At 34.1% G+C, this 288,358-nt stretch overlaps 11 protein-coding genes and 1 long non-coding RNA gene across 14 annotated transcripts in view; 6 read left to right on the forward strand and 6 right to left on the reverse strand.

Moving 5' to 3' along the window:
• LOC128995259 (GTP-binding protein Rhes-like) overlaps positions 1-30 on the forward strand; it is a 4,693-nt gene extending 4,663 nt beyond the window's left edge. The window contains exon 4 of the mRNA XM_054420214.1: positions 1-30. This exon is cut by the window's left edge and continues 915 nt beyond it. The gene's annotated coding sequence lies outside the window, so the exon portion shown is untranslated.
• A 34,420-nt stretch (positions 31-34,450) lies between these two features.
• On the forward strand, positions 34,451-36,698 carry LOC128994975 (putative leucine-rich repeat-containing protein DDB_G0290503). Its single transcript, XM_054419836.1, has one exon. It carries the CDS (start codon positions 34,549-34,551, stop codon positions 36,496-36,498), a length of 1,950 nt encoding a protein of 649 aa, XP_054275811.1. The 5' UTR covers positions 34,451-34,548; the 3' UTR covers positions 36,499-36,698.
• Positions 36,699-38,212: 1,514 nt separating this feature from the next.
• On the reverse strand, positions 38,213-68,108 carry LOC128994170 (uncharacterized). 3 transcript variants are annotated; one of them, XM_054418530.1, is made up of 8 exons: positions 68,092-68,108; positions 64,463-64,664; positions 61,280-61,429; positions 60,263-60,481; positions 57,712-57,931; positions 57,224-57,326; positions 50,758-50,909; positions 38,213-41,976 (listed from the first exon to the last, which is right to left on the reverse strand). In XM_054418530.1, exons 2-8 carry the CDS (start codon positions 64,535-64,537, stop codon positions 41,885-41,887), a joined length of 1,011 nt encoding a protein of 336 aa, XP_054274505.1. In that variant the 5' UTR covers positions 64,538-64,664; positions 68,092-68,108; the 3' UTR covers positions 38,213-41,884. The 3 variants fall into 3 exon arrangements, with proteins under 3 accessions (XP_054274505.1, XP_054274503.1, XP_054274504.1); XM_054418528.1 differs by lacking the exon at positions 68,092-68,108 and adding an exon at positions 67,935-68,083; XM_054418529.1 differs by lacking the exon at positions 68,092-68,108 and adding an exon at positions 67,607-67,922.
• Positions 68,109-72,205: 4,097 nt separating this feature from the next.
• On the forward strand, positions 72,206-79,261 carry LOC128994461 (uncharacterized). Its single transcript, XR_008490896.1, has 4 exons — positions 72,206-72,491; positions 74,942-75,011; positions 76,336-76,557; positions 79,135-79,261. It is a non-coding gene; the product is annotated as an uncharacterized LOC128994461 (long non-coding RNA).
• On the forward strand, positions 76,640-78,894 carry LOC128994460 (zinc finger protein 665-like). Its single transcript, XM_054419036.1, has one exon. The coding sequence runs from the start codon at positions 76,711-76,713 to the stop codon at positions 78,232-78,234; it is 1,524 nt and encodes a 507-aa protein (XP_054275011.1). The 5' UTR covers positions 76,640-76,710; the 3' UTR covers positions 78,235-78,894.
• A 6,851-nt stretch (positions 79,262-86,112) lies between the features above and the next one.
• On the reverse strand, positions 86,113-97,744 carry LOC128994126 (calreticulin-like). Its single transcript, XM_054418417.1, has 8 exons — positions 97,577-97,744; positions 93,552-93,656; positions 92,514-92,717; positions 91,141-91,292; positions 90,183-90,491; positions 89,410-89,604; positions 88,041-88,187; positions 86,113-86,716 (listed from the first exon to the last, which is right to left on the reverse strand). Exons 1-8 carry the CDS (start codon positions 97,656-97,658, stop codon positions 86,687-86,689), a joined length of 1,224 nt encoding a protein of 407 aa, XP_054274392.1. The 5' UTR covers positions 97,659-97,744; the 3' UTR covers positions 86,113-86,686.
• Positions 97,745-99,404: 1,660 nt separating this feature from the next.
• On the forward strand, positions 99,405-103,546 carry LOC128995160 (uncharacterized). Its single transcript, XM_054420078.1, has 3 exons — positions 99,405-99,426; positions 101,514-102,930; positions 103,298-103,546. The coding sequence occupies exons 2-3, from the start codon at positions 101,547-101,549 to the stop codon at positions 103,438-103,440; spliced, it is 1,527 nt and encodes a 508-aa protein (XP_054276053.1). The 5' UTR covers positions 99,405-99,426; positions 101,514-101,546; the 3' UTR covers positions 103,441-103,546.
• Positions 103,547-111,651: 8,105 nt separating this feature from the next.
• LOC128995942 (NADH dehydrogenase [ubiquinone] 1 beta subcomplex subunit 7) lies at positions 111,652-118,869 on the forward strand. The gene is made up of 4 exons (XM_054421008.1): positions 111,652-111,905; positions 115,175-115,343; positions 117,663-117,757; positions 118,764-118,869. Exons 1-3 carry the CDS (start codon positions 111,785-111,787, stop codon positions 117,748-117,750), a joined length of 378 nt encoding a protein of 125 aa, XP_054276983.1. The 5' UTR covers positions 111,652-111,784; the 3' UTR covers positions 117,751-117,757; positions 118,764-118,869.
• Positions 118,870-119,892: 1,023 nt separating this feature from the next.
• On the reverse strand, positions 119,893-130,695 carry LOC128995941 (zinc finger protein 665-like). Its single transcript, XM_054421007.1, has 3 exons — positions 130,522-130,695; positions 126,282-126,360; positions 119,893-122,669 (listed from the first exon to the last, which is right to left on the reverse strand). Exon 3 carries the CDS (start codon positions 122,340-122,342, stop codon positions 120,981-120,983), a length of 1,362 nt encoding a protein of 453 aa, XP_054276982.1. The 5' UTR covers positions 122,343-122,669; positions 126,282-126,360; positions 130,522-130,695; the 3' UTR covers positions 119,893-120,980.
• A 2,536-nt stretch (positions 130,696-133,231) lies between these two features.
• LOC128994691 (methionine aminopeptidase 2-like) lies at positions 133,232-155,470 on the reverse strand. The gene is made up of 9 exons (XM_054419414.1): positions 155,193-155,470; positions 149,764-149,988; positions 148,638-148,774; positions 143,427-143,664; positions 141,682-141,776; positions 141,087-141,228; positions 138,885-139,059; positions 136,090-136,220; positions 133,232-133,857 (listed from the first exon to the last, which is right to left on the reverse strand). The coding sequence occupies exons 1-9, from the start codon at positions 155,335-155,337 to the stop codon at positions 133,736-133,738; spliced, it is 1,410 nt and encodes a 469-aa protein (XP_054275389.1). The 5' UTR covers positions 155,338-155,470; the 3' UTR covers positions 133,232-133,735.
• Positions 155,471-185,009: 29,539 nt separating this feature from the next.
• LOC128995736 (zinc finger protein 658B-like) lies at positions 185,010-227,239 on the reverse strand. Its single transcript, XM_054420754.1, has 3 exons — positions 227,228-227,239; positions 223,623-225,141; positions 185,010-185,227 (listed from the first exon to the last, which is right to left on the reverse strand). Exons 1-3 carry the CDS (start codon positions 227,237-227,239, stop codon positions 185,010-185,012), a joined length of 1,749 nt encoding a protein of 582 aa, XP_054276729.1.
• A 1,890-nt stretch (positions 227,240-229,129) lies between these two features.
• On the reverse strand, positions 229,130-284,562 carry LOC128995737 (zinc finger protein 710-like). Its single transcript, XM_054420755.1, has 8 exons — positions 284,150-284,562; positions 272,957-273,094; positions 272,397-272,504; positions 271,759-271,818; positions 270,753-270,812; positions 267,517-267,591; positions 265,237-265,317; positions 229,130-230,620 (listed from the first exon to the last, which is right to left on the reverse strand). The coding sequence occupies exons 1-8, from the start codon at positions 284,267-284,269 to the stop codon at positions 229,130-229,132; spliced, it is 2,133 nt and encodes a 710-aa protein (XP_054276730.1). The 5' UTR covers positions 284,270-284,562.
• Between the last annotated feature and the right edge of the window lie 3,796 nt (positions 284,563-288,358).

Consider the following 288,358-nt stretch of genomic DNA (forward strand, 5'->3'; position numbering starts at 1 on the left):
ATTATACGGTGCAATGAAAAGCACTGTAATTAAAGGGGTTTTTAAACAATGAGCTTGAAATGAATTCATAACTACCCAAATTGTTTCATTTAGTTAATTAACCATTATACAGTAGATACGAAAGCGTGATGTTTTAGAAGTTTGACTATGATCCTTCAATTTTTAAATAAATTTAAAAAAAAATTAAAAAGCATGGATTCGGTTCCGAAATCAGAGATTCTATGTCTATCTGTTAGATTTAAAAAGATTTTTTTAATATAGCCCACGAGTTCGTTTGGTTTGGAATTAAAAGATTCTGTATGGACGATGAAATACTTTAATTTCTCCATACAATTGCTCAAAAACCTTTAAAAGTTTCTTGTTAAGTCAATTCTAAAGGAAAACTTTGGAACCTTTCACTATGTATTCTAGAACATATTATTTTTCATGTTTTACCTAAATAGTTGAGAAGTTAAAACTATTAAACAATATATAAATATGCAAAACCCTAAATTTATGGCTCTATCAATTCAACAAAATATTACGAAAAAACAAAAAGATGTACTTTTATAAATATTTATGCTGTCATACAAATGCCAAATAACTAAACACATTAATCCGAATTAATTTGGCATGGGGAGTCAAGCAACCCACTTAAGAAAGGATATTTACAAACAAATTTGAATTTGAATGAATGTTAGGATTCTAACAAACGCAAAACTTGTAATCAATTTTACTGTTAACTGCAAAATCAATCGTAATTTATTACAAATGTAGCTATAAATGTAAAGTTTCTTTCTCAATGTACAACGTAGACACCAATGATGTTGATAATATATTTAATGTAACAACCATAATTTAGTATCAATGTGTTACCTAAGAGTGGACTATTTGACGATGACTCGTTTTGTCATTAAACTTAATGATAAAATAAGTTGTCTTCAAATAATCCATACACTATTCTGTTTCACGTTCATTTTCGCCAGCTCTGTATCCAGCTGTTATCTTCTGGGCTTAAGACAATCTACTGCAGCTAATTATTTTGGTCTTTCTCTGGTGATTTATCACTAATTTTATACTTTAAGCGAATTGTCCAATGCCCATACGGTATAAGTAATAAGCTATTACCTTAGGTATCAAGGCAAGACCTGGGCCCGAAACCGATTTACTTTTTATCGTTTAGAGGTCCCTAGAAGCAAAAAAAACATTCAATCAAATTTATATTCATTATTTACACGCGTATGCTTGAGTTTGAAGTTTGCAAGTGATCTTAGGTGTTGCTAAGCCGCAATACCATACCATTAATAAAATATTTTTCTTAAATAATCTCTGGTTTGCCTATAACCCTTGACTATTCATATAATAGTCAATGTCATTGACTATTGGAACCCAACAAAATCATATTTATTTTTATTAATTGCTTACAATACTGGAAAATGAATGTGAAACAGAAACGAGTACCAATATATGTACACAACTATTATGTATACCTTACTATTGTTACAGTTTAAATAAATTTATATTTATACGTTAATCAATGTGTTGTTTATTAACCCAGCACCCTCATAAAACTTAGTTAATTTTATACGACATTGAAACAGCTGTTTGAAATACATGTTGGAATGGTAAAGTATTTACTGTATTTTCATTCCTAAGGTAATTAGCATAAGCTGGGGTTGATTACCTAAGCAATATTTCTTATTACAAACTGATAGTTGAAAATAGTTCCAAATAAAAATATATAATTAAAAAAAATATCACTAAGGCGTAAATTGACATGTTTCGAAATGAGCTCTAGTTTATCAACCGAGGCAAAATAGAGGACTAAAAATGAGCTCGTGTCGAAAAGATTCTTATTGTCCGTGTGGTGAAAAACTATATTTTTCTTCATATTGCAACAATATTTAAAAACTAAGTTATAAAATGAAAATACTCATCATGTAAAGATAAACTCTCAAAACGATTTCCAATTTGTTTTCAATTTTGCTCATCCAAATAAGCAGCCGGTTTGTACGTGATTCGATTATGTAATCTATGTTGATTGTGTTAGTGTATAAAATTATCACTACAATCTATTAAATCATGATATTATTTATAGTGTATAAATTATTACTATCGATAGATCAAACTATTGACGAGAATACAAACAATAAGCTACAACCGAATAAGTAAATCAATACATAATTTCATTACGATTGCTTGCAATCAAAGTTTACAACTGTGCCTACAGCTTAACTCCCTAGGGACTAATAAGGCTTGTTACAGGGAGCAAAAGAGCTACTTTAGACCCGAAACGCATGTATTTAAAACAGCTTTTTATGTTATAAATTCTAAACATGGAACAAGTAATTTAAACTTTCATTTCAGATCACAGTGTGTATTAATACACAGGCCCAATAATTGAAACGTGGGTAAGGTATGTTTGTTTATTCAAACAACAAAATATGGAAGCAGTTTAGGAAGCTAACTTAATATAAACAATATCCGATTTTTGTTTAATTCGTTGGCTTAAAGAATGAAAACACCTTGATGAAAATATAACATGGGCCGAAGTGTGACGAACACTAACAGATCTTGTTATTCACAAACCTGGGCTTTTCTTTGGTGGTTATACTTTCACTCATTCACAAAGAAGATTCTCTTTAACCCCTAGTGATGAAATTTAATACTAATTCAATAATTATTATATTTGTAATGTATTTGCAAAATTGATTGATAACGCTTTCATTATTCACTTCAAAATACGCGGGGATTAAATATAAAATATTCGGGGAAAACAAATCTTCTTATAATACACGTGGCAAATGTAATTTTTCAAAACACACTAATGAACACGAATGTTTACATGGCTTTAAAACCACTTCAACGTTCTGCTTATTGTCTGGTGTGTTTATTTTGATGAAACAGTATTTATTTTTCAATTTGGACAATTATTGTAAATTGTTATTTGACGTTAACAAATTCAACTTAGATTATAGGATTTTCTGATAACAGGTTGACTACCGTTAAAAAAAATCAATTTATCATCTTACTCAATCCAATATATTTTAAGTAACTTAAAAACTCATATTTCAAATATTTTGTAGTGGAAATATTCTGCCAAAAATATTTTAAGTGAAATTGTTTAAAGCTTTACCACGTTTTAAAGGTTCTAACAAAGCACACCTATAGTGTTATTATTTTAAACCTCAGAGAAAAAAAATGTATTTCAATTTTTAAGGTATAAAATGCTTAACTCATTGGCGCTTGAAATATGGATCGCATAGCACTCAAAAGCTAGATTTGATTCTGTTAGCTTCGTTCAAAGATAACTTATCTGTTGTACTAGAGTGAGTAAGTTTTTAAGTAAGATTTTGAGGTCAGGCGAGTAAAAATATATTCTTCCCTACTACAAGGCCTTGACCAACATTGGGAAAACGCCACACTTGCCTATTGGCAAAATACATTAATAACAATAATAACAAAACGTGTAAACCTTAGCTTTGCGCAGACGCTCCATATGAACTAATGCGACAGCTGTCTCGGTAGGCCGGGACTGCGGTGTTGCCACTTTTCTCTCACTGCGGCCTTCTGTTACAGGAGGCTATAGTGAAGGATCAAGGCCCTACCAGAAAAACAATCCATGCTGCAGGACCCATGACGTCACACTAGTGGATAGATTCGTTGATAATTCATTGCCATATCCCATAATGTTTTAGTTAAATAAGCTGGATGTTTGTCAGATTTTAATGGTAAGATTTTAGTACAACCATTCACCACTGTGACGTAGTGTTGCGCTGCAGCATGGCCTGTTTTTCTAGTGGGGCCTTGTAAGGATGTTGAATGATAACTCTCATCATGATCAGCTGATAATTTTTCCAAAGCCCTATTGGTTGAAAACCCAATGATCTAGGAGAGCTGTGCCTCATTTCATACAGGTAAGAACTTATGACTTTTCTCAGGATAAATTTCAGTGACCCACTACTACTATGCTCAACTACCTAGAGCATTTTATGCAACACTTCCAAGTAAATGTCAAATTTACAACTTACAAATTAAAATAGGTTTCAGCAAACCAGGAAGATGAATCGTGATGATCTTTGGAAAAGATGAAACTACACAAAATGACAAAATGACATCAGTGTTATTAAACATAATTTTGTAAAAAATAAATCCATTGGTATCAGATCGCATGATCGTGGAGGCTAGTTCACAGGTACATTACACGAAATGATGCGATCACCGAATGTTTCTTGCAATGAGGCTATTGTTTCAATCGCTGAATGGTACACGAAATGATGCGATCACCGAATGTTTCTTGCAATGAGGCTATTGTTTCAATCGCTGAATGGTACACGAAATGATGCATTTACCGAATTTTTCTTGCAATGAGGCTATTATTTCAATCGCTGAATGGTACACGAAATGATGCGATCACCGAATGTTTCTTGCATCGAGGCTATCGTTTCAATCGCTGAACGGTAAGTATCGACATCATGGAGAAACCTAATATTGTTCACATCGTAATTTAATCGAGGAAGGAAGAAGTTGTTAATAGCTCTATAGTGATCTCCATTCACAGTAATATTATGGCAATTTGAAAAAAAAATTCTGTCAATCAGTCAACCCACCGTAATGCACATCAAACTGTAAATTTTCATGGATGCAACGGATTTTCAACCAAAAGTTCTTTTATTTCCTTCACTCCAAATCTAGCAGTTTTGTGGGGATGCGTTCATTACTATGGTCTCGATAATGTCCATGATTATTATAAGCTTTTTGTTTGTATATTTAAAACAGCAACTTTTCACACTTATTTAGAATCATGTATTTCCTTCAACTACATGATAATGATGGAACCCTTTGCAGACACTGCAAGGAGCCTGAAACCCTTCCGCATGTCCTTGGCTCTTGTCCCTTTGGTGCCTTACTGCGTAATGCAAGGCACCATACTGTAAGAGCAATGATCGCAGAAGAACTACGAAAAAAGGCTGGCAAGTAGTAGAAGAAATTGGCGTTGCATTGAAGATGGTGGATCGAACAGAGGATTGGACATTTTAATATATGATACCAAATCTAAAAGTGGAATTGTAATTGATCCAACTGTAAGGTTTGAAACATCAACAAATCAACCCCTAGAAGAAGATGAAGAAAAGAAGAAAATTTATAGTAAATGTGAAACTTAATATTTAAGAAACAAATATAATCAAAATGTTATATCAGTAATTGGCATAATGATTGGTGCAAGAGGGACTATTACAAAATCATTTTACGAATTTAAAAAAAATATAAAATAATCTTCCATCAAAATTAAAAAATGAAATATTAAAGTGTTAAAAGGATCATTTAAAATCCTTCAAAATAATTTATATGGACAACGTTTTTAATCTAAGTTACATATTATTTATATCATAAATTTAAGTTTTTGTTACTGTGTCTAATAGGCAAAGTTTATTATAATAAACTCAGTTTTCAAAATAAATAAAAAATATAAGTTATGTTTAAAAGTGATTAACCCAAAAGTAGGTGCAAATCATTAGGACTTACGACCACAAAACTATCTTAACAAAAAAAATTAACAATTCTAAATTTTTCAACAGTTTATGAACTACAAAGATAATATTAAAAAAAAAATATTCGAACGAATTATTATTCACAAATAGTTGTATAAATAACTTCACAATTTTGTTTAAATGCTTTGTATCTTAAGCTAAGTTTACCTGTGGCTTGTACTCATTTTCCTAATATGAAATTGTAGTTTTAATACAAAGATAAAGCGAAGGTAAAAAGAAATAACGGATCCTGTTCTGTAAAATAAACTTGGCGAGCTCATTATCTCAGGAGTTCCTAACCTTGGAAACTAAACACCAGACTATGCCCTTGTCGAGCACGTTTAATTATTAGAGGTGTTTGAATTCCTTGACTAAAGAAGGAAAACTTTATCAAATCACCGCTGCATAATTATTTGATAATATTTACGAGTCAAGAAAATAATACTGAATTATATCTTGAGTTGTTTTCAGAAAAATATCTTTCGAAATTAAATGAGCTAGTTTGCATTTCCATTTGTTGTATTTTTATTGTTTGTGTTTTGGTTTATTAAGGAGAAATCTCTACAAAAATACATTTGTTGATAATCAACATTGTTGGTTTGTTTGCAAATTTTAAAAGTTACTTACCTGAAAGTTACCTGAAGCTATTACCTGAAAATAATCTATTCTAAAATAAAATTGGATTTGTTTATAAGCTTGGGCTTCTCTTTTATAATTTACGACAGAGCTAAGTTAAAAACATATGAAGTAGACTCAAAGTGTAACTAGTGTAAAAAATATAATAATAATTTGTTTGGATTTAGATATTCGAACCGATCTAGAACTTGGCACATTTCCAACAACTAAGGTATTGATACTACTTTAAAATCAATGACTGCCCCATTGAAAAAATCTTTAAAAAAATACAAATGACATTAAAATACACCAAATAAAAAAGTTAAACTACTCTCATTATTTTTAATTTTGAGGTATTTTTAACCACGGTAAGGATAGTAAAATTCGCCCCAAAACTATGAAATAAATTGCAATTCTTATGGATCATCTGGCAATTTTAAGGAATACTTTCGTCCAGTTTAAAAGTAAATGTTTAACACAAAAAAGTATTCTTTTTGTGATTTACCCATAAATAATAGGAAAAAAACTGATTTTCACGAAAATGCCTCGAACGCCAACTTAACATTATAACAACTATAATATTATAGTCCGCTTGATTCCTAACAAAATTACAACCCCCAACGCTGTAAAAATTACGGTTCAACACTCGTTGCAACTTTTGTGATTTTCCCTTTAAAATATCATAGTTTTAACCCGTTCACTCATGATAAAGGTTGTTGACAAGCTAATGAGAGAAAGTATGTGTCAGATTACTGATACCGTTTATTGTGTTACAGAGAGTAAGGGAAACACACGTTAGGGTTGAAATATTAAATAAATGTTCGACGAACAATAATAAGTTATTCGCAGCACACGAGGAAATTCAACAAAACCAATTTGTTACACATCCTTTGATCTAAGAGATAAAATAGTTCCAAGAAGACCCACTTTAACAAAATTCAATCTAAGCCTAGGTCTTTTATCATAGTAAGTAAATCAAATTACGTATAAGGAAACTAGGATTCCATTTAAATCGCGCTCACATAGAAGGTTTCCAAATATCAGTAAAATATTTTAAAATATGCTGTAAAATACGAAATAAGGTTATTTATACAAAATTATAAAATTATATTTATATATTATAGCCAACTTTAGATCTATTTGGTAATCCTAACCCTGTACTGTAACTGACAAGAGTATGAGTTTTAACGTACTAGCCTTGGGTACGAGTGTCTTTTTTGGGTACAGCTAAATTGGCCTTAATAGCTGGTAAGTTGATGTTCGAGGCATTACAATTTTACTTCTTTTCTCTCCTTGAACCTCATTGGTCCAAACTTGTACTGTAATAAAACAATACTGTTAAGTGAATCTTTGCAATTCTAAGAACCGAACTGAAACGGCTAGATTACAAAACGGTCGTAAATAAAAGTGGCATTGTTGATTTTTTCACAGTCACTAGTTTGACTCAGGTATTATCCTGTTTTCCCTAGATGCGACTACACAGGTCACCCACGTGTCTAGGTTATCTCATTGTCAATGGAAGCTTCAATAACACTTTATGATGTTTTACGGCAGAGCGTTAACAATAACGACTGCGCGTTATTTCTCATTTCGCTTTCAATCTGAATAAAAGAGGCAACGAAACGTTCTGTTAAAATAACAGTTTCAGAAGATTAGTAGATTATTAAGCCGAATATAGTTTAATATTGAGTTTCTTTTGGTATTTGTAATTGCTATATAACATCGATATTTCTCATTGATTCAATAATGTCCTCCTCTAATATAATCAAACTGGTGGAGGGATTGGAGAGGTCAATTAAATTACGGATTATAATTAAACGTGATGAGTTTAGATTGAAAAGTTTGTTTTGACAGTGTTTTACGTAATTACTAGTTTCTAACAAAACTAAAAAAATGTTTTTAAATGTATTTTTGTCTGGCTTCAAATTCTCAGTTTAATAAATTAGCTATATAAATTAATAATAATAATATACATTTATTTTATACATAAATTAATAGCTATATAAACCTAACCTAACCTATCCTAACCTACCTGTAAGCTAACTGTTATAAATTATCAAATCCACCAGGTTGTAGTTGTCAAGTAAAATTTACTGAGGTATTTTTTTAGAAATTTGTCATGTGACTGGACTGTTCCAAAACAAGTCAATTGGTCTTATAATTTATAATGATCGACACTACTTTATAAATGTTTAATATTGTTATATTATTAATCTAATTATAAAATTGATTTAAAAATCAGGGGTATTTGAATAATATTTAATTCAAACATATTCCTTGCATGAATTTAGACACAGTTGTATTTACAATTTTAAATACTAGGTAATAATAATATCCTTATCGCCAAACTTCTCCACTATAACAACACCTTCAGTTCTTAAAGAATGATACACTTTCACACACTGAATACTAATAATATTTATCACCTACATACAAAATCTTATGATATGGCACGTGGTGAAAACACTTTCTAAACAAGACTATCATCCAGTTTTTGGGAGTACATTTTGATGTTCCGTTTCCAATCTTAAATAGTTATTTGTGCAACTAGTGAGAAAAGTGAGCAATTGACTCACTCGAGAGAAATCCTTACTCACGAGCCGTAGGCGAGTGAGGAATGGTTTCTCGAGTGAGGCAATTGTACTTTGAACTCGAGTTGCACATTATACTTTTCCTACAGTTACCATAAAACAAATAAATTGGTGAAGAAACATAACCTATTTTTACACAGAAGTGAACTTTTAACATAACATTTAATGCGAAGTGACAAATACAACAGTACAACAGCTGACCAGCTGATTTACAGCCAGTGCTGCCAACGTATTTCGCGCGCATACGACGTTGACTGCATGTTACGCGCTCACTATTTCGTGCCTTCACGTTGCAAATCTGGAGTGAGACAAAGTAATTAGAGTGAGACAATGTTAACATTGTCTCACTGATGAGCGAATTGGCCACTTTGCTTTCTCAAATCAGTGAGAGAACATGTACATTGTTAGGTAACTGTAGGAAAAATATATTATTTGAGATTCACTTTCAAAATATTTTCTCAACTTCCTTTCTAAGGCCAACCTTCGTGTATTTTAAATGTAAATACCTGTAGAAAATAGTTCCTTATCCACAGATCCAGAGGTATAGGTTGACTTGGGAATTGAAACACGTTCTATTAAAATAAAATTGCAGTTTGACAATCTTTAGGGCATTTTTTTTTATTTTAAGTAACAATTTAAAGTTTTTTTTTTTTTAAATTATATTATTTGATGTAATATCAATCTAAACAGATTAGTAAATACTAAAACACATTTCCAACTACGTTTTCATTTATTGAACAACTTGTTTCTGTATTTTTTATTAATAGGCTACACAATATTGTTTACACTGTTTTTACTTTACTTTTCAACGGCCAAATAGCGGAAACATATTTATTTTTAATCAACACAAATTTTTAATTCGTCTACCAGAAAGTTTTGAGTGATGGAGTGTTTATTGTTTATTTTCGTCTAACTAATTTTCACTTGAAGTATTGCTTTTCTCAAGGATTGATGCATGTTTTGTTTACTCGACCGTGAACGAAATAGAAATTCTTCGGCATCTTTCCTGAATAATAATGTCTAACAGTGTTTCCGTGTTGAATCAGAACCATCTAATTAAATATAGGATAAAATGACTATCCTTGCCATTGTAAACGTTCAATAATGGATATCTGTATATTAATTGTTTGTCTTAAAGAAATTGTATTCTTGTGCTGTCATTTTATTTTGCTTATTCCACGATACCATTGCCCATGCCTCACCTTATAAACCTAACCTAACCTAACCTAACCTTCCTAACCTAATCTTATCTAACCTAACCTACCCAAACCTTCCTAACATAACCAATCCAACCTAACCTTCCTAATCTAACCTAACTTCAAAACCCTCAATACAGTCAAGAATCCCCATAAAGCCCAACCTTTGTTTACAAATTACATTAAATAGATACAAACACAACACACAAAAACAAGCAGACAAAAATTACAACAAAATAATAAAATTCAAACTTTTGTAGTTTATTTTGTTGTTATTTCCGCAGAAAACGTTTGCACCATTTTCTTCAGGTAAAAATCTAGTTTCTTGTGATATATATATTACTGAAATAATTTGTATGTATGCCTACCCATGGGACTTAAATACACCCAGTTAAGTTACACCACCCTCTAATTGAAAACATAATAAAATCTTCACAATCATATTTCCTGCCAATTTCGGATCTTTAAATTTCAATCACTTTTTGTGTAGCCACATACTAAAAAACTGTTCTAAACCTGTTCGACAAACCTTGAGTCTAAACCCAAATTCCAAAACCATATAATCTTCGCTTTAGTATAGCTTAAAAGGAATAAACTCATACTTTACGATTCATACAAAACAAGACGACTTCCTCAACCAATATTGCTTCCAAGGGATGTTTTTATCCTAAGTTAATACTGTTCCGACACAAATGAGAGTTAAAGAGCATTTCGCTGCGCCAAGGATTACATAGGACTTCACTTAACTTGCTCTGTTGGCTTCCTTTTTATTACTCCACAACACATTAAGGGGTCACTGACCTCTATGTCGTTGCGTAATGTATTTCCGCGTGTGCAATCACATTTTGACGAGTGCTTCAAACCAGATAACAATCTTGGTTATATTCGGTGTTTCAAAGATGGAACAAAACCACGAATATCAGAACAGAAACTGTAGGGATCGTAAACATGAGAAAATGTCGTCACTGGTCCGAATGTATAGCCTACTAATAATCGTTGACAGCTGGTTTGGAAGTTTTTTGACAGTTTTTAATTGGAGTTGAATTATGTTTACTTTTGGGCCAGGAACACTGTTTTTTAATGTTGATGATTTATACAGGGTGACAAAAAAGTCTGGAAACGGCTTGATATCTTTTTAACTAAAATTGTTAGAAAATTAAAACTTTTCACATCATCTTATATGTATGAGAACTACTTTTTGCAAGCATTACCATTTTTTGACCTTCACCAGGGGACGGCCCATGAGGAGTAGGTACATAATCTTTAATGTAAGCATAGATTGATATGCACGTCATTTTAAAGATCTGGTCAAGTGGAGTTCATTGCCGGAAACCGCGTCAAAAAAGGTTCATCCGTTACAAAATGGCGGCAGTCCAATGTTCTTGCGGAATATACCTGCAGAGGCCTTAGAATTGGTAAATACTCATATTCAACATTAGCCGGGAAATCTGAAACCCATTTAAATTCGTTTTGAAGATTGAATAATATTAGTCTATGGGCTAGTTGACTTTAAAATACAGTTTCAGCTCTCAAGCTAATGTTTAATACGAGTATATACCAATAGTAAGGCCTGTGCAGGTATATTCAACAAGAACTTTGGACAGCCGCCATTTTGTAACGGATCAACCTTTTTTGACGCAGTTTCCGGCAATGAACTCCACTTGACCAGACCTTTAAAATGATGTGCATATCAACCTATGCTTACATTAAAGATTATGTACCTACTCCTCATAGGTCGTCCCCTGGTAGAGGTAAAAAAATAATAATTCTTGGAAAAAGTAGTTTTTATACATGTAAGTTGATGTGGAAGGTTTGAATTTTCTAACGAATTTAGTTAGAAAGATATTAAACCGTTTCCAGACTTTTTTGTCACCCTGTATATTTTCTGTTCTAGTAATCGTAAGCAAAACTAAACGGGTGTGTTTTCTGTTTACTAAAATAGCTGTAAATGCCAACATAGAAATACATGTTTATAAGTTTGCTTTGATATAACAATTTTTTTCTTAGGTACTGAGTTAACTGTAATGGACTTTTTTATTAAATGGATACTAAAAAGAAATAAAAGAGGTTTTGTAAATCTGAGTTTGTACGAACTGGAGTTGTTTGACTGTTCACCGAATATTCCTCGCCCAACTATGACAAGGATTCTTTCCTGAATCTTTTTCGGAAGTTTTGTGTAATCAGTCATAACTCTAGTCCGACTAAATTTTGACTTACAAGTCACCTTTTACAGCTTTCTAGTAGCTCTCGTAACAAAGTCCGTCAAAGTTCATCAAGTAGCTGAGAAGCATTTAACCATACAAAATAAACGGCATCGGCAAACTGACACATTCTTTATCCTGTTTGCATGTGAACAACCCATATAAGGGTAGTGGGAGTAAAAAAATTAAATGTCATGGCTAAAATCACAAAAATAGTAATAACTTTTGAAAGTAAATTCTACACTGCTGGGATTGTAGTATTTTCTTAAAAGTTAAAAGGATGTATGACTTCGTATAACCTTACATTATGTGGTTTAATTTTGTAACGATTAGATGGTTATTTCACAATATGATGAAAATATTTGTTCATCACACAGAGTGAAAGTGTCTTTGTGGTACTAATCGTATTGATGCACTTTCGCTCCTAGTAATTGGAGCGAATTGGATTCAAATGGAGTAATTGGAGTCAAATTGTTATTGACGTTTCCAAAAACTTACGAAATAAGCACGATAAAATACTACATTCCTTGCATATTGGAATACATTAAATTGTAATCCTCTTTTGAAATGTAAGAAAAGATAATCATTATGATTTTAGATTTGATCATTACTTTATATAAATCCAAGAAAAGAGGAAAACGTGCATACGACGGTAAAATCATTCAATGTTATTTGCTGTTTCAATACTTCCTCGAGGGTAATATAACATTTCTTGGAATTTAAAAGATATTACATTCATATCTTCTGCAACTTTGTAATAATATCTGTTCTCACGAGTACACTTATTTACCTTTAACAAGCAAACAAAAGCTTTATTTTACTCCAAAAATTAATTTGATGGATAGACCCCTCTTCATTCTTATGGTTTCCAGTTTTATTGATATTGTAATTAAGATATAATTTAATAAACTCTATTCTTAGCATTAAGTAGCTTTTTTTAGACTTTCTCAAATAGTAAATAAGCTAACCATAAATGGCAAGGGGAGACCTAAGCCCGGGACTAACTTACTTTTTCGTTTTGATATCCCCAGTAGCCAAGATACCATTCGTTCAACTATTCTATATGTATTACTAAACTAACTATTCTAATGGGATCGGTGTGTTATGGATTTTTTAAATTGTTCTCAAATTCTTTTTTTCAATTTTTTACCCTTAAAACATAAAAAGTAAAAACGCACATTTTTATGACAGCCAACGTCTTGAGCTAAAAACCCGTAATCTGAATGTTAGTGTTGCTAAACAACCAATTAAAGGCTGTTAAACACAATTAATTCAAATGGAACTGTCATAAAGACAATCAGCAAAACTGGACCTTTGAAAGCCTTCTCTATAAATAAACAAAAAACTAGGGGGATGAAGGCCTAAAGGACTACCATTCACCACTCCGTTGGGTCATAAGCTTTAAAATGACACCTCAATCGTATAAATCGGTTAAGTAGGACGGATGAAAAATGAATATACAAAAAAAAAACTCTTATTAAGTATAAAGATTAAATGCAATTTCTTGTTTTATACTTGTCATCTCAGTGTAGAAAAATAAATGGACAAGTGGTAGAAATACGTTAAGGGTGTCAAGTAGACTAATGTACTTGCACTTAGCAACCTTTGAGCGGGGCGCTGCCATCTTGAGTGGGTGTAATAGGGACTTAAAGGACATTGTTGGCGTTGACTTTCTGTCATCGTGTTGTCGATGCAACATGATATTTGTATATTTACTTCCCCTGCCGTCCCTTATTGTATATATTCAAGCTTGACATATATAAAAAATTTAGCCGCTGATATTTATAGTGAGGGAGGTACTGGATGACAAATTCATGTTGTTCACGAAGAAATTATTACATAGCTAGTATTCTACAGTTTGTGGCTAAACTGAATGGAGAACTAGTAAACTATTTATTTAACGACATTCTATTTATCTAAGTATTAAAAAAGTCATTAGAGTTTTGATAGTATCTCATTATTTTTTTTTTTTTTATTAAACTTCAGGTCGTCAATTTTAAATTTTACTGCGGTTCAGGATGCATTATATCCAGGATACAAAGTTGTACAAAGTTACAATGAGTCAAATTTTCTGTTAAATATTATTTCAATCATGGTTTAACTAACTTAAACCTACCAGAGTTAATACATTAATATATATGAACAAATAACACTAACTTGTTACCGATTAAGGACATCCATAAATATAATACGTGAAGGCGATTTCTATGAAACACTACTCCTCCGTTAATGATGGACGGATTTTTACAAACGATGTGTCAAAATTAAATATTTTTTGTGTAGACGCCCCCTTTCACCAATTCCTGTAATAAAGGTCCTCGGGCTTTGCCCCACAGGCCATGAAAATCCCAATGTATTTCTTATGATGAAAAGATGTTTACAGACGAATAATTTGTATTAATTACAGCTGTCCATAGTAAACACATGATACACACAAGAGTGTTCGTTTTCAGTTACGATAACTGGAGTAGAGTGATTGATTACATTATCTTTGAGTTGACTCTTTTAAGTCATCGAAAGTTATGACTGTTATACGTTTTGAAATAACGCCTGTAATACTTTGCAATTGCTCGAATTCGAGCAACAGTTGCACTAGTAACAATATAATAGCTGATATTACATAAGTTAGAGATCAACACGACTTGAATTGAATGCCAATCAAAATCCAATCACATGTATTGAGATCATGTCGGGCTCAATTGGAATCACGGGAAATGAAACATTCCCTCTATCTCTTAACTTCCGGTATTGGTCATTGACAGTGACGTAGACCTTTTGTTTATTTAGGCCGACTAATTAAATTGTTTTAGTCCGAAAATGTGTATGAAGTTAAAGAAGTTTAGGTAAAGTTTTATAGATTGTCGGTAAAGGTTTGTTACAATTTACAATTTTTTTTAAATTTTAATATGGAAAGTTCGTGCATTAATTGCGTCCAAGACTTCCTTAAGAGTCTTCCTTAGTGGTAGCCATGTTGGATTTCTTCCCCATAAGAACAATGTTAAACATTACATCATTTGTGGACACGTAACGGCGTTATTTGTTAAGATATAGCTTTGAAATTTATAATTTGTATTTTTAACATAATAGACTCGTGACTGAGGTTTTTGAATTTCGAAAATCCATTTTCATTTCCTTTCAATAATTAGCTTAATTTTAAGCTAATTAATAATCAATTATTCATTATAAAAATTAAAACTTGTGAAATAAAAAACGTCAATCTCTAGAGGACCGCAATTCCTTAAATTTAACTCCTTATCCATAATTATATGACAATTTGCTGATGAGATATTTGGACCCAAAGTTAACATTGTTCTTATGGGGAAGAAATCCAACATGGCTTCCACTAAGGAAGACTCTTAATTGCGCTAAGCCCTCAAAGGGTCCCAAAAATGTTCCTAGTTGCGCCCAAGTCCAAGCCAGGTAAGGGTGAGTTGCCGGCAGAAGGAATGTCCTTGTTTACATGTCATCCTAACATATCCTAACCTAACCTGATCCAACCTAACTTAACTTAACCTAACCTAACCAAACCAAGTCCAAAGGTTATTGCAACCTTTATGATTTTCCCTATAAAATATAGTTACTCCCACCGCCTAACACAGGTTGTTGTTTGAAGTTCATTGTTGGTGATGGTGAGTTAATGTTGTTCAAAGGTTTATTGCGGACATTTTCCATCACGAAAGTAAAAAACAATACCTTTTTTTACTTTCGTGATGGAAAATGTCCGCAATAAACCTTTGAACAACAGGTTGTTGACTTGAATGGGAGAAAGTATGACTTAGATTGCTGATACCGTTTATTCTGAAATCCCCTGGGATAAATAACTCAGCAAATTTCCAAGCCAAATATGCAGCCCTAGTTTCAGGCTAAAGTGCAAGGACGTTAATGCTATTATTCAGACCAGACTAATGTGCCAGCTTATGAGACAGTTTGACGATGGTGGCGATAACTCTCTGGAGAGAAATGCAATTTGGAACTTACACCTCCACTCGACCCTGAGTCTGAGGTTGTGTTAAATCATATCCAAAAACGTTTTCTTACTGTTGTCTGGAATAAATGAGAGATTGAGAAGGGAAAATATATTTCAAAAATGTTGTAATGTGGTATTATCAAACTCAAATTGAACCATGACAATATTTTTGAGAATAGTGGGTAAATTTTAATAGTAATCCCACTATAGTAGAAAATATTGCACTTTTCAATAGGGTCCAAAACTTAATTCCAATGTCAAAATAACAATCGATAACTTTATACATTTCAAATATCTAGTACACCATGGAGACTAAATGGTGATTTAGTTTCCTCAAACAGGTTGCAATTATCAAAAAAGTATAAATTAAAATCCATTTTATCTGTCTCTTGTTTACAATCTGACCGTGGTTAAACATTCAATTGAAGGATCAGCTGTTAGATTACAATTAATTTTTAAACAGCTGTAAAGGAAGTTATTCAGCTTTGAAAGCGAACTTTGGAAATAACAGAAACGGAAGGGGCCAACCCTTAAGGATATAACCTTTTTCGTTACCGTTCGCAGGTCTGCTGGATCATAAGCTTTAAAATGACACCTCAATCGTGAAAAATCAGTTAAGACAGTTGAAAAAGGGATGAAACAGAAAACCCCCTTAAGTATATAGATTATTTCCTTTATGAATTTCCAAATTGTCTATTCAATAACATTGTAAGTTTTCCCACTACCGTCAAAAATGTCGTGAAATTGTCCAATTCATAACACAACAACAAATCTTGTCACTAAAATGCTAACCTCAAATGTTTACAATACTCGTTGATCTGTTGTCAACTTCTTGTCAAAAACAAATTCATGCTGTAAACACTGAATAAATGTTTACACCATCGGAGTAATTGTCAACATAAATAAGCGTTCTTTAGACTGTAGTAAACATTGGTCTTAAATATTTGTTATAAACTTCTGTGTAAACAATACTAAATCAACGACATCTGCATTACCAAAATGTTACTATTGGATTGTCAAAAATATTGTGAAGTAGTTTAATTCAAATTTATTATCTACCAATTGTGTTTCCAAACTGTCTGTTAGAACGTCATTAAAAGTGAAACAAAATTCGACTAATATACTATGAAATTAATGTATAACATAGCTATTGTATTTTTATCTTTAAGTCGCTTTAAGGAAACCATTGACTAATCAAGTTGAAATTGCACGGAAAATGGCTAAATATTGAGGATTGGTATTTGCTAATTTTCGTTTTGTAGACCCAGAGCTCTGTCCCATGGGCTTTCAAAGTACTGAGGTAGGGGTTAAGTTAAATTGATTGGTATCCATGGCAACGAAAGGAATAACTACAATGATTAAATTTGCTTTGACAGCCACGGCGAGTTTCATAATAAACTACAAGTTACAAGCTGTAATTTCTAACTTGTAATTTCCATTAGATTTGCATTGGGTGATCAGCTGATTTACTAATAATATTAGTTTAGTTCATCATAAAACAGCTGATGGAAACAAATAAACAGAATATCATGTGATAGTAAGGTCTAGTGTAAAATGATGTGGTTTTAGTCAACGATTATAGGGAATACGGAAAGTTCTATCATAAAACTCCCTTAGTAGATTTGTCATCTTTATCAGCTGAAGACAATTTTATTGTTAGTTCCGTCCGACTGCTCGCCCCCTAGTTATATAACCAAACAGTAAAGCACAAATCATTAAATTAACCCTAAAATAGAATCCAAATTTCGACACTATCCCCCAGTGTCACCAACATGAACTATTTTTTTTTAATATATAACATTGTTATAATAAAGTTTTCTAAACCATGGTAACTTATTCTCAACTAAATTTTACTATTCCCGTCATTTTGTTCGGACAATAGAATATTTCATTTTCTTTTCAAATGAACTGTAACAAGGGGTTAAAAGAAGACTCGTAAAAAATTAAGGGCAAAAGTTGAAAAGTTGTTTTATGTAGTAATAATTGTCACTAAACTTTCCCCAGTTGTGAACGTAGTAACTTTGTTCAGAAAGTTCAGAATTCAGAAAGAGTTAACAGTCAGATATTGTGTTTGTGGAGGTAGTACTCCCATGATAGTTTTGCCTGAATTTCTTGAAAATGCAAACTTAATATGCAATCCAACTGCTGGTCTGAATATAATAAGGTTTTAACTGACCAAAAGATCCCCGTCCATAGAACGAGCACACAGCTAGTAAATAATAAATACAACCTAATTAACAAGTTGGCAGCTTTGTGAAATATAAAATAAATACCAATTTGAGAGAAATAAAACTCTAAAATAAATACAGCTTAGACAAGATTAAAGGGTTAAAACATGTTACATTTGTAATTTTGAATCTATATATTAATAGGCAAGCATGTTTCTTTAAAACCTTTTTTCTAACTCGTGTGCATCGCAGTGAAAATCTTCGCATACTGTTAGAAAGATACTTTCCTGTAGATGTTCAGAATCTCTTTATAAATTAAAATAGGCTCACATATAAGCACAACAAATGAATTTGAAAACTTACAAAATTAACATAGGCCTTATGGGTTGTCATGATGGTGACGAAATGTCAAAGAAATATAAACAGAAAATCAAAACATATGGAAGAAATTCCAGTCACATGTTTTATTTACAGTGTGGGGTTTACACTGTACATTACATAGAGTAAGAAACAGCCATGTGTCCCTAACTTTGCTTGAATAGATAACGAATTTTTCATTTCATTTACATATTTTTGGTCGAGTTTTCGACCACGAGGACCACTAGTAAAGAATATATACAAAATAGTGAACCTATGCTTAGTAAGAAGGATTAACACCTGTGTGATATTTCACAAGGTAACAGAAGTAAAGTCTGAATTACATTTTGAAGTACAACCTAAAGTGAAATCAATTATATATTGTTTGAAAACTCAATGCTAAATATTTGCTCCTTAAATATTAGTTAACACTATACACATGTTTATTTATAAATACTACTAGCTGTAACCCGCGGGCTTTGCCCCGTTTAACTTCTTAATTTTCAAGATGATCTCGTTCGCATGGCTCAATCACGTCCTGGTTGAAGTTCGTTCGCTACGCTCACTCACCTTTAGGTTGGAGCTCGTTCGCTACGCTCACTCACCTTTAGGTTGGAGCTCGTTCGCTGCGCTCACTTGCCTTCAGGTTAGCTCGTTCGCTACGCTCACTTGCCTTCAGGTTAGCTCGTTCGCTACGCTCACTCACCTTTTTGGTTGCAAATTAGCTGTTGTCATAAATGTAAAAGAAATAATAGTGCTGCACCCTGTTGGTAATCCTTGTAACTTTAATGCTATTGAACATCATAGAACAGAACCAACTTGTTTAATTGAAACAGCTGTTAAGATTCAATAATTCCATTTCTCATAAGGTTAACATGGGAAACTCCAGAGCCACTGGGGCGGAGCCTATTGGACGGATCACGAAATTGATGGTGTATAAACCTATTCCATGACATTCTACACGTATGTACCAAGTTTCGTGGCAATCGGTTCAGCGGTGTCCGAGTTTATCACCCCCAAACAAACAAACAAACAAATATATATACAAACATCCTCTTTTATAGATATAGATTAGCCTTGGGTTTCTTTATAAAACTAAAACCAATATCATAAAACGCGATACAACCTCACTCTACAACTTCAGCTACTGTCTTGAGCTTTAATTGTTAATTAATTATCACTGCTTTGAGAAAGCTTCGCTAATAAACGTTTGGCATTGGTATGGTTTCATTAGCATTCTATCTGCGATTCTCACTGTTGCATCAATTAATTAGTACATTTGTGATATTGTTAATCAATAGATGAGAGCATTAACCCTTGAGATTGGCTAATTGATTAATGATGTTGAGACGAACAATTAATTATAACAAATACGTGTGCCTTTCAGATAGAGAGGAAGGGGTCTATTAAAGGAAATACGTCTTCAGGCCTTCTCAAAGGAGACTTCAATTTTTTTCGTTTTGGACGAAACTATTCCAAAATCAAAACTAAATAAGGAATGTGTATCACCAAGTAGCATGTAGCGAAGATTTTATTGATGATTTGCTATAGTCTATATGAATTCCCTTGTACACCAGCTACGCCCCTAAACAGAAAAATTTACCTTAATCTAAATTTGGAATAAATGTGTGGGCCATAAAAAATCATTAAGCTATTTGGACTATTTATAATTACCAGAGGTTGTCCAATGGTCGATAACTCGACCAAAAATATGTAATGTACAGACTTCTCTATTTTCAAGCTATTCTACGCTCTATTCCACACTGAAAATAAAACATGTGATTGGAATCTCTTCCATTTGTTTTGATTTTCTGTTTATATTTCGTCACCAGCATAGCAACCCATAAGGCCCATGTTAATTTTTTAAATTTTGAATTAATTGTTTGTGTTTATTTTTGAGTCTATAAGTTATTAAGGGATTCTGCACATTTACATGAAAATATCTTTCTAACAGTATGCGTAGATTTTCCCTGCGATGTACACGAGCTGAGAAAAAAGCGCGAATAATCACTATTGCAGTAGCCCGATTACCTTCGAAACACTACAATCAATACTTTCTACCTATGTTTTTTTTAGAAAACGAGTGTTAATTAAAAATATAGGTTAAACTATTTCAATCTTGGGCTATGATTTTTTTATAGCAATCGAATCTAGTACTTGCCTAATTATTGGGATGGTGACACTGAAAAAAATCGAATCAAATCTAGCACAAACACATAAATATGATAGTTAATTCCACCTTTGAAGGGGGAGCGAGCTGGTGTAGTGGTTAGAGCGCGGGACTTCGGTTCCTGAGGTCCCGGGTTTGGGTTCAAATTCCGCCAAATCACTAATGTATTTATTAAAGTGATAATGCCACAACCCATAGATCTAGCATGAAGTAATGTGAAAAACAATCCCGGGCTCGTGCTTAGCGGCCGTAGGACAAAACAAAATCCACCTTTGAAGATAAAAGAATTTTTTTGTAAACGTACATGATTGGAATTCTAAATGATCTATTAGTCGACTACGATGTACAATAATTAACCCGCGTGGATGTTCAACTGTTATTTTGCTGTAACTAGAAACTCATTACAACTGTGATTTACACGTGCCAACAACATTACTGTGACTTATAATTGATTGGACGAATTTGGACATCATCATTGGACATCATCACATTCATTGGACAATGAATCAAGGAGTGTCAAATCATTTCTGCTCCGGTTTGAGTTTCAAAGAGGTATGTTTTTAGCTTCCAAACTTCTTAAATAGCATTGGTGCTGCTAATTTGATTAATAGGTATATACATAGATCAATTGATTCAATGTGGTTACTATGATTAATATTAACCAATGTTTCCACAATAAACTAGGAGTACGCTCCGAAGTCGCGTATGAGAATGAACGAAGACAATTCCATGTAGGTGCTCCTTAACCCTGCCTCTGCGGCCCGCCGCAAGTTCGTGTGGCGATAGTGGCAGTGATGACCAGCGTTGCCAACACAATTTGCTCATTTTACCCGCAAAATCCGGTGGTAATCCCCGGAATTAGCCGGAATCAAGTCTTGATTACCCACCAAATCCCTGAATTCAAATTTTAAAGATTTCGGCAAACTCTTTGTTAAAAACCTCGTTGTAACCACGTTGTTACGGTGCATTGGGAGAATTATTAATATTTATACCATTCTTTCTTATATTCAGCAAACCGTTCATCATTCATTTCAAGTTTTTTTAAGGCTACCTTTTTTAACTGAAGTCAAATGAAATGTAATGAAATATCTATTTATGTAGGTAACTATTTATGCAAATATTTTTATCTTTCTGAAAGAGAGGTACCGGAACTCCGTTCCACTGCATTCCCCCCAAATCGAGCACTGAATAACAGTAAGACTCTATCCCCTATATCAACCATAAAAGTTTAAAAAAAAACATAACATTTACAAGATTTTAAACCTTATGTGATGGCCCCTGGCCCTATCATAAATTGAAGAAATAATGTTAATTATAAAAGCTAGAGCAAGTAATGCAAGAGTACCCTAGGTCTATCGCAAATGGCAATTTGAGTACTGTGGTTAATTCGGAATTCTTATGAATAATATTCAATAGTTTGATGCCATAAAATTTTAAGAGATTTAAGAGACAAACTAACATTTTATGTTATCCACACTTTATTCTCATAAAATCCAAGCCTAAAAAAGATAGTAACCATTGACAGAGAGGACCATGTTACCAGAAGAATAGAAGCCTGTATATAGAAACAAATCAAGTACTGTAGGCCTACCTATGGAAATTGAATTTAAGGTAAAAATAACAAGATAAATAGCCTATTTCAATTTGTTTTATTTGCAAGCATTTTTTATATTGTTATTTCATTGTGTTTCAACCACTATTTCAATTGTGCAAAGACAGTCTGGAGGTAGCATAAATTAATGAGCCGGTTCGTTATAGCCTAAACTTTACCTTCCTAATCGAACCTAACTTCAAAACACTTAATACAGTCACAAATTCACATAAAACCCAACCTACCTTCCCCACATGCCTAACTAAGAGCTGATTATTTAGTTTCAAAACAATTTGATTTAATTCCGCATTGAGTCAAGTATAAACAGCTGTTTGCTTTGTTCACACAGTCCTCAGCCCACATTCGGACCCGTCCAGACCACGCCATATTACCATCCGAACCGCGAAATGAACCTTAGATTCGTAATTTTAGCCTTCGTTTTACATCCACTTAGGAATCTTTCCGACAAAAACGGATTGCATTTTTGGAATCAGCGTGAAAAATACTGTAAGGAAACATCTAAAAATTACATCATTTCTCAATGTAGACATACTAAATAATTGCCAAATATTTTATCGGATGAGTAAGTTAAATACATTTAATCTTAACAATGCATATCAATATTTATCCGATTCAATTTTTCGATTAAAAAAAATTCTTTTTTTCCAATGTATGTCGCTAAACATCAAATTGATTTATGGTTGGTACGGTTTTTGTTCATACCTATTTAAGAAATTAGGCTAAACTACTGTCTAGGACTAACTTACAATTTGACCAATAATAAATAATAAGTTAGGCCTATTAAAAAGAAGGGGTACAGTTTCATATCTTTGGCACAAACAACCGAATGAGTAATATTAATTATTCGATTGTTTAATTCGATATATCGATTTATATTACTCATTCGGTTGTTTGTGCCAACAGATATGGAAGTGTACCCAAAAGAAACAAAACAAATAGGCCTAGGCCTACCTAATATCAAAACAACCAAGGATAAAACAATAAAATGCTTCTTTAATGTTTGGTTACCTCGGTAGGTGTACCTATGGCTCTGGGAAGTGGGATTTTTTAAACGTTATTTTTTTTATTTATAACTTATCATAGCCTATGGTAAATGTATGATGAACTTAAATTCAATAGGCCTAGGCCTACGATATTAAGTTAAGTTAAAATCAAACCGATAAGTAGTTATTCATCTGATAAAATAATTAAGTTATTGTTGGTTCTCTGCGAAACTGTAACTTACCGTACCCAGTAGGTAACATAGGTAAGGAAAATAGCCTACATTTTTATAAACTCATGAAAAAGATCAAAGTTAACTTACCGTAGCCTAACTTGTGTATTTAAAAATTTATCTCTTTAACAAAACATACACAAAAGATTCATGTTGATTTTTAGAAATGTTACCTTTGTTATTAGGCCTATTATAAACTAAAAAGTAGGCTACACAGTGTAAAGAGTCTCCTTAAAAAAAGATCTTAGGCATAAATTGTTCAATATTGAAATAGGCCTTGGCCTACATGATAAATAGGTACGGTAAGTTGTATCGCCTAAAAGTGAACCGATTACGATAAGTTATCGCATATAGGTATTAAGTTAAACAAAAATATTTCATCTGATCTGGGTTATATTAAGGCCTACCTTTCTTAGTTTAAACTTTCTACCGTAGGCCTACATTCTTTGACGGTGAAAAACACAGTAAACACAGATTGTTGTATGAACAAATAAACATAGTACTGTGACATCATTAGACACAGATTTTTAACAAAACACTTGACAGGCCATACCTAGGCTAGGCAACACGGCCGTCTAGGCAATTAATGTAACAGACACACTTCACACAAAACAACGTTACATGACACAGCACTTCCTCGCTTCACCGCCTTCCTTCAAAAGTTTATACTGTTTAGGCTATATTTTGAAGTTAAGATTATCTACCTCAGCATTCTGATTGTCTGTCTCACCACCATTCTTCCACTGCCTTGGTACAATCGATGAAGACCTGTGAACCCAATTTCATGTCTGCTCGTACCGTAGGCTACGTCTTGATCTTCACTTCTTGGTTATCTGCGTAGTCCTTTTGTTATGGGCCCTTAGCAGCATTATTTTATGTGGGCTAAGTTAGCTCTTTGACGTAGGTTCCCACTTATTGACCTACAGTATTTAGTGTTCAATACTTGATGAAGGGTCCATAAGCTCAGTTTACACATAGTCGACTGAGAGTTCAATATTAAACTCACTAAAATTTGTCACTTGTTCAGACCAAAGTCAAAGTCGGGAAAGCTCCTTCCTATTCCCTATTCTTGTGTCCATTGGCTGAGTTTCATCCACTCTTCATCAGAACTGAGTCTACTTGTTTTAGGTTAACCTTAACTTAATGAATGAGGTTTGAGTTGAATCTAAAATGCAGTTTGATTGCATTACTTACCTACGTAATTTAAATGGATAGGATTTTATTCACAAACTTTTGAAACCTACTTAGGTTGCCGTCTTATTATCAATTAGCAGAATGCACTAAACCTTGAGGAGTATGTTCTAAGACTAAACTTAACTTAAGAGTAAGAAGGCAGCATTTCTGATTCTGTCTTAGTTAGCGAGTGAACTGCAGACGACCCAGTGTTTCCATCCGCAAGAAAAAAATATCCCTGAGCCAACGTCAAAAAATCCCTAGTTATCCCTAGTCCGTGTTCTAATAATCCCTCCAATTATCCCTCTTCATCAAATCTAGATAACTTTATTTTTGCAGCAATACCAATGGATATCATGCATAGCCACCTAAAATATGGTAACTGGTGATAGTATTCTTCAATATCCCATATTATTTATAAAGTAATACTATATAAAAAACATTTTTGTACCATTAAAACCACAGCCATCTTTAACTCCAGGCAGGCCGCGGCCCAGTAGAATTGGCAACGCTGCAAGTACCGTAGTATTGTTAAGCGCAAGACGCCCTATAAGTTAACATGGAAATAAAACATAATATTATAGAATCGAAAACCAAAGCAATATAACAACGTTGCCACTTCGAAGGCCGCGGCCTCCAGCCTGGAATTAAAGGTAGCCATGATTTAAAACTGTCTATGTTGTACAAATAGTGATGTGGGCCGGGTAAATACCCAGTGGGTAGGTAAATATAAATTGGGTTTTTACCCGGGTATTTACCCCAGGCCCGGGTAGATACCCAAAAACTGGGTATTTATAATTTTTATTAAAGTTAGAGAAGATTGAGATGTTTTATTGCAATTATTACCCTGTGAGAATAGTAAAATGATGATAAAATGTGTTAAACAAAATTTCATATGGTCACTACTAGTATTTTACTTCTCGCCATAAATACCCAGGTCTGAGCATAAAGCATAAATCGGCATAAATACCCTGGTCGCATGGTTGCACTGGTCCTGACTACTTATGATTTTTTTTTATTTCAATGATAGATGAATTTATTTTATTGAAAGTGAAGAAAAATAACTTGTAAAGCAATAATTATTATTTAGAAAGACAGGGAAATTTTACCTAGTAGTGGCCTATGTATAAACAACTTAAGAAAATAATTATTAAGGAAATTGACAGGAAAGCAGGCTTACCTTTAAATAAGTCCATAGAGACACATAACACATCACAAAATTAAAAGTAGAATTTTGCTACTTTTAATTTTGTGATGTGTTATGTGTCTCTATGGACTTATTTAAAGGTAAGCCTGCTTTCCTGTCAATTTCCTTAATAATTCCTGGCAAATGCCCTATCTTTTTATAAGATAAGAAAATAATTAAAATTCAATCTGTAGGATGGCAGGGTTTAGTAATATTTTTGTTCTAGATCTTTTGTTGGTATCAATACTATCAATGGTATAAAAAAAAACTAATTTCATAATCTTGTGATACAAAACATTTGAATCTATAGCACAATAAATCTTTCAAAACTATATTAAGTTAGACCAAAAAACAGGAGATACATTTTTTTAGTAGGTTTACCCAAATATATTATTGTTTCTAACCAAACGGTAACACAGAAAAGTTTAATTACTTTATTATTCTGCCTTTACTTTCTCTTATAAGCCATGTTCTTCTTTATAGTTTTTCAGCACAGTGGTTGTAACTTGTAACAAGTTTTTTTTACAACTTTGTACATAATAACATTTTAAGGTAATTTGAAAAACATTTATTAACAATAACATTATAAAGTGTTTTAACTCTTTTGGAGTATTCTAAAATGTTATACACAATCATTTATTGCTAATAAAACTATTCATGGCAAGTTCAACTGTTTTTATTGCAACATAAATACCCAACAATTCCTGGATATTTATAAATTATAAATTAAAATATTTTTTTATTTAATTGGTTATAAATTAAAATAATTTTTTATTTAATTGGTTATAAATTAAAATAATTTTTTATTTAATTGGTTATAAATTAAAATAATTTTTTATTTAATTGGTTATAAATTAAAATAGCCACAGCCTTTATTAATATACTATTTTTTTGTATTATAGTAGGCCTAAGTTAAATTTAACTGATGTTACTTGATTTAAGACACGAAACCCCATGCTTATTTAGAAACTTTATGTAGGCCTATTATTTTTTTAAAGTGCTAAATCATTAAATAAAAGGTACTAGCAAAGCTTCAAGTTACTGTAAAAGGTGTTACAGACCATCCTAATTTATCATGTAATGATAACAATAACATTAGGGGTAAATATAAATGAATTTCATAAATACCCAAAATACCTGGGTATTTATGGATTTTGGGTATTTACCCGGGTAAATACCCAGGGTATTTACCCCGAGTTTTAAATACCCGGGTATTTTACATCACTATGTACAAAACAAGATTAATTAACTAAAAAAATGAAACAAATAGTTATTTTTAAAATGTTATAAACTAATAATTTTTATTTATAAGTATTTACAATTGTTTCAAAAATATTACTCAAGTGTCCAAATTTCAAACTTAATTGTCTTTTTCAAACATGGCCACCATGCCTTGGTGAAAAGGTTACACCTACACCAAGTTACTTACTAACCAAAAAACACCACAGAAATCACCGGCAAACAAAATCAAAACGAAAACAAACATTCGACATTGACACAGGGCACAGGGCTACTAAGAAAGTAACAAATTACAGTAATCTAGATCCGCCATTCCATTCCACCGGCCGACTCCAGCACTTTGCTTGTTTCTTGCAGTGTTGGCTGTTACCCTTCCCCTTGTGTGTTCGTGTTCCGACTTTGAAACACTACGTCACTACCACTACCTACAACCATAGATAAAACATACTCCTTGAGGAGTATCTTTTATCTATGCTACAATCGATTTGTTACCAAAACCTAGGGAAAAAGTAGTATGATCAATGTGTTATCAATACCTTGCAAAATTAGCCAAAATAGGTCCTTAACGTTGTTGAAATACAGCCATAATGTATTATTTTATCAATATTTCAATTTTATAATGTCAAAGGCCTGAAATCCCTAGAAAATCTAAAAAAAATCCTTCAATTTCGCTGATTATCCCTAGTTATCCCTCAATCCCTTTTCAATCCCTCGAAGGCCCTAAATATCCCTAGAAAGGGATTTTTATCCCTCAAATGGAAACACTGAGACGACCGATGAAAAAAAAGATATATTAAATGAAAAAAACCTTATTTGATAAAAAAAGTCTTAGTACTTATGTTATATCACTATACAGTAATATGAAAGTACAGTAACTTATCTAAATATTTTGGGGCAACATTTGAATGACTGACTGAATAGATAAAGCCACCGACGCGAGAACTGAAATTTAATTTAGAACAACCAGAACGAAAATAACTAAAACCATTGATTATTATATAGTGAAATCTTATCTAATATTAATTAGTCAAAGATAACACTTAACTTTTAGCAAGTTAGGAAACAATAAGTTAGTAGACTTTCACCCACGGCATCGTTTACCGTCGCGTCGTACTTATTATATAGCATTGCCTACTGAAGAAACGTAACTTGTAGAATAAACATGTAAATATTTATTTTTCAATCAATTGCGATACATTTTAGTAGATAATTTGTTAACTGCTGCCAGTATTTTCGTAAATACATTATTATCCTAGAAATTGTAGAGTTATAATGTGAATACGGTTTGACTGTTACTCTATGGATGAAAGAGTAGTCGTTCTCTTTGTCTCAAGTAAACGACAAAATTGTAGGTCGTAAAATGTAAACAAATAAAAAGAAGAAGAAGGTAGCTTATAATGTTAATCTTATGGGACAAAATTAAAAATGTTTTTTTAAGATTTTATAATAATTACGGAACAAATATTTTTCAACAACTAATGGTCGCAAGATAAAGTGGTATAGAATCTTTGTGCAACACATCAAGTTTATAACTTCAGGCATTATCGAGATTTCGATCAACATAAAGATGCATTTCACCCCAGTATGAGAATTCACTTCGTTCATTCAATTAAGACTAAGTGATATGTAATTGTAATGTTTTTTTGGACTAAATAGTGTTTGGGGAAATGACAACGGCCAAAAATTAAGCGTTTTAAGACTACAATCTTAGTTTAAAAAAGTCTAACCGTAAACAGAATTTATACGGTTATAAAAGTAAAAATTACACATATTTCCACACTAATCCTTTATTTTAGTTTGCATTAATTTACTATGTTTAACAACTTAATTAAACGTTCTTCGAAATTTATAAATACATAAATATTATGAAATAAAGACGAGAATTTTTGCGATAATAATTGAGTTAAGGAGTAAGAACGTTTTTTTACTATAGTATCTGATTCAAAGTTTTAAACAACAATGCAACATTTGTTTCAAGAGAATAATTGTTAACTTAAAAAAGGGACGTATATTTTTCTTTTAAATTAATCTTTGACAGAAAAAAATCAGCAATCTTGGACAAAAGACGTCTCCAGTTGGGCTGCCAATATAAATATGTTAACTAATTCAAAAAATTGGAGTAACTAATATAGTTAATTTTAATAAAAAGGTAGCTTTAAGACAAAACATTTATAACTTCGCTAAACAAAATAGTGAGATAACTTATAAATGTACTATACTAATTTATAACCTTATATTGGCTTAACTGAGACATCGGTTGAAATTTGTACTTTGACACAAAGCCTTGCTTAAAATAAAGTAACCTTTAGAATCTAAGGCAGAGTTGAAACCAATAATCAAATCATACTGTCAGATATATTTAACAAATCTTATTTGTTACACAAAGTGAAATATCTTTGCAATATCTTTAAAAGGAAGCAGGAGTTGCACAGTAATAAAGTGTGGGTGAAGCACGGGCCAATATCCTTTTAATGCTCCGGATATTCACCTTCGAAGAACTGTATTTTTATAAGACAAGCATTTATGAAATAGGTTTTTTTAGAGTACCAATAAAATAAATGTATCATCCCAAAAAGTCAATTACATGAATAGCTACTTTTATAAAACATTAACTGATTAGTTATTCAATTTGTTGGGAAATTTCATAAAAAATGCATAAACTTATGTAATAGAAGCTTTTTTTTCTCAAATATTTCCTCAGTTTTCTGCATAAGGTAGGCTTTAATAGTTTATATACATTTTAAATCATATCTGGCTGAAATATAAAATTATAAGAAAGAGTACTGTATTTTAGTGTATGAATAGAATCTTAGCATCTAAAGTCTTTCAACACTATTCTATATTTCCACATATACTGTAGGCCTACAACAATCAGGTAAGCATAATATATGAAAAGTTTTACAAGGGAGATCTATTTCGACTCACTATTAGGCACAAAAAAAATCAATGTTCGTTTTTCTGTAAAAGAATTGATGAAGAGTAGATAGAATTGACTTGGCTAAGAAAATGTGCCTATACCTATGCTCTGAGGTGAGGTCTGCAGTTTTGTACCTTTAAACAACTAATTAATAGGCAATATTGCATAAACAAAAATTTAACTGAAACAAACAAATCCATATTACTATTTTACAAACATTAATTGGCTTAATCTAAATGTTATTATTGTAAAAGTGTTATCTACTTTTGATATAAATTAACTTAAGGTTACTTGATTTTGTTACTAAACACTTCACTGCATAAACTAATTTATTCTGAAGATGCAAGTCCCAATCATATTACAAGGGCTCAACTTAGGACTGTACACTTTATTGAATAATTTATATTTCAATATAAATTCAAAAGGAAACCTTTAGCCAATTTGTAAAGGTAGTTTTTGATATTTTGTCATGTTCTTATGAGGCCTCCCTATCTAAAATTATTTGTATAATAATTTAATAATTTTGATAAGGAAATATTAAACAGGCTATTTTTTAGAGATTGTCAACTTCTTTAAGGTAAGAATTGTTTAAATAATTTTAAAACGTTTCTTAGGTAATTAAACTACAGTATTAGCGAATTTTCCTATAGGGAAGTAGTTTTTAGCGTAGGCCTCATGGTTAAGACCTAGACTGACTTACTTTTTAATTTTGATGTCCACAGAGGTCAAAAACACTATTCGCTAAAATGTTTATAATAAAAGACCAAAGACAGCAAACAGAAATATTCCTTAAGTTTTTCTATGTTTTATACATATACACTGCTCATACCAAGGCCCCACTAGAAAAACACACTTCTGTGAATGCTACTTAATAATCAGCTGTGATAGCCACAAACAGCTAATATAACCTCAAGGCTAGCTCAGTGTCCAATCATAAGGCACAAACAAAGAATATTACTTTTGGTCTTTTGTCTAGCCGTACAAAGACCTTTGTTGCTTGCTTTTTACAATCTTTTGGGTACTTTTCAATAATGCAAAATGAAATTTGGCTATTGATGGTCTAAAATATACAGTTTTGGCAAATAGTTAGGTTTAGGTAAAAAATATGTTAACCAATTTAGCAAAAGTTATAAGGTATTTTGTTTTATGGATTTAATAATGCCATAGCTGATAGTATATCAAAGTTGGAGGTGGATTACTATCAACATCAACATGTATTTACATAGAAGGGTCAAGGGTACATCAAAAAACAGAATTATATTAACTTCCCAGCCATAGCATAAAAAAACGCAATGTACCTTTTAGTATATGCAAAAGGAAAGACAATATATTTCAGTATTTCCATTTTACCTTGCTCGAAAAGAAGAAAAAAGTTTTTACCTGGTAAAGGTGTATTAATTTTTACATCTGTCTATTTTTGTGTATTTCTAAATATATATTCTGGTCATAAATAAACTAAATCAAGATATGATGAAATAGTTTCAAATATACTAGGCTATAGTAGTCAAAGTTCAGACGGGCAGATTTTTAATTACTGTAGATGATATAAACTTATGTTATGAGATACAGTATATCTCCTAAAAACTTAAGAATACTACCCATAGCTGAACTGTAACATACACTAAAACTGTTTCAGTTAACCAAGTTTTACAATTTTATAATTACTAGTGTACCTGTTGCTCGAATTCGAGCAATTGCGAAGCATTACAGGCGACTCAAAGATTATGGAAATACTCACGATCTACACAACAGTTAGATATAATCAAAATCCTTTGTAAATATCTTGTCTTTTTTCAAAAAGCTGATCTTGTTTTTTTAGTGTTTTTAGCGTAAAAAAAAACATTATTTCTATTTCTTCTACTTGGCTGTGTTCTATGACTTTTTCTATGTTTCCATTGTTTGCAAATCGGTTATTTCAATGATTGCTCAAGAAATGTAGCACAGTGTTCAATTCAGTTTTATTCAGTTTTATTTTTAGCCTATATCAAATTGTCCAGGATTTCTCGCTCTTTTCCATTGTAATAATTACACCAACCCAAGTTTCGTCTACAGATGCAATATGCCAAAGAATATCACCTACCGGTACGTACAATCTCCAAGAAGTGGTAAAAAAAGGCAGAAACCAACCCATACAATAACTCCATAAAAAATAATTTTAAAAGTTACTGTGATATTAGGATTTTCCACTGATTTGGTAATAGAACATTATATTGCAAAACATGACACGATGCAGAAGAAAATCAATTTTAAAATCAGAAAAATCCATTGCAAATACTGTACTTTATTTTGACAAATTCAATAAATCACAATTTAAATATTAACAGCTGTTGCATTAAAAAGTAGTGTAGAATTATGCATATGGTCGTAATGTTAACAAATCTGAAGAGGCAAATTTAATGGCTTCTGGGACAGAGCTCCAAGGGAATTTACCTCTTTCCTCTTTTGATGGTTCATCTACAGACCAAGACCTTTCTTTAGAGACCCCTACCAAGTTTCTACGCCCAGCCGTTCTCTCAAATTAGCTGTGACAAAAACCCCGTTTTCCTCCATAAGAATAACATGGGATGGGAATTTAAAGGCCACGGGGGCAGAGCCCCAAGGGAATTCACCATGTTTTTCTTTTGATGGCTCATATACAGACCAAGACCTTTCTTTAGACACCTCTACCGAGTTTCTACGCCCAGCCGTTCTCTCAAAATAGCTGTGACAAAGAAAAACAGTTTCAAATTAATATATAGATTATCAACTACAATTATATTTAGGAGGTTTTCGCCTTGTCCTTTTAGAGAAATTGTTGAACCTAAACAATAATATCATAAATAGTAACAAAAATTTAAAACATTGCCACCGTATTTAGATAGGTACATACAAATTTACCAAAATTAATATTTAACCATAATACATTTTTTTTTACTATTTTCCAATTTAAAACTTGGTTTTGCCTGTATCATATAAATTACAAAACTTTACCAACCAAAAGAGAGAAATAAGGAAAGAGAATTTCATAATATTCTTTGTTACTAGTCTTGCCTTCAAGCAAGTACCTATATTGATACGTTAATAGAAATTCTCAACATAAAAGGCAGCATTGATACGAGCCATATATTTTAACAGATTAAAATCTTGCGATTTAGTGTTCATAGGAATTCATGCTGTCCTCTTAACACGCTTTACTAAATTAATTGCTAAAGAATGCCTTGTGTGATTTTGTGATAGCGTTATTATGCCTTTTAATTAATTTTTAGGAAAAAAATGTATTGAAGATTGTTGAAGAAATAAAAAAATATTTAGGAATTTTGAAATTATATTTTTGCTATTGTGACTATACTACGCCAGTGACATTTATTAACGTTTTTGTAAGGCAATTCTCCAAATGTTGGTCTTGTTACTTACTATCTAACTTCAACCTTTTAATAAATTGAAAGAATTAGAAACTAATAAGTAGTACAGCTGAGGTATTTTTAACATTATATAGGTAGGTAGTATATATGGAAAGTTCCCTTTAGAAAGGAATTAGGACCTTAATGAGTATTTTATGAAATAATGGATGGTTTTGCGCAAGATTTCTCTCATGATGAACATTTTAAGTACTGTATATGGTTTATGGGGGTGTGATTTGTAGTTTTCTCAAAAGTTCATGGGTACTTTGGGATTTATATATGGATACTCCCTATAGTTCGGCCACTTAGAAAGCGACCTCCTCCAGCATTGGTTTAGCATTAGCGCGCAGGTCGTTTTCTAAGCGGCCGAACTATAATAGATTTATCATGTTTTGGGATCAGCTGAAGTCAACTTTAAGGTAAGTTTATGGTCAGTGAAATGTCCTCCTCTAATACAAAACAGGTCAGGTCGGATTACATGTGTTTCCAAAGATTAATAAATAATCCACCTAAAATGATGGTAGAATAGAAATTAACGTATTTAAGGTTTATCAAAGCACATTATTTGAAATGTATTTAATCTTTTAACATACTAGGTACTACGCAATATGAAAGCAATTGATATTTTGATCTTTAGCAAGATCAAGTCTACTTGAATAGCACTTACATGAAAGATTTTAGAAAAGTTAATGTGAAGCCTAGGTATTTCAATATCTTCAATATCTCATTTAAAATAAATCATAATTGGTTCAAAATGAGCCAACTTTTATCACTCTTTTGGCTAACTTGTCTTACCTCCTGTTTTCTGGGTTGACAACCATGCTGAATTTGACATGCAGCTGATTGAAACCATATCTCTTTTGTTTATTTTCAAGTAACATAACCTATTTATATGATTACACAAACAACAACAAATAATGTGTAAACTAATTTCAAATTCTATTAAAATGTGTTTATCTTTAGTAAACCCTTCTTAAATGACTTGTTTGATGATAAATATCATATTACAGAGTATAAGCTAAAAACTTAAAAGTGCAAACAAATTATTATGTCATGAATGACAGCCCTGATGAATCTGTACCAAGTCTGTCTTCGTATCCTCCGGCTTTTGTCTCTTTGATAACAACATTCATCAAGAGGGCGGAGGAGGCTGAGACTAGAGCGCACAAATCGTTGGTCATACTCAAATCCAAAGACAACCAAGTGAACCAGCTTCAACAAAGGATGGAGGTCCTTGAAAACATTGCTTGCAGACTGGAAGAAGTCGTTCCTCCATTGAATCTGCCAAAGTCGCCACAGTCTGAACTATATAGTCCAAGAGACGTCAGTAAATGTGCAAGTGGTAACCCTCCATTGGAAACCCTGTACGAACGATGCACTAGCATTTACAATAAAGAATCGAAAAATAAAAATGGGCACAACTGTTATGAAAAGTGTCAGAATTTAATAGACGGTCTCGAACGGTCCAATTGTCAACTGAGAGAGGCTCTGATAAAGGAGAGACAAGAAAGAGTGAAAGATCATGAACGATACATGGCAAGTAATCTTGATAAGAACTCTCAGACTTGCGAGGATCTACAAAATAAACACACTGAAGAGCAGCTAAGCTCTGAAAATAAAATCTTTGGTAAAACACAATTCGTTAGTAGAGCTGCTGGAGATTGTAACAGTACAGGAATCAAAAGTGAATGCATCAGAATTAATTGTCCAGAAAGAGAAAAAAATATGGCTGTAGTTGACAAACATGACTTAAAAAACAAAGTTGATTTAGCAGAAAGCATTATTTCAGTTTTAAAACACAGGCTAGAAGACAAACGTGGTAAGAGGCTCAAAAATTCAAAAAGGAAAAATGAAAAGTCTGCATACAAAGTATTTTCAAAAGCATCATCAATATCTTTCCATTCTCCTAATTCATCTAGCACCTCTAGATCAAACCGATTTTCTTCTCGGTGTTTTTTAAATGTGTTAAGAAAGCAAAATAAAAAATTGAAAAGTAAATACAACATCTTGTGTGAGAAATACACTGAATGCTTGTCGCTTTGTGAGAAACTACAAAAGGAACTTATTTGTTTTAAAAACAAAAATAAAACAATAGGGCAGACCGGATTAAAATTTGATCTGACTACAGAGTCTACTCAAACTGAAGATCTTTTCTTTCTTCCGATACAGAACAGTCAAGATAAACAACAGTCAACCAGATCCGTAAACATCTTACAAGGCCGTTTGGAAGCAGCAGCCAAGGTAATGGCAAAACAGTGCAAGCAAATTCAAAATCTACAGAAACAATTAGGAGAAAGCTTTACACAAGTGGAATGTCTCAAAAAGAGATTAGCCAGAGCTGAATCTACAGCTACAGCAAAGAAAGTCTTAGGAGAAACCACTCAAAAGCAACTTCAAGACATAGAACAAAGAAATTCAGCACTAACCCAAGAAAGACAAATGGTTAAAGACTCTTGTCACCAACTCAGACAAGAATTAGCAATTCAAGTAGAGGAAAGCAATAAAATAAAGAGAGAAAAAGAAATATGCGAACATCAATTCAAAGAAATGAAATTATCATTGGAAACAAAACTAGTCTCTCTTAGCTCTGCTTTGCAGCAAAAAGAACAACTCAATTGTCAAATGACAAATGAGCTGCAGAACAAGCTGAGTTTACTTAGAGAACAATTCATCGCTCAGGTGACAGAAGCGAGTGACCGTTTGGTGGCGGCTGACTTCAAGATACAAGAACTTTACTTGGGTATCGAGACGTTCTTGAAGCTCTTGTTTTCTCTCAACTCACCCGAGCTTTCTCCATCTTCCCAAGCCCAAGCCGTGCAAGTAGCCAGCGACATCCTCCAACTACCAACATCTGAGGTGCAGACGATTCTACACACCTCGAGGTATGACCTACGAGTTGGTAAATGGATCAGGGAGTGCAACAGAATTGTACATGAAAAGGTTTTTGCCAAAACATTGGGTAACCTTCTACTTGATGCGGTTTTAGAATCAAAGATCACTTGATGGAATCTTGTTGGAAATTATTTTTTGAAGATCCAAAGGTCTATAATTTTAATTGGGTCAAAGTTTACCATCAGTTTTACTAATGTAAAATTTTCCAGTTAGACAATGAAAAATAGGTACAGTACGAAGTAGTAGACAAAGAAAGCATATAAAGTATAAGGCATTAAAAGATTAAATTCAGTAAATGTCATTAAAATTTACATGATTTTTTTTAATTTACATCTCAAGTTAGAGAAAACTGTTCCTAAGTTTAGAGGAACAAACTGGCAGAGTTTTAAAACACGCTATTAAGATGTAGCAATTTTTTTACTTGAAAATGTGAAGCAGAATTAGTCAGTTTAAATAGTTTGGAATATTGAATTGTTTTTCCATCTTCTTTCAATTTACAGTGTAAAAAATATGCTGCTTTTTACTGAGCAATTTAAAAAAGTAATAGCCGTGATGGTTGTGTGTACTCCTCATGTCCATATATAAAACTAATGTCCTTGATGATGGATAGTAGTTATCAAGGTCATGTTTATCTAGCACTTCAGGTAACACATTCACTTTAATTATGTTTTTACATTGCCACACATATAAAAAGTACGCAAAATAGCTCATTTCCGCTCGTAAAATCAGCTGATTTCACAGTAGGCTTTTCTATAATAACACTTACAACCGGTAAGCAACTAACATTACCTGAAAAAGCAAACTTAACCTAAATGACATATTATATAGGTACAACCAAAGATTACACATGCTACGCAAATTTTGCATACAACTAAAAAGTTAATCTTTGTGTTACTGGTATAAGTTAATTATGGTGGTAGGAAAAATTTGGGAGGATAACAAGCAAAAACAGTCATTGCCCCTCTCAAAAAGGCTATATACAGTTTTTTTTTATGCTCTTAATACACAAATGGCTATTCATAGCTGAACCTTCTTCTTTATACTTTTTTTAGCCCTTGTGGATATGCTAAAAGACAGTTTTAAGGCTTTTCCGGTTTCCATAGAGGTTGCTTTGTTTGTTAATATTTATTTCTTTTCAAAAACCATAACACAAATTTGAAACCTTGTCAATGCGTAGTGTTATAAATACGGGTAATTAAGTATTATTTGCACCTTGGCCCTAAGCGTTTTTCCTGTTCTGGATATTTTCAAAGGGTTTTTGTGTCTTTAAGTCTTACATTGGTGTCTTTGATTTTAAAACACGATCGGTGACACAAGGAGTTTTTTTCCGAGCATTGAAACATTTGACAAGCAATCTAATCTTATACATTAGCTATTGCCCGTCGGCTTCGCCCGACATACTTTTCAGTTTTATTAAATATATTTTTAAAAACTAACTTTACATACAAGTATTTATAAAAAATACATAGCAAACTAAAACAACAAGATAAGTGATACACGGAACTACGCCTTGGGAACCTAGTAGCACAAGTGGTGACATGGAAATGGCTCCGTCCTACATGATTCTTCAGTCTTAATAGGGGTAGTATAGGGGAGGGGGAAAGCATAATATTAACGACTCCCCAAAAGCGACCGTGTTCCATTTCGAGTGCAAACACTAAAAGTATCTCACACATGTCCAAAATCTATATAACAATGATATTAAATGAACAGCAAGAGCAAAAGGAAAGGACGACTAGCACAATTCCTCAAACTTATCTATCTGACAACCATTTTACCAAATAAAACAGCAAGAGCAAAAGGAAAGGATAACTCCATGTTTTAACTTTACAAATGTTTAATATAAATTTGAGATGCACATCACTACAAATGTCAATCAAACTGTTAATCCTTATAAAATATTATAAAGCACATTTATCGATTGATAAAACTATAAAATACTCTACACTATATTGCACGATTTCTACATATTACCACAGTATGTTTATGTTATTGATAAAATAATTTACATTTAAACTTATTTCATGCTAAAAATAATCGACATTAGTACGTAGGGTGAGAGAACCAATCAATAACCGTTTTGTACTTTAAAAAGCCCTCATATCAAGCGTTTTGTTTTTCCTAGTATATCATAAACGGTCTTAAAAGTAACTTTTGAGCCTGATTGGAATCTATCCCGTCACTGGTCAAAAAAAAGCGGCAATCATCCTTTTGTAACACAAAAAAATAAGTGTTCCAACCAGTTTGTCTTCAAGGTTGCTATTACAAAGTCTTATACAAACGAGGCTGGTTGTGTTTGTCACGGTTCTTTGATTATTGGTGGAAACTGTAAAATATTATTGGTAATTACAACAACAAAAAATAGGGTACAATTCTGTACTCATTTTGAGATCATAATCCAAACCAACAATTGTTTAAACAGTCTCTCATTTACTGGATCACAACTTAAGAGTATAGCCAGTGAATGACTGCTTGGGTCTTTAATTAGATTTGGATAACATTTTTTTCAAATAATTAGAAACAAAGTTTTCTTCAGGATTAAGTGCTTGCTAGGAAACACAAAATCTCAGGAGGCAATCTCAGAAGGAATCTCATCAGAAATCATGTGAATACGCTGTAACCAAAATTTGACATGAATTCAATGTTACAGTAATTTAATAGATGAAAAGTAGCCTTTCACTAGAATCTATATTTCAACGATCCTGCAATGGTTATCATTTTATACAGGGTCTCCAGCTTCGGCATGAGAATCTTGAACGGGTTATTTGATGAAAAGGAGTTTAGTTTATACAATTTCAAAAGGTCAAATAATATGCGGTCATTAAATGGTGCAATAACTTAGGTGCCATAAATTGTATTTTCAACATTCTAGAACATAATACGCTAAGCTTTAACATTGGAGGAGAATACATACAAGACATTAAAGCTAATCTTTAAACTGTCGCTTAATAGCCTTTTTTCATGTCATAGTGAAAACTCAAGCTTAAATGGTCATTCCCTGGTGCACTCACCCTACCACACGTTTGAAATACCAAATTTATCTTGATTAAAATGGCAGTGGTGTTTGAAAAGGGACCACGATATAGTAATGGACTTCTTTCTGCTTAGTATCCCTTACATTTATCTAGTAGTTTAGTTACAGCCCTTCACATATAATTTTTACAACATAGATAATAAAAACTACAATTAAACATTTACTACTTTATTTACCATCGATATAAGCTTTAGTAGTTATTGATAAAACAAACTTAAATTCAAAATTTGAAACATCTATACAATAATTTACAATTTAAGAAGTTAAAAATCTTTTGTACAAGTAAATGCGTTTGTAAACAAAGAACTTTATTTCCTTGGAAAGATTTTTGATTAGGTTGGACCAATTATGAACATCTGTTGAAAAATAATATTAACTCTCCAGCAACAAGATAATTGAATTAAATGTAGGAATATAATAAATTAACACAGTTGTTTTGTATTACGGTATTTTCCCTAGAAAGAGCAGATTTTTATTTAATTTAAGCTTTTAAACCCTGTCATATATTCCAATAGTAGACCTAAAAATATACCACTTTAATTGGTGATAAGATTATAAAAGCTGTCCAGTTAAGTAAAGTATCTCAATATATCCAAAAAATTTTAAAGTAATCAACCATTTCCATTATTGCAGTGTCTACCCATAAAAAAAAATTGAAAATATTGAGGTTTGGTACCTTTGCCAACATAGCTGAGCCAACGTGATAAGTTTTTGGCGCTATAAAAATCTGAAAGCTTAACTCCAAGTATGTTGAAATAATTGACAAATAGACGGTAACAAAAAAAAAAATTCTAGTTATTGGTATCTGTATTGATTGAAGCTCATCCTCTTCAAACTTAAACATTTTCTCAAAAACATAATTTTAAACCGAGATAATTTTGAATAGCTTCTTTAGCGATTTACGTGTTGGCACTGTTATATGAATTTAAAAAAATATATCTTCTAGCACATTCTAAACAATTATTCTTGTAACATACTGTATTTAAACAATATTACAATTGTGATAGATATAGACTTGTTACACCTCTCACACCATAATCAGAGTCCAATTGTAGCCTTAATTTTGAAAATAGTTCAGCAAAAGGTTGGCATGTGTAATAGATTACAGAATATCAAACATAGATAAAAGTTGGGCTATGATCACGATGTTACCCTGATGGTGGAATTACTATTATACCTTGCTATTATAAGGTACTATTGTAACTTTCACATAAAAATACATGAATTATTCCATACAATTTTATTGCATTTCAGACTAATTAAGAATCTCATCCCAATTAGTAGATTTATATATATAGATTCTGTAGTAGTTTAAACTTCACATAGTTATGATATTCTCTTAAAGAATAATAAAACTTCATCTTCCATTTCTTCATACATGTATACTTTGATAAAACATTAGTTTGTGTTTGTGATAAAATAGCAGGGTTTACCATGCTCAGCAAATCTGGGTGTTTATGGAAAACAAAACATCAATGCAATTCTCAATGGTTCTCAATCTTGCACGTAGTTTTTCTTCAAATAATAATTGAAAATTTCTGAGTACACAGGTTTGCTGTAACAAGTGTATTATATTAGTGATGGGCTGATTCCAAAATTGCTCGATTCAGGTTCTTGTACTAAAATGTTAACCTCAATTTTGATTCCAGACCATATTAAGGAATACAAACTGGAAGAATATTACCAATATATTACTTATAATATATCAACCATGCAAAAGATCTGATAAATGATTTTTTCAAAAATAATCACAATAATAATTTCATTCTGGAAATTTCTTCTCATGTTTATCCAGCAGGATACAGATAACATCAATTTTTTTTAACAGGAATTTTTTGATGTTATTTAATTGCAAAACACATCTGCCAAGTTTAAAATTTGCACAATTGAAAATTTAATATGTCGTCACAATTGTGACAAATTTAAGAAGTTCCAAAATCCTAACCAAAGTGGTAGAAGATTACAAATATACATGATTCTGGAATTGATATGAAATCAAGTCACAATGTATCGAGTCTAATGTTTTACGGAATAAAATAATCAGAATCAGCCCACTCATAGTGTTAAACTAATAGTTTCTGTTATCACATCACAGCCAGCTCTGCAGACTGCCACAGCCAGATAAAATTGTTATGTTTGAATCTTTCCATGAACAAAAATATAGACTTAGGAAAAATTCACATTTGAGGCATTCTGAAATAAATAGATTTAAAATAAAGATTAAAATTCATTAAACTATACAATATTCTACAAGAAATTAAAGCATCGTAATTAAGTATATTTGGAAATCATCACTAACTAGTTTACATCATTCAACGATGTGTAGATAGTCTTTGGTGAACTGAGAATTGTAAAGAAAGAGTTTGATAGCGCGTTTAAACGTTGCTGTATGTAGACTTAACAATAGAATGAATAGTTTTGTACACAATTTACACAGCTGAGAAGAAGAACACATGTTATGTATCATGTGAGTTCACAGTACTCGGTCCAACCGTGGTTCGGTGCTCCCAGCCTCAGTACACCCACGGATTTGTCCTTGGATGCCGTGATGATGTCTGGTCAACGGTTAAGGAATTGAATAGTGAAATCTGCTGAAAATGAAAATAAATATACACACAATAGATTCCTGTGTGGATATGTTCATTTCAGACTTTAGAAGGCCGTTTGTGGTTATGCAATGGTACTGGCTTTTGCCTTAGTCGTATTAATATGTTCACGGCGGTTGCGCGATCGCCAGCCTCTGCCGGAGCAGGGACAGCTAGTACGCTGTGTGGATGAGACCCCACCCAATAGATAGCAGCAATGAACAAAACAGGCTGGCCTTCAGTATTGCCAAATGGAGGGAAATAACAGGGCCGAAGTACTCGGATACATCATGAAAAATACAACAAAAAAGGGGTCAAGCACAATAATTATGAGGTTAGGTTCCTTTCACAATGCCACAGTACATGTATTATCGTTATTCTATTCCATGTCATTAAATCCAAGCCTTAATACAACACTACAGGTAAATTTGTAATAGTCCCTACCACCAATAAAATAGTCAGATCTGAAAACAAATTATACCAGACTGAAGTATAAAACTGGCACAATAAGCGGCAAGCGAAACAACGTCTCACGGCAGTGGCTAAACTCTCAATTGAATAATAGTTAATTCAATACTAAGCCGATGTTTCTTCTGTATCTGAATGTTTATCAACTATCAATTCTTTAAGACTGTGACACACACTCGGCTGTATATTTCAAGCTGAATGTGAATGTAGGTGAGTGGAAATTGAGTGAGATGATCTTTGTAGCTTTGTTACTGACTAGGGTCGGCTGTTTCGTTAATCAGAATCTATATATATACAGTAGAACGTCGATTATCCGAAGCCCGGTCATCCGAAACGTCGGTTAACCGAAAGGAAGAAAGAAGCAAAAATCAATAAAATCACGCGCCAATCACGACTGGCCGTAGCGCTACGCCACCGCAACCCGCACGGCTGCTAAGTGGTGAAAGTCTAAATATAGCTCAAAGGTCTGACTCTCCCCCTTCCCCCCAAACCCCTACTTCATTCAGTGTTACGCCCGCTCACTTCGAGGTCATTGCACAACCCCTCCCTCCCTTCTATTGTTTTTCATTGCCAGTCACTAGTCAGTCGCCGGCGACTGCTTTGAGTTGACTTATTCTGTTGTAGCAGCTAAAAAAATAGGTTAGGACAACTACCTCTTGCTTATTTCTACAATGTAAAAATATTTGTATTACTGTAGAATCTACAGTAGTAAATATATCCAGTATTTCACGTAAACACAAGTTACATTTTAACAAATATTGATTTTTTACTAATTTAAACCAAAATCGACTCGAAACTGCAGAGTTAAAAAATAAGCTCGAGTTTCAAGGCCGTACTCGACTCGAATTTGAAATCTCAAGTACTCGCACATCTCTATAATTAATCAAATTTATATTATTGTACAGTATCCACGGACGCGAAATCGGCAAATCGCCGCCGGCCGCTATCCCTTCACGTCATTTCCCGTTCCCTGTATTTTTCCCGTCAATGACCAATTATCCGAAAAATCAGTTATCCGAACAACCCCAATCCCCAATTAATTCGGATAATCGACGTTCTACTGTATATATATATATTAATAGGCAAGCATGTTTCTTTAAAACCTTTTTTCTCAGCTTGTGTGCATGGCAGGGAAAGTCTACGCATACTGTAAGAAAGACACTTTTCTGTAGATGTGCAGAATAAATTAAAATACTGTAGGCTCAAAAATAAGCACGAAAAATGAATTTGAATTTTAAACAAATTTAACATGGGCTTTATGGGCTGCCATGCTGGTGACAAAATAACAACGAAATAAACAGAAAACCAAAACAAATGTAACAAATTACAATCACATGTTTTATTTACGGTATGGGGGTGAGAAATAGAGAAGTCTAATTAAAAATAGATAAGTGCAATTGGATTTTTTTTGCTAGAAGCGGTTAAGCTGTGGTCGAATATCTTTGAAGATAAACCTTTTTAGCGCGACCATGTGTTCTTATGTGTAAAATTTTGAGGTTAAATCAAAACAAACAAACTGGAATACTGTACTAAATTTATTAATTGACAATAGTTAAATATAATTACTTACTCTAATTTAATAAAATCACTTGGCCATTAGAGAATATTTACTGCAAAAAAAGACGTGATTCCTAATTCCAAATCAACTAATGAATACATTTTTGTTTAATTATTTTCTTCAAATTAAGTGATGGTTGCTTTGTAAATAATTATTTTAACAATAGCAAATATTAAAATACTGAATCGTCTTGCAAAATTAATGTCGATCATTATATTAATAGAATAATGTAGTTGCTGTGACTGGGATACACATGAAAACTGTCGACACATAATGATGATTTACGATTCGTTTGGAAATATCTTAAGATCCAGGCCCACCTTTTAAGGAATTCAAGTTATGTGTCAGAATTATATACTATCGAGATGACTAGATAAACCTTTATAAACTTACGTTTTTGTTTTGACCCATTTAAATTGTAATTAACAGCTATATTGTATTGCTAATAATTCACTCATGCAATCTGATAAGTTTACCATGTTATAAAATACTATTGTTACAAGTTAAATAGAATGAAATGAAAAGAATACTTTACTGGAAGAAACTTTTATGATGTACTAAATTGGTCAAACTTATTTACAGAATAATTAATGAACAACAGAAAACCATATGTAAAACAAAAACATTTGAATTCTCATAAGGAAGTCAAAGAGTACTAAATATAATAAACATAGTCCAATAGTTATTATATGCAACACTCCCCCTACTCAAGGCTTCCTTAGAGACTTCATGGGAACGTTAAGCCAGTCCAATTTTCTGTCTTAAAACCTTCAACCTTGGTCCAAGAAGAGGTTTTGTAAACAAATCAGCTAGTTGTTCACTTGTGTCAATTTTCTTCACTTCCAGGTTTCCTGCTGTCACTTGTTCTCGAATGAAAAAGTGTTTTATTTCAATGTGTTTGGTTCTTCTGTGATGCTCTGGATTCTGTGCTAGACATATAGCAGCTTCATTGTCTACGAAGATCACAGGTGTACTTTTAAGTTCAGTTAATGAGCTTAGTAATCGCTTTAACCAAATTGCATCCCTGGCCGCCTCACTCGCAGCTACTATCTCTGCTCCCGTAGTGGAAAGTTGAACAGAAGGCTGTCGTTGGCTGATCCATGATATCGCTCCACCTGCGTACAGAGTCAGTAGTCCTGTTGTCGATCTCCTGGTTTCATGGTCACCACCAAAGTCTGAATCACTGTAGCAATTAAGAACGCCACTTCCAATGTGCTTCTTGTACACGATTCCACAATCTTTAGTACCCTGAAGATATCTGAGTATTCTCTTCACTCGACACCAATCATTTATTGTAGGATTTTCTAGGCTTCTGGAGACGACACTCACTGCGTACGCTATGTCCGGTCTGGTACTAACCATGAGGTACATAAGAGCTCCGACAGCTTCTCGATACGGAAAAGACGTCTCATCTGTTCTTTTGTCTTCCTGTTCAGATTTTACTATAGGTGTTGGTGCTGATCTGCAGTTTTCCATGTTGAATCTTTCCAAAATTCTTGAAACATATCCTCCTTGACTTAATTTGATATTTTCACCAGATTTGGAAATCTCCAATCCTAAAAAATAATCTGCTGGTTTTGACTTGATTTTAAATTCTTTTTTCAATTCTACTAGGAATGAATTTAAGTCTTCATCATGAGTTGAAGCAATGAGTCCATCATCAACATATAGAACAACGATTAACTTATGTCCATTGTTGTTACGGATAAAAAGACATGGATCATCATCACTCTTTTTCAGTCCCAGTTTTGTTAGGACCATTCCAACTCTCTCGTTCCAGCATCTTGGTGCTTGTTTCAAACCATACAAACTTCTATTAAGCTTGCAGACGTGATTACTGTTATCACTGAATCCTTCCGGTTGATGCAAATAAATTTCTTCATTTATTTTGCCGTACAAAAAGGCAGTAGACACATCAAATTGTGTAAGTTTCATGCCTTCATTAGCAGCTACTGCGATAACACTTCTGATTGTTGGCATTTTTGCTACTGGACTAAAGGTTTGATTATAATCAATTCCTTTCTTCTGTACAAATCCCTTTACTACTAGACGGGCTTTGTATCTCTCTATGGATCCATCGGCATTTGTTTTTACTTTGTATACCCATTTACAAGGTATGGCTTTGTGACCTTTGGGTAGTTCAGTAAGTGTCCACACTTCATTCATGTGAAGTGAGTTAATCTCATCTTCCATTGCTTTTTGCCATTGCAGATGATCTTCACAGTTCGATGCCTCCATGTATGTATTAGGTTCATAGTGTGTGTTCCCCATAACAGCACTCATCACAAAATCTTCAAAACGAATGGGCTGCCTTACCATAGCTCTATCTCGGAGTTGGCGAGTTTGCACAACGTTTTCTTCCTGTTGTTCTGCTTCCTCGTCTGTCAATTTATCTTCTTCCGATTCATCTTCAGGAAAGAGAATGGGGACATTTTCTACTACAGGGGCTGAACAGTTCTCATCTTTTGCTTCATCGGGGACTTTTTCTTCTGAAGATATAGGCCTATTTACTATGGATTCACTAATAGGCTCTTTCAAAAATTTTACATCCCTGGACCGAATGACAGTACATTTCCATGAATTCCAGAGACGATATCCATCATTACCATCATATCCAATAAGTTTGCATTTCATCGCTTTCTTGTCAAACTTACGTCTTCTCTGCTTTGGAATATGGACAAAACAATCTGTCCCGATAACCCGTAAATGTTTTATCGTAGGTCTTTTTCCAAACCATGATTCATATGGAGTCTTTCCGGCAACTGATGACTTAGCAGTTCTGTTCAAAATATAGGCTGCAGTGTTTATCAATTCAGCCCACAAGCCTTGAGGCAGATCACCGTGAGCATGCATCATTGACCTTGCACATTCAACTATGGTCCGATTTTCTCTCTCTGCAGATCCATTCTGTTGTGGTGTGTATGGCATTGTGATCAACTGTTGTATTCCATTCACTTGAAGGACTCGTCTAATACTTTCATTGTCAAATTCACCTCCTCCATCACATCTCAACTTACATATTACATGGCCTGTGACTTTGACTTCTGCAAGAAACTGCTTCAGCTTCTCTACAACTTGAGATTTTGTCTTCATAAAATAAACACTGCGGTAGCGAGTAAAGTCATCCTTGAACAATACAAAGTACTTTGAACCTCCAATCGACTCAAAGAAAGGTCCACAAACATCAGAGTGAATGATTTCACCAGGTACTGAAGCTCTGTGTTCATCTCTGCTTCTGAATTGTGTCCTGTGCATTTTCCCATAAGCACATCCTTCACATACCTCATTGTCAAGCTTGAGATTAAGGTTCAGTTCTCTTCTTGCAAACTCTTGTACATGAGTTTTGCTTTGATGTCCTAGTCGTTCATGAAGTAACTGCAACTGATTAACAGCTGGAACTCCTTCCATAACAGCCATGAGGTCTACTGATTTTCTTACTGCTAATTTAAACAAGCCTCCACCTTGACTTCTATGTCCTTTGATGAGTGGTTTACCATTTCTATCAAACAAAGTGCAATCCTTGGATGTCGATACAAATTTACTATTTACATTTAAATCTTGAGCAGCTGTTACTGAAAATAGGTTTGCGAAGATACCAGGTACATACCATACATTGGTTAGTTTTACTGAATTCCAAATACCATCCAAATTTGCTTCCATGCAAATTGTTCCTCTACCAATAGCACTTGTCTGTTGTCCATTTGCCATTGTAACTGCATGAGGTAACACAAATTGTTCAAAGTCAGTAAACATTTCCCTACAATGTGTAACATGGTTGGTAGCACCACTGTCCACGTACCAATCATGTGATGCGGTAGTATTCTGGGTTTGAAAAACACAATTGCTTAATATGGTTAGTGCTGCTTGTTTGGATTCTTTTTCCAAGCTTTTCTTTTCATGTTTTCTTTCAGGTTTTCCATCGGCTATCCATTTCTGACACTCTTGCAACCAATGTCCTTTCTTGTGACAATAGTGACATGGAAACTTTTTCTTTTTATCATTGTTCTTGCTGTTTTTCTGTAGACCTACTAAGTTACCTTTGGCTTCATTAGATCTATTGACTGCCATTAAAGCTGTATCTTCTTTCTCTTTTTCCTTTGAAGTAAACTTTCTTGCTTCTGTACACAGCCAATTTGTAAGATTGTCAAGGTTTCTTGCTTTATCCTTGTGAATCATTAACCATGTTGTCTGAAAGTTGGAATATTCTGCTGGTAGGATTTCAAAAATCTTGCAAATCAACAATATCTGAGGTAAACTATCTTCTTTCTTGTCTTGAATTTTCTTAATTTCTTCTTGAAGCTTTACCCATAATGACTTGATTGCAGATAGGTTCCCAGCCATATCCAAGTGTTGATCCCATTTGTAGGTGAAGAACAGAGAGCATATATCATAGGCTTTATTTTCCTCTATTTCCGCAAATAGATTATGCAGCTCCTTCCAAACCTCATCTGGTTTTTCTAGGTTTCTTACCTGAGCTCTTACTTCCTTACTTAATGAAGATGCTAACATAAACATTACTTCTGACTGTGTTTTGTTATACTTATCCATCTTCATTTTGTATTCTTTCATTTCTGCAGCTTGTGTTTCATCTTTAGGTTTCTCTGGCAATTCCATTTTACCAGAAATGGCTTCGTATGCATCTGGGATTCCTTTAAGCCTAATTTGCATGAGATATTTCCAATCATCCCAGTTGTCCTTTCCATGCAGCAATTCCATTTTCTGCATAACAAATTCCATACTAAAGATTTTATCTCAAGCAATAAATTATTCTATTTAAAACCTGTAACACACAATATAAGGGTGTCTGGGCCCATAACCTGTTATAAAATACTATTGTTACAAGTTAAATAGAATGAAATGAAAAGAATACTTTACTGGAAGAAACTTTTATGATGTACTAAATTGGTCAAACTTATTTACAGAATAATTAATGAACAACAGAAAACCATATGTAAAACAAAAACATTTGAATTCTCATAAGGAAGTCAAAGAGTACTAAATATAATAAACATAGTCCAATAGTTATTATATGCAACATACCAGATACCAAACAGGAAAACGATATACGATAGGCCAAGGAAGCAAGATTCGAGTTTGGTTTATAAAATGCAATAGGTAACCTAAATACTGAACGTTTTTTAATAAATCAGACAATGACATATAGCCTACTAAATTTATTTATGCAACAACATGCCAGTTTGTTTGTTTTCATTTAACCTCAAACATTGACATGTGAAAATTGAACACATGATCACACTCACTACAACCAAAAAGGTTCATCCTCAAATATATTCCAACATATCTCAACCGCTTCTAACTAAAAAAATCCAACTGTACGCCTACATATTTTTGGTCGAGTTTCGACCACTGGACGACCTCTAGTTTTGTATAAAAGCCCAAAGATCAAGGACAGTTGGGTGGAGTCACGAATACTAGAAAAGACCCAGCATGGGTCATTAACTTAACAAATGACGTTTTGACCCGAAAATAAACAAAACCATATGTTAATTAATGCTATTAGTATAGGGGTTTTGTTTACTTTTGGGCCAAAAACGTCATTTGATTATGTTTATGAGCCATATTGGTATTTTTCTAGTATTCGTGGGTGCAGTTTAGAACCATCAAAAAGCAACTGACTTTTTTCAGGATGGAACTGTTAACTATTAGGGATGGTCAAGTCTCCAAATTTCGGGAAATTTTAAATCTCGTTACACGAGACGAGATTTCTTTTTGGCCGAGATTTTTATCGAGACGAGAATAAAAAAAAAAAAAAAAAAAAAAAAAAAAATTAAAAACGCCTGCAAAAAGTCAATGCAATACCCGCAATACAGGAGCGTGTTGTAGTTGCGTTTCCTTTGCGAAGGCGTTCTTATTTAATTAATTCTTCAAATGTAAATATTACTTTAATTATTTTAATAACATTTGAGAAGTTTTGTTAAGTGTTAGCAGTGTGAGGAATGTTTTATTACTATAAAAAAAGTCAAAACAAGTAACTATTTTATAAAAATTAATATTTTATTTTATGATTTATTTTATTTTAGGATAAGTTGAACTCTATCCTAACTGATATCACTATGTTTCCTAATCGTAGGCATTTTTAATAATTTAGGCGTGATTAATAAAAAAATGTTATGCTGATGTTTTTTAATAAAAGATTGTAAATAGCCTATTATCATTATTTTTGTATTTAAACAGTCATCTAACAATGTTACAAAATCAGGTAAAAATTTTTGTACGTGCATTTCCTGTTGTGTATGAGAAGGGAAATCCCGTCTCGAAATTTTATGAGAAATAAAAAATCTCGTCTCGTCTCGTCTCGAACTAAAAATCCAATCTCGTCCATCCCTATTAACTATGAAACTGTATCCATTCATTTTATATTTATTAAGCACAGTTCATACCGGTAATTTCTTATGGAACTTTTTGTTTGGATTTTTTTTTTTGTCATGTGGTGTCCAAACAAGAATAAATCTACCGTAAATTATATTTTTGATCAAAATTACCACCATTTCAGTTTCCATAAATAAAAATATGATCCTTTTCGGGAAATTTTGCAATAAAAATAACTTTGAAACTACAGTTAAAATAAGAGCATATTGGTATGCCACTGGTTTTTCTATTTCAACAAAACAATGTTAAAGTCTGCAAGTAACAGGCCTTAGACAATGTTACTATGTGTTCACTTTCTGGGAAAGAATCATTTGAGCTGATATGTCAAAGGATACATTCATCGTAGGGTGAGATGTCCAAGTCCTGGATGTCTCCTTTGTGTTTGTACACTTCTCCCAAGTACTGGTGATGGTCTGGATATCTGCGATATCTCCTCAAAACTCCTCCATCACACGCTGAGTACAATATACTGCCTTGTGACGTGTATCTGCAATCAAACCACATTATTGTTCAGCTTCTTAGCACTGCGGAAAATTATGAAACAATTCCCTTCATTGAGAGATTCCTCTTTTGGTGAATTTCCCATGTAGTGAATAAGCTATTGAAGGACTTGTGGTAAGACCTACACTGTGGACCGATTTACTTTTTTGTTTTGAGGTCCCCAAAGACCAAAAGCACCATACATTCAAATTCACGTCAGCACGATAACTCAAGTAAAAATAATCCAATTTTAACCCTCGAGCTGGCATGCGCCCGATATCGGGCGATTTACCCCGCGGCCGAAACGGCAGCGCCCGATATCGGGCGCATTTACAACGTAACGGAAATCGCCGATTTTTGCACGAAAATGAAAAAAAATTCACTTAATATAGTATTTATTCGGTTCAGAAATGAATAATCTGTCAATTGATGTGCATTTCAACTATTTATACGCCTTTGGGAAAACTTAAAACTCTATGAAAATAAAGCATCAGCTGACGACATTGTCATGGTGACGCAATCGCATATTACCAGCGTCTGTTGTTGTTTATTTTGTGTTGTGTTCGGTTAGTTTCGGTGTTTTTTCGTTATAAGTTTGATTTTTTATTGAAATGTGAGTTGATTTCACTTCAAGATGAATGATTGTAACTACTGTGAGCGATCTAGTGAGTTCCAATGCTAAGTAGCGAGGAGGAGACATGCAATTCAAGTACTAGGCCTAGTGTAGGTTGTACTCCGAATATGTATATGGTAATAAAAACTGTTATATGTATTTTTTTTTTTTTAACAAGGTACATGTATTATATATCATTCTTTTCCTCATGGAATTCTGCACAATTTGTATATTTTGAAAAATTTTCTTGAGTTCATTGATTTGTGTTATATTACGGAATTATATATGCATATAAATTTAAAAAAAAGTTTACGCTTAGTAAATATACTAAAAAATCTTTTTTGTAAATTAAAATTTCATATCTAAAATTTATATAATATTATTCCTTGTTTTTTGCTGAAAAAAATTATATATAGGCCTAATATAATGTGTTTTCTGGGTTATTTATATATTTTTTTAAGTGTTTTAAAAAATGGTTGCGCGGCGCCTAAAAAACCCTTGCCACTACAGAGTAAAAATGACTGCCAGCTCTAGGGTTAATGAGTTTTTTTTAGAAATCCACATTCATTCAAATGAGTTTGCAATACAGCATGATCAGACAATGGGAACGAAGGTTTATGGGGTAAAAAATGGGTTTTCAAATTTTCACCCCCAAAACATAAAATTGTTTAATTTCTTTCTTAACTATTTTGTGATGCCTACAGAAGAAATTCAAGTAGAGATGGACGGTAATCTGATTAAAGATCCACAAAGCGTACAACACAGTTAATTATCTCAAAATTCCTAAAGTTTTGGTGACAGACACTAATGTAGCTTGTAATACATCTCTTAAAACATTAACATTAACTGAATTCAAACCTACAGACACATTAGAAATCATTAAAATAATACAAGGTCCAAACAATTCCCATGCTGTTGGATGGGATGAAATCCCAATAAAACTCATTACATTGTCAGAACACATCATAGCCCCAGTTTCAAGCAAAATAGTTAATCAAAGTTTTTTAAATGAAGAATTTCCCGATAAGCTCAAATTTTCAGAAGTGAAACCTATTTTTAAAAAAGGATCAAAAACAAACAAAATTATAGACCTATTTCTCTACTTAGTATCTTTCTAAAATATTTGAAAAATAGATTCACCATCGCATAACTGATTTTTGGAAAATAATAATTTAATGTCGCCATCTCAATTTGGCTTGAGAAGAAATCATTCAACAACCTTTGTTCTCACTAAATTTGTCAACTCAGTTTCGGAGGCTCTGGATGGATCGCAAAGTGTTGTGGGGGTTTTCTGCGATTTGTCCAGGGCTTTTGATTGTATGGACCATCAACTTTTAATCCACAAACTAAAAAACATTGGTATAAGAGAAAAGGTCTTAGGTCTTCTCTCAAACTACTTACTAAATAGAAAACAGCGCATAGTAGTTTACAAATAGAACAAACGGTTTCCGTCTAGATGGGATAGTGTCCATTATGGTGTACCTAAAGGTTCTATTCTGGGACCATTGCTATTTATGATTTTCATTAATGACCTTGATTCAAATATAATCGGTGGTTTATTTTTGTATGCTGATGATACTAATGTCGTGGTAAAAAACAATGATTTTCGGCAATTAGAAAAATCAATTAAAACAACTGTGGATGAACTAAAAAATTGGCTTTACAAAAATGGTCTTTTAATGAATGATTCAAAAACCCACTTAATGTACTTTAAAATTAGAAATTGTGAGAAAAACAAGTTGGAGAATTTATCCTGTGGAGAGCTAAAATCAGTCAAGTCAAATCAGTCAGTGTGGGTACAAGGTTCTAGGAATACACTTTGATTATAAACTAAAATGGGAAAATCATATTCAATACCTGTCAAAAAAGTTAAATTCGTTTAGGTTTGCACTAATTAAGTGTAGTAAACAATGGATGTTTGTAAAATGGTATACCATGCCTACATTGAATCAATAATCAGGTATGGAATAGTACTTTGGGTATGTCAGCCCCAAACTAAAATTCTTTCTAATGCTCAAAAATCAATAGTGAGGACTATGGCTCGAGTAAAAAGAAGAAAAAGCTGCAGATCTTTATTTTAAAACATTGGTATCTTAACACTTACAAATCTTTACATAATTGAAATTGGATAAGGTCTTTTCTGGTAATTTATGAGATATTTTACTTCTGTCAACTTTATTAATTTTAGTTTAGTTTTATTTTTAGTTTTAATTTATATTGTGACGACACTCAATCTTTTGTACCTTGTGCATTATAAGATGTGATGAGTTAATAAAGAATTTTAATTTGAATTTGAATTGAAGCTTAAAAAGACAAATAATTTTAATAGTGTGTTGATGTACGGTATGCCCAATGGTTATGAAGAAAATTAAAAAAAACTGTAAATTTAAAATTTCCTTGATATTCTTATAGACAACTAGCTGCTGTACCCGTGCTTAGCAACGGTAAGAAAAATTAGTTTCATAATCATTAACATAAATTGAGAATAAATAATCTATGATAATGTTTTAGATTAAATAATCCTACCACATAGTTGCTGTGTTAAATATATTTAAAAATATTTCTTTGGATCAGCTGTCTGAAATTGTGAAATGAGCATTTTGGCAGTTCTTCCTATTTAAATTGAAGGTTCAAAGCAAAGATAAACATGAGTTTTCTCATCCTGCCATGGAGGCTAATCAATATTTACTTTTGAAAACCTCACTTCAAAACTTTAGACATCCACGGGGCAAAGCCAGATGGAACTCGAGGAAGTGAATAGGCCTATGTCGTTACTAGATATATGGACCATCTTTGTAGTAAATGTTTACTATATTGGTTTAGTATTTTAGTCGCGACAGCCTCCCAGATAGACAGACAGACAGATACCACCTTTTATAATTATAGAGAATGAATATAAACTGTTGTAGATTGCTTGATAAAGGAAAATAGTTTGATTTAATTAGGCAAATTTTTTTACTTCATATTAACACGTTCGCTGCTACGGACGTTCCGGAACGTCAGCAAGGCCACGGCGCCCGGAGCTAGGAACGTTCCGGAACGTCACCATTCATTGTTGTTTAACGATTCCATGGATCAGCCAGCTTGTCACGAGCGTTGTATATTTCTTTACAGCTCGTGGGGACGTACTTTTCTGTCAATAAAAACTTTAGTTTCCCAAAATCACCACCAGGGTCGCATAGTACAGGTCTTTGTCCCACCTCTTTTCTGCTAGATAGCGACACTACTTTACCGACTGCAACCTGTGTAGTACTGATATCTATCAGAATCGCTTGGTACTTTGTCCAAATCCAGTTTGAGTTTTATTTCAGAACTTTGCTATCCAGGATAACTACTGTTGTTTTTACTGCAATTCAGTGTATCAGCGGCAATGTTACGCAGCTACGAGCGCTAGTTCAGCTCCTGGCGCCGTCCCGGCATCTAGCGCTCAGCAGCAAACGTGTTAAGCAATTAAAATTTCAATAAAAGTAACACACCCTGCCACAGCAAACCTAAGTACTCATTAAAATTAATGTTATTCAAATAGGAAATAAATATGCTGATTTTGAGGGAATATTTTTGTAAAAAATCCAGGGCTGTGCGAATAGTTCGAAAAACGAATCGAATCCGAATCTTTTTAGAGATTCGATTCGGATTCGAGAACGAATCTACTGTTTCTAACTGGATTCGGATTCGGAATCGATATTCGAATTTACTGGTAAGAGATCCGGGTTCGGATTCGATATTCGAATTTCTTGGAAATAGATCCGAGTTGGGATTCGATATTCAAATTTACTAGATTCTGATTGAATATAATTCTCAATATAATTTTTTAGACACTAAAAAACTACTTGTGCACTCCGATTTGCTGTTGACTGGTTCATGTTAGGAACCTGACCAACTTGGTGTTAGGCTTTAGGCACATTAGTGTAGGTCGCATTTGAACCCTATCTTGGCTATCAGTAAACTTAACCTCACAGTGTTAGTTGTTACTTGTAATAGTAATGCAGACATAGGCTTGTGTGGAGGATTAACACCGAGGTGTATAATAGGCTGGGCCTATGTTTTAGACTACACAAATTGGTAGTCCATCACTTTTAGCGAGAAACTTAGGCCTAGGTGGTATGCCTAACTTATGCCCAATTTTTTAGTTTCAAAACTTCAAAAAGGTAGGCCTAAATTTCATAACTTTTTTATTTGGCCCACTTCAAGAATTTTTTTAAGCAATTCCCTAAGTTATTTCAGCCCCAGAAAATGTGGTCTAAAAATGTGAAAATTGGTACTGCTGACTTTCCTCGGATTTGGATTCGACTCTGAACAGGTTTAAATATTCGGATTCGATAACAGCTTTAAATTTCAGATTCGGATTCGATCCAGGTTCGATAATGGCTGTAAATTTGAGATTCGGATTCGACCCAGATTCGACTCGGGATTAATTAAAATATTCGGATTCGATCCGGATTCGATAAAATCTGTACAGCTATGATTCGGATTCGGATTCGAACCAAAATTTCTGGATTCGCACAGCCCTGAAAAAATCAACCAGGTATATGGAAATTTGCTTAGTCTGCAGGTCCGCTGCCGCACAGTATTTGAATTTTGATGAGTGGAAGTTCAATTTAAGGGTGACTGTAAACTACCGCGTTAGTGTGTTATGACATCAACAGTAAGATTGGTGAAAGCCTCCAGGGAAGAAGTCCTGTGCTTTAACCACTATGTCAGCCAAAAATTCTTCTTAAATCACACCAAGAGTAGTTGTAATAGTGTTTAATATTTGGTAAGCTTATTTGTACAACTTAATTATAAGCCATGAAAATAACATTTTTAGGTATACTGAGATTAGTTAGTAATAATACCTATGGCATGTATAAATAATGTTGATCGCCTTAACTTAAAACTTAAGTTCTTTGATTCCAAATCAAACTTTGAATCAGCAAATTATAATTCTCATTGAAATAATCAATCCTTTGGTTACCTACTGTAGGCTTAGTTGAAATGTCTTAGGCCTAAATGTCTTCTTAATGAAAATCCTAATGTCTTCATACAAACAGAATAAATGAATAACCGTAATTTAAAAAATACCCCGCCGCAACAAACCTGCAGACTAAGCGAATTTCAATTTACCTACCTAGGTACAAGATTTCCACTTAAATATTATCCTTAAACATGTTCAGATCTATTTCATAGGTGTATTTTTTTATTGAAATGTTGATACTGTTGATAGCTTAGTATGAAATACACAAAATTGCCAAATTTAAAAAAATATATGTATGAGAAACAAAACAAGCATACTGTTACAGACAACAATGCTTCCTACTTATCTATTTCTTTTTTAAGCTCTAGGACTTTATAAAAGTGAATAAATAAATTTCAAAATTTTATGTACATAGGGTCAAACACTGAAAAACTCAATTTTTTACCCCCCATAAACCCCTGTTTCCATAGTCCGATCATGATGGTTAGCAAACTTGTTACAAGAAACGTAGGTTTAATTGTTTGTACCAAATTTCATCAAGATCGGATCTATTTTGCTCGATATATATAAATCTGAACGGAGGGCGTTTTCAGGACTTTGAGGACTCAAAACCAAAAGAAAAAGAAAAAAAGAAAAAAGGACAGAGACCCAGGTTTTATCGTGAGACCTACGGTAATAACTTATTCTCTATGGGAAGTTCGCTGAGAATTAAACCCTGCAATAGGATAGTTTACGAGTCAATAAAATCACTTACTTGAGTTTCCAGATGGGCATCTCCTTGTGTTCCTTGAGATGTTCTTGGATTCCAGAATCAGGTACATACGAAGACACCAACTCTCCACCACTGAGGATCAAACCTAAACAGAAACAAAAAATATATATATATACTGTAAATCGATCCCAGGTCCAGGGCTTACCATGAGACCTACGGTAATAGCTTATTCCCTATATGGGAAATTCGCTTAAACCAAGCAATCAGAGAATATCAAGTTTGAATTTCTTATTGAAATTCTTTTTAAAAACCTGGGTAGCTGGGTGGGTAGGCATACACAGCCCATCTAGTAGGCCTAATCGTAAAGTTACCAAAAAAGAAAAAAATTTATCCTGAAAAAAGTCAGAAACTTTTCCACTTTTTTTTAAAAGTCAGAACTATCATCTCATTCATGTAACAGTCGGCTTTTGTTTTAAAATACAGACCTTTCTGTGTCAGAATTGTAATCTAATCAACATTACTTTACTCACTGGTGAATCCGTCGTCTGCGCAGTGGTTGAACGCCTCGGGAGTTGGACAGACGGTGTTGACAGAGTGGCCAGTTGTGAAACTGTGAAGCACTCGACCGTCCAGCGTGCAAATCTTGACTGTACCCTCCAACCCCGCGGTCAAGATGGACGACTGGTGACCTCTCGCCCACGGCCACGACCCGTGGAGGAAACAAACGTCTCTGATTTGACTCTCATGCAACTGGAATTGTCAAGTTTAAGTTAAGCAATCGGATACTAGTTTGGTTTTTTAGTTTGACCTACTTTATATGTACCTGATAGGATCAGAGGACCTTTTCCATTACCTAATTCACAACCACTATGGTGTATAGTTTGAAGTAAGCCTATTATAATTTACAACTATAATTCTTGCTCGGGGTTAGGTAGAAATACATTGGGTTAGGTTTGTCCTTAGGGTGGTGCGGCCGCTCCAGGCCTCGCGCCGGAGAAGGCCTCGCTACCCGGCGAGGCCTTACTATCGCTAGAAATAAGTTAATGTTTTGGAATTAAAATAAAAAAAGTAAAGTACAGACAGTCACAGATACATGTGCCTAAAATATGTCTTATTTATTATGAATTAGCCTATATCAATTGTTGTATCGATTAAAAACCTACGAACGACATTTAAAACACAAAAGAATATCAAACAACGTTTGACAGCTCGGCGGCGATGACGGAACCCGAGCCTCGCGGCAGCCCCCGAGCCACCCCGGTGAATGTGAGTGAGTCATACGCTTACTCTTACTGGTGCCATTAAAGTTCTTTTGTATGATTAATTAACTTCAATTTATTTACAGATGTAAATGTTTACTGGATTGAATGGATAATCAGCGTGGATAAGACTGACTGTAAACTACTCGCATTTCGCAATAAGCATAAACCTATAACAATATTTGTCATTAAAGTAAAAAGTAATACTGTGAATCAATTACACTGTAATGATACTACCTCTTTTAATTTATTATTAAAAACTCATTGACAATTATAGGTAATATTTTTTTTACCTTTAAACCCCCCATTACAGACCAACTGCCGAAAACACAATAAACCTATCTTGACAAAAAGTACATAAACAAGTTAGCCTATGAGCATTTATTATTTACAAAGTGACGGGACGACAATCCACAGTGAAGAGAAGTGTTCATTTTTTTATTAATTATTCTAAAGAACTTCGTGGACAATATTTATGATATCCACTTTGGAATTGGAACAATAATATGTGCAATTAGCTATAATATTAACGGCCATTTACAGAGTGTAAAAGAAATGACGAATTTGCAAGTATCTCATTGACAATTATTTATGTAATATTTTTACCTTTAAAACACCCTTCACAGACCAACTGCCGAAAACACAATAAACCTAACTTGACAAAAAATAAATAAACAAGAAAGCCTATGAGCATTTACTATTAATTGTCGTCCCGCCACTTTGTTTAATTTACAAAGTGTTAATTCAATTCACAATCCACAGTAAAGGAGAAGTGTTAATTTTTTTTATTAATGATTGTAAAGAATTTCGTGTGCAATATTTATGATATCCACTTTGGAATTGGAACAATAATATGTGTAATTAGCAATAATATTCACGCCCATTTTCAGAGTGTAAAATATTTATTTTTTTCGTCAAAGTGCTTAAAAATGACAACTTTACAAGTATAATTTTACAAATATTTTCCGGGGGGGGACCCCCAGACCCCCCTATCAGCTGGGGGGTAATCCGTACGCCCCAGACCCCCCGGTGAGCTTGGTTAAACAAGGCCTCACAATTATGTATTGCCCCAGGCCTCGCATTTTATAAAGACGGCTCTGTTTACTTCTTACAAGGTGTACCTTTGAAAGTGTATCACATGATTCAATTCTTGAAAAACTTAAATGTACACTGTGTAAGGGAGATCTTGGTGTTAGTTAGAATCATATTTTACTCGCAGGCCGCAGTATGTTAATTGATCACATAAATGACCAGAACATAGTAATTAAGAACTTATATTTACCCGACAAAAACCGTCAAAAATAGTGTCCCTCAAGGGTCAATATTGAGACCATTAACTTGACTGACTTTCCTTATCAACAGAATATATCCCAATTGTGTTTGTTTATTAACCGATGACATCAATATAAAAATACAGTATCTGGTAATTCAAAATCTGATGTGGTTAACAGAATGCCTAGTAATCAGAAGGTTTAGTTTTGAGAAGTCACTACGTTAACTCTGTGATTTTTTTCAAACTGTACTCAGCAGTTGTTGAACAATGGGATTTTTATAAATTGTCCTTGCTTAAATGTCTGTGTATTTTTATGTATAAGCCTAGTATAGGCCTACCTGACAACTCCCACTTGGATGAGTAAATAATTTTTGGTTTAGTAATTTAAATTCTAATGAAGCTGCAGCAGTTGTTTGTTTCTGTTAGCAGTGAAACAATTTCTACATAATCTCACAAAAAAACATTAGAGCTTTTCAAAAAGATAGCTAGTCTTATCGAACTAAAAACAAAACCTAGCCGAAAATTATTGGAGAAAACGTTTCCACTCACATCATAGACAAAGTCGAGTGGCAGAGGCATCCGCAGGTCCAGCAGTGTGAGGCCTTTACCGTTCACTGCCACGGAGACGGCCATGTTGGGACACACAGGATCGGTAGCGAGGCCGGAGCGCTCTCTTCCTCCATACGCGCAGTTGTCGTACGCCAACAGCTGCTCCCCTCGCTCCACATCCACCACTGCCAACCGCCGTGCCGTCGTTGCCGCCAGAATCTGACAAACAATTTATTAACTTAGTGATTAAAATTACTGGTTTAGATGTTTGCTACTACTAACTTTATATCCATTTCAATTTATTATTCTGTAGTAAGTAAAGACTGCATTTTTGCAAACATGGTATTTATTGAGTGTAAGTACAGAATCTGTTCATTGTAGGAACATTTAGGACTTAACTAAAATACCGTAAGCGTAGAGCCTAATTAAAAGGAGAATGGTATTGTTATTGAAAAATGCACATACCCTGAACAATTACCGGTACCGGTACAAGGAAAAATAAAGATATCTTTTACTAAAAATGCTGTGTCCATGAGTTGATGATTTATTTTCTCATTAAGTTTCTCTGCCAGCATACATTTAGTTTGCAGGTATAATTATAATGCCTTAGTTTAGTTCCAGTGAATCTTCAAGAGAGGACTAAAAGCCCTCTATCTTATTTGCTTATAGGTAACAATGTGGCAAAAGTAGGCCTTCAAAAAAGATGCCAAACAATTTGTCATTTAAAGAGGAAAACCTATTTTGATTTTTTTTATTATTTAGGCTATGAGAAAATTTAGCTTATTCCTGAAGATTAACAGAAAGATTAAAGCAAAACATCTTCAAGAGGATTAAGTTAATCCTTACATCTTGTTGAAAAGGGTAAGATTTACATACTTTTTAGTTGCGTTGTGTTTTGGGTACCGTATTCAGAAAAATACTAACTCTCGCCTTTGATTTTTACCAGGCTATTGAAAAATAAGCACACAAAAAACTAGGCTGGAAGTTCTGTTCCAAAGGAAATAAACAATCACTTACTCTCGATCCATCAGAAGTAAACCGTACGGCATTGACGTTTCTCGCTAAAGTCATGGTGGTGATCTGGTAGCACATGAGTAGTTCCATGCGTAAAGCAGAATACAGGTTGACTTTTCCATCGTAAGCACCGGAGCAAAACAGGTACCGATCCTGGATCATGTTGATAGTATTCAAATTCAATAAAGAATCAAACATTTAGCTGAGGCAAAGTTAGTTAGGATACTGTATGTTACCTATAATAGGCCTAATTCATATGGATTCGTGTTGATTTAGTCTTAACAGGCTTAAATAAAAGTTTGAACATAGAACTCTATTATTAAATTATCAACCATATGGATCAGCTGAAGACAGTTTTGTAGGTTGTTTATGTCCAATATCGATTGAGCACAATGTATGTACAAATATTTTCTTTTTAAAGTTTAATTTACAAACTTAAAAATTATTAAATAAGGCTAAAATACGGCTAAATAGGGCAATCCTCTGGTGATGATGACAGCAAGTAAAGCGCACAATGAAAAGATTACCTTAAAATACGAAGAAAACATTTAGTTAATGTCAAAAACTGAGCGTTACCGGGCAAGAACCACCTAGGCCTATATTATAAAATCTCAAGATTTCCATCGGACAGTTATAAAAAGTATTTAAAAAACAACATTAAAAGCTCGAGACTAATTACATTAGCCTAGATGAATTTTTGTTTGTTTGTTTTGATTAGGAATGCCTATTGATAGCTCATGCTTTCTTTAGCCTACATCAATGTTTTTCTCTCAATGTCCCAAGTTCAATGTTTTTCACATCGGTGGTAGGTTACCAATGTTTGTTACGGTACATCAATTTTTTTACCTACTATCGAAATATTAAATTTTTTTAAACTGGATTGTTTATTGGTTTTAATGCAAATTTTAATGTTGGTCTTGATAAAAATTGAATTTTTGCAGTTATTGTATAGAAAGGCTAAAGAAACATAGAATACTGTGCAAAAGTAACACAAACTGGACTAGACTTTGATAGCCTAAGACAAGAGAAGAGTGAGATTGATACAACTACCTACATGGGTGGTGGAAGTGCTTATTCTATATGACTTATATAGGCTTACCTCCGTCAGTAGTCCAAAATTGTGTCTTTTTCAACTAATGTTGTTCAAAGCTTACATGTTTCGTTGCATTGCAACATCGTCAGAGCTTTTTGTCAAAAACATCAAATAATTTACACATATGACAAAACACGGAACACGAAACATTTAAACACGAAATAACACGATAGCGCTATCGACACGGCACGGCAGCGGTTGTAGGTAGACTGGACACGGGTTAAGTAACTTCGTCCCGTCCTTCTCTGTTATCAGCTCGGTGGTCAGCTGTTCCAGATGAGATAACGGTGTTGAAGAGGGAGTGGGACTTGAATTGTAGTTTATCATTGAGGATGTATTCCTTGTGTTCTTCGTTTACGTTCATTTTATATATCTCATACTCCTCAAGTGTGTCCAACTTATTACCTTTCCCGCAAAAATGTAGAACTTCCAAGCCGTTCTTAATATCACTCATTGAGTGATTACAATCTACAAGATGTTGAGCAAACGCAGATTTTTGTTTATGGTGTTTAGGATCTGGTCGGTGTTCTTTATATCGTGTTTGAAAGGCACGACCTGTTTGCCCTATGTATTTGCTAGGACAATCCGGACAAGATATCCTATACACGCCGGTCTTATCTACTTTGTCACCTATCTCAACCTTATTTGCCAACACGTTCCTGGTACGGTTTGTGGTTCTGAAGGCTAGTTCAATACCTTGTTTAGCGAGTTCTTTCTTTAATGCGTGTTGGATTGTGTGACTATATTCCACACAGACAGCTCAGAGAAGAAAAAATATGTCTGTGTGGAATATAGTCACACTATCCAACACGCATTAAAGAAAGAACTCGCTAAACAAGGTATTGAACTAGCCTTCAGAACCACAAACCGTACCAGGAACGTGTTGGCAAATAAGGTTGAGATAGGTGACAAAGTAGATAAGACCGGCGTGTATAGGATATCTTGTCCGGATTGTCCTAGCAAATACATAGGGCAAACAGGTCGTGCCTTTCAAACACGATATAAAGAACACCGACCAGATCCTAAACACCATAAACAAAAATCTGCGTTTGCTCAACATCTTGTAGATTGTAATCACTCAATGAGTGATATTAAGAACGGCTTGGAAGTTCTACATTTTTGCGGGAAAGGTAATAAGTTGGACACACTTGAGGAGTATGAGATATATAAAATGAACGTAAACGAAGAACACAAGGAATACATCCTCAATGATAAACTACAATTCAAGTCCCACTCCCTCTTCAACACCGTTATCTCATCTGGAACAGCTGACCACCGAGCTGATAACAGAGAAGGACGGGACGAAGTTACTTAACCCGTGTCCAGTCTACCTACAACCGCTGCCGTGCCGTGTCGATAGCGCTATCGTGTTATTTCGTGTTTAAATGTTTCGTGTTCCGTGTTTTGTCATATGTGTAAATTATTTGATGTTTTTGACAAAAAGCTCTGACAATGTTGCAATGCAACGAAACATGTAAGCTTTGAACAACATTAGTTGAAAAAGACACAATTTTGGACTACTGACGGAGGTAAGCCTATATAAGTCATTATTCGTAGTCCAGGGGCTATCAAAATGAATAATATTCTATATGCTCCGAAAAATCATTTGTAATAGCCTAAATATCAGCGGCAGCACTCCTTCTCCAGCATTAGCAATTAAGACCGGTAAACTTTGTCTTAAAATCGTAAAATAGAAACTGCCAAACATCTAACTAGGTAGGAGCTAGTTTAACAAGCTCAGGCAGAAAGCAGACAAAAAAGTTAAAATTTTAAAAAAACATCAATCATTGATGTTTTCACAACAATCCGTGATGGTTGATACCGATGTTACAATCGATGATTGACCTATCACTGCTCATTCCTATTTTAAATTCAGCCAAGTCAGTTTTCTTCTGAAATAGCATTTAATATGTACAAAATTTAGGCTACCAACTTCTACAGAAATTGAGTGCTTTACCCAAAAACGGTAGGTCTATAACTTTTTTGATCAATCAAACAAGTTATTACATTTTTTACTAATTGAATGGGGCACATTATTACTTAGAAACTTTTACTTAATTAGGCTATGTTAAAAACATTTATGTTATTCCTACCCTTGGACTGAAGGCGACTCCCCGTACACTACCCTGATGGAATCTAAGGAACTTTGGTTTGCCTTCTTGTTGCATTTTATAACTACAAGTATAGGACTCAGCATAGATATGAAGTTGACATAATGATAGTCGGAGGATCAGAGGGAAGACTACCAAAGACCATTATCAAAGGCTTGAGCAGCTGTTGTTATAAGCATCATCCCTGAAACAAATGATGATGAGAGACTACGGAATAACAATTGTTAGGAATGTTTCCTTTTTCAGCAGATTTCATTGGCAAAAAGACCATCATGATTATCGAACAATAAAAGTATTGATTTGATGGATAACCAAACTTATAGCTGTCCAACCAGCGTTCGATATCGATAACATAATGGAGAGGTATACAAAAGTTTGCCGGGGCTCTGTTTTGTGTTGATTAGGATTTTTCAAACGTTCCAGTAGACAGTTATTTTTTCAGCTTAGAAAGTAGTTACAGCAGTAGACAGGTTAGTCTCCAGTTATTTCTGCTCAAATTTGAAGATTAGCGTAACAAGCCTACATTCTCGTATTTATCTTCATGTAGAATACATTCATCTGCAGTTTGCTTGTCTCTATGGTATTTTCATAAACTTTGGCAAATTGCTTAATCTACACTTATAAAAGGCAAAAATACCACTCACTCACTGACTTAAGTACGGTAGGTATATATCTTTAAATTGCAAGTTATAACTTAACATCTCAGAATTGGAATGGAGGTTCCAATTATAAGGTCTTGGTGTGCAATAAGAAACGTTTTCAAGAAATTCCATCAGGGCTCTGTCTCAGAGGCCTTTAAAGTTCCAATGTTATCCTTATGGAGAAGAGATTTGTTTACATTTGAACAGATACTTTTGAATTTTACATTTTTCACTAAACTTAATTATTAACAGTAACTTAGTTGGTTGGATTTGAGTTAATTGGTTAAATGAAAAATTTGCATTTTTTGAGGCTTGAATATTTTGTGTTTTAATGCATAGCAATCGTTTTATATTTTTGAATAAATTTAAAAATCAAGATATTTTAAGCCATGTTATTTGAAGCTTACTGAGCGTGAATCTAAGTGAAAATAGCCTAGACTAGATTATAAGTTAGATACCTTAGGTATTAAAAAGCACGGTAACCCAAATGTATAAAAATGCAAAAGTAACCAAGTTTATTAATTATAACAGGTTGCATACCTTGCCGTCCAAGGTACGTAACCTGCTATACAGTAATTGATTACCAATTCCGTCAGGGATACCCCTATCGGGAGGTGCCAACGGATGTTCTGGCTGAGGAGCTGAAAATCCGGCCATTACACATGAGGCGCAGCGTTGCTGATGTTGGTCTCTTATACAAGCTGCTAAGGGGCCATATATGCTGTCCAGAGCTGCTATTAGAAATAGACATCAGAATCCCTACCATAACAAGATCCAGAGACCTATTCGGCCGTCGCTTCAGAGGCACCACTTATGACTTTCACAGTCCTCTGGCAAGAATCCTCAGGCTGGGCAACAGAGTTGCTCGTGATGTCGACTTCTTCGCCGACAGCTACACCTCCATAAAGAGGACAACCAAAGCAATCCTGGTGGAGATGTTGGACTAGCCTCAACGCCTCTATCTAATATATAAAATTCTCGTGTCACAGTGTTTGTCTGCAAACTCCTCCGGAACGACTTCACCGATCGTTATGAAATTTGGTGTGTAAATTCTGTAGGTATGCGAATCGGACGTAAACTATTTCCCGTTTCGAAATTCTTAAAAGGGCTCCGCCCCAGTGGCTCTGGCGTTTCCCATGTTAACCTTATGAGAAATGGAATTAATGAATCTTAACAGCTGTTTCAATTAAACAAGTTGGTTCTGTTCTATGATGTTCAATAATAGCATTAAAGTTACAAGGATTACCAACAGGGTGCAGCACTATTATTTCTTTTACATTTATGACAACAGCTAATTTGCAACCAAAAGGTGAGTGAGTGTAGCGAACGAACTTCAACCTGGAGGCGAGTGAGCGTAGCGAACGAGCCAACCTGAAGGCAAGTGAGCGCAGCGAACGAGCTCCAACCTAAAGGTGAGTGAGCGTAGCGAACGAGCTCCAACCCAAAGGTGAGTGAGCGTAGCGAACGAACTTCAACCAGGACGTGATTGAGCGATGCGAACGAGATCATCTTGAAAATTAAACGTAACGGTACTTTCTTTCCATCGGTCTGTCTTAGGGGAAACCTATAACTTAGGCGATACGAAGTTCGCCGGGTCAGCTAGTTGTTATATATATTCTTGTTAAAAAATTCTATTGTTGTATTTGCTCTTTGTTATATTTATTATTGTTATATCTTTAGTCTTTGTTAACTTATTCATTGTCAGATTATTTATTATTGTATTCTATTGAGTATTGTATTGTTCAGCTTGTTTTTTTTTTTTTTTTCATCTATGTATTTAGTATTCTATTGAGTATTGAATATTGTTCAGTTTTTGTTTACATCTATGTATTGGCTTAGCCGTTGGCATGTATAAATAAAATAAAATAAAATAAATTCCGGAAGGCTTCAACATGAAAAAGTTTATTAATTTATTTGCTTAATGTGCAAGGGGGTGATATTAGACAGTTAGTGTTATTTTCTTTGATAACTTGGCTCCTTATTATTATTAGGCTATTGCCTGGACAGGGCTGCTTTTTCTTATCGTAGTCTATTATGGAATATCCAAATACAAATAAAGGAACTTAGCTTTGCTAATAATTAGTAAGCCGAGGTTCAGTCGCTTCATGATTGGGTCTATATATGTGTTTAACATCCCTTATTGGGGCCTAACTTATTTGGTTTTAGGCCTCTATATTTCGAGGGTTGTATGGCAAAATAAATTACCTCTTTATTTTGAGGGACGTAGAATACCGCAAAATAAATTATTATTGTGACAAGCCAAAAAAATGTTATATATCTTTAGCTATTTTCTTTGAAACCAATCAAAAATTCAAAGACTGGCAAAAAAGAATAGGCCCCTAGGCCTAAGTTAATAGGTTAGACTCTCAAGTAAATATTAGGGGTTGCAAAATCATAAGAACAAATGGTTTTCTTGTAAATTTAAACATGAAGATGAAATGAAAAATTAATGGCCACATAAGATTTAAGCCTAGCCTAGGCCTACCTCTATTTTAAGGTTTCGAATAATAAGTCAGTGTTCAAAAGTATAGAAATAATTAACTATGCTGCACTCTCCATCTGGGCTCCACATTTACTTATTTAAATACCTATGTCATGATTGGCTTAAAGCATAAATAACTTAATGTTTAAAAAATGTTAACTCAAATAATATGATGTAAAACTGCATTAGCGTGTTCTTACTACATCGGTTTTGGCTACTAACTAACACCAGAAACCCAAAACCAACACGGCCATAGCGAGAGGAACTGAAACAGGTTTACATTGATCTCTCCAAAATTAGAATATTAGGCCTACACTTATGATTGTTATACCTATTATTAGGTGTAAAAGTTCTAATTGCTAACTGTTGAGTCATTTTTTTATCTTTCAAACAAACGTGTTTAACACAAATGATGGTTTTTTGCTAACATATAAATATGTAAATAATCTTCAATCCATTACACTAACACCTAAAACTTGCAGACGCACAGATTCAGCTTCTGTCAGTCAGAAACAGAAACCAGAAGCAGAACGCAGAACAGAACGAACAGAACAGCAACGACAGCCCTCCCTTGGATTGGTTATTGGTTGGACTCTAGTCTCCAACCAATAATGAAACAGCTGACTTGCACTTACAACAGCTGCATCTCTCTTGTCATATTTCGCCCACTGCCTTTATTATCATGACTATTATACAGAGTTAGGCATAAGCATTGACTATATAACCACAACGTTGTGGCTATATACCGTAGTCAATGACATAAGTCAGGGACCCCCCAGTTAACTTTTTAACGAGTTGCAGTAGGAAAACCAAACTCGGTACATGTTTACAACATAAGAAATAGCCCTTTTCCATAAAAGTTACAACTTTGCCCCAGCCACCAAAATGGGGTATTATGGGGGCACTTGGCATTTATTTATTGAGTCGAAATTAATTTACTTGATTATACTTTAAAAGCAAACACTACCAGCTCCAAACACACTCCGCAAATATTTTCCATCAAGATTCAACCACTCCCCCAACAGCACCAGGTATCCAATGAATATTCAAAGTGGTTGAAATATGTCTAAAGACATGTAATTAAATATATTTTAAAAATATCTTATCTAAGAAATCTGAGAAATATCTGTTTAGATATTATTTAGATATTTAATAGATAAAGTCATCCAACAAATAAACAAACACTAATCAAACTAAAACTTTGTGGTTTTATGTAGTTATTTTGGTAGGATGAATTATAGTATGTTGTCTCCGTTACCCTAATCCGTGCTACGCGTTAAAAAATCAAATCATTTTAACAGCCCAAAGTGGACAAAACCATTGCATTTGCGATTTTTACGAGAATGACTACACTTTTCCAAAGGGAGTGTTTCATTAAAGTCAAACTATTTTAGTCAGAAGAGAAGAATGTGCATTACACCAGGGGCCCTATTTTTGAAATGGTTGACAGTTGACTCTACAGTCAACACTCAACTCAACCAACAACAGGTTTTGGTATTTTTGAAATCCAACAGTTTGGAAGTGAGTTGGAAATCACTAGTTGAGTGACTCGTTTTGGAAATGTAGAGCATACGACCGCCGAAGTTCAGATGACGTCATTTTAAACCAATCACAATGCAGAGTTTTTGTGATCTTCGATTTTACCTCTTCTTACTCTAAAATCTAGATCAGCTAATCTCAATCTAGGCTACCATATTTCGAGATACTGAGGTAAACTGTCAACTCCGTTCTTGAGAGATTGAGGTTATGTCTTGCTTAATCTTAGTGATTGCAAAAGTACCTTATATAAACTTATAAGTGTTAACAATAAAATTTACTATGGGTGTTTGTTTGTTTTTTTGTGTAGCTCATTATAAGTTTAGGCATATCCTAAATACATTATTATTTGCTTTCTTCGTATCTTTTTCAGAACACATCACCTTATTTTAGTTTTCGTCATCGTTTTGTTTCATGTTATTTTTGATTGTGTTTTTATTTAGGTTAAAGCTTATATGGCTATTTGCCATTGCACTGAAAGCTTATCGTAACTTAAATTAATTTGATCCTTTATTAGGTGAATGGTATTGAAACAAACTATGATATTGTTTCTCTCTACCACAATCTTTAATACCTTAATCATAGGTCTAATAACAATAATTATCTTTTAATAAGTTCAATTAGTATGCCTAGTGTATTTCAAACAAATTAAATAGTCTTATAACAAAGTAAATTGATTAAATAGTCTAGTATTGACACAGTAAATAAAATTAACAATCGCATAAAGTATTGTTTGCTAAGACATTGACAACAAATTCATAACCTCTAAATCGCAATTAGTAAATTAAAGCAATAACAAAACAATATGGCGTCGACTCAAAAAGGAGTTAATATTTTGCCGAAAGAGAGGAAGAAGAAAGTGCAGTCAACCTCCACTCAACAGCTCGATAGGTGTTGAGTAGTTTTGGTTGTATAAGTCCACCGTCAATCGTTTCAAAAATACGAAACGATTGGAAATAGAATGACTCGACACTCAACTCAACAGTCAACCATTTCAAAAATAGGGCCCCAGGTATTATACAATAACACAAGTCTCGCACGATCCAGCAGTTGTAACAAACCCTCAAAAAAACTGTCAAGCCGTTCCGTAAACACATTATACCATTGACTTTGAATGTATGATTAAACACCTTTTTATAATAATAATACATCTGCTTATAATATGCTTATAAAATAATAATAATAATGCAAATATTTCTTTTGAATTAAAATTCTTTAACTTATTTCAGGAAATTTTATTGGTTGAAAAATTTAAGGGGAAATATTAATTAATCATATAACAATTATAATAAAATTTCTAATGGTAATTAATTGATCTATTTTTCGATATCAGTATTCTCTCCAACTCCCAGAAAAACAATTAATTTAACAACTTGATGCCTAAACAGAATCATAGTATCAAAAATATTTAAGTATTGCGACCATTACAGCTGTTGGCTCCTCCGCTTGAAAACTTTTAAATTTAAAATTTGTGAGTGTCCCCCCAAAAGGGGGATTTGGGGGGGGGCAAATAAAAATTGTTCAATGTAAGCTCCCATAAAGTGCCACCTTATTTTGAAGTGTTTACAAAAACTTAAAGAATGGTGAAAACCAGAGTTCGCTATCTCTTCTCTATCCAAAATGGTAGCCAATATTACCATTACGAACAAATATTACCATTTATTATCCACAGCACTTGAGGATAGAGAAGAGATAGCGACATGTAGTTTTCACCATTCTTTAAATTTGTGTAAACACTTCAAAATGAGGTGTCACTTGAAGGGGGTTTACATTAAAAATATTTGAGTTGCCTCCCAAACCCCCCTTTTTGGGGAGACACTAAAATATTAAATTTCAAAATCATAAAATGAAACTTCCTGCTAAGATTGCACGACCACCAAAAGGATCGATATCTCTGTATATTTACTTAGAAAAATATTAGAGAGGGGGGGGTCTTGACTTTTTATTCATCCTGTAGATAACTCTGTGCTGTGTGGCTGTATGCGTCATTTTACGAGGGTCTCCGTAAATTAAAGATTCTCCATCTCCTGCTTGACTGTGCGTAATAGAGATGGGAATTATCGTTGTTTTCCAGCAACGGTTATAACGATAACGCAGCTGCCCAATGCTGAATTTTTATTTCAGGATTAGTGTTGCCTACAGTATTATTTTGAGGCTTCTGATTGGCTGAGGGAACATCATTACCGCGACGATACGGTTGCTGACATAGGCCTCGGTGGTGAAGTGGATAGAGTGCTGGGCTGATGATCCGAAGGACTCGGGTTCGAATCCCACCCGTAGCACTTTCTTTTTGTATTGGATTTTTTTCATTATCAACAAGTTTGGTTGGTTTGGTTAGGTTATGACGGTTTAATATTATAATTAAAACATTATGAAGTTGAATTTGACCCATTTATAGTTTTATTTTATGAACAGAAATATTTTTTTCGGTTAAACCTTCATTTGATTTTTCATTATTAGCAAGTCTGGTTAGTTTGGTTAGGTTATGATAGTTTAATTTTAGAATAAAAAAATTATAAAATAGGATTTGAGGCATTAATAATTTTATTTTATGAACAGAACTATTTGTTCGATTAATAAACCTTCATTAGATTTTTTCATTGTCAGCACGTTTGGTTGGTTAGGTTAGGTTATGACGGTTTAATTTCATAATAAAAATATAAAATTGAATTTGAGGCATTTATAATTTTATTCTATGAACAAAAATAATTTTCAATTACTAAACCATCGTTATAGTCAATCAGAAGAAGCTTCTAAGTATGTTTTATCTATGGTAGCACTGAATGTCAAAGATGCGTGTCCGTGTCGCCAGCCGCCATATCTGTGTGGGGCGGGAGTTATGAGAAGCCATGTTATTGCTGTGATAAGAAAACCCACTGCTATACCAACCTAGTTAATAAGAAGCCATGTTATTGCTATGATAAAAAAAACCCACTGCTTTACCAACCTAACAAAATCAGCGACACGCTTTTGACAGACTTCTGCCATGGCAGTGTTACCTCCGGTTATAATTTTAGCTCAGTCAGTCAGTGAGTGGCCTCTGGCCTCACCCCGCCGGCTGTCAAAGTCAACCGAATCCGAACCGTCAAAATTTCCATTATTTGATATTGTAAATTGTTGTAATGTAGGCCTTGAGTAGAAAGAACTGTTTCCAACATCAAAATATTCAAAATGTTTCTGTTCCTAAAGTAAGCCTATTTTATTTTAGTGTTTCTTGGTTTTTAGAAACATTTGTACACACGTGTTCCTATGTTTTAACTAGGCCTACGGTGTAAATGCAGCTTTACAGCAGTTGTGAAGAGCGACCAAGCCTTTTGTATGGTAAATATGCCTTCTACAAGCTTCTACTTAAGTAAGTACCCTACTTTTATTTCGGGGATCTAGTAACATAGGCCTAAGTAACTGTTATAGCTAGGGTTAAATGTTCACACTCTACTAATGTAATTCTTTAATGGACATGTAGGCCTAACTTACTCAAATGTAATAGACTTGCTTAACCTAGATCTTTTAAGAAGTAAGCTGGTCTAGTACGATATGCAAGTTAGTGAACTAGATTAACCCTTGCCGACAGACCGCCACCGCCCACCTGGTCCACCACTGCTCGAGCGAACACCATTACCGCAACAATACTTTGATTAGCCGAAGGTCTCGGTGGTGTATTGGATAGCGCACCGGGCTAATAATACGGAGGTAGCCGGATCGAAACCCACTGGAGGCTATATAGGCCTAGTGGTTTAAATTACCTTGTTGCTGTCAAAACGATCCTTTGTAGTTAGTAAGACTACAGCTGTTTCATGCTTCGAATTGAGCACATCATCAGGTCAGAAGAATGTCAAGTAGTCTTCATATTCCTTGCAGTGGAGTTCGTCAAAAGTTTTCATTCATTGATAAACTTAGTTAGTGCTACATTATAATGGAGAAATTCCTTAGACAAGACAAATTGAAAATTAACCCGGAATCTCCAACTGCCTCAGAGGAATGGACGCTCTCATTTGGTTACAAACATTCAAAGATTTTCTTACCATGACAGAATTTGCTGAAGACAAGGACAAACAGAAACTGGTAACTAATCATTTATCTTTTTCGATTTATAGATTTATCAAGGAATCTGAAACTTACAAAGACGCTTTGAGAGTTCTTAACTCAATTTACATCAAACAAAAGAATGAAATTATACAAGATATTTAGTAATAACTAGAAAACAGCAACAAGGACAAAAATATAAGTCGGAACTGAAACTTTTGAGCCAAGATTGTGTTTTTGTTGCTGTAAATGCAATTCAATACAGGGATCACCACATTCAAGACGTTTTTATCAATGGTTTAGCCTCATACATACGTCAGAGACTATTTGAAAATAAAACTTTAGACTTAGTTAAAGCAGTGAAACAGTCTAGAGGTCTTGAGATTTCTCAAGCTCAACTCGAGAGCTTTCCAAAATCTATGTACAGAATGCACTCTCTTGAAGTGCAATGAATGAATTGGGAAAGCAAGCTAGTCAGTACGAATTCCAACAACACCAATAGGAAGAAGCGACTGTGTCCGCTATTGAAAATGTTGATGGAAAGTGTTATTTTTGTGGACATGACAGGGATTCTTGGGATCGCTGTCCAGCCAGAGAAGCCACTTGTGGTCCGAAAGACAGGACATAATGTGACAGTCTGTAAAAGTAATCCTACTCAACATTTTAAAGCAAAACGGAAGACGTCTAGTATATCAGCTGCACTAATATCAACAACACATAATACATCTGTATTGAAAGACTCTTCAGTTGAAGCTAGAGTGAATGAACAAAAATCAAATTGCTTAATAGACACCGGGAGTACATCAAGCTTTACCAACTTGAATTTTGTCCAGTTGAACAAAATAAAAAATTTATAAAGAAAGTGGACAAGTATCGCTGGCGGCTTCTAATATGAAAATGTCTACCTGTTTGTTAAAATCAACCTAAATCTATTGAGTCACAATTACAACAATTTTAAGTTGACTGTTCTTGAAGATCTTTGTATCGAAGTGCTCATCGGACATGATGTCATGAAACTCCACTCTAATATACAGGCTTGGTTTGGAGGTGAGAAACCTCCTTTGTTGGTGTGCTCCTGTGCCAAAGTTGAACCACCCAAACTATACTGCAATTTAACTCCAGGTTGTAAGCCGATAGACACAAATCTTGGCGTTACTTGAAGGAGACATGCAATTTATAAAACAAGAAAGAGAAAGGCTACATACAATATGGCGACTAGAGCTAACACCTTATCAATATGAAATAGTGTACCGACCTGGTAGGGGGAATGTAAAAGCAGATAAGCTCTCTCTGGCATGTGCGGTTTGCTGGGACAATGCTAAGTTGTATGATTTACACAAATCTCTCTGCCATCCGAGTGTCACTTGAATTTTTGATTGGAATAGAACTAAAAATCTAAACTACACTATGGATGATGTAAAAAGGATGACGGTAGCTTGTCAAACATGTGCAGAAGTGAAGCCAAGGTTTCACCAATTTCAAAGAAAATTGATAAAGAAAATAAAAAATAGGCATATATTATTTGTATTGTCATATATATAGGACACAGTGATTGAAAGGGTTAAAACTCCAACTGTAAGTAACATAATATGTCGGAGTTTAAACTGCTACTTAGCATAGGCTATTATGCTAGCCTAGTTCTGTAACATGATTTACAGAGAAAAGTGTTAGTCACTTTATCTATCATTCAGCTTTGTAATCTATTGGCAAAAGCTATATGGCTTGTGATAAGTCTTTGCTATTATAATTTTAAAAGCTATAACATAATTGTGTTTACAGGTCACAAGTTCCAATACCTATTGAGTGCATCTCGGTGCTACGTTTTATGTTGATTACGAGCCAAAAACAGGTAAAATTAGTATATTATTTGGGTAATTCCATGTCAAATCAACACAATCAATTTACCTGACCATCTCAGATTTTTATGACATTTGATATCCTGGTAGGCCCTACACCCCACAGAGACTTAGTAAAACACAAAATGTCAACTTGATATCTGAAATAGTTTTAAAATTAAACCTCGTAAAATACTACACAATAAAAAACTCAAAAACGAATGAAATTTTAAAATACTTTAGTATCTCTCAAAATCGTGCAAGAAAGATGGGAGAGGTGTAATTTTTTAGCATTTTATAAGCCCTTTCAATTTTTCAAAATGTGACGCTTGAAAAATGTTGGATAAATTCTCATTTAATCTTTGTAAAAGTCATATTGTATTCTCTCTGACAATCAATAAAGAGGATAGGATGCAACTGCTACTTGTCTGTTTTGTTCACCAAAAATACAAGCTTTAAATACGGATTGAGACTTTGAAATTTTTCTTTTCTTGTTCATAACAAATCAATCAACTTATGATCATATTCCACATGCTTTGTAGATAAATGTCTTTCTAGTTTTGATGGTTTCATGTTTTTGTTTAGCAAGATCTTCAAAATATATAACACATTGAGTCAGCTGGTCCTCATCCGTAGACACATAAATTCATTATTAATTATCAAATATGTAGGCTACTTACGGTTACTAGAATTTAACTTATTCAATATTCACTCTCTTGCTAGCACTTACGAAGACTAGTCACTTCAGGTTTTATTACTATGTTTGCGTTGTTATTTCTTGATTCACTACGGTCACTACACGAAATATTGGACTTGAAGGTGTAGGAGTGTCGACACTGGTAACTGATATTTTACTGATTATTCAGTTTTAATTCAGGTGTGCATAGTGAAAAAGTAAAAACCAAGAGGTGTACAACAATTTAGAGTAGAATAAATATTAATAGTTGTTTAAATACCTGATTCTGGCAATCCAATTGTATTCCACAACTAGTTTCAACCCGCTAAGAGGTCATCATCATGTGTGTACAAGAATGATTACTTCACATAAAGGTCGTTAGAATTAAAAGTTGTTTGACACATACACATACAAAAACCTGTCACAAAATAATTTTCGCTAAACCTTCCCAGTTCCCCCGTTCACACCAGTGGCCACATTAACAACTGTGTTTATTTTTCAGCCGTTTCAATTGCCTTTGTGTTCCAATTTACCTGGGTAGCATCCGCAATTCACCACTTTATGCGACCTATAGTTTAAGAACCACTGCCCTACACAAATTAAATTTCAGTAATTCCTTTTGTTAACTAGAATTTAAATTATATGGAACATTTTTGTTTTAGGTTAACACAGAAAGTAAAAGGAATTAAATCAAGAGATTATACAGATTTAAGAATTTATATAATACAATAGAAGAACACAGAAAAAGAAGATAAAAAAATCCCTCAAGTATACTGAAGAATACATAATGTGCATAGCATGATTTTAATACCAGAAGATTCAATATTAAATGAGAGAGATAGCCTATCATATAACTGCTGTACACTTAAGAAGTACTACAAAAGGTTACTATTTTAATACATACTAATTCCTTTGATTAGTTATTAAATTTATGTGTTAAGATTCACAAAGTTAATAAGTGCAAGATGTTAACTCACACTAATGTTTTTCCTATCAAGTGTCCGATATGTGAGCAAAGACGTTCAACTCGATTTGCAATGAAGATTCATATATTATATCACACAGGAGAGCGTCCCTTTAAATGTTTGTCGTGTGAAAAAACCTTTTTCCAACTCAAACAAGTAAAGAAGCATTTGTTAAATCACTTTGGGACAAATTCTTACAAGTGTACTACATGTGGCAAATTTTTTGCTTCTAACAGCTATTTGGAGACGCATATTGCAACAGTTCATTCCAGTACAGGAAAAATACCTTTTAAGTGTACCACATGTGGAAAATCCTTTACTAGTAGCAGCAATATGAAGAGACATTTTGCAATTGTTCATTTAGGAGAGACACCTTACAAGTGCAATATATGTGGAAAATCCTTTGCTTCTAACAGCTATATTAAGAGACATATTGCAAGTGTTCATACAGGAGAGACACCTTATAAGTGCACTACATGTGGAAAATCCTTTGCTTTAAACATTGGTATGAAGACACATATTGCAAGTGTTCATGGAGGAGAGAGACCTTTTAAGTGCAAAACATGTGGAAAATCCTTCGCTTCTAACGGCAATATGAAGAAACATGTTGCAAGTGTTCATGCAGGAGAGAAACCTTATAAGTGCACTACATGCGGAAAATCCTTTCCTTCTAACGGCAATATGAAGAAACATGTTGCAAGTTTTCATGCAGGAGAGACACCTTATAAGTGCAAAACATGTGGAAAATACTTTGCTTTTAACAGCAATATGAAGAAACATATTGCATGTGTTCATATAGGAGAGACACCTTTTAAGTGCACTACATGTGGAAACTCCTTTGCTTTTAACAGCTATATGAAGAGACATATTGCAAGTGTTCATACAGGAGAGACACCTTATAAGTGCACTACATGTGGAAAATCCTTTGCTTCTAAGGGCAATATGAAGAGTCATATTGCAAGTGTTCATTTAGGAAAGACACCTTTTAAGTGCACTACATGTGGAAAATCCTTTGCTTCTAACAGCTATATGAAGAGACATATTGCAAGTGTTCATACAGGAGAGACACCTTATAAGTGCACTACATGTGGAAAATCCTTTGCTTCTAAGGGCAATATGAAGAGTCATATTGCAAGTGTTCATTTAGGAAAGACACCTTTTAAGTGCACTACATGTGGAAAATCCTTTGCTTCTAACAGCTATATGAAGAGACATATTGCAAGTGTTCATACAGGAGAGACACCTTATAAGTGCACTACATGTGGAAAATCCTTTGCTTCTAACAGCTATATGAAGAGTCATATTGCAAGTGTTCATTTAGGAGAGTCACCTTATAAGTGCACCACATGTGGAAAATCCTTTGCTTCTAACAGCTATATGAAGAGACATATTGCAAGTGTTCATACAGGAGAGTCACCTTATAAGTGCACCACATGTGGAAAATCCTTTGCTTCTAACAGCTATATGAATAGTCATATTGCAAGTGTTCATACAGGAGAGACACCTTATAAGTGCACTACATGTGGAAAATCCTTTGCTTTAAACAGTAATATGAAAAGACATTGCAAGTGTTCATACAGGAGAGACACCTTATAAGTGCACTACATGTGGAAAATCCTTTGTTTGTTACCGCTATATGAAAATACATATCGATGGTTATATGCACAAACATTGTATGTCCAATTTTTTCACTTTTGAGACCTATTATGTGCACTACATGCGGAAAATCCTTTACTTCTAACAGCGAGAGACATATTGCAAGTGTTCATACAGGAGAGAGACCTTATAAGTGCAAAAAATTCTTTAAAACCAATGACAACATAAAGAGACATTCATTTATTCATACAAGAGTAAAAGTGCACTTTATGTAAAACATTCTTTAAGTTGATTATTGTTTTTTTGAGGAGACATGCGCGAACTGTTCATACAGAGAGATCATAGTGCACTACATAAAAGTCCAACTAGATATAAACTCATATATTGCAAGTGTTCATACAAGAGAGATACATTATAAGTGCATTTTATGTGGAAACCACTTTGCCTGTTATAGTTGTTTGAAGAGACATTTTCTGACTGGTTCAGACAGGAGATAAACCTTACATGTGCATTTCATGTGGAAAATCGTTTTCATTTATAATCTGCATGAATTAAATATAATATATTACTTTATTGTCACATACACAAGAATACATTCCAAGTTTCTAGCGCACCTAGAGGAACAGGTGACATTGTCAAATATGCATAATATAAAACAAAGAAAACATTCCATAAATTAAAATAGTATTAAAGTAAAATTAACTATAAACTGATTTATTGTCCAAAGTGTGCACCAATATTATTGTCATCCAGAAATTCAGATACAGAATAGAAGGTTTTTTCTATTAAATACAGTTTAAGGTTATTTTTGAATTTAGTTATGCAGCTAATATTTTTGAATTTATTTGGTAGACTATTGTAAAGCCTCAAACTCATATAGTAGGGTGACTTTTCGTACAGACAAAGCCGATGCCTTGGATACTGCAGGTTATCTTTGAAACGTGTGGGGTAGTGATGAACAAACTGCTTACTTACATATTTGTGAAAATTACTTTTTAAATTTACTAGAGTTTTGAAAATAAACAGTGAAGGCATTGTCAAGACTTTTTTTTTAAATAGTGGCTTACATGATGTTCTTTTAGATTTAAAAGATAGAATTTTTAAAAAACGTTTTTGGATTTTATCCCTCCGAGTGTCATGCTTCGCTGCAGCGACGCGTAACGCACTTTGTATAGTGTCGTGCGTCGCTGCAGCGACTCGCGAACACTGTTTACGGCGAAGGCTCTATGACTAACTGAATCGGACTGTACTGCATTGAGTTAGGTATCGTTCTTTCCATTATATTCTAAGCTTTCTCCAAATGTCTGTCTCAGCGCTGTAGGTTATCTGAGCCGATCCTAAAATGTAGTAGACAGCTGACGTTCGTGTTGTAGACATCTTGGATATTTCGCATCGGTGACTTGTGTGTTTTTGTACGTTTATCGTCGTTTTTAGTGGTGAAAATGGACAGTAGTGATATACGTAATGCACTACAAGATGAAATTAGTGATGGTGAAGGACTTATTGACGATCCGGATGAAGTTAGTAGTGACATAGAAGTTAATTATCATTCAGATTCTGAACTATCTTTGCTAGACTTTTCGTCAGGGAGTGGAGAGGAATATGTGCCCGATTTGAACGATTTAGAGACGTCAGATATTGACGAAAATCTTGAAATTGAAAATGAACAAGACCCTAATGCAGGTAGGCCTAGGCTAATACCAGTACAGCAAAACATAGAACCTTGGATTAGGGTGTATCCCCCCGAACCTCCGAAAGATGTCAGACCTCAGTTTCAAGTTAGGGCTACAGGACCCAAAGATTTACCCCCCAGAAATTCTTCCCCTATCAATTATTTGAACCTATTTTTGACAGCTGCCTTTTGGAATCTCATAACTAGAGAGACTAATGCCTATGCTCAAAGAACATTAGATGAAAAGAGAGATAATTTGAGTCCACAGTCTAGGCTCAAAAAATGGACCAATGTTTCCATACAGGAAATGAAAAAGTTTTTTGCTATTCTTATCAATATGGGAATGACAGTTAGAAAAAACATCAAATCATATTGGGACACTAGAAAAACAGAACATATAGCATTTTATTCAAACACCATGGCGATAAATAGGTTTTTACTCATAAGCAGTTTCTTGCATTTGACATCGGCCCGCGCTGTTGAGAGGGGTCAGCCTGGACATGACCATTGGATAAAAGTAAGGTGGTTGTTAGATCATCTGAATTCAAGTTTCAAAAAACACTTTGTACCAAATCAGGAACTCTCCATCGACGAAAGTGTAGTAGGAACAAAGAACCGATGCATATTTATTCAATATATGCCAAATAAGAAACACAAGCAATACGGAATTAAGAAGTTCGAACTTTGCGATAGTGCCACCAATTATGTTATGCACATGGAACTATACAGTGGACGTGACTACCTTGCTGAAGCTAATTATGATGAAGAGTTATTTACTGAGAGGGTAGTAAAGAACTTGGTTGAAAAATCTTCATTGTTTGACAAAGGATATCATGTCTTTACCGACAACTTCTACACGAAAATCCCATTGGCTGAACACCTTCTTGAACGACAAACATTCATCACCGGAACCATAAACAAAAAGTCAAAATTTTTATCAAAAAGAATTAAAAACTATAACTTAGGAGAAAGGGAAACAGTATACTTTAGAAAGGGAAATCTGTTATTGGTTGGTTACCGTCAGAAACTGAGTAGGAAAATTGTGTATTTGATTTCTACAGCATACCATGCGGAAGATCAAATTGTTACAAGTAAAAAGGGACTGAGAGGTATGAAACCGGTTTTGATACACCATTACAACCAGTTTATGGGTGGTGTAGATGTAAGCGACAAATCTGTGTACCATATGTCTTGCAACCGCACCACTTCCAAGTACTGGAAGAAGCTGTTCTTCAATTTTATTGATATTGCGCTCGTAAATGCTTACATTCTGTACAGAGAGAACACTGACAAACCTGTATCAAGAAGAGATTTCCACATATCTATTGTAGAATCCCTCGTAGGCCAAGCAACCTGCGATGCCTTACCTGGACCAGTTCCTGGACCCCACGGAGATTGCGGTGACCACCGACTTGAAAAACTGCCTCAAAGACAAGAAAGAAAGTGTATCGTTTGTGGTCACACCAAAACTAGAGGCAGGTCTAGATTTTGGTGCCCCGGTTGTAATGTGGGTGTTCACCGAGAATGCTTCCACAAAATGCAGCACTTTTTGAGGCTAAAGAGGGGCAGAAAAAGGGCCAAAGTGACCCTAGACCAAAGTAGCGGTGAGGACTCTGACTAGGCCCATGTGTTAATTCTTCTGTATATAATATTTCTTTTCATAAGTGTTTAGTTTTTATTTACAAGTGTTGAAAACTATTGACAGCAACAACTTTGCAAGTTTTTTGTCTAACTTTTGTGACTTTTTGTAAATATATTTTGGATACTTTGTAATTTATCAAGTTCAGCAAACGAATTCTTCAAGTTCGGCAAAGGATTCTGGCCCCAATCAAGGTAAAACCATGCTGTATTTTTCTCATTTACTAGTAGGCTGATTTTGTACTAACTGTAAATAAAATTTCATACAACATGAAATACTCTGGTTGGTTCAATATGTGTTTTTATGAAAGGTGTTGAGTCATTTGGCGATTTCGGTATTTTCTTTCAAACGCGCAAAACATGTTTTTCACTCATAACTTTTTTATTTCATAACTTACCTCACTATATGATTATATATTTGTAATCCTCATAAAATTTAGAACAAAGTGGCTATTTTCAAATATTTATAGGCCTATAATTTATACAATTTCATTGAGCGCGAACTTATTTTTTTTTTGAAAATTTTCCAAATTATATTTTTTTTTACATAAAAATTTTTTTTTTGAAAAAATGTTCCTTATGTTTTATATATAATATTGAAGCCCATGATTTTCCAAACAAAATGGTATATAGAACAGTATAATTAACATTGTTTTTAAGCTTCTCAGATCAGTTTTAATAAAACCTTGCAAATGAGCAAAAAATAGGCTGACATTAAGGCCAAAACACTTGACACTCGGAGGGTTAAATATTTTAATTGCGTGGGAAGTGGAACCCCACAGCTCAATACCATATTGCAAATGAGAGAAAAAATGGCATAATATACCATAATTTTAGTTTTGGTATCTATTATATTTCGCAACACATAAATTTGGAAACAAGCAGTGTTTAATTTTTTTGTAAGCATATCAATGTGCGGTTTCCATGACAAGTTTTCATCAATTTGTAGTACCTATCTAAGTTTTGTCAACAGAATATCATAATCTACAGAATCAAAGGCCTTGGAAAGGTCACAGAATACAGCCGCTGTACTCTGCGACCCATCCAAACCCTCCGACACCTGATTTATGAAATCAGAGATAGCAGATATTGTGCTCATTCCAGATCTAAAACCAAACTGTTGGTCAGCAAATAGTTTGCTAGCATCAAAAAAAGAAAAAATTTGATTGTATGCAATTTTTTCAAAGATTTTAGAGATGTTGGGTAGTATTGATATTGGGCGGTAGTTATCGGGGTTTTCCACTAATCCCTTTTTGAAAAGAGGTTTCAATTCAGCATATTTCATTTGATTGGGAAATATGCCGTCAAAAAAACGTTTATTTATAATTATGCAAATAGGACGTGCAATGAAAGTAGCTACCCTTTTGATAATAACAATGGGAATATCATCCCATCCAACAGATTTTTTATTTTTTGTTGTTTTTGATCGTTTTCTTGACTTCTGAAATACTTACAGGGTGGAAATTAAAGTAATTTTTCGGATTATTTTTAAAATTATTGACAAATTCTTCTGCAGTATCAACATATGACCCGCATCTATTGTCTCCCAAAACATTTAAATATTTGTTATTGAAATAATCTGAAATAGTCTGACCATCATTCAGGCGCTTCTTTCCAACTTAAATATGGCTCCGTAAGAATAACATGGTCATTTTAAATTAACAATTTTTTGGAATTTTCTCCGTAACCATTAGGCGCATTATAACGCTTCAATATACTAAATTATTTGTTTTTTTAAGCTCTACAAAATAGTTTGGAAAGAAATTGCAAAATTTTATGTTTTTTGGGTCAAAAATTGGAAAAACCCATTTTTACCCCATAAACCCCCGTTCCCATGGTCCGATCATGCTGGTTCGCGAACTCGTTCGAATAAACATAGGTTTACACGTTTGTACCAAATTTCTTCAAAATCAGATCATTTTTGCTCGAGTTATCGCGCTAACGGACACATATAAATATATATATATATATGGATTTGAACGGATGGTGTTTTTGGCCTCTAGGGACCACCAAAAAAAAATCGGTCCCGGGTCCAGGTCTTATTGTGAGTACTACGGTAATAGCTTATTCCCTATATGGGAAATTTGCTAAAACTACTCAAATATGGGTAAGCAATGTCCTGAACACGGCATTTGTACTCAAAATTAAACCTATGCAAATCTAAATACAATGTTCTGCAAACGGATGACTTAGGACGCTTGACACTTGGGACACGCAGCACACTCGCGCAAACCATTTCAATGTTTTCCAGCGTTTGAACAGCCCGAGGTCTCCCGCTAGGTTTGATTTTGAGTTCAGAAGCTGTGTTCTATAAATTAAATACCCAACCTTTAATAGTGTTTCGGTTTGGGGTTGCACTTTAATGGCCAACGTTGAAGCATTGACTATTGGATAGAGAACAAGACATCCCATCTATATGGATCAGCTGTCGCCAATTTTTTACTAAAAAAAGAATGTAGTTGTGTGAGCCAGTCACAGATTGCGCTAGTATTTAAAACTCTATTTTGTACCTTATTTTTTGTTACTGATGTAGTTCGTGGGTCACAACAATTGCTATACCTTGTAATAAGTCATTGGCCATCAGTTTGACTTGGTAAAAACCATCGAGTAATCGGCTGAAATCGGTCATTTAGATCAGCGCAATCTGTGGCTCACATCAACTAAGACAAATTTTATTAAAAACCTAGCTACAACTTTAACATGGGAATGGAAAGTCTAGGTTAAAGTGAACATGAAATTGACGTTGAGTAAAAATACTAGACAAATTATTCTTCAAAAATGTTTCTAGGACAGAGGCTTGATGTTGCGGTAACCATTGATGATCCATAGTAACGTATACACTAATGCAGTGTTTCCCAACCAGTGTGCCGTGAGGCCTCTGTAGGTGTGCCGCGAAATTTTAAGTAGTTAAACAATTTTTGATCAAGAAAGAAACTTCTAATGAGCAAACGTCGAGCACAAATTTCCCACTAGAACTCAAACCAGGATTTATTAAATATTTCTCACTCATTATTGGTAAATTCATACAAAATATTAATCAAGCTCAATGTTTTATTATTATTTAAAACTTCCCACTTACTTAATAAACACTAAATAATGTACGCATGTTAGATAACAAATGTGAGTTTTATATTTTTTACCTTATATCAGTGTTTCCCAACCTTTTTCCGTTCAGGGCACCGGTTTACATCGGTTTAACCGGACTACACTCGGCGGAAATGACATCTCTTTAACCGGACAACTTTTTCAGCACATTGATTTAACCGGACTAGATCGGCAGGAAGTGGGCAGTACTAAAACGACTGATCTTGTGGGAAAGATTTGAGACCAGTGATCACGTGTCGTGTCTAAATACAATGCTCTCATAAATATAAGTCGAATATCACAGTAAACAGTCCTTTTTAACGAGTTTCAGGGGACGTCGGTTTAACCGGAAAACCCGTTATCCGGACTGGCCTCGGTCCCGAGGAGTCCGGATGAGATTGAGTCTACTGTATATATATATATTTTAATAGTAAAAAATAGGTTTTACGGAGTAAGAATTGATTGATAAATTAATTGAAAAAAAGAGTTTTTTATGCACTTACTAAATGTAATTTTAACCAACGATATTTTGTAGACAAGTGTGCCGTGACTACAAACTTGTTCTAGTTAGTGTGCCCTGAACGGATAAAGGTTGGGAAACACTGCACTAATGGCATCAAATAAACATTCACTTGCCATACCAATGAACTCTGTAGCCTTTAAAACAGCTGAGTAGTAATCAAATTTTTAAATTGTCCGTTTTTTGGGCCACCCTGTATTATATATTGCTATATATTATTTTACACAGGAGATTCTAGCATTTAATATATTTTGATATAAAGTTTGTTTAGTTACCGTGATGTAAAAATATATTGAAAGTTGAGAATAAAAACATAGAATGACACAACTGTGTGTTAAGCATGGTGTGACTTTTTTCATGTAAAGAACCATTTTTAATAAGTGATGTATATCTTGGATTTCTAATAAAAAATCTTTTGTATTTTACCCAAGCCTCTAATCTGGACAAATGTTTTGAGTTCCATTTTTTTTCTTTCAACTAAACAGTTCTACAAATTGTTTTAGCGAATTTTGCATATAGGTAATAAGCTATCTGGTATTTTTCAATGGTTTAAATTTTATTGTCCTAAAAAAGAAAATACATAATAGTATATATACTTTTGTATGGTAAAAAAATGGCCTGTCAGTATAGAGATTCGTAGCTGCCAGATGCAGGGTTAAAATGTGGTATAGTGTACAAACCTTTGAATTCATTAATTGATTAATTTACAAAAACAAGTGCTTTTAATCATCCAGCAGATTGCACTGGACAAGGCAGTGAAGAATCATCATATCTTCTCTGCGTTCTCTACCTGTGGCGAGGCATGGGCAGAATAACAACTAGTAATTATAAATCGAAGGAATAGTATTTTTGGTTAAAATCATTATGTAGGTTGTTCCAAAGAGAGTAGTTTAAAGCTCCTGATAAGATGTTAAATACAATACCTTAACATTTTCAGTCAAAAATACAGGAAACAAAAAACAAGAATGTTTTAAGGTTATATTTTTATAACAAATAAAACATCTATTGCGCATTTAAAACAATACTTATGTTACATTACAAAAAGTGGAGACTTCACAAACAAAAAGTATGCGAAGGATATATTTTACAATTACTTTGTTGTGATAATTTGTTCATATCACCCACTAAACCTTATGCGAAACATTCAAAGTCGAATCACACTAGCTGAATACTCGGAGTATGACACGTTCAATGGTTTCTTTTTAAAAGATTTCAATAAATAATATCTAACATAGTTCTCACTCTCAACAAAACACGTGGTAAATGCAACATATACAAAATTTTGTACGATACAAGTCCAAGACCGAACGTTTTGAAGTAAGCCTAGCTTTATTTACAAATAGATACTGTCAGGGAACGAAAACAACTAATTACAAAAATCTGAACTCTGTAGTAAACTAACAAATATTTTAGGTGAGTTTTCCTTATAAGTAATCAGTATAAAAGGCAGTCTACTCAGTTCACTTGTTCACACAACACACATTATAGACAATGTCTTGTAGTCTTTGAAGGTTATCACTGTGCAACGGCATCAAGTCTTATAGTTCATCGTGATCAACATCGTTTTCCTGCAAAACAAAACACACTTGCGTCAGTTGAAGTTAAAATAGCACATATACATTTTTGAAGGAAAAATTTTTGTATGAGAAAAAAACTATTCCTCCTGACAAACAAAAGAAAATGATTTAGTTTAAGTTAAAAGTAATACACCAATTACCCAAATTTAATTAGCCTAGCTAACTTCATATTCAGTTTTACTAAATTTTTTTATGTTGATGTTTGACTCAAAACATGTTCAATCCATATAATCAAATATAGTAAATGTGGAATACTGAAGGAAGAAGACCAAGAGGAAAAGCATGGAAAATTTAGCAGAACCAAGTGAATGCAGTGTTAGAGGGAATAGGAGAAACAGTGAAAGAACGAGAAGATCAAGAAATATGGATGGGTTATGTTAGTGCCAATTATCTTAGATCCTATTCAATGCCTTGTAGGAAGAGAAAGTATGTTACCTAATGTAAATCCTTGAAGGTTATTTAAGTTAGAAAAAAATTCTATTCGTTTATAATACGACTTAAGAAAAAAAAACTAAATTGTGTTAGTTTTTTTTTTCTTCAAAGCTTTACAATTTGTAACTTCAAATTCAAAAATAATTGGGTAGACCAAATCAATTTTGCAGTGGTCGCCGTTTTTGCAAATTGGAAAAAAAGTAGCTGTACTATTAGGGGAGACCCATCCTATACTACAATAGACAAATAAAATTAGTCAAATACATTTGAGCATGACCTAATCTAATCTTATATAACTCTACATCAGTAGCCAAATTAACGTCACTCTTTGCAATATAAAAACATTCTTTATTAAACAGTGTGTACACAGAAATTTTGTCATTAATTTCCATGACCATTAACCATTGATTTCCATCACTCATGTAACTCGAAAATTTTAATACAACATACACACACGAATAATACTGCCTAAACAAGTTATTTCACAGAAAATGCTGAAATATGAATTGGCAGATAAAAATGGAGTACAATAGGTACAACAATGAACTAATACAAACTCAAAACCCATAAACTAATACAACTGTATAAATTGTCGTGTACATTTGTGGAAAATTCAGAAAAATGCTACAATAGTTGGGTTAAGGCCAACTAGAGCATTGAAACGTCCCCTGAAATTCATCCATCATTGGGGATTTCCATGACCTTTTGCCTATTTCCATGAATTTCCATGACTTTCAATGGCCAGAAATATGTCTTATGGCTATCCTTGTCTTTCCAGAATGTGGATACCCTGCTAAATGTGTGTTTTTTTGTTGTTATAGAATCGATCCAATCAATGATTTAACCTAGGATGAATTAAAACTTAGTTGTGTTTGTCTCTCACCTCTCCCGTCTCTGGTTTGTCCGCTGCGTCTTCGTCCTCATCTTCATCGTCATCGTCGTCCTCTTCAGGTGTAACTGACTTCTTCTCTTCTTCAGCTTGCTTTCTCTCCTCTTCGTCCTGCTGCTTCTTCATCTTCTCTTCTCCTTCCTAGAAAACAATTCATTTGTGAGATCTTTAATTTTATCCAAAGAAATATTTTCCAGTTCATTTACATTTGCATTCAAAAAGTTTTCGCAATTGCATTTTTTGCAATTTGCCCTTGATAACTGCATGATCATGGTAGGATGTTCTTGATTTCGCTGCGACAATCACAGGAGAAATTGGCATTTGGGAGAGTGAATTTTTGAAATCAAACTACCGTTAATAATTTAAATTTAACTGTTGTGTCGGTGCACTTTTATGAATTATATCATGATAATAGCATAGATAAAACATACTCCCTTAGTAGATTAGTCATCCTAATGAAACAGCTGAAGCCAATTTTATTGTTAGTTCTGTACGTCCAACTATAGAGGTTATGTTTTGTTTACAATTTGTTTCTTGTTATTGCAGTCATTTAAACCTCGTTTAACCTAATAAAACGATATAATCATAAACAATAACTGGTCTCCTAGTTATATAAGCAAATAGTAAAGCACAAATCATGAAAATAACCCTAAAATAATAGAAACAAAATGTTGTCTACACTAGCGATTAGTGTGGACGTACATGAACTAGACGCAAAAAACAAGCTTCAAAATTTACAATGGGATGAGGAGTCTACTTGTGTTGCTTAGTCTATGATAATAGTTATCCATTAGTATATTGGAGACATTGACAAAAATAATGTAATTTAATTTTAACTTTTAAAGTACAAAAGGCCAATATATATAATGTTTTTTTTTTTTATTTCACAAGCGCTTTTGAGAACCATGTTTCATCATTTAGGCTGTGTTGAAAGACTAATGAAATTTAAAAAAATATTATATATTTGCTTTTTTTACTTGAAAAGTCAAAAGTCAGAATTACATTGCATTACAAGTTGAGTTTATATTTGTATTCTTAGTCTATTATTCTGCGGTACTAGTCTCATAAAATTTTGACTTTAAAGAACACAAATCATAATGACAAGAATAATTATCCCCAGTACCTTTTCTTATCAAATTCACAGCTACTTTAACATTATATTATTTAAGCGTACATTAACACCTTAAAATTAATTTCAAACAACAATCATTATTCATATGTGTTGAAATTAGCTGACAGCATTGCGATACTCATGGTAAGGTTCTCTGTGAGTGATAATTGCATTCTAGCTACAGGACATATTCACCCAGCTGAACCCTATGTACGAGATATTCTACAAAATCCAATTAACATTCAAACTTACAAGTCTTGGCTTCCAGATTTCGTCACCAATCTTCTTAGCATAGTCCGGGTCGTCGGTAATGAGGACATTGTTAAATATCGTGCCGGACTTGACTTGCCACAGGTCGAAGCCGATAGCGCAAAGTTCCTTCCTCAGGTACAGCTCTGAGTCAGGTTTGTAGTCGGGGTTGTCAATCTCGGGGTGGATCCAGGGACCCTGTTTGGAAAAAGAACCTTTAGTAGGTTTACTACTAGTATACAATTTCTAGGATAAAAAAGCAATCTGAGGGGTGAACAAGGATATGAAATGAAACTTTAACACTGCAAGAAATAAATATTTTTACAAGAGCAATGAATGAACTTAAAGATCACAAGAAGTTTGCTTATCACTATTGCTATAAGCTCTTTTTTTAGGTATAACCAATTTGAAGAAATGTTATACAAATTGTACTAGTTGATTGATTGTTATTTAGTAGATATTCACTAAAAACAACTAATTGTGGATGATAAACTTATCAAGACACCAATGTACAAGGTGAGTATTTGGGTCAGTCGGTAGGGCAACGGACTGTCGAACCAAAGTAGCCTGAGGGTTTGTGTCCGGTGCCGTCATGTCAAATTTATTAGTTTAGTTCATTTTGCAAATACCGGTTCACACCTTGCTTGGTTTGATATGTGTTATAAACAAGGAGGTGGTTTGATATGTGTTATAACATGAACTCATTCATGTGGCAGGCATAAAGGCTTAAAGAATATGTTAAACACTAAAAATTTAAGAAAATGAAATTGGCCTACCTTGTAGTTGGGGTTGTCGATCTGCTTGGGTGTCCAGGGTCCCTTGTAGTCAGGGTTGTCAATCATCGGTGCCTCCCATTCTCCGTCCATCTCGTCGTCCCAGTCCTCAGGCTTGGTGGCGTCTGGGTCAGGAATATGCTCTGGCTTGTCCCAGTCCTCGGGTTTCTTGTCCTCAGGGTCGTCGATGGTGGCCTTGTCTTCCCAGTCATCAGGCTTCTTGGCCGAGGGGTCCTTGATCTTCTTGGGTGGCAGGAAGTTCCAGTCTGCCTCCAAATCTCCCGATTCGACTTTCTCGTTGTCAATGAGCACCTGGCCAAGAGGAGAAAAAACTTAAATAACGCTACCTAAAACTAAATTCAATCCGAGAAAGATAATTAATCAAGAGGTCATGAATATTAATAGTTCATATCTAACCAAACTCCTCTACAACTGTAATGACCACAGACTAATATTTTTGCCAAAACCGCATCACTTGTCTCTCATACTTGGCTAGTTAATTGGTTAAGTTAATTGTCCAATACACCTAAGTTTTTTTCTTGTCACAAACTGTTGTCTGATTGTATTTGGTGGATTATTGATTTTGTTCTTTGCACAGCATTTACTGTAGTAGGTTTCTATTAAGTGACATCGTCTTTTTGAGATTGCTGCCATACGTTTCACCATTACTTTGAAAAGGCACCTCAATTGCTAGACCGAGACTGACGTCCAACATTAATCTGCAACTGGCGGCACAGTTTACGCCAAAAACTAATAAGAATCCTAATGACTTCAGCCACAAAACCTACAAATAAAATCTATGTTTTGTTTGAAATGTGTCCATTTTTTTCTTAGTTTGTAGAAACAAAATATAGTCTAACTGTTTGACACGTTCAACAGTGGTAGGCTATTCTAAAAACACATTTTTACAGTATAACTAGTTATAACCAGGGGTTAAAATGACTAATAAAACCGAACCAACCTCGTATGTGTTGTCTGGTTTAACGATGAGGGTGTACAAATGAGAGTAGACATCGTCTTTACACCTGATGTCTTTGTTAATCAGGAGATTCTCGCCCTTGTAGCTGAAGATGACATGAACTTTCTTGGAGCCAGGGCCGCAAATGTCAGGTCCTACAAGATTAGGTATAGTTTAAGCGAATTGCATGTACGATACATTTAATACAATAAGTTGAAGGTTGTTTATTAACTTTGATGGTTCTATATGGATGCCTTTACCCATAAAGGAACCAAGCGACACATATGTGAAAATAAGAGATTAAGAGTCAAAGTTTAATGTGGGTCCTAAATTATTAAAAAAACTCAAACCCTTCAAAAGTTGTTTAGATGTTTGTAGTGGTGAAAAATGTAATTATTTATCAAGAGAACCATTTATTATTATTTATTTATTTTTTTATGCTGATATAAGGAAAAATGGTGCTTGGTTCTTTTACGCTTATTTGTTAATGTTACAATAGTTACATACAATGATATAGCCCGAATGGCCCATGGTTCCTTGGTTCCTTTATGCATAATAGAAATTATTGGTTATTTTAGGTCGGGTTCACTAATTGTATTGAATAGAATTTTGACATATGGTTCTCTAGTGCAAAATACGATTATCCCACATAGAGAAAGGAATATTATAGGCCGTTTTTAATATGATGGATGATGAAAATTGTTGGCACTTGGTTCCGTAGTGCAAAATACGATCCCACATAGAGAAATTGTTTTTTTAATTTAGTCAAAAGTCATACATCTATGGGATTTTTTCTGGGTATTGATTCTGGTCTGTTCTTCAAGATGGCAGCACCAGCTCATTTTTTTATAATTTGGCGCGTTGTTCCCTTATGCATAAGGGCATCCATATATTCAGGTACTCGATGCTATGTATAGATAGGTATTAAGATTATATAAAGATTTTGTATGAGAATTTATTAAAAAAATTTTATCCAAATGGTGTGGTATAAAATGTTGTTATTCTATTTACACAAACTATGTGTGTAGGTCTACATTTATTTTAACAATTTTATTTTGACAAAGAGCGTTAACGCAACAGCTTTATCACAGAGAAGAAAGATGCAAAGGATACATTCAATGGTACACTTAGTGACTAGCAACAGTTGCTGGTTTCTAGAGTAAATTTTATTTGTCACCACCTTCCTCTCTCCTTTTACCTTTTGCCATCGAGGCTGTAGGAAACTGATGTACAAAATGCTATGCGGCCATTGCCGTTAGGTCTTTCTTTAATAAGGCCTATTAGCTTGGAAAATCCTAAATTTTATGCTACAATGATATAAAATGACATAGATAGGTCTATTGACTAATATTTGTTATTTAGTAGGTCCTACTTACCAAACATGATTTCGTACGGAGTTTCTCCGTGCATGTCTTTCTGGTCTAACGAGCAATCAAACACTTTGACGTATCCACCGCCGCAGTCAATGTTCTGCTCATGCTTCACGGTAAACTGGATCACCAAGGGTTTGTCCTTATTGCTAAACGGTGGGAACTTTTTTGAAAGAGCGTAAAACCTCGCGTCCTGGGACGTTTGAATACCTACAGGACAATTGATTAGAAGTTAGATGAAATGTTTGTATGAGAAAGTTATTTAAAATTAAAGTCTAAAGCTAGGCGAACATTCACAGAAACAGAAATAATTAATTTAATTGTTGTTACTATAGACTGGTTAGTTTATTAACTGGTAGTTTTTTCACGCAAATCACATAGGTTCAACTGAATTTCAATCCAATGGATTGTGTCATTTGTTATATGGTGAAATCAGAACTCAGTTTTGCACCAAGGCTACTATTGGTAGACAAAAAAAGGATTGCTCTACTATTTTTGATCATCAGTTCTTTATCGTGTTAATCATGTTGCACTGTTAGTTCTAGAGCCAATGAAAGAAAATTTAAGTGTTATTATTTTTTATTTAGGCCTAAATAGGTATCTTGATATCATAGGTCTAGTCTACAAGATAACCTATTAATTTGTCACCCATAATTTTGTTACATGGTAATATTTAAAGCAAGTCATTATCTAGGATGCAATGAAAATGCAGATCAACTGATATTATAAATTTACAGAAGAAATTACAAGTTACAGTAATTACTCCTCAAAAATCTTCACACAATTATTTTAACACCTTCAATTCTTGGCCAATAGCAACAGCAATAATATTGATATAAAGTGTGTCAAATTGATTATGAGAGTAGGTCTAAATTTAAAGTATGAAGAAAGGATGCATAACATGAACATTCTACAGTCCTATAGCCAATTACAGAGGAGAATTTTACTGCTTCTAGTAATAAGCATAGTACCCGAACTCACATTAAAATAATTGTTGGAATCAGATAGGACAAAAAGGATAAAAAAATCAGTACTCAGTCTCACCTTTGTCTTTTTCTGGGTCATTGTAGAACTTGCCAGATGACCATACAAACTTCCCAAACTCTTTGCCTGGATGTTCAGAATATACCCAGTTTTCTTCCCACGATTCTGGAAATAAAAAAAATGTGTTAGAGTAAGTAAATCCTATCTAATCTTAACTTAAAACAACTTTCTTATCAACAGCCTTTGTACACAGCTAAACAACTTTTGTGTAGTTTACTTAAATCAATGAATACAAACCCTTTCAGAAGCGAAATGGATATGGAGAATAGTCAGACTGGAATTTGGTTGCCAAAATGAGCTTTGCGCGGCAGCTGCACTGCTCTGCCCTCCCTCTCTCCCCCCTCTCATCCCTCTCTCTCTCTCTCTAAGCAAGTTATTGTCTCACTCTCTCTCACTCTGTCAGCTGACTTGGCCGCATGCTCATGATAGTTTACCTAGCAGTCGCCGTGGGACAGGGGCGTCACTTGGGGGTGGGGGGCAGGGGGGGCATTGGCCCCCCCCCTTATGGGAACAGTCCAAAATTAAAATTTTCCCAGACTGAATATTTTACAAAGGCGCACTCCCGCACTTCTTATAGGGTTTGTATTCATTGCTTAAATACTGTTACAGAAGCTAGCTTTAAAACAGTTGGATAGCTGAGTGGATAGTTTGCTGGCCTAGAAATCAAAACGTTGCCATCAAATCCAGAAGAAAGTCAAAATCTTTTAAGTGGATAACAAGTTAGACCCAGCTGATCTTGTTCATTGAACTTTTAATAAATTATGGCTAAAGAATCAACTGATCATAGGTAACAAAGCAGTCAAACTGATTCAACACTCTTATATGCCTCAAAATACCCACCCTGGATTGATTGTGTGGCAATTTAGTATTTTGGTTTACACTTTGGTTGCAGACACAGAATTAGGAGTAACAATATATTAGACTTTCAATTTCCAAGATGCAAAGAGGTCTGCATAACTGGTTATTGATCCAGGGAGTAATTTAAGTGTGTTGGAAGACACACAGTTACCACATGACGAACCTGAGAACTACAAGGCAATTGCGGGTGTCTTTCTGGATATTTAACCCTCCGAGTAGCCACAGGTAGGTTGTTTCCGTATTGGCCAAGCCAAACCGCCAGTTTTGCAGACATTTTCTTTTTTAATCATATAAGTCTAATTATGTTTGGAGCATATCGATGCATAGGCCTACTCGTTTTATTTGCGGCATCAAGGCGAATCTGAATATGCAAAAATAAATTGGATTTGACACATTGCATTTTTCAGTTTGTTTGAAGTTCTGAGAACTAAAAAACTAAAATGTTCTGAGTGAAATTTCAAAAGTAAGTTGTGGTGATCAAATGGGCCTGCAATTTTTTAAGCAAAAATCATTATATAAACATTGTTTCAAATTTTATTGCCTACATAAAAAGGCATAACACATTGGCTATAGAAAAGATTTTTTTTAGTCTTGTGCTATTATTTATGGGAAATAAGAAAATGTTACATTTTGACCGCATGATTTTACTTTGGAAATGGGTCAGATACGATAAGTGTATATTAAAGGCACTAATATAGGCCTACTAATATATAGGCTAAGTTTATATACGGTACAGAGTTAGGCAAAAGTCTGAACCCCCCAGGTAACTTTTTTTGGAGGCTGGGGCAAAGTTGTAGCTTTGATGAAAAAGTGCAATTTCATATGATGTAAATATGTGCCGAGTTTGGTTTTCCTACTGCAACGAGTTAAAAAGTTACTTGGGGGGTTACAGACTTTTGCCTAACCCTGTATATTAAGGCTATGAACTCTGATGAATATTAGTAAGCCTATACACTAAATTTTGCAAAAACAAGGAATCCTACGTTTATTCGAACAAGTTCTCAAACCTTCGTTAACGGACCGTGGAACGAGGTTTATGGGGTTAAGAAAATTTTTAGGGCTAGGTATATATTGATAAGCACTTGACCTGGAGTATGTGCATTCAGTCGGTAATTGGAAAATTAAATTCAGCCTGTTTTCAAATGTCATGCTTAAGAAATTCTATAGGCCTAGACATGAAAACTTCTGTCATGCTCTATTATGCTTACTTTTATTCAATAGTACAGTATGAAATTGAATTTTGGGAGTTCGCCTCTGAAATTGAAAAAGTTTTTAAAATAAAAAAAAAGTGTATAAGAATTATGACTCTTTTACCATGGAAATCTTCGTGCAAAACAGTTTTTAAAGAATTGAATATTATGACTATTCTAAATTTGATTATTTACAAAACATTGTTAGCGGTGCATTCAAATTTTGATGACTACATTAGCGAAAACTTTGACCACATATAGGCTATAACACTAGATTTAAAAATAATTTCCAATATCCGAGACACCAACTGAAGCTTGTAGAAAAAACACCTAAATACATGGGAAAAAAACTTTTTAATAAACTACCCTCAACTCTAAGAAATTTAATTAATAATAAATCTTTTAAAAGCAGCCTTGCTAATTTTCTGATTACAGTGTTAATGATTACCTCAATGAAACTAACCAATCAATATGACTCTATTTAGTATGACATAGAAACTAATTTTTTTTTTCTGTCATCGTTTAACAAATTTTGCCAACTTGTTTACAAACATTTTTTATGCATAAGACATATTGTACATTAGGTTAAGTTAGTAATAATCTTGACAATGTCATATATTGGCATATATTGCCAATATATGCCTATACTAGTGACGTCATTTTACTTCACTACAAATAAAATACAAAACAAAAATAGCCCACTCATTCATACGTGTTGCGTAGTGCTATTCTGCTACACCGTCGCCATCACGAGTTCAGGTTAAGTGAAGAGAGTAACATGGTTGATGAGAAGATTGAGAATAACATCGTTGACTAAAGATAATAACATCGTTGTAGAAACATATCAAGTGATTCTATAGTCAATAATGTTTTCTACAATAGGAATTTCGTCACATTATGGAGATATAGATGGAATAATATGGACTAATTACTCGTAGTTCTTATTTAGGCATGTCAGGGTGGTAGGTCGTGCTTTATGCGAATTGGTGACTGCATTAAGTGTTTTGAAGTTAGGTTAGATTAGGAAGGTAAAGTTTAGGTTATAATGTATCGAGTTGTTAGTTTATGTCACCTGCAGACTGTTTTTGTAAACGCAGAGGATACGCGTCCGGTAACAGGACGTGGATTAGGCGTCCGGCAGTTACTGTCATAACCTAACCTAACCAACCAAACTTGCTGATAATGAAAAAAATCAAATGAAGGTTCAATTCTCTTCATAACATAAAATTATAAATGCCAAAAATTCTAACAAAAGATGTACAGTTAAGAAAAAATTACATTCAAAGCAAAATCTGTGACAAAAAGTTAAAGAAACCAATGGGTTTCGAACCAGGGACCTCTTGGATATTAGCCGAGCACTCTATCCACTACACCACGAACAACGCTGGCCAAACATTGTATCGTTGTGGTACTGGCGTTCTGGGACCCCACAACCCGGTGACGTCACTACCGGACGCCTAATCCACGTCTGGTTACAGGACGTGTATCCTCTGTGTTTTGTAAAATTAAAATCCTGATTAAAAACACTTCAAATTACTATTTCAAAAATGCTTGCATGATGATGATCTACTCTTGGAAAACTCTCCGCAAAAGTTACAGCATTCCAACACATTTAAGTTATGTTAATTCAGGTCAGTAAGTTATAAATTTAAAATGCAGATAGTTAGGAAAGGATGATTTAGTTGTCCCAACGAGGCAGGTTTTTGTTAACTAATACAACATGGTCCTCTCTTCTGGACTTTTAGGTCCCAGAATTTCTTTAGAACATCCTCATAGAAAACAATAATTTGACCAGCTTATGTTATCAATAGCCTATTATTTAATAATACTACTTCAAAAAACTAATAATATACTATGCGTTTGGCTCTGTAGACAGATATTCCCGACAGTAGATTAATAATAAATAAATGCCGACAAGATTCCCAGCCAACGAAACCGGCTCAGTTACAAATTTCTTTAGTATAAATCAGTACTTACTGTCGTTGAAGTTTTCTTCGAAATGCACTTCAGCACTGATCTGGGATACAGCTAGAAAACCTAACAACGCGTAAAAGTACATTTTTATTTCTTTAAAATCCTAATTCATACAACCTTCTCAAACGACAATCGGTTAATGATAAATCGACAAGAGAGAAAACTTACTGCTGCAACGACAACTGAGGCAGACAGATGGAATGCTCCTATTCGTCAGAATATCTGACCAATAGAAGCCCACCACGCTCGGGAAGCGTTTGAACAAAGAGGTGTTTTATTATTACTCTACATACTAAGTAATATGAAGTCAGAACATATATTAATGTCTCACTGGTTAAAAAAAATGTCACATTTGAGCGAAACTCTTCCAAAATACTGAATAATTGTATTCTAACGATCAGCTCGGCACTACAATAGAAAACTGCCACTACTGTGAACTTCTTTTCTTATCCATTTGTAAAATCTTTCATTTGTTTCGCTGTGTTTTTCATGGATGCTTCCGTCTCATGTCTGGTAACGCTAAAGTAAGTTTTGAATAAGTATAAATAATTTGAAAATTTTGATGTAGTGTTAGAGGATATGTATTTTAGTAATTAATTTACATCGTAATATTTTGTCATAATAATTTTAATGATCGTAAACCAACTTATACTGTATACAATATCATCATGTCAAACATACTCTCTTAGTAGATTTGTCATCCTCATAGATCAGCTGGACAGTTTTTAGTTCTGTCCGGTGCACTAGAGGGTGGGGCAGGTGGGCCAGAGCCCCGGGTCTCTGAAGGGGGCCCGGCCCGACTAAATGTAAAATCTTGTCTGCTAAATGTAGGCGTTTAGTAAATTTAATCTGCTACATTTAATCTGATAAAGTCAAAACTTTTACTATGCTTTACCAGTTCACTGAGTTTTTTTTAATTTTTTTATTTTAATTGTTTATGTCATGTCATGACAGTGAATAAAGTTGCAACTGTGAGCACAAGAATTAATCAAATTACGGGCGTGACGGGCATCGGTAAAGGAATCGACTTTTAACGATCGATTCTCGGCACCGATACCAACGTCCAAGCTAAGTATCTGTGGTATCGAGAATCGAGACATTCTAATACGATTTTTCCCCTTCCACGGCCACCCGATGCTACCTGGTTACGGGGCGACCGCCCCACCCTCGTCTTTGTTCTAACGCCGTATTACTGTCAAAGACAAATGTTGTGTTCTCTTGGTTTTTATTTGTGTAATTATTTTATCACTTTACTAACAATATAATTATAGCCAATGCTATAATATAAATTGATTGTTTCTATAGGAAAAAAACTATCGGTGGTTTTCCAAAACAGTTGTATTGCCTATGTTTTCTCACTTCGTCAAATAAGTTATACAGCTTATAAATAAAAATAATAGTACTAAAATAACATTTTAATTTATTCCATGGTTTATCCTACGCAATTGTCCTTGTCTAATGCGTTTGCCTTGACTGCGATTTTGACAGTAAATTTTAACTAAACTCTACTAAAGATCTATCTATATTGCATTTACAATCGAAATTAACTATACCAATTCATTGCTCGGCCCCCTGATACTCATGGTAAATACAATAAACCTATAAACCTCGTTTTTCAAGGTGCACACAGTTTATATAGTGTGAATTAATTCTGCAAAATTATGTCCATTATGTACTCGCTCGACTCCAGTCCGAGACGTCGCGTCGTTGCCATAGCAACAACAGCAATTCAATCCAAACCAAACCATAACAATCCACTTATCCAGCCCAGCGGAGCGGCCCTAGATGAACTTACTTTTATGCTTTTATAGAGGTTAGATAGAAATACTTTTATAGTTAGTTACCTCGGTGCGGTACGTAAATACAATTGAAGTTAAAGCAGATTATTATTAAGGTGTTTGGTTATGTAAAAATAGAATCCATTTACCTTTTATCCTACAGAATACAGTACTGTAGTATACTGTACTTGGAATTTTTAAATATGAGAATGAGCAATATAAGTAACTAAATAATTTTAAGTTACCAGTTAAAAGGTGCATATTGTTAGGAGCTGTGCCAAGAACATTTTAAAGTAGGCCTACCTATTTTCAATATAATAAACTTTTATCAATCATCATTCATGGCTTTTTTGTGTAACTTATAGTATAACTTAGGTGTTCTTTTTCCCATAGAGAATAAGCTATTACCTTAGGTCTCATGGTAAGACCAGGACCCGGAACCGATTTACTTTTTCGTTTTGAGTTCCCCAGAGACCAAAAATACCATCCGTTAAAATTCATATATATATAAATATTAATTACGTAAGCCGATTCTTTGCGTAAAAATTGTGGCCGACTGAGAAGTCGTAGAATGACGGGAGAGGGCTCAAATTAAAGGTATCAATCCTGTGACAGCGGGAAAAGTAGTGAAATTCCCAAAATTTTAACATAAAATTAGAATGTAAAACGTTCTCCATAAGAATAACATTGGAAGCCATACGCAGCTGATTTTTGTTTACTTTATAAGTTGATCGCGCTATATTTCCAAGCCAGTATTCAATACACTCAGTTGGTTTACTTCATAGCCAGTTAACTCTACAATGCACTGTATACTATATTAAAACCAGGTATAACGTTATCTATAGCCTAATTGAGACTTTTCGAAAACCGAACCAATGATTTTCGTGTCGATTGTCAATATTGGCTTCGACAACTGGGAAATGAAACCCTAAAACTATATAATATTACTAAGTGTGGCTAATAAAACTGTTCATTTTGTATAGTACTTATTTACTTCCCTAAAGTTTCATCTAGATCAGATGGTCGTTTTGCATAAAAAACAAACATTGGATTTCATAATATGCCTTGGATTTCAAAGAAAACAAAAACAGAGCGACTTTTTTTGACAAAGATGGTGTACAGGCATATCCATCTTGACAAATAAATAATTTGATTCTTAGTTTGTTTAAATTAAAATAAGTTGTGTTACATTTAGAGCTATTTAGGGACTTATGTCATAAATATATATATGTCCGTTAGCACGATAACTCGAGCAAAAATGATCCGATTTTGATGAAATTTGGTATAAAGGTGTAAACTTACATTTATTTGAATAAGCTTATTCGAATAGTGAACCAGCATGATCGGACTATGGAAACGTGGCTTTATGGGGTAAAAATCAGGTTTTCTCATTTTTACAAAAAAAAATATATAAAATTTAGAAATTTATTTCCAAACCATTTTGTAGAGCATGAAAAACAAATAATTTTGTATATTGAAGTGTTATTATGCGCCTAATGGGAGAAAAACAATGTTAAATTCCCATGATATTCTATGGAGAATAAGTAAACTGTAAAGTTGTAGTTCCTTGTATATTAAAAATTTTTTATCAAATTTGGAAAATGAATTTAATTTCAACCTAACTATTAACATTTTACAAAAAAACACTCTTTTACCCTCCCTGTTGCAGCAAACCTAAACACTCGTCAAACTAATTCTACCATTTGAATAGGTTGTAAAACTGGTAATATTTTTAAGGAGACATTTTAGTGTTAATCCAATCAGGCAAATGGAAATTCACTTAGTCTGCAGATTTGCTGCGTCGGGGGTATTTTATTTTGTGTGTGTTTTTTTATGGTCCAAACCCTGGTCATTTTATTATCCAACGTCGACCTTTTTGTTAGTAATTCATAGCTCAATGTGGGCTATGTCATAACAAATGTTGTCTGTGTCTGGAAATGATCTAGCTTGGGGATTTTTTAGGATTTCTTCTTTGGGAAGCTTTCTTCCCAGTATTTTAGGTGAAAATTTGATACCCAACCCGTATTATTGTACATAAGTTGAAAGTATCAATTCAATCAAATGCCATATTGAACTGAAACAAGTACCCGACTTCCATATCAATTGTTCACTGGTTAACTAGATTTGGAATTAAAGAAATGGATGTGTATTTTTTGTTTTAGTTTCAAGAACTTGTTGATAAGAAAGGAACAGCTATGAGTAGGTACAAAGTGTCAGCGGTTAAAGAAAGACTTTCAAGGCTCACTGAAAAATATTCAAAAAGTTTAAAACAAGAAGATTCCGAAAACAGCACTTTAAATAACAGTCTTACTCCTAAAGAAAGTGGAAGCAGTTCTGAAGATGTGAAAAACTTTCAAAGGCATATTACAACTTTCAATGATCCTACTATTTCTCCAAAGATTGATTATAACGTTTCAAGTTATAGTTTACAAGAGGAGTCTATCAGAGAAACTTCCAATGTTCATGATGTGCAGCAAATTTCTAGCCAAAAAACCAACAGTTCTAAAGTGTATAGTAAAGTTACCAAAATTGATGGTGAAAATTCTGTGAATAAATCAGTTTCATCAGAAAGTATTGTGCTTTCAGACCTGTCTAATCAGTTTGAACGAATCTGTTTTATCTCCAGTTCCAGCAGAGATCTTAGTGATGTTGAGAGCGAAAAAAATCAATCTAGATCAATATCTACTAAGATTAGTTTACAAGAAAATTCTGATGATGTTGAAGAGTTTCCCGAATCTGAAAAAAATTCTAAAACATTTCACAGAAGTAAAAAGGATTCATCCTCCATGTCCTTGGCTCAGGTAAATGATTCAGAAATATCAAGTTTAGAAGAGCTGGTGAATTCTGAACCTGAAGTAGAAAATATCTACGATAAGCCCCAAATGTCCATGATGGACTCAAAACAAAGAATCCATGATAATATTGGACCCAACAACATTGAGTCCAGTCCTATGACCAATGTTTATCCAACTAAAACAATCAGTCCTCTTAGTAATAAATTTAGCAAAGTAAGTTCAAATCTAAAATCTCCTTTGAGTAGTCAAATTGATAAGACTTCTACTGCAGCAAATACAGATAGTTCAATAATACAACCTGAACCGACTGTGAATGATACATCCAACAAAAGCACATCTTGCGACTATAGCCAAAATGATTTAGACGAGAAGAGAAATAGTACTTCAGACATTCAGTACTCGTTCACAAAAGGTCTGTACATCCGAAAAGAAAAAGATCATTCGCCACACAGGCCTATTGATTGTAAAAATAAAAGTACAAACACCGACCCTGTTAAAATCATTACAATAAATAAGTCTACAAAACATCAAGAAAAGAAACATAAATATGTGAAAAAATCAGAAACGAATGTAGACAGACGTAAAAGTAAAAGACCACAAGTTGATCATGATGTAAGTCTAGAGAAGCTCAAGAACAGAATTTTGATTAAACCGTGTCAACTACTTACCCTTGATGAAATAAGAAATACACAACTCAAGAGACAAAACAACCAAGATTCTCACTGGTTGAGAAATGGCTTGACACAAGATTACCATTGTTTCTCCACTTCAGCTCAAACGTTAGGTAAATAAACTTAATTAAATTTACATTGCTAGACATACCAAAAAGTTAAATTTTGTTAGACCATTTTAAGTTTATTGCCCTTCCTCTGAAGAATTTGGAGGATAATTTATCAAATATAGTAATATACCATTAATAATAATAATTAATAGGCCTATTAAAAATGCACTGGTCTACCAAAATGCCTCTGATTTGTTTCAACAACTTACAAGTTGTATTTTTCTCCTTCCAAAAAGATTATTAGATGTGTATTTCCCACTGAATCAAAATAATATTGGTTTTTTTTTAGGTTTTTCATATTTAAATTGTGTTAATGGCTAGATTCCTTAAAATACATAAATTCCTTAAAATACATCCAATTTATTTTCAGATATGAAGCAAGAAGATATTATTACTCAGCTGCTGAAGAGTCAAATACAATTAACGAGGCATTTTATAGAAAGCCACCAGCACATGTATCTTCAAGTTTATCAGGCTGCTCAGCTGTTGAATGAAAATTATATACATTATTAGTTTAAAGGTTTCATACATTCAGGTTGAATTGCCAACTTTATGTAAAGCTTCAGCTTATAAAAGTATTCATGACCAGTTATTGAATTACCTTGTAAATAAAGTAGAAATTGACTGTTCTTTAAAATTGAGAATCATTTGAGTGTGTCATGTAATCCCTCACAATTCTTAAAAAAACTCAATTTTATTTGTCCATGAATCTAGTAGAATACTAGCAGAGTACCCGTCCTTCGTCCGGGGTTGATTTATGTTTAAATGGTGCTTTTTGAAATCTGAAGTGAAAAACCGTGTGAAATAAAATTAAATTCCAATAAATATACCTATCAAAAACTTCTAACTTACTAATTACATTAAAAACATTTTCAACAACAATGTTTATGTCAAGGGTAGGCTAAGTTAAGAGGCACTTGGTTGAAAATAATATACATGTAATGACCATGAAACGCTCGTAAAAAGTTATTCATTATTAGATTATAATGTGAAATCTACAGGAAGTGTCAAAAGTTATAATATAGATAGGTAGTAGTTACCTCTGGATTAAAAACATCATAACTTATCTATGGGTAGTAATATGAAATAATGATTTACAAATTTGTGAAAAGGTAAATGGTGTGAACAATATTTCTCTCAAAATGGCAAAAATACACAATTAAATATTTCCTTGAGAAAAAGATTCAATTTTTAATGTGTGTCCTACTCTAAACACATGTTAAATGTTCAACAATGTTAAAATGATTCAAGTAAATGTGAACTTTATAATTTCACTATTTTTTACACAAAAATCTTTCAAATACAATCATTCACATTAGCAAAATTTTAAATAATAATTAGGGTTAGATACAGCAATAGATATACAATCTGACTTATTTCATAAAACCAATAATGAATGAACCATCAAAAATAAGAATAAATAAACATGTCACACGATTATAGATAATATTATATGCCTATTTATAAAGCAGCTGAGGAATTGTGAATTAATGTGGTTTGACAGTTCAGCTTGTTTACATTTGGATGGCATAGCAAATTGCAAACATTGTATGTGTTCTCATGGCAGCCATGGAGACCAATCAATATTTACTTTTAAAATCCTCGCCTCAGAACTTTTAAAGCCAAAGGGGCAAAGCCCACGGTCAGTATCAAAGTGTGAATAGTCCTATACAGGGACGTATTTAAGTATCTGCCGCCTCTAGGCAACAAAGTTTGCCGCCGCCCCTCCCGCTCCCACTTTTCAACGCACTCCACGACCTCACTAATATCACCCCAATGGCCAATACATGCCCTGTCAGCTGGTTTTGTGGAAAAATAATCGGTAATATTGCATGCTGCATCAACAAATTTAATAACTTTTCACCACACTATGATGTTTTTAGCTGTTTTACATGCGTTAATTGGTGGCTGAAAGTTACGTTTTGCTGGCCATGCCAAGCTGTCATCGTCATTTGGGGACCGAGCAGGTTCTTACATTCCTAGGGCCGCAAAATCAGCTGATCGCGATCGCTTACTTTTTTAAACATGAATGCATATTAAATACACAATCAGTATCCATAGCATTGCAATAGAATTGTTTTATTTTCACCGCTGCCTAGCAACTACTTATTTTAATTTTGCTGATTCCTCAAATTATTTCTTCACATAACCTTAAAGTTATAGTTGTGTTGACTATCAGTGTGCATCATTATTGTGGTGAATAGTGCTATTAAGGTATAGTGTGGTGGAAAATGGCGTTCGTACCACGGACCGAAATGGTTTTGCAGCTCTCGATCGTTTTAGGTTGACTTCGTCTCGAACCTAAAAACTATCTCGAGCCGGCGAAACCTCATTTTCGGCCCTAGGTACGAAATATACTATTTCGACCCCTTTTAACGGACGTTTTTTGTGCGGTTTTTTTGCAAAACATTCTGACTTGGATAGGCCTAAACGGAATGCACCATTTTTTTATCTAATCAGTATTTTTACAATCCCATTTTGCGGTTTTAAACGGTACACAAAATCGTCTGCATACAATGGTTCTTATAACGCTTTTCATTAAACACTATTAGTCAGATCCACTTGAGAGACGTGCTATTGGCTTTGATTTGAAATGAAAGAAATATGTTTTCTTAAACTATTTTTTTCTTACAAAAAAAACACATGAATTGCAAAGAAAAATTACGTACTTTTACTGAAAGAATAATATACAATTTTAAATTAGTTAAGTTTGGTACAGTGGTAAGTATTTAGTTCACACTTTCCTTCTTGATTTTAACCTAGCAAAAGAATCTTTCAGCTATAGTGCTGCCACTGCGTAGTGGTGTATGAAGTAAACAGAAGGGAGTGTTTTCTACGTTTGTCACTAGACATAGCGGCCGGCACGGCGACCCGCTCCCGCGGCGAGCGTGTCTGCCAGACCAATAGGGCAGCACGGACAACTCTACACAGCTGTGTAATAAACTATTGACGTTTGTTTGACTTGGATGCGTTCTGAAATAGTTGTATACTTAATCAAAATATTTGAAATGGCTATTTTGCCGTTCCCAAAATTATTTGCTAAATTTTTTTTTAGATTAAAACTTCGTTTTTTTATTTGTTTACCCTCAAAATTTTGCCGCCCCTAAAATTTGCCGCCCTAGGCGGGCGCCTAGTCCGCCTATTCGGAAATATGTCCCTGGTCCTATAATGGTCCTTGGTATGGTAGGCATAGCTATATTTTTGTTAAATTTAAGCCCAGTCAGTAGTTTATGCGCCTATTAGTAACACACATAACTTACAGACACACTAGATATATACAGGGTGATTGATATAAGTGTGCCAGCCGTTTTATTCGAAAACTATAAGAGATATCAAAAAGATTTAAATGGTAAGTGCCTTGGATTTTTTATTTAAAAAATTATAGTCAAGTCAAAAAAATTATTTTAGCCGCCATTTTTCCAATATGGCCGCCAACTTTGATTTTTCTTACTGAATACCCTGTATTTTATGATGTATTCTGGTAGAAAAAGTAATTTTAAGACGATTTTATTTTTGTGATTTTTTTCATAAACCTAACCGTTTTAAAGATAATAATGGTTAAAGTTTTGAAATTTCTGCATGAGAAAGAGTTTCGAAGCAAGCATGCCAGCTGTTTTGCTCGAAAACCATTCAAAATTTCACAACTTAAACCATTATTATCTTTGAAACGGTTAGGTTTATGAAAAAAATCACAAGAATAAAATTGTCTTAAAATTACCTTTTCTACCAGAATACATCCTAAAATACAGGGTGTTCCATAAGAAAAATCAAAGTTGGCGGCCATATTGGAAAAATGGCGGCTAAAATAATTTTTTTGACTTGACTATAATTTTTTAAATAAAAAATCCAAGGCACTTACCTTTTACATTTTTTTGATATCTCTTATAGTTTTCGAATAAAACGGCTGACACACTTATATCAATCACCCTGTACACAGGGTGAGTTTCTACTGACCGTGTTAACTTCGCCAGTGGGTTCTACTCACTAAAAGGAACAAAAAAGTTCCTATAAACCCATGTCCGATTTTCGACCGTTTGGCTGTTTTGGGGGATTTTGTGTTTTTCTTATTTTATTAGACTTTGCTCCACAATTTATGTAATAAAAACTTAATCAATTACTTTAGAGAGTTGTAGTTAAAATCACTGGAAAAAAAATTAAATTTGCTATAAATCAAAGGTTTCATTCAACAATTATACCATTACATAGTCCACGTTATATCCAAAATAAAGTAAAAATGTCATTAAATTAATTAATTACGATAACTTTCATGAGCCTCCTTTGATACATAAACCTGCATTTATGCAATGTTGAAATGCATAAAAAACTTGGCATTTTAATAATCTTTCAAATGATATGCTATTCAATACTATTATTGATGTAAACCAGTGAGAAATTACTAATAAACTACAATAAAACACGGTTTACAGATTTTGTTTTTGCACAGTTTTACTGTTAATAACAATTACTGTATTCATCATGTTGGCATAATCTTGATTGGTAAAAGGCTCCATATTTTAATAAATGTTGAAAAACTCTTAATTGACTTGGAAATATAAAGTTAAAACAGCAAATTACTCAACAAGGTATGTTCAAGCAGCTGAGTTATCTAGCTATAGATGACAAATCAATAAAAGCTTACTTAATCAAGCACAAGGTAAAACTAATTACACAGCATTTAAGAATCAAACACACTACATCTTTGAATACCCCGCCGCAGCAAACCTGCAGACTAAGCGAATTTCCATTTGCCTGATTGGATTTAGACTAAAATGTCTCCTTAAAAATATCACATTTATTCCCTATATAGAATCAGTTTAACACATACTTAGGTTTGCTGCAACAGGGAGGGTAAAAGTGTTTTTTTATGTAAAATGTTAATAGTTAGTAAGAAATAAAAACATTTTCCAAATTTGGGCAAAATATGTTAATAAACAAGCACACTACAACAGTTTACTTATTCTCCATAAGAATAACATGGGAATTTTAAATTAACAATTTTTTGGAATTTTCTCCGTAACCATTAGGCGCATTATAACGCTTCAATATACTAAATTATTTAGTTTTTTTAAGCTCTACAAAATAGTTTGGAAAGAAATTTCAAAATTTTATGTTTTTTGTGTCAAAAATAGGAAAAACCCATTTTTACCCCATAAAAGCCCCCATAAACCCCTGTTCCCATGGTCCGATCATGCTGGTTCGCGAACTCGTTCGAAAAAACGTAGGTTTACACGTTTGTAGCAAATTTCATCAAAATCGGATCATTTTTGCTCGAGTTATCGCGCTAACGGGCACATATATATATATATAAATATATATATATGTGTGAATTTGAACGGATGGTGTTTTTGGCCTCTAGGGACCTCAAAACGAAAAAAAAATCGGTCCCGGGTCCAGGTCTTACCATGAGTACTACGGTAATAGCTTATTCCCTATATGGGAAATTCGCTAAAATGTGAAAAACCTTGAGTTTATACATTTTAGCGAATTTCCCTATAGGGAAGTAGCTATTACCGTAGGTCTCATGGTAAAACCTAAGCCCGGGACCAATTTACTTTTTCATTTTGATGTCCCCAGAGGCCAAAAACACCATTCGTTCAAATTTTTATATATCTATATATAGAGATATATATATATATATATATATATATATATATGTGTGTGTCCATCCGCACGATAACTTGAGTAATATTTGTCCGATTTTGATAAAATTTGGTTTGAAGGTGTAAGGCGGGATAAACTTGAATGAGTTCGCGAACCAGCATGATCGGACTATGGGAACGGGGGTTTATGGGGGGTTTTATGGGGTAAAAATAGGTTTTTCCCATTTTTGACCGTAAAAACATGAAATTTCACAATTTCTTTTTAAACCATTTTGTAGAGCTTAAAAAAACAAATAATTTGGTATATTAAAGCGTTATTATGCGCCTATTTGTTACGGAGAAAATTCAAAAAAATTGTAATTTTGAAATTCCCATGTTATTCTTATGGAGAATAAGTCAACTGTTGTAGTTTGCTTGTTTATGAACATATTTTGATCGATTTTGGAAAATACTTTTATTTCTTACTAAACTATTATCAATTTATAAAAAAAAACTTTTTTATCCTCCCTGTTGCAGCAAACCTAAGTACTCGTTAAACTTATTCTATTTAAATAGGAAATAAATGTGCTATTTTTATGGAGGCATTTTAATGTAAATCTAATCAGGTTAGTGGAAATTCGCTTAGTCTGCAGGTTTGCTGCGGCAGGGGTATTATTAATTCAGATAATTTTAATAAATATTTAAAAGTTAAAATAATGTACAAATTTTATCAGATAGTTCAGTAATAGCTATTTACATTACAAGTGTAGTAAGAGCGTTTTTACATCACGCAGGTGAAAGTTGTGCAACGAGCGAAGCGAGTTGCATAATTTATCTAAGTGATGTAAACACGCTCTTGCGTAACGTGTAACGTACAAGATTTTACCTGACCCGACAATATACAGGAGGTTACGAACAATATTTTTCATTACCCATTTCACTCATCTTATAAGGGTCTGACTTAGGGGAGGTACGAATGAGGCATTAGTTCAAAATTCCTCCGTGAACAGCGCTGTAGTAGAGAGCACTTTGGCAATGAAGGTTTACTAATACTAATCGCAAAAATCGTTCTGTTCATAAAATAAAATTATAAATGCCTCAAATTCAATTTTATAATTTTTAAAATATAAAATTAAACTATCATAACCTAACCGAACTAACCAAACTTGCTGATAATTAAATAATATAACAAATGTTTAGTAATGAAAAAATAATTCTGTTTATTAAATAAAACTAGAAATTGCTAAATTAAAATTTTATAATGACTTATTATAAAATTAAACTGTTATAACCGAACCAAACCAACCAAACTTGCTGATAATGAAAATATCTTGGACAAAAAGTTAGTGCTACCAGCGGGATTCGAACCCGGGACCTTCAGCATATCAGCCCCGCACGCTGACCACTAGACCACCGAGGCCGATGGTCACTGACCGTATTGTTTCGGTAATGGCGTTCCTTCAGCTAATAAGAAGTCCACAGCTGTCATCGTAGCCTCTTCTGTACCTCCCCTGAGTAAATACCCATCTTATAACAGTAAGGTTCATTTACAAACAAAAGCTAGGTTAGGAAAATTCTTCAAAACATAACAATAAAATTCAAGCACACAGCTGATTTCTAGCGTTAAACGTCGTTGGCTCCATAGAGTTATATTTTTTAAGTTATCCACTCAATGTTATTTAAATGGGGTTCATTACATCACCGAGTGAGTTTTTTGATACTTTACATCACTTGAGAAGTAAGGAAGTTGTATACATCACGCTTAGGATAGGGAAGTTTAACATGGCGGGTTAGGTAAAATACATCATGGAGTATACAGTAATTATTATTAACAGTAAAACTGTGCAAAAACAAAATCTGTAAACCGTGTTTTATTGTAGTTTATTAGTAATTTCTCACTGGTTTATATCAATAATAGTATTCAATAGCATATCATTTAAAAGATTATTAAAATGCCAAGTTTTTTTATGCATTTCAACATTGCATAAATGCAGGTTTATGTATCAAAGGAGGCCCATGAAAATTATCGTAATTAATTAATTTAATGACATTTTTACTTTATTTTGGTTATAACGTGGACTATGTAATGGTATAATTGTTGAATGAAACCTTTGATTTATTGCAAATTTAATGTTCTTTCCAATGATTTTAACTATAACTCTCTAAAGTAATTGGTTAAGTTTTTATTACATAAATTGTGGAGCAAAGTCTAATAAAATAAGAAAAACACAAAATCCCCCAAAACAGCCAAACGGTCGAAAATCGGACATGGGTTTATAGGAACTTTTTTGTTCCTTTTAGTGAGTAGAACCCACTGGCGAAGTTAACACGGTCAGTAGAAACTCACCCTGTATATATATATATATATATATATATATATATATATATGTGTGTGTGTGTGTGTGTGTCCGTTAGCGCGATAACTCAAGCAAAAATGATCCGATTTTGATGAAGTTTGGTACAAACGTGTAAACCTACGTTTATTCGAACGAGTTCGCGATCCAGCATAATCGGACCATGGGAACGGGGGATTATGGGGGGGTTTTATGGGGTTTTCCCATTTTTGAACCTAAAAACAAAAAATTTTGCGATTTCTTTCTAAAACTTTTTGTAGAGCTTAAAAAAACTAAATAATTTAGTATATTGAAGCGCTGTTGTATGCCTAACAGTCACGGAGAAAATTCAAAAATAGTGTAATTAAAAATTCCCATGTTATTCTTATGGAGAAAATGAAAATTGTTGTAGTTTACTTGTTTATGGGTATATATTGATAAAATTTGACAAATTTATTTATTTCATCCTATACTATTGATGTATGGTCAAAAAACACTTTTTACCTTCTCCGTAGCAGCAAACCTAAGCACGTGTTAAATCTTATGTTATTTAAATAGTGAATAATATGTCTTATTTATGGAAATATTTTAGTAAAAGTGTAATCAGACAAGTTGAAATTCGCTTAGTCTGCAGGTTTGCTGCGGCGGGGGTATTATGCCTATCTTACAGAACTATCTAGTCAGCTCTCAGCTGACAGCTGTGGTTTGGTTAAAGGGTAAAGCTGAAAGCTCCGCCACCATCTATCTATAACACAACTAACAGATGGATGGAGTGAGAAAAGAAGAGAAGAAGACAGAAGACTAAAAAAGAAGAAAATGTTGGTTGGACGGACGGAGGGGCGAGAGGGCAAACAGCAGACGACACGTTCCAATTTTTACTTGACTTTTTACTATCTTGGCTAGCAATATTATTTTACTTAGAACTAGGTCCTGTATTCCTTCAAAATGGGCGTAATGCTTTCAGCTAGTTACAACCGTATTGTACATCCAGATGTAACTCCAGAATTTAATGCGGCGTCAAAGTTTGATCCACTGTATGGATTCCGTGATGGAAGAGAGGAAAAAGGTAACATTGTAGATAAACTTAAACATTGATAGCTTCCCGTCAGTTTTAACGCTTTTATTCATGATGGTCAAAATGAAGAATAGGCCTAGTTGATAAAAAAGTTAATAACTAATCTTTTTTAATGTCTAAAGAAAAATGCCTGTTTTGCCCCGTATTTTTTACGTTGGCCCAATCTAGGCCTGCCAAAGACCATTCCCTTATATTGTAATTAAGGTTAGACCCTAGGCTAGCCATATTTAAATTTGTTAAATTATGTTGGCTAGATTTTATAGGCTAGGTGTATAGATACAACAACCGTAGGCCTACAATATTTTGAGTTAATGATTGATTCATTCAAGATAGGTTAGATCACCAATGTACCTACCTATTTCAACCAGTATAAACAAAAAAAACAATATAGCCTACGTTAACTTGGTGAGCATATTTTTGTACAAAAACGCCGTGTACTATCGGTTCAATATCGAAATACTAAGTATCGATATTATTTCGGATCAAATGGGTTTGATTCAATCAGTTGATGGTTGAATGAATGTAATGAACACCATACCGAAATACCTGAAATACCTCCTCTTCATCGTTGACCAGCCTGGGCCGGATAGATAGCGTCAAAATAATTAAAAACTACTATTTACAATTTTACAATTAAATAAACATATATTTAAAATATACTGACTGCGCAGCGGCGGTGGATGCTTATGCTAGCGACAGTGTTGTTGAGGTTTCAAAAAATCCTTCAATTGAGTAAAATGGATTTGCTAGGAGAAGTTCCTTTAAGTTCTTGGTGAAAACCTTATCTTCCATGTTTACTAAACATTTTGGCAGGGCATTAAACATCTTAACAGCAACCTGCGGGAAACTATCTCTTGTCATAGCCAGCCTACATCTAGTTGTGTTCAGTTTGTGTGCTCCCTTAATGTTGTGATCATGCTGTTCCCCTCTGTTTTCATGCAGATGCAAGTTGGATTTTATATGAAGCAGGCAACTGAATATATATTGGTTGTATACTGTCAATATGTTAAGTTGCTTAAAGATGGGTTTACATGGCTGCGATCGTTTACTTCCAGTTACAATTCTTATTGCTTGTTTTTGTAGCTTCAGTATACGGATACACCCTGATGAGTGGCCCCAGAGTAAGATTCCATAATTTATATGACTATGGAATAATGAAAAGTATATTGTCATAAGGTACTTCTGCGTGATTTGATGTTTGAGTTTTCTGAGGAGAAAAATTACACGCCTTAGCCTAAGGCACACAGCATCGACGTGGGAGTCCCATTGTAACTTGGGATCCAAGACAAACCCTAATAGTTTTACTGGCTCATCATTTTATCAGTAAGTTCGGTTAGTTAGGTTAGGATAAGTTTTGACAGTTTAATTTTATAACAGAAAATGCTCATTTAGTCCATATCACAATCATAGAACTATAAAACAGAATAAGCCTCTGACAGGATCTGTGACGAACGACAACTACAATCGCATCGACAGTAGATGATGTCTTGATTCGATAGAATATCAAACGATTAACGATAGTCACGAAATCGCACGGTGTTTTTGACAAAAAAGTGCTCAGCCGTTAAATTATTCCCGCTGCATTGAGTTGTTTGAAACCAAAATGGCAGAATCTCTTCATGCGACCTGTGCCTATTGTCAGTAGGCCTACATAGACACATGGTCAAACAATCAAAAACATACAGACTAAAGGGCTACTTACAGTCTTCACAATCCTGATCAATTGAGCACTACGGCATTTATCAGGATTGCGAAGACTGTAAGTAGCCTTTATATATTTATTACACACAATCTGCCACACTGAATAATTAAACAAAAACAGTTCTATCGTAGCCTTACTAATATGAAATTGTGAGAAATATTAGTTTGATATAGACTACCTATGCTATGGTTTACCGTATCGTAAAACGTTATCAATAGTAGGTATCGAATTTGATCATTTAGCCATAGCTCAAAATATTGCTCTTATATATTTTGTGAGCCATACCCAGTTGCGTATCGAGGGAGGGGGCTGCCCCCCCCTGAATTTTTTTTTTTTTAGTTGCCCATGGGCCATGACGTTAAATGATGAATGTTGTTTCAAATCATAGCTATAAACACCCTGTACACATGGGAGTGTTGCAACTTGCGTCCTAGAAACAAAGTCAAATGAGTGTGTACACACTAGGACATCTAGTGTTTAGAGTAAAATCTACATCAGCAACCTGCTTCCTGGATAACCTCTTTTCTAAGTACAGAATTAATATCTTTCTAACATTACAATTTTTTAATTTGATGATTAGTATAGGGCCTACTACGATTTGTTATGCTATGGTGGTAATAAATGTGTAAAACTATTGAAATCGGGCAGAGTTTTAAGTCGTTTTAATGATAAATAGTTTATCTAACTTACATATAACATGTTCCTTAATTAATTAATCTTAATTTTTCTAGACTATTAACTGTACGATCAAAAGAATTATTTTATATTATTGATCAGGAGAAAATGCTTATTTGGATGCCTATATTAAATTACAATTTTATTCAGATCTGGAAAAAAGTTATTTATGAGGCTATTCTACTTTTGATAATCGTAAGTTTTTTGTACTAATATGTCAATTGCTTTAGATTTTATTGAACAATCTATCAAAAATTAAATAGTAAATTTCAAGAAACTAACAGAACTTAGTTATGATTAGCAACATAATAATAAATCACATGTTTTCATTTGTTGCAGGAGGCTATCAATTAACAATTGTTAAAAAAAAATATCTGATGGAGTCGTATACAAAAATTCTGCTAAAATCGGAATCGTAGAGACCACACCCCTTTACCTATAAAACAAAATAATGGTTTACTCCTTAAACCTTGCTCCCCTTAAAAAATAAATCATGGGTGTGCTGCTAGCATAGTGGCTAGCGTCTCGGGCTTTAGCTTGGAAGGGACAGTTTCAATTCCCAGCACATCCACAAATCGTTCTTTGGGTTTGGACCACATTTCCTAAAAGCATTTGAACGCTCTCTCTCATTCTCTACAGAAGGTCCTGTGAAAAAGCCACCGTCAAGAACAATAAAATGTCCTTTATGCCCAATAAAATTGAGTGTTTTTGTTCTTGGCAGAACTGTGTTGGTGTGTGTGTGTGGGAATTATTTTCAGCCTATATGTAAGAGAGGACATTTTTTCAATGTATTTTCACTTCAAAGCCTATTTGCTATATCTTTACTACAAGAAATAATTAGAAATACATGGTTTATATGTTGACTTGAATATTTCTTTTTCAGTTATGATAGCTACACAAGAAGAAATGGATAGCTTAAAAATGCCCATGAAATACAGGGACTATTGTGCACACAAATATATTGAATTCCAAAGATGCAGGAAAGCCAATTTTCCATGGGTTGCTGCCTGCGAGCATGAAAAGCACGAATACCATGACTGTGAATATGCTGAGTAAGTTTAATATTAAGAAATATAATGCTTCTAAAATGCATCATGAGATTGATGGTAACTTGTTTTTTTAAGTTTTTTAGTCTTAACGATCAATAATATTTGTTAGGCTAATACCTAAATTACAATGAAGAAAAGTATTAGCCCAAGAATGTGTAGGCCTACAGGTGCTACAAACACCAATGTTTAGTTTTTACAAAAGAAATGTCCTATAACACTTAAAACATATATTTATGCTTATGCTGTTACTCACAAGACGGTAAATATACAAAAAAGATTGTAAGTGGTAATCGATTTCGATTGGACACTCCAATCATCATCAGACCCAATAGGCGAATGACAAAAATCTTGAATGGCGCCCCCCTACTTATATCCTACCGGCGGCCAATACATTTTTATAATTTTATATAAGTACAACTGGAGTCGAAATTTACTTGTTCATTAATCAGCTTATTTTTATTTTGACATTTTTCCTTATAAATATACAATTATTCCCAATCATTCATTACATATCCTTTCTTACAATTCTTTAAAATACATAGACTATCCTCCATTTTTCCTATTGAGTGGCCATTTTGAACCAGGTGTTGTGTGCGATTTGATCTTTCCGGTTTGTTGTTCCTCCATGCAGATGTGTGGTTTTTGAAGCGTTTAACAAAGTTCACAGTCTGTCCAATGTAGAAGCTATCACAATTGTTACAATTGATTTTATAGATGCCCGAAGCGTTGAATTTGTTACAATTGATTTTATAGATGCCCGAAGCGTTGAATTTGTTACAATCTTCCATTTTTAACTATAACAGTTTGATTTTTTGTCTTTCTCGATCACGGCAAAACTCAAGAGCGTATCTTGCGGTTTTTTTGTTGCCGATAATTGTCTCCAGCGATCGCAGCAACTCTTTTGAGCATGCTTTGCAGTCTCGGCGATAGCGTAATCGTCTCTCGCAAATGGCAAAAACTTTTTTGATCATATATTTTGCGGTCTTGGTGATATCTTGATTGTCTCCCGCAATTGTGTTTTCGTTTGATATTTAAAACACCATTTTATGCTGTCAACAAAAAGAAGGCTCGGCCATATGCTGTTGGCGATTATTCTGGTTCATAGTAAAATTTAAGGCTAATGGTTTAATTACCTTCAGTCTCCAGTTAAAAATAAGTCGATTATTGCGACCTAGGTTTCAGCACGACGTTGTGCTATCATCAGGCTTCCAGTTGAAAATGTTCAGTCCATTGGACGTCGTTTGGTAAAAACAATACACACACACAACAAGACACAGTAAAGTCGTGTGTGTGTATTGTTTTTACCAAACGACGTCCAATGGACTGAACATTTTCAACTGGAAGCCTGATGATAGCACAATGTCGTGCTGAAAACTAGGTCGCAATAATCGACTTATTTTGAACTAGAGACTGAAGGTAATTAAACCATTATATTAGTTATAAACCAGTTCAGGGGCAATTCCACATCTTATGATGTCAAAACTAAAAAAATGTAAGGACTTTTTTACTTGCCATCAAAGTTCAAGTACCATTTATGGTTTCAGGTCGGACAACCTTTTAAATTTGGTTTTATCACACGTCTTGCCACTTTTTTCCCAACAGTTGAAAATTATTTGATGAAAGCATCTAAATACACATCTTCCTTGATGGATGCTTATTTTAAATCATCACTTACTTATGATGTAAAAGGGCTGCTATTTCATTGGCTTCAAATGAGCTGAAGTTGTTGTATCAAAAATAAGTCTACTTATGTTGTATCAAATTATAAAACATTAAAGTAGGCTTCATTAAAAAAAAAATTACAGTTCGGACCAATTTCAGTTACCCAACATGTCATAAATAAGGAAATAATCTAATAATAAACAATAAAATTCCAAAAAACTACTACTGAGCTTTTAAATGGAAATTGCTGAGATTTTTTTTTTTTATGGGCGGGGGGCTAAACCTTTGGCAGCTACAATATTGCTGGCCTGCCTTTTCCCAAAAATTTACTTTGTGGCCATTGAGTAAAAAAGTGTTGATAGTACAGTAAACCCCTCTTGATGTTGATTAACAAAACAGTTTTTCATTTACAAGGGGGAAACCGACTATTTTACCCAGACAGGGACAGTCAATCCAGGATTGGTTAATAAAGGTTTATTGTTGTATGAATACTCATAAAAATTAGGTTAGAAAGATTATAGTGATTACGCTCATGTTATAGACCAATTCTTTTTAATAATCAGAAATCAAGAATAATTTTCCTTTTCCTCTAAATTTGTTTATTTACAACCCAAGACAGAAATTAAGAAACAATTTAAAGTATTATGGCTTTACTTATAGATACATTGATCGGATGAAGGATTATGAGAGAGAACGACGTCTGATGGAAAGAGCAAAGAGAATTGCGAAAAAAGCCGAAGCAGCTTGAGCAAAAGGTGAGTATGTAAACTGTTAAAACTCATAATTTAGAAATTTCTGGCTGATAAAGATTTTAGGTCTTGAATCAGTGGGATGAATGGATTGACATTAGTTTGAACTTTAGGTTGTAAATGCAATAGCCTAGTTCCATTTTATAATTGATACATACACAACAAAAATAAAAAAATACTTACCAGTACTTTGAGTCAAAGTGATTTTTTGAAATTAAATATTCAGTGTTTTATGGTTGAGTTGCTTAAATCACCTTTTGGCTGCCTAGAATGAAATGTTGACATGTGAAAGATAATAATGGAACTTTTTCAGGCTATACAGACCTAGAATAGTTTGAAGGTCTTTAAAAGTGATTAATCTAATGTACACTTCTCTATATGATTACACATACTTTAGTAATTCAGGAAGCAAAATAGTGATGATTATTGATTAGCAAAAACTTATACTGCACCGGTACCATTAACAGAGGACCTCTACGTTTAGGTCAAGTATTTACATAGAGCACAAGTAAGCTCGTGACATCTAAGCTGGCACTTGGCCTAGCGCAGGCAGTGTAGGCGGGAGGAGGGTGGAGGTAGGGAAAAGACCAGACTGCAAACATTTCCGCTGCCTCACGGGGTTGACTCCCCTTGCATTATGTACTTGAGCGCCTTCATATGGGTCGCGAGGATAGTTGATGTAACCCGCATGAAGGGACATAATATTTTTGAAATAGTTACTAGTATCGACCGGCCAAATGCCAGCTTAGATGTCATGAGTTGTACATAGGTTTGAAGGATTTTGTATGGCTGCTTGGCTTACCTGAATGATAAAGAGTCCAAACAGGCACAAACACAATAACTACTATTATCTATGCACAGATACTATCATTTTTGTCCCAGCCCTGGCAGCATTTCCAATTATGGTTTGAGTTCCTGACCAAAGAATCTGACAGCAAAATATCTCATCCCTAATTATTAACAAACTGTATGATTTATTTTGTAAGATAAAAGTAATTTTTTTATGTTTCAGATTCTTCATCACCATTTACTTTTGTAGCTAAGAGGAACCATCTCTCTATGTAAATACTGATAATTTGTAGATTTCAAAATAAAGATTGCTGTTAACTATTACAAAAGGTGTTGCAAACTATTTCCCCAAGCATTTTTTTTGTAAACCTATTTTATAACCTCTTACTGTCAAAAGTGCCTCAAAGGTAGGTTTTGTGTAATTAGACACAATAGGTAACATTTTATTTATTGATAAATATGTATATAAGAAATGATTTTTCCTACCATCACCTGACAAAGCGGGTTTCGTTGCACTGAATACTACAGAAAGTTGCTAATTGCTGCATTTACTTACTTTTGCACACCAGTATTCCAACCAAACAACACAAAACAGCGTGCTTTTATTATGCAAGTAATCCGTGTACGCTTGAAAATAAGTTAAAGAAAATAACTCCCTAAGGGAGTATGCTTAATCTTTATGCTAAAACACACAAGAAGTGTTACTGTTATTAGTATACAACTGTTGATAAAAAAGTTTTCATTGTAGCATTTGGATATTTTGTTAAAATAAAATAGTAGCCTATGTTTGTTCAAAATAGTTTTTATTAAAATCATTACTTAAAAACAGATTTTAACAATTTTTACCTTAATATACCCTCATTTGGTTTTATTATTTTTAAGGTCTTACTTTAGGAAGTGTTGCATGACATCCAATGATATAAGTCGGTGTCATTTTGAGCTGTCTCATGATGTCCAATAAAACTATTTGACTGTTGTGTCCAAATCTCATCATGTCCAAAAGTACTATAACTGCTAGAAACATAGTTTTTCTAACTAACAAACTTCGGTTGTTGTGAGACAGCGCACTTTATACTCTAAACTAACCACGTCCAAAGTCCCTGCTAGTTGCACAACGTTTAATAGCTCAGCGTTGTTGCACGACATCCAGAGCTCCTGCATAAGGAGCAAGGTTAAGATTGGGTTAGGTTAGTGCGCACTTAAGATAGTAAAACAGTACTCATAGTGTGCAGGCGCTCGGGACAGCGCTGAGCTATTGGACATCGTGAAACAGGCTGCGGCTTTGGACAACCAATCCCATATGAGCTTGTAGAAAGACTATGTTTATTGCAGTTACTGTAAATTTGGACATGGTGAGATTTGAATGTTGTGCAAACAGTCAAATATTATATATTAGACGTTGTAAAACAGCTCAAAAATTATATTTTAGACGTTGTAAAACAGCTCAAAAATTATATTTTAGACGTCGCGATACTGATTTATATCAACGAAAGTCGTGCAATGCATTCTTACTTTAATATGAACCCTTTTAATATGTGTCAAGCTTACAAATGCAAACGATTGTCCACACGAAGTGCACTTGTAAGTTCTCTCTCCTGTATGAATCAATAAATGTCTCTTCATAGCGCATTTTGATGTGAAGGATTTTCCACATGTAATGGACTTATTAGGATGTTTACAGATATTTTTTTATTTATTTCCATGGCCATTTACCATTGATTTACATGACTCACGAATTTTACTAGAAAATTATAATATAACATACACACACAAATAATACTGCCTAGACAAGTTATTTCACAGAAAATACTGAAATATGTATTAACAGATAACAATTGAGTAATAAATTTTGCTTATACATGGTGGTGTTCAAAATAAGGAAGGAAGAAAGAAAACCCAGCCTCCTCCGTCCCCATAGCTGGCAAAGTTCTCTCTCCACTTTCTTTTAGCGAATTTAGTAGCTATTACCATAGGTCTCATTGTAAGACCTAGGCCCGGGACCGTTTTTTTTTTCATTTTGATGCTTGTAAACAAATAAAACTGTAATGTATTGAATTGTCGTACATTTGTGTAAAATCCTGAAAAATGCTACAATATTAGTCAGGGTTACGGCCGACTAGAGCATATAGAAAAGTCCCCTCAAATCCATCCATCCTTGTGGATTTCCATGACTGTTTGTCTATTTCCATGACTTTCAATGACCAGAATATTTTTCCATGACTATAATTGACTTTCCAGAATGTGGACACTACTTATAAGGTCTCTCTCCTGTATGAACAATTGCAATATGTGTCTTCTTATCCCTGTTACAAGCTAAGAATTTTCCAAATGTAAGGCATTTAAAAGATATCTATCCTGTATGGACCGTTGCAATATGTTTCTTCATATTGCTGTTAGAAGCAAAGGGTTTTCCACAGGGTTTGCACTTAAAAGGTCTCTCTCATCTATGAACCATTGCAATATGTTTCGTCATAACGCTTTTATAAGCAAAGGATTTTCCGCATGTAGCGCACTTATAAGGTCTCTCTCTTGTATGAACCAAAGAATGTCTCTTCATAACACTGTTAGACACAAAGGATTTTCCGCATGTAGTGCACTTATAAGGTCTCTCTCCTGAATGAACCAATGAATGTCTCTTCATAACGCTGTTAGACACAAAGGATTTGTCACATGTAGTGCACTTAAGTCTCTCTCCTGTATGAACTAAAGAATGTGTTTTCATTTTGTCTTTGGTTGTAAAGGATTTTCCACATGTAATGCACTTATAAGGTCTCTCTCCTGTATGAACCAAAGAATGTCTCTTCAAAACGCTGTTAGTCACAAAGGATTTGTCACATGTAGTGCACTTATGAGGTCTCTCTCCTGTGTGAACCAAAGAATGTATCTTCATAATGCTGTTAGACACAAAGGATCTGTCACATGTAGTGCACTTATGAGGTCTTCTTTCTGTATGAACTAAAGAATGTGTCTTCATGTTGTCATTGGTTTTAAAGGATTTTCCACATGTAGTGCACTTATAAGGTCTCTCTCCTGTATGAACCAAAGAATGTCTCTTCATATCGCTGTTAGACACAAAGGATTTGTCACATGTAGTGCACTTATGAGGCCTCTCTCCTGTATGAACCCATGAATGTCTCTTCATAACGTTGCTAGAGACAAAGGATTTGTCACATGTAGTGCACTTATGAGGTCTTCTTTCTGTATGAACCAAAGAATGTCTCTTCATAACGCTGTTAGACACAAAGGATCTGTCACATGTAGTACACTTATGAGGTCTTCTTTCTGTATGAACTAAAGAATGTGTCTTCATGTTGTCATTGGTTTTAAAGGATTTTCCACATGTAGTGCACTTATAAGGTCTCTCTCCTGTATGAACCAAAGAATGTCTCTTCATATCGCTGTTAGACACAAAGGATTTGTCACACGTAGTGCACTTATGAGGCCTCTCTCCTGTATGAACCCATGAATGTCTCTTCATAACGTTTCTAGAGACAAAGGATTTTCCACATGTAGTGCACTTATAAGGTCTCTCTTCTGTATGAACTAATGAATGTTTCTTCATTAATTCTTTGGCTGTAAAGCATTTTTCACATGCAGTACACTTATAATGACCTGTCCCAAAGTGTTTTAACAAATGCCTCTTTACTTCTGTTTGTTGGAAAAAGGTTTTCTGACATGCCAAACATTTAAAGGGCCGCTCTCCCGTGTGATACAATATATGAACCTTCATTTTGGATTGAGTTGAACAAATTTTCTCACATATTGGACACTTGAGAGGAAAATCTTTAGTGTGAGTTAACATTTTTACTCTTGCACTTTTTATCTCTGTGAAACTTATCACATGAATATAGTAACTAATCAGAAAAATCAGGCTATGAAAGGGATTTGTATGTATATTAAATAGTAACCTTCTTTGTAGGACTTCTTAAAATGTATAGCAGCTACGCTACATGATAGACTACCACTCTCATATAACATCGTATCGTATCTAATGTAGTCAAATCTTGCTATGCATATTATTAGTTATTTTACCATATACTTGAGGGAATTTTTCTTATCTTTCTGTATTCTTCTATTGAATTATATAATCAGTATAATCTCTTCGTTTGATTCCTTTCACTGTCTTAACCTGCAACAAAGATTTTCAATATCATTTAAATTCTAGTTTAACAAAAGGAATTTAATTTGTAAATGGGAAACACAATATTTTAAGCACTTCTTTCAAGTACATCAAGGATGTTTAATTAGTTTTCTTGTGATTGAACTTCTTATTTATAATTAAATTTCTTTCTGTTCTCGTGTTGATTTTGTTCACTTCTGAAAACGATCATAACTTATATAGAAACATTTATTAAATATGTTAAACAATTAGTAAATTTGCAATATTCTAAGAGTTTTTACAAGCTCTAGAATACCATAATGATTCTTGCTGTCATGTACACAATTGAAATTAAAATCCCGCTAATTAACACACCTTAAATCCAAACCACCAGTTGTTGAGAAAACTTTGTTGTATATAAAATAATAGAAAAACTATAGGGCCTCCAGGTGACCAAAAAACTGAGAACTGTACGTGATTACGGGAATTATGATGACAAGTAAAATAGATGTCTGGAAACAGTATGCTGATTTAGTTTGGAACTGGGCAATTTTGAATAACTGTAAACAAACATTCTATGGCCAAGTGTCCATTCATTAACAGCGGTCTTTTGGTTACCTTTTAGAGTTGATTAATAAGATTAATTTAAAGGGTACTATTGTTAAGTAATGAGTATGAATTTGAACAGAGAAGTGTTATTGGCCTCTAGGGACCTCTAAACAAAAAATTAAACTGGTCCCGGGTCTAGGTCTACCATACATCTGACTTAGGGTGATAGGTTACAGTATTCCTTATATGGGGAATTTGCTAAACGAGGGAAGATAACGAAAACCAGTACCGCATTTCCCATTAGGCCCACTAGGACCAGGCCTGGGGCGCAAAATTTTAGGGGGCACAAAACTTTAACCTCTTGAATGAATCCCACGTACGCCCCCGCTTGTCAGACCGGTAGCCCTGCTTCCAACCCGGCCACTGATGCACGGGCGCGTCCGAGTGTAGTTTGAATTTGCCGCGCTTAGTAAGCAAATCAAAGAAGAAGGAAGATTGCATTGTTTGGTACTGCCGCCGTGTTGGGAATAACCATGGAGATAAATAGATTATAGCTGGAGTCACTACTCTCTGGTTGAACATTAGAGAAAAACGTTCCACTGTTTTTGCTCGTTTGTTCTCGGTGTTTCGTGTTGTTAGGTTGGCCTTGTGATAGGTTGGTGGGATGCTGCCAAATTCAATTCATTCTAACCTATCCATGCTATTTATTTGTGGTTATCCGTTATTTGATGGACTTCAACTTATTTAAGTTATTGAATGTTAAAACTTGTGTACGGTATTTAAAGTTATTTTGAAACATTATGAATTGTTTTTATGCTAACTTATTTTCAAGCTACAGTAGAACCTCTTTAATCCGAACTAATTGGGACCGGGGGTAGTTCAGTTTATTGAATAGTTCGGATTACAGAACATATTGTTGTTTTTACATAACAAAGCTAGGGAAAAGTGAAAAGTGCTTTTTAAAGTAGAATACAGAATTTATACAATACAGTATTAAACATAAGGAATAAACAGTAGGCCTACTATACATTACAATTGAAATAACTATGGTGCGTATATAAATAAATACAGTATACATACAAGTAAGAACTACTGTACTGTGTATAGAGTACAGCAATGAGGCGTTCGGATTAGTGGACGTTCGGATTACAGTGGTTCGGATTAAAGAGGTTCTACTGTATGATTAATGGTGAAAATAGTCAAGTTTCCTGGTAATTATTTTTACTACGCCTAGTGTAATTATTTTTGTCAATGCCCTACAGGCCCACCTACTTATCTTTTATTGAACCATCGCTGTTGTATTTATGATCTTGTTAAAATGGGTTGCTCGTAAAGTAAATAAATAAACTTATTGCAATCATAATGTTGACATACTTGGTTTACTATCAACAAAACAACAGGATGCCTCTAATTTGACAAGTCCCACCAACTGATCACACGGCCAATCTAATAACACGAAACCTGAAAAAAACCAGCAAAAACAGTGGTACGTTTTTTAAACACAGAGTGGTGACTTCAGTTATCATTATAGCTCAGTAGGAATAACCTGCTCTTTTGCGTGTGATATTTAGTTTTTGGGTAGGCCTGGTCCCGACGACATCCCTGCAGCGGCTGCCAAAATTCAGCTGTGTAATTCTCTCCAGTTAACTTACCTGTTGAGTCGTTCTGTTTATATGCTTTGTTATGTTAGTAAACACTGTTGAATCGTGCCGGCATTTCGCTTAGAGATGATGAAATAGGGGAATAATTAGATAACGACAATTTAAATGGTGTTTCGGGACATGAATGTTGTCCATCATAAAGGTATTTTACGTGTTATTGTGTACAACACAATAAAACAATATGCTATTGTAAATGTTCCACTTCTACATTTTACAAGATTAAGATTTTCTGACGGGAAGTATTTATCATTGTTCAGTTAATCTCATTAGAGGTTTAGTATAGGGACAGGTCAAATGCCAATTACTGCGAAGTTTAATACAATGTTATACATTTTACAGGAGTTGATTTATTTAAAATATCAACGGATTATATTGTATATATAACTCAATAATAATGATCGTGACATTATTTACGTTTTGCGACCAATAATACGGCAGGGCAACTGTTTTGTGTGCCTAGGGACGCCGTTTGGCTAAATGCGGCCCTGACAAAAACTATATCAAGGTTGTCACTTTTCATTCAAGAGGTCCAAATTTTTACTTTAAGTACCTACCAAGGCCTTTCCAACAAAACTCTGCCCTACACACACAAGACCTAGCAAGAGACTCTTTTTGATTTAACTCTTAAGACCATATGCATTGATCGGAACAGCCATTGAACAGTCTACAAATATATTACGTCTTTTCTTAGTAATGATAATCTTACTAATATTATAAATGTGAAAGTTTGTGTGTTTGTTTGTGTGTTTGAAGTTCAATCACGCATAAACCACTGGACGGATTGGGCTGAAATTTGGCATGATGATAGCTTACATTCCCGATTAACATATAGGCATATTCTTATCTCAAAAATCCTTTCGGGCTCCGCCTGAGTGGCTCTGTAATTCCCCATGTTAACCTTATGAGTATTCATGAGCGCTAATTCATGATTCCCGCATGGTAAAGGGAATTAAAGGATTTAGTCAGCTGTTTCAACTAAAAAAAGTTGGTTCTATGATATAAAAAAGCATTAAAAATTTATAAGATTTACCAACAGGGTGCAGCACTATAATTATTTTTGCATTTATGAAAACAGGTTATTTGAACTGAGCAGCAACAAAAAACTGTGATTCATAATGAGAACTGTCAAAGTAGGATTGTTTACAGTTATGTTTATGTTTTTCATTTCATGAATAATTTGTGATATTTTGCGAATTGTTGATGATTTATTTTTCTCTATTGTTTAGGTGAAGTGGTAGAACATTATGGCTATGGTATATGTGTAATACTATAGAATACTGTAAATTTAAAAAAGTAAATTTTATCAAACTGTGTCCTCCCTTATTGCAAACGCAAAGCTTGAGTATAACTGCAATAAGCATTTTATACTTATATTCCAACCCCGTACGAAGGACGGGTACTCTGCTAGTAAGTAATAATACACAAATTTTACCTGTTTAAGGCTCGTAATAAACATAAGAGGTAGGCCTAACACTGAGATGGCCTACTCATTAGGTAATGCAGCTTGTGACCTGTAAACACAATTATGTTGATAACTTTTAAGGGTTCATCAGCAAAGGACTTATTATCACAGGCTTATAAATAAAATGACTTACAATTATTTTGTCTGTAAAAACCATGTTATGGATCTAGGCTAGCCTATGTTACATAAAGTTTGAGTTTTAACTAGGGATGGACGAGATTGGATTTTTAGTTCGAGACGAGACGAGACGGGATTTTTTATTTCTCATAAAATTTCGAGACGAGATCGAGACGGGATTTCCCTTCTCATACACAACGGGAAATGCACGTTCAAAATTTTTACCTGATTTTGTAACATTGTTAGATGACTGTTTAAATACAAAAATAATGATAATAGGCAAGAATATTTACAATCTTTTATTAAAAAACATCAGCATAACATTTTTTTATTTAATCACGCCTAACTTATTAAAAATGCCTACGATTAGGAAACATAGTGATATCAGTTAGGATAGAGTTCAACTTATCCTAAAATTAAATAAATCATAAAATAAAAGCAATATTAATTTTTATAAAATAGTTAGGTACTTATTTTGACTTTTTATAGTAACAAAACATTCCTCACACTGCTTACACTTAACAAAACTTCTCAAATGTTATTAAAGTAATATTATTAAAATAATTAAAGTAATATTTACATTTAAAGAATTAATTCAATAAGAACACCTTCGCAAAGGAAACGCAACCACAACACGCGCCAGTATTGCGGGTATTGCATTGACGTTCTGCAGGCGTTTTTAATTTTTTTTTTTTATTCTTGTCTTGATAAAAATCTCGGTCAAAAAGAAATCTCATCTCGTGTAACGAGATTTAAAATTTCCCGAAATTTTGAGACTTGATCATCCCTAGTTTTAACCCTGCTGGTCACTGTGACCTAGCCTACATATAGGACGATACAAACATATTTCTTGATTTCAGGAAAAATCTAACCTAATTTCCATTATCTTTGAATTCCCTGAGATACCAACCTACAAAACTATGCCTCCAATTAGAATACATTTGAAATACTATTGTTGCCAAACTTTGAGTTTCATAACATATTATATTTTTCCAAACTTACAACTTTTGATATTTTTTTATTAAAGCTAATAGCAATAAATGTTAATAGAATATTTTTTTGATTAGAGTGTATTTTTACACCCCTAGTAACACCATAGGCCTAGAGATGAGTCGATTATGACGAGTTTTACTAATCTCTGGTTGAATATTTAATGAAAAGCAAGCGTTCAAGATGCCCGCTTGTAGCATTGCTCAATGCTTGCAGCATTTTTGAAATCGTTATTTCATTGTGTTAAACCATAGCTGTCTCTAGTAATAAGGCCGCGGCCTTCGATGTGGCAACGCCGCGACTCATCCCTACCCTGGTCCAACTCCGGGTATTGCCACCAGCGTTAAAACGTGCAACATTTCGCCAAAACTGCGCTTATTCATGTTTAAAGCTATGAAAATGTAGCCAGATCAATCGATTAATTTTTAACATGAAATGCCGCTTACCATTTTTCGGATTGTATTACGAAATACCATAGACTAACCAACACAAGTAGACTTCTCATCCCATTGTAAATTTTGAAGCTCGTTTTTCATGTCTAGTTCATGTACGCCACACTGGGCGCTAGTGTCGACGAAATTTTGTTTCTATTATTTTAGGGTTAATTTCTTGATTTGTGCTTTACTGTTTGGTTAAATAACTAGGGGACAATATATTGTTTATGATTAGATCGTATTATTTGGTTAAACGAGGTTTTAAATGACTGTATTAACGGGAAACAAATTGTTAACAAAACACGACCTCTACAGTGCACCGTACAGAACTAACAATAAAATTGTCTTCAGCTGTTCCATTAGGATGAGAAATCTACTAAGGGAGTATGTTTTATCTATGGAAATACTAATTAATAGGCCTACATGATAATATAAACGTATATCCACCACTTAATTCCAACCCTGAATATATGTTGCGCATAATGCACAAGCGATATACATTTGTAACAAAAACGTAACCATTTTGGAACCTAATGAGTTATGAAAATATATACTTTTACAAATAGGCCTAGGTTCCCTTAAAATTCTTTTTAATTTTATTATGAACTGGTCGTCTAGTGGTCGAAAACTCGACCAAAAATATGTAATTTTCAGACTTATCTATTAACCTACGTTGTAAATTAAACATTTTATTGGAATTTCTTTTATTTGATTTGATATTCTGTTCATTTCTTTGTAATTTTGTCACCAGCATGGCAGCCCATGTGATTTTTTTGTCTATTTACATTTATAAAGGGATTCTGCACATCTAAAGGAAAATATCTTTCTAATAGTATGCGTATATTTTCTCTGCGTTGCACACAAGCTGAGAAAAAAGGGTTTAAACACGCTTGCCTATTAATATATGGGTGATATTATAATTTTAAACTTAGTTTCGAGATATGCAAAGCTGTTTTATATTTCAAAATTTTGTCATTGAATGTTCATGCAGAACTGTACTAAGATAGAAGAAATATTGCTACACCTCTGACTAAATGCATAGGAAATGTATGCAATACATGTATAATAAAATGTACAAAACACAACTGAGCAAGACTTTGAAAACATCTTGCCTATTTAAAATATTTCAAATTATCTGTATCAATAGTGTATTGATTTTTCATTTTGATAATACATAAGAGGTACAAAAACTGTTTGTTTATACTATTACTATTAATATTTTAGTTTTACATTTTTTATCTAATATGATTTTATTTAGTTTTAATAAAGTAGGAAATGTGTATATTTTCTTAATCAGAACGTGGTACTTGATTAAGTTTAAATTTAGGCTATAGCTCTAATCCACTCATCTTGATGCGGACCTTCTAAAGGGAAGTGAAATAATTGTATATACTCCTCAGTTTTTAATGCTTTTAGGTGGTTATTTTTACACCCCGGCACGACACACTTTTGAGGCATAACACACTGTCACTACGAATACTATATTGTCTCTAATTGTGTAAAACAAACAGGTTAATCACCGGTGATGCGCCGTCTATCTGTGCAAACTAATGGCGGGAGCCGGGTGGACTATGCCTCGGATGCGACGTTGCCAGCTACGGAAGCGCTCGCCGCGGCCTTATACTAGAGATGGCTATGGTTAAACACACTATTTTAATTGCACAACAACTGCCTGTGTGTAATATAAATTATCAACTCAGTTCACTATAATCTACACTTTACCTTTCTAACCTAACCTAACTTCAAAACACTTAATACAGTCACGAATCCGCATAAGCCTGACTTGCCTTCCACACATGCCTAAATAAAATCATTCTGAAATAAGTTATTCAGTGCCGTGTTGTTTCTTCGCTATGACTTGATTGACTTATTTTTATTCTCTTATCCTCAATTTCGTATTTTCATTTTCATTTCAGGTTCAGTATAGTTCTACAAGTAACAGTTAGTCCGTTCCGTAATTCCTAATGCGGCAAGCAGTAGCAGACTAGAATAGAAGGTAGATAACTTAAAGGAAATCAAAACGACAAATTATCTTAAGTTACCTTAGTTAATATTCGTGGCCTCGGAGACATTTTTGCACTGTTATTTCCTGGTAGAAAGTGAGTCTTCTACTTTAATTACTTACAATTAACGTAATATATCAAGTATCTGGAGAAAACATTTCATAGGCTTATAAATAGGTTCTAAGGTCAAAAAAACAAAGTAGGCCCTACCCTACCGGTAAATAAAACTTAAAACAGCCGTAACTCCGTTAATATTTGAGAGCGCGGAAAAATTTTCGCACCATTATTTTCAGCTAGAAATGGTCACGTTCGTCGCAATAAATACCAAAAGTAAATATCGGAGGAAAATGTACTAATATAATAAATACGCTATTAACAAAAATACTTATTGTAGAATATCGATACCAAAAATATATCGGCACCTAGACAACTACCGATGGTAAAAACATCAACTATCGGCCTCCAAACATTGATATTTGCAATAACTATTATAGCCTACTACTGCTATTATATTGACTATCGATACCCAACACTAATTAAAAGCGTTAAGTTATTAAGATCAACCAGTAACAGTGAGTGTTTTGGAACATAGGCCTATTGAAGCTTGAACAATGTAAAATCATTTATTTTTCATTTTATCATTAATATTAAACGATAAATACTTACACTTACTGCCTACAGAATGAAGTTAAGAATGCATGTTGATTTTTGATTTGAACAAGTATAATGATTTATCACATTTTCAGCACTATTCAACGATTGCTAACCAAACTTTGATGTTTACTTTACTTAAATATTGCATTTAAAGTTTTAACTATTTATATTGAATTAAAAGATTAACAATTTGTGGGTTCGAGATTAGCTCTGCCTATTCCTGATTCCTTTCCTTTCCTCTTTACTGTCTTCCTGAATCCTGACTCCTTAGTTATTGTTTATGTTTTTGATTGAGCTTTGAGGAGGGAGTCAATTAATTAGGTGGCAAGAAGAAGTTTGAGTCGTCTGCACTTGCAAAATTGTTCAACAACTCTAGTTTCCATGTAGCTTTGACATCTATGTTGAAAGACTAACTCAAGAGTTAATCCACGGCCACCTTTAATGGTGCGCTCCACTACACGGCCACCTTTAACTACAGGCCGCGGCCTGGTAGAATTGGCAACGTTGCAAAGTGGTGTTGTTTAGTGTCAAACGTCCTATAAGATAATATGGCAGAGAGGTGACATCAGCTCATTAATTCGCACTTTATTGATCTAAATGGCTGCACTTTACTTGACGTCCTACACTCATTCGATTGTTTTTCGATTCGATATTTTCATTCAATTGTTTCATTCGATATATCGTTTGGTTAGTTAGGTCAGGTTAACCTTACCTAACTAACCAAACGATATATCGAATGAAGCAATCGATATATCGATCGATATTTTCATTCGAATGAGTGTAGGACGTCAAGTAAAGTGCAGCCGATTTAAATATTTATAAAAATAAATTTATTAAAATATTTAAAATAACACATACGTAATTGAAAACCGAAACAATTAATGAAAAATCTATATTATCTGTATATTATAAGCGGAGTCAATATTGTCGTAGTTCAGTAACCAATATTTCGTAAATACACAAATACCATTTTAGCTGCTTCCAAACAAAACAGCTGTTACAACACCACTTGCGACGTTGCCACTTCGAAGGCCGCGGCCTGGATAAAGGCGACCGTGTCTACCATCTACCTCAGCTCGGGCTTCAGTTGTTGCACCATTGGACAATGCCGCGAGAAGCGCAGGCATGAAGCTGTGTTTGTTGGTACTGTAGTGAAAAAATCACGGGCAATCTAGTGTTGGTGAAATGTGCTTGTCTACACAGATTTAAACTAGATTACTATGACAATGAAATTAGTTCAGCATTAAATAATTACTTTATACATATCAATGGTAAGGAAAAGAAAATCAATTGTTACACTTCACATTCCTCAACAAAAACCCAATTGAAATCTATACTTATTTAATACGCAAGCATGATTTTTGTGACAATTACTCCTCCGAAACTACTGAACCGATTGACATGTTTTTGATGTCATTGGAAAGAGTGTAACGTGAAGTTGTGCAGGAAACTTTCTTTTTAGGGAAATAATCAGAGAGTAAGGCCCTGGGGCCCTTTAAAGTTTCATATTTCTCCATAAGATTAACATGGGAAACAAAAATTGTTATGCAACTCCAGCTGTTGTCAAAAATTAAAAGTGAGAAGAAAACCATATGTTAATTTTAAACGGTCAATAAGTTTGCTAATTTTACAGTTTTCTACAAACATTTACTGACTTGGTTGAAATGAAATATTTACTACTGTATTTGTATTCGGGTTGGCGTAAATATTACAATGGCAAAAAGCGAGAGAGCCTGGATAAATTGATATATTCTGTTATGTACATCTTGAATTTTTCCATAATCTTTGGATCGAATCCTTTAAAGTCATCAGAAATTATGCACGTTATTCCTTTTAAAATAACGCCTCCAATACTTAGAAATTGCTCGAATTAGAGCAACAGGGACACTAGTATTAAAAAAAGTACAACTACAAAATTGTTAAACCAATTCAAAATAAAAAATTTCTCAGGTTCTTAGATCTCTATACAGTAATTGCAGCCTCCAAATAACATTCAACCATAAAACCTTTATCTTAAAATATTTCACCAAAACGTACAATATCTGTCATCACGATTAAATATCTTAAGAATTAACTTGGAAGAATATTAAAGCCAGATATGCCTTATCTGAGCATAAAATGAATGAATCTGAAATCCTCTTTCTGAGTATTGAGGGATACAAAATTGCTCTTTTACAAGAAACTGTTCCTTAGGAGGGGGAGTTTTAATACTAGTAAAACGATAGTAAAATCATTAAAAAAAGGAAAAATATAAAAATGCCTGCTTCAAAACCTTGTAATGAGAAAGGACTCTGAATGTTGTATGTATGAGATTAATGTTCGTAACTTTACAAACTTCATGAATTTACAAAAGCCTAAAAGTAGTTTGACAAACGAGACTTATTTAAAAATTTTTAAATTCATTTTTTGGGCTTATTTTTGAGCCTATTTTAATTTATAAAGGGATTTGGCACATCTACAGGGAAATATCTTTTATTTGTTACCAACCGTGTGTAATTCGGTCCAGTGGTATAGTCAGGCTAGCTGTCATAAGTTTTGCAAAAGTTTTTTAGTAGCTTATATAAGATTATTTATTATTAATTTGGTTGGTTACATGAATTATTAACTGATAAAACTGGCTTGAATGCTTCACCAGCTTCTGATTATTCTTGGCAAACATTTTGGATTCATTACATTATGAGTCACATGACTGAGGTGGAAATTAAATGAAATAACAAACAACTCGGCATTATTAAAACAAATCTTTAATAACTTTTTTTATATACATATAACTTATGTATACTGGAGAATTCCCATGGTCTTATTTGAGAAATTTCTTGATGTAATGCCCTGCAGTACTTTTACATCTGTGGGTAATATTATGTTTAGTTTTTTTAAATTTGTTTCTTGTCCCCATAAAAGAGGGAGCATGCAAATAAAAACAATTCAAATGTGTATTAAGAAACAAAAATCCAATCAACAAAACATTAGAATTAGCAAACCCTTTTGTGAGAGTTTAATTTTGTGAACTTTAATTTTTACCGATTCACAACTATTAAAAAGACCCTCACAACATGTATTTGTAAAATTCATATCAAGCATATCCATAACATTCTTCGCTGATACACTCGGAACCAAAAACACTGTTTGCAGGTGCAAATAAATTCGAAACTGAAACAAGAAATAGGATAAGAAAAAAAAAACAACCTCTTGCGGTATTAAACGTATCAAAACATAATTGAGCAGTTCAGTAGTCGTCTCCGCGGCTGATCACTTCTTTACAAGTGGGACGTAGGACAATGGTATGTTCAAACTGCGCAGTGTAACAGCCCTTGATGTCACAGAGAGGGGGGTATGACTCAACGATGCCTGGAAAATTAACCAACTGTTAGCATTGCCAAGACTTAAATCATGTACTACATTTTACATCAAAATGCTTCGTACGGGTCGGCTAGTATATCTACAAAACAAAAAATACATTTTTAAAAACTGAAGTCAGCCTAAAAATCTATTCTTTGTTTGAAGTTCATTGTTGGTGATGGTGAGTTAATGTTGTTTTAAGGTTTATTGCGGACATTTTCCATCACGATGGTAAAAACAATACACAATGTTTCGGGATCTGAAATCTGATCCCGTCATCGGGTGAAAAACTTAACTAACACATTACAAAATAACAATACACAAAAGTCCAACCTAAGTTGGAATACACTTCAGAGAGTAGCAGTCAACAGTATACAGTGCATATTTTTTTTACTGCTACTTTCTGTAGTGTATTTCAACTTAGGTTGGGCATTTGTGTATGGTTAGTTGTAATGTGTTAGTTAGGTTTTTCAACTGAGAACGGGATCAGATTACCACCAATTAAATATCGGCGGTAGTCCCAACTAAATTTCTCAAAAAATTTTCATAAAAATGCATGTGGTAACTTTTCAAAATTCATCCAATGTTGGGAAAAGCCGCTAAATCACAATTTTAGGGGTTTTCCCGTGGATTGACTTTGGCCAACATTTAGTAAGTCACTTTGCACATCCAATACTACAAAATAAAACCATAAAACGTTTTATTGCAATTTTGTTAAGGTCATATCCTATATTTCTCTGGGAAATTTTTAGTTTTTTTTTATTATGTACATATTATTGTGATTAAGCCAGTGTTTTTTTTTCTCTTAGTCAGTCTGACACGTGGGACATGTAGTTTAAAAGAATATTAAATCAATTTATTTTTCCTACAGTCACCCAACAAAGTTGGCTTCCTTGTACTGTTTATAGTACAGAAAGCTGCTAATTGCTGCATATTTATACTTTGTCGTACGGTTTATACTTTGGCGCACATCAGGATTCCAACGAAACAACACAAAAAAGCATGGTTCTATTATGCACGTAATCCGTGTACGCTTGGAAATAAGTTGGCAACACTTAAAGATAATAATACTATGAGCAGCTGATTGACTATTATAACTATGATTTAACCTGTCATTTCGTGTTTATAGTTTCGGTATTTCTGGACTTTTCTTTTAAACGTTTTTAAAACATTCCTACGATCTTAATAAACAAGAAAATACCTTTAAAGCATTTCTTTTTTTTTGGCGCAGAAACCACTTTAAATTACAAAAACATACGGAACTATATTCTCAAGTCGCGGAGCACATTTCTTGCCGAGGAAAAATAGCGGAGTGATACGGACCGGGTACTACTTTCTCTAGAGCACCTATTTGTGTTGCCAGCTGAACCTAAAAACGTGTTGTATAGTGTTTGAAAGACTAATTATTTATATGCTTTATAGTGACTGTACAAAAAATATAATGTGTAACACGAGGGCAAAAGGCCTTTGCTGCACTCGAGATCATTCCGAGATCATCACTCGAGTAAACATTGCTCTAGTGTGCAGCAAAGTCCCACTTTGCCCACTAGAAACACAAATAACTATTTTTCATGTATTGTATTGAGCATTATCTTGTAATTTAATTACTGTAATACTTGTATTACTGGGAGAAAAAAATATTTTTATTCTTATACTTAGGCCTAATCCAAGTTAAAACTGTAGAAGGTTCCACGTTTATAAGTAGAATCTTGGTTTTCGGGATATAGCCAAATTGTAAAACTGGCAACAATACTAGTAACCGTTTCAGATGAGTTCAACCAACAATTCATCCAACTGTTTAAGTCGATTCAGATTAGGATAGCGATTGTTGTTTGAATTAAATTAGCCACAGCCAATTTTTCATTGTTGTTTGTTAAGAAAATTGTAAACATTGCTAATTGAACAATCCAAGTTTTGTGGTTTGTTTATTATATTTCAGACCTTGAATTTAGAACATTAGGATACAAAACCCTATTAAAACTAAAGGTTTTAAAATATTGTAATACAAAAATTAATATATAAATTAAACTAATTTGACTTAGTACTAACACATTGTAGTACTTAAAGACTAATATATTTACTCGTCCTTATGTGTAAAATGATCTCCCTCTACTTTTGAGAGCTCAAATTATTTAACCAAAACGCAACTTATCATCAACCCTTAATTTCTCAATGACTATTTTCAGTACTGAGGAAGGCCGAAACTAAACACAAGTTTTAAATGGAAGCCCTCCTTCTTACCTTTGTCACAGAGGTCTTTCAAAGCCATCTGATATTTAGTAGCCCCTGCACGATCCAGCCAGCGCTTGCAAAATGCCAGAGTTCCAAAATTGTTGTTGATTGTCCCTAAGAGGGATTTTGAAGACTGTAACCTGAAAAATAAAATAGATGTTTGGGAACAAACTAATTGCATTGTCTTTTTACAAAAAATAATAAAAGGAGTTTTAGTTAGCAGTGCGAGATAAGATTCCTCAATAAACTTTATCTTAATGTGGAGGATGTTGTAAACCAAATTGCACTTGAATATCTTAAAGTGCTCATTCTATTCTGAATAAGTATGGAAACAAATTAGACATAGGTAGCTTTTCCAAACCGTACACTTTTTACGTTAAATAAGGAAATGGTTAAATATTTCAACCTAAAACCGTAAAACAATTATTAGGAATAACTAAGCCTGACTAGGATAATAAATAAATAGTTGAATGGAATAGTTAAAGAAGAGGAAAATATGCAAGTATTTTTTGTGTGCAGTCCAAAAAATTTGAAAGCCTATGATAAAATTGTATTGATACGTTTAGCCTCTCCCAAAACCTTTCAAAAATTAGATGTTTTAGCATTTGAATTCCCCATATGGAGAATAAGCTATTACTGAAGGACTTTTTAAGTCCCCAGAGGCCCAAAACACCATCTATTTGAATTCATATAGTCCTTTAGCACAATAACTCGGGCAACAGTCATCCGATTTTCAACTCATCCGAAACTATGTTGTAGTTACTGAAAAAGTCAAATAATTTAGTATATCAAAGCGTTGCTGTATGCTCAATAGTTCTGGAGGAAATCAAAAGACAAAGACATACATAAATTAAAAACTCCCAAATTAACCTTATAGAATAGGTAAACTTTTGTAGTTTACTTGTTTATGGATATATTTTCATCAAATTTAGCATTTTTTTTTTTTTTATTTTATACAAGCCTTATTAAAAAAAAACTTACTTTACTAATGTCACTACTGCGGTAAACCTATGTACTAGCATTGACTATTATAGTCAAAGGTACTAGTTAAAATTTTTTTTTTTTTATTATAGAATTAACTTAATCTGATAATTTTAAATATATATTTTACTAAGGCCCGATTTCACCAAACACTTAAACCGCCGTTAAACCATGCTTTAACTGCAGTTAACTCTTAACTGACGAAATCGGATTTCACCACCCGCCGTTAGAGCTAGTTTAGACTAAACCGTCGTTAGATAATTAACTGCCCAATTTTGACCGGTTAACTTCTTTAATCCTTCGTTAAGTAAATATCAGCTGGCTTTAAGTTTAAAGTTTATATGGAAAGGCGAAATGGTAGAAGAGAATACGGTACGAATTAGCTTTTGAAAGTAAGTGATGGCAATGAAGAGTAGCCTATGTTTTTCGCCGAACTAGATGGATAAGAGAAAGGGTTAATGATTTTAATAACAAAGATGAAATTGATTTTATTATTAGATATGAACTATCAAAACGTTTAGCCTTTTTCTTTAGGAAATGAATTACCACTGTAGTGGTTTGTGTTTAGGCTATCCCACATAGTGACATAGCATTGCCTTAGGTTATCTCACAAGGTTTTTAGTTAAGGCGTATATCTGTGATCAGCGACCGCATTGAACTGTTTGGCGATCAAGAGCCGTACTCTTTAATCCCGACTAAAAAGAGTGTCCCGGCTCTTCTACCAACATTATAAAATTTATTATTTCATTGTTCGAAAAAATAGGCTCCCTTTTCCTTCTCCCGGCTTTGGGTAACCCTAACCCAACGTTCAAACAATTGTTTTGCGTTCGGTCAGACGTAAGTAAAGCAAAATCTAAACCTAAATTGTCATTATTCTGCTAGTATTTTATAGAAAATAATTATTTTTGTGTTATCTTTATTGTGTCTCGTTCTTGTAATTCTTTTGACTCCAGTTTTTTTTCACTACTTCAAATGTACCAAACTGGTTAGTTAACAAACAGAATATTGAACATCCCTGTAAAAAGTTGGATTGCAAAACACAACCAATTTGTTCCTCGAATATGTTTGATCAACATTGCTTCGCCTTTATTTACTTATGTTAATTGTTTTGATATTTATTCTTGCTTTCTGTTGTTATTTTGCTCAAAATCTATTGTATTCCTGTAGGCTTGCTGTTTCCAGTTTTGTTTTCACTACCTCATAAACAATAATTTATTTTCTAGGTTATGTTTACTTGCTCCCGTAACAGCCCGGTTGCCCCATGACAGTTCACTGCCACCGCCACCTGGATTTTACTCTAAACTCTCGTTTATAAAACCAGCGTTAGTTTTGACGCGTTTTCGTTGGTGAAACCAGATTTCCTTAACTGTGGTTTAAATCATCGGTTAGTTTTAACCGAAGTTTAACTAAACCATCGTTAGCGAGAATTTGGTGAAATCGGGCCTTAGAAGCATATCTGACAAATATAAATTTGCTTACTCTACAGGTTTGCTGCAGGTAGAGTATTATTCCTTTCGCAGAAGCAACTAGAACAATGTCAGCTATTTTTTTTTTTACTATGAGTGGTATTGCTTTCTTTGAATGCTACACAAAATCCGTTCTTTGGCCTCTGTCTATGCCACATTTTATGTGGCTATCCGTAAGTTACTTTGTGCAATTCTTTGTTATATTAACCTCCTTTTCCCCCATAGAAACTCTATAAACACCAACTCAATTCAATGCACAGTACAACTTGGAATTGAAGTTATTAAATGAACATCAGAACAGCTTAGCCATAAAAGATCACATGGATGAATAACCAACAAATATCGTAAAATTAGTACCTTAGAGGCATGAAGCCTGCGTCAAAATTCTTCATATAGTGTGACACCTCCATATCATCATGGACCTGACCACGACCAGTTGATCCGAACGTCTCTATGGCGTAAAACTCATTTTCCTCCATCACCGTAGCATCACCACCTTTTACTATAGGAACAGTCTTGCCTGCGTGGATGCCTGAAACATGTATTAAGTGAATGAAACCACTCACGAAAGATTAGTTGTTTTCAAAGGATAATTTCTATGGAAGGGAGGCTGGTTAAAAGTGTGAGAGTAACCCTCCTTAATTTTATTAAAGCTAATACTGTAAAACAGGCTTGCTTTCATTTTGTACATTAGGGGTTTGCTAGGATTAGATTTTAAAAACTTAAAAAATAATATGAAATGCTCTGCTCTATTCATATTACATATCAGAAATTAAATAAGGAATAAGATTTGTACGGGTTAATAAGAGTAAAAGGTGAAACAGAGTTAGGAGTTAAGATACAGTCCAACCTCAGTATAACGAATCTCAAGGGACCGAACTGAATATTCGTTATATCAAGGACTTCGTTAAAACGAGGTTCGCTATATAGAGGTTATGTTTGCAGGAATTTCGCTAAGTCGAGGTTCAGAACCAGCGTCGGTCAATATAGGTCGGGATTAGACATCATTAAAACACAATTAAAGTAGCATAGGCTACAATACTTTAAAGTACAGTGTTTACATTGTACAGTAGAACCTAAATTATCCGGCATAATAAAGGGGAGGGATATTGAATATTGCGCAATCATGACAATGGCATTGACCTTGGTACAGGTTAAGAAACTGTAAGTTTAAAATCACAGCTTGTTCTAACCCTCCTAAAACCTTGCCAAACACTGTATTGCGTAGTCATAAACCATGTAAAGAACAAAACAAAACAGTAGTAGAAAGTTTTGTAAGCTACTGCTCGTGATAGGCCGGTAGGCTACTTACAGTACAGTACCGGTACTGATTAATCACAACAGAGGAATGTCAATAATAATCATTAACTATGGCATTGGTGTTGCTAGTTGAAACAAATCGTATTGAAAACAATACAGTAAATTATTAGATAAGACATTATAAAAGTGTATAATCATAGCCAACTTAAAGATAATAAAAACACTCGAAAAAGGAATGTTAAAAATAATAACGATGTTGCTATTCTTTCTCTTTGGGTTTGTTTTATATTCTTTCTTAGGTTTCTCTTCATCCAAAAATTGTACAATTCACCATAGTTACTTATCGCCCAATCACAGCTTACTAAACATTACGTCGTCATCAGTCCTCAGTGAATGAAATTAGTTCTCAGTTGCAACATAGCGCGCGCAGCGACAGCAGACAGACAGAGATGTGTAAAACGGAGCAGACGAATGTTAGCGCAAGCGATGACGTCACCTTTCCATTTAATTTGATAAAGAAACAGATTTTTCAAAAACAATAATGGGGTGGGGGATTTGTTATATCGAGGGAAAGACGTAGACAATTCGTTATGCAGAGGTGAAATTCGCAATATAGAGGTTCTGACAATGATAAATTCGCTATATTGAGGTGTCTTATTTTAACCGAAATCACGAAAAATTCGTTAAATCAAGGTCGTTGTTATGGTTTGTTTGTTATGTAGAGGTAAAATATACATTGTGTCTTATGGAGAGTTCTAGGGGATTCAAAAAAATTCGTTATATCAAGGAATTCGTTGTATCGAGGTTCGTTATATCAAGGTTAGACTGTATAAGAAGTGTAGTAAGTGTGTGTAAGTGTTGTGTGTCGGACTATGGGATCGGGATTCACGGGGAATAATTGGGTTGTTCTCATTTTTGACCAACAAAACATAAAACCTAGCAATTTCTTTCCAAACCATTTTGTAGAGGATAAAAAACAAATAATGATATGTGTTGTTGTATGCTAAATGGTTAAGGAGAATTCCCAAGTTATTCTTATGGGGAATAATAACTGTTGTATTTGGCTTATTTTAATCGAATTTTGCTTATTTTATAAAAAAAAATTATTTCAGACATATTACTAAAAACACACTTTATTACCTTCTGTGTAGTAGGCAAACCTCATATAAACTAATTTAATTTAAAAAGATAATCAATCACACATTTACGGTAATATCTTAGTGAAAATCATATAAGGTAAATTGAAATTCACTTAGTTTGCAGGCTTGCTGCAGTGGGGGTATTCCCTTGGATACTTACGATAAGGAGCAACCGAGTGTCCATTTAAGTTCCTGATTGACTTGACTTGGTAAGTTTTACCATCAATTTCAACCTCATACGACTCCATCACTTCCTGAATGGCGGCTCCTATCTCACATAGCTGAACATCTATACCAGCAACCTGCAGAGCACGTTTTAGTATGAGAGCAAAAGGTTTGAAGAACTCAATCGTCACATTTAACTTAAAGGAAAGCATTCATCTTAACCATGAAAAATGTCAAGAGAAAATAACTTCTAACTGATGGTAATATGATGTATTAAAGTAACCCAATTTGTTTACAAAACATGCCACACAACTTTGAAGAAACAGTTACGGTATTAAACGTTTCATATAAAATAGATACTTTATATAAGGAAAAAAATACTTTCATCATCGTCACATCAAAACCATGAACTATTAAAGAAATCAGCTTATTCTTTTTAGGTCCCGCTAATCAGAACAGGGTTCGATTCACTTAGTTTGGAATAGCTGGACTCTATTATTATAAGCATATAATAATAAAATATACTAGTTTGTTTCACACACTAGTTTATTTGTTAAATCGTTAAAAGCCAATTTCCACACAAAAATTACCTTAATTCCAGTATTGGTAGCATCTCTAACAGCTTCTATCAGTTTGTCATACTTTGGGTTGAAAGTGCAGGTCCAAGCACAATCAATGATGCGACCTTAAACAAAGATATAATTGGTTGAACCTGTAATACCAGACATTTATTTTTTTTTAAACTGATAAAAAGGAGATTTTGCTCAACTTAGTTAATAGCCTACTTCTTGGTTTAAAATGCTGTCTGTATCAGTGAAATACGGTATTCTAATTTTTGTAAATATTTTTAAGAGTTGTACGTATGTTTCTTGGGTCAGAGTAGACTTGTTCCCATGCAGGGTAAGCCAAATATTATTTTGGCAAATATTCTTCAAATATAGGCTCTTGTGCCATGTCATATATTTTATCCCCAACAGTAGAGTTGCAGTAATTTTTGTAATGCATGATGGACTCTTACTCATTCAGGTTAGCCTGCTTTTGCAACAACAATCATTAACCCTCACATTAAATAATATTCTTACAGAAAACGTATCTATTACAGAAAGTAGATAAATACAGGGCTTGTAACAGTTCTTGAGGTAAAAATAAATAAAAAATAACCAAAATTATAAAAAAATAACCAAAAAATAACCTTCAATAAACTCAAAATGTCGCTAAAAATTACAAAAACCGGCATTGTATTGGGATATTAAAAATATGTAGGCAATAAAAATGACAGGATAATTTTGAACTAGGTAGTAAGTGATAATCTACTAAGGCAATAATAATAAAAAAATGAAAAAATAGAAAAAAGTCCTCCCATCCTCCCCTTACTTTTTCCCATTTTTTTCCTTTTTAAAGATTTATTTAGACAAAAAATACAAAAACAAATATAATTAATATCCTAATACTAACATTTTTTACTTAGATAAATGTTAACGTCAAATTAAAAATATATATTGAATAAAACATCAAAGTCAAACATAGCTCTTAATTATTAGGTTTATCCTTTTTTTGGAAAAAATTTGAGATATTTGAGCGGGAAATTTCCCCCTCAGTTCAGGTTGACAAGTATCATAAACCAAATAAAACAGGTATTAATTATTTAAACAAATTGTTAATTTTAAATAGCATAACAATATGTACACATACAAATATGTATAAAGTCACAGGTCTTATATACAGAATCAAATGAACAAAGACAAGAGTATAAATCTATGTTCATTTTGGTTTATGTTACTAATCCTACCCCTCTTCATTGGGGGCATTTCATGAGTTTTAAAAGTTTTACGAGCGTCATCAAAATTGACCAATAAAAACCTAATTGCCCTAAAAAATTAAAAAATAACCAAAATCCCCAAAAAAATAAAAAAAATAACCAAAATTAAAAAAAAAATAAAAAAATAACCAAGTTCCAAAAAAAATAACAAAAAGTAACCAAGAGCGAAAAAAATAAAAAAAAAAATTAAAAAAATAACTTGTTAAAAGCCCTGTAAATAATTTTAGGTTGGTTGGGAATGTTTGAGGCGTTCTAACGTACTGCAGAAAAAATACCAGGTAGGTCATAATACACACAAAAAACATACATTACCTATTTTGTGCCCTGGGGTACTTTGTCAAGGTATAGACAAAGACTAAGGTAAAGCTGGGTTTTCCCAGGCGCGGAAGAGGAACAGTCCGCTATTGAAATTGCTGCTCTACGCCTGAGAAAACCCGGCTTTATATACCTGCTTACTCTTTAATAATATAAAAATCCCTACTACAGCAAGAGTGCAAGAATAAGAACTGCATTTACCATTGATATGAGTTCCAAAGTCAAACTTGGTAACATCATCGTACAGCAGCACCGTTGTGTCTCCAGCGTTGGGAGTGTAATGCGCTGCGCAGTGGTTGCGGGAGCAGCCCGTAGGAAACGCTAGGCCAGCCTTCAGTCCATTCTCTCCAATCAGAGCACGAGCAGTCTTCTCAAGTTCTTCACATATCTCGATCATTGTCATACCCGGTTTCACCCAGCTCTGTATGTACTTCCTGGTCTGTAAACAATTAAGTAAAATATCTCAATTAACCAAAATATGAAGTTAGAACAGACAAATCCTCTTGTCCAACGTAGCCTAAATTAATCTCAATAAATAGCTGACCTAATTTTACACTTTTAATACAATGACTAAGTAGAATCACACACAACAATCTGTCACACCAGTTCAGAGACTCACTCATTCCAGCTTATCATATAAAATACAGGTTTAATTGTTTAATTGATGTTGTCAAGATAGGAGAAGATTAGTTAATCTGTCAAAAGCCATAAACAAAAATTAAATTGGTTGCTTGAACAATTTTAATTTGCTACTTTTATTTTTTAATACATTGACCACCAACTAAAACTAATACATACAATCTAATTATAAAATTACCTATTAGCGAATTTCCCTATAGGGAAGTAGCTATTACCGTAGGTCTCATGGTAAGACTTAGGCCCGGGACAGATTTACTTTTTCATTTTGATGTCCCCAGAGGCCACAAACACCATTCGTTCAAATTTTTATATATGTATATATATATATATATATATAGATAAACTCCTCCGGAACGACTTCACCGATCGTTATGAAATTTGGTGTGTAAATTCTGTAGGTATGCGAATCGGACGTAAACTATTTCCCGTTTCGAAATTCTTAAAAGGGCTCCGCCCCAGTGGCTCTGGAGTTTCCCATGTTAACCTTATGAGAAATGGAATTAATGAATCTTAACAGCTGTTTCAATTAAACAAGTTGGTTCTGTTCTATGATGTTCAATAGCATTAAAGTTACAAGGATTACCAACAGGGTGCAGCACTATTATTTCTTTTACATTTATGACAACAGCTAATTTGCAACCAAAAGGTGAGTGAGCGTAGCGAACGAACTTCAACCTGGAGGCGAGTGAGCGTAGCGAACGAGCTAACCTGAAGGCAAGTGAGCGCAGCGAACGAGCTCCAACCTAAAGGTGAGTGAGCGTAGCGAACGAGCTCCAACCCAAAGGTGAGTGAGCGTAGCGAACAAACTTCAACCAGGACGTGATTGAGTGATGCGAACGAGAGAGGCGAGTGAGCGTAGCAAACGAGCTAACCTGAAGGCAAGTGAGCGCAGCGAACGAGCTCCAACCTAAAGGTGAGTGAGCGAGCTCCAACCCAAAGGTGAGTGAGCATAGCGAACGAACTTCAACCAGGACGTGATTGAGCGATGCGAACGAGATCATCTTGAAAATTAAACGTAACGGTACTTTCTTTCCATCGGTCTGTCTTAGGGGAAACCTATAACTTAGGCGATACGAAGTTCGCCGGGTCAGCTAGTATATATATAGATTTATATATATATATATATATGTGTCCGTGAACACGATAACTTGAGTAATTTTTATCCGATTTTGATGAAATTTGGTTTGAAGGTGTAAGGCGGGATAAACTTGAATGAGTTCGCGATCCAGCATGATCGGACCATGGGAACAGGGTTTTATGGGAGGTTTTATGGGGTAAAAATTGGTTTTTCTCACTTTTGACCCTCAAAACACAAAATGTCCCAATTTTTCTCTAAACCTTCTTAAAGAGCTTAAAAAAACAAACAATTCAGTATATCAAAGTGTTTTTGTGCGGTTATTGGTTACGGAGAAAACTAAAGAAATTGTAAATTTAAAATTCCCATGTTATTCTTATGGAGAATATTGTAAAATGTTGTAGTTTGCTTGTTTATGGATATATTTTGATCAAACTTGGCAAATTTATTTATTTTATAGTAAGCTATCAATATTTTACTAAAAACACACTTTATTAGTTTCCTCGTAGCAGCAAACCTAGGTACTCGTTAAACCTAATGTTATTTAAATAGATCAATTGAAAATCAATTCAGCCAAATGGAAATTCGCTTAGACGGCAGGTTTGCTGCGGCGGGGGTATTTTTGAAATGTTTTCCTATACCAGAAATGTAGGCCCTACTCTTCTGTGAGTTAGCCTACAGGTAGGCCTATTGGATATCAAAGTAAATTCTTAAATTATAATTTTTTAACTTGACTATTGATGAAAATCAATAGAAATCTTCAAAAAACTTTATTAACAAGAAAAATAAATATGAAATGGGTTCTTTCACAACTTTTTTAATTTAAACTAATGTTGTTCTCTGGAATTCTCTTGTAGGAATGATTAATAAAAATACCCCCGCCGCAACAAACCTGCCAACTAAGCGAATTTCCATTTCTCTGAATGATTTTCAATTAAATCTATTTAAATATCATTAGGTTTAACGAGTACCTAGGTTTGCTGCCACAAGGAAACTAAAACTAATAAACTGTGTTTTAGTAAAATATTAATAGCATAGTACAAAAAAATAAATTTTCCAAGTTTTAACAAAATATATCCATAAACAAACAAACTACAACATTTTCAATAGCCTACTCTCCATAAGAATAACATGGGAATTTTTAATTTACAATTTTTTTGAATTTTCTCCATTACTGATAACTGTACAAAAACACTTTGATATACTAAATTATTTGTTTTTTTTTAAGCTCTTTAATATGGTCTAGAGATAAATTGGGAAATTTTGTGTTTTAGGGGTCAAAAATGAGAAAAACCAATTTTTACCCCATAAAACCCCCCGTAAAACCCCGTTCCCATTGTCCGATCATGCTGGTTCGCGAACTCATTCAAGTTTATCCCGCCTTACACCTTTAAACCAAATTTCATCAAAATCGGACAAAAATTACTCAAGTTATCGTGCGGATGGACACATATATATATATAAATTTGAACGAATGGTGTTTTTGGCCTCTGGGGACATCAAAATGAAAAAGTAAATCGGTCCTGGGCCTAGGTCTTACCATGTGACCTACGGTAATAGCAGTGTTGGGGAAGCTACTTTTAAAATGTAGCTAGCTACAACTACTGCTACATTTCCAAAAAAGTAGCTTAGCTACAGCTACAGCTACAGTTCCGAAAAAGTAGCTAGCTACAACTACAACTACAATGAAATGTAGCTACAGCTACAATTTTAGCTACTTTTCCAAAGACGTTAATTTTTATTCCACGCACATTAGGTAAATGTAAAATTAATTGCAACTACATTTTTATTGAACAAACATTTAAAAAAATGTCAGTATTGTATCTAACATTACTTGGAAAACAAATTATTCCTAGATTGTATTTAATTTGTTGGCATTATAAACCTAACATTACAACAACAGAACCAAATAGTTGGGTGTCCCATCATATTAAGTAATTATTTTTAAATATTGCATTATTTTTAAGCATCTTAAAATGTAATTTTCATTAAGCTCAAAGGACAAACAACCAAACTATATTTTAAAAGCTAATTTTATTAATTTAATATAGATTCATTTATAGATGTTTTATATCAACAATTAAGACCAATAAAACTGCAAAAAGATTATTTAAAAATACTTTTTGTGTTACAGAGCCTAGCCTACTGAAATTGGAGTTTATTGCCTTTCTTTACTTTTAATGTTAAAAACAACATTGCTATAGATTTTAAAGTGATAAATTACTTATTCTACGAATAACACTTTTCAATGTCAAGAAATCGTCCTTTATTGTCATTATGCATAGGGCAAATTGTGCTTCAACCTAGTTGGTAGAGAAAACAGTATTCAGCAACTTATCCTGAAATCGGCTTTTAATTTAAACATGATGAAATTTGTAAAGTAAAAATAACATGTAGGCCTACTTGGCTATGTAACAAGTTGGCTATAGTAGGCTTGTTCTTGCAAGGACTAAACAGATATATTCATAATAATTGAACTTGGTATTCGTCTTAAACCATAGCCTCAGTCCTATACAAGAGCTGTTAGCAGGAGCAAACTATGCTATTTTTCAATGTAAGTTTCATGTTATATGGAGATTTTTTTATTACAATTATCATGTAGTCTAGGCATATCTTAAATCTCATCAGGTAATTTCCTCTTTGCTAATTTAGTAAACCTTTGAAAAATCTTCGTAATCTAACCAAGGAAGGGCTTGTGATGATAAACCACAATCAACAGCTGAAGCAAAGGTTGATAGACCAGCTTTCTCATTATTTCAAGGTGTGTTGGTTTACCATTAAACCCCAAGTTGAAGCATTATCGATATAATAAAGAAACTAAATTGATTACTAATTCCCCTGTCCTGTCAATCACTTGCAAGCATTCAATTCAATAGCTTCTCTTGTCACCGGTACCGTCGTCTGCATCTAGCGATTTTATTTTATCTGACAGTAATCATAGAGTAGTAAATCAAGGAAATGAGAGCCAAAAATGTGGATAACACTCATTTAATGGCCTCTATGTCCACACAACGTTGTAATAGGGAATGAAACGGCTGCAACCAGCTGTTTGAAGCCAAGAAAGTAGGCCTATTTTTTTTAAAACCTCAGTTTGAAAGAGGTTGTTTCACGTAAGGTTGAGGTTATGATAAAAATCACTATCTCAAACAAATGTTAATGTAGCGAGAAAAGTAGCTAAAATTCCGCTACAACTACTTTAAAAATGTAGCTAGCTACAGCTAAAGCTACAAAATCTTAAAAGTAGCGTAGCTACAGCTAACGCTACAAAAAAAGTAGCGCGCTACTGTAGCGTCGCTACTTGTAGCGCGCTACTTCCCAACACTGGGTAATAGCTACTTCCCTATAGGGAAATTCGCTAATAAAATTGATGAATTATACCAGAATCGCTGTAGAAAATATTATTTAAAATACCTTTTAAACAAATTTTAAATTGTAGAAACCATAAGATCTTGATTAGAGAGGATCTTATTAACCAAGAGAAATGAGAGATTAAAGTAGATCTTGGAAGCAGTTTTGTAAGATCAAAACATTGTGTGCCCCTAATATTTTACTGCAGACCTAGATGCTTAAGGACTGAATTAAACATACAATCTAGCAAGAAATTATCAACGCAAACTTGATTATTAGTTACAAGTCCTGCTCTTTAATTATAGTTCTAAAAATACCTTCTGAAAATACAATCCTCCGATTCTCCTTACCTGCCTATGAGCCTCTGCAGCATGCCTGGCTTCATTGTAGATATCATTATGAAGCCGATCGAGAGTGCGAGCTTCTTCCGAGGTGAAACGATCCTTGGCTGTTCTGTAGTCCATCTCCTGTCCAACTGGGTAATTGCCTGAAATAAACACGTCACTCAATGTAGGTATATGAGTTTTTACATTGTTGTTTAGCTTTCCAATGGTTATAACCTTTTATAAACAACTTCCATGAGAAGCATTTAATGGAGACAAGCAATAGCGGTGGAGTGGTTTTCAAACTTAATGGCCTACAAGTATAGTTCTCAAATTGGGCTTGATAATGGCCAGTTACGGAAAGTAAAGAAACGTCTTATAAGATTTAAAACATATATTTACACTTATACTGTTACTCACAAGACGGTAAACGTTTTAAGTATTTACTTCCTGTAAATTTAATAACACGTAGGGCCTACAATGCTGATCAAGAAGTTATTTAATGGCCAGTTCTAATAGTCAAAATCTAAAACCAGTGAAAATTCTTTAATTTTTTTAAGAGGTTGGCGGTTTTTTTTAACCTTGCATAGGATATGGGCCTGTGCGTGGAACGCATCTAGCAAAGCAAGGGGAGAGCCTGTACAATGCAAGGGTGAACTATACTAATAAAAAGTAGTTTGGCAGTGACCAGGATCCGAACCCACGACATTGCTGCTTTGGGCCCGAAGTCAGCACCACCACTCAGACTCATCTATTTACTGTCTTTAAATAATTATCATAAATAAGTGACAATATATCCTTTTCCAAGTCAGTTTCATATTTCAGTTTTCCCAATAAGTGTTTAACACAAACAAATACTGATTTAAGTGTTAACATTCTGATAAAAGTGTTTCTCAGTGTCTAATCCAGTGACGTTTTGCATGAAAGTATCTCACTAAACACTTAAGGGGGAAAGTGATTTGAACCTCTCAAATGTTTTTGAATAAGAAAATGAATTGAACCGGACAATCTCGTGCTGAAGTCTGAGACACTAACTACCAGAAACCTAACACCCCACCAACCCATTTTGAAATTAATGAGAATATAAAGCTATTAGTAACAAAATAGTTTTGGCTAAAAATACATATTTCTATCTGATAGCTACTGATCATACCTTCAGGGAAAAGTTGAGCTATTGGAACAGTCGGTGGGTCAGTCTGTTTATTTCCCTTTCCTCTATTCCTTTTTCTAGGTTTCTTCTTGGTCTCAGCATTGCCTCCGTCTTCTGCATTTTCAGTCTCCTTGTTCCCATTAACTTTTAGATTGCTAACATCATCAGCTAAAGTTTCCGCCGTATCACCTCCGTCCCCAGGCACATCGGCCGAAGCTTCACCAGCACCTAAAACATTTCTTGCTTGGATGACTGAAATAAGATTCAAAATCGAAAAAACATGACAAATCAAAAGGTAACTTTTTATCAGCTTGACTGCATTAAAACAATGCATTTGATTATATTTGTTCATAAACTGACTTTAGGTCTTACATTATAACATAAATTTTATCATGTTGAAACAGCACATCCAATCCTTCTGATAAATAAAGGATAGCAGAAATAAAAAAATCTATAGAAACTTTTTATCAGGATTGATACAAACTAATATATTATTTGTGACATTTAGCCTAGGGAAATATTTTGTGTTTTTCAAAAAGCAAGCTTCTGGAATTATGATAAGATAAAACCTAAAGACTCTGTTCAGTAATGGCGAAGAGATTACAGCTGTGCAAATTAAGAGCAAATTTGTAAAAATGTCTTTTAAAAACCACCTGTCAACCTTTCCTCACTTAAATGGAGAACTGTCGTTGAAGTTACGGATACCTTTACAGCTGTCTTAAATAAAAATTTTGAATCAAAGTTTCAACATTAATTTTAGACAAAAATTTGGATCTAGGATAGGCCTAAAATACTGTGGGTAAAAATATATGTGGGGTGTGGTGACATTTTTAAACCAAACTTTTGTTGTAGGCCTATTTAAAAAATGTTTGACATCAATTTATGTACCCAGCGAGGCAATGTTTAGTAGGCCTATTGATAAATTAAAAACCTTGTGAAATTAAATACCAAATACAAGGCTTATTCAGTCCCATCTGTTTAAATAAAAGTTGGATGACTAATTAGAAACAATTAAGTAAGGTGGTTGGTAATAAGTATTATCACTATAGCACTATAGGCTAATCACTAAACGTTTAGCTGAAGACTGCTACATTACATATCCAGACATACAGGCTAATTAAAATAGCCTATTGAAAAATCCATAACAATAATGATATCAAAATAAAACCTATAAATACCCAATTAAAGAAAACAAAACTGCTCATATCACTGATGATCTGTAATATGCTATTTAACGTAACTTGAAACTCTAAAACAATGTTGCAATAGCTGGTATAATTGACTGCAATTAAACTTCTTATCCTATTGTAAAATCAGTGACCTGATTCAATGAATGCTGCCTATTATTACCTGGTTTTCATAGCCCTACCAACTATGTTTCTCTTTTATCTGTTAATAAATTTTATGTGTTTTGAACTACCTAATTGCTACACCATAAAACCGGATAAGGGGGAAACAATGGCCTAAATTACTGGTTGTTTTAATTATAAAATAAACTTATCTAAAGTTATTAAACGGATACTATTCCGGGCACATCCACAACACATAAGTTATGGGTTTGGGCAGCTTCCCCTAAAAAGCTTTATTTTAGTACAGTGTAATTACTACATTGCCTTTTCTGTAAAAACGCCACTGGCGTCAAAAAAAAAGTTATTGAAGTTTCACAAAATAAACAACAGCAACACTGCACTCTAAGCTGAGTAGCTAAACATTACTCACCCAGCAATCGGAGCTTTGCCAGTTTAATCCTGGGAAGATTCAGAAGCTAGCTTTTTTTAAAGGTTTGAAACTGTTCTCAACTATCCTTCATTATTGGGCTAGAGTTAAACAGTCTCAATGATGAAAGGCAAAACTAGGATCAAATTTGTTACGATTAAAATTACAACCAGCCGCCACTGATTTTTACAATCTTTAACAATTTAATACCCAAATACCAACTATATAAAATGAAAGTAAATTTATTCTCCAACATGAATATACTATATATACTTATAAAGGCAAATATAAATAAATAAATATTTTACAGTGTTTTAAGTTACATGAAATGTTGCTGTGCCTTTTTCATGTGGCGGTCAAATTGTTTGTTCACTATGACGAAATGTTTCAAAAACAGGCTAAATGAAGTAATGTGCCAATCCTCCAATTTAGTAAGTCTACGCACAAGAAACAGTTTAATGTACAGGCTAAATATGTAGGCCTACAAATTTAAAACTAATAGGGCTAAATATGATTCGTAGTGATGAGGTCACAGTCACACCCGCGATACTCGTTGTTGGTGAACAGTCAATAATGTTCACAAAAACTGGCTAAAAATAGTGCCTCAGGTTTCTAAAAGTACTGTCAGATTTCAGTCAAAAAGGCACAATATATAATTTCCAAACAGAAAATTATTTACAAACTTATAATCACGATGTAAACAGATACGGTATAGTAAAATCACACCAGACCTCGACTTGTTAGTTGTTGGCCAACAGAGATTGACAGTGGCGGATTTACCATAAGGAACACTAGGGTAGTGCCTAGGGGCGCCTGCCGTTGTGGGGTGCCCGGCCGCGGTATGTGGCGGGCGGCGCATCAGCGGGTGACGAGCGGCGCAGCGGCGGGCGCATGATTTAATGCTACTCATATACGTGTGTTTTACGCTATGTTTGTGCGTGAAAAAATGACTGTGTGGCCGTAGCCTTAGCGGTGAAGATGACTCACGTTCATGTCGCGACGTGTAGTGACAGACATACGACTGCGACTAGCGAGCACTGTCAGTGTGTCATTTCCAGTACCTGTGTTGTATTTTTCTAGTGGCAGTTATATTATAAGTAAAATTATTGTTTAGCTGTTTTGAATGTTAAATTTAAAATCTTTCAGTAGCCTATAGTGAGTTTTGTTGTTAACCCGCATGTGAACATGTTGGTTAGTAAATAAGACAATTTAGTCATGGCTCAAACTTTCGCCCATTTTATTAATTGTTGATTAAAGTAGGCTCTTCATAATTAAATCACGATATACCTAAATAGGCTTATTTATTACATTTTTGTAATGATACAGTGGATGTGTTAAGAGCAGTCATAATTTATTTTTGTTTTGGCAGAACAATATAGGCCTATATGTTTATTTAATTTAAAATGTAAAGTGTATTAGGCCTAATAACAGGCCCTATTTATTTTATTTACGTGATAAAATTACTTTTTTTGGAACCGCTTTTGTTTGTTTTACTTTTTTAGTCATTTTAATTTTGTAAATATGCATTGAGAAAATAATAATAATGAGTGAAAAATGAAAAACGTCATGAGTGGTGACGCAGCATTTTGCACACTGTCAAAGGAAAAGCGTGAGAGAGAGACTTCCTTTCCTTTATAGCGAAACACAAAGGGGCGGCCAGTCGAACGGGCCTAGGGGCGGCGCCGTCTAGGTAAGTCTGCCACTGGAGATTGATTGTTAGTCTTGGACAAACCAACAAGTGATTTTTTTGAAACATTTTGGAAATCTTGTGATGCGTACATGGTGCAACTGACTTTGAAAGACATTTTTGTTTATTTTAGTGCTCACTTAGCCTAAGTTATACAATGATCCCAATAGGCTACGTAACAAAATTCAAGACAGAATCTTATCTTTTAAAACATCTGCAAAAATTATTCCATTTTAGGCCTACGATCGTTTTTAACCATTTTTTGGAATTAATCAAAACCTTGCAAAACGTGACTTTTAGCCCTCCCAGTGTTACTTGACGAAAATTCGACAAGCAGCACACTTTGTGTAGTGTTACTTGTCGATTTTTCGACACGCAGACATCGTTTACGGCGAAGGCTCTATGACTGACTGAATCGGATTGAACTGGATCGAGTTAGGTATCGTTCTTTCCGTAATATTCTAAGCTTTCTCCAGAGGTCTGTCTCTAAGCGCTATTCATTTTAGTTCCGAATATATTGTAGCAGACAGCTGACGTGCGTGTATTTGTAAACAGCTAGGTTCCCCCGGACCGATGACTGATGTGTTTTATTACGTTTATCATTGTTTTAGTGTTAAAAATCAAAAGTAGTGATATACGTGGTGCATTATAAGAAGATTTAAGTGGTTTTGAAGTGCTGGTTGATGATCCTGAAGAAGTAGGTAGTGATATTGATGTAAATTATCAGCCAGATTCCTAGCTATGGTTAGGCTATGCATTCTTAGCTAAACGCTATGTACTGAAATCAGTTTTTTGTCCATAACTTACTTATTAGCAAATATACTTCCCTATATTATTATATATTTGTAATCCTCATAAAATTTAGAACAAAGTGGCTATTTTCAAATATTTATAGGCCTATAATTTATACAATTTCATTGAGCGCGAACTTATTTTTTTTTTTGAAAATTTTCGAAATTATATTTTTTTTACCTAAAAATTTTTTTTTTTTTTAATGTTCCTTATGTTTTATATATAATATTGAAGCCCATGATTTTCCAAACAAAATGGTATATAGAACATTAGAATTAACATTGTTTTAAGCTTCTCAGATCCGTTTTAATAAAACCTTGCAAATGCGCCAAAAATAGGTGGACATTAAGGCCTAAACTATGGACACTTGGAGGGTTAAACCACCTACCGCGACTATTATAGTAGCACTGCGAGTTAAACCAAATGCCGTTTAAGTAAGTTAGCACAGCGTGAAAGTTTAGAGTGATACCAGGGTTGGTACTAGTCTAAGTTAAATTTGGAAAATAAAATTCCCTGACTTTTCCAGTTTTCCATACTGATACTAGCCTATACTTTTTCCAGGTATACCGTAAGTCGATATCGACTTAACTTAACTTAATCAAAGCCAAGAAATATTAATTTATTAATCGGACGACAAGGTAATCACCTGAAGTGCCATCTTTTGCAGTAACTTAGTAGAACCTGATGCACAGCTGAACAGTGACCCCGCAGGACCAAGCAGTAACTTGATGTTATAAGACTGTTAAAGAGGGTTTGGTAAACAGTCATGAGATAAGTTAAGGCAGAGTGATATAAGTTAGCCTAATCGATATCACGTAAAAAACAATGTAAGTTACGATAAGATATCTAGGCCTAGGTAAATATATTTCATCCAATGATATAAAAATGGTAATACAATTATCAGTGGAACTGTAAGTTAGGTACTCAGATGAGATGGCAGCTTCCTTATGGAATGAATCACTTGTTAAAAACCAGGAGTCAAGGACATTAAGTGTCCATTTTAAACCATTTAACATAATTTTGAATGCAAGTTATTGTGAATGAATGGTAGGCCTAGGCCCTCTAAAGCCTTAAAACCAGGAAATTCGGTATTGGAGGATCTGTGGACTAACCTAGACCATTGTAGGTAGGGTCCTAGGCTGGTTCCTTGAGATGGCCCAAATGTAGCCTCATGCTATGTTATTTGTATAGTGTAAAGTAATTAAATTACAATCTAGGAAAGCTTCAAACTATTTACCTGCTTTCTTTTTCTTCTTTTTGCGTTTCTTTTTCTTAGAAGCTTCTGAAGCACCATCTTCTCCTTCAATGTCAATTTCATCGTTTGCAATGTCATCTACAAGCTTTTCGGCGGACTTGCCAACTTCATCGAGCACGGCAGCCATTGGTTTCTATGTTTTAATAGTGTAAACAATGAAAATATTTATGTCAAGCACCAATTTAATACGAATTCACCTTTCACTCAGAATTTTCAACTTCCACAATTCCACGCCGGAAAGAAGGAAGATCTGCTGTAGTGAAAACTTACTATCGATAGTACTATCGATAGTATCGATAGTTTGAAAATATCGATAGTGGGTCGATAGTATTATACTATCGATGAGACTATCGATAGTTTTTTTTACGTTAAATTAAGTAAAGAAATCATTATCTGGTACTCTTACATTTCATTGTTTGTCTGTTAATGCATACCTATAGCATTGACTATATAACACTACTAAGGTAGTGTTATATAGTCAATGCCTATAGTTAATATTATAGACAATTTTTTTAAATCCATTGCAGAAAAGCTTGGTAGACAAGTAGGCTACCTTCTCAAACATTTGAAAGCGGGGGCATTTGCTAATTCACTACCGGACTTATGGGTACATTTGCCTCATGGGTTTTAGCATACATAGGAGACACCGGTATACGGTATTTTCCTTTGATCTATGGCTTTAGATTGTCATAATATATATATATATATATTATTTATGCAATGTGAGTAACAAAATATTTTTGTAGTGAATAGTAAAAAGAAAATAGTAAGAGAATTTTTCTTTTTTTTATTGTTGTAACCCTTAAAAAAACTTATTGTTATTTTATACAAATGTTGTAATATTTTGGAAAAAAACATAACCAGGGCGTCACTCATAAATTGTTAAAATTAATAATCTGATAAAGCTTTATCTTCGACTAGGTAGAAACCATTGTTTAACATGCAGGCAGGATATATACAATATTATATGCATTAAAATTCCATTTGAGTGACTATCGATAGTACTATCGATAGTATCGATAGTTTTTAAAAAACTATCGAAAACTATCGATAGTGTGACTATCGATAGTAAGTTTTCACTAATCTGCTGGATGAAAATTAATGAACAAAAATAAACAACATCTGTTGCTCAGTTGATTTGTTGATTATGATTGCGGCAGACTAAAATAGAACAACATAGCCAACGGTAAAAATTGAAAATTGAATTCTGTGTTGTTGTAAATATACCGTATAAAGATCGATACGAAAATGTTTGCTAAATTACTGTGAAATCGAAATGGCCTGTTAGCGAATTTCTCTATAGGGAAGTAGCTTTTACCGTAGGTGGCACGGTAAGACCTAGGAGGGCCGGGACAGATTTACTTTTTCATTTCGATGGCCCCAGAGGCCAAAAATTTCACTCGTTCAAATTTGTATATATGTAGGCCTATATATATATAATATATACGTCCGTGAACGCAATAACTTGAGTAGTTTTTGTCCGATTTTAGCGAATTTCCCTATAGGGAAGTAGCTATTACCGTAGGTCTCATGGTAAGACTTAGGCCCGGGACCGATTTACTTTTTCATTTTAATGTCCCCAGAGGCCAAAAACACCATTCGTTCAAATTTTTATATATATATATATATATAGATTTATATATATATATATGTGTGTCCGTGAACACGATAACTTGAGTAATTTTTATCCGATTTTGATGAAATTTGGTTTGAAGGTGTAAGGCGGGATAAACTTGAATGAGTTTGCGATCCAGCATGATCGGACCATGGGAACAGGGTTTTATGGGGGGTTTTATGGGGTAAAAATTGGTTTTTCTCACTTCTTACCCTCAAAACACAAAATTTCCCAATTTTTCTCTAAACCTTCTTAAAGAGCTTAAAAAAACAAACAATTCAGTATATCAAAGTGTTTTTGTACGGTTATTGGTTACGGAGAAAACTATAAAAATTGTAAATTTAAAATTCCCATGTTATTCTTATGGAGAATATTGTAAAATGTTGTAGTTTGCTTGTTTATGGATATATTTTGATCAAACTTGGCAAATTTATTTATTTTATAGTAAGCTATCAATATTTTACTAAAAACACCCTACTTTATTAGTTTCCTTGTAGCAGTAAACCTAGGTACTCGTTAAACCTAATGTTATTTAAATAGATAAATTGAAAATCAATTCGGCCAAATGGAAATTCGCTTAGACGGCAGGTTTGCTGCGGCGGGGGTATTGATAAAATTTGGTTCTAAGGTGTAAGGTGGAATAAACTTGAATGAGTTCGCGAACCAGCATGATCGGACCGGACCATGGGAACGGGGTTTTATGGGGTAAAAAATTAATGGTTTTTCTAATTTTTGACCCTCAAAACACAAAATTTCCCAATTTCTCTCTAGACCTTTTTAAAGGGCAAAAAAATTAATAATCTAACTATATAAAAGGCAAAGCCCTCACTGACTCACTCGTCACTAATTCTCCCACTTCCCATTTTCCTAAGAGGCTGAAATTCGTAACACCGATTCTTTGGGCATTAAATAGGAAAACTAAGAACTTTTTATTCTGATCGGGCTTTTGGGCTCCGCCCCAGTGGCTCTGGAGTTTCCCATGTTAACCTTATGATTTTTTATATTTAAAAGGATAATGAATCTTAACAGCTGTTTCAATTAAACGAGTTGGTTCTGTCATAGATAAAACATACTCCTTGAGGAGTATGTTTTATCTATGGTTCTGTTCAATAACGTTCAATAGCATTTAAGTTACAAGGATTACCAACAGGGTGCAGCACTATTATTTTTTTTTTTAATTATGACAACAGCTAATTTGCAACCAAAACGTGAGTGAGCGTAGCGAACGAGCTTCAACCTGGAGGCGAGTTAGCGTAGCGATCGATCTCCAACCTAAAGTTTTAATTGAAAATCAATTCAGACAAGTGGAAATTCGCTTAGTCGGCAGGTTTGCTGAGGCGAGGGTATTTTTCTAAAAGTCTATCACCTGCAAAAATGCATCATTACATTGTTGACTACACTAAAATAATGTTAATTATGAAATGATTATTTATGTAACTAGAGTGCAAAGTGGCACTCTGCACTTGTGTTACAGAGTTACACATCATCATATTATTTTCCCTACCTAAAGCTGCTATAAAACATACAAATATTTATTCTTTCAAACACTAAACAACACGTTTTAGGTTAGGTTAAATCATAGATAAAACATACTCCCTTGTATTGGTTACTCTATGGTTAAATCCCAAGCATAGAACGAGGTAATTTAATACTTTTACTTTAATACTTTTCAATGAAATGGTGACCATACAAAGTAGGTATTTTAAGCCAAGTATGAATGGGAGATGATTGTAGGATGAGTGGTGCGATCTTGTAGTCATAGTCATGTTAGTGACTAAGGCCGACTTAATCCTTAGACACAGCTGTTAATTTATAGCCAGTACAGCTAATGGCAATTAAAAGAGACCTACAGTTTATAGTGGAATCCGAATCACATTTTTTGCCTTGGTATATACCAGGAATACTAGAACAGTACCCGGTATGGATCATGAACATAAACAAAATAATTACGTTGTTTGGCCCGAATCCTATACATATGTTAGCATTGAACATATGTTTTAGCAGTTCTTTTTAAGCAATGTTAAATAATGTTTATTTTCGGGCCAAAAACGTCATTTGTTGTTGTTTATGATCCATACCGGGTATTTTTCTAGTATTCATGGTATACTAGAGAACCCGTGCGGCTCGATGAGCCGCATAGTATGAAACGCCGAGGAAAACGTTATCCTTAAATTCGAGTTGAGTTGTTTAAACACTTGTTAGAGAGTAATTTTAAATATCTCTATTTGCGTCGTCAAGGTTCACCTACTTTATTTCTGCTCTCAGTTTTAACTGACAACTTCTAATGAATGGTGAATGATCTGCTTCAATTCGAGTTAACATGTTGCAACACAGTTTTTCCAGCATTGAGTATTGAAGAAAACTGTTGCCGGCTCACTGATTACCTGTGTTAAGTAATTTAATTTGGGTAATTTTATGCCTTTTATTTGAGACATCCCCCTAATAAAACGAATTTTCTCCGTAGAGAATCCTGAAAAGTGGGGTGATATCAACCATTTCATGTGCTCAATTTTTACCCAAAAACTCTGGGTTACCAACTGGACAGCCATAATCCGCTTTTAATAGGCTAAAGCAGCAAGCAGCAACACCTTTGAAAGTTGGTTAACGTATTTTAACGTATAAGTTACTGTGACTGACAGACAACAGTGTTGTCTGTCAGTCACAGTAACTTATATGCCCCACATCAGAACGTTCTCACGTTGTTCAGTAGAGTTTCCTCCTATCCCAAAGTTTTGGAAGTATGGATTCATTTGTCAAAATAGGTTGGATAACTCTTGTAGCTATAAGATTTGGATACAAATTTCATTTGATCTTTTTGAACAGCGTATATTGTAACTATACTCGATCGTTGAATAAGTTACATAAACACTAATTCCTTCACTTATGTTTTGTCTAATATTGAAACTTAAACTTTTAATAGCAAATGAGTTTTTGGAACTTCTTATTTTTTACTTGAAATGTCTGGAATGTGTTGGTGAATTCAGTCATTGAATATATACCCTATATATATATATAGGGTATATATTCAATGATTCAGTCAAACCAGGCCTCTCATTTACTACTCTCCTCATACGCATAAGATATCATATTACTAATTGTCTCATCCTCAATATTACAAACATTAATATTTACTCCCAAAAAGCTAATAAGTTACTTTTTATAAACAGCTGTTTTTTGTTTTTAAAATTGTTCTATGCATTTCTTATGGAGAAACCCCGACCTTTGAGAGAGCCCTACGCCCTTAGGAGTAGGAATTTAAAAATTATAAAACCTTATTGCAAAACAACATATTGAGACGAATCTTTTGACACCTTAAACGTTGAAATTGGTCCACTAATAAGGGAGGAGTTGCGTTAACAAAAAACGGCTTCACGTATTATATATATAGATAGATTAAGGAACGCGGCAGCGTTCCGCCCCGCCAAGTCCCCCAGCGGTACACAGCTGCTGCAGTGTATATATACTTGACGTGACAAAGTGGCTTTTTCACTCGTCTATAGCTCTGAAGAAACAAAAGCTATTAAAATAATTGTTCATCTATTGGATAGGGGCACTCATCCTCAACAAAATAAAAAAAAGAATTTAAAAAACTGTTGTGTTTGAGCCAAGAAAAACTAGTTTGAAAATTCACAAATTTTCCGTGTTCTCCTTCTCCTCCTTCTCCTTCTCCTTGAATGTTGACGGACCTACAGCCCAAACCACTGGCTCAATTTTAATGTTCTTTATGTTGTTTGAAAGCCCTTAACGTGTAGATGTGCCTTTTGAGGGTCTCAAGTCGGTGAGTTGAACCATAAACCCTTGGCAAGCCCTCAAAGTACGATTTTGGCCCATTTAAATAACATGGGATTAAAATCAAAACAAAAGAAGGACCAGCTGCGATTAAATCTCAATTAATTTAAATGTTAGAGAAATTCATAGGAACAGCTGAAAAATTATTTTAAAACTTTCATAAAGTATTTTTTCAGGTATACCGAATGATTTGAACTACTTACTATATAAAATTACTTAGAGCAGTGATATTCCCCGATACTTTCCATTGAAAAATGCAGTGTACCGATGGTACACTGGTACAGCAGTTCGTCATTTTTAACAGTTTAATACTACTTATCAAAACATATGAAACCTAGTAACTTGAAACTTAGTACTAGTACTAAGGTTTGTTTTATGTTTTGATACACTAAAACAAATAAAAGAATCGGGAAAGTCACTTTACGTATGTTAAACCAGCAATTAAAATGTAAATATAGGATTAATTAGTTTTTCAATATTCGTTTTGCCTTATGCTATTTCCAACAAACCTTAACTGTTTGATTACATTTTTACTTCTATAATAAGGGCTCAATTTACACTAGTCTTTAGATATACGGGTTTAATTATCAGAACACTTATGTAACACCAACGCATTTTATGTTGTTCAAGATGAACATTGCTGAATTTACAGCCCCAGACACAGAACCTATATTAATGGATGATGACTAGATTATACAGTTTCAAAGTGTGTGTTTAGTTTAAAATAAACATATTCTTGACAAAATCATAAATAGAAACAACCACCCTGTTGACTATACGTTTAACACATGTTTTCAAAAACTTCCAACGTAGCAATTTTTGTTAAATAGTAATTTTGGTAGGTGTGTCAAAAAGTTTTTAATTGGTTTATAGCAGACTAGCTGTAACCCGCGGGCTTTGCCCCGTTTAACTTCTTAATTTTCAAGATTATCTCGTTCGCATGGCTCAATCACGTCCTGGTTGAAGTTTGTTTTCGCTACGCTCACTCACCTTTAGGTTGGAGCTCGTTCGCTACTCTCACTCACCTTTAGGTTGGAGCTCGTTCGCTGCGCTCACTTGCCTTCAGGTTAGCTCGTTCGCTACGCTAACTCGCCTCCAGGTTGAAGTTCGTTCGCTACGCTCACTCACCTTTTGGTTGCAAATTAGCTGTTGTCATAAATGTAAAAGAAATAATAGTGCTGCACCCTGTTGGTAATCCTTGTAACTTTAATGCTATTGAACATCATAGAACAGAACCAACTTGTTTAATTGAAACAGCTGTTAAGATTCAATAATTCCATTTCTCATAAGGTTAACATGGGAAACTCCAGAGCCACTGAGGCGGAGCCCGAAAGGATTTTTGAAATAAGAATATGCCTATATGTTAATCGGGAATGTGAGCTATCATCATGCCAAATTTCAGCCCAATCCGACCAGTATTTTTCGCGTTCACTTGTCACAAACATACATCCATACATCCATACATCCATACATCCAAACTTTCTCATTTATAATATTAGTAGGATAAGACCAAAAAATGTAGAATTTAGTTCTACACAAACAATATTATTGAAATGAAATGAGATGTAGTTGTGCCGTGGTCTATATATTTCACCCAAACTATTTATAACCATTTTTAATTACCAGCTGTAAATAAAAAAAATTTGATGTCTTGTTTATTTTTACAAAAAGAGCAGCATTGTTTATGTTTAGTGAAGAGATCTAGTTCAAGAACATTGAGATGATTGAGAACATTTCTTAGGATCATTTGGTAAGATACCACGTCCATGTTTTAATTGCATTTACTTTCTTTCTAATCTAACATCAGTATGCCTTCTAAAGAAAGACTGGCAAGAAAAAGAAAACAAGAATGGTATTTAGAAAACGCCCCTGCTATAAAAAAAAGAAAAACAGAAGAAGCTAGCATACAATCCACTAATAAGAGTTCTACTTCTAAAGCTTGGTACCTTGAACATGTTAAAGGAGAAAAATCCAAAGCGAGAAAACGTTATCTAGCTAATATTGAAACTGAGAGGTTAAGAAAAAGTGTGCAGTACAGTGCTAATCCTGAACCTCACAGAGCTAGGTTGCGGCAGCAATATTCTGCTAATCCTGAGCCACACAAGGCTAGGAAGCGTCAGCAGTATTCTACTGATCCTGAGCCACACAAGACTAGAGTGCGTCAGCAGTATTCTACTGATCCTGAGCCACACAAGGCTAGGAAGCGTCAGCAGTATTCTACTGATCCTGAGCCACACAAGACTAGGAAGCGTCAGCAGTATTCTACTGATCCTGAGCCACACAAGGCTAGAGTGCGTCAGAAATACTCCACTGATCCAGAATATTATAAAGCTAAACAACGTTTAAACTACGGTGCAAAACAAGAAATGAAACAATCTAATCGCAGGAGACGTTACAAAGTACTTTGTGCAAAACACCCTGGCCACTTTCGCTTGCGATATAAACTTAAGGTTTTTCACGAAAGGGTGCGAAAGTGTGCAGCCTATCAAAGCAGACGCTTTTTTTTTAGAAATAGATCTGATGGGAAAAGAAAATCATTACAAAATGCAAAAAGGAAAATTAAAAAAACTGTTGCAGCTTCACATATTTTCTTGGGGAAAATAAATTGTGAGAAAATAGCCAGACTTATAGCAAAGAAAATACTTGAGCAAGGTTATACTAAAAGGTTGCTAAGGGCTAAAGAGCTCTTGAAATGGGTGTTGCATGCTTATAAAAATTACAAAAACAATTTCCTTAAGCTATTTGTTAGCCTGCAAAATCGTGCTAAAGAGTCTCTTGCTAAGCTATCTGCAACAAGCACGTTTGAAGACAATGTTGAGGCGTTGTGTGGGCACAGTCTTCATGTTTCCACGTCGGAGCCTTATTTGTGGGAGTTTACGTATAGAGTGTTTCCTGGTAAACAAATAACTGTTGGTAATGAGCCCAGCACAGCTCATAGTTCTCCAAAGAAACAGTGGAAATGCAACTCAGATATGTGCTTCATTGAGCCTGACCACTTAGAGCAACTTAAATCTCTTTACAATGAAATAGTTGCCAGCTCTCTCACTAAAGGTTCTAAGCTTATTGTCAGCATGGGAGAGCACTCATGTCAAAGTGGTGTATCATCTCGTGTAGGTGTTCATCCTCACTCTTTGGACTGTTACTCAGGAGCATGTGTTTCGAAACTTCCTTTTCTGAGAACAATCTATCCTCACTTTCCTGCAATTCGTAGTCTTGTCTCCAAAATTTACCGACTGTTGAAAATAACTAAGAAGATTATGCTAATTAAAAATGGTATTCTTAACGTGCAGGTGAACGTGTTGTTTTCGATAGAAAGGGAATTTAAAGAGCAAACAAAAGCCTTTCTTACAGATGACACAAGTGAAAGCAAGGTCCCTGAATCTGAGTCTCAGTTGTTCGAAAAATATCAAAAAGCATTTGAGGCATTGGAGAAGCGTTCTTCTGAAACGCCAGTGTTTCCCTGTGTCTCATGCGATAAGTTGTTTAGTAAGCAGCAAGTAAGCCTTTTGAAAAACCTAAAAAATCAAATTGTAGGACACATATGGAAAAGAATAAAAGACATAAAGAAAGAAGAGTGCAAAACAGGATGGATTTGTCGGGGCTGCCTCGAAAAACTAAGGAAAGGTCAGATGCCTCCTACTTGCATTCTTAACGATCTCTATGTTTGTGCGCAGCCGAAAGAGCTAACTTGCCTTAACAGTTATGAAAAAGTTTTAATTCAGAGAGCCAAAGCATTTCAGGTTGTTACAAAAATGAACACAGTTGGGAAAAGAACAAGTCGAGCTCAGCAACAAATTTCTAAAGTCGTTGGAAGAAGTTTTCATTTGCCACTACCCCTTCAAGAAACCCTGCAAAAATTGCCCAAACCAAGTGACCCTCTGAATCCAAACCACGAGCTGTACGTTTTGGTCAGAGGGGTACCGACCAAAGCAAAGAAAGTTTGGCAAATGTTGGTTAGTGTGGATAAGGTACACGCAGCCTTAATTTTCTTAAAGAAAAACAACGCTCATTATGGTAGCATCGTACTACCTACAGATCCAGAAGGACTCTTCAACCTTAATGATGACACAAATTTGTTTCAATCTACCCATCAAAACGAACTGCCACCTCAGGAAATACTACATAGACGTGCTATATTAACTCAGGTAACTCACGAGGAATGGGATTCAGAAGAGTCTCACTATACAATCCACGCTCTTCATGAGTCAAAATCTTATAGTGATGACACCGAGCTCTATAAGATGCTGAAAGTGAATGAACCTCCGATTAGTCATGAAAACAAAGAGATTGACGTGCTTTGTTTCCCTGATTTGTATCCCGAAGGTAAATTTGGCCAGTTTCATTCCAGAGAAACCAAACTCAATTCTGCTGAATTTATCAAATGTCGGTTGCTTTCAAAGCATTCTCAGTTCAGACTGAATCAGCAGTACCTTTTTTATTTGCTGCACGATGCAAACCTTCGGCAGTTAAGACAAGGAGTATTCCACAAGCTCAACGTCACTGGATTCAGTGGCTCTCTTAGTGCTAGAGACTGTTTGAACAACCTTGCATCGGGAGAATTAGAGGGGAACCTGACATCAGTATTCTCCAAACTCAGGAACACTAGCCAGTACTGGATACAGCCTAGAAATGATGTCAATTGCATGGCCCAGCATTATGGACCAGCTACATGGTTTTTAACCATAAGCCCAAGCGATTGGAACTGGGATGACATGGCATTGTTCATTAGGGAAGTAAACCGGAGTGTTCCAGGCGCAGAAAAAAAACAAACTAGTGAACTTGTGGCTATGGATCCTATCAGTGCGTCAAGGTTTATCCATATAAAGTTCAAGGCAATGTTGGATTTTATTGTCTCTGATGCTGCTCCTTTAGGAAAAGTAAGTCACTACTTCTACAGGCGAGAATACCAAAGCAGAGGTCTCCAACATTTCCATCTTCTTCTGTGGGTTGAAAATGCTCCTGTAATGGGGACGTCCAGCAACGCAGAAGTAGCCGACTTTATCCTTAAGTACATTACTTGCAAGGTTCCAAATGCATCCGTTTCCCCTACTCTCAACAACAGAGTTACAAGTTACCAAATGCATCACCACAACTCGTACTGTATGCGGACAAAGAAAACCAAAACCGGGTTTCGTAAGGCTTGTCGTTTCGGGTTTCCCCGGCCTATCACAGGGAATCTTGTTCTGCGTGACGTTGTCGAGTCTGTAGCTGGCAGAAAAGCTCTCAAGTCTAAGTCACGTCTTTATGACCTACCCAGAACACCAAGAGAAAGCTTTGTCAATGACTACAACCCGGCCGTGTTGCTAGCTTGGAATGGAAACGTGGACATCCAGTATGTAGGTGAAAGCACTTCTATCCTACATTGGTATGTCACAAAGTACACTACCAAAAGTGAACAAAGTCATGCTGGACAAGTTTTTACAGAGATTAATTCTACAAAATCATTAGCTAGTAGACTGTTTAACGTTGGCCTTAGAGCTTTAAACAACCGTGAGTGTGGTTCTTTAGAAGCCAGTGACACACTGTTGGGCATTCCATTGTACGGCACGGACCCGGAGACAACAATAAGATGGTTAGATGTAGGCATGACCAGACGCAAAAGACTACAAAAAATCGACAAGATACGAAATATGGACCCAAGTTCGACGAACATATTCTACGAGTCGTGGGTTGACGACCACTACCCAACTAGACCAGATGAACTTGAAGATATGAACTTATACGACTTTGTGAGATGGTACGATATAGCTGCTCAACCACCTAAAGGCGACCGTGAAGTGCATAAGTTGAATTCAGGCAAATTCCTCACTAAAAGAGTCAGACCATGCTTACTGAATCACTATAAGTACAGCCCCACTCAGGATCCTGAAAAATACTACCATGCATTACTTCTTATGTTTCTTTGTTGGAGATCAACTGATGAGCTGAAAGAGTCTCATGAAACATACACAGATGCTTTTATGGCCAAGCAGACACTTCTCACTCAAGCCTTCAAATATGACAAACGTTTAAAAGACATAATTGCGGCATCGGAGAATGCAAGAGACAAAATTCAAAACCGAGTTGAAGAGATCAATGCAGAAGAAGGAGAGGTTGCTGATCCATCCAATATAGCCTTTCAGCCCTTTAATGAACCTGTACCCGCATCCCAGCCTGCCAGGGACAGCAATTGGGCTCCCAATGACGAGCCGTTTGAGACAAAATACCAAAAACTCAACGATGACCAAAAGAGAGTGTTTGATTATGTCAAACGAGCTGTTGCAAACTCTGATGGGACAGATAAATATCTGAGACATTTTGTAAGTGGTGTGGGAGGTACTGGTAAGAGTTTTCTCATCAAAACTATCAGCTCTTGGACTAAAAAATGTCTTCAAGCCTCTACATCAATATCAGCTCCCACAGGACTAAGTGCTTACAACATCAATGGTTCTACGATCTACAAAGTGTTTCAGCTGCCAGTTGAGCATGGAAAAACTCCAAAGTACAAAGCTCTTACTGATGATGTTTTAAAAATGTTGAGATCCAACCTGAAATATGTGGTGCTCTTCATAATAGACGAAGTGTCCATGGTCTCTAATCTAACATTGATGTACATAAATCTCAGATTGTGTGAAATATTCAACACCTCAGACCAAAGTAACGGCTGGTTTGGTAAAAAACATATACTGCTCTTTGGAGACCTTTTGCAACTTCCACCAGTACATGAAGACTCCCCATTCATTGAACTTGACAGTGGCAAACTTAGTTCTTTTGTTGGCTCTCTGTCTTGTGTTAACATCTGGTCTGAACAGTTCTCTTATGATGAACTTACTACAAACATGCGACAAGCTCAAGATTCTAAGTTTGCTGATGTGTTAAGCAAAGTCAGAGTAGGCAATATGACCGTTGAGGACATCCGTCTAATTGAAAGCAAGAAAATACATCTTAATGGAAAAACTGCTTCGGAAAACCTTTCTCTACTAGGAGATTACTTGTCTGCTTTACCCAACAATTCTGTGTGCCTTTGTTCAACTGGTTACCAATGCTCCATAATAAATGATGAAATGGTCAATAGAATAAGCGGTCCTGTCGTTAACTTGGTTGCAAAAGACTCAGTTGACTGTCTACCTCGTCAACAAAACAAAGTTAAAAAGATACTGTCATCTTACAACTCTGACTGCAGCAGAACGGCTGGTATGGAGAAAATTATTCCTATTAAGGTTGGTGCTAAAGTTATGTTGCGCAGAAACATTGATGTCACTGTGGGGCTAGTTAACTCCGCCATAGGAACAGTAACGGGGTTGAGGTTTAATACAGACAATTCTGATGATGTAGACTCAGTGACAATTAACTTTGATTGTGGCATTACCCATCACCTACAGCGAGTAAACGTCAAGTTTCAAGTGATGGATAACGCATTTGTGTATCGAGAGCAATTCCCGATATCAATGTCCTACGCGGTTACAATTCACAAATGCCAGGGCCTCAGCTTAAATAGCGTAATAATTGATATTGGGGAGTCCATATTTACATGTGGCCAATCATATGTTGCCTTGTCACGAGTGACTTCATTAGAAGGGCTTCATCTTATTAACTTTAACCCAAGAGATGTGAAGCCTCAGAAATCCGCCATTCTCGAATACAACAGACTAAGGCAGAAGTACAAATCTGATCTTCCACTTTACAACACAAGTTGTGACTCCTCTTCGGCTCCTTATGTGAGAGACAGGAAGTGGTGCCAGACCAAAAATGTCGAAAAAGTGCAGGATGAGAGTACAAAACCAGTACCCTCTGCAAAGACTACCGGAAGATCGAGAGTTCAGTCAACTTTAGCATTAAGAGGGTTTAAGAACAATGATCGTGTGTCATGTTATGCGAATGTTGCAGTTCAGATGCTGTATTCTGTTCCGTACATCAGAGAGATAATAAAGAACTCGGAACTAATTTGTCCTCAGTTAAAACAACATCTTCATGATTACGAAGTGTCTCCCTCGGAGGTTGTTTTAGATACAGTGATTTTAAGAAACCTCCCTAACAACAATACATATACCCTGACAGAGCAGCAAGACTGTGCTTTGTTCTTGCTGGACTTATTGGAGACCAACAAGGGCATTATAGAAGCCATCTCATACAGCACGGTGAAAACCACAAAATGCCAGCACTGTCATTACACATTCACAGGGCAAGAGGAGACAGGCAATATAATCAGAATCCCCGTGGTGGCTGGTAAAGTAACACTACGAAATCTGTTAAGCCTTACGATGAACGACCACTGGGAGCCCTTGTTGGATTATGTGTGCAGTAATGCTGAATGCGGCCAACGAGGATCGAGCCTGGGCAAAGTACACGTCACGAAGTCAAACCGCTGTGTTCTCTTACAGTTTTTAATATTCAACAACAACTTACAAAAGATTACCACAACAAACATAGCAGGAGTCCCAAGTGCTCAAGTGACTATAGGTACTAAAACATACAGACCTACAGCAGCAATCTTTCATCACGGAGATACAATATCACGAGGCCATTACACTTGTACCATGAAGACAGCTTCAGGTTGGACAACAGCCAATGATGAACAAATATCAAACCAAAGATGGCCCATTGGTTCAAAGAATCTGTACATGCTGTTATTAACAGAACAGTAGAGGCAGCAGTTATTACTTTGTTACTAATAAAATTTATTTTAATTTTTTTTTCAAAGAAAATAGAATTTTTATTTTAACTGTTAATTTTCTACAAAAATAAATAAAATCTAACAAAAAACCACTAAGTGGTAATACTTTCCCCGCCAAGTCAGCAATCCAAAAAAGATAATAAATCATTGTTTTTTTCCGCCAAGAAAAACAATGTAATGTATGGCTTGTTAAATACTTCAAAACATCAATGGCGTCTTTGCAATGGCAAAAGTTTACTGTTAATTTATTTTCTGTAGTAAAATTACATCATTTTGTTGGTTTCTACTTTTATTTTTTATTTTTAAAATCACCAAGTTTGGCAACTTGGCGGCAGACTTTTGCTCGATCACTTTAAAAAATACCATAAAATTAGTTTCATTGAGCAAGTATCTCTCCCATTAGTACATTGCTAGGTGATAGCTTATTTTTAAAAAAAGACCTTATTTGAGCCACATTTCATAAAATCATAATAATGATGGTTTTATATTTACTGATTACCTCGAAATTATTATACTTAGTTAGTTGGACTAATTAATTAGAGAAGTTGATTTATGAAATTATCCTCAAACGTAACTTTAATGAAAAAACCAAGCAAAAGTCTGCCGCCAAGGTGCCAAACTTGGTGATTTTAAAAATAAAAAATAAAAGTAGAAACCAACAAAATGATGTAATTTTACTACAGAAAATAAATTAACAGTAAACTTTTGCCATTGCAAAGATGCCATTGATGTTTTGAAGTATTTAACAAGCCATACATTACATTGTTTTTCTTGGCGGAAAAAAACAATGATTTATTATCTTTTTTGGATTGCTGACTTGGCGGGGAAAGTATTACCACTTAGTGGTTTTTTGTTAGATACCATATACGAATTGGTAGTGTAATGAGGTTTTGCGTAAACCAACAAACATTGATAGTGTTTCGTCAACTGTTATAATTAATTTACAAAAACCAAAACTGTAACTTTACAATGATCGTAAATTATAACTTTGAATTGAAGACAAGTCTAAAAAATAGGCCTACTATGGTTTTTGGCGTTTTTGCAATGTTTGAACTGAAGTAAAGAAATGTCCAAGGTCTGTCTCGAATATTGAATAAGTCAATTTCTACTCTTGTTATGAAAAAATATACTATTACAGTCAATGACATGGCCAAGTTTATTTGGTTGATATGTTTATTCATATTATCTTATATACTAAAAAACTTTTGCACAACTTATGACAGCTAGCCTGACCATACTACTCGACCGAATTACACGGGGCTGGTACCAAATGAAAGATATTTTCCTGTAGATGTGCAGAATCCCTTTATAAATTAAAATAGGCCCAAAATGAGCACGAAGAATGATTTTAAAATTTTAAAAAATTACATGGGCCGTATAGGTAACGAAACAACAACAACATATAAACAGAAAATCTAAACAAATGGAAGAAATTCCAATCACATGTTTTATTTACAGCGTGTGGTGAAAATAGAGAAGTTTGCACAATACGTACTTTTGAGCTCTCGTCTTATAGACTATGAAAAACTGAACCGAATTACACGCGATCATATTTTCATGCGGACGTGCAGAATCTCTTTATAAAGTAAATTTTAAATTGTCCCAAAAATAAACACAAAAACTGAATTTAAAATGTTAAAAAATGTACGTGGAAATCTACGTGGATATGGGTTGCCATGTTGGTGACGAAATAAAAACAAAAATATAAACAAAAAATCAAAACAAATGAAAGAAATTCCAATCACATGTTTTATTTACAGAGTCAGAATCAGAATGTTTTATTGCCGTAATGTGGTGAAATCGTTTTGGAATCGCATGTAGCATAAAAAATCTTGCTTGTATGGGGTATAACAACAACACAGAACACAGTTAGATCCTGCAATTAATACTCGGAGAAAAATGGCTCGGTAAAATATCAAACTAACTTTCCTATTTATACATACGCAACCTTAACAGTAGCCTACTATGTAAAATTTCCATTTTTACTCTAATTCATATTGCATTGGTATTAATATAAATGATCAATAGTTATCCAAATTCCAAACCGTGACCAACCCCTTCAAATCTAAAGACAATTAGGATGCACTATACACACTAAATAATATTTATATTGATAAAACATATAAAGACTAACCGCTTTATCACGCACACTGTTTAAATTTAGAGATGATCACAGAGCTAGATGATCACTTATGTTTTTCAATTTCAAACCAATTATTTTGTAAAAAAATGAGTAAGTTGTGTATAGTAAAACAATAGTGTCGAAACATAATTACATGGGAAGTTAGAAAAAATGTTACCTCACTTAATTTCAATTTCAAATCTCCATTATTAGAAACTCCACCAATCTTGGAAGCTCGACCTATCATTAGACAATAGACAAATTTATTTGTCATTAATTAATTCACAAGAATTACAATAGACATCGTCAATCTAAACAATAGAAACATTATTTATAAACAACTATTAAATTTAAATCTTTGTTTACAAATTGTAAATTGAAAAAAATCACTTAATTTGTACATAGGATTAGCTTTACACCAGGAGAGCAGTTTTTTTGAAATTCTTTTAAGGGCAATGCACGAAAATCAACTGGAAACATGTTAAATATTTTGATCCCCAAGTGGGTATGATAGTTTTGAGATCTAGACAGTCTTACTCTACTTACATCAATAAAATTTCAATTCCTAGTTAAGTGGCTATGGACATTTCCTCTTAAAACATGTTTATTTGAGTTCTTTTTCACAAAGATGGAGACTTCATAAATATACAGATTTACAACAGTTAATATACTAGATTCTATGAACAGAGATTTACAATGGTCTAATCTTTTGGCACCGGTAACAATTCTAATGACTTTTTTCTGTATCACTAACACCTTTCCAATACCTACTCCATTACCCCAAATCACAATACCAAATCTTATGATGCTCTCAAAAAATGCAAAATAGGCTAATTTCAAATAGCTATTAGTGACATGATTCCTTAAACTGCTTAATAAACATTTGACTCTGGATAACCTTGTACAGAGAACATCAATATGATGCTGCCAAGACAGCCTATTGTCAATATATATACCTAAAATCTTAACAGAACTAAAATCACAGATGTCATGGGTTGAAACCAATAAATTGCCAGTTTTGTCAACATTTAAAAGTAAGCCATTTGCAGAGAACCACTCTGTCGATTCACCTAAGGCCTTTTCTGATAGGCAGTGCAACTGCCCTAAGTCACTGTGGCTACAAAACAGTGTTGTGTCGTCCGCATAGATTGTGACATCACTACAAGAAACATTAACAGATAAATCATTCATTAGTATTAAAAATAAGATGGGGCCCAAAATTGAACCTTGCGGAACTCCAAAATTAACATGAGTGAATTGCGATGTAATACCATTGACCTCAACCATTTGTCTACGATTACTAAGATATGACACAAATAAATCTAATTCATCTAATTCGTTGACTAATCAAACTTCGTTAATGAGTAAACATGATCCTTGTAGACGAGAAGTCTTCACTCTTCAGCACCTAAAAGCATGGTATCAAAAGATGACAGTTTCGAATTCAAACCGGGACGATGAATGCCATCACTGACAGCTCGCCGTACGCAGGTTTGCTGCCACGGGGGACAGAATTGGGCCCTCTTGGTTTATGTGACACCTCACCAGGTGCAGTATCGGCTCCATTCTACGCCATTTGTTCCGATTCACTTTTACAAATCTGAATTTATTTTTACGATCGGCAAACGCAGCTGCATCGTCGTGTGTGGGGAGTTTTTAAATTGCTCGAATTTATCGACGAACAGTGGCAATGCTGTCGTGATTTGGGACTAATTTGAATATGGTGCTCCAAAATTATCAACGAAAAAAGTGCCAACTTTTTCATGCAGAATTTTCTCTTTATTCACAGACAGTGTACGAAAGTTTCTCTTGTTTACATTACATTTGAATTTACATGAATTTTTACATGAATTTACGATTTCGAAAATTTTGTTATATATACCTTTTGCTACAGCAATTGGTACATAAATAAAAATGTGACATACATGCGCATATAAGATTTCAACTCTAGTAAAATATCGCATCTATTCAGAGATTGAAAAAGGAATTCAAGTTTAATTCATAAAGTACACGTAATTTTCACGTTTTTGTACGAGCTTTTAAAAAATCAATAACGTTATGGACTCCGAAACCGCTCAACAGATTGTAATGAAACTTTCAGGCATTATCAAGCATTATTCAATGATGGTTTTTGTGAAGTTTGGTGCAGACGGTGCGGATCCGTCAAAAGGCCTCCGCCCCAGTGGCTCTGGAGTTTCCCGTGTTAACATTATGAGTACTCATATTTAATTAGAATTAAAGAATCTTAACAGCTGTTTCAACTAAACAATTTGATTCTGTGATGATCAATAGCATTAAAAGGTTACAAAATGTAACAGGGTGCAGTACTATTAATTGTCTAAATTTAAACTCGAGAACGAGTGCACCGAATTAAATTATTCAACTAGTGTACATGTTGCTCGAATTCGAGCAATTCTAAAGCATTACAGGAGTTATTTCAAAAAGAATAACAGTCATATTAACAATGAGATTAAAAGAGTCCACTCAAAGATCACCGGTGTGTAACTCAAACTATGTTTATCTTCGTTATTGATAAACCTAAAGCATTCCGGCCGGTTTTCTTCTTCTCAAAATGCCTCGCTGTACAGGCAACATAGGTCATTGATAGAGGGCCAATTGAGAACGAAAAGTCGTTTTAGGGTAGTATTAGGGCCGGCGCATTTTTAACCTAATAGTTGAGATTGTCCAGGGTCAGGTGCTGACTTTAAGCCTATTACGCGTCACCGTTCTGTAGCTGCGGTCGTTATCACGATTGCGCCTCCTGTCTATGTTTCGTTGTCGTCGCGTCGGAGGCATTAAAAGAAAAAAAAAACAGCAAATAAACAAATTATAGCTACACAAAACAACGATAAATGCACAAATTTAAGTAACAATCATGCTAACACGATCCGTCATAGCGACACAAAACAACGATAAATACACAAATTTAAGATACAACCATACTAACACGATCCGTCTTGGGGGTTATGTTTACACAAACTCAAATAGTAAATAAATGTACTCAATGCGTTTCATAGGATTGAAAAATAAATAACAGCAATTAAATTATACAGCTGATCAAAATGAAAACAATTATGTTCTTCATAAGGATAACATGGGAACTTTAACAGCCACTGGGGCAAAGCCCAAGGGACTTTTTCAAAAAAGTAAGGCCAGTTTGCAAATCTACGTGACACGCTCTTTCCAATGAGACATCAACGGATAAAATCGGTTAAGAAATGGCGGAGGAGTTCAACCGACAAAGTTTCATGTAGCGTATTAATTATATAGATTTAATAATTTATTTAATACAAACACCTACTGACGTCACGTGGTCAACTAATCAGCTGTGGTTAAACCAGCTAAGAGTACCCTACCTAGAGCATGCGCATTATCAATTTTCTGCCCGATCTGTGCTACGTCTACTGGAGCAGTCCAGCCATTTTCTAGCTGGGTGTGTATTATATTTAGTAAATTAATAAGTGTTCAAGTTCAAGTATGTTATAGGCAGTGAGCATGGTTATAGGGTAGTTATTTTTTAAAGATTTGTAAAACACATTTAACAAAACATTTTATCATATCAAACCAATAGGCCTATGTAGCATATTTTGAGGGTCATAAAAATGTTGCTTGAAGAAAACACACTTTTAAAAATAAACACTAAAAACAATATTTTTATCTCAAAAGCACTTCCATGAATACTACGATTTTAGCCCTAAAGTTACCTTCAGGAAGATTACCCTGGTCAGAGTTTTCAGTAACGAATATGCGTATCCTATTAAAAGATGTAGCCTTACTTAAAACAACATATAATATAGTTGCTCATGACTGAAATTGGCCTGGGTAAGAAATACGCTGCAAATGCCAAAGGTAACAGAAATTAGCATCTTTCCATTTTAAAAGGTAAGTTTGTTTCAGACGGGTAAATTTGTATCCTCGAAATCAAAATACGTCCCCACTCACTTGTTCCAGTTAATACTTTACATTCTATTAAGTTGTTAACCATTCTGATCACATGAAGCCTTGTGCCATTAATAAGGCCCTTTTTAATATTCCTCATCAATAAAACCACTGCCCCCTTTTATTAGTCTAATCTGTGTCTTGGCAATCCACTGACCTCTATATTTAAAAACTCAGTTGGATTTTCTAGATGGGTGTCTCCGCCTTCGTCTGTTTTCAAGGACCCACTCTTCTTCCCCTTGGTATACTGACAATTAATTACCTGACCTTGTCAAGTTCATGTAGTAATTCATTAATACTGTTAGTTTATAAAGAAAATTAGATAAACGTTACTTGGCTTGGTGCTTTCATAACTGCAAACTCAAAATACACCCACAAGTAAAAAAGAATCAAGATATTGGTAAAAAAAAAACTATGTTTGTGTAATAACATAATTCACATGAAGTAGATGATTTGTTTGATTTGTCGATCAGCTGTTTAGTTTCAAATGAATTAATAATGTCAAAGATTTGTGATTTAAATACATAAATTATTAAAGTAAAGTTTTCTGAATCATGGTAACTTATTCTCCACTAAATTTTACTATTCCCAGCATTAAAATAAAGTAGTAAGATCCATTATGGATAAACTTTAAGGTACTCAATTCTTGATTGAAATGTAGTAGGTATACATTAAGAGTCATAATACACAGCAATTATTATGTAGTAGACTTTGACTATTTTCAAGTAACAAACATATGTTTCTGTAAATAAAAATTATCTCCCATGTTATCCTTATGGAGAAATACGAAACTTTAAAGGGCTCCAGGGCCTCAATCTCTCATTATTTCCCTAAAAAAGAAAGTTTCCTGCACAACTTCACGTTACCCTCTTTCCAATGACACCAAAAACATGTCAATCGGTTCAGTAGTTTTGGAGGAGTAATTGTCACAAAAAACATGCTTGCGTATTAAATAAGTACGAGAGGTCGTCCAGTGGTCGAAACTCGACCAAAAATATGTAATGTACTCACTTAACTATTTTCACCCCACACTGTAAATAAAACATGTGATTGGAGTTTCCTCCATTTGTTTTGATTTTCTGTTTATATTTCGTTGTTATTTCGTAACCAGCATAGCAACGCATAAGATCCATGTTAATTTTTTACAACTTTTAAACTTATTTTTTGTGCTTATCTTTCAGCCTATTTAAATTTATAAAGGGATTCTGCACACCTACAGGAAAATAGCTTTCCAACGGTATGCGTAGATTTTCCCTACGATGCACACGAGCTGAGAAAAAAGGTTTTAAAGAAACATGCTTGCCTATTAATATATAGATAGATAGATAGACTAGTGATCGTCCTGTGGTCGAAACTCGACCAAAAATAATTAATGTACAGACTTCTCTATTTTCTCCCCACACTGTAAATAAAACATGTGATTGGAATTTCTTCCATTTGTTTTGATTTTCTGTTTACATTTTGTTGTTATTTCGTCACCATCATGGCAACCCATATGGCCCATGTTAATTTTTTGAAGTTTTCAAATTAATTTTTTGTGCTTATTTGTTAACCTATTTTAACTTTTAAAGGCATTCTGCACATCTACAGGAAAATATCTTTCCAACAGTATGCGTGGATTTTCCCTGCGATGCACACGAGTTGAGAAAAAAGGTTTTAAAGAAACATGCTTGCCTATTAATATATAGATAGATTAGTACATATAAATGTAATATGAACTACATCATCTGAACATCTACATCTTAGGCCTACATCTGAACTACATTCATTATGTTTTGCTTCGTGCGTCTTTGTGAAATGTTTCTGAAACCGAAACGGCATTTTCCTGTACCAGTGCTTTTTGTTAGGTTTTTAAAGATTACATGTTTTAAGGAAATAACATAATAAATGAACATAGTATTTTTCATTTAGATAACTATGGTAAACAAATACACAATGGTACGCCTAGCATTAGCTCTATATGTGCCAAAAGACGAAAACACCAATATAAATGCTGCTGCAGAAAATTAAGACAAGTTTAATTCAATGGTAAAGTTTGATTTGTCTCTAAAAAAGCGGTGGAAACCTTTGAAATCGCACCACTATTTTTTTAACGAGTTTGATAAAGGTAAACTACAATTGGTGTTATTTTGACTGAGAGAAAATTTAGATGAGAAACCTGGAGTGATTTATTTACTTGGTTTAGCTACAAAAAATTGCAATACAAATAGTTTTATTAAATTATTTATTAAAATTCTTTTATCACTATTATGCCGGTAATATAAATGAGGTTCACATAGATGAATAAGTTATATATCTTCATTTAATTACGAATTGTGTAATTTAAAAATAATTACAGTAATCAATGACAGTTATATGACTTGGAATTCTTGGGGAGAAAGAACGCATCACCCAAGACAACAGGTTTCAAAAAAGTTCTGAGAGATGTGATTTGTTTAAGAGAACGATGAATGAATGTTGACTACCTAACGCATTAAAAAATCTTTATGTGTATGAGTTTATTAATCATCTCACTCCAATTTCACAGTACATAATGTGGTATGTTGTACTATTATTAAAATCCCGGAACGTTGAATGAATGGAACTGGTCAATGCAATCAGTAAGTCAATTCATCAACCAAACAATAATCGACAAAATGCATAATATGTTATTCTTCATCTCTAGTTAGTTTGGGCTCAAACAATCACTTACATCCCACAAGGTGAACTAAAAACTAAAAAAGTCTATATTTAACTAAAACATCTTTCCAACTCGGCCATGATTAAATTTTCTCCTCTTCGAACACACACCATCGACGCGATATCGATTTGAAACCGCATAAATCTATTATTCCGAATTCCACACTGGAGCCAAACAAACAAAGGGGGAGAGGGTAGCTCCATTACAAGCCCATTACACTAATTTAGGTATAGTTTTGCCGAATGCGTTCTACATCTGTTATGGCCTGACGGTGTCATGGCGCGCGGCGCGCCTGCCTATTGTGGCTAAAACAAAGGCAGGCAGCTTTGTCGAGCTGTCAAACTTAACCCATTGTAGCCAACCTAGGCAGCTGTCAGACTAGGCTGTGGTACTTCAGATGAGGGATGCTGAACGAAACCGGGAACAAGCTTTTGCGTCTAGACTGAATCTATAGGTAACTTATACGTTCAACAGCTAATATTTCTAAAAAAACTGTAAAAGGGTTGAAAACTTTAAAGAATGAAATGAAATGAAATGAAATAAAATGAATAATTGTTTATTTTTTCAGGCAAAGTTAGGGCCACATGGCCCTTTCTTAAACTTAACCTGACATTCAAAATATAACAAAATATATAAAGAATGCTGAGACCGGTGTGGATTCTAACGAAAAATCTTACATAATTCTCAATTTTATACTGACATTTTATAATGTTGTGCAGCTCAATATCGATATGTACCACGTGGTATACATCATAAAGACAAGACACAAAGACAACGAAGCCAACAGAAATATTACAGGAGAAGAATTCAAAATTTTGCAATGTCTCTAATGAGAGAGAGTACAATGAAAATTGGTCTATCCTGTTCGATTTATATACAGAAAATCAGAAAATCCCTTAAGGTGACCAACTTTCAGGTGAAAACATTGGAATATTTTAACTTTGTGTCATCCGAATGGATCAACTGAAGACAATTTTCTTGTAGATCTTGGTTTCTCTGTCCAATATTTGTAGAGTGATTGTGTTTGTTTTGATAGTATTTTTGTTTATTTCTCAAATTTAAAACCATTTTACTAAGGAAAACTAAAAGATCCATTTGCTGCATATTGCTTTTCTCCAGGCACTTAGCCAAGAGACCAGAGTAGGATACCACAACACTTTCCTAAGGGCATTTTCGTCATTTGCCTGGGAGTAGATTACGATTTAAATGTTTATATCTATTTATTTACTATTTAAGGATTTGGTTAAAAATGCTCTGAAATAAGAAACATTTGACAGCTATATCAACGGAATGTAGGCTTACCAAACATGTTACTCAAACCAAAATGGGGTCAGGTTTTGAGGGGAAGTATATTGCGAAGTAAATAGTGAATTGTATGTGTTCACTGGCATCTGAAAGATAATGGAATGATTGATGTTTGTTAACAATAATTTATTCGATGTTCACGTTAAAATGTTCATCAGTAATTACACCTCCTCTAGATTGAATAACACTGGAGCATCCTCGACTGCAATGGAATTGTAGGAGTATTTAGATATGTAAAATACACATATAAAACCAATGTTATGAATAACTAGCTGCTACCCACGGGCTTCACCCCGTTTGACATCATATAAGTATTAATAATAGTATATTTCGCACCTAGGGCCGAAAATGAGGTTTTGCCGGTTCGAGATAGTTTTTAAGTTCGAGACGAAGTCGAGAACTTAAACCGATCGAGATCCGCAAAACCATTTCGGTCCGTGGTACGAACGCTATTTTTCACCACACTATACCCTATTACCACTATTCACCACAATAATAATGCACACTGATAGTCAACACAACTACAACTTTAAGGTTATGTGAAGAAATAATTTGAGGAATCAGAAAAAATAAAAATATATAGTTGCTAGGCAACGGTGACAATAACACAATTCTATTGAAATGCTATGGATTTTGATTATGTATTTAAAATGCATTCATGTTTTAAGTAAGTAAGCGGACAGCTGATTTTGCGGCCCCGGCCTGTAAAAACCTGCTCGGTCCCCAAATTATGGACAGCTGGCATCGCCAGCAAAACGTAACTTTCGGCCACCAATTAACGTATGTAATACAGCCAAAAACATGATAGTGTGGTGAAAAAATATTGATTGGTTAAGTTAACCTGAAATAAACAAAATAAAGTAAAAGAAACAAATAATCACACCTGATTGTAATAAGGCAGTACATTGAAAGAATATCAAACAAATAAGTACAGCTGAGGTATTTTTAACATTAGGTATATGAAAAGTTCCCTTTAGAATGGAATTACGACCTTAAAGGGCAATTTAAGAAGTTTCTCGTCATGACGAACATTTTAAGTATATGGTTTATGTGGGTGTGACTTGTAGTTTTCTCAAAAGTTCATGGGTACTTTTGACTTTATATATAGACTAGCTGTACCCGCGGGCTTTGCTTCGTTTAACTTCTTAATTTTCAAGATGAGCTCGTTCGCATGGCTCAATCACGTCCTGGTTGAAGTTCGTTCGCTACGCTCACTCACCTTTAGGTTGGAGCTCGTTCGCTGCGCTCACTTGCCTTCAGGTTAGCTCGTTCGCTACGCTAACTCGCCTCCAGGTTGAAGTTCGTTCGCTACGCTCACTCACCTTTTGGTTGCAAATTAGCTGTGTCATAAATAAAAAAAAAATATGAAAAAACTTAGTTTTCTTATTTAATGCCCAAAGAATCGGTGTACCGAATTTCACCCTCCTAGGTAAATGGGAAGTGGGAGAATTAGTGATGAGTGAGTGAGTGAGTCAGTCAGTGAGTCAGTGAGGGCTTTGCCTTATATATATATATATATATATATATATATATATATATATATATATATATATATTTATATATTTATATATATATATTTATATATTTATATATATATATGTATATATATATATATATATATATATACTAGTGGCTTGTAGGGGCCATAGCCCCTAATTTAGACTAAAATAAAAAACCATATATAAAAATACAAATAATCGAAATATGTTTTTAAAATTATCAATTGTACGTTACTGTACTTAAAATTAACAGTGTTTCTTGTTTTATATCTTGGGTTTCCTTCCGTTGGAGTCGTATATTAGTTGCTTCTGATGTGTCAATGAAATACAAAAGTAAAATAATGATTAAATCAATAACACAACATATTAACAAATGGAAACGTGCACACGGTTTGGCCTGAGCCCGGAGAACGACGAATCAGAGCTGAAATCATACAGCCAAACATTACACATCTTTTCTAGTTTAAAATTGAAGATTTGTTTTGTAATCCTACGAATTCTGTTATAGTTTCCAATTTAAGAACCCATGCATTTCTTATGGTGAATATTTTACGTTATATCTCGTTTTCTGGTAACTTTATGGGATTTCTGATATTTTTCCAGTCCCTGGGGTCAATACCTTTAATTTAAGACCCCTCCCACTTTTCTGCGACGTACCAGACGACCACAATTTTCTGGTAAAAATGTTGTCTTACAGAATTATATATATAGATATATAGATACTACATGAAATATGAAAATATTAAATGTAACGAGGATATGGCAGACCGAGAACGATGACTAAAAGCTGTTGGGAAGGCCAAAAACTCATGTTTGAGTGGCTGCATAAATTGGACCTTGTAGTCTGAGTGATTGGACCTGACCTTTTACCACCTTCCACTTGGGACTTGGTAAGTATCCCAGGTTCCAATGGTTCCATCATATACTATATCGGCAATTAAAGAAGCTTAAGCTAAGCTGGTTACTATATGTTAGGCCTTTTCCTTACAGAACATCTCAAAATGACTTCAGCGTATAAATACACAAGGAATGTCTTCCAAGAGACAAATTACTGCAAACAGTATAATAACCCAAATTGCTATCACATAAAACTATCAGTTGTGCGTCAACCCCACCAACACTATATAGTTCAATACACGGTAAAAAGTGACTTTTTAACCCTAGCTCAATTTCCGACCTTGGCTTCGCCTCGATCGTAAAACTTTACCTCGAGCTTGAGTCAAAAAGAGACACTAACTTTTAAGGGATTCTGAAAGAATTTTAGTTACATTTGTTCACTAAAAAACATATGACAGTAAAACAATATTGAAGATGCATCAGCTGTTATATTTGTTTTAATTCACTGAGCTATAATTCTAACTGGAGGTAGCACTGAATGCCAAAGATGCGTGTCGCCAGCCGCCATGTTTGCGTGAGGTGAGAGTTATAAGAAGCCATGTTATTGGATAAGAAAACTCACTGCTATACCAACCTAGTTATAGAAGCCATGTTATTGCTATGATAAGAAAACTCGCTGCTATACCAACCTAACAAAATCAGCGACACGCTATTGACAGACTTCTGCCATGGCAGTGCTACCTCAGTTATAATTTTAGCTCAGTGCATAATGTACACAAAAGATTTTGATTTAAAAAATCAATAAGTACGATTGAGATTTTCATGTATAGTTCGCATGGTAAGTGTGTGTATAACTATTATACAAACTTACCATGCGAACTATTTACCACGTAGGAAAGATGACTGTTTTACAGTATATTTCGAGATCCAATTTCCCCGTTTCGAAGCACGAGCAGAACAACTAGTCAATTACCTATCAATTTATCTAACTTCCATAAGTTATTTATCATTGAACTTCAACACAACGAAAATATTTTAAAATGCCTCTTCTCAGAGTAGTAATGTAGTTACTATTGATAGGACTTCAGAATCTAAAAGCCTGGCTTCATTTAACTTCTATCAGTAAAATCTTCCGATTTAAAGATTTTCATATTTTTTACATACTTCTCAGTGACATACCACTTCCTAGTTGACAGACTTTATACATAATTAGCGTGGTATTCAGACGAGAAGAAGCACAAGTGACGTAGATAAGTGGCTTAGCCAGAGCGTGTAATCTCGGCTCAACGATCTATCTCTCAGAACGGAAATCCTTCCACCCTCATCGTCTCTTTTGTCTCAGCTCTCGAAAACGCCGCCTTCTCATTGAAGTCTCACGCCACCTATCTCAGACCCCCCTCATCCCTCGCTGTACAGTATCCCTCTGTACCATGGCTGACAAATATGTGAAAGTCTTAACTTGACGTTGACATCACTAAAGATTTTGGTAGATTTTTAACTTGCATTAAATTAAAATTTTGCTTTTACCTTTTGATTAGTGGGACAGCAAACCTGCCTGCAGGCTAAGTAGGTTCCCTATGACAATGGGTGAGGTGAATAAAATGTAGTACATACTACATAGTTCGTACTACATAGTTCTAGCACTTGCTCAAATCGAAGTGAATAAGAATTAGCTAGAACTAGGTAGTAAGTACTAGGGGTTCCCTATGTGATGTAGTAAGTACTACCTGCCTAGTACGTACTACCCCCTAGTACCTACTAGAGTGATTCACTAATAAACAAGCCAAAACAGGCGCGCGGCGATAATCAGCTGTTTGTCGTCATTCCGTTGGTCATTCCTGACAGCGCCTGCAGTTGTATCAGACGTGTTGAGTGACTAGTAAGTAGCATTGCTACAAATTTGAGCGAATGGTGGTGTTTTGGCCTCTGGGGACATCAAAATGAAAAAGTAAATCGGTCCCAGGCCTAGGTCTTACCATGCCACCTACAGTAATAGCTACTTCCTTATAGGGAAATTCGCTAAAAAGAGAAAATAACAAAACGCAACAATCCTATCAAAGAAAAAAAATAAACAATTAATTTGCAATTTTACATAATTCCTAATATGCAATTAATGTTCAATCCAATTAAAAATATCGTTTATTTAAACACTTTGTTATTATATAATTAAATCTTATTTACGACCGATAAGAAGGTATTTTAATTTGTACTAAAAATAGCTCAACTTACCCGGATCACCAAAATAACAAAATAAAACATCAATTTTCTATCGAGATCTCAACTTCACCATTGCCAGGCAAAAACTCGTTGGTAAAAAAATCAACACTTTCATTCTCAAATCGCAGTAATTGCTTACAGTTACCAATATTTCTTCGTTCAAGGTATGTTTTCCTGTTACGGACTTGTAAAAACATCGCCATATTCGCAAACGACCAAACTGAAGCATGCCCTTGATCGTACTACATAAAAATGAAGTAACTACTACGCCGACTGGTTTTTATTCACCGAAAAAGCCTAGTAGATACTACTTTCCCTATGTGATGTAGTATGTACTAGGGGTAGTACGAACTAGCATTTTATTCACCTGCAAGTCGTAGTTTGTACTAGAGGCTAGTACCAACTAGCATGTTTATTCACCGAAAACCGAGTAAATACTTCAAAAAGAAGTACGTACTACCAAATACTACCTTTTATTCACCTCACCCAATAATACCCAATTACATTGGTGTTCAGATCTATAATAGATGTAAAATTATACGATCTATATGTGTCTTAAAGCATTATCAAACCGTTTAACGATTGCATGAATCGAAAACACATCTAGGAATGTTTCTGTCCTATTCACTATTTTCAAAATACCAGGACTCTACTAGCAGGATAAAACATTAATGTTTAATCCTCCTAGGGACTCTACCGTATTAAAGTCACAATATTAAGATTATCAGAATTATTGAGTTTATTGGTTTTTATGGAAACATTAAGACATGTAACGTTGAGGAAGAGGTGTATCATCATGTAAAACTGGTATTTAGTATTTTTATGTTAGTATATTCAACATCACACAAAAAAGCACACACTCTGTTTCTTAATCAATACGTCGTAGATTCTTATAAATTAAAGGACAAGCACGTCTGATAGTTTTCATCATGTTAATACCCCCTGGATTGTGTTTCTTATAGTTTTGATATGCATTGTATATAAATATTTTTTCGACATATAATTTGATTTCCCTAGTGAAAAAAAATCTGGTCCAGGTTCTGCCACAGTACTGACCAGGTTCTGGGCTGATACTAGCCAGGTTCTGGGCTGATACTGGCCAGGTTCTGCACCAGTACTGACCAGGTTCTGGCCCACTACTGGCTATGTTCTGGACCAGTATTGACCTGGTTCCGGACCAGTACTGGCCAGATTCTGGACCGGAATTGACCAGATTCTGGGCCAGTAGTTGCCAGGTTCTGGACCAGTATTGGCCTGGTTCTGGACCAGTACTGGCCTGGTTCTGGACCAGTACTGGCCTGGTTCTAGACCAGTATTTGTCAGGTTCTGGTTCTGCCCCAGGTTCCTGACAATTCTGGAGCCTGGGCCAGATTTTTTTCACTAGGTATAATCCAGTTCATTCGATATAGTGGATAACGATATAAATCGAGTCTAAACGTAGGTTTGTGTTAAAATATGTTTTATTCGAATCAGCATCCTGAAGAGAGACTTCCATGACCAAAGAAGACTGTAGAATCATGTTCTTGAAGGCCTCGTCGTTGAATTAAAAAATGTGGAAGTTGTAGTTAGGGTGCGTCATAGCGATCACCGAAACATCGACAGTATCTTCACCAATTCAATGACACGGGCCTGGTCATCTACTGAACACCTAAAATATACTAACATTTAAAATCACTAACATTAAAGCTGTCTGTATGTGTTCTTTCTAGATAATAAGAATGGCCTTTGTTAACCTTTGGTTTAACGATCCAACCAAAAGCACCCATTTCTGTCTACGACAATAAAAGGTAAGTAGGCCCAGCAACTCTTTTCATACCAATTTAAACTATGCAAAATTGCAGAGTTAAATATAATATTAACGTAAAACATTTGAAAATCAATTCATTATATTTTAAGGCTACATGAAAACCCAGACAGTGACAGTTTCAAGCACTATTCATTCGATTGATTTTTACCCTTCAAAAGTCATTGATTCGTCTCTTATTGATATATTTTATGTACAAAAGATATTAATTACTACCTGGTAGTCCGCGCATTGGTGGGACCGGGGGCGGGAAAACAGGGGTGGGGGACGTGGGGGCGGCGCTTCCCCCCACTCACTAGGTGGCGTATTGTTCCCGTGACGTCAGCCACTCGTTCCCCCTTATTCCGCCCCGGAAAGATTCTTTTGTTTTACATAGAGCTCAGATGGGCTTTTTCATAGATTTTGACATACCTCTTACAGGGCTAAGTCCCCTCTGTCGCCCTTCACCCTTTCATCCCTACCAGCACTTGCTCGATTTAAAGAGAAACCACCAAAGAAATTCGACGTAAAAGATGCCCCGTAATATTCCCTGAGGGAATATTTAAGGAGGACTTCGAGGCAAAGATTTTAAGTTCAGTGAGTTAGATGTTTAACACTGTCCGTGTGTTTGATTAGAGAATATGTTGATTATTATTTGGAAAATATTCATGGCGAAAAAATTTAATTTGGAATACTCATGGATAAAATATATCCAAATTGTAATTGAAGCTCATTTTTCGTGTCTAGTTCACACGGATCGCTAGTGTCGACGAAATTATTCCTTTATATCATTTCAGGGCAATTTTATGTTTTGTTCTTTACTGTTTGGTTACATAACTAGAGGACGAATTATTGTTTATGATTTGATAGTTTTATTTATTCAAACCACGAGTTTTTAAATGACTGACACAACAAGAATCAAATTGTAAACAAAACACAACCTTTACAGTGCGCCGAACAGAGCTAATAATAAAATTGGCTTCAGCTAATCCATAAGGATGAGAAATGTACTAGGGAAGTAGGCCTATGTTTTATCATAGAACTCTGTCGTGTTTTGTCAACAATTTGTTTCTTGTTTTTTCAGTCATTCAAAACCTCTTTACCCAAATAAAACGATCTAATCATAAACACTATAACTCCTCCCCTAGCTATATAACCATAATGTAAAGGACAAATCATGGAACTAACCCTAAATAGAACCAAAATTCCGTCTACACTAGCGATCAGTGTCACCGGACATGAACTACACGAAAAACGAGCTTCAAAATTTACAATTGGATGAGAAGTCTATAAGTCTATAGTTTTGTTGGTTAGTCTATGGTTTTATCTTTATGTTGCATTGTAAATCTGTCACGCAGAACACGCGGTCCCGCCGTCCTGCATGGACACGTCGTGTCGAGTACTGGGCAAGTGGCGACGTGAATATTCATGTCGGAGAGGGTCGCTTGTTTCACCAGCTGTAAACTGCTAATTGTCAATTGTGAGCGGAGTGTCATGCTCATGGCTGTTGCCAGCTCAGCTCTAATGAGTACCTCTCCAAGCCACCCCTCTTTGTCCACCCTCTCAAATCATCTCTTTCGTAGCGGGACCATCTTTTTCGTTTTTATAAAATAACCCGAGCTTAAAATCTCCCCGGTTGAGTCACGGAATCGGATATTTCTGATGGATGTCTTTGTTTGTCACCCTCCGAGTCACCCTTGGATCAAATGCGGCGTTGGAGGTTTCACATTGGAAAAGATCTGTGGGATATTTAATGAAAAAAAATAAATATTTGAGGAAATGTTCGTTTTTTAGAATCAGCGTTAAATATATTACCATTTCTAGGTGATTCACAGTGAGTAAATAAATAATTGAAACGCAATTTCCTGTCACAGTTTTTGGTGTGCCATATAGGATTTGAAATTTAGTATTGAAACAGAACTAGTTTTATTGTGGTCAGAAAATTCGTTCTTGATTGTAAACACAATCGTATCAAATTCATAATCGCTTAATAATAAAACTGTTCCAAGTAAAGGGTCCTATTGGAGTGTTTAATATTTATGTGATCAGAATCACATGGTTTTATCAAGTGAAACTACTTTTCCCGATCTTCTAAAAGTTTACAGGAATCTACAGTGACCAATTCAATTGATGCACTGTGATTTATTTACATTGGTGTTGGTGAACGACCCGTCGATAAAGTACATAGTCAACTATGAACCAAATAATCAATGATTGCCTTCTGATTTTTCTCTTTGGTGAATTTAGCTTATCTATCTATTCTATATTTATATCTATCTTCTATCTATATATTTAATTCCGTAAGTATCTCGAACTAGGAAAAAGCATGGCTGTTGAGGATTCATTTTAAAACTTAAGGTCCAAGGACGCCGGGAAAATTTTCAGAAGTGTCAAAAATTGCTCTGATCTCCCCCACAGGCTGTCGAAGATCCCAGTCATTTTCTAATAATTATGTACTGCTACAGTGTTTCTATAACCTTTTTTTAAATATATCAGCTGATGTAGACATTACGTACTTCTTTGTTTATTGATTTTAGTGTTCTGTTTTTAGGCTAGAATACTTTTTAATACTTTATTACTTTAATATTTTTCAATTGGATGAATATGAAATGACATACGTAGAATTGCCTTAATAATACTATGTGTATACTTTAATACTTTTCTTTGAAATGGCGACCATACAAAGTAGGTATTTTAAGCCAAGTATGAATGGAGATGAGTGTAGGATGAGTGGCGCGATCTTGTAGTCTTGCAGTACGTTTTCTGTGCTGAGGCCGACATATTCCTTAGACACAGCTGTTAATTAATAGCCCATACAGCTAATGGCGACTAAGGGACCTACAGTTTATAGAGGAATCCGAACCACTTTTTTTTCTCTTGGTATATACAGTGTATATACAGTGTGGTATATGTACAGAATGGTAATACTGAAATGTATCTTGTTAAGGGAAGACCTCGACTAAGAAGGAGAGTATAGTTGGTGCACAGCATAGGAGGTGAAGGACAACAATTTATTATTGCTGCTATGGGCAGTTATATATAATATTTTAAGATTTACGCAAAAATATATTACTGTACCAAAGAGAATGCACAACATGAATGATACTAGTTGACTCAAGGATTCTTATGTTACTTCATAAATCTAATTTTATTACAATTTAAATTTCCGTTCACCCTCAGGAGGTAGACAAATGAAAACATTTCTGAACGCGACATTTTTCACTTTGAACGCTAAAAGAAATGGAACATTAAAGATAAATGCCCTTAAGCTAAAGCACTTTCTATTGTGAAAGTCAAGAACACTCGAAGCTTTGCACGGACGGATCGCTTTGCAAAGGGAACATTCTTTAGAACACACGAACGACGGGATTAAAACACTTTTAGTTAAATCCACTGTTATCATGCTAAGTATTTAGAGAATCTGAAGTTGTAGTATGGAACTGGTTGCCTAAAGCATGCTAGGTTACAAGATATAACCTTTGACTATTTATAACCTAACCTAACGATATATCGAATAATCGATATATCGATCGATATTTCCATTCGGTTGTTTGTGCCAATATGGAAGTGTACCCGATATAACCACAGAATATTAAATATCCATGTGGTTAAACATACTTCACTGTAGATTTGTCATCCTCATCCGTTCATTTGAAGACGGTGAATAGTGTTTCTGTACTGTTTACTAGAGTATTGATTGTTTACTATTATTCTATTATTATTTCACCAACTTTGAAATTATTTACCTAAAACGATATTTATGTGTAATAATGATTATTCCTCGGAATTACAACAAAAGAGTGCACAAGTTGCAAAGTCTATCAAATAAAAGAGAAGTTATAGAATGAATAGACTGCGTACGCTTAGCTTTTTGCCTATGGTAAGTACTTTAGAGCAAATTTATAATCCCATATTGCTATCTCCCATGTTACGCGTATATAACCGGATAAATACTAGGCCTAGCAATAACTAATGAATACGAATCCTTTCAGAAGCGCAATGTGCTAACTATAGTATACCGTAAATTAAAAAAAACCTAATTTTCTTAAACCGTGTCCTCCCTCATTGCAAACGCATAACACGAGTGTAACTGCAATACTAATTTTATACTTATACGCCAACCCCGTAAGGACGGATACTCTGCTAGTCGTGACACAATTTAAAACCAACGTAGTACTCAAACTCGCTGGATAGGCTATTTTTGTAAACTCAATTGAATAAACAAAATAATAAACATTTTAATTGTTCACAAATATTGGAACACAAATTGTACTTTGCAATTCAACTAAAATTAACCATGTTTTTATTACTGGCAAACTTCTAGTTCACTTAGGAATGTATTTGCAGTATTCAAGGTCAATAGTACGTCGGATTCACGTAAACGAACTGTTTACTTGCAGTATCCAAACTCATGGCACATTTGGTTTGGATTTGGTAAATGAATTGTTTACTTGCAGTATTCAAACTCATGGCACATTTGGTTCGGATTTGGTAAATGAATTGTTTACTTGCAGTATCCAAACTCATGGCACATTTGGTTTGGATTTGGTAAATGAATTGTTTACTTGCAGTATTCAAACTCATGGCACATTTGGTTTGGATTTGGTAAATGAATTGTTTACTTGCAGTATCCAAACTCATGGCACATTTGGTTCGGATTTGGTAAATGAATTGTTTACTTGTAGTATTCAAACTCAATGGTACATTTGGTTTGGATTTGGTAAATGAATTGTTTACTTGCAGTATCCAAACTCATGGCACATTTGGTTCGGATTTGGTAAATGAATTGTTTACTTGCAGTATCCAAACTCATGGCACATTTGGTTTGGATTTGGTAAATTAATTGTTTACTTGCAGTATTCAAACTCATGGCACATTTGGTTTGGATTTGGTAAATGAATTGTTTACTTGTAGTATTCAAACTCAATGGTACATTTGGCTCACGTAAATTGACGTAATTGTCTACTTACAGTATCCTAAGTCAATGGTTCATTTTATTCACATAAATAGCGAGTATCCAAAGTCAATGGTATGTCTGGTTCACGTCAATGGAACGTCTACTTGCAGTATTCAATCTCAATGGTATCTTACATCAGCCTAATTCCGGCGACCCTAATTATTCGTTATCCATTTTGTAGTAAATTATGTTCCATGCTATTATCCGATTGTTCTTCCCTTTTTCTCTGTGCAGTATTTGTAATGTGCTATTTTAGATGATTCGTTGACTAACATATGTTGCGACTCTTGTTTACCTTTTTATTTTTATCTCGCAAATAATGTTATGGCGACCAATTAACCCATAAGGTCTATGTTAAATGTTTAAAAGTTTAAATTCACGTAGGGAAAATTCCTGTTGTCCGGGTAGTGTTTGTACCATTTCAGATTTCCTATCCTTCCTATGGTTGTTTGACTATGACGGTGCTAAATTTCGTGCAGATCGCTTCAGCCGTTCAGGAGGAGTATTTGTAAAACAAATCAGGAGTGTAAGAGCTTCGCTTCGTTCCGCTCAATAAACGGTAAGTCATAACGTATTTATTTATATAATAAAAATACAAGAAAATCAACTAAAACATTTACAAATAGCTGATTTATGGTAAAACGGTAACCATACTTCAAAATACAGGCAAAACAGTTTGAAATACTGTATGATTCCCGTCAAAAAAGCGTACATCTCGGGTGTCACAGTTACACACCAACAGTGGGGCTGCTAGTAACTAACCAGACTCTTTGTTTAATTTTTTTGGACAAAAAATTAAAAAATAACGAAAACCTTACGAATCTATGTCATAAGACGATACTGCATATTCATTTAAATAGATCCAGGGCAACTGAACCATTACCAAAACAATGTAATTAAACGCTAAAATACGCTGCAATACTAGAAGTTGAAAGACGTTAAGTTGAGAACGTCCTTGCCAACAAGGCGTTCAGTTCAGAACGTTCTTGCCAACAACGCGTTCAGTTCAGAACGTTCTTGCCAACAACGCGTTCAGTTCAGAACGTTCTTGCCAACAACGCGTTCAAGTCCCCGGTATTGTCAATTGGGTCGAGTTATCAGAATATAATAGACTCATTCTACCACAGACAATATAATACTGTCATATTATATTACAGTATTATAACAAGGTTTCTGTAGTCTGTGATTGTACTATTAGAAGTGCTAAATGGATCAAAGTTTACTACTAATCATGGTGTCTAAATTTGTACAGTGATATCTGTACTATCTTCCACACCTAATGTACATTTTCGAATGAATTTTTAGTCTATATAAATAATACAATGTTAATTTATTTTTGTCACTGATATAAATGACCATGATGGGTTATAGGAAATATTCTATCCACTTTAAACGACTAAGTACTGAGCATTATCGCTCTATTACAAATCGGAAGCTAATAGGATTATGCTTGAGAAATGTTGTAGAAGTTTTGCAGGAGTTTTCTTATAGTTTTCATAGGGAGCTGTACAATGAATTTACAGAGAGGATTGATCAAAATTGAAAAATTATAGCAGAGCATATCTTATGAAACATCAATAGATAGATTTTATCTATACACTACGGTATGTTGGTACATTCTTTTTTATCCACCGTATTGAATTCAAATATAAGTAGGTGTTTAAAAGTAAGTAGTTCTATACTTTTAAACAAGTTAGTTAATCTTTGCAAATTAAATTATATAGTTACAGTATTTTAAATACGCATATGCGCCATTCATACACCGATCCACCGTACTGGGTTGCCTTGAAAATTTAAACCCTTTACTCAAATTTAAAGAAAATAACTGTATTATATACACTAACTATTTCATACAGCAGATCTAAAGAACAGCATTGATCTATTCTATTTCTCGTCCACTTAACGTTGCGAAGTTCAAATACCGTATATCAGCTAATGTAGAACATCTCTAGATCAACTATGGACTTAACAAATTACTAAAAGACCAGATTATTTGTAAACAAAACTCAATATTATTCCTCATCTTAGTATTTTTATCCTAAAAATATTGGTTGTATAGCACTCTTAACATATTTTATTTTGTTTAGTAAGATTTTAGGACTGCCGTGTAAAGATGTTTAAATGCCCATCCTGCAACTGTAGCCGTTTCATGATCTATAGTTTCAATAATTCATTTGAAAAATATACCTATGTTAAAATGGTCTTAGGCACTGTTGATCCCCATAATTCTGGATTAGCAAATAAAAAAAAACTTAGCTGATTATTTAAGTCATATTTAGGACAATACTCTGCAAAAATGTGATAAAAATCAATTTAGCAACTGTGTAGAATTTAAGTTCTACACTTCATCAGTGGACGAAAATTTTTTTAACTATGTTGAAATGGTTAAATGGGTCGTTGATCCCCATTATAAAATTATTGGATCATAAATAAGTTAATAAACCTTACTGCTTATAAATGGTAGATAAAAATATTATCTGCTAAAAAGATTTTAACAGGTAATTTAGAAACTGTAGATGACTTCAGAAATGTATCTTAAATTGTTCATGAGAAAACTTCAATTATGTGAACAAATTATGTGATAATTGGAACAAAGATAGAGACCATTGATCTTCATTCTTCATTTGAACAAACATTAAAATAATTAACCCCATAAAACTACCCATGAAACCCCCGTTTCCATAGTCCGATCGGGCTGGTTTGCGAGCTCTTTAAAATAAATAAAGTTTGTACCAAATTTTATACAAATCTGATAGTTTTCCCTCAAGTTATCGTGCTAACGGACTCATACCAAAATAATTTATTGAATCATTTATCCGCAAGAAGTTTAAAAAAGTCTGCTAGAAAAAATATTAAAATTTATTTAGTGACTGTGTAAAATTGCAGCATCTTGAAAAGATCAATTTAACATTATGGTCAAACACGTAGACGCAGTTGTTACTTCTAACAGAATTAAAGACAAATTAGTTAACTTTTCGACCTATTTCTATTACGTCCACAATCATCAAACATCCGCCAAAGTGACGTCACGCCCACAAAAACCTGACTTTAGCGGGGCTCTAGGGCTCTGCTTATCTAAGCTATTTAATGTAAATCCCCAAAGGTGCACCGAGGTGTTACGTAAGTTCAGCCAGGTGTCCCCTCCCCTCCCACTAGGGGTGAGTGGTGGGGAAACTAGGGGAGAGTAGGGGTGGGTTTGGTGGGAGCTGATGACTCGGAACCTAACGGTTTCGCGATGTACTTCCATAGACATCATTAGACAGTGCAATGTGCAGTTGGTGATAATGTTTTGTGACGTGACTTTTGGACGCATTGTTGGAACAGGTGAGTTATAATTGTCAGCTATGAATTAGGGGTGAATATTTAATTATTAGAATGATACTGCAAAATCATGTTTCGCGGTTTTCATATTGAAATCTATTGTAAGATTCGATCCTGGTACTAATTGATAAAATTGCGAAAACATAGGAAAGCGTAGTCTATGTATTGGGAAATGTTGCGGAAGTTTGCATAATAGAGAAACTTTTTTCGTGGTTTTTAAATCCATTTATAAAAATCGATAATGACGTTTTTGTTGGAAATGTTACGAAAGTGTTTGGTGAAATGCGAAAACATGTTTTACCCATTAAAATCTGTTTGATCATGTACTGTAAAACATTGCAAAACACAATCTTTGTCTTATTGGACATGTTGAGGAAGTTTTTATAAGGTAAAATTAAACTACGTGTTTCGCAGCTTTCAAAGCACATTTAGAGAATTGATATTACTGTTCGTTCATATACAATGAATTAAAAGAAAAAATAGAAACATAGAAACCCGTGGTCTTTGTTTTGACGTGCCTAATAAAAGCATTCTGTCGTTTGGTTGGAATACTGGAGAGTGACAAAAGTAAAATGAGTGTGGCAAAAGTAAGTAAATTCAGCAATTAACTACTTTTTGTGCTATAATCACTACAAGAAAGCCCACTTTGTCAGATAACTGTAGGAAAAAACAAATTTACTGTTTAGCGAGTTAGCAGCTGTATCGGAACGGTAATATAATTTGCTCCATGGCGCAACGTTGGCGAAGGAAACATTTCAAGTGCAAAACAAGACGAACATGTGTGTCGATTTGTGGATGATGTTTAGTAAAAATCGCTTTGGATACAAAAATAATGTAAGAGGTAAAGTCCAAAATGTTCTAGGGGTACAAAAGAAACACTTGAAGATGTACCTTGCAATTGTAGATAATTTTCTGCACGATGTTTTGGTTGGAATTCCCAACAAGTGTATCTCAAAGTAGAGAACTAACGTATCTATCCAATATTTTTATCATATAGCCTTGAATAACAGCATAGTTTAAGCAAACCGCCTTAAAGACTTTCTTAGTCTTGCAGATACTGTATATTGATGACAAACTAATGCAAGTTTCCATCCGGTGGTGGTATGTGCAGATGATTTCACCTTAACCATAAACTTCTATGTAATTACTAACCTTTACGTTTCAATAAAAAATATGTTTGGTTTGAAACTAGCATTAAAGCTATTTCCAGTGGTTTTTCCAATTCCTAGGCTTTTGTTTATTTATTCAAGTCCGTTAGCACGATAACTCGAGGAAAATGATCAGATGTTGATTAGATTTGGTACAACTATTCAAACGAGCTCGCGAACCAGCATGATCAGACTATGGAAACGGGTTGTCATGGGTAGTTTTAAGGGGTAAACATTTTGGGTTTACCATTTTGAACTCAAAACATAAAATTTTGCATGTGCTTGAAGATAAATTATAAAAAATAGTACATCGAATCGTTGTACGCCTAATACCATAAAAAACGGAACATTACAAATGTCCATGTTATTCTTAGTTAAAATGAATACGGTACACTTTTGTAGTTTGCTTGTTTATGCACGTATTTTGATCAAATTTTGAGATGTATTTAGGTACTATTTTATGCTAAACTATTAAGATACGAAAAAACACGTTATTGCCTTCCCTGTAGCAGCAAACCTAAGTACCCACATTTGATTTAAAATCCAATTTGACAAATTGATTGAAATTCACTAAGACGACAGGTTTGCTGCGGCGGCAAATCATTTAAATACCATTCCGTCCCTCCGCTAGCTTTAAGACACCTCAATCGGAAACATAGGTTATGTAGGACAGGAAATATTGGATTTTACCAAGAAAATCCATATTGAATTAAGTATGTAGATTAAAACTAAAAAAACAAACCCCGCACACATACAACACAGTATACGACAACCACACAGACAAACACACACACAAAATACCACCACACTGTCAGTGAAATATATTACAAATTTCAGCCGACTAAATGACAGTACCACCACACTTACAGTGAAATATTTTACAAATTTCAGCCGACTAAATGACAGTACCACCACACTTACAGTGAAATATTTTACAAATTTCAGCCGACTAAATGACAGTACCATCACACTTTCAGTGAAATATATTACAAATGTCAGCCGACTAAATGACAGTACCACCACACTTACAGTGAAATATTTTACAAATTTCAGCCGTCTAAATGACCTCTTCATTAGTAACTGAACCATTCATAGTATCGCTGAGCGAGCAACTTTTGCGAATTCTTTTGAAGGCTATTCATCGCAGGTTTAAAACATCTGCTATACAGCAGTTTCACCGGTAAAAAGGGAGGTTTTCACCCCCTTCTGTCGTCGTGTCGTTAACAGCAAAAGCTCGCAGCCGAGAACTGTAAAAGAATACATTTTCATAATTGTTGTCCTCGATTTGAATAACATGTCTGTGTAATGATTCATCGGAAACTGATTTTCGTTTTAGAACATTTCCAGAACCATACAATCGGTAAAAGTTGTCAAGGAAATTATAGATTGACTACTAAGGACTTTAACACACTCAATTTTTATCAAAATCTTTCTGGCTGTTCTAGAAAATCGGGGGTTTATGTTATTTTATGGGTTTTTATAGGAAAATCGCCATTAAAAATAAAAAAAAATTGAAAAAAAGAAAAACACCTGTATAAAATGGATTACATACCAAATTTAATAAAATTTGGACGACGAACCCCACGTTTTGGCGATATGTTGGTCTGTAGCTATGTACACATCCACATAAACATCACAGGAAACCGCTTTTTGGGTTCAGGGGGACCCAAAACGTATATATCCACTCAAAACTAAAACTCGAAAACTTTGACTAAAACAATACTTACCCTATCGCGATACAATACTTTCTTACACCAATGTGTATACTATGTGTAGGGGGGGGGGGAGTAAAAATGCAATTCCTTTGACATATTCTTTGCACTTTTATTTTAAATTTGTCTTGAGCAAACAAAATTCTTTCAATGCTGTATTTTATGTTTCAGGTGAATAGAGATGTTTTATTCGTGCTTTTCTTCAAAACCCTGGTAAGTTTTATATCTAAATGTGTATTTTTTTTAAAACTATCCATGCCGAAATCTAGCTACCATCACAAAACAAAGAGTAGGCAGGGTCTTCTCTTTATTCTAACGCCGACATTTTGTTATACATGGTGTTTTTTTTTACTCAATCCAAATTACATGTATTGTGAGATAATGCTTACCGACAAATTAAGCTTATGTTGGCAACCCTGTTTTCTCCTAGTGCCAATCAGCTGATATGCATTGTTGCATAGTTGTCTATGAGGTTTAGCACTATCGGGAATTTCCTTAGATTTTTGACACGTAAATAAAAAGTGTATTTTTTTTGTTACTGGAATCACGCCTGGAAACTTAATTTAAAACTTTACTTGGTATACAATAAATTATTTAGTTTTTAACATTTTTTTCCACAATACATATTCTTTGAGCTTGCGTGAACACCATGTTGAGTGTTATTTACAATAAAATTACCAAAAACAGTAAACCTCGTAAATAAATATGCAACCATGAAAACCAGCTGATCACCAATGAAGTGGAGAAAAAATAGGGATACCAACATATGTTTTTTTTTTTTTGTTGTAAAAGTGTCTAGCTGTTTAGTTGTTCAACAACTATCAGGTGTACATGTTTTACCTCAACATGTTGTTTTGTTGAGGTGTACCCACTCAATAAAAACCATGCAATGATTAAAACTCGTTTACAAAGAGCCATAGGCCCCCTTGGTTAATTCAAATTCAAATTCCACGGGGCCGGGGCCGCAAGGTCGCTTCATATGTAAAACAATCCGCGGGTCAGGTGTCCGGGGCCCCCCGCCCCTGGCGTTTTTTGGTTCAGCAAGAACTATCAGATAACACCATGGTTGCGTGTTGCCCTCTGCTATTTCCTCTATCAACTAGAACTAGGGTACCAGCTGGGCTAGAATAGTCTGCTTCTCTTAAACAAATATGGTCTGTTAGAAGTTAACAAATTGCTACGTTATAAAACATTAAATACTTCTATTGAATTTTGTTTGTGGTGAACGCGAGTTTATGTTTAATGGATTATTGCGGACATTTTCATCAGATTGGTAAAACAAAGTTTTTTCGTCTTTTCGACATCCCGTCCTAGGGCAAAGAAGTGTTTCAACATTAAACTAGCCGCTATACCCGTGCTCAAGGAGGAGGGGCGGAAGAGAAAATTTTGGGGTTCTTCAAGTTCATCGTATATAGTTAAACAAAATTCACTTGCATTAATTGCAAGATAACAAACTACACTATGGTTTGTAGTATGGAACATGGCCTGTCTACCTGGGATGGGTCGGGTATAAAACCATTGGCCAGTCCTGGCAGATGGAGGGTCGGGGACAGGTTGTATCATACAGACTATAACACTTTACCTTACCAATGCAGCAATTTAACAGTTTGTTGTCAGTTCTGATTTATTTAGTTCGTGGACAGATATACTATTGTTTTAATAGCCTAGATTTACACTGCTTATGTTTGGCTGCTGGAAAATTATGATAACGATTTTAAATAAAGCAGAGACCGGACGAAAATATCTACTAGTGAAGCAATAATTATATTAAAATTGATTTGCTGAATAATATTTAGTCTTGTCAAAATCAAAAAGGTCAGATAAGCCTATTTTGATTTTTAATACGTTTGGGAGATGCAGTTTTTGTATTCTTCCAAAACATCAACAGATTTCTCGTCACAGCATACATTGGTGCTGCAGGGGTGTGTTTTTTAATTGAAATATTTATAGCTTATGCAATGGACAAAATTGTCAAATTAATTTGATTGAAATATATCCATAAACAAGCAAAATAGTCTACAAATCTTTATTTATCTAAATCTATAAAAGAGGAAGCAAGTATGATGTTCCCTATGGACTCTGAAATCACTTAACAGATTGCAATGAAACTTTCAGGCATGATTAAGAATTATTCAAAGATGGTTTAATGAGAACTGTCAAAGTAGGATTGTTTACAGTTATTTGTATGTTTTAGTTTAATAAATAATTTTTGATAGTGTGCGTATAAGGCGTTTAATTTTTAAGTGCTTAACTCATTATCTTATTGACTTTCTTTTCCAAAACGTTTATAAGAACCTATTGTGTTTGTATGTTTTATTCCCCCAAAAATAATGTCTGGGAAACGGAGTATTCAGTTAATACTTTTAGTGGATTACCAAAAGTTTATCTACATACAGCAGATCGATGGAACATAATTATTCTGTTAAGCGTTCTCTTCCCGTTGCAAAGCATTGGTATGGTGGCTAGATCTCTACAGGGTGAATAAAAAGTCAAGACCCCCCCTCTAATATTTTCCCAAGTAAATATACAGAGATATCCTTTTGGACGTCGTGTAATCTTAGCAGGAAGTTTGATTATATGATTTTGAAATTTTTGAGTGTCCCCCCAAAAGGGGTATTAGGGGGGCAACTCAAATATTTTAAAAGTAAACACCCTTCAAGTGACACCTCATTTTGAAGTGTTTACAAAAACTTGGTATCCAAAATGGTAGCCAATATTACCATTACGAACCAATTTTACCATTGATTTTCCACAACATTTGACGGGCTACCATTTTGGATAGAGAAGAGATAGCGACTTCTAGTTTTCACCATTCTTTAAGTTTTTGTAAACACTTCAAAATGAGGGGGTTTAAATTTAAAATATTTGAGTTGCCCCCCAAATCCTCTCTTTTGGGGGGACACTCAAAAATTTTAAAATCATAAAATGAAACTTCCTGCTAAGATTACACAACCACCAAAAGGATATCTCTGTATATTTAATTGGGAAAATATTAGAGGGGGGGAGGGTCTTGACTTTTTATTCACCCTGTATAAGAATAACATGGGAATGTTTGATTAATAATTTTTGAATTTTCTCCGTAACCATTTAATGGGAAATTGGGAAATTTGGGGGAAATTTCTTAACCCCCCCCCCCAATAAACCCCCGTTCCCAAAGTGCCATTTGTTTTAGGTTCTTTCATCCTTAACATATCCTTAACACATCCATATACATTACTAAGGTTTGTAGAACAGGTCGTTATCATTATCCAGCAAACTGCTTAAGTGTCCTTGACATTCTTTCATAAAATCAGCCATTGTAATTAATTCAAGCTATAAAAATTGAAGTGCCTGGCATTCTGAAACATAACAATATTATATAATAAAATATTTTCATGAAGACCAATTTCATAAAGACGTCTTTGACATCCTTATAGATAAGAATTGAAAATCGTGAATATGCCTACCTTTATAACAAGACGTTTTTGGGCGAAATGTAATTTGTTTTTTTTGTTTTATTTCGACCCGAAACACCTATTCTAAAACTGTTCGTAGGCTACCTACTTATGGGACACTCTGTTTAACTGATTGATTGAGGGGGTGTGATGGATCGTGTTTTTTCAAGGTTTTGCGAACTTTAAAGCCCACTTTAAACTTGAGGTACCCTATTGTTATATATTATTATCTAAGAACCAGAAGTATTGCGAAAAATTATCCCAGGTCTCTGAGTAACATAGTAGGGGTTTTAGTGAGTATTCTGATCAGTTCAAGAGTCTCAACATTACAGGCTGGCTGTAGCAACATGTGCGCGTCAAAGCATTTCACCCCCTTTCCCTGCAAAATCTATTATCACCCCTAAGAGTTATTCCATTGGCAGGTTTCAGCCAATGGGTTCTTCGTTTTATATCTCCAATCACATCCTCAAACTATTTGAGCGTTTTCTCATTGACCGTGTGCTGTGGAGGCTCCTGTGATCTGTTTTAGTTTTCTCTTGTATAACGCATAATTATTGAGTCACGTTTGAGATTGGTATGAAAGAGTTGACATATCATGAGGCGCAGAAGTCCCGTCTCCTAATTCCCCATGGTATATCAGAAACATGAGATATTTCACTGAAAGCTTGTGATCTTAAAATGTGTAAGTTGAGATTGCGCTTGCCAGCCAATTCATTTTCTTCCTTTGAGAGTCTAGGAACCCAGCAGAGCGTCGTCCTTGTAGCATATTCTAGCACTCATACAGCTGTGAAACAGTCAACAGTCCCAGACCATCTTGAACTGAGAAGAACTCTTCAGCGCCGCTTCAAATTATCCTCATTTCGGTAGAATCCTCAGCCACAGGTTTCAAGCGAACTTTACAATCACTGTTTCTGCCTGGAACTATGTTGAATTAACTTCGATGAGGTTTCCATGGGCATGAACTGCACACCCCAATATACACCTTGTACTCCAACAGCCAAGCTGGAAGTGACCAAACTGTTGAGAACTCACGATGATTTTTGAAAGAAGATTCTAAATTCTCGAATACTCATGATGAGGTATTTTACGTTCTAACAGACTCGCGATGGTGTTGTATGAGGCATTTATGGATTCTAGAAATTCACGATGTGGCTTGAGAGGTGTTCAAGGATTTTAAGAGTCATGATAGTTGAAAGGTGTTTAGGGTTTTAGAATAGTCATTATGAAGAGTCACTATGGGGATTAAGGTTGGATAAGGTTCTAGGGGAACCACTTTGATGATAGATTTGTTTTCATATTTGAGAAGAAGCACAATCATAGTGGCGAGTTACGAAGATTAGGGGTCCGTAAGCTCTATGACCATGATGGTACACGATGAGTCACTATGGGGTTTTACGGGCTCTTTGCTCTACACAGTCTACGAGACTTACAGGCCACGTCTAACCTGTTATCTTGCATACTTGGCAGCATTATGTAAGGTTTGTTGAATGGCAGAGAGGTCTCCTCGCCGTTGTTCTCACTGAAACGCTATCTTGCGGGCAGGAAGCAGACACCTGATCCACCAACACTGGTGTCGTGTTCCTTGCAACTCAAGCCGCACTCCCATGGTTTCTGGCCTCTGTCTAGGACTAACGTCTGGACACTGTAGGTTGGCATTTCAGTTCATCTGCGATGTAATTTAGATTGTCAACTTCTGTCACCGCTGTGTACAGATGTGCTTAAGCTATGGACATAAACTGAGTTAAGATCCAATATTCATAAATCTTTTATAATCTCAATCAATCTTCGGGGAAATCGCTGGATAAATCAGTGGTTATAGTGCTCAACTACGAATCAGAAAATCGCCGTGCTACGAACCGGTTCAATGTCGGGAAAATTTAGCTTTTGATGGTTCGAAACTATACAAAGCTGTCTATGATCACTGGTACAATGAAATGTCGTGGCTTACGAACTCAAAAACTGCTTGCCTTAGTCAGTAAAGTCATCTCACTAAATTCACCCACTTTACACTCAAGAGTACCTGTTAAGTTTATTTCGATTGTAAAAGCAATGCAAAGGGGACTCACGTTTTATTTACAACTAACTTTGGTTTTTATTAACTTGCAGTGGAATTACAATTTATTATGATGGGAATTTAAAATTAAGTTGACGTCAGTGAAATCAAACTTAACCAACACGAAACACCATCAACACTTGCTCTATTTTCCTCTTTATCGAGTAATATTCAGTGTATTCGTTGCTCAATAAATACAACTGATTTTCCCTTTGTACTGTGTTTTGTAATTTGCTAGTATATTGTGGTTGGCTTGTTATAAACACATGCTACAAGTCTTTTGTTTTCCTTAAACATAGTTACTTTGGCAACCCATAAGGCCAATTTTAAATTTTTAAATTTTCAAATGAGTTTTGTAGCGAAAAACTATTTTTCCTGTGATAGTAGTTGTCGCCAATCACGTTTTAAAGGTCGTAAGTCCCTAATTCCTAAATTTAGTCAAAATCCTTTGCTGGATTTCAAGATATGAATTACAGACAGACTGACAGACAGACAAACAGGCATAGCTCGTATTAGAACATAGGATAGGATTCAGCTTAAAATACTGTTTGCGTCGCTGTCAAAATGAACGCTGAGTGATTCGCTGACACATATCTGTAAAAATTGCGGTTCAAAAGTTATGGTCAAATATGTTATTTTCCCATAAAAACCCCATAAAACAACAAAAAATAGGATTTTAGAAAAACATCCGGTTTTGATTTAACATAGTATGTTATACTCCTTACAGTTTTGATAGTTTTTTTTTAATTTTTTGGAAATTTTTATTTTTAATGGGGATTTTCCTATAAAAACCCCATAAAATAACGAAAAAATATGATTTTCCCAAAAATGGCCCAAACGATTTTGATAAAAATTTAGTATGTTATAGTCCTTTATATTCTGAACAAAATGGTACAAATCACATTTCTGTAAAAATTACGGTTCAAAAGTTATTGTAAATTATGTCATTTTACCATAAAACCCCCTTAAAATAACAGAAAAATCGGATTACCTCAAAATTGGCCCGAACGATTTTGAAAAAAAATTAGCATGTTATAATCCTTTAAATTCTGAACAAAATTTTACAAATCTCATTTGCGTATACAGTTATCTACTCTCACCACTTACACATGATAAAGGTTTTTGACAATTTCACGATGTTTCATAAGTTTTTGACAAACTTATGGGAGAAAGTATGTGTCAGAATGCTGATACCGTTTATTTTTAACATTGGGCTTATGGGTTGCCAAGTAACCATGTTGGTGAACAAAATAACAAGGAAGTAAGTTGTAACAAACGATCTCTATATTCGCATATTGGACCTGATGATGATTGGAGTGTCCAATCAAAATCGACCACCATTTACCAACTTTTTTGTATACTTACCGTCTTGTTGTAACATGTGTTCATAATAAGCCATCTACCCACAGTACCTAGTAGCAAATTACAAAACACAGTACAAGGAAAACATCAGTTGTTACTATTGAGCAAAGATTGCACTGAATATAACTCAGTATAGGGGAAAATAGTTCCCCTGACTATTTAACTTGGCTCCCTCCTACTAAAACTTAATCCCCAAAGTAATCAGCTGTTTTAATTCAAATAAAATGTCAAAATAATGTTCATGCAAGTATAGGCTATTATAAACGAGCGACCTTCCATAGACTATAAAATAAATTAATTTGTTTTGGATTTCCAGGTTAACTTCTTGATCAGCATCGTACGTGTTATTAAATTACCTGAAAAATACAAAAATATATACGTCTTATAACACTTGCAATAATATATTTACACTTATACTGTTGACTTACAAGACGGTAAATACATATAAAAGTTACCACTTACCAACTGTTATATGTATTTACCGTCTTTTAAGTCAACAGTATAAGTGTAAATATATTATTGCAAGTGTTATTAGACGTATATATATTTTTGTATTTTCAAATTTCCAGGTTAAAATTTCCGTCATAATAAATTATTTAAATCCATTGAAACTTAAATAATAAATAATAAAAATTAGTTGTAAATAAAACATGAGTTTCCTTTATATTGCTTTTACCAGGTTCAGTCAATGATAGTACTTGTATATGCCTAATACTATTGTACGTTGCGTCAAGAATCGTCGTTTGTCGGTAAAGCAGTACGTAGTTAACTGCGACAACAACAGGTAGCGCTGCCTGTCACCCATAATACACCCACAACACTACACTACACTGGATGTGTTTGTAATAAATAGTTAAACAAAATCTAAACTTTTATTGAAATCTATCTACAGTTAAAATTGATCCGAACAAGCTATTACTTCTGTCGATGAGCTGGTGTAACAGCTAGCCTTACTATAAACTGAAATATGTTCCAATCATTTGTTAAGTTCTCGCCAGCGTTTGTGCAATGAGATCCGTACTAATATCTCAAGAACACAGGTCTATGTTTGCGCTTCAAGTCGATCATTAGCATTAAAGACAATATTTTAAAAGCCGAAAGTCGTTTCTCTCAACTGAGTTCGACGATTGGCTTATCAACCCAACCAACAATATTAGAAAGATCATACCAACACAACAAATAGAAATACGTCAGCCTTCAGTCAAACTGAAACTACCGGAATCGAATAGGAATCATGAATACAGGAAACACCAGTCAAATGAGATCATCCGGACAGGATAAAGTGGTTATTTTCAATTTTACGAGTTATATTTCATAATGATGTTATTTGGTCCAGGATCACTTCTTGAAAATGAAAATGGTATAAGAGTTATATTTACGGAGTAAATAGATTCTAATAGTAATAACAATAGAAATATTTATATTTTCACTTATTGAGCGTAACGAGCTAAGCTCTTACGTAGACTCGTCATGAATGAATGAAAAGTGTTTTTATATACGATATACCCCCGCCGCAGCAAATCTGCCGACTAAGCGAATTCTCATTTGTCTGAATTGATTTTCAATCAAATGTATTCAAATAACATTAGGTTAAACGAGTGCCTATGTTTGATGCTACAAAGACTAGTAAAGTGCGTTTTTTAGTAAAATATTAATAACAATAACTTGGGAATAAAATAAATAAATTAGCCATGTTTAATCAAAATATATCCATAAACAAGCAAACTACAACATTTTACAATATTCTCCATAACAATAAAATTTTTTTCCTAGGACGCTAGACACGAGCCCGGAATTGTTTTACACACTACTTCAGGCTAGACCTAGGGGCTGCTACATTATCACAAGATGCAATCTCTTGGTGATTTGGTTTGGCGGGAATACACACTTTATTAAGTGATAAATCCATCAGCTGTTTGCTATGATACTGCATTGATCTGATACAACCCAATACACTAGTGCCCTCTGGTGAGATAGCTCTGAACTTCATCTATTTTCTTGGCTTCAAATTTTGACATTTACAAAGGAAGTTTAGCAGCACATTTCGGATGTAAGCCAGCTGACGGTGTTTATTATAATCTATTGCTATAGATTTGCTTAATTGCTTTAGTTTTGTTTTTGACATTTTAGCGAATTGTCCATAAAGGGAATAAGGAATAAGCTATTGCCGTAGGTCTCATGGTAAGACCTATACCCGGGACCAATTATTTACTTTTTTATTTTAATATCGGCCATCAAGTAGACTGTAGGGATTAAAAATACAAACAATGTTGTGTAGTTGTACACCTAATAATTATGGGGCTACGAGGAAAATTCCAAAGTTATGTACATTTAAAGCTCCCATGTTATTCTTATAGAGAAAAGGAAAAATATTGTAGCCTATCTAGCTAAACCTAGTGTTATTTAAATGAGTAATAAATATGACTTAACCCAAAAATTGATGTTTGTGTAGTGTGTGTGTCTATGTGTGGGTGCACGGCCAACTCCAGGCCGCGGCCTTCAAAGTGGCAACGTAGCAAGTAGGGTTGTAAAACATGTTTTATTTGGAAGCAGCTAGTATTTGTGTATTTACGAAAGCTTGGTTACTGGACTATGAAAATATTGACTCCGCTTTAAATGTACAGATATAGATTTTCAATTCATATGGTTTTGGTTTGTTCATAAATGTAAATTTAAATCAATAAAGAGTGAATTAATGAGCTGATGTCACCTGTCTGCCATGTTATCTTATGGGACGTCAGACACTAAACAACCCTACTAGTCCAGTGAATAGAGGCATGTTAACTTACAAACGGTCCGGTAAGTCTAAATTTTTTATATTTTGTCTAGGATGGTAAGTAGGTGTTAAAACCGCAAAATGCACAATTCTACCCCCTCCGCGCCCGCCGCCATATTGAAAAATCGAAAAATCGGTACTTTCTAGAGATTATCGCCTATATCTCCGTTTTGGTGCGTTTTAGCGAAAAATATGTAATTGCAATGTTGTAGACAATTAAATTTCCTATAATATAAGTATAACAATTTAGTTCTAAGACTTATGGAAGTAGATATAATACCAGAATATGACCCCACTTTCGGCGTTTTAGAGGCACTTTTAGGGCACTTTTTATAGGGGAAAAATGAGAAAAAAATGGAAGAGCTTTTTTTGGCCACTTTTTTTAAAGACCCAGCTCTCGACCTATACACCCCTATATAAATTTTCTACTTTTGTTAATACTAAAAATCACGTCTGGAAATGGTGAGCTTTTTTGGCCACTTTTTTAAAGACCTGGATCTCGTCCAATACAAGCCTATATAAATGTTCAAACTCCATTAAAATTTCAAATCCACATCCATTCCCATGTATATTTTCAAAATCATGTGAGGTTTGTGCGTGAACTCGGGCATGCTTATGGCTATGTGTAAACTATGCCTGACTCAAATGAATGACTGTGAGTGTAACCTAATGACCCCAATCAAAACCAATTGTCAACATTCTCTGCCTGTCTGGCGCCAGTCTGTCTGGGGCAGGTTTAGACAATTACCAAATATGTTTGATTGATTGACCTCAATTATTTAATTGTTCAATTTCAGTTTGTTCAATTTCCATTGTTAAGTTCTAAATTAATTTAGACAATTTTGTGGTATATAAGGGGGGCATTCTACGGAATCATCACTAACTCTTCCACCTGGATCTTCTTGTTTTGGTAAGTCTTTGACATCTAAGCTAGACTATTGTAATATGTTGTCGCGTGTCGAGTCATGGGATCAATTGGTGACGTAATTGATGCTTGTACTCATAGGCCTACTCTGTATTTCTTTTAACTTAGGAGTGTAGCTAATTTCCCGAGTCCATTTTTCAAAACTTAGCCGAATTGAGTCACTAAGGAACTTGTAAAAAATGTATATAAGTCTATTTTTAAACACTTAGAGTATTTTGAACAGTCACTAAGGAACTTAAAATGTATATAAGTATATTTTAAAAAACTTAGCCAAATTCACTCATGACTTTGAGTCAAAAGTTTGCACAAGTTATTATTTAAAAACTTAGCCGAATTATACTCACTATATAATTTTGTCGAGTTCCTTTTAACATAGGTAACATAGTCTTCTCTATAACTAACACTCACTCTGTATATATGTAGACTCAGCATTCTGAATTGCTAAAAAGTATTTTTACTTAAGATTTTGGATTTAGTTTTGATTTAAAAAATTGCAATTGCCAAATTTTATTGTATGAAATTGTTTTGAATATTAAAATTTAAAATTCTGATTTAAATTATTATTTCCCATTAATTGAAATTGTCTAAAATGTAATTTCCATCATATAGAAGATGCTAACTTTGTTTTTTAGTTACATGTCAACTGTGTGCTGCTTCTCTATCCAAAAAAATAACTTATTTTGTTATTACTATTTTTAAGTGAGTCAAAATTGTGCACAAGTTATTATTTAAAAACTTAGCCAAACTTCATGCACCGGGGGACTTTGAGTTAAAAGTGTGTACAAGTTATTATTTAAAAACTTAGCCAAATTCACTCACGGGGGGGGGGGGGACTTTGAGTCAAAAGTGTGCACAAGTTATTATTTAAAAACTTAGCCGAATTATATTCACTATATAATTTTGTCAAGTCTCCTTTAAAATAGGTAACACTCACTCTGTATATATGTAGACTCAGCAATCTGAATTGCTAAAAAGTATTTTTTATTTAAGTTTTTGGATTTAGTTTTGATTTAGAAAATTACAATTGCTAAATCTTATTGTATGAAATTGTTTTGAATATTAAAATATAAAATTCTAATTCAAATTATTATTTCTCATTAATTGAAATTGTCAAAATGTAATTTCTACTATATAGAAGATTCCAACCTATTTTTTAATTACATATATAAAAATGAAGACTACATGTCAACATTGTTTTGCATTGCTCTCCAAAAAAAGCAACCTGATTCGCCACTACAAGGTAATACATAAAATGAAGGTGAAACTGTGCAAAGTTTGTGATATAATCTGTGATAATAACATGGCTCTAAAATCTCATATATTACAAACTCATAAGACTTGTAATTTCTGTAAAAGAAATGTTGTTGGTCATTTTAAAAGACATGTAAATTCTTGTAACAAATGTCCATATACAATGATTAAATTTGTTGGTGAATCGATTAAAACTGAACTTAAAAGTACTCTTCAGTCTTGTCCTCTACCAATAAAATGGACTTTAGTAAGGAGAATCAAATTTTTAAAATATACAATAGATCAAAATGGAAAATTAGTTAATGAGAAAGAATGTATTGCAGATTTTAGAAGCCTTACTACCTTAACCATTGAGAAGAGAGATTTAAAGCCTCAAATTGAAAATGCCCTTTTAAAGATTGACGCTTCCATACACAAATATCAAGCCGAAGGCAGTGGATGGATTTATGACCATACTAAATATTGGCAGTTGCACGTTTACAAGTATAAGCCCCTAACTCCAAAGTCATACATTCCCACACCAAAAAGTATTAAATTGACAAAAGCAGTTTTAAATATAAAGAATGTTGATAATAAATGCTTCCTTTGGTCAATTTTAGCAGCTTTACATCCAAGGAATGCTAAACATGCTAATAGAGTCTCTAACTATGCACCCTATGAAAATCAGTTGAACATGACAAATATAAAATATCCCGTAAAAATATCTGACATAGATCAATTTGAAAGAAAGAATAATATAAGTGTTAATGTATTTGGAGTTGAAGACCAAAAATTTATATATCCATTAAGAAGAACCAAACTGAATAGTAACACTCATATAGATCTATTATTATTACAACAAGGTCGTAAATCACATTACTGTTTAATTCGTGATTTTAATAGGTTAATGCTACGGTCAACAAAAGATAACAGTAAAAAGCATTTTTGCAAGTTTTGTTTACAACATTTTTACACCAAAGATAAATTGGAGTGTCATATAACATATTGTAAAAACTTTGATGTCCAACGAGTGGAAATGTCTAAACAAGATACATTACAATTTAAAAATTATAAATATCAACTTAAAGCCCCATTTGTAATTTATGCTGATTTTGAGTGCTTTATAAACTCTAACAACCATACTCCATCTGGATTTGCATTTGTCGTAGTAAAAGATTCTAAGATTATTTCTGAAGAGTTATATAGTGGCGAAAATGTTATGGATGTGTTTTTCGAAAGATTATTTGAGACTTATGATTTTATTAAAAGTCAAATGGCGATATATATTCCCCTTGTAATGACTCCTGAGCAAGAGGCATCTTTCCAAAACTCAACACATTGTCACATTTGCGAAAAGCCCCTATATTTTGATAGGGTACGGGAACATTGTCATTCAAATGGCCGATACCGTGGAGCTGCCCATAATGATTGTAATTTAAACTATAAAGTAACAAAGAAAATACCAGTATTCTTCCATAACTTGAAAAATTACGATGGACATTTAATAATGCAACACTTGGGAAAATATGCAAAGTTAGATCGTAAATTAAATTGCATAGCCAAGGATATGGAAAAGTACATTTCATTTTCAGTTGATGATTTAGTATTTTTGGATTCCTATAACTTTCTGTCCCTTCCATTATACAAATTAGCTTCCAATTTAAATACATTTAGATTCATAGACAATCCACTACTACAACGTAAAGGTGTATTTCCCTATGAATACATGACGGGACCAGATAAGTTTGCAGAGTCTCTACCTCCAATTGAAAAATTTTACAGTACTTTAACTAAAGAACATATCTCTCCCATCGAATATGAACATGCTAAAAATGTCTGGACCCATTTTAATATACATAATTTACAAGAATATCATGATTTATATCTTAAAACAGATATATTGCTACTGGCTGATGTGTTTGAGACATTTAGAGACCTGTGTTTAAAGGATTACAAACTTGACCCCGTACATATGTATTCACTTCCAGGACTAACATGGGAAGCTTGTCTTAGAATGACTGGTATAAAATTACAATTATTTCAAGATATTGACATGCATTTGTTCATAGAAAGTGCAATCAGAGGAGGAGTCAGTATGATTTCTACACGTTACGCTAAAGCCAATAATAGATATATGGGCAAACATTATGATCCCAATCAAGAAAGTGTGTATTTAATATATTTAGATTGTAACTCGCTATACTCCACAGCTATGTGTGAGACACTACCCGTGGATGGATTTCGTTGGACGAATGAGATAGACTACAAAATATACAAAAACAATCAAAATGATGAGTTTGGATATATCTTAGAAGTTGATTTAAAATACGATAAAAGCTTACATGATTTACATAATGACTATCCATTAGCACCTGAGAAAATGAATGGCAAATTAATACCTAATTTAAATGACAAAACTAAATATATTTTACATTATAAAGCATTACAAAAATATGAGGAATTAGGTTTGGTTGCTACAAAATACTATAGAATTTTAAAATTTAGACAATCAAAATGGCTTGCACCCTATATTAATTTTAATATTGAAAAACGCAAATGTGCTAAAAATGATTTTGAAAAAGACTTTTACAAATTGTTAAATAATAGTCTCTTTGGTCGAACAATTATGAACCAACGCAAGTTTCGTGATATATATCTCAAGGATGAGTCACTATTAACAAAATATGTCACTAATCCAAGGTTCGACTGTAGCAAAAAGTTCGATAACAATTTGCATGCTATACATTTAAATAAATTAGTTGTAAAGTTTAATAAGCCGATATATTTGGGAATGACCATTTTGGATATTAGTAAAGTAATAATGTACGATTTCCACTATAATTATATGTCAAAATTTAAGAACAAAAGATTTCTTATGACAGATACAGATTCTTTAATGTATTCTATAGTTACAGAGGACTTTTACAAGGAAATAGAATGTGACTTGCACTATTTTGATACCTCTGGATATAGTAAAGACCATTTCTTATACTCTGATAAAAATAAAAAAGTCACTGGCAAGTTTAAAGACGAATTAGATGGTCATATTATGTATGAATATTGTGGTTTAAGACCAAAGTTATATTCTTATATTCCTCTAAAATGGTTATATGAAGAAGACAAACAAGCTTTAGAGGTGAAGAAAGCTAAAGGAGCTGATGGTGCTACAGTTAAACATCTCCTTAGACATCAACATTATTTGAACTGTCTTGCCACTGGGCAAGATTACTATGAGAATGTGACAAGAATTAAATCTACAAATCATCATCTTCAAACCTTAACTATGAATAAGAAAGTACTATCCTTTGACGATGACAAGAGGTTCATTCTGGAAGATGGCATCAATACCCTTGCGCTTGGTCATTATAAAATTGATCAAACATAAATCTATATTTGCCATTATTCTTTAACCTTTCTTTGTCTATTACACAAAAGCCATATTTAGTTTTATCCCAACATTGATGACAGAGATTTCTAAATTGGTTAAATGAAAAATCATTACCAACATGATTGTTATATACATGTTTTAAATTCAAATCATCTTGTTTAAATAATATTAGGAAATTTACATTATCACGTAAATGTTTGTGTACTTTGCTGTAAGATTGACACAAGTAAAAACAGTTAATATTTTTATGTCGACCCATTGAAAAAAATTGTGTAATATTTTGACTATTTATGTCATCAAATACAACAACTGACTGTGATTTTACATCATTTGGTGTGATTTCACAGTCAGTACACGTGTGTAATTTCACTTCGTCACACAAACTAAATATTTCAATTATTTTTTTATATTTTTCTTGTTCTAAAGATTTAGATATTAAATATAAGTTTGTAAATTTTAATCCTTCCTTTCTTACAATTAAATTGTAAATTACAACCGTCTTCCCACTTCCACTGGGACCACAAATAACACATCGAATATTGGTAGGAAATAGACCTAACTTCTTTGGTATATTTTCCTTAGTATGTACTATTTTAAATTTGTGTTTTTGTTGAATAAAAGACATTTTTTATATAATAAAAATGGTAAAAAATAATAAGAAAACATGTAAAAAGGGCAAAGGTTTATTCCTAAAGCCTTACAGGGGTCGAGGGTTATTGAATACTCTTATAAATAACCTTCCATTTCCACTTCACATACCATCATATCAGTACTGTGGACCTGGAACGAATATACGTGAGAATTTAGCTAAAAATGTACCTCCAAAAAATAAACTAGACTCTTATTGTAAAGAGCATGACATATTCTACATGAATAATCCCGATACTGCTGCTCGGAACAAAGCAGACATGAGATTAGCAGACTTAGCTTGGACTAGAGTAACGGCCAAGGATGCAAATCTTGCTGAAAGAGCTGCAGCTTATGCGGTGACAAATTTGATGAAGGCAAAAGCAAAGATGGGAATGGGATTAAAATTTAATAAAAAATATGGACAACTACCAGCTGTTAGAGGCCGCAAAAGACGTGCCTCACTTCCGGGGGGTGTACCTAAAAAACGAGCTAAAAAATCTAACACCAAGAGTAAAAGAGTGCGGAATAGTTAATTTAGACAGTTCATCTGGCACACATTGGACAGCATATCGTAAAAATAAAGATATTGTAATTTATTTTGACCCATTTGGAATCCAACCTCCAAAAGAAGTAATTAAATATTTTGAGGGACATAAAATCTTCTATACTACTGATCAAATACAAGATTTAAATAGTTCTATTTGTGGAAATTTATGTTTATCATTCATAAAAAATTTTTGTTTATAAAAATGGATTCATTTACAATAACATTTTCGGGTACAGAGCCAGAGCTAAAGTCAGTGTTCTTTCCTCCCATAGAATTAAATGATGATTATGTAATTGGATTAGTTGATTTTCAAAGTTATAATTCTATATTTAATGTGAAAAAACCTCTAAATACTTTAACATATTACAAAGTAGAGAAAAAAACATTACCAAAGGGAGAGATCTTAGTTGATGATTTAAACCAGTTATTAGATGGTAAACTTAAAGTTATAATACATAAAAATGGAGAAGCATTAATTAATACTAAAGTCAAACTTTTATTCAAAGGGCTTATTCCAAAATTAAATCAACTTAAAGGCAACAAATTAACCATTGAAGAAGGTGATGATGTTTTCTATTATGACCACAAAGCTCCAGTTACAATAGAAATTTCTGAAGGAACATATGAGGTGGTTGAGCTTGCAAAGGAAATTCAAAAGCAAATCCCAGACTTTTTCCTTACAGCTAATAATAAAACTATGAAAGCGACATTACTTTCTAGCCACGTGTTTGATTTTACAAAACCATGTTTAGGGTCTGTTTTATTGGGATTTAAAGGTGTTTCTACTCCTGGTGTACAGTTTGAATCTACAAATAAAATAAACATTAATAATGTAAATGTGATTAGAGTAAAATGTAATATTGCAAACGGGTCCTATTTAAATGGAAACAAATCACACACCATACATAGCTTTTATCCAGAAGCTCCTCCTGGCTACAAAATTATTGAAGTTCCAAGAAATATTATATATTTTCCTGTAAATAAGAGAAGTTTAGATGTTGTCAGTATTACATTTGCCGATCAGCACGACAAGGCAATTGACTTTAACGGAGAAGAAACTACAATTACTTGTCATATAAAAAAGATATGAGAATTTATAAGAATTTATCTATAAGTGCACAAAATGCTAGGTTCCTAAAGTCAATAGGACTAAAGTTAAAATTTTTTATTAATAAAAATGGAAGATTTTCTAGACGTTACAGGGAAATCCCAATTCGACGATAGTGTGGTTAAAATTACAAATCACTCCTATGTTCCCCACAACACTTTGGCAATAAATAATTCTGATGAAATTCGAATATGTATTAATAATCAAGATTTGCTAACTCTCCCATGTAGGAGTTATCTGTATATTAAAGGAGAAATTGAGAATCATGATAAAGGTCATCTTATAAATAATGCATTTGCGTTCTTATTTGATGAAATTAGATATGAAGTTGCAGGTAAAGAAATAGACATTGTAAGAAACCCAGGAATTTCTAGTCTTATGAAAATATTGAGCTCTTACAATAAAACTACTAAATTGTCAAATGTAGCATTTGATTCTGACACAAATTTAAAAGAGTTCCATAAAGGTGGCAAGTTTAGTACATGTTTGCCATTAGAGCTGTTAATGGGTGTATTCGAGGACTTTAATAAGGTATTAGTAAATGTCAAACAAGAATTGGTGTTGAAAAGATCCAAAAATGATTTGAATTGTATATTAACAACCGCTAGTGCTCCAGCCAGTGGCACTGCTGATACGATTCCTAAAATTACACTTAACTCAATTCAATGGGTGATGCCACACGTGATACCATCAGATGGGGAAAAGTTACAATTACAAAAGATGTTATTGCAAAATAAAAATTTGCAAATTGCATTTAGAAGTTTAGAGTTGCATGAACTTCCATCATATCCCAATACTACAAGACATACATGGTCAGTAAAGACATCTTCCAGTTTGGAGAAGCCTAGGTATATTATATTTGGTTTCCAAACAGCTAGGGATAATAGTGCACGAAAAAGAACTGATGAATTTGATCACTGTAAATTAAAAAATCTCAAAGTATTTCTAAACTCTGAATATTATCCTTATAGTGATTTAAATTTAGACTTTGAAAATGGAGATGTCTCTAAAGCTTATGAGATGTTTATGAGATTTAGAGAGACTTACTATAATACTATCCCAGATCCTATGATTAGTAGGGCTGAGTTTATGAAGAAATATCCACTAATTGTAATAGACTGTTCTAGACAGAACGAAACAGTGAAGGAAGGAATTGTTGATATTAAATTAGAGATTGAAACTGCAGAAAATGTGCCAGCAAATACATCTGCATATTGTTTGATAATACATGATAAAGTGTTTGAGTACAATCCTTTGTCAAATGAGATAAATAAAATGTAAATAAAAGATGAAAAACATTCAACAAGAATTGGTTGACTCTGCAAATCAAATACGAGAGAAATATAGAGCTTTAAAACGTGGCAAGTTTCTAGAGGCTGAAGAGAGGTTTCAAACATTCCAACCTTTAATAGAGCCATTACAAGAATTAAAAAAAATCACCAAAACAGAGAGGCCTCGAATGGAGATTCTCCCAATGACTCCATCTAGAATACCAATAATACCAAGATTGCAACCATTACAACAATCTACTCCACAGAAATTAGATTTTGGTCTTTTAGCATCAGACTATTTAGGAAATTACCTCAGTAAAAGTAGTATGACAGACACTACATATGGTATTAGACGAGAAGCAAATAAATTTTTTATTGGAAATAAGGAAGTTGATATTGCCAATGATGATGTCACAGTTGCAAATAAAACCTACAAGGGGACAAAAGGCTTGTGGCAGTTGTTAACTTTAAAAGAACCTGAGGATTATACTCCGGCTGATTTGCAAAATTATAAAGAGATTTTGGAAGCTACAAATGGACATTTAAAGAGTTACAAAGATGGTGCACCAATTTCAAGTAATAGACATACTAAATATCTTAATATAATTAAACCTCTTTTTAAATCTGTTGGTGAAGGTTTGAGACAAGTGACTGGTAATAAAATAGACTATATTTATTGGGATGATCCTAATGAGCTTGTAGATAGGTTAAGACTTCTTTGGCTAAGTCGCCAAGCCGGTAACTCAGGAGTGGATAATGAAATAGATTCCATTATTGAGGAATTAAGAGAAAGTGGAATTATTTATTAAATAAAAATATGTTTATAGATAAATTTTATCGTTTATATAATCCATATAATAAGCCTGCAGAACCCAGGGCTAGTAGTGAACCTACTTTAAATTTACAAGACGATAGTTGGAATGGTTTAAACCGTAAAATTGGTAATGTTAAAGATGGGGAGTTTGTAGATGATGTATCAACTTTGGGACAGACATTAACTAGAAAAGGTGATGTCTTTTTACAAGGTAAAACTAAATATGAGTTTTTAGAATCTAAGAATAAAAATTGGAATGCTAAAAAACAGAAAATTACTAATGTGGGAAAGGGTGAAAGTTTAGATGATGTGCCCACTTTACAACAGACTTTAATACGAAAAAAAGATGGTACATTTGTACAAGACAATAATAATTATGAATTTTTAGAATCAGAGAATGGTGTTTGGAATGCTAAGAAACGGAAAATTACTAATGTAGAAAAGGGTGAAAGTTTAGATGATGTGCCCACTTTACAACAGACTTTAATACGAAAAGAAGATGGTAAATTTATACAAGACGATAATAATTATGAATTTTTAGAATCAGAGAATGGTGTTTGGAATGCAAAGAAACAGAAAATTAGTAATTTGATGGAAGGTACAGATAGTAAAGATGCTGTGAATGTTTCACAAGTTCCAAAAATGGAAGCAGGCTATTGGAATTTTAATAATAAAAGGTTAGTACGTGTTAAACCTGCCATTGATGACACTGACTGTGTTACAAAAGAACAGACTATAACTTATAATAAAAAACTATATTGTTGGGATGCCAAAAATCAATTTATAAGAAATCTACCAGAGGGGAAACATTTGGATGATATTTGTCTAATGTCACAAGCTATGCGTTATGATGGATCGAAATTTGTGTATGGAGAAAAAAATTTTAATTTGATGGAATACAATCCTGATTTATTAGTTGCTGACCCCACATCTTTGAGTGGATTTAAGTATATAGATAATAGACCATATATACCAGAAAACTATGTATTTAAAAGAATGGAAGATAATCTATTGATTGGGGCTAATGGTGATGTATTTAGAGTTACAGGAAAGGATGATGTTATAAAAAATGAATGAAATTGCATACGAACTTCATAAACCTGCAAGAAAGAATTTCATAAGAAGGTCTTTCAAAGTATTAGGTATAAATGAAACCGTACAAATAGATTTAATTGATATGCAAAACTATGCTAGAGAAAATTCTGGCAATAAATATATTTTAACTTTAATAGATACATTTTCTAAAAAAGCTTATGCTGCTCCACTAAAGAATAAGACAGGGTTAGTGGTTACAGAAGCCATTAAAACCATTCTACCAAAGGGGGTTAAAAACATTCAATCTGACAATGGAAAAGAATTTTTTAATCAATATTTTAACAAACTTATGAAAAAATTAAATATTAATCACTATCACACATTTTCTACAACTAAGGCTGCAATTGTGGAGAGGTTTCAGAGAACTTTAAAGAATTGGTTATATAGGGAATTTAGTGCTCAGGGGAGTTATAAATGGTTGGATTTACTTCCAAAGTTAATTCGAAAATATAATAATAAAGTGCATAGATCTATAGGAATGAAGCCTAACCAAGTGAATGTTAAGAATAGTAAATATGTGCATGAGAGGTTGACTTCTAAAGTAGAGCAAGTTAAAAAGCCAAGATATAAGGTAGGTGATAGCGTAAGGATTTCCAAGTATAAACATGTTTTTAGTAAAGGTTATACTCCAAATTGGACAGGGGAACTATTTACAATAGCAGAAGTTAAGAATACAAAGCCTGTGACTTATATCTTGAAAGATGAAAATGGCAATATAATCAGGGGAGGCTTCTATACAGAGGAGTTGTTAAAGACAAAGTATAAGGACATGTATTTGGTAGAGAAGATAATTAGGAGAAAGGGTGATTCGTTGTATGTCAAATGGCTTGGATTCCCAAGTAGCCAGAACTCATGGATTTCCACTAAGGATGTCCAAGGGAGCATGTCATAAGCCATAAGCATGCCCGAGTTCACGCACAAACCTCGCATGATTTTGAGAATATACATAGGAATGGATGTGGATTTGAAATTTTAATGGAGTTTGAACATTTGTATGGGCTTGTATTGGACGAGAGCCGGGTCTTAAAAAAAGTGGCCAAAAAAAATGAGCCATATTCCATACGTGTTTTTTAGTATTAAAAAAGTAGAAAGTTTATATAGGGGTGTATAGGTCGAGAGCTGGGTCTTTAAAAAAGTGGCCAAAAAAATGAGCCACTAATTTTTCTCATTTTTCCCCTATAAAAAGTGCCCTAAAAGTGCCTCTAAAACGCCGAAAGTGAGGTAAAACCATCATATTATATCTACTTATGGATACGAAAATATTCAAATTAGTTTACAATAAAACGTATTTTTTTTTTGTTATTTTGCCAAATCTCTTTCTTTAGATCGCTGTAATTCAGTAATGAAATATTCTAGGATAACAAGTATCCCAATCACATGTATAGAGCATTTAATTACCTACAAAATGCTTCTATTCTTTAGGCCAACCGTTTGATGTGGGGCTGAAAAACAAACAAAACAAATTAAAAGAATGGGTCTATTTTTTCACTTTTGTGACCTAAAAATTAACAAATTAACTTTCAGTTTTCGGTTTAATTTTCAGTTAATGATACCATACTTACTGTACTTACTACATGTAACAGTGCAATGCTCATGATGCAGGTACTATATTCCTCCCTTACAAATATACACTGGTGAGAGGAGGTGTTAAATTTAAAACAACCCACCAACACAGCAAGTAAATTTTTAACGGTTGGGTTTCACCAGAGGTAGTTGTTGTTGCATGATGGTAGACACTTCAAGTAATTGTGCTTCGTGATAAGAGGAAGAAAATCCAAAAGATGACATTAAATCTACCAGAAGCTTTGAACCAAACTTTTTGTACATGAATATACTTAGTCTAGTCAGAAGGGGTGACACAAAGGACCTTGGTCTTGCAGCAGCTATGACAGCGTGCGGTAAGGCCACACAATTCTTTTTCAATTTCTCCAGTATCCATTTCTCGTATCCATACAAGTCCACACAAATTACTATACATAATATATTAGGATATTTAACCGTCTACAACATTGACATTACGTATTTATCTTATTTTGATCTTATTTTGTTTAAATAAATGAATCTTTAAAAATTTACTTGCTGTGTTAGTGGGTTGTTTTAAATTTAACACCTCCTCTCACCAGTGTATATTTGTAAGGGAGGAATATAGTACCTGCATCATGAGCATTGCACTGTTACATGTAGTAAGTACAGTAGGTATGGTATCATTAACTGAAAATTAAACCGAAAACTGAAAGTTAATTTGTTAATTTTTAGGTCACAAAAGCGAAAAAAAATAGACCCATTCTTTTAATTTGTTTTGTTTGTTTTTCAGCCCCACATCAAACGGTTGGCCTAAAGAATAGAAGCATTTTGTAGGTAATTAAATGTTCTATACATGTGATTGGGATACTTGTTATCCTAGAATATTTCATTACTGAATTACAGCGATCTAAAGAAAGAGATTTGGCAAAATAACAAAAAAATACGTTTTATTGTAAAATAATTTGAATATTTTCGTATCCATAAGTCTTAGAACTAAATTGTTATACTTATATTATAGGAAATGTAATTGTCTACAACATTGCAATTACATATTTTTCGCTAAAACGCACCACAACGGAGATATAGGCGAAAATCTCTAGAAAGTACCGATTTTTCGATTTTTCAATATGGCGGCGGGCGCGGAGGGGGTAGAATTGTGCATTTTGCGGTTTTAACACCTACTTACCATCCTAGACAACATATAAAAAATTTAGACTTACCGGACCGTTTGTAAGTTAACCCCCCTATTTCTGTCTTTATTTACTGGACTATACTTGCGATGTTGCCAATTAGGTGGCCGTGGTCGGTGTGTGGTGGATGTTTACAGAGCTACAGAGTACAGACCACACCTGTGGTCCGATTTTGATTGAATCTTTTATTTAGGTAACAAAAATTACAAGATCCTATCTCCAGATGTTTATTTTTTTGAAATTTGGATTTTTCTGGCAATTTTCAAAATACAGCTCAATTTTGATTAACATTTAAGTATGTTATGCCCCTTTTAACTCCAACCAAATATTACAGCCTCCAATGCTGTAAAAATTACGGTTCAAAAGTAAATTCACACTTTGGTGATTTTCCCCAAGTTACTTCACCGCTTACCCATTATAAGGGGGTTTTTAAAAGCTAATGGGAGAAAGTATATGTCAGATTGCTGATGCCATATATTTTCATTCTTGTATGTAGACCACATATTGCCTCGTTCTACCCTATTGTAATCTTTCCTATCCAAGGAAGGGGCTCTAAATCCACACCTCAACCATAGCTATTGTGCATAATCTCCACCATAACTCAAAGGCAACGCTTGTTTAGTGTTTACAAACCTTGTATTGTTACCCATTGTAACCTGTACCCTTTGCAGGGGTGGCTGGGCACCAAGGGGTGTAATGTTACTTGAAGCTGAGTCGCTGGACCATACAACACCTTATCGTGACCCGTGACAACCGCTACTTAAGAGCTACGTTTGTCCACAAAGCATTACTTGACATCCAGCTTCTTCTCCATACAGGTCAGTGGGGCTTAGACACTCATTTTATGGTTTTGAGTTCAAAAACATTTTATGGGTTAAGATTTTGAGTATTTTTCTTTTTGGGTAGTCTTTCAGACATTTTTTGTTTTGAGTAAAAATAATTTTTTGGAGTTGAGATTTTGGGCATTTCACTACTGTTTAGTAATTTGAAAATTTTTTATTACAACATAGTTTTTTAGGGTTGGGATTTTTTTCAGAGATAAGATTTTAAGCATTTTTGTTTTGTGGTATCAAGGCAATTTTCTCCAAATTCAATATTGTACATTTATTTCTTAGTTCTAGAACATATCAGTTGATAGAAGATTGTTTCTTTGTTCCATAGTTTAAAGATGGTTTATGTTTTTGTGTGGTTTAAGATTTTAGTGAGATTAGATTTTAGTTTATATCCTCAAAGTATAATTTTCTGATATTTTACTGGTTACTAATTCTTGCTTTATTTTGTATGGTTTAGAGTATTTTGTAAAAAAATAAGATTTTAGTCTCCTACAAATGATAAGATCTTCATTCTTGGAAGTTCTATAAATTAAATTTTCATAAAATGATTTTGTAGTATTTTGTCATGCAAATGTTGGTAAATAAAAAAAGTCGTTATTTTATTTAGTACTGCAATTGTGTTTAAAAAATAATTAGTTTTCAGCTCAAATACTATATTCTACAGTAATTTGTGTATATATCTCAAAAGAGACCGCTTATAACCACTTATGTAAAAGATCAAACTAAATTCAAAAACAAATTGTATACAAGAGTAGAACCTCAATGGCAAAGCTCTAATGAAGATTATCATTACCTTAAAATAATGTCATAAACATACATAGTTTACAATAACAAGTGATTAGGGGTGATAAGAAATAAAGAGTACTTGAAAATGAAACTTTTGTTATCAAGGCTCTTGATGGCCTTGTTCTTGAGGTTATTCTTAATTAAAATTCTTTCTTTATACTTTATAATGAAATGGGGACCATTTCCAATCAAAGTAATAGCAAGATTCCTTTGGATATTTTACTCAGCTATGTGATGTCTATAGGTCTTTTATAAAGATGATAATTTGAATTTGTAATGTTAAAAGATGTTGATTTAGAAGGTGTTGGTGTTACCATTAGTTTTATCTTGAAAGCAACTAAGATGGATAGTATGTATGGAAAACTACTTTATATTATTTATTGTTAAACGCTTAATATAGGAAATAACCTAGCACTAATCAGTGAAACGTGGAAGAAAAGAGAAGACAGCAGACATTGAAGACACCTAGGAAACCAAAATGGGTACTGATTTCATTTCGGTGAATAGATAAGAAAAGTTTACATTTCTAGCACCATTTGAAATTAGTACTTTAAATGGTTGGGCTCTTCAGAACAAGAATCATCAGCTTGGACTCACTGATCTTCAATGTTTGTAATATCACTTATTTAACTGGGTGAAGTAAAACCTACTGGAAAATCAAAACCAAAACAACTACGTTGTGCCAAACGGTATAAAGAATTAAAATTGACTTTATAGAAGAACTGGCTAAAATAAATTTTTAGAACAAGAATGGTAGCAGCAAGACCGCCTTATACATCCTACTGTCAGCTCAAAATGTAAAATAGTAGTAAAATTTCATCTTTCCCTCCGTGTTATCAACTATTTTCATCATCCTGTGGAAATAACCTTCCAATCCTTACAAAATTACACCACATAATTTTAGGTTATACAAAGTCGTCAAAACGTCATGAATGTTTACATTTCAGTTCTTTAAAAATGTAATTTAAAATATTGTGTGACTAGCAGGGATTCCATAATGTACTAGAAAAAATTTGAAGTTATCGAACCTAAAAATTATCCATATGTTTTTTCTTAATTAAATGCTTACCCTATTTACAGTAATCCGAAAACAATTTTTTTTTACAACAGTAATCCAAAAAATATTTTTTGGACGATTTAGAGATCTAAAAACTGCTATATTCCCTACAGTATGAAGAAAAGTAATATTTTAAAACTCTTAGAGTAAATTTGTGTTTTCATCCATTACAAGCACAACTGGTTATTTATGGACAATTCTACATTAAGTAATTATACATGGTCAATTCTATAACAGTCCTAGGGTAACTAGTTTCAAAAAATTGTAGTTTCATTTTCAAGCCTTGTATTCTCAACACTGTTGTCAATAATGCCTTCAAATAGTTGTATAAGAAACTATTATCTTTCAGAACTAGTTGCCTAAGACTGGAATGGAATTGAAGCTACTTAAACCTATGTATTACATGTCATAAATCAGTCCTGCAAGCAATGATGAAAAACAAAATCAAATAATGAGACTAAAAGTCTTTTCAATACTTACATACTTTTAATTGAAATGGTAATCTTACAAGTTAGGTGTTTTAAGCCAAAATGTTGGAACTTTATATGTAATTTAGAATTTAGAATCTATATCACTATTAGAATAATCAACATCAAACTACAAAGAGGTAAATAGTTATTTACAATAATGAATATTGACCATTAGGTGTAAAAAAAACAGGTTTGAAAATAAACTTACCCTTTGATAGAAAAAAGTTAGCAACTACAAGAACTTTTCACACAATTATGAAGAATCTACGGTATTATCACTTTTACTTTCACAAATGTTAACATGTTTGTCAAAAGTCTGTTTCCAATTGAAGGACAACCCACATCTGTTACAAATGTACTTGCCAACACTGTTGTGGACTCTACTGTGGGTTTTTAGGGTTACCCTCTGCTTGAAAGCCGCGCCACAAACATCACACTTGAAGGGTTTTTCATCCGAGTGGTTTCGAAGATGTCTCTTATAAATTTCTCTACTCTTGTATGTTTTCCCGCAAATCTCACAGAACGCAACCTCAGGTGGCTGTTCCTCCTTCAAGTGCTTTCTCTTGTGATTTAGCAGTTTTGATGCGGTTTCAAATTGCTGGTCGCACCTGGTGCACGTGAACGGTTGTTTGGCATGTTTGTTTCTTGTGTGTCGTTCCATCGCTATTTTCCCTTTAACAGACTCACCACAAACCGTGCAAACGTACTCAGTGTCATCGTGTTTATCTAGAATGTGACGGCTCATGTAAGATTTGTTTGAGAATATTTTACCGCACGTCGGACATGCCATTTTATCCTCCTCTGATGGCTCAATATGAATCTTTTGGATGTGACGTCGCAATTTCATAGGTCCAAGAAATAATCTGTGGCAAGTGCTGCACTCCATGTACTCATAGGCAACGTGACATTTACTCAGGTGCGGCAATAGCAACTGAGAGCTTTTAAAAGTTCTTCGACATACAATGCACACTTCTTTTTTTTCAATGTTCTTATGAGTCCACATATGCATCTTCAACACCGAGTTCTTCCGGAATCTTCTGCTACAAATTTCACAATCATAATATTTCAACTGGACGAGACACTTATCAGAGTCCCTGTGGCGGTAAAGATCTTTCTTAAAATAAAATACCTCATTGCAGGTTTCGCATGTGTACTGCGAATGATTGAAGAAGTGAATCTCGAGGTCAGAATGAGTATCGAACTTTGAAGTACATCGCCGACAGATGAATCCTATTCTATCTTTGTGTTCTTGCAAGAGTTCAACACTCCCACAGTCGACATAGCAGACTGAACAGAATGATTTATTTGCGGGTTTCTTCACATCTGATGGTCCACTCAAAACTTCTGATTCAGTTTCCATTCTGTCAGGGTCATCTAGTGCTTTAGCATCACTAAACTTTTTTGATTCATCAGAGGGAGCGGTATTTTCATCTTCCGTTCTTAGTTCGTTTTCAGCTTCAGAAACTACAGGTTTTGTTTTGGAGCCTTTATTCTTTTTGTTGACTGAACTACGTGTTTGAATTTTTCTGTTACTACTTAGAACGAAATTTGGATCCATCTTGCAAGCAGAACCCCCTTCATGACTTGAGTGAACTTTGACATTCAGGTTTAATCTAGCATCTCTGGTATGAGCGATATTAGATGGTTTTTGACAATTTATTGCTTCTGAAGTTTTTTCAATTGGTGAGATTATTTCCTCTGAATGGACAGACGATAATGTTTCGAAAGTGAAAACAGGAGTAAATGGCAAATCGGTGAGAGGCAATGCTTGACTGATGTGGAACCAGCCTTGTCCCTCAGTCTGACTAGAACTGCCTTCGGGTAAATAAGGGTTTGTACTTGAAGCTTTCCTTGAGATAACCTACAAACAAAAAACATCGGTTTAGTTGCAATCATTACTAATCATTTACTAAAGTTAAAGTAACCTCTCAGCTTTTGCTACAAGCTCGAGCAGGAACTCTTGTTAAGAATGTAGAGAGAAAAATATACAAATCTCCTTCTAATGGTGGGGGAAAGAAAAATTTAAAAGTTTAATTTACAATTATACAGTTATTAATAACTTACTTTCACTTTGGTGTACTAAATGTTCATTCCCAAAATTGATGGATTACATCAATGGAATGATAAACCTTCTTAAGTGTATAATATAAAAAGACCGCTGTATTTTATTTTTATCTTAAAAATCAATCCTCACTAAACATTTTCCCTATTGCATTGTGTCATTGACTAAAGACTGGATAATTTATTCTTACAGCATCATCTTTATGTTACAAACATTTTTCAACATTTTGGTTGTTTGTTTGTTTTACACCAAAGGAACTTTTAAAAGCCGAACTTTTAAATTTTGACTTAGCCGAAGCTGTGTTCTTGTGAATGTCTCAAATAGAGCTTTAGTTAGATATCATCATTCACACGCCAATAACGAGGAGCATCTGGGTAATAATTAATACCCCTCTGGTCAAACTAGCAGCCTTTAGATCTGAAGGCGAGAACCTTCCAAATCCATTAGTCCATTGAGAAATATAACCATTCTGCTCAAACAATATTAAATCGTGATTGTTAATGACATTTTATACTTTCTTAAGTAAATAGATCTCTTTAATCAATTAATTTTTCAATGTTATGTACCACAAATTCATAGTGCTAGACCAAAGTAACAATGTAACAGTATAATTCAAGTCGGTCTTAATATTATAAGTGTATTGGATTTTCTAAATGGCCTTTGTGTTCATACACAAGTTATTATAAAGTATTTACTTATGGTTTGATAAGAAATGAAAAATTACTTAGATGGACCTAGGCTTGGCCTTAGAACAAAATACTCTCCCAGAACATTGCCCCATTAGCTTTCAAAGTTCATAAGTTGATCAAAATTTCTCGTTGAAATACAGTAACCATTTTGGCCCCCCCTGCCCCTGAACCCAAAAATGTTTTGCAAGTGATGAATGTGTCCAAGTTCGATGAATTTTTTTATGTGTGTACTAATCTATAGTATCTCCTGTTTTCCATTTTTTTAATATAGATTTTTAATGGTGGTTATCCTATAAAAACCCCATTAAATAACAGAAAATTGAGGTTTTCACAATACACCTGCAATGATTTTAATCAAAATTTAGTATATTAATGTCCTTTTAACTTTAAAAAATGTGGTACAACCTCCAATGCTACATTACAGTTCAAACGTTTTTTTATGGTTTTACCCATGAAATATTATAGTTACTCCCACCACTTACCCATTATAAGGGTTGTTGACAAAGCTAATGAAAGAAAATTTGTGTTAAGTTGGCGATCCGTTCATTTTACTGAGGTTTATCACGAATCAAATAATTTTGATTGTATTCATTTTTACACAACACCCTGCTATGGATGGTTTGCCTTTTCTAACCATGTTCAAAAACAGCTGTAATGAAGTAAACATTTCTACAACTTAATCAGCTGTTTTAGCAATAATCCCATATAGGGAATAAAGCTATTTTGTATTTGATTTAGACACATGGGCTAGGTAGACTTACTTATGTTGTTATCATCCAACCAGAATAAAATGTGTATATCCAAGTTACTTTGCTTGTACAAAATAAAAAAAAACAGTTGAAAAGGCAATTCAGATACTTAACTAAAATTATTTAACTGTTTTTAATTATTGCAATTTTTATACAGCACTATCATTTTGTTAAACAAATTAAGAACTGTATGAGTAGGCTGCAGATTGGAGTAAGAGACGTAGAAAGAAACTACATGAATAAATTTATGTAATGTAGTTTATTTGATTAAAGCTATAAAGTGTATAAATGAAAAAAAATATGTAAGTATATAATTTTTATTTACAGAATACATTAATTTGAGCTCAAACATGTGATGTAAAATCTTAACTATAACCATTGACTTATAACTATAAACATTTGAAGGTTGTTTGTAAAAATATAAATTTAACATTTTTATATATATACAACTTCTCCCATGATTGGGTGACACAATATGCTTGGAACTTTCAAAATATACAAATTAAAAACTGATTAATTTTACTTTAAAATTTCAAATTAGTTTTAAGTTGCTTAAGAGCTATAAAAATATTTAAAATGTAGTTAAGTAGAATTTTGAATAAACAATCAGATCATTGTGTTTCAAAATTGAATTTAAGTGTTGAATATAATCACACATAGCTTTGTAATCCCAGTATCAAAATTAATAGATTTATAACATTTTTAGTTTCACATTATTGGTAGAAAAAGTATTCAGAAATAACAGATAATCAATAATATCCATAAAAATATACAATTTAAATTGCTAAGTAAAATGAATTGAATAAAAACCATACACTTAATACAAACTGAACTTGGAGTTAAGAAATTACATGGGAGAGATATGCGATGTTGGACAAATTTTATTCATAACAAGGATGATGATGTTAATCAAATTCAAAGGTAAAGCTTGCAATGGATGGGGATGAATTAATGTTTAACAATTAATAAGAAGCTAGAATCACATTTAAAAAAGACTAATTTACCGATTTTCAAACAGATTTTTTAAATACTTAAAGAAACAATAAATGAAGTTTCAGTTCGTCCAGAGCATGGTTTGGATCTTTTTGAATATTTCACAGTTAATTTCAATTCGATAAAAAATCCAACAATGCCACGAGGTTCTTTTTTGTAAGACCATGTTTACGTTGTAGGTGTTAGCAACAGGGCAATAAAGTAACAGGCGAGTAAACACAAAGTTAAGAAAACTTATTACTCACATGAGGTCAATAAACAATAATTAGAAAAAATATCAATAAAACTTCTTTTTACATGTTTATGTTCTCTTTGTCTGGAATCATGGTGGAAGGAAAAAACATAGGTGTGCTATTCCCGTAATATGCTGACGTCACCCAGATTGCATACAAAAATCACTTGATTGTATTGCCTTAAGTAATTGTTTTGATTTGATTGTTATTGTTTTTATATTTTTTTCTAAATTGTGAAATGGTGTTTGAAATCTGGGTGACGTCAGCATATGACGGGAATAGCACACCTATGTTTTTTCCTTCTACCATGGAATAACATCTGAGATAATATTGAGATGATAAAACAGAAACGCAATGATATTGTATAGTTGTTAATAGTCATTTAACCTTCAGTTAAAGAAGTAGCAAAGCTAAAATACTAAGGATAGAAAGAATTATAATTATAAATTATAAATTATTAAAACAGTTCAAACATCCTTTCCATTGTACAAAAGGTTTTAGAAAAAATATAATTCAATGCCTTACCCATAAACTTTCTTGGTAATTTTATAACTTAACTTAAAACTATAATACTCTTTTACAATAGCTTAAACTACATTTCTTAGGCATAAACTAAAAATACATAAACATTTTTTAAAATCATAATAGGATACAATAAGCTTTGTTGAAGGGCACTTTTCTTTTTAAATGTTTAAGATACAAAATGGATTAGTCAAAATGATGATCAATGAATAGAATTCAGTAGTCTTAACTTGTTCATGAGACACTCATAAATTTAGTTGTTTGAACAAATAAGAAGTTAATTATAAATCAATTTCAAATAATAAAGCAAGATTCTGGTGATGTTATATTTTGACCAGTTTTTTGTGTAACATTTATACCTTACTTGTTTACTGCAAATAAAACCAAAGATTAAAGAGCAGATTGTAAAATTTGGCCTTTAGAAAAAAAACCTTTAGTCAACATCAGTACACTCAACATAACCGAACTTGAATCTCTATCAAAACAAGATTCTACTTGCAGTATCCAAGGTTAATACATATGTGTTACAATATAACATAGTAAAAATATATGTGTAGTTTTTAAAATAATCATATTAATTGTTCTCAAACATATAATTGTTTCAATTGATTCGTGTTCCAGCCTCATTCTGCGAGGACCCGCACTTCACAATATGTTTGTCAAAAGTCTGTTTCCACCTGAATGCCTCTCCACAATTTTTACAAGAGTATTTCCTCAAATCACTGTGCACTCTACTGTGAGTTTTGAGAACTGTTTTGCTTTTGAAAGCGGCGCCACAAAGACTACAAACGTAAGGTTTCTCATCAGAATGTGTCATCATATGATTCTTCAATATCTCCCTCGCCTTGAATTCTTTCCCGCATATTTCACAAATCGCAGGTTTTGGCGCAACATGCTTCTCCCTGTAGTGTCGGTTTTTCTCCAACAACGTGTTGAACACTATGTTGCAAAAGCTACACGAGTGTCGTCGGTTTTCGTGGTAATAAATGTGCTGCTTGAACGTCGTTTTCCCCTTGATCACGGCTCCGCAGATGTAGCAAACCTTTTCCTCCCCGTTGTGAGTCTCCATGTGCAATTTGAAAGCCGTCTTGCTCGCCATGACTTTGTTGCATATCTCGCAAACTTCAGACACAGATTGAATATGTGTACTTTTTACGTGTGTTTTCAAACTAGAAGGCCCTGGTAAAATCTTGTGACAAATGTCACATTCCATACTCTCATAAACCGTGTGACATGCTTTTAAATGATCTCTGAAGGTGCCACGAATCTTAAAACTACTGTTACAAATATTACAGGCAAAAGGACGGGACTCTGCGTTAGGGTGTTTAGTTTTCATATGGGATTCAAGGTTGCTTTCATGCACGAATCTGTTATGGCAATATTTACATTTCAGCATTTCTGGCCTTTTACAACCCTGCACTGTGCCCTTGTGCCTTATAAGGTCCGACTTGACGTGAAAAACCTTTTTGCACACCTTACAAATGAACTTACGATGGCTGACAAAATGAGCTTCGAGTTCTTCATGGTTGTTGAATATAGTGGTACAAGATCTGCAGATGAATTCCTTTCCTTTCTTATGTTCATCCAGGATGTCTGGGAAGCCAAAATCTATATTGCACACTGGGCAAAAACATTCTTCTTCGGCTTCTACTTCTGCATTGGATGATTGGGGAGGGGATGAAGATTTCAAGGATTTTGTGCTTATAGGCTCTTTTACAGGTTTGTCTTCAAGGTTTCGGGGACCTCTGTTCTTCTTGCCAACCAAATTGGCATCATTTTTTGATGCTGGGCTATTAGGATCATCCGTAAATGGAACTAACAATCCAGCGTCGAATCCCAACTGATGTGGAATCAACACGAAACCTTGATCCGTCTCTTCCTTATTCTCCTTCGTAGGTTTACCATCAGCTTTACTACCTTGTAGTGATAAGTCTGATAAGACTTTTTGGTTCCCAGCAAATCCTATTTGCTGATCCCTTGTGCTGGTTCTTGAAGATCGTCGAATTGGTTCCTTCTGATTCTTTGTCTGAGCTTCTTCAGTTGATGTTGACATTAAGATAGACATTGGTTTTTGTCGTTGAACGGATCTGACCTACAAACAAACAAATCAGTAAGTATTCTACTGGTGGTAATTTGGTGCTGGAACAGAGTTTCGACTGATCCAAACAAACACAATAAATTACCGTACTTTACATATCAATTTATGTTAACAAATAATTTCCACAATCTTCTAGATTGTTAAAACATAAAGAATGCATTTTTTAAATTTTACATTAATATTACATAGTATTAAATTCAAATACATTAAAAATATTCAAACATTTTTATTCCAATGATAAGTTATAACTACCCTATAGATTTTCAAAGTAATTTGGGAATAAATAAAAAAATTATGTGGGTGATCGAGTTGCCCCGGTTAACAATCATAAATACCTTATAATTAGAGATCAATATTTTATTTAAAAGTCCTCTACTTCTATTTTATAACGAGTTATCCCGGAGGAAAAATCACCTGGTAAACAATGTACTTTATTACCACATAAGAAGAAATCGCACAGTTTGATGGGGAAAAACAAGAAAGCCAATATGTTGACCAATCACATATCTGATAGTAAAAAATATCAATTTTAGGTCTCAATATTTATTCAGCTGAACAAAACTGGCACCAATTATGAGTAAAAATTAACTTTATCATGTGACCGATCCAACCAACACACATAGAACATTGTACATAAAAAAATAACAATGAATGGCTTGGGAAATAAATTATTCCAATCTTTAGTGCAGACCCTGTATTTTTACTAGTGCAGGGGTGTACTGAGTGATGAGTTTTATTGTAGAGATGTCCAATATGGACAAGCGTCTCGGGTTCCTGGTAAAACCCGATTAAAACCCCTTTTGCGAAGGAGCGGGGGTGTGATGTCACTATCTTCTCTTGAGGGAACACTGTTACCGCAACGATACGAAGTGCAGCCATCGGTATCAGTGTTCATGGTGTAGTGGATAAAGTATTTGGCTGATGTCCAAGAGGTAACCAGATCGAGTCTCACCGATGACACCTTTTTAAATACTTTTTTTAAACACCTTTTTTGAATATAATTAAATCCCTTTATTTATTTATCCTGTTATTAAACGTAGCTCATAAACTAACCAAGTGTACTGCCTCAATGAGCTGCTATTACAAAAAGCTCTGGAAAAAGTTTACTCTGCTAGCAACTTCACATGCCACTCAACGGATTTTGAGCAAAATAGATCGTAACATCATTTAAGTCTACTCACAGATGCTTGTGTACAAGGGAAAATTAGGATTAGTCTTGATATTGTCAGAGGAAGTAGGTTATAGCAGGCTACTTCATACTCACCAACAAGCCTGATTTTTTTGTCTCTAACTATTAGTTTTGACTATTGATACAACTAGACATTCAATTCCCATGTTAAAGTCATTGCCAGTTTTTGGATCAGTCGCCGTAGTTTGAGCCACCAGCAGATTGTGCTGATCTAAAGTACTAATTTTTGTTGAATACAAGAACTTTTTCATCAACTCAACTTATAGAATGACTTAACTATAGCGATTGACTTACCAACTTGGTCAGCATGTAAGGTAGAAAATAGACTATAGACACTAGCACATTCTGTGACTGGCTCACATAGCTATGTTCTTTTTTAGTAAAAATTGGCAACAGCTGGTCCATATAGATACAATGTCCACTTCAGGATCCAATAGTCAATGATACTATACTCTCCCAGTGTAATCCAGCCTTTAGTTCTGACCTGATATAACACTCTTGACTTTGTAAACTGCAAGTCGATTTCAAATTCTATTTTATAATCTGAAGTCTGTTTAAATGATATTTAATGCCGGGTGTGCCTAATTCATGGCAAATTAAATGTTTTCTCTGCCTCAGAAGAAAGCTACATTTTAGAAATAAATAGTTTTTTGTGGTTTAGATCAATGTAAAGTTAGTGGTTATTGAAGTTAAACTAAGGGAGAGCTTCTTCATTTACTACTTAATTGTCCTTCCACCAAGAGGAGCTTCAACTCACTCTGAAACTGGGACGGGTGGCGTCGTCCTGTAATCTACTAGGAGGTTACTAGGAGGTAACGAATTGTGGATATTTATAGGCATGCACTGTGGATGCGATACTCACTAGTGTGGATTAACGTCCGCACGAGTGAGTACTACGGCTATCCGCAGTACTTTCCTGATAAGTAGACCAATTCGAAATAAGACCAAGGCAAAAATGTGGATCGGATTCCACAATAAACTGTAGGTTCCTTAGTTGCCATTAGCTGTATGGGCTATTAATTAACAGCTGTGTCTAAGGAATGTCGGCATTTGTCACTAACAAGACTACAAGATCGCGCCACTCATCCTACACTCATCTCCATTCATACTTGGCTTAAAATACCTACTTTGTATGGTGGCCATTTGATAATTAAGTATTAAAACCACCTACATGTTTTTGGCCAGAATACTATTTCCGCTGTATCTCTTTTTTTCTTGCTTGAACCTAATCTCCTAAAAGCACGGTAAGTTTTTCCATAACTTTATTGAAAAGTAAAATGTATCGGTAAGTAACATAAATCCTTGCAGTGTTTTATCGTGGTTCTGATAACACTAAAGTCCGTAAACAGTTGCAGGGCGACACAGTATATACGATTTTTTTCACCAAGCACACATAAGTGGCATTTTATCAAATCTTCAGTAAAAGGTTTTATTTTTAAAAATTACACAAGAAATAGCTATCACATCAACTTACAATACTTGTACTTACAAACAATAGCTACAAATATCTTAGTATACAATTTTTTAATAAATTACCACCTTCCGCAGCAACAATTTCTATAAAAAAAATTTAAACATCCTAGATTCATGGCTTAAATCAAAATCTTCTTACTCTCTAGATAAGTTCTTGTCCTTGGAGGTTTTAGCTATAAGTGTTTAAATAATATGTAAGATCTAGGTTTTAAGCTTCTACAAATTTATTGCATCCCTTTGTTAAATATTTGTTTGTTTTAACGATAAAGTGACATGTTTATGAAATTGTTATATTTTGGACAATGCCAATTGCTTTGTGGCAGGAAGACAAAGAAGAGATTATGATTTTGATTAAAACTCAAAATCATGCATTAAACTTCAACTGCTAATACTTTTCATAATCCGCCAAAAGCATGAATTTGAATAATAAAGTAGCATACTTATCTGCAATCGCATGATTGTGACATAGTTATTTGCTTGTATATAGGGATTGGCAGGGTTGCACTTGTAAACAAATTCTGATCTCCTGCTTCACATACATGAACGCTACTATAAATTGCATGGATCGAAACAGAAAGCTCTCAAGTTTTGTTTCATATAACTAAAGTTGCTCAAAGTGCTCCCGGTTTGCAGCGAAACATGTTTCCAGTCTATGTTGGAACTCTGCCCAAGCATTGGTAAGCATATTCTGGTTTACTGTCATAACTGCAACATTACCTTCTTGGAGCTTTGACAGGGTTTGAGCTAATGGTGAAATGTATACTGTCCTTCACATAGCCAATAGAATTACAGGGTAAGAAATCCCATAGCCTACATTGAGGTCCGTGGATATTTATTAAGGAAAAAAACTGTTATTCCATCTTAAGAAAAAGAAGGTTCTTTGCTTCAATTGTAGGTATTTAAAAAAACAACTCAAGAAAGTAAACAATGAATTATGAACATAATTTGATATGTAATAATTAATAATGGTTGATATGTACATCGTAGTCCTTATGCGGTTCTATGGGCCGTCCCCTATTGGTGTCATACAAGTCTGGGTGTCCTCCCACAGAAAATGTTGAATTTAAAGCCTCCATGACAGTCTGGGGAAAACAACACACTCACAGAGACTACCACTCAAACATCAGCACTCATTGGGGAATGAGCTGGTCTAGTGGTAGAGCGCAGGGCTTCAGGTTGTCAATCCCTGGTTCAAATACCATCAATCCCAAATGGACTTTACCTTTGTGATAGTGCCGCAACCATCTAGGACTGGCCTGAAGTAATGTGTAAAACAGTTCCGGGCTAGAACTAGTGTCCTAGATTGTGAAAGTGAGACAAAAAAAGACCACTCAAACATTCCAACTTGTGTTTAGTTTTATGGTTTTATGTGTACTGTTTCTTTTTTTGTAATTACAGTAGAGTCCCGCAAACTCGGCACTCGATAACCCGGCAGTCTGGATAACTCGGCCATCACCTGGCTCAGAAAATTAGTGATTTTTTGAGTCCGAGTTAAACATGGACTCAAGCCAGCTCAAGTCAAATCATTCTCAGCTCGTACAAATGATTTGTTGTACTATATCTGATGACTTCATACTGACTTGTAATATAAATATAAATAAAAGAGGTAGTTAATTAGCTTAAAAATTGTATTGTTCTTATTTTTAACCCTAGTTCCCGATAACCGGGCATTTCAGAAACTCGGCACCCTTCCAGTCCACATTACGCCGAGTTTGCGGGACTCTACTGTATACGTAAAATTTAATATGTATATAGGAAAAAATTATTATATTAATAGGCAAGTCTTTGAGTAACTAGGTAAGTGTAGATTTTAGGTTATTTGAAAATGGAACGTGTAGCTAAAAAATTTAGCTTAGAAAAACTTATCTTTATCTCAAATTAAAATATTTTAGGTACTTAAGTCTTTAAGAATTATTTGTGATATGCAATTTTTGTTCTGTTTCCACTATTTCCAGGAACAATAAGCTGATTACCTCTTCCTAGAGCTAGAAAACCAGGTTGGTACTAGTTCTATTAGAAAGTATAGATATTTTGTAAAATTCTTGCTATGTATTTACAAAATACAAAATTTTTAGAACTACTTATGATTTCTAATATACTCAGTTCGTAAAGTTTAGGCGGCTTTAGGGGAAGAAACCTTTCCCCTCCACTTGACTGTAACCTTTGAAATACTGTAGTGATAAAGTAACATACATTAAGCACAAAAAATAGTGGTGGAGGAATCCCCCCCCTCAAACCACCTAAACTTTGTGAACAGAGTTTTAACCTGTATTTTTGGTGTATAGGTACCTAATACAAGAACGATTCATGGGTAAGATAAGTCTCAGCCTCATATGGAAAGTATATTATTAAACAATTAGTATGACATATTATGAAACACATTATTTAACACATTTTAAATTAAAACATATCAGAGTCCTGCTAATATGAAGTGAGATTATATTGAAACTATGTATCCTTAAACAATGTAAGTGTAATGGCCATTTATTGCTCATCCAATCACAACAACATTGGATAGTTTTCCAAGGTCATCATCATTTTTATTCCCATCAACTACAAAACCGTGATAGTTTTCTGTAATTGTGTTCTGCTTCTTCACTGCTGTTGATGAATGTATTAGCCTATTTCACTTGACCACAGGCTATTGACAAGTATTTTAAATTACCTAGTTCCATACAAAATTCAAGGAAAATTAGAATCTTTTTCACAGATGAGATTTCAAGTTTTCTTGCTCATGTCACCCTGGTTAAGAACACAAAGCATGGTTTTAAATTGAACTAAAACAAACTTTTCCCCACAGGTGGTTTGGAATAGCAGGACCCTGATGTATTCTTGTACACTTAAAAAGACATTTTATTCACTCCTAGAATCAGAACATGCAGCATTTGAAGATTCACACTTCAACATATGTTTATCAAAAGTCTGCTTCCATCTAAAGCCCTTTCCACATTTCTCACAAGAATACTTGTTAACATCACTATGTATCCTGCTATGAGTTCGAAGGGCGACTTCGACTTTGAAAGCGGCTCCACAGATATGACAAACAAAGTTTTTTTCATCAGAATGTACTGACATTTTATGAAACTTCAAAATCCTTGCAGACTTGTAGCTTTTTCCACATTCTTCACAAATGACTGGAGCTGAAGCTGGGTTTAACTTACCAATGTTGTGAACCAACTTGCAATGCTTGTTTCTTTCTGATTTATTTTTAAATGTCATCTTGCAAACACTACAAGTGTACAGCCTGCCTTTATGATTCATTTGATGACTGTAATAAGCATTTTTACCCTTCAAAATCTTTCCACAAGTTTCACATTCAATTTCCTTTCCGAAATGAAGCTCCATATGCACAGGTAGGTGGCTTTCATTGGCAAATGTTTTTGAACAGATAGGACAACATTGAGAACCTTTAACGTGTGTATTTTGGACATGATTCTTCAATTGTAATGGTCCAGGTTCAATGATGTGGCAAATTTCACACTCCAAACTGACATAGACCATATGTGTTGCTCTCATATGATTATTGTAGTCACTTGAGGACTTGTAAATCTTTTTGCAAACAATGCAAGGATATGTGGTGCACTCCCCATTGGGATGCATTTGTCTGATATGTTGATCTAAAGATAATTTTTTCACATATTTTCTACTACAAAACCTGCACTTATACCCCTTATGAGTCCGCTGACCTTTACACAATGAATTTGTTTTTTTATGTCGGTGAAGATCAGATTTACAATAGAATGGTTTCTTACAATTTACACAAAGACACGTTTTATGGCTATAGAAGTGGTTTTCAAGATCATCATGGTTTTTAAATGTCACTGAACAATTCCTGCAGACAAAGTAGTTACCGGCTTTGTGCTCGTCTAGCAATTCAGTCGTTCCACAATCGACACTACAAACTAAACAGAAACCCTCTGGTTCTTTGTCAAGGATTGGCTGAGGTGTAATGTCTTGATTATTGGCAATGCTGTCAGTAGAGGTGTTATTCTCATTCCCACTGAATTGCTTGGTATTAGAAATTGCAGTGTTTTCACTCTCAATATTACCACAAGAACTTGTGACAGTTGATTGATTGTCTGGAGACGTTGTTTCGATAGCTGAAAGTGTTAAGGTGTTTGGATAGGCTACAGCAGAAGGTAATATTGCACAGTCTAATTGTGTCCTTGTTTGAGGGAATGAATCAAAATTATGAAATGATGAGAAGTATCTTTGTAAAGGATAGATCAGTGATCTACTTTCTGGTGGATTCATAACTTGAGACAAATTAGAATATGTTTGTTCAGTTGGGAACCGTACAGGAAATTCTGATACTTGCTGGTTTGATGAAAAGTATTTTCCCTGAGAAGATATTCTTTCTGGTTGATTAACAGCTTGAGGCAAATGAGAATGTGTTTTTTCTGTTGTAAATTGCTCATAACATCCTGATACTTGCTGGTTCTGTTCTGCCATAACTCCCATTTGGTTATCTATGTTGTGACCTCTTGAGTTTAAATCTGATGTAGGCCTACAGAAAAATGTCCCTGCCAGTACAGGAATTCCAACCTACAAAGAAAATGTGTGTGAGTATTTGAAATGAGTAAGGAGATTGACAAACACAACAATATTGAATACCCAATTAAAATAAGAGAAGAATTCAAACAACCAAACATTTATCTTCTTAGCAGGACTAGGATTCTAACGTATTATTGTACACTTCAAGTGAGATTTTATTCACTCCTAGAATCAGAACATGCAGCATTTGAAGATTCACACTTCAACATATGTTTATCAAAAGTCTGCTTCCATTTAAAGCCCTTTCCACATTTCTCACAAGAATACTTGTTAACATCACTATGTATCCTACTATGAGTTCGGAGGGCGACTTTTAATTTGAAAGCGGCTCCACAGATATGACAAACAAAGTTTTTTTCATCAGAATGCACTGCAGTTCTATGAAACTTCAAAATCGCTTCAGACTTATAGCTTTTTCCACATATTTCACAGATGACTCGAGCTGGATCGGGTTCCAACTTTCTAATATTGTGAACCATTTCCTGATGCTTTTTTCTTTCCAATTTATTTTGAAATGTAATATTGCAAACCCTACAGTTGAACTTTAAGCCTTTGTGATATATTTGATGTGATTTATAAGCAGTTTTACCCTTAAAAATTTTCCCGCAAATTTCACACGGCATTTCTTTTCCGTTGTGAAGCTCTGTATGAAGTTGTAGTGCGTTTTCAGAGCTAAATGTTTTTGTACACACAGAGCAATAATAACATTGAGAGTTAATATGGTTATTTCTGATATGATTTTTCAATTGTTCTGGTCCAAGTTCAATTTTGTGACATATTTCACAAACAAGACTAACATAGGCTGTATGTGTTTCTCGCATATGACGATTGCAGTTCTTAGAGGATTTCATAACCCTTTTGCAAACGATACAAGGATACGAGGAAGAATCCATGTTGAGATGCTTTTCCTTCATATGTAAAGCTAAAGTCCATTTAAATGCATATTTTTTTTCGCAAAACTTGCACTCGTGCCCTTGATCATGCCGCAGACCTTTACATGATAAATCTGTTTTTTTATGTCGGTAAAGATCAGATTTACAAAAGAATGGTTTCTTACAATTTACGCAAAGACATGTTTTATGGCTATAGAAGTGGTTTTCAAGATCATCATGGTTTTTAAATGTCACTGAACAATTCCTGCAGACAAAGTAGTTGCCGGCTTTGTGCTCGTCTAGCAATTCAGTCGTTCCACAATCGACACTACAAACTAAACAGAAACCCTCTGGTTCTTTGTCAAGGATTGGCTGAGGTGGAATGTCTTGATTATTGGCAATGCTGTCAGTAGAGGTGTTATTCTCATTCCCACTGAATTGCTTGGTATTAGAAATTGCAGTGTTTTCACTCTCAATATTACCACAAGAACTTGTGACAGTTGATTGATTGTCTTGAGACGTTGTTTCGATAGCTGAAAGTGTTAAGGTGTTTGGATAGGCTACAGCAGAAGGTAATATTGCACAGTTTAATTGTGTCCTTGTTTGAGGTAATGAACCAAAATCATGGAATGAGGAGGGGTATCTTTGTAAAGGATAGCCTTGAGAAGATATATTTTGTAGTTGACTTACGACTTGAGGCAAATTAGAATGTGTTTGTTCAGTTGGGAATCGTACAGGAAATTCTGATACCTGCTGGTTTGATCCGTTAAATATAAAGTATTTTCCCTGAGAATATATAATTTTTGGTTTATTTACAACTTGAGGCAAAGGAGAATGTGTTTCTTTAGTTAGGAATTGTCCACAAAATTCCGATGCTTGCTGATTCGGGCCATGTAACCAAAGGTGCGATCCTTGTAAAGACCCATTATCTTGTAGATTCATAACTAGAGGAAAATGAGAATGGTTTTCTTCTGTTGTAAATTGTTCATAACATCCTGATACTTGCTGGTTCATTTCTACTTTAATTTCTATTTGATTATCTACATTGTGACCTCTTGAGTTTAAATCTGATGTAGGCCTACAGAAAAATGTCCCTGCCAGTACAGGAATGCCAACCTACAAAGAAAATGTCTGTAAGAATTTGAAATGAGTGAAGAGATTTACTAACACAAAAATATTTAACAATTAAAATTAAGAGAATTCAAACAACTGATCATTTATCATCTTGGTTTCTTTATTTAAATAGAACTCAAACTGAAGTGAAAATGTGTGGAAAAAGTGAAAAACCGGGAACTACTTTTCAAAGAATCCCAACAAAGTACTCAGCATTCAGCTAGAGCAATCAAGAAAGACCAAACAGTCATCAACAATAGGATCCTCATGTAAGATATAGGATTTGACAGAAAAATGATCTTGCAAACGAGAATAAAGAATAAGCTGACATGGTTAATTACAAATCATCAATGCCTACTTAGATGGTAAATAACAAACAGAATATTTTTGGTCAAGAGTTGGTAAAAGTAGAAATAAATAATACATCTCAATTATTGTGATGCTAACGGGATGTGAAGTTTTTTTGTCACCGTCTATTGTGATTAAATGGCTTGAATACAATCCCGAGATTTCAGGATATGAAGAAGCCGAACGTACATCCCATCTGCGATATGCATAGTTTTTCTGTTATATGGGTATGATTACTCTTTCTAAAAACTATGAGTAGATTAACAAGTGTTATTAGAATGTACAGCTGTATTACATAGTTCTAGCTATGTTAGAGAATTTCCCATAGCGAATAATCTAATACCGTAGGTCTCATGATAAGACCTGAACCAGACGCGATTTACTTTTTTGTTTCGATGTCCCTAGATGCCAAAAACATCATCTGTTCTATTTCATGTATAGACCTACATATTTATTTATGACCTATGTGTCAATTAGCAATCAATGTAAAATTATCTGATTTTGACAAAATTTGGTACAAACATGTAAACCTACTTTTAAACGAGTTAGCGGACTAGTATAATCGGACTATGCAAACATACTTCAAAATGGAATTTTGCCACTATTGACCCTCAAAATTTTTAAACTTTGTAATTTATTTCTAAACCATTTTGAAGAGCTTAAAAATCTATTTAGAATATTTAAGTGTTGTTGTACACTGAATGGTTATGGACAGGGCCGGTTCTAGGAATTTTTCAGAGTTAAGCGAACACCCGAATCAGCGCCACTTAGAATCCCCCCCCCCAAACCATGAACATAACTTAACCGTATTTGTGAATTTTTTCCCAATAATTTTGGGAAGAATTTTTCAATAAGTTTAGGTTAGAAGAATACTTGCAATAAAAGGCTGTTTATTATTCGCAGAAATTTAACATTTTTACAATTTTACTCATCATACAAACTTTAGCAAAACCAAGGCCACACAAAAAAAAACAGGCTTTAATGCTCATCAAGCATGACGTCACGATAGAAGACGGCAATGACGTAATGTTTGCCGTTTGTGATCAGCTGCTTGTGTTAATCTTTCCTTGGAAAATAAATAAATAAATACCTAAATCATTGCCGTCTTCTATCGTGACTTCTTTGGGCTGAATGGGGTCGCCACCAGATGATTTAAACAAAAATCTACTCATTGATTTGGCTTCTTTTTTGTATCTTCCTCTTCCAAATTCGCCTTACGCTTTCTATAATAAGTGCCAGACGGTTTCTTTTTTTCTGCCATTGTTTTCTTAGTATCGGCTCGCAAGATGTTTTACTCATTCATTCAGTTTATACTTTCTTCTTATTTAATGCGCTAATTATAAATTAAACTTAAACCACTCGTAATCATATACTTATCAACAATCATGAATCATCAAAACAATGCCAATACGATACCGATACGGTATACGTATAAAACTTTAAAAGAGTGCAATACTAACGTAATGCTCTGCTCTAGGATCAGAGCCAGAGGCAGAAGGGAGGGAAGGGAAGTTTCATGTTGTGTCAAGTGGCGGTGGGGCACACGGGAGGGACGATGGCTTAACATAGTGTCAGCCAGCGTTCGCCGCTAGAACCGCTAAGTCGAAAAATTTAAATTAATTTTATAATTTTTAGTAATAAAATTAACTTTTTAATTATAAAATTAAACTGTCAGAACCTAACCTAACCAACCAAACTTGCTGATAATATAAAAAAGATATAAGATAAAAATCAAATAAAGTAAAATCTTTGAAAAAAAGTCAGCCTCTCGACGGGTCTTGAAACTCGAGACCTCCTGATCACTAGTCCGATGCGCTATCAATTATGCCACGAACGCCACTGGAATCACATTGTCCCGTTACGGTATTCATGTCGCCTCAAGAGAAGACATTATAGCCACTAGAGATATGACGTCACCACACCTTTAGCCATCGACCCTCCCGTATGCCCATCCGTGACAAGTGGCGCTGCGCGCTTGCTTATCTCGAGCATGAGCGAGTCGTGAAATGAAACCCACTGGCGCCGCGCTGTACGCTGCTGACTGCCGAGCGTCAGCTCACTACAAATCGAAAATGCAAATGGCATTGAGTCATTCAGTTGTAGTGCTGTACAAATATACACATTTTTCAAGTGCTGTTGGTACAAACAGAATAAATGTCTTTATTGTGGTGCTTTGAATACTTGAACTCTGAGCAAAAATAAACAAAATTACGTTGTTCACGTAAAAAAAATTGTTCCGTTGGCGCCACGGCGCCACTTTTTCGTGGCGCCATATGCGGCCGCGTAGTTTGCGTATGGGTTAAACCGGCCCTGGAATAAGTAAACTGTTGTAGTTTGCTCTGTTATGGATATGTTTTGATCAAATTTAGGAAAAAATGCAGCTGAACAGCTGTTTTTAAGGCATACGTTGCAGGTCTAAAATAACATTTTTACTCCCTAGGGTAAAAATCAGCAATTGTCAGTTGTAAATATCAATTTTAAACAATTTATCGAAAGTACCGATATGAATAAATTGTTCAATCTTCTGTAGTTAATTGTTGCCCTATTGTAAATAGTTAGACATATCAATAGTATAATGTACACTAATACAATCGTAATAGTTGAAACTGTTGAATCATTTAGTAAACAGCTGCTTGATTCTATTAGCAAATTAAATTAAAAACAAGTAAGAAGTAGTTTTAATTGGTTATCTGAAAACTGTTCTAGTTTTGTAACATAGTTTGTTCAAACAATGTGGGTTCACCCACATGATTCATCACATGGGATAAAAGTGTATTTTCAACTCTCGCTCATTTTCCGACCTCGGCGTTGATATTGGGTTGAAAAGAGTCACTTTCAGGCCTTAGAGATGAAATATACCATTATTTCATAGTAGTTTATTGCCATTTTACTAAAAACACACTTTATTACATTCCCTGAAGCAGCAAAAATAATCCCTCACTAAACCTAATTTGATTTCAGAAGAAAACAAATCTGACATTTTATATTTTTCAAAGCTACTAAAAATTTCTACTACTAAACTCTCAACTACTATGCGTAATAAAACTCATTTAACTACTATTTCACGTTTATCAGACGTCAATATCTTTATTCAGATTGGCGGGTAAAATGTAATAAAATTAATTTTTAAGATTTTGCTAATAGTTATTACTATGCTCAATATTGTAATAATTTTCTTCAAAGCAAATTTAAATACTTGCCCCGCTCCATGAAAAACCCCATTTTTTTCTAAGATTTATGAAAATAGAAGTATTTTTCCAAACGTATCTTAGAAGCTTTTATATAAAATATAATTTTATTAGAGGTTTATAAATATTCAATGTATATACTTAAAAAATGTCTTTTATTAAATTTCTCATTTTAGCAACTAGTTAGTAAATAAGACACTAATAGAGTAGAAATTTTGTTTTATTGGTGTATATAATAATAAATACAACAATTAGGAAAAATTATAACTTTATATTAGGTTATGGACAAATAATTTCAAATTAAAACTGAATGAATATAAAAATTAAAATAACAAATTTACTGACAAAAAAGTACAGTACCTACATGAACAAGTTACAATTTATATTTGTTATAAGTACATTTAAATGTGAAAATTTAATTAAACTTCAAAGTAACAAGAGGTAAATACATTACCCTTGACTGTTTTTTAAAACTAGCCTTTTTAATTCAGTTCTTAGAATTGAAAGATTCACTTCACAGTATTGTTTTGTTACTTTATAGTAAAATTTTTGACCACTGATGTTCAAGAATTGAGAGAAAAGAAGTAAAATTGTAATCCTCTGAACATAAACTTATCAGCTGTTAAGACAAATTTAATTGATTAAACAATGAGTGAGTGGTTGGGACAATAAGTCGGGGAAGTTGTTTCAGTTTGGATTTTTTTGCGGCGTTGAGTCTTTTGCAGGCATTCTCTGCAGACCTTTTTGGCGCATTCCAAACAAATTGGGACTCCGCACGTTTGGCATGGAAAACGGGTCTTACGCTTCAGTTTTGACGGACAGAAGGTACAAGTTCTCCGTTTTGTTAGCGTTGAAGGTATTTCTAGATTGTCTGGTAATGGTAACTTTTGAGACTTTCGCAGACATTCTCTGCAGATCTTTTTGGCACATTCCAAGCAAATTGGGATCCCGCACAATTGGCATGGATAACGGGTCTTGCGACTCAGTTTTGTTGGGCAAGTAGCACAAGTTCTCCGTTTTGTTAGTGTTGAAGGTATTTCTCTATTGGCTGGTAATGGTAACTTTACGATTCGCTTGACAGAGAGCGAAAGCTCTTGATACTGGTTCTCAGCTGGTTTTACCTAAAATTAAAATACTTTGTACTAAAGAATTATTTATGGTATGAATAGTTATCCTGCTATAATGGGTAAAATTACTTTTCAAATCAAATCAAAATATACTTTATTCATTGCATGCACATTAAATTGAACAGTTAATCATTTCCAAACTACAATAAAGAGTAAAATAAAATAAACAACAAAAATAAAAACAAAATTTTAAAGCCTATTTAATTTGCTTTCTGAAAACTATGAGTTGATTACCATAGAAAGTTCTTTAGGTAATTTTTAGTTGAAAGCAGAAATTTCAGCAACCTAGTAGAGTAGACTTTAAATAGCAATACTCAACAACGCAACTTGTTATAAAAATACAGCATTGCACCCAAGCTACGTTTCTCAATATAAACGGAGGTCAACAATAAGACAAATTTTCTATAGATGACCATTAAGAAAAAAGATAGTAAACTTAGCATCAGTATTACATTTATAGAAAACCTACTTCAAGCCAAACAATATGCCATGTCATACCATCATATATTTCAAAAACTTGCCACTTATAATAGCTTAGTATACTGAAATTTCGGTTTTCAATGGACGACTACGGCAAAGAATGAAATATAAACTAAATATAGTGTGATTTCCAATGGTTACAAACCATGTACAGAAGATAAAATAGTATCCAAATTAAAAAACCAAATCACAAGAAACTGTACGAGTAGGATAAGAAATACATTTGCATACAATACAACTACAAAGCTCAAATTGGACTCTAAAAAGTTGTTAAGAAACACGGGGTTCAATTAACCCTTAGAACCACCAATAAGACAAACAATTTCTTAACAAACATATAAAAATTATGATGAAAATAAGCTCAAAAAGTCTGACGTCGAAGCTAAAATGCATGGATTGTCCCAATTTTTATATTGGCCAAACAGGCTAACAGGACCTTGACCTAACGGCACAAAGAACACCGCCCTGACCCTAGGGCAGACAAACAAAAATCTACCTTTGTCCAGAATTTATTGAATAAAAGTCACACTGTGGATCTAATCAACAACAGCCTGGAAATTCTTCAAATTTGTAATTAAGGAAATTAAGAAATAAAACTGGATTCTCTAGAAAAATTTAAAATCTATAAAAGCTTCCAAGACAGCCACACTAAAAACCATAAAATTTTGAATGACCAGCTAAACTTCAAATCACACTCTATATTTAGGAAAAGTTTGACCTTTGTAGTAGGTCTACAATTGATAACACAGGTCGGTGTTTCATAATTCCAGCCAGTCTGGCTCCGTACCGCAACCAGTTAATAGTAGGCCTACATTAAATGTTAAATTTGTTGTGTGTATGTCATTTGTGTATTTATTTGAAAGTTATTTGACGACTCTATTAATGGATGAAGCATTCTTGATAGGTGATCACCTGAAGATGCCTGAATAGGTGAAACATGTCGCGAGTTTGACTACCTACCAAACTTTAACTGTTGACATAAAGGTATGTACCTTATTACAATTAATTGTCTAATTGCAGTTCAGGGGCTACATTATGCATTTTAATAATTTACAAAATTAAAGTGTTCTGGTACGTTAAACAGTTATGGGGAAAGGTAAAAAAAAAACTGTCATTTTAATTTCTTTTGTTATCCTTATGATGAATAAGTGAACTGTTGTAGTTTGCTCTGTTATGGAGATTTTGTGTACCTTCAAGGTTATTGCACAATAATTAAAGGTTGCAGAGAAAATAAATAAAACCATAAATTTAAAATACTTGATTTATTCTTATGGATGCATAGGAAACTGTTGTTAATTAACCGTTATGAATAAATATTTTTTGATAAAATTTGGCTACTGTATTATGACAATTAAAAAATACACCTGCCACAGGAAGCCTGCATACTAAGTGAATTTAATATTCAATTCATCTGATTGGATTTGTACAAAATAGGACTAACAAAAAAAAAAAATTATTCCCCAAGTGTACTTAATTAAATAACATTAACGGTTTATTCGACATTTACGATTTATCGTCTAACCTAGGTTTGCTGCTACGGGGAAGTTAAAAAGGGTTTTTATGACCAAATGTTATTAGCATAGGACGAAATAGATAAATTTGCCAAACCATTGACAAAACTAAGCAAGCAAACTAACAGTTTTCTTTTGAGATTCTTTTGTGCATTGTTTTATAGAACTTTAACAATGCTTCAATATAAACAATTATTTGTTTTTTTAAGCTCCACAGTATGGTTGTTTTGAAAGAGTTCGCAAACCAGCAAGATCAGGTTATTTGTTGGTCTCCTTTCAAAAATTGTTTTTTCATATTTTCACCCTATGATTTAGGGGAAAAATATGAAAAAACAATTGGTTCGTAAACTCATTTGGCAAGTACTGGTATTAAAAATTATTTTAAATAAAATAAAAATACTGATTTTCAATTAGTTTAAAAGGCACAACTAAAAGCTTATAAAGCTAATGGACATCTAAATGGAAAATTAAATCTCAGGCCCAGGTCTTACTGTGCCACCTACAGTAATAACTACTTCCTTACAGGGAAATCCACACAAAAAACACATTTTCTGTCCCTACAGCATCAAACCGAAGTGATCGTTAATCTAATCAGAGCCACTCTTGTGTGGTGCGGGGCCTAATGCAAACATCCCTGACTTCCAAAAAAGTAGTTCTAACAATAATGAAAAACAAAAATGTCAAGCATTTTAGTATACATTCTCACTAATTTTTTCTTTAAAATTTATGTGAAATTCACAGACTTGCAATTTTTTTACTTTTGCACCAAAGATGGGACATCCGAGGTGCAGAGCCCTAAGCGGCCGCACCTTTCGCACATGTTTAACACTAATACCGAAACCCCGGTCTGACAGGCCCACGGGAATTTTCAAAAACGCATGTTGGCAACACTGTTTACTTGGGAGATTCTATTCCCCAATACCTTCCCCCCTTTTCCTCCCCTACCTATTGATATATTGTTTGTTCATTTTGCGTGGGTGCCGTGACCTTGACAGATTGTCTGTTCATAAGTTAACATGCCTGTCTCAGAAGCCCAGCGTTAGTGTATTTTAAAGCGTGGTCTCACAGGCTGAGAGTTTCAGTTTGTGTGTTACTAAGCGGGGTCCATTATTTTTCAAATGGGGTCTCACAGACTGGGGGTTAACGTCAGCTTAGGTTGGGTTTCGGTATTAGTGGTAAGGGCAAGGCTGGCTCTGAATCTAAGGTTATATAAATAGGGAATTCATCTGATATTTTGTAGGAAAAAAATAGATAAAAACATCGAATCAGACAATTGGAAGTTCGCTTGGTCTACAGGTTTGCTATGGCAGGGGTATTAATTAAACAACAATATCTTCTTTCTCCAACAGGTGGTTCGGTTTAGCGGAAATCCGGTGTGTATACATCAAAGTGAGATTTTATTCACTCTCAGAATCAGAACCTGTATCATTTGAGGATTCACACTTTAGCACATGTTTATCAAAAGTTGGCTTCCATCTAAAGCCCTTTCCACATTTCTCACAAGAATACTTGCTTTCATCACTATGTACCCTACTATGTTTTCGGAGGGCGACTTTTAATTTGAAAGCGGCTCCACAGATTTGACACACAAAGTTCTTATCTTCAGAATGCAGTAGCATATGTTCCTTCAAAATCCTTGCAGACTTGTAGCTTTTTCCACATATTTCGCAAATGACTGGAGCTGAATCTCGTTTTTTCTTACTAATGTTGTGAACCAACTGACAATGATCGTTTTTTTCCGCTCTCTTTTTAAATTGAATCTTGCAAACTTCACAAGTGTACACCCTGCCTCTGTGACACAGTTGATGATGGTTATAAGCATTTCTACCCTTACAAATCTTTCCACAAGTTTCACACTCTATTTCCTTTCCGATATGAAGCTCCATATGCGCTTTTAGCATTCGTTCATTGGCAAATGTTTTCGTACACATTGGGCAACATTGAGAACCTTTAATATGCGTGTTTTGAATATGATTCTTCAACTGTTCTGGCCCATGTTCAATTTTGTGACAAATTTCACACTCAAAACTGATAGAGACAATATGTGTTGTTTTCATATGATAATTGTAGTCAGTTGAGGACTTTAAAATCTTTTTGCAAACGATACAAGGATATGTGGTAGACTCCCCAGTGGGATGCTTCTGTCTCAAATGTTCATCTAAAGACAACTTTTTCACAAATTTACTTTTACAAAGCCTGCACTTGTACCCGGGATGAGCCCGCTTACCTTTACACAATGAATTTGTTTTTTTATGTTGGTAAAGATCGTGTTTGCAATAGAATTGTTTCTTACAACTCACGCAAAGAAATGCTTCATGGCTAAAGAAGTGGTTCTCAAGATCATTGTGGTTTTTGAATGTCACTGAACAATTCCTGCAGACAAAGTAGTTGCCGGCTTTGTGCTCGTCTAGCAATTCAGTCGTTCCACAATTGACACTACAAACTAAACAGAAACCCTCTGGTTCTTTGTCAACGATTGACTGAAGTGAAGTGTCTTGATTATTGGCAATGCTGTCAGTAGAGGTGTCAATCTCATTCCCAGATCTGAATTTCTTGGTATTTGGAATTGCAGTGTTTCCACTCTCAATATTACCACTAGAACTCAAGTCAGTTGATTGATTGTCTGGAGACGTTGTTCTGCTCCTCGAAAGTGTTGTGGTGTTTGCATAGGCTACAGCAAAAGGATTCATATATAGAGGCAAATGAGAATAATTTTCTTCTGTTGGACATTCTTCAGAACATTCTGATTCTTCCAGGTTAGGTTCTACTTTAATTTCCATTACTTCTACAAAATGACCTCTTGAGTTGTAATCTGATGAATAATAATTTGTCCTTGCCAGTACAGGACTGCCAACCTATAAAGAAAAAGTGTGTAAGTATTTCAAGTGAAGAGACTGACAAATACAATCACAATAATTGATGACAATGAAGAGATGATTTCATAATTATAGTCCCTTAGATGAAATATATCTAAAACTGCAGTGTAGATGTCTAAATATTGGGAACTTCTTTTTTGAGAACCCCAACAAGGTACTTAGCCTGATTCAATTGACGTAAAAATCAAAATTTCTAAAACGATTTTGTGCAAGGCAAACAGAAATACTTGAAGAGCAACTCCTTAAGAAATCACTGATGCCATCAATTTCCACTGTTTACAAGAGCCTCTCCCACACAGATATACTTCAATAGTGAACTCCTCATGAATTACATAACAGACCTAGAACTGAGACGGGATACAAATCATCGATGTACAGACAGTACTGTCTCCTGGCTGAAGAGACCTGACTTAACCAGCATGGCCATCAATCAGAAGAGATACAACATTGTTAGATTTGGATTATGTTAGTTTCCTGTTCGATAAATCAGACCTTACATATCAAAGACTAAAGGTTAGGTTCTTGTAATCTTCTCACTAAACTCTGCACAATAAATAACTGCTCTTACTAAACATGCTGGACCCTGGACCAGGTCTTACCATGAGACCTACAGTAATAGCTTATTCCCTTAATTGGAAGTTTTCTAAAAAAAGGATAGTAAAAATCAATCAAGGTGCTAAAAAAACTAGGTTACAATTGTAGAGTTTATATTTGAAAATATAATAGCTACACATTACAAGTGTAGTAAGAGCGTTTTTCCGCTCGTTGCATAATTCACCTAAGTGATGTAAACACGCTCTTGCGTAACGTGTAACGTACAAGATTTTACCTGACCCGACAATATACATAGGTTTATGTACAATATATTTCATTATCCATTTCACTCATCTTCTAACAGTAACATGTTTTTACAAACAAAAGCTAGGTTAGGAAAATACTTTAAAGCATAACAATAACATTCAAGCGCACAGCTGATTTCTAGCGTTGAACGTCGTTGGCTCCATAGAGGTATATTTTTTAAGTTAAGCACTCAATGTTATCTAAATGGGTTTCTTTACATCACCGAGTGAGTTTTTGATACTTTACATCACTCGAGAAGTAAGGAAGTTGTATACATCACGCTTGGGATAGGGAAGTTTAACATGGCGGGTTAGGTAAAATGTTTGAACACTTCACAAATATGAACCAGTTGACGTTGTTCCATCTCAATTTGAGATTAACTCTTAAATTATAAAAAAAGGGCTGTGCAATCATTTATTTTTGTGACAAAGTGAGAAAATATGATCTGCATCTCCAGAAGTAATAGGTATTGCTGTTGAATAAGTACAATTTTCAATTGAGGATGCACGCAAAATAACCTGTTGAATGAAATGTTAACCAAATTGACCTGTTATAACATAGATATATAATATTTAGTTATGTTGACACTATAATAGTTACTTGTACGATATTTAGTTAACCTATGTAAGAAATCTTTGAATTTAATAGGCTATAAAGGTTAATGAAAATTGGAAATGTCCTTTCACACTCAAGAGTCAATTTTAATTTACTAGCTGATTATTTATTTGGCATGTTGTAGCAATTAGTTGTGTTCACAGTCACACTCAACATCTGGATTTTAGAGCAGTTTTGTCAGCTTTATATGCCTTTGGCGAAACATATAAACATACTAGCTGTAACCCGCGGGCTTTGCCCCGTTTAACTTCTTAATTTTCAAGATTATCTCGTTTGCATGGCTCAATCACGTCCTGGTTGAAGTTTGTTCGCTACGCTCACTCACCTTTAGGTTGGAGCTCGTTCGCTACGCTCACTCACCTTTAGGTTGGAGCCCGAAAGGATTTTTGAAATAAGAATATGCCTATATGTTAATCGGGAATGTGAGCTATCATCAAGCCAAATTTCAGCCCAATCCGACCAGTATTTTTCGCGTTCACTTGTCACAAACATACATCCATACATCCATACATCCATCCATACATCCAAACTTTCTCATTTATAATATTATATAGTAGGATGACCCTATTACATACTCTTTAGATGAGGCCATTGCGATTAGATTACGGTCATACTAGGCTTATTGTTCAGTTTTGGTCTGGCAGTAAGTAACATTATGGAAAAAATGCTGTTAAAATACAGACATCGTAATCGCCGAAATAAGCGTGTGTATATGAGATGGAACCCTTAAGGATTAAGTATATCCTCTAATGATGCAATAAAAACCCGAAACCTCATGTATTTTTTAAAAGTAGAGCATTGTCTTTATTTTATTAGCACGACAAAGCTATTCTCATCCGTAAATACTACATATAATTTACAATTTTAAAGTACTTTTTCTTAAACAATGTTGTTAGGGTGTGATAAAAACGTTTCAGAGAATTCCCTCCATACCTCTGGTTCCTCTTCCTTTTAAATATTAAATAAATAGCAACAGATTGCAGTAGACTGTGATAACACGATTAGATTGGACATCCAAAATTGGTTTAAGAAGAAATATATCCGTACCAAATTTATTCTGATTAGAAATATAAGTGCAATCCACAATGAATTTACTGATTCCGTCAATTGCCATCTGAGTTGTCCACAGACACTATTTGTTGTATACTACTCTTTTTATAGTGAAATTTATGGTTCTTTCCTAAACTTTTATGGATTTTAATAGTTTTTCCAAGTTTCCGCGTGAATATTTAGTAGTTAACTATATCCAATTCAAGGCCTACAGCTTAAGTTTGTTATAATATCACGTTCACAGATCTGTTCCAATGCTTAGTGAGCTAGTGTTGCAAGAATAATCCTTAATATCTTAACACTTTTACTGCTAAAGGGGATTTAAACAATCGAACCGTATTGCTAAAAAATTGTATTGCTGAATAACAATCCTTTATGTGTCCTTATTAAAATACAATATTACATAAAACAATCGGAATTGAATAAGACGTCATAAAGTATACATAGGTGTAATGACCCATCAAAAACCAGAGTCAGAAAAAATGGAAATGGCATTGAATACATTATATGTGTCATTAAAATATATATGTAAATACAATATTGTATCAAACAATCGGAAGTGAATATGACGTAATGACTCATCAGGAGCCAGAATCAGAAAATATGTAAATGTCACTGACTACATTATATGTCACTAAAATATAGGTTCTAAATATATGTATATGTAGTATTTTTCAACACAATACAGTATATAAATTGATTGGTATTGAATATAACTTAATGTGACGTCATATTCATCGGTCAGTACTGACCCACCATGAACCAGGGTCAGAAAAAATGTAAATATGTAACAAAGATGAAAGATATAAAAGATATATATTAATATTACTGAAATAAAATAGTATGAAAGTGTACCTAATAATACTCATGGTCAGTACCACTGAGTGTTTACCGCACCGTTAAGCATGGAACTTTTCGTAGCATGGTGTGGGGCACAACGCTGGTTCGCCTGGACACTGGGCACAAAAGAACAATGTTTTCTTCTCTCTCCCCTCACGATAACACACCTTGCACCTTCTTCTCTCAACCGGCTTCTTAGGATTTCTTGGTGTAATCTTTGACAAGACATGTTCCGTCGCACATCGCTTTGGTCGCTTGGGTGATGGATCAGTCATAGGGGGCAGAAGAGAGTCGATTACCTGAAGTCTGAAATCATACAAACTCATGGTTTCGTTTGGATTAGCAAAATTATACAACTTCAATGAGTTGATTAGGAACATTTGAATGATGTGTATGAAGATTTTCTTATACCACCTAAGAGATTTGTGATCAATCGGATAATATGCCATTAGTTGGTCATATCTATCAACCCCTTTCATCTTCACAGTATGTTGGATTATTGGGACTGGCTTTTCTCTAAGCTGCTTGTTTTTATTTCGTGACATCCCCATTTCATTTCCAAATTCAGTTGACATGTATAGGACTTGGCGTTTGTCCATCCATTTGCCAACAAGCACCCCTTCAGCATATCGTTCGACCGTTTCCCCCTTCTTCAGTTTAGCTGCTGTGACTTCTTCAGGTAAATATTTTCTGTCACTCCTCAAGGTGCCGGTACAATATGTACTTCTTTTCAACAATTCACTGGCCAAGGGGAAAGAATTGTAGTAACTGTCCATATAAATACTGTGACCGGCATCCAACTTTCCCGACATCAAGTGCATCACAACTTTCATTCCGTGGTTTTTTCCCGAAAGTGGTCCATCTTTGCCAGAAAAGACTGTGAATCGAAGTACTAGGCCATCTGTTTCACACAGTGAGTACAATTTCACTCCATACTTATGGCGTTTGCCCTTGATATACTGGCCGAAGTGCAATCGGCCCCGCCATAAAACCATCCCTTCATCCAAGGATAAGTTTTTTCCTGGATAGTATATTCGCATCATTTGGTTGTTGAACCAATCGATAAGTTCCTGCACTTTATACAGTCTGTTGTTGGTCTCTTTTGCGTTGTCACAGAAGTGGAGGCATCTTAAAATTAATAGAAATCTGTCCCGAGCCATTTGCTCATGAAAAACTTTGAGGTCAAATAAACGATTGGTTTTCCAATAATCGTTGATCCGATTGAGCCGAATTGTTCCCATCTGCAGCAGCAAACCAATAAAGGTCTTAAGTTCAGGAACTGTAAGTGGTTTCCACCTATTGATTCTGGATGCAGGCGTCAATTGAGGACCAAAGAAAACCTCATTAGCATACTTGTTGGTATATTCTACAAAATTATTTAGTACAATATCATCGTCAACCACAAGCAAAAACCAATCAATAGGCCTATTGTTACCTGGAATGTCCACCAGTAATTTGTTTTTACGTCTAAAATTAATCCTGCGCATGCCTTGATTTTTTGTGGACCAAATAGGGGCGTATCCTAAGTCTTCTTCTTCAAATACTTCTGCAAACTCATCAGCTGAATCTTCTTCCACTTCCGCTTCAGCGCCACTGGGCTCACTGTCATTGCTATTTTGACTTGTATCATCCTCACTGTCTTCTGTATAATTATAACTGTCCCGAGATGTGGAAGCCATTTTCTGAAATAAGAGCACTAACAATCACAAAGCAGACACACAAGAAGCACAGCGAGGGGTGTAACGTGGGTCAGTACCGACCCAGCCGCCTGGAGGGAGCGTGATGCGGGAACCAACTGAACAGTGAATATATAGCAAGTCAAACACTATACGCTAACATGGTATAAGTCTGCCTTCTACTGAGCCTAGGCTTGCACTGAGCAACAGATTGATGTACTACAGTATGGGTTAGTACTGAACCGGTCGCATGAACGCTGCGATCGCTGTGGGTCAGTACTGACCCAACCACAGTGAACGTGTTTAATATTGTGATCATTTTTACTATCAACACCTAAGGTCACAAACATTGTTTCCTGCAGTAGAGGCAAAATCCTGAATGTATCCATTATCATCAGAAACATTATCATGACATAATCCTGAAATCTGACCCATGGTTATCATCGTCATCAGCGATCACAGGAAAATCCATAATATCTCCCGTGGACACGGATACGTTATCATAGTCTTTCGCCATCACGGCAATAGCCGAAATGTCTCCTGCGGTCATGGAAACTTCATCACAGACTTCCGCGATCGGGGCAAAATCCTGGTCATCTCCCACGGATTATTATAGACATCATCGTCAACACATAACTTAAGTTTGGAAAGAGTCATAATTTTTTTTCTTAGATTAGATTTGTCTCTAGTTCCCTACATGAGCTTTTATTTTTATTTTAATCCAAAACATTTTTTTCATATAAAAAAAAAACTTGTGAAAATTAATTTGTTATTTCAAATGTAGTTACATGTAGAGTTTAATGTACTGAAAGTAAAAATACAAGTCTTCTATAGAAATCACTCAAATGTATTAAATAATAAAAAGCTTAACAATTTCACTGTTCATTAGTCAAGTCTCAAGTCAACAATAAAATGACAAATTAATGTTCATGTCAGCTTACATCACAATAGTAACCATTGAATATCACAAATAGCTCAGCCTGTGTCTACAAGGAGTGTCGAACTATCAAAGGTTTACTGTATATACAAATTTGAACGAATGGTATTTTTGGCCTCTGGGGACATCAAAATAAAAAAGTATATCGGTCCCGGGCCTAGTTCCTACTGTACCACCTGTGTTAATAGCTACTTTCCTAAAGGAAATTCGCTAAAATTAAAAAATAAACATTGGTCTATTGTATTTTTTTACACCCTGTTTACAAGAAGGTATCAAAATAAGTTGAAAACTGCACCATTTAATAAGCTTTCCAACCATATGATCCACTATTGAGGTTTAGATTATATGCTTTGTTTGTGTTAATAGTTTGAATACTAGAAAATAGGGAACTTTTTTACTGGTTCAAACCGAAACAAAAAATACAAGTTTTGCTTAATATATGCCAACCATCTATGTTTAAAATGTTAAAAACACTATGTTTTGGAGTCTTCAAACCACTAAAGCGTACATAAGCTAACCTAAAGCTCAATAGAGTAGCATTTGTTTGGAAAGTTTATAAAATGGCACAGTTTTCAACATATTTTGCTACCTTATTGTATACAGGGAGTAGAAAAATGCAAGAGAAAAATGTTTTTTTTTTAATTTTTATCAAAGAAATTAAATTTTTATCTTTGGATCTATTTACAATGGAGTTTTTACTATTGATTCTCTATAATTTTCTATTATTCTTATTCAAAATTTAATGTAGAACACAGAAATTACATTATTTACTCAAATCTTTGAACACGTAATTAAGAGATTGCTATTTAAGATAAAAAACATGTTTTTTCATTCAAATCATTTTTGGGAAGCAAATTTTTAGTCTTGCAACCTTGTATATGCATCATTACACTTCATTTACTTCATGTACTTACAAAAAAAAATTGTGTCACACTGACTACCAATCACCCTGTATGAAATAAACAAAACATAAGAGCATCTGTTAGTGGCCATTTGATCTGCAAGATCCTCTTAGCGGCAATATAATTTTCCCGCTTACATTTTTTTTAGGAGAAATAATACTGGAAGTGAAATTGGAACTGGTTAAGTATAAAAACTGTATTTTATTTAAGATTAATTTAACAAATGTGCTTTAATATACATCAAAATAACTGCAAATGATGTTCAAAAGAACATAATTTTTCATATAAATAAAAATACAACAGTGTTTTGGCTTGTATTCTATAGTGTATTAGGCTACAGTTATTTTACATTTTGCATTTTTCCCTGTTCACTTAAGATTGTCACCCATTTGTCATAAATTCAATTGGTTTAATGTGTTTAAAAAAGGAATCTAAATGCTACATGAAAACACTTGTTAAAATTAACCAAGCAATAGCTTAGGTGATGTATAAAATATATAAATATAAGACTATAAACAAGAACAAGCATCTAACAACTAGAATAAGCAATATCAATCCATTTCCACTGCAGATTAGCTAATCTAATTTTTAATTTACAGTAAATATCTATGGACAATTCTACTAGATTTATTCACCTATAGAAATATTCACATAGAACTTTTAACAAGTATAAAAACAGTTTTCCTGCTCAATATTTCAGAGTCAATTATTTATATGTTACATATCATAAGTAAGACACTGTGTGCAAAAACGTTTCTAAAATATAAAACAGAAAATTCTTCTATGATCAAAAGTATATTATATAGCAAAACAAAAAAGAACACATTGTTCTCAGGTAAACATTTTTAAAATAACATTACTAATAATGTTATTAATTAAATAAAAATAATTAAATTGTCTACACACAAAAAAACTGTACAAAGTACTAGAAAAACTGCCAAGTATCTAAAAATAATAGCAAGAAATAGTTTGACCAAAATTAAAAGCTATATAAAAATATATACTTAATACACTCTTAATGGATCAGATTTAAGTGGTTTGAAATAACCATACAACACAGGCACTAGTTTAAACAAATTATAGGTGCTTAAATATTCATGAACTTTTTTTAGAACACAATGTATTTAACTCGCTGATAAAAAAACTGAAATAGTTTTTTTAATCTAAGTTTAAGACAAAATTTATAAAAAAAAATATTTAACATTTACAGCATTACAGAAGTCATCTGTATAGTCAAAATTATGCTGTCACTATTGCGAGTTCACACTTGTACCATCGTCATGAAAATATAATACGATTCCGTTTCAATTGGAACAGACTATCACTTTGTTGTTATGATATTACAAGAAACGGTAGTGGAATTTATATTTTGTTTGAGAGGGTCATCCTATACTCTAATACGAGCAAAGTCTGTTCGTCTGTAATATATATATCTCGAAATCCAGCGGAAGGATTTTGACTAAATTTTGGAGTAAGCAGCTTGTAGCCTTAACGTGATTGAAAACAGCCACTACCTCAGGAAAATTCATATTTCAAAACTCATTTGAAAATTTAAAAACTCAACATTGGCCTTATGAGTTGCTAAGTAACTATTTTGGTCAACAAAATAAAGTAAAAAGTAAACAAAAGACTTGTAACTGGGTGATATAACAAGTCATCCACAGTATACTAACAAATTATAAAATACAGTACAAAGTAATAAACATCAGTTGTAACTATTGAGCTAACTAAAGATTGCACTAGAGATAACTAGATATAGGGGAAAATAGAGCAAGTCAGTGTTGATGAGTGTTTCATGTTGGTGCCAATTGAGTACACTGACGTCAAAAAAAAAGTTTCACTCTTATTTAAGGGTAGACTTTACAATTTTTATGAACTCTTTTTTTCATAATTTACATAATTTTGGACAGCTGTATTCATAATAAATTGAAATTCCACTGGAACTTAAATAATAAAAGCCAAAATTAGTTGTAAAAAAGGTGAGTTTCCTTTATATTGCTTTTACAATAGAAATAAACTATAACGAGCCATGGCTTGGTCCCCTGCACTGATTATATAAACCACTAAAAGATTTGAAACTTGCAGCAAAAGTATAACATCAAGTAAAAGTAGTACTTCACAGTCAGTAAATAGAAGTTTATTAATTGTGAATTGTGATGATGTCTAGTAAATTTGGGTTTATCTAAAAGGGATGAGGGATAACCCCAAGGATAAACAAAAATTATGTACATTTTTCATCCATAAAAGCCTATACTGAAGGAATAATGTGCTAATTGTGATTTTTTAAATAGTAAACAATACAACCTTAACTAAGCGACAGAGAAACTTTAAGTACTGTGCAAGCTTTTTCCCAATATCTTTGAAAATCATGTATAATTTGCTGCATTATGTTGTGGCTATTGTGGATAACTACAGCTGACATTGAAAAAATGGTTAGTTTACCTACAAATCAATATCAGTTCATAATTCTTAACGCTTTATACACAAAATTATACATTATACCTTATGAATACTAATAGAACTTCAGTACTAAAGTCAACGATTACACATAAACTCTCGTCAATTTGTCTTTTCAAAACAATACAGTTTTTAGGCTCATGCACATTGCATAATAAATGCAAGTAGTTTAAATTTAATTAAAATAACTTCAGTTTATGTGGATATGTTGCCATTCAAATAGGAATGCTGTCACTATTCCAGATAAAACAATGAATACATATGTAAAAATGTAACAATATTTTCAAATCAAGAAATTCAAAAAATACCCCCGCCGCAGCAGACCTGCAAACTAAGCGAATTTACATTTGCCTGATTTGATTTTTAATTAAATCTATTCAAATAACATTAGGTTTAACAAGTACCTAGGTTTGCTGCCTATATATGAATTTGAATGGATGGTGTTTTTGGCCTCTGGGGACCTCAAAACGAAAAAGTAAATCGGTCCCGGGTCTAGGTCTTACCATGAGACCTACGGTGATAGCTTATTCCCTAAATGGGAAATTCGCTAAAATACAGTAATAGCAAACAATACAATAGTACGTTATTGTGTTTTTTTTCAGATGTAGACCTACACACTATGTTAAATAACTATCTCCTATATAAATAATATACGTATCTGTCCTCAAATCAGTCTATTAAAATAAAAACCTCGTTGAAGAGTTCAAAACCACATGGAACATCTTAAAAGTCCCATTGCTAAGACACTAAATCACAGAACTGTTCTTTACCAAAAATATGTAAAGTCTCAATAAAATATATAATGAATCCCACATCAGTCTTATAAATCACACTTAATAATATTAAGACACTAGTTTTGCCTCGTTTAACTGTCAATATCACTAGAGGCTTTTTGAAACTGCTACATTAAACAGTTATATTCGTCGTCTTTGGGATATAGTTATTGCTCGCAATTACCAATATGGTAAAATAAATGTTGAACAAAGTGTTACAACTTTTTCACTCAGACATTGAACCTGGAAGATTCTCAAACTTAAATTGACAGCTTTTAATGTGCTTGTCAAAAGTCTGTTTCCACTTGAAAGTCTTTCCGCAACTGATACAACAATATTGGCCGACGTTACTGTGTGTCCGATGATGATTTCTCAGAGAAACCTTCTGTTTAAACGTTGCGCCGCAAATATCACATTTGAACGGTCTCTCGTCAAAATGAATTCTGAGATGATTCTTCAAAACTTGTGTGCTAGTGAATTCCTTGCCGCATATTTCACAAATGGACGGTTTAGGTAGATATCTTCTGTTATGACTTTTCCTGTGTATCACCATTTTTCTTTTAGTATCGAACTTCATATTGCACAGGTTACAGAAGAACGTCCCTGTCTGGTGCTTGTAGTCTACGTGGTTTTTCATCGCCACTTTCCCTCTGATCGACTCACCGCAGATTTCACACAGGTTTATCGAAAAGTCGTGACTCGGCATGTGACTCCTCAAAAGTGACTTCTTGTTGAAAACTTCTCCGCAATCAGGACACGGGAACTGTGAATCTTCGTTGTGACTTTTAAAGTGTGTTTTAAATCTCTCTGGTCCCAGACATAGAGTGTGACAAATTTTGCACTCTATGTACTCGTGAACAATATGGGAGTGCCTCAAGTGATTGGTCAACAAAAACGAGGTTTTGAATGTTTTTCTACAAACAATGCATTCAAAATTGTCCACATTGTCACTGTGATATACAGATTTGTGCGATTTGAGATTCCTCTCACGTGAAAATTTCTTACTACAAATTTCACACTCATACAAAACTTGCTTGTTGCACATTTCCGATGTTTTCTTGTGTTGGTACAAGTCTGTTTTGCATAAAAACATTTCACCGCAGGTCTTACAGTTGTAGGATTGGTGGGTGGTGAAATGATTTTCCAGATCTGTATGACTGTCAAAAAAGGCAGCACAAACTCGACAGATGAACCCTCTTTTACCACGGTGTTCGTTCAGCAGATCGATGCATTCATAACTAACATTACACACGAGACAAAAAGGATCGGATTTTTTAACATCTTCTGTACTCATTAAAGGCTTTTTAGGAGAGGCTGTTGATGACTGAGAGTCAGACTCTTCCGAGCTATTATAGTGTTCAGCAATTCTACTGTTATCGGCTTGACTCAAACTATCTGAGAACGACTCATAATTACAACTTTGTAAATTCAAAGTTTCAGATTTCTGCACAATCTTTTTCACTTTTGTTTTAGCTTTTGCAGGTTTCAAAACACATCCATTGTCAGTAATGATTTCATTGGACGAGCTTGGAGTGTGAATCATCTCTTTAACTTCGTCTTTTAAAACTGCACTCGGCAGCATCGAGTCCATCCCGATATTGACGTTCCTCTCGCCAGGAGCTTCAGCCAAACTACGTTCTGATTTTGAACTTGCACCTCTCCTAACCTACAAAAAAACAGATGTGTATCAGCCTCTCGTTAGTGCGTTGTTAAAGTATTTTCACAATTTATATTTCTGTTTCATATGATATTAGATTATTGGATTGATTTTCATCATTGAATAATACTCTTATTGTATTTGATTTCCCTACAACCTTTTTGCCTTTTATCGGTGCTTAGTTTTCTCTTACTGAATCCTCTTCTTTGGTATCTTCAAATTGAGTTGATGTTCAAACCCATCCATTAATACTTTAGGGAGTTGAATACCCAATGGAGTTCCTCAAGGTTCCATTCTTGGACCTTGTTTATTCTTTATGTTGATTTATGTAATGTTACAAAAATGGATACTTTTAAATATGCAGATGATACTGCTTTAATCTGCACCGAAGAAAAAACATTGGATTTCAAGCAAGACTTAATTACTAATGAGTTTCAACTCCTCGGGTATTGGTTCACAGTAAATGGTCTATCTATGAATGTGTCAAAGACACAACTTTTTCAGTTGCTAATGAGAATAGAGACATTGTTGTAAATTCGAACCAAACATCAATATATTCTTAGAACTCAGTCAATTACCTGGAAATTGATATAGACTGCCAACTAAATTGGCGAAAACACATTAATAAATTAATGAAAGAGACTCAGATCAGCTTAATTTGTTCTTCGGGTAAATTGAGATACTACAACTTTAGACACACAATTAGCAGTATACCACGCTTAATTTTTTTTCCATCATGAATTACGGTTTAGCAGTATGCGGTTCTTCTAGTCCTGACAAACAAATGTTTATCCTCCAAAAAAAAGCAGTCAGTCTTGGGCAAAATTTCTCGAATTACTCACTGTAAAGAGTTTTTCATTCAGTTTAAAATTCTTACTTTCTATAGTTCTTACATCATCAAACCGGCTTTAATGGTTAAAAGTGATTTTGACGCATTCATGGAAGATCAACATGTGCATCCTCATAACACTAGATTTAAAAAAATATAAACCAGTTCAACACAGACTTAAAATCTTTTATTTATCTCCTCAGTGCATGGACCCAAAAATATGTAACAAATTGAAATTACCTTCTTCAATTAGGGACACTGATTCATTCCCTAAATTCAAAAAGGCGTTAAACAACTTTCTTTTGGGGAAGGCCTTTTACTCATTGGAGGAATATATGGAAGCTGTGTAGATGTTTAGGCTAAGCATATGAACTTTATTCTAATTTTAGCACAGAGACTAGAAAATATTGTAACAATGACGAATCACCTGCCTGAATATGATGTTATGTGATTATTGTAAAATAAATAAATAAATACATCACAATTTGATTACTCTTACAAAATTCGACAATCGGTACAATATTTGGCTTAATGTATTACTATGGAGAATTTTGTTTTGTGTTGGTTAAGAGTTCACCCCACTGAATATTACACCAGAGTTTAACGAATCAAAATTAAATTTGGACCTACCAATTGCTGTACTTGTGAACTAAAGTATGTACAAAACTTTGACTGATTCACGTGAAATTTCGCGAATCTATACATCATTTTAAAGAGAAACCACGATATCAAATTGTCCTAGTTATATTTGTAATGATAAGGAAAATAACTAGACACTATTGGGCTCCCTAGTCCCATTTAGAGTAAAAATCGAATAGCAATGGTAAAGAACCATCTGCCAACTGCCAACTTGATCAATACCTGGCTTAGGACAAGGGCCCAACTCTTGGCTCCGTGGTTGCCTGTCCACAACAAAAGCTATTTTGTTTTTAAGCCATTGAACAGAACAAACTCAAGATGGATAAGATAACCTTTGTAGTTTTTTTGCTACCATGACCAGCTACAAAGTAGACACACATAAAGATTTGTTATGTTTTACAATAGCTATCCTTGGATAAAGGAGAACACAAAATAATCGCTCGGCCACACAACTAATGTATGAAAGAGGACATTAACATATAATATACCTAACTATGTCCGTTTTTCCTTTTCTTTTTGTGATGGACTCGCCCGTAAACTGATTAGGTGGGAAGAACAAAAGCAGCAATAACTTCTGGGGAAAGTTTCATTTAAATTCTAACTCTTATAAACAAACATCCAAATATTCCAAAAACTTCTTTGAAAACATGATTCTCCTAAAATACATACAGACGATAACTTTACCTTAAACATCAGTTGAGCAAAGCAAAAGCCTAATAACGGTGGTGTCACAAGATGAACAGTGCAACAATGAAACTAGAAAACGTTCATAATATTCCAGTTCATAGATGGTCAATACTTAAGCAGCCAACACGGTAGATCCACCATACTCGACAAAATTATTGACTTAAATGAGCGAACTACATCTTATCATGATCTCAAATTTATGCTGTTTCAACTTCAAATTTCGTAGGACTTTTAAAAAGTAATGTTTCAAGCTTGCTATATTAATTGTTAACTTTTGGAATAGGATAGTTGCATAGGGTTGGGAAACATCTACATTAGGAGAGAAAGTCAGGAACGGCGCTGGTCTTGCTTGCACGTCCGCTGGTTAATAATTTACGGTTAGCTTTTGTAAGTGTTTGTTGGATTATTCATTTCTGTTCATTACCTCACAAGTATTCAAACATTCATTTATTAATTCATTCACCAATAAATAAATATTGTATTTAGTACTTTTGGCACAAGTTGTACTAACAATTTCCAAATAAACCACCATGATACTCCATAGCGTAGAATTTGGTTTATGATCAAAATTATTTTGATCGTTACATTCTATTCTACTCCGTTTCATTTGTGTTGTCCTCTAAATATTTAGGTCTAATGTTTGATTGGATCTAAATTATGTACTAAAACAACTTCTTGGATCGAAACTGTCTTCAATACAGAAAGAATATGATAACCTAAATATTTAATTGACACATAAACATACCCTCCGAAAACAATAAATAAAATCTAATGTTGTGTATATTAAAACAAACACTAAACTATTTTTGGAACTGGGGTGTATAAATTAAAGTTATTTTAAAAATCCAAAAGAGTGCATTGTTTATTGTAGCTCCAATATTCCTATATGTTTTTCATAGCTCTGTATGAAAAACATTCCCACAATAATAGGCCTCATTATAATGACAGTTATACGCATAAGAACGAATAGCTTTTCAAAACACATTTAAAACACAGCTTTTTTTCATTGTTCATTTCAAATTATTGTCTTATGGGAAAGGAGGTTTTTATGGTACTCCATAATTGTATAATTATTTTAAAAATACAAAGATAAAATCTGGCATATACTTATAAAAAAAATGCCATTGTAACTAATTTTTTATGTTTTATATCAGAATATCAACAATCAGAACTGTCAAAAACAAAATATAATCCAATAAAATAAGCAATATTTAAATTTGTAAAAATGAATAATAATAAAGATCCTGAATATTATAGGCATACACTATTCTGTAAACCACATGTTATTTTTTTTGTGAAAACTAATTTACCGTCATTTGCAAATTTTAACCAAATTTCATTCGCCTTTATTTGAATCACCAACAGAAGGTCATTTTGCCAATAACTGTATTTTTCAAAATTGATATTTTTAGTTTCTGGGACTTTAAAGGAACAAATAGTTTTGGAATTTTTAGTCGTTATTCTTTTATTAAGGGTTTGGTTTTGAGAGAATAAATTCATCCTCACTCATTATTCTAGTTGCTTTTGATCTCATTTACGAATTTCACAATATTTTACGGATCATAATTTAAAGATGTCTAAAAGTTAATATATTTTGAGTAAATTTGTTTCTAGTCACAAAGCTGGCACACGAGAACCTTTAACAATAAATATTTTAATATTTTAAGTCAAATCTGAGATTAAATCAAGTTTTATTTACACACCCCAGTTAGAATTCCGTCAAGTCAATCCAAGAATTACAAAAACAGAGATTAGTCAATGTATAAATACACGTTAAAATTAATCTTTACTCTTTATCGTGTTCTTTTATTTAACTTTGGTCAATACTATACCAAAAGCTGAGATAGAAATCCAAATTATTTGATGTAGGTAGTCTTTTTTACTTTGAAAATAGTATTATTGATTTGTTAAACAACTTTGACAATCTCTGGTTTAGTAATTTTGAATTTCAGCGTAGATTAAAAAATGGAAACTTACCGATGAAGAAGGTCCAAAGGGATCAGGTTGATTACAATCAATATCCATTATATCAACCTCGCTTTCTTGCTTCATACATGCCTGAAAAAAACCATTGATAAATTTTGTACATAGCTAAATATCACATTATATAACAAAAATATTTCATCCTCAATGGATTTCTTCAAATGGTTTTAGCGAATTTCCCTATAGGGAAGTAGCTATTACCGTAGGTCTCATGGTAAGACCTAGGCCCGGGACCGATTTACTTTTTCATTTTGATGTCCCCAGAGGCCAAAAACACCATTCGTTCAAATTTTTATATATCTATATATAGAGATAAATATATATATATATATATATATATATGTGTCCATCCGCACGATAACTTGAGTAATTTTTGTCCGATTTTGATAAAATTTGGTTTGAAGGTGTAAGGCGGGATAAACTCGAACGAGTTCGCGAACCAGTATGATCGGACTATGGGAACGGGGGTTTACGGGGGGTTTTATGGGGTAAAAATAGGTTTTTCCCATTTTTGACCCAAAAAAAATAAAATTTTGCAAAATCTTTTCAAACCATTTTGTAGAGCTTAAAAAAACAAATAATTTAGTATATTGAAGTGTTACTATGCGCCTAATGGTTACGGAGAAAATTCCAAAAAAATGTAAATTTTAAATTCCCATGTTATTCTTATGGAGAATGAGTAAATAACTGTTGTAGTTTGCTTGTTTATGAACATATTTTGATCAAATTTGGAAAATGTTTTTATTTCTTACTAACTATTAACATTTTACAAAAAAAGTTTTACCCTCCCTGATGCAGCAAACCTAAGTACCTGTTAAAATAATTCTATTTAAATAGGAAATAAATGTTAAATTTTTAAGTAGACATTTTAGTGTAAATCCAATCAGACATATGGAAATTCGCTTCGTCTGCAGGTTTGCTGCGGCGGGGGTATTTATATCCATTTTATCTCTTAATATTGCTATACTGGGACGAGTGTTGTTTCAAGCCTTTTTGTACTACGGTAAAAGCCCTGTATTCCGGCACTTTCAATAATCTGGCATCAGTCTAAACGTTTAACAAGTTTTCGTAATGCTGTTTTAAGCCATATAAACGAGTTCGACAGTCAGAAGCCATCAGCAGATGTTGATAGAGATCAAAAAGAATCTGGTAGCGATTGGCAAAAGCTCTAGAATTCATATTGTGTTCGTTGGTGCTCTAAGTGTGTTGTTTGACCACATTGAGCAATTGATAAGTTTTAATTCCTGATGGATGTGACTTTGAAGAAACTTACAGAGTCATCCACAACAAAGAAATTTAATATGTGTGTTTTAGCCAGAACTATTTATTTAAAACCAATAAAGGCAGCTGGGTCCAGTTTTAAATTGTCATAAAGCTACAATATTTTTTTTTGTATTGTGTTGGGACATTACTAAGGACCTCCAGTAGTTTGGTTCTTCTGTCCGACCGATTTTCATAATGTTGGTCTTAAATTAAAGGTATGCACGTACAGATTTGCCATTAAGCATCATAATTAATTTATCTACACTATTACTCGAAAAAAGAAAAAAATAATATTTTGTTTGGATTCTTACTTCAATTAAAGATGTGTTTCACCAGTTCTAACTACATTATCCTATATGATTTGGTCTAAGAACCTTCAGCAAAATACCAGCTTTTATTTGAGATTTATTATTAAGATCAGAAGTACCTGGAGCACGCGGCTGAATCACGAATCAATAATAATCATAATTATTTCAGGACTTATCAATGATATGCAACTTCATTTTTATTTGAGTTATTTAATATGTCTTGGTCTGTAATATAAATACTCCTAGAGATCAAGGATTTAATTTGAGATATTGTTTGTATTACTAACAACCCAAATCTAAAAAAAATTAGTTATTTATCATCAATTGATAGTTTGAATTGATTTTGCTTGAAACCTCAACGGTAACAGTTGATTTCAAAGGGATTCACGTAGTTAAAACATTGGAATTAAACAGTAGTACAATCTACTTTTAAAAATCATCCAGAAAAATTTACCATTTTTCCATTTTGTACCATTTTTCCAATAATAATTTATGAAAATATTTTTTTTAAATGTTATCTCGAGTTGAGAAAATCCCGAATCAAATGTAATCTGGCCTCGATGATCGGGAATATATTTTTACCAAAGATTCCCTGAGACTTTGGGACCCGTCCATCTCTAGTGAAATAAAATGAAATGTTTGTTAGTTAAACTTTAATTTGTTGCCCTCCATCTACGCATTGTGATATAAAAAGTATACTCACAAATTGATCCACGGACACTTCTTCAATTTTTGGCAGCGTTATTTGTGGCTGTTTGACCATAAGGTCTGTGTGGGCCTGGAATAAAAATAACAGTGTTATCAGGTATACAAATACAGAAAAATAATATTACAGGTTAATGATACAAATAGACAGTGCACCAAAATTGTGTACAAAAATGATGAAAGCATTGCCAGCTAAAATATTATGTAAATAATATAGGTACCTAGTGATTTTTAATAACTAGGACCTAAAGTTATGAAAACCAGTTGCTCTGCTCGTGCTTCGCTACGGGGTGAGAGTAATAATGCGATTTTTTATATCTAATATAAGTATCCGTTACCCCACAGTTACACCCGGGATTATAGAGACAAAGCTTATTTGTACTTAATGCTTAAAATTCACACAGAATTCCCCGATTTCCAGGAATTCCCGGTATCTGACAACCCTGTTTTATTAATGAATTTGAGACAGCTGATATTGAGATTGTTTTGTAAGCCAATGAGAGTACCGATTTAGTACTACGATTTGTTTCCACTTGTCAGTTCTGCAGCAATGAGCAGTTCAACGTTGAATATGATTGATAACTATTCCTTCTATACAATAATTGTATGGAAGGTACAGTAGTGTAATGTGTGTACTTTAATAAAGAATAAAATATATTGTGCTAACACTTTGTAACGATGTATTCTACACCCGTTACAGTTTTACGTTTCCAAAGGTCGGTACGTCAAATCAGGAACGTACAGTAGTACCAGACACTCGCGCTCTCTCTCTCTCTCCTCAGCGCTCTCTCTCTAACGCAAACCAAACTCTGTCCTTACCGCCAGAGTAGGGACGACAGGAGAGGTAACCTCGTCTCTAGCACGGTAACCTCGCTGGCTTAATAACGGAGCCATAAACCATCTCTGATCTCACGGTAGGCCTAATTAACTAGCACTGAGTGTGACTTTTGCTTTAGTTTCCATTCGAAGCTTCGATTCCTAGTATTGTTTTGTTGCCGCTGAGACAACCTGGGTGTATTTTATTGTGTGTTGTTTAACGTTGATATTTTATTTTTATTAAATCGTTCAATCCCAGTATCGTTTTTTGCCGCTGAGGCAACCTGGGAGTATTTTGTTTTGTGTGTTGTTTAACGTTGATATTATTAACTAAACTATTAACTCGTTCAATCCCAGTATCGTTTTGTTTTGTGTTGTTTCACGTCCATATTTTTATTTTATTACCTCGTTCCCTCCCAGTATTGTTTTGTTGCTGCTGAAGCAACCTGGGTGTGTTTTGTTGTGTGTTGTTTAATGTTGATATTTTTATTTTATTAACTCGTTCCATCCCAGTATTGTTTTGTTGCCGCTAAGGCAACCTGAGTGTATTTTATTGTGTGGTGTTAAACGTCGATATTTTTATTTTATTAACTCGTTCCATCCCAGTATCTTTTTGTTGCCGCTGAGGCAACCTGGGTGTATTTTATTGTGTGTTGTTTAACGTTAATATTATTAACTAGGCTATTAACTTGTTACATCCCAGTATCGTTTTGTTGCTGCTGAAGCAACCTGGGTGTATTTTGTTTTGTGTGGTATTTAGAGTTGATATTATTAACTATTAACTTGTTTCCTCCCAGTATCGTTTTGTTGCTGCTGAAGCAACCTGGGTGTATTTTGATTTGTGTGTTGTTTAACGATAATATTATTAACTAGGCTATTAACTTGTTACATCCCAGTATCGTTTTGTTGCTGCTGAAGCAACCTGGGTGTATTTTGTTTTGTGTGTAGTTTAACGATAATATTATTAACTATTAACTTGTTACATCCCAGTATCGTTTTGTTGCTGCTGAAGCAACCTGGATGTATTGTATTGTGTGTTGTTTAACGTCAAATTTATTAACTATTAACTCGTTCCCTCCCAGTATCGTTTTGTTTTGTGTTGTTTAACGTCCATATTTTTATTTTATTAACTAGTTACATCCCAGTATCGTTTTGTTGCTGCTGAAGCAACCTAGGTGTATTGTGTTTTGTGTGTTGTTTAACGCTGATATTATTAACTATTAACTCGTTCCATCCCAGTATCGTTTTGTTGCCGCTGAGGCAACCTGGGTGTATTTTATTGTGTGGTGTTAAACGTCGATATTTTTATTTTATTAACTCGTTCCATCCCAGTATCTTTTTGTTGCCGCTGAGGCAACCTGGGTGTATTTTATTGTGTGTTGTTTAACGTTAATATTATTATTTTATTAACTCGTTTCCTTCCAGTATCGTTTTGTTGCTGCTGAAGCAACCTGGGTGTATTTTATTGTGTGTTGTTTAACGTCCATATTTTTATTTTACTAACTCGTTACATCTCAGTATCGTTTTGTTGCTGCTGAAGCAACCTGGGTGTATTGTGTGTTGTTTAACGTCGATATTTTTATTTTATTAACTCGTTACATCTCAGTATTGTTTTGTTGCTGCTGAAGCAACCTGGGTGTATTGTGTGTTGTTTAACGTCGATATTTTATTTTATTAACTCGTTCAATCCCTGTATCGTTTTGTTGCTGCTGAAGCAACCTGGGCTTTCGTGTTACTAACGTTTGTATTTAGTGTTTTATGAGTAGGTCCTTCAATACTTAGAATCGTTTTGTTACCGAATGATAAGCATTGGTCTCTAATTAGACAAATATCTACCCCTTATTATTTCGACAGGATACAGACAATCCAGTAAATATTCTAAATTCACCCATAGCCGAACCTAAATTTCGTGTACTGAACGTTTTGTAAGTAAACACGTCCCTTCCAGTATTTGTGTGTTGCTGTATAAGGCAACCTGGAAGAGCTCAATTGGCAATCTAAAACAGTGACAATGATGATAGTGAGATATTACCGAAATTAGGTATCTTGTCCGAGTCACTCAAAATTATTTTCGTATCTGCGATGACGAACCCTGGCATCCACTGAGCCATCCGAAAACCTAAATTAATATGTTGACTATTTTTCAATAAAACGGAAAAACACGTCACAACTTCAATCTATTATTTATTCTTTTGATTGAGGTGATTGAGCTAGTTTACTGGAGAGTACAAGTGTTATTGAGGGCCGAGTAATCAAGGGACTACAGTATATAACCATCTATTACTTTCATAAATAGAAAATAGATTTTAGCTCAATAAGTTGGCACATTTCAAAGGAATTTCCCTAAAGGGAATTAAATTTTCAAACAGGCATTTGGAGATGAATAAGAGCATATGATTAGTCTGTAATCAAACTTACAATAGGATCCTCAGCCATTTCAACAGCTTTCTCGTTTTCTTGAACAACTTGAACGTGGTTCTGAAAATAAAATTAGAAACAATATAGTCCAAATAATATATTCGTCATTATACTACACAATACTCTGTAGCCTTATTTAATGAGTTTATAAGCCTCTACTATGTACTTTCAGACATGATGGCTAAATTATACTCCATAATCAGTTATATATCTCGACCTTGAAATACTAACAATGAAATAGGCCTATACTACTCATTGTACCTAGATTTGTGATCTTCGGGCGTCAACTGTGTCCAAATCAACGAAAACATTATTCTTTTCACTTCTGTAAAACGTCAGCCCCACCAAACGTTTCTATTATGTCCAATTCCCAACCACTCAGATATACCATGCGACCTTGCCCAGCCAACACTAGATTTGTCAACTGTGCGGAAGTAAAGTAACCCTGGGCATGGCGCTCTGCATTGAGCCCATTGGTGAAGTAAATAGCGTTTTGTCGAGGTTGACACATGGCCATTGCCCGAAGACCACAGTTCTAAGATAAGTGTCTGTGGAAGCCTATTCAAGATAATGCTACTCGTTGTAAACTGATACAATAATATTAGTACATTGTGGATAGTAGCCTCCGGATTGTCAAATAATATTAAACAGGTTTAAATAGGTAAGTTTAAATACCTGCTATCAAGCGATCCATTTTATTTTAAGTCCAAACTGACTGAGTCAGAGGTCTGGACTTAAACTCCGCCGGGTTAGCGTCGTCTGTTGTCGTATAACTGATCAGTAAATGTTACGTGTCCGTAACGTGTTTTGTGTCGTGTGTAAATTTTTATTTATTTTTACGTGTTAAATATGACGCTCTTCATGTGAAGAAAGAAGAAGTCCTTGTACCGCCTGATGATAACACCACATAGGAGTCTAAACTAGTTGTGACTGCAATTAAGGGATTGCTTGATAGGAGGTATTTAAACCTTTTTAATAATATTAGCATTTTGGTGACAATGCTTACTAGTGGATCAGGTGTGGCCTCTTCAGTTTCTTCGCTTATCCTCTGGGAGTCTTCAGGTTCCTAAAAAACAAAAACAAAGAGATACAGATGTTTGGATATTGAAACTAATGATTTAGGCTGAAGTAGACCAATAGCTCAAAAGTCAATAACAATGCTAAGGAATCTTGCAGGACATTAGCCACAAGGATGTTTCTGTCTCAATGATGAAATGATTGAATGTTTGCTTCTTTGGTTCTGTAAGGTTAAACTTAAAATCTAGTAAAGAAGTAACTGTATGTAAAAAACAATTTCTATTGGATATGAGTTAATGCCCAAAACACCTACTTTGTTTGAGGAATTTGGTTATGCCTTTGGTTGTTAACTAAAGTCACCTAAACCAACTTGATATAATTTCACTTGCCGCTTTATCCATAGCCTTAAAAATAACACACTTTTATGTAGCCCTGTTTCAATAGTAGAGATGTTATTAATGTATCCTAGGGTCAAGTATTGTCCTGTAGTTTACTAATTCTCCTCACATAACCTTATTGCGTGGTTGATGATTCAAACTTTTAAAATCAAACTTCCAATCTTAAGGCGATTTGTGCAAAAAGCTGAAAATTTATTTGCATGTAATGTTTCCTACAACTACCACTTACATGTTCATTCTCTTCGTCCATACAAACAGAGTGTGTGTCATCTTCATTATCAGAACTATCCTCGTTAATGTAATTTTCCTCTTTGATTTTGTGTTCTTCTAAGTCAACCTGAAACATAGAGAACATTGAGCAAGTTCACTAACAATGATTGATGGGAACAGAGTTTGTAATTTCAAAATTGTAATGTCAGAAATCCCTTATAAATCAAAAACACTGTCAGAAGTGTTCAGGAGGTAAATTTTTAACAATTTAACTAAGTCTTGCAGTTGATTAAACGACAAAAACTCAAGTTTAAAAGCACTAGGGGTGAAAAAGTATGTTTCATATGTTAACAAGTTTTTAGTTAATTTTGTGTGATATTGTATTATCCTGTGATTGTATATATTCCTACTACAGGAACTAATATCAAAAATACTTCTTTTATTGTTTTATTTATTTACAACGTAAGAAATATGCCAGATTAAAAGAAATTAACGTGTTGGTACTTACAAATAATTTAACTATGTATTGGGTATTTAAAACATAGTCACTAAAATTACACTAATTTTCATACACAATACCTGAGCAAATTTGAGGCCTAAGCACTTTCGAAATTTCTTATCCGCAACTTGCACTTTAAGTCGAAACTCGTAGCACTTTTCAAGTTCTTTTTCACATTCTGCACAAATATTTTCAGGCAAACCATCTTCTTTCTCAACCTAAAAAAAAATTAAAATCGAACTGAAATCATGGTTTAGGCCTATAACAAAACATGAGTGTAAATATGTGCAAACCAAGCGGTTCTCCTAACTTCTTACTATGCAATTTTTATACTTGATACTGTTATATGGAGTGCTATTATGGGGAGAAAAGCACCATCTTCGTCCTCAGCATTCAAATGGTAGAAGAAGGCTGTAAGATTAATAAATAGTCTGGAAAGTTTACTCAAACTTGTAAACAATTAAAAATAATGATATTAGGCCTACCATCTATTTTTATAATCAAGTTACATAAACTTTTTGCATGTAAATGAAAACCAACTCTCTCTGATGGACGGATCTTCAATACATAATACCTGAGATAACCAGAATCTAAATTTACCTCAAGTTAGGCTTAATAGATCAATTTAATAGCCATCATTACAAGAAGATTATTTTTTTCAATAAACTCCAACCTTGTTGAGAGGTTCAAAATTCACCTCACTTTAAAGAGAACTCCTAAAAGATTTTTCCAAGACAATATTTTTTACTCCCCCAAAGAATTCATGAGATTTTTTCAGCTATACTTAGAAATCAGATACATTTTAGCGAATTTCCCATAGAGGGAATAAGCTGTTACTGTAGTACTCAGGTAGGACCTGGACCCCGGACCGATTTACTTTTTTGTTTTGAGGTCCCTGGAGGCCAAAAACACAATCCGTTCAATTCATATACATTTGTATGTGTCATTTAGATTTTATGTGTGTGTTTCATATGTGTCCATTAGCGTGATAACTCAAACAAAAATTATCACTGATGAAATTTGGTACAAATGTGTAAACTTATGTTTGCAAATCAGCAATATTAGACTATGAAATAGGGGTTTATGGGGGGTTTTATGGGATAAAAATTGGTTTCTCCCATTTTTGACCAAAAAACATAAAATTTTGCAACATCTTTCTAAACAATTTTGTAGAGCTTAAAAAAACCAAATAATTTAGTATATTGAAGTGTTATTATGTACCTAATGGTTAGGCTACAGAGAAAATTCAAAAAATATTTAAATTTGAAATTCCCATGTTAATTTTTATTGAGAAAATTGTAAACTGCTGTAGTTGACCAATCATATTTTTATCAAATTTGGAAAATGCATTCATTTCATACTAAACTATTAAAATTTTACAAAAAAAAACACCTTTTTACCCTCACTGTTGCAGCAAATTTAAGTACTCGTTAAGCTAATGCTATTTAAATAGGGAATAAATGTGATATTTTTAAGGAGACTTTTTAGTGTAAATCCAATCAGGCAATCAGAAATTCACTTAGTCTGCAGGTTTGCTGCGGCTGGGTATTTGTGTGTACCACTAGTTTGGCCTATTAACCTATTGGTATTGGTAAAGACAAAACTAATGTTATTGTTTTATTTCTCTGTTCAATTATTTCTTTAATATCAATTTGTATTTGTTTTATTTTCTCTTGGAATGGTTATAGCTTTGCGAGTCTGATATTGACATACAGTGGACTTCCTCTTATCTGGTCTCCTCGGGTCCAAGGCCAGTCCGGATAGTGGGTTTTCCGGTTAAGCCAACGTCCCCAAAAACTCTTTAAAACGGACTGTTTACTGCGATATTCAACTTAAATTTAGGAGAGCATTGTATTTAGACACGTGATCACTGGTCTCAAATCTTTTCTATGAGAACAGTCATTTCAGTACCACCCACTTCCTGCCGGTCTAGTCCATTTAACCCTTTGGGTGCTAGAAATTCATTTTGGTACTTTACGAAAAGTGCCAGAGGTTTTTTTACTGGGTATGTCCGAAAAGTGCCAGGCTTTCCATAGGGACGAAGCTTAGTGCGCAAGAATACAAATCAGTAAAAGTATAAATTTTCATCCCAAAAGTGCCATGGAACGATATATCATGCCTTGATCGTATGAGAAATCGATTCAAATCATCGTTGTTTTAAAATAACAACCAAGTCAACCAATATGCCCATTAAAACTCACATGATCGAAAGTAGCGCCGGCCAGATATATCACTGAAATGTATTTTTCGGTAAGACTACCGACGACAATATATCGTTGTGAAGTATTTTTCAAATGTGTTGTGCAAAACGATATCTCGTTGCATGGCAATCAAAGGGTTAAACCAATGTGCAAATAAAAATTGTCCGGTTAAAGAGATGTCATTTCTGCCGAGTGTAGTCTGGTTAAACCGATGTCCGGTTAAAAGGTGTCCGGATAAGAGGGAGTCTACTGTAGCCTGTTGTACTATTACGTAATTATGGCTGAATAAACTTCTATTATGACTAGTAGGTACTAAGTAGGCCTACAGTAAATTTGGTTTTAACAATTTTGTAGGTATCAATTTTGTGACCCTTTAAGTTACAAAATTCATATCAGCAAACACAGAATAATAATAGAAGGGGCACAAGGAGGGTAAGTTAAGTATTAATGAGAGATAGACCAACCGAGATGGCAGTCGTCTCGCAGCTATAAGTGAGGCTGCTAGCTCTGCCTCCTGATTGGATGTTGCCGAGGGACTTACAGTACATAACAAACCTAGGTTAGATGACTCAAAAGGTCGGTTAAAACGGGCAATCCCTACAAGGTTAAAAAAAAAATGATGGGCTAATCATTCGGAATTATATTGAATTATTATTCTTAAGCCATGCTTGAATACATTTTACAAAATAAACTACACTTTCTTAACCTAAAACACGGTAAAGTCAAATATTTTCAGTAGAATAAATTATGGTTGTAGGCAAGAGTTAATAAAAATTCTTATTTAAATAGCTATAATAATATTAATTGATTCTTTCAAATCTAACGTAATACAATACAGAACTTATTGTCGAAGTTAAAGATAAAAGCAAACATTTTGTTACGAGACATCCTGTAGAGTTAGGCGTATTGTTCACATTGCCGAGAGGTGTTTTTGGCCTCTAGGGACCTCAAAACGAAAAAGTGAATCGGTCCCGGGTCCAGGTCTTACCATGAGTACTACGGTAATAGCATATTCCCTATATGGAAAATTTGCTAAAATGGAATTTATTCTTGTAAATTTCAAGAAATAGAGTCTATGCCACTTCCACTTTAATAATAACATGACTGCCCTCACCTTAATCCTCAACGTCTGCTAACTAATTTACTAATAGTGCTTAATCTCACAGTGTCTTAAAGCAAAAAACGTGCTATAGTGCTTTCATGTATCAGCAACTAATTAATTATATTATAATCAGGAAACCCCAACAGTAAGAGATTCCATGCTTAGCCTAGTAAAAATCTATATAAATAAAATTAGAGTTTTGTCTGTACATTGCTCAGAATCATACATTTTTAGGTTATTTTTACGTTTTATACATTAAAGAAGCCGAAACAAGTCTCATCTAAATTTCTGTCTGTCTGTCTGTCTGTCTGTCTGTCTGACACACTCAAGATGGCATTTTACGCAATCTTCTCCAGGAAAACGAGAGTACCTATCAAGACCCAAGTCATTTTAATGTATTCACTGGATTGGCGAGAGTGTCTTTAGCCATTAAAATATGGTCTCACTACTTTGTAATTAAAATTACGGACGTTCAAAAATGCAATTTTGTGCGATTTTTGTCAAGTTTTCTTCCAATTTTAATCACATAATCATCTATGAAACAACGAACAGCTGTTCGGATCAAGATTATTTTTTCTAGCTGTCACTGAAATGTTTACAAATGTTGTTTACAAACACCACAACCATTTCCGATCACGTTTTGAAGGCAAATCCCATCCAAGTGAGATTAAAAACGTTTTTATTACATAAAGGATTTAATAATCGCAAGTGGAATAATATAGTGTAACCGTAAATTAAATAACTAGGCATCATCCAGGTCAGGAACCAGAAATATGTGTATAAAATTGTTTTGGAGTTTTGATAACCAGAAAGAAGACATTGAATCAAGATTGAATCAGTGTTGTATACGGCTGGGAAACTTAAATTTACTAATGACCGTCGCCAATAGCTTAGAAACAATGTTCCACTCATTGACGACTCTTCAATGGCGGTTGTGTAAAGTGTAAAGCAAAAAATTACAACTGCAGTGGGTGATTGTAACAGAGGTTTACGGATGATGCTGAACTTGATTTTCCAATGTGTCACTTTCTGTTCCTACCATTGACTATATAAAGTCAATAGTTCCTACTCACCGTGTGATGCAATCGCTGGACCATACAGCCAATAGGCCCATAGCCCTTCTCTTGGGTACGTGTGGTAGGTATGCTTACCCAATTATTTATAACAACCCTTTCGACAACGATCCTTGATACCGGTACTTTTCCATAGAATACTCGGCCTACCTAGGTACTTAAGAAATAAAATTATAAACGTCCAAAAACCCAACGTTGTGTGATTTTTGTCATGTGATTTGTGTGTTTCCTTATAACGTTAATATATATACCAGCAACCATTGTTTAGAGAATACGTAATCTATTAAATAACAGAAAGTTATGTTGTATAAGGTTTTTTTTTCAAATTGAACACCGATAAGTTTACATTAAGAGTTGTGTACAAATAAAGCAATTAATGAGAAATAACTTTGATTGCCAATAACTTTTTACGAGAAAATCCAAAACCAAGAGATCAATAACCTTGATTAACGCATATAATTGGTCGGCTGTACTACAGTTCTTAACTGTAAACGTTGGTTTTTGGTACGGTACTGGTTCATTTCCTTTTAACCTTTAGTAGCAGCAAGAATCATTTTTACGTACCAACACATCACAGTAATTTACAAATTAGTTATCGTTGGTGTTGCACCTTATTTATTACAGGCGTAGGCCTATTCAATTTAATTGATGTCTTAACTGTATAATTTTTGCTTTTTCTGTCTGGATTCCAAAATGTTATGCTAAGAAAACTATAACGCATTTTAGTAAAACATTTATTCAGCAAACCATCATGAATTGTTCAAAGTTTGAACGTTGTTTATGTATCAATAGTTCGTGGCCTATTTTGGTATTTTTTTTTTTTTTTTACAAATTATCAATCTAAATTGTCTATAGTAGGCCTACTGTACTTCATTTCATATAGCAAACCGATTCAGATAGCATTTCGACAGAATTTCGAGTCATCTCCGGTCCAAGCAAATATAAATTGTTATGATCAAATTTTATGGCATTAACAAAGATTTCAAGTACTAATTTTATATGTACTTTTTTATGATTAAAGCGTAGCAGATTCCCTAATTAAGTTCGGTATTTTTGTGTGTATGTATGATGGTAACGCATTAATGTCCTTGTTTCTCAATGTTTCACGGAAAGGACAAGAGCGCCTTGATAATGAAAATGTCAACCCGAATAAAGTGTTAAATTAAGAGGTTGAGGTAGTACCTTAAATACTTTTAACCATTATGTTATAGTCCTTTAAATTCTGAACAAAATTGTACAAATCCCATTTCCGTATATTTACTCTCACCGCTTACACATGATAAAGGTTGTTGACAAACTTATGGAAGAAAGTATGTGTCAGAATGCTGATACCGTTTATTTAGTTTAATCATTGGATATAACATATGGACCAACAAGATCCGGGTGACATTTAATTGCGAAGCATTAGTTTTGGCTTGAAACTGTCAGATACTGTATTTGCGAAGGAATAGTTTTGTCAGCATATCTGAAAGTATGCAAACCAACTGCTGTGCTTTATATAAGAAGGTTGACTATACTGACTATGATAAGATCCCCGTGCGTAGAACGGGCACACAGCTAGTATTTTCTATAGGCCTAAGGCATATTGCAGCATGGAAGTTATTACTGAATCCATTTTATATTAAGTTAGGCTCAGCTTAGCTGATATAACCTAACCTAACCCAACCTCACTCTTACTTTCATTGTCTTTATTCTTATATTTTTTTACAAAAATAAGGTAATTTTTGTGAAAATGTTTCACACAAAAACGAGAATTGTTTGAAGGTATCTAATCACTAGGTTTGTCGTAGGGGCCTGTGCGCATGGCGGTCGCTGACTTGTATGTATGTGTGAGTGAGTGTGTGTGTGTAAGTATTTTTAAAATTTACTAATTTTTGATAAGAGTTTCTGTATCTATGATTTCTGTTTTGTTTTATTGCATAAGCTGATTATGTTAAAATATTTATATTATGTTTTAAAGTACAGGTTAAGTGTAAGAAAGGTCCATGTGGCCCTAACTTTGCCTGTATAAAATGATTTTTCATTTCATTTCATTTCAATCTGACCGAGGAATAGCATGAAGCCATTGTTGCTTAAGCGGCGGATCATTTGGAATCACAATAAAACACTGAATGTATCCTTCAGTTTTAATTGAGCTTTCGTAATTACTCTTGCACCCAGGCACAATATTATTTATGACAGATCTGGCATGATGTAGTAACAAGTTTAATGTTAAAACTAATTATTTAATGTAGTAGATCCTAAAGCGCGAATAAATAAGTCGGTACGGGACTCCTCCATTCATTGTAATGGTAATGCAATCATGCACTAAGACTCAGATACGACGTTGGCAGTTCTCGCTCGCTGCGGCCTTGTGTACTAGAGAAGGCTATGGTTTCACCCACTATTTCAGTTGTGCTTGAGTCCAGCACCTCTTGGAGGATCGGTGCAAATTCTTCAATCTTCACTTTTCCCCCACTGTTCTCAATCCTGATCAACCTTCTTCTTCCATGATGTCTTGAGAGGGTGGAACACCGCCACATCCATAGGTTGGAGGATGTGAATCACATTCGGATATAGGGCAATCAGTTCTATCGAGTTCTTCCGACAGAACTCACTGAGGTGGAAAGTGATGTGAGATGTATGCATGTCAATTAATAAAATGAAAGGGAGCTGAATTTGGTTGGTGATCAATCATGGGTGGAAAACATTCAAGATGTATTCGAAAAAGGACTCTTGCATAATTCAGCCACAGTCGTGTTTTTTCCCAAGCCCCAGGATGGTGGAAAGGTTTTGGGGATGGCTGGTGGCATTCACTGTACAGAATAAACAACCATAGGTGGCCGAACTTGTCCTGCTGCATTGGCTGTAACCAATACCGTTGCACATTCCTTCTCGTCGTTTCCTGTCCTTTTGTATACGGTTTGCGCTCCTTTTGCTACAAGAACTTTTGCCACCTTTAGGGCTTCGATAAAATGCTGTTTTATCAGCATTATACACCCTGCTAGGTGTTTTTATGGCATCCAGCAGGCCTTTAGCCTCCAGATATTCACTAACTTCGTCAAACCATGCTGATATTTGGTTTTCTGTTATGTTCCCTCTTGATGCTACGAGAGCTTGGGGTGCTCTCAAGCTTATGTCCGGATGCCTCTTAAGGAAGAGGGCCAACCACCTCTCTCCTGGAGCTTTATCGCAAAAGGTATTGGCTCTGTTGAGCTCTGCAAAAAGTTTGTCAGAACTGGCTAGAAGTTGTTCCTTATTAACTGGAAACTTAGCCTTAGCCAAGTCTCTCACCCAGTTAACTAGACGATTTTCTTATTCTGGGCATGGAGCATTGATCCCCCCCCCAAGAGAGCAAAGTTCCGCCGTTTTCCCCGAAATCTTGTCATGGAGCGTCATCTGGGGCACGCCAAATTCTTTTGCCGCTGTGCGGACAGATTTCCTGTTCTTTATGGCTTCAATTGCCATAAGAAGTATCTTCCTCATATTGTCGTCTCTTCGGCGGCGGTGGTGTTGAAGGCATGACCTGCAATGAAGTTCATAATTGAAATAAATACTTTAAAAATTTAATTCGTCACATTAGGATTAATTTTCTTAGGATTGATAAATCAGATCACCGAGATGATTTTTAGTTATGATATCAGACATAGGCCTAGCTATCTTATTATAAATCAACAAAGTTAGCCTAGAGAATTATAATGAATAAGGTTGAGAATAAGTTATATAGCCTAATCCAATTTAGCTGATAGGTAAAGACTAAATTCAGGGTGTCTACTACATTCTGGATAAAAAATTCATGGACAATTATCGTACATTTAAGGACACTTTGCCGTAACCTTTGTCGGTGTCATTAGGCCTACCGAATAATTTTGATTTGTCAAACTGTATTAATCTTGTTATTCACTGCAGTTGTACCAGAGAGAAAAGTAAATAATAATAGATAAGAGTTAAAAATTTCAAAATATAAATTTATTGAAAGTAAACATAGGCCTACCTATACTTTAGGTAAAGCTTTTATAGTGTAACAGAGAAATGCAATCATTGTCTCCTGCGATAGCGACAAATATCTCCATCGGTTACGTAAACTTCATAACATAGCTTATCCGATCCAGGCAGATTAATTTGGCATGATTCGCCCTGGCACAACGTTAGGTTCTCGACTACTTTAAAAAAAAAAATCTTTAATGCATATTGTTACTCAGTTCTTAGTAAAAAATCAAGGTATGGTAAGCGGCTACCAATAAGCAATAAGCACAGAGTAAGATTATTGTATTTTCATTTGCAAAGTTAATATCGACACATAGCAATCATTAGTTGTTTATCTTAAGGCTCAATTACATTTTCTTAATATATTTTACAGCTCTTTCAAGAATCAAAATACCCAGGCCTAGACCTAATTATTTAGGAGGGCCTATATAAACTGAGTAACAAACAATGAGGTTATAATAGCAGCAAAGTCACTATCATCATTCTAGTTCATAAGATTTAGATTGCTTAAAGCATACAACTCAATAAATAAATATATGGGAAACAAAAAACATTGAAACCTGAATAGCCAACAATATAAGACAAAGATACAGAAAATGCAATGACATAATTTGAAACCAAGCAGGCCTACATAGTGATAAAACATTAATGCAAACAACAATGCTTGTGGTTTTGTCAATTGAAAGATAAAATATCCATAAAAAAGGGGTTAACTTACAAAATAAGACTGTAGATTATTTACATGTTTAATATGAAACCATAAACAGTTTTATGGCACTAGGCAATGGCCGCGGCAAATTGAATCTTCAAGCCTAAAGTACAAGTAAGAAGTGAAATTTAACAGCCATTATAAAGCTATTATTTTCACAATAAAATAGGTTTGGGATCTAATAATAATTACCCTAGTAATAAAAAAAGAAGTTGAAAAGGAATAAAAGTGATACAACTTTTATGAGCTAGCTGCTGAGTCAACAGTTCTTGGAAGTACTTGACTTGACACTTGATTGTCGTGATAAAATATTAATGGGTTTGAGATTGCTAATGGGATTTTTATTGCATAATTACTCTAGTAATAAATTATGAAAATGTAAACAAACATCTGATAAACCTTTTATGTGCTCCTAACCAACTAGCGATCAATAAAATTATGACCCATTAAAAATTTAAGGACATAGTCTGGCATTTAAGGACGATTCCCGTACATTTCATGGCCATTAAAAAATTAAGTACAATTCCCGGTTTTCCCGGATTTCCCGGTTGGTAGACACCCTGTAAATTTCGGCTGCCCATGACTCGAGGATTTTCGTGTTAAAATCCGGACACTTAAAAAAGTATTTTATTAGTATGTTAGAAATGTTCAGTTGTGGTTTTACTTTGTTTTATACGATTAGGCCTGATATATAAAAAGTATTAGGTATGGTACTGAAAAACTAACTTAACCATGTTACCGGCACTTTTAACAGTTAACTAGGCCTACACATTTTATCATTAGGGCACTTACCTTCGGTTCTTAGCAGAAATAATATCAGACTTAACAGTTAGCGGCCAAACTAGCGAGACGTGTAGATGGATCAGACGATCTACTTACAACTGCCGGTTTTATTTAGTCTAACGGTCGTTGCTTTTCCCGCCAAAAAACTTAGCTAACTTACGGTAAATCCCTGAGACATAGATTATACATCTATAGAGTAACAACAATGGGTAACCTTACTTAATATTTACGGAACCGGTACTGTTGAAGATTAAATGTCAGATTTTTAGTTAGTGGAAAAAGTTTGGTGGATTTACCGTACCGGTACCTTAACCCTCCGAGTGTCCCTTGTTTTGGCCTTAATGTCAGCCTATTTTTTGCTCATTTGCAAGGTTTCATTAAAACGGATCTGAGAAGCTTAAAAACAATGTTAATTATACTGTTCTATATACCATTTTGTTTGGAAAATCATGGGCTTCAATATTATATATAAAACATAAGGAACATTTGTTCAAAAAATTTTTTTAGGTAAAAAAAAAATATTTTGGAAAAAAAAATAAGTTTGTGCTCAATGAAATTATATAAATTATAGGCCTATAAATATTTGAAAATAGCCACTTTGTTCTAAATTTTATGAGGATTACAAATATATAATAATATAAGGAAGTAGATTTGCAAATAAATAAGTTATGGGCAAAAAACAGATTTCAGTACATAGCGTTTAGCTAAGAATGCATAGCCTAACCATAGCTAGGAATCTGGCTGATAATTTACATCAATATCACTACCTACTTCTTCAGGATCATCAACCAGCCCTTCAAAATCACTTAAATCTTCTTATAATGCACCACGTATATAACTACTTTTGATTTTTAACACTAAAACAATGATAAACATAATAAAACACATCAGTCATCGGTCCGAGGTTAACTAACCTGTTTACAAATACGCACCTCAGCTGACTGCTACAATTACGATCGGCTCGGAGAACATAAAGCGCTTAGAGACAGACCTCTGGAGAAAGCTTAGAATTTAACGAAAAGAACGATACCTAACTCGATCCAGTTCAATCCGATTTTGTCAGTCATAGAGCCTTCGCCGTAAACAGTGTTCGTGAGTCGCTGCAGCGACGCATGACACTCGGAGGGTTAAATTATTGAATGAAATAACTTAATCTTAGGCTTTCAAACAATATATTCATTCAGTTGTTTTTGGCCCCACTTATGATATTCTAACCCCAATAAAGTATCACTTGATTCAATACAGAGACCGATAGCAATAAGTTAGGCTAGTAGGCCTATCGCAACGTCCCTATCCGCTCCAGTGGTGCGAAGTTTCGGCGGGATTAGAACTCCCGCTTTGCGGACCAATCAACTCAATAAATAATAGGCCTAGTTAGGCTTATAGCCTAGAGGGTAATCTTAGGCTACGTCAAGGCCTAGGCTCAACCAAAAACTTACCTGAACATCAGCTAGTTCCATAACTTTCCTTGACAGGTCATTGAAAAATAAAGATACATATTGGTCTTTAGGGTTCATGCATATTCGACAAGCAACATTATTTTCAGCGGAATCCGGCATCACGAAAAACAATAAAATTTGTGCTTACGCACTAGGTAGGCTAACTCCTGTTTGGCCACCTTTGAATACAGCACTTTCGATAAGTTATACTTCCATTTCGAGGATGACAGTAGGCCTACAATCTAATTTAAATTCTATGATCAAGATTAAGGACTACTTTAATTTAAATTGTAATAACAACTAAATAATAAGGCAACATGATGGTTTTGAAGTACGAGCACAGGCACAAAAAGTAAAAACATAAAGAACCGTCTTCATTGCATTCTTTGATTCTTCACGCCTCCATTTTGATTTTGATTAATGTGTAGTGTAAGCAGTAAGTGTATGTATTTCTTATTCTTGTTCTTTATTTCTTTCTTCTTTAGTAGGATTGGTTTGGTTTGGTGTCTTTTTTTAGTTCTTTTTTTTTGCAGTCTCGTCTAGCGCCCTAGCGGTCCGAACACGATAACTTGAGTAATATCTTAGGGAGTATGTTTAATCTATGGTAATATCTTGCGTTGGTCTATGGTAATATTTATCCGATTCTGATGAAATTTGGTTTGAAGGTGTAAGGCGGGATAAACTTGAATGAGTTCGCGATCCAGCATGATCGGACCATGGGAACAGGGTTTTATGGGGTAAAAATTGGTTTTTCTCACTTTAGACCCTCAAAACACAAACCCTCAAAACACAAAATTTCCCAATTTTTCTCTAAACCTTCTTAAAGAGTTTAAAAAACAAACAATTCAGTATATCAAAGTGTTTTTGTACGTTTATTGATTACGGAGAAAACTAAAAAAATGGTAAATTTAAAATTCTCATGTTATTCTTATAAAGAATATATTGTAAAATGTAGTAGTTTGCCTGTTTATGGATATCTTTTGATCAAACTTGGCAAATATATTTATCAATACTAAGCAATAATTATTTTACTTAAAACACACACTTTATTAGATTCCTTGTAGCAGCAAACCTAGGTACTCGTTAAACCTAATGTTATTTAAATTAGATCAATTGAAAATCAATTCAGCCAAATGGAAATTCGCTTAGACGGCAGGTTTGCTGCGGCGGGGGTATTTTAATCATAATACTGTACAAAACAACTAAACCTTCCCTGGAGGACCAAAACCCCCCACCACGGCGCTGTGCCGGGACAGCGGAATTAAAATCGGAACGGAACGACTCGACGTTCTGTACCCACGAGCACCTCAGCTTCCACATGCACAGGATAACAGCTATTTGTGTAATAGCTTCACTGTATATCTTTAATTGGACCTGTTTAGATAGTTGTTTCGTTTCAACAGTTGCAGTTTGCAGTTGCGATGCGAACTGTGCATTGTGATTTTAAGGTGTTTATTCTTTACTGTTTGTTTGTTTATTTTTGACTTGAGCTGCTTGAAAAGGTGTTTTATGATTATGAAAATTAAAGTGTTGTGAGTGAGCTGAAGCTGATTATTTGTTATTAGGTATTAACAAATAAATATTTTGTGTGCATGAATTATTTATGAAGTTTTAAATGTTCACTTAACCTATCTTTTTCGGATTCCTCAAGAAAGAATGATTGGATAATTCCAGTCAATCCGCCTACAGTAAATATGTTAGGTTGAGTTGCGTTTGTGTGTGAATTTGTTAGATTGGAGTTTTGGTAGTGGAGTGAAAATTTAAAAACGTACGTTTTCATGTCCCTGGCCTTTTACTTCGTAGATACTGGATTTTTAGTTTATTATTATGTGTTTTAATATTTTTTGGGACGGGGGCAACATGTTACACACATTTATTTGGTTTTAAATAGGTTCTAGGTATTTTTTTTGTACTTTTAAAGTCTCGAAATTCACGACCATGACGTGTCCCTAGGGTACATTTTCCAACTTTCACACTGTTTTTAGACTAATTATTCATGCCAAAATATATAAAGCCATATTTTTATGTCATCAATGGTTATTAAACTTACAAAAAAGGAGCATATTATAATTTTATTGTCATTACAAACTGACTACCATGACAAAATAAGTCTGTCCCTCGATTTGGCGTCACGACCATTTGGGAAAAATTTTCAACTTTGGAGCACGACAGTGGCAAGCCTGGCGTCGATGGAGTCAGTTGGTTTTAGAGACTAGTTCGGGGTGTACGTCAGGATTGTAGTGCCGGTCGTTTCGAGTTGAAAGGAGGAATTAGAAGATTAATAAAGGAAAGATTGTGTTTTTTGTAATTTTGGTGTGTCCATGACCGTACGTAGTCATTCGATGAAGTAGACATGGTGTTAATTTTTGTTTATAAGATATTTCAATTGCTAGTTAAACGTAGAAGTCCACTTTGTATCCTCGAACATGAGGTGCAGGGCTACCGTCAGTACAGAGCCAAATAACACGTAATTTCACGACCAAAGTTTCACGACCATCGCGGGTTTTTTCACGACCAATCCAGCATTATGGATTGTATTGTGTTTGGTCGTGACAATAACTTTAATATAATTGTAAATTGAACAGTTTAGTTCAATTGAAACACATATTTTTATTATAACTAACAGGATAATTGAAGGATTGTTTAGAAAGATTTAGATTATTCCAGACAATTCAAGACCGTACCGCTTTTCCCTGACCATCACGTTTATGATTTCTATCATAAAAATTTCAAAAATTAAAATATCGTCATATTTTAATGTTTTATACACAAAAGAAGCACACCTCTATACAAACATAACGATTTTTCAGGTCTCAGGTAAGTTTCTTCGAAGTTATACAAACTTAAAAAGATTTTATTGGCTTTTTTTCAATATTTTGAGTTTTTTTAAATTTTTTTCTAAAAAGACCAAATATACCAAAAGCTCAGTGACCTTTTTATTGTATAGTGGTCATAAAAGTAAATTAGTTTATAGCAAAACATAGTTATAAAAATAATATTAACTATTTTTAATATTCGTTTAAACGTCCGTTATGGTCGTGACAGGATTTTGTGTTTTCCAACTAAAGATGCTCTTTTAAAAAGAAACTACCAAAGATATTGCGTTACCATGGACATTTTATGAAACTTCAAATGAAATAAAAAAAAAATAATAAAAGTTTTGAAAAAAGGGGAAAAGACTTTGCAAAGTGCTTTTCCTGAAAACGTACGTTTTTAAATTTTCACTCAGTGGTAGGTCTAGGTTTATTTTGATTAAGTTAGTTGGGCCTTTCAGTGGAGTTTAGGTCTAAGTTATTGCCTTTGAAAAAGTTAAATTAATAACTTATCTATTAATAAGAGTATGTCTAAGTTAAGTTTACCTTAGAGGCTAACTTAGACCTACCACTACCAAAACTGCAATCTAACAAATTCACACACAAACAAACACCTAACCTAACCTAACAATCACTCTCTCTTGAGGAATCCGAAAAATATAGGTTAAGTAAACATTTAAATCTTCATAATTAATTCATGCACGCAAAACATTTAGGCTAATTGTCAATACCTAATAACAAATCAGCTTCAGCACACTCACAAAACGTTAATTTTCATAATCATAAAACATCTTTTCAAGCAGCTCAAGTCAAAAGTAAACAAACAGTAAAGATTAAAGAATTAAGAATTAACCCCCTTTTCAAAATCACAATGCACAGTTCGCAACTGTAACTGTTGAAAAAAACAACTATCTAAACCGAAACAGGTCCAATAAAGATATACGGTGAAGCTATTACACAAATACCTGTTATCCCAGGAACTGTTCGAAGGCCTTCTGTGCTTGTGGAAGCTGAGATGCTCGTGGGTACAGAACGTCGAGTGAACGGAACGCCCGAACTGAGTGAGTGCCGTGCCAGTGAAGCAGTGGAGTGGAGTGAACTCAACTACGAACGCCTACGAAACGAAACGAAGTTCGAACGACTGGGTAGGGTGGGTACTGGGTACCGTCGGTCAAGGTCACCTAACCTAGACCTATCTATGGTGGTACTTTCGAAGTTAACGAGTTAACAACACATTTAACATTTTAAAACAAGTAAAAAGTTACTCAATGAAAGGTAAACGTAAACAAATCGTGTTAATTGGGAGGAGGGCATACCTAAAATAACCTAAAGGTGGGTTTATTTATATTAGGCCTAACTTAGTGTAGATAATTCGACTTGTCTGCAACAACAAATC

The sequence above is a fragment of the Macrosteles quadrilineatus genome, unplaced genomic scaffold (genome assembly GCF_028750875.1).
Source record: "Macrosteles quadrilineatus isolate MER2022 unplaced genomic scaffold, UCM_ALF_1.0 Scaffold_5__1_contigs__length_97177068, whole genome shotgun sequence".
NCBI classification, from domain to species: domain Eukaryota; kingdom Metazoa; phylum Arthropoda; class Insecta; order Hemiptera; family Cicadellidae; genus Macrosteles; species Macrosteles quadrilineatus.

Excerpts from the sequence above, each read along its gene's own strand:
- LOC128995941 (XM_054421007.1), bottom strand. The coding sequence starts at position 122,342 with ATGTTAACTCACACTAAAGATTTTCCTCTCAAGTGTCCAATATGTGAG.
- LOC128995737 (XM_054420755.1), bottom strand. The coding sequence starts at position 284,269 with ATGCCGGATTCCGCTGAAAATAATGTTGCTTGTCGAATATGCATGAAC. Across the intron at positions 271,819-272,396 it reads TGGACGAAGAGAATGAACAT|GAACCTGAAGACTCCCAGAG; the intron begins GTAAGTGGTAGT and ends TTTGTTTTTTAG. Across the intron at positions 270,813-271,758 it reads AGGCCACACCTGATCCACTA|AACCACGTTCAAGTTGTTCA; the intron begins GTAAGCATTGTC and ends TTTTATTTTCAG.
- LOC128994460 (XM_054419036.1), top strand. The coding sequence starts at position 76,711 with ATGAAGATTCATATATTATATCACACAGGAGAGCGTCCCTTTAAATGT.
- LOC128994975 (XM_054419836.1), top strand. The coding sequence starts at position 34,549 with ATGAATGACAGCCCTGATGAATCTGTACCAAGTCTGTCTTCGTATCCT.
- LOC128995736 (XM_054420754.1), bottom strand. Across the intron at positions 185,228-223,622 it reads CAAGTACATTTGTAACAGAT|GCTCCAGAATTGTCAGGAAC; the intron begins GTGGGTTGTCCT and ends AATCTGGCCCAG.
- LOC128995942 (XM_054421008.1), top strand. The coding sequence starts at position 111,785 with ATGGGCGTAATGCTTTCAGCTAGTTACAACCGTATTGTACATCCAGAT. Across the intron at positions 111,906-115,174 it reads TGATGGAAGAGAGGAAAAAG|TTATGATAGCTACACAAGAA; the intron begins GTAACATTGTAG and ends TTTCTTTTTCAG. Across the intron at positions 115,344-117,662 it reads CATGACTGTGAATATGCTGA|ATACATTGATCGGATGAAGG; the intron begins GTAAGTTTAATA and ends CTTTACTTATAG.
- LOC128995160 (XM_054420078.1), top strand. The coding sequence starts at position 101,547 with ATGAGTAGGTACAAAGTGTCAGCGGTTAAAGAAAGACTTTCAAGGCTC. Across the intron at positions 102,931-103,297 it reads CACTTCAGCTCAAACGTTAG|ATATGAAGCAAGAAGATATT; the intron begins GTAAATAAACTT and ends ATTTATTTTCAG.
- LOC128994691 (XM_054419414.1), bottom strand. The coding sequence starts at position 155,337 with ATGGCTGCCGTGCTCGATGAAGTTGGCAAGTCCGCCGAAAAGCTTGTA. Across the intron at positions 148,775-149,763 it reads AGCTCAACTTTTCCCTGAAG|GCAATTACCCAGTTGGACAG; the intron begins GTATGATCAGTA and ends TGTTTATTTCAG. Across the intron at positions 143,665-148,637 it reads CTGCAGAGGCTCATAGGCAG|ACCAGGAAGTACATACAGAG; the intron begins GTAAGGAGAATC and ends AATTGTTTACAG.
- LOC128994170 (XM_054418530.1), bottom strand. The coding sequence starts at position 64,537 with ATGCAACAAGAAGGCAAACCAAAGTTCCTTAGATTCCATCAGGGTAGT. Across the intron at positions 57,932-60,262 it reads CACTCGACTTTGTCTATGAT|TTGCATGAGAGTCAAATCAG; the intron begins GTGAGTGGAAAC and ends TGACAATTCCAG. Across the intron at positions 41,977-50,757 it reads CATCTCACCCTACGATGAAT|ACATCATCACGGCATCCAAG; the intron begins GTATCCTTTGAC and ends ACCGTTGACCAG.
- LOC128994126 (XM_054418417.1), bottom strand. The coding sequence starts at position 97,658 with ATGTACTTTTACGCGTTGTTAGGTTTTCTAGCTGTATCCCAGATCAGT. Across the intron at positions 91,293-92,513 it reads TCCGTACGAAATCATGTTTG|GACCTGACATTTGCGGCCCT; the intron begins GTAAGTAGGACC and ends CTAATCTTGTAG. Across the intron at positions 88,188-89,409 it reads AAATCTGGAAGCCAAGACTT|GAAGGAGAAGAGAAGATGAA; the intron begins GTAAGTTTGAAT and ends ATTGTTTTCTAG.